The sequence below is a fragment of the Gymnogyps californianus genome, chromosome 17, assembly GCF_018139145.2.
Source record: "Gymnogyps californianus isolate 813 chromosome 17, ASM1813914v2, whole genome shotgun sequence".
Classification (NCBI taxonomy): domain Eukaryota; kingdom Metazoa; phylum Chordata; class Aves; order Accipitriformes; family Cathartidae; genus Gymnogyps; species Gymnogyps californianus.
This window is the reverse complement of record NC_059487.1, coordinates 8,029,794-8,315,908: the sequence shown is the minus strand read 5'-3', so window position 1 is coordinate 8,315,908 and position 286,115 is coordinate 8,029,794. Positions and strand designations below refer to the sequence as shown.

The 286,115-nt window shown below is 47.6% G+C and overlaps 4 protein-coding genes across 5 annotated transcripts; 3 read left to right on the top strand and 1 right to left on the bottom strand.

The window, feature by feature from the left end:
- Positions 1-11,544: 11,544 nt before the first annotated feature.
- LOC127023481 (opsin-5-like) lies at positions 11,545-17,859 on the top strand. Its single transcript, XM_050907596.1, has 5 exons — positions 11,545-11,632; positions 13,300-13,462; positions 14,090-14,217; positions 16,158-16,486; positions 17,320-17,859. Exons 1-5 carry the CDS (start codon positions 11,545-11,547, stop codon positions 17,857-17,859), a joined length of 1,248 nt encoding a protein of 415 aa, XP_050763553.1.
- Positions 17,860-27,560: 9,701 nt separating this feature from the next.
- On the bottom strand, positions 27,561-56,891 carry SLC9A8 (solute carrier family 9 member A8). The gene is given in 17 exon segments (XM_050907191.1): positions 27,561-28,385; positions 29,634-29,752; positions 29,755-29,779; positions 30,870-31,090; positions 31,514-31,625; positions 33,391-33,473; positions 35,027-35,143; positions 36,206-36,311; positions 38,183-38,321; positions 39,619-39,762; positions 40,855-40,889; positions 41,584-41,685; positions 42,641-42,724; positions 46,242-46,300; positions 51,274-51,354; positions 56,017-56,195; positions 56,858-56,891. Coding segments are annotated over 17 exon segments (1,722 nt in total). The 5' UTR covers positions 56,866-56,891; the 3' UTR covers positions 27,561-28,277.
- Positions 56,892-76,668: 19,777 nt separating this feature from the next.
- B4GALT5 (beta-1,4-galactosyltransferase 5) lies at positions 76,669-116,419 on the top strand. 2 transcript variants are annotated; one of them, XM_050907156.1, is made up of 10 exons: positions 95,932-96,080; positions 101,107-101,117; positions 102,312-102,446; positions 106,856-106,969; positions 107,830-107,954; positions 108,664-108,780; positions 109,589-109,776; positions 110,001-110,123; positions 110,636-110,737; positions 113,316-116,419. In XM_050907156.1, the coding sequence occupies exons 1-10, from the start codon at positions 95,932-95,934 to the stop codon at positions 113,461-113,463; spliced, it is 1,212 nt and encodes a 403-aa protein (XP_050763113.1). In that variant the 3' UTR covers positions 113,464-116,419. The 2 variants fall into 2 exon arrangements, with proteins under 2 accessions (XP_050763114.1, XP_050763113.1); XM_050907157.1 differs by lacking the exons at positions 95,932-96,080; positions 101,107-101,117 and adding an exon at positions 76,669-76,756.
- A 29,018-nt stretch (positions 116,420-145,437) lies between these two features.
- Positions 145,438-276,095, top strand: KCNB1 (potassium voltage-gated channel subfamily B member 1). Its single transcript, XM_050907229.1, has 3 exons — positions 145,438-145,507; positions 147,644-148,297; positions 272,569-276,095. Exons 2-3 carry the CDS (start codon positions 147,731-147,733, stop codon positions 274,588-274,590), a joined length of 2,589 nt encoding a protein of 862 aa, XP_050763186.1. The 5' UTR covers positions 145,438-145,507; positions 147,644-147,730; the 3' UTR covers positions 274,591-276,095.
- Positions 276,096-286,115: the final 10,020 nt, after the last annotated feature.

Below are 286,115 nucleotides of genomic sequence, written 5' to 3'. Positions count from 1 at the left end.
TGGTAGTTTCTAAAAGGCAAAGGGATATGAGTTTCAGGTTACTTCCCACCATCTGGATGGCAGAAATGCTAAGCTGAGGCTGGGCAAGGACACAGCGCTGCAAAGCTCCTCTGATAGGTAGCAGCTGAGCTACACTGTCCCTTCTTCACCTGGTGCAAAAGTGATACCCGCGTCCTCGCCGGGCCAGCTGGGGAGCAGGAGAGCCGGCCCCGCGGGGGGAGAGCAGCGTGCTGAGGAAGCAGCGACCTGCCCTGAAAGGCCTGAGCAAGCAGCAGTGAATATAGCATTTCATTGGCGCAGCTGCAAAACAAGGTAACTTTTGTAGATTTTTTCACTGTGTGTAGAGCTGGTTGAAAGCTTTAGGAGATGAGCCATGTTGTTCTTGGGCTATAACATGACTTACTGGGTTCCTCTGGACAGGAAGATGTAGCGTGTGCACACACACATGTGCATGTGCATTTTCTTCCCCTACCAGCTTCCCTTGGCTGAAGGAGAACCCAGATACCCATTTTGAAGAGCCACAGTAATTGGATTTTGTTTGTTTGTTTGTTTTCATTTTCAAGTTCTTTGTAAGAAAAAGAGCCCATAAGCTTCATTTCAAAGGTGGAGTCTGGAATGCTTGCTCCTAGGTCTGGAGGCTGACGTTGGTAAAGCGGAGGTCCTACCAGCTGCTGCAATGTCCTCCTGGCTCACCGGTGAGCAGGGGAGTTCCCGTGTCCCTGTGCTCACTGCCATTCCCCTCAGTTTTCTGCAATTATGCTGCAAATTCTGCATTTGTATGCTTAAAACCCTATATGTTTAATTACATGAAAAGGCTTGTTTGATTTGATTAGTACAGACTTACAAAACATCTGGAGAAAGTATCTTCCAACAGGGAAGCTGTTCTTGACAGGAGAACAGGATTACACAGGCATTTAGAGAGTTAAACCCTGGTCTCTTTTGGAGGCACAGCTGGAACCGAGACCTTAGACAAACAGAATCTGCCGTACAAAGCCACCTCAGCTGGTGCAAATGGGCTCCAATGGATTGGGAGAAGGAAGAAAAAGGGAGAGCTTAGAAAACAAAATTAGATGCTTGAGGTTGATAACAAAGGCTATACCAAAATCTCTAGGATTCACAGCAAAGAATTATGCTTCAGGTCAGTTTTGATTTCTAGAAATCAACCTGTTGGTTAAATCCCAGATCAGAAGCACTCCTTTAAAGACTCGCTCTGTGCCTCGACCATTGCCATAAAAAAGCAATGTTGAAAGAGTGTAGTAGGTCTGGGTTTAAGCACAGCTCACCGTACGCTTAGGCTTTAAGAAAAAAAGCTTTTTCCATGAACAGCCGACCTTATGAAGTCTAGTTTCCTGCAGGTTTGGTTTTCTGTCTTGTCACCTCTGTAACCCTGGCTCCTCCAACTCTCTTGAGAAATCTCTTGCAGACAAGAAGGGAGGCAGCAAGCGGGGCTCTGTGGGTGCTGCTTGATCAGCTGCCTGCCCCTTGGCATCTCTACTGAGCTTTCTCACCTTCTCAGCCAGCTCCTTTGGGTCTTTCCCCACTGCACAAACCAAGTGGGAACTAAATTATCTCAAAGACTTCAGTCCCTCTTCCAAATCTGGATGAGAATGGCTGATGAATGAAGTGCTATTGGGGAGGAGTGGTGTTGCTGAGGAAAGACAGACTGAGATGGAGGTCTGTTTCCCAAGGAAACTATGCTAAAAAAAATAATGCAATTGTGCAAACATGCCCACAAAGTTTAGTAACTATTTGCAGTCCCTGTGTACAGTGCGGTGTGGAGTGGAAAGTGCTGCTGCTCCTATTTGAGCTTGTGACTCTGCCAAAGACTCTCTGTGTCCTGTGGCGTGTCACTGAATGTTGTGCCTCAGGTCCATCCCAGGTGAAAGGGAGAAAATGGGGCACGTTCCCTGATGGATGTCGGGCTCTTTGGGTTAACTCTGGCCATGTGGAGGGGACTGCACAACGGGGTCTCAAACTTGGCTGAGGCCTTTGTGTTTCTGGAACACAAACAACAACTAACTTTCAGTTTATAATAATCTCAGTATGTATCTATTTACATAGCTGTTTAGTCCATAAATGTTTCTCATGAAGGCTCTTTCCAAAGCACATAGAGTACATAAGGCTATTGCTGTGCTATTGCTGCCCATTTCTCCAGCTTCGGGGTTCCTTTCTGAAGCAAATTTAAGCACCTGAATCCAAGCTGACTGGCAGTCCTGACAATATTTGGAGCTCTAAAAATGAGCAGTAGGATTTTTGATATTGTTCCCATTTCTAACTGGCAACCAAGGGAAAGCTCTTGGTGTGGAGAGAATTAAAAAAACCGCATAGTTAAGTGATGGTCGTGACTCGTGTTTTGCCAAGCAGAGACAGGTCAAATGATTTGGGTGGAAAACAAAACCCAGCTCCAATTGGCAACAGGCTCAGCACAGCGATCCCCACCTCCTCGTCTCCTCTGTCACTCTAAGCATGTCCTTGGAGCACCTCACGGCGCAGCATGGGGTTGTGTCGGGTGGCCAGCCAGATCTTCAGGGAGAGGTGAGTGAATTACCAGCCTGCCTCCCTTGAGGGGGGATGAGAGGAGGTGGCCAAGCGGAGGGAAAAGTGAGCCTGGGGATGCTGAGGCCACGGGGTGCTGCTTTAAACTACACTCTCCGTGCCTCAGTTTCTCTTGCTATGAAAATGGCTCCGAGGCCAGTTAGAGGGGATGTGCGGCTGGGGAGGAGGGTGCCTGGGCTGAGTGCCTGCTGGGGAGCAGAGGGCAGGGGAAGGCGGGTGCCCGGGCTGAGCTGGCCGTGCCAGCCCTGCAGCACAAGAGCGGTCCCGGCTCTGGGGACGGCGTCCCTCAGCCTCCCCAGCCCGGGGGCCGTGCCCAGCGCCGCGGGCAGGGCAGAGCCCGGTGCGGGCAGCGCTCAGCCCCGGCGCGGGCAGGGCAGGGCAGAGCCCGGTGCAGGCAGGGCTCAGCCCCGGCGCGGGCAGGGCAGGGCAGAGCAGAGCCCGGTGCGGGCAGGGCTCAGCCCCGGCGCGGGCAGGGCAGGGCAGAGCCCGGGCAGCGCGCGGCGGGAGCGGAGCTGTCCGCGGCCGCCGGTGCTGAGCCGCGGTGGCAGCCGCCGCGCTCCCGCGGGCGCGGAACCTGCGCCCCCCTCGCCGCCGCCCCGCGGAGCTGCCGCGGGAGCCCCGGCAAGTTTCTGGCGGCGGAGAGCGGAGCGGGCTGCGCCGGGGCGGGGGCTCCGCCGGGGAAGGTAAGGGGGGCCCGGCCGCGGGGGAGGCGCAGCCCCGGGCGTCCCCGGGAGGGACGCGGTGCCCCCGAGCATCCCCGGGCCTGGGTGTGGGGAGGACACGGTCCCCGTGGGTGTCCCCAGGTGCAGGAGGGCAGGGAGCCCAGCCCCGCTAGCTGTGTCGCCGGGGCTGTGAGAGACACGCTCCCCCGGGGGGTGATGGAGCGCAGCACCGGGGCAGTGCGTGTCTCGGGGTGGGCATGGGGGACCGGCAGTGCCAGCCCTGGGTGCGACCTCTGCTCCGCGCCTGGGCAGCCTTGGGCACTGGTGCGTGTGTGCGACACATTTCACTGAGAGCTTTAGGGTGTGCGCGTGCATGGGGTTGCACCCCCTCTCAAAGGGGCTTGCAAGAGACCTGGGTGGCTAACAGGGGGAGGCAAAAAGCAGACTTGTTTTCTCTGTAACCGATGGGGATGGGCAGCCCCGGCACAGGAAAACTCTGTAATCTACAAAGTGATTTTGGGTAGGGGACTGAGGGCTGCCTTGCCTTACGCTGCAACCTGTCCTTCAGATACTGAGCAGTCACTCAGCTATGCTCTTTTCCTCTTCTATGACTTTTTAAGGCTTGCTTTTTTTGCTAGGCAGGCAGCAGTGTCTAAGCTTCCCCTGTGCTAGGAATTGCAGAAATCGATTCCTGCTATTTACTATTGAAAGAGACTGGAGGTCAGCTGAGTTTCCAGGCTCATCAGGTTTCCTCCTCCTCTCCAAGAAAGGCTCTGGCTTTGTGACACGTTGGCTGAAGAAAAGCAACTGTCCAAGTCTGGAGAGGAAAAGGGCAAAACCAACAATCACACAAAATAAAATGTATGGGTTTTCAGGTAGACAGAGTGCCTATGATCAGGCCAGTCCAGCCATGCCAGTGTCCTCCTAGGTGCCAGATAAGGACATGGGATGCAGGTTTAGGTTTGATTCTTCCTGGGAACACAAGAATAGGGTCTGGGATGCAGAATACAAGGGTTTCCTGGTAATGTACCTGTGGCAGCAGCTGCTTGGAAAACTTCATCTCATTTTGAAGTCTGATTAAATTGAGGGGAAAGGAGCTTTCACCGTCTGTCTCTTCTCAGAACAGAGTCTGAGCAATGGAGCTTAAATCAAATTCAACAGCAGCTTTGTATGCCCAAAGACTACGTGGCCAAACAGTTTGATTTTAAAGGGCTGTGTTGTGCTGGCTGGGTAGCCCCCGATGAGACATTCTTGTCTGAAGTCCTTCCCAGAGGAGTTACAGATTTAGTCCTGATTTAGCATAGTCATGTTTTTGAAATGTTTTTGAGTTGGAAGAAAACTCCAGCAGCTGTTTCTGTCAGAAATGAGTGTGAATGTGTTTAGTACCTGCACTGATGCTTCTGCGGCTTGTGACTCTCCACTAAACATGACAGCAGAGGGGGAGGCTTGTGCAAGCTTCCCCCTCTGTCGCACCCTCACCTGAGGGAGCAGCTCAGAGAGAGGGAGGCCTTTGGGCAGGTTTCCAGCAGGCAAGCAGAACCAGAACAGGTTTGTGAATCGGCAGGGAAGCAGGTTACTCACACTGTCTTGTTTCCACAAGGGTAAGGACCATGTAAGCACCTCCTGGGGCCAGGTGTGAAGAGGTCCCAGCATCCCCCTCACAGAGGAGCTCAGGCAAGCGCACCACCTTCTAATTCATCTGGGAGGGAAAGGCTTTACACGCCTCCAGTGAAAGCAGCAGGGGAAAGTCTGAGATTTTTGCAATAGTTTTTGTACTGATCCTAGCTTCACTTGCCTGTACGCTGCACATAGCTACTGTAAGTTTACAGGATCTAGTTTATCATTTACTTCCAGACACAAAAATGATAGCTCTCCATATTTCTATAAAACTGATTTATTGTCTGTGTGTCAATGACATCAGCATATCTATCAGTGCAAGAGATGCATTTTTGTAATTTTCATTGTATTACAATGAGACATGTGTGCTTTACAAATAGCTCAAGCACAACCATAAAAATAAAGCCTATCCCAAGTAATATGTCAGAAATATGAGTTCCTCTCCCCTGGATTATTGTTACTTTTTGTCAGCTTGATCTCACAGGACACTTGTAGCTCCCCTAATGTATTGCAAGATGGAGACCTGCCAGGGATCTGAAGGAAATAAAGTCCTGCAAGCTTTGCCAGTTCTCTCCTTCCTTTGCTGCGTGTGTGCATACACGCTGAGGAGCAGGAACAATTCCTTCCAGACTGTTTATGCTGGGCCTTGCCCTGTCTCGTCACCAGTGCAGCTGTGTGACCACAGTCCCTCCTTTTTCCCAGGCTCCGTGTTCTTAATATGCATATGCTTTGCTAAAGCATCTTGGAGAGGTGGTGTGCATGTGCTGTGTTCAGCATGTCTGCTTCCAAGGGCTCTTGAGGAAGAATGAAATATGGCCTAGGGGAGAACTATGCATTATGAGAATTTCAGGAATGATTTGCTCAGCCCTAAATGAAGGTTGTTTCCAATTAGGTTAATGAAGGACGTCATTCTCATGGCCAGAGTCACTCAGTCTGGTACAGAGAGGTATAAATCACCTGTCCCTGTACATGGACACTTTTTACCCTCCAAAGAGCACAGGAGAGTAAGGGAGATTATTTTCACTGGGCTGTGAAGCATTTAGCATCCAGGGTGCTCTGTGAAGGAGATGAACCCAGCAGCCCCCTTTCACCACCGGCACTATGTCCTCCTGCCCACCCATAGTACAAGGGGAGCTGCCAGTCTCCAGCACCTCCACATCCTCTTCTCCTGCTGGATTCACTCTCCTCTGCACCAACTCTGCTCCCAGGGCGAGTGACTCCCAGTCCCATTCCCGGGTGGCACTCTGCAGCTTGGGACATCACTCCATCGCTCTGACCCCTCGGCTGGGTCTCGCCCAGCTTGCACCGTCGCAGGGCTCTCATCACCAGAAACTGCACCTCCCTTCCTTGCAGTCTGTTGCATATAGGGATGGTCAGAGCAACAAGCAATGCTGAAGGCACTTGTATGGACAAGTGCTGTAACTCAGTGCCCCAGACAGAGCTATAACTGCCCGACAGCGCGTGCATTTATCCCAAAGGCACAGGCTCCTATCTTAGCGCACACATCCAAAATGTGCCTGTGGAAGCTCTGCCCATTTTTTATCTGTTTGTGGTTAAGGGGAAAGAGCCACTTTCTCAAGAAATTCTGAAGAGAAACTTAGAAGCTGATGAATATGTAGCAAAACCTCCTCCCTCCTTCCCTTTCCACATCCACGGTGTCATACTGTGGGTCTAATAACTTGGTGGTTTTCTAATAAATTTAACCTTAGCGTCAGTTAAAATGCTTTGGCACACAAGGAAGGGAGAGGTGGGCTCCTAAGGACATACATCATAGAAAGCACATTGAGACTGGACTTTCGTTAGCTGTGAAATTAAATACTCTGAAGCAGCTTTCTCACCCTGACAATTATGAATATGCATCAGAGTGATGTTCTCACCCTGCCCTGCCTGCTCCTGCATGTGCTGGTGAGGAGGAAAGCCCATTTCCCCACAAACCTTTTAGAGGGTGGCCTGAAAAAGGGAGAAGTTGGGCTCCAACCTTTTCTGCTTCCTTGTGGTGGAGAAATCTCATCAGAGAACTTTTCTGCAGTGTCCCATCAGTTCTGCCTGCTCCCTTCAGTTAAAGCCTTAGATCCCCTAGTTGTCTGTCTTGCAGCCGGCTAACGGTCTTCCACTAAAGCCCAGATTTGCCATTGCTGCTTTTTCCTAAGATAAAATGACTCACAAGATTTTGAACAAAACCTGAACACAAGCCCCATTTATTTTGCTATTCTTTATGAGTCACTGCGTAATATGGCAAGGATTTGAGGCTAGGGACAAGATTTCTACAGGGCAGGTGAAGAAAGGTTGGGAAATGTTTCCCTTTTTCCTGCTAGGGATTTCCAGCACTTGTGTCCAGCAAGTCGGGATTGTCAGTGGAAATCTCAAGGGAGAATCTAAGTCTCCACCAGACAGTCAATAAAGGGAGAGACTGAGCTTGAACCCTGGGTGTGAAAGCGCTTGGAGTGCTTGCAAGGGGCTCACATCGCAGGGTCAGTATCAGGTATCCAGGAACATCCTTTTATTGAAATGATTGATCTCCTAAAGGGAGAAAACAATCATCTCCCACCCCCAGAGCTGCTGTGCTCCCCTCCTAAACGATTTTGTAGTTTCTCTGCAATCAAGCAGTGTGTACTGGATGCCCAGAGCCTGGCTTGCACTGGGGTGTAACCTTGAAGGAGCACAGCAGTTGGGCTGGTTTCTGCAGGCTGCCCTTGCCGAGGGAGCACACCGGAGTCACAGGGCCTGGGACTACCCAGCTCCCAGAACAGGTAATGACAGTTTTGCTATTGCTTTAATATCTGCTGAAAGATGGGCCCAGCACAGACTGGGGCGAGGAGGGACAGCTTAAAACTGTCTGGTGTCGACTCTGTGCTGGTGCCTCTTGTCTGGGATTCATGGATTCCTGTCGATTCAATTCCCCAAGCTCCCAGGGAGCAAATGGGAAAGGCCACCCTGGCTGGATACCAGCGCGTCCCAGTGCCTCAGCCGGGCAGGCAGGGATGAGCTTCCCGGAGCTGCAGGTGCCATCAGTCATGCTGAGGACACAGAGAGGGGACACTCACCTTCAACATAAACCTGTAAGTGAAAGCCTGCGAGCAGGTGACGAACTGAGCAAACTGAGTTACTCTGGGATGCTTTTAGTGTGGTGCAAGTGCAGAAAGATCAGGCAGTGAATTACTTCCCTGGATATCCAGCACAGGCTGAGGACTGGCGTGCAGCTTCCCAAGTTAATATTAGCTGGGATAATTCTCTGCCTAAACCCTTTTCCCTCTAAGCAGAGCTCAGGGTGGATCTTGGCCCATTGCTGCTCAGACTCCAACCCTGTGTGCCCTGGTAATTATGTTGTGTAGACATTTACGGGGATGGCCAGGGAGTTTCCACTCTGCCCAGAGCAGCTAAAAAGCCCAAGCGAGGGGATGGAGGTTACAGTGACTTCTCATAACCTTCTCATGAGCAGCATCTGCTGCTGTGGGGCCACACTGACAGCACTTGGTCCTCTGCACTGCAACCAGGCAAGATGAATAGGGAGAAGGTAGGAGGTGTGTAAAGCAAGCACCTTGTGAATTATGTTTGCTAAGAAAAGCAAATTGATGCAGCTGGCCTGTGTCATGCAAATGAGGACATTGAAATGTGTTAGAGTGGTCCAAGGCTACCTCGGTGCCAAAGCAGAACTGAGAGAGCAACGTCCACCGGCCAGGAGAGCAGGTCAGGGGAGTGGGCACCTGCAAAGTGTGTGCTGGGCTGGCACGGAGTCCTCCAAGTCAGGTTGCTGCTCTGACAGCAATACTATATTGTTTAAAGTAGGAAGCCTCTAGGATGCAAATGTTAATATTTTCGTTACATATTTTACCAGGCAATTACTAAGAGAGTTTGAATTTCTAAGACTGAACATCAAAACTGCATGTACATAAATACAAGTAATGATGTATGAGAAGTTGCTGTACTGTACTTGTACGTACTGGTAACAAGACAGGGGACATTTGATATGTTCAAGAAGCAAATTAGCTGCGTGCCTGTCAGCCTGCCTGGGCAACCACACTGCTTGGCGCTTTTTCCCATAGGTGCTTGCTTATCAAACCCTAAGGGCCTAGCAGCCTCTTCCAAGCCGGCAGATGATAGCCAAGGTTTAGTTTCTTGGTAAAGCACATGCTGTTGTTAAATGTGCCTTGTTTTGCACAATAAAAGATTGTAAAAATCCCAGGTGTGGTGGTCATTCCTCTGAGGTGAAAGACTGTACTAGGAAATCCAAACAGAAGTGGTTAGACCTCCTGGCTGTCCATGTATGCCTTCACGATGTCCATGCAATGCCACAGACCAGACTTTCCAGACCCAGGCAGGAGGATGGGGCATTTCAAAACAGTACGGTACCTCTTTCTCATCGCCAAAAGCCAATAAATGAGTTGGGGAAGGAGGCAAGTGTGCCACACAGCTTCCTGAGAGCCTCTGTCAGCTTAGCAGGATGATGTAAATGGAGCTTAATTTAAAATCACATTTGCATCAAGCTGTCAAACCAGTAACCTGGGCAAAACATGTCTCAAGGATGTGGGAGTCTGCCAGCAGCACAAGGTCTTTGGCCTTGTCTACTAGAGCGAGCAAGCCAAAACCTGGCTTGCTGTTGCTCCTTCTGTCTTCAGTGCATGACACCTCTTTCTGTGCAGCACACACTTGTCGGGACTGTTTTGCACAGACCAGTTCTCTTGCTTTCCACTGTCTCTGTTCATAAGGGGAGCAGGAACCATCCAGAGAGGCCAGAATTTCAACAGAGTGAATTGAGAACCATGGATGACCATTGCAGCTCCCATTAACTAAATTAACCAGCATCCTGCCTGGCCTGCAGAGGCAACTCCATCATACTCATGGTATGTAGGCACTGACCATAAAAATATTTGATTGCTTAACATCAGATGTTTGAGATAGGCTCACTGAAAAGTAGCAAGTGGGACTATGTGAGCTGTGAACATACCATAGGTTGTGTGCCCACCTAACCCAAGAAAGCCATGAAGTAGGCCAGAGGAACCATGGGCCATTGGTATTTGATTGTATGGGCCAGTAACACAGAGAATGAAGAGCTATTGGCAGGATCTCTTGGCAGTTTAACACCAATTAATGTCTTAAAATACATTTACACTCAAAGCTAATTTACTTGTTACCTCAAGTAATTAGCTCCATCTGTCTGAATGCAGCCTTGGATGTGAGGCAGGCATTTTCACCTGGGTACAGATAACAAGGGTAGTTGCTCTGTTTGTGAAGTCCATGTCAGCAAAGCTCATGGAAAAGGCGGCTCCATCTCCCACGGCTCTTGGCCCATGTGATAGCTCCGAAGCTGCCTCATGGCAGTTAGAGATCAGGTAGGGATCTGTGCTGGGGATATTACTGTTATTCTCCTCCTCCCCATAAGGCCAAATCTGTTCCCTGTTCCAGCTCGCAGCATGGCCCTATGAAGACCAGGCTATGGGGCAGGAATAAGCAGCCTGTTGCCACTTGTGAGGGTTAAACTGTGCCCAGGCTGGCCCCGGCTGCCTTCCCCCCCGCAGCCCCTGCTCCCCGGCACAGCGCTGTTTTCAGTTCTCCCGCAGCGTGCAGGTAGGGACCTTGGGGAAGGAGGCAGGAATACTGCATGCATTAAACATCCCAGCAAGCAAGCTAACAGCTATCGAAACATATAATTAAACCATTATTTTCTCTCGCCCCCTCTCTTTTTTTTTCTTCACCTGAACAAAATATTTTTCCATTTATTTGTTATCAGTGAAGGGAGTGAATATACTGAAACACATCTGCTGTTCTGCTTTACTACCCCCTATTAACTTCGTAAGCACTTGGGAACCTTTGGCTCAGCGGCTTGAAATAACAGGGAAACTAATTAGGCCGATAAAACTCAATGATTGAGTCAGACACCCCAAGAAAGGGAATGACTTTTTACTGCTCTTTTTTTTCTTTTTTTGTTAATACATGTGTTCACCCTCAAGTTCTTCACCACCTGCACTGCTGGCAGCATGGATCAGATTTAGTTACAGCTGAAGAAGGAAGGTCCCAGCCAGGAGCAGTGATTATCAGGGTGACAATTCCTTTCTGTCCCCAGCTGTGGGGTCTCCTGGGCCAGGGTTGGATGAACAGCTTGTTTCAAGTCCCCTTGTCTGCATGGGCCCTTCTCAGCACACACAGTGCATGTCTCACAGTAGAGGCAATTAATATGCTGCCGGGATGGCACATGAACAGGTCTTGGCTGCATCACAAAGAGAGTTTGGGCCAAGCCTCTCTGCTGATGTGGACACAGGGACAGGCGGAGGCACATGAAGGACGAGGCAAGCCTGGAGGAGGTGGAGGACTCTGCAGAACACGAAGCCTCCAGCTCCGAGCAGCTGGTCCCCATGTCCAAACGCACAGTGCCTGCTGCAGTCAGCACATGGCCGAGACTTGCAAAGAAAATTTAGATCCAAAGGCTAATGCTAATCAGTGAAATCTGTAATTGAAGAAATGGTAATCAAGAGAGATTACCAGCCTGATCCTATTATCGGCCCCTGCCCAGCCGGTTAGGTCAGTGCTGCAGGCAGCATTAATGAAGCCACCTCCCGCAGTGGTGGGGCCCGGGGATTGCACGCTGCTGGCTTGGTTGTAGCACTGTGCCAGGAGCGTGTCACCGAGCTGTCCTCCCTGGGAACCGAGGAAGCTGAGCACTCCTTCGTTAGCCAAAATTCACTCTCACTTGTATTTGTATCTTGCTTTGCAGATGGGAAATATGTCCAATGCCTCGGTGTTCATCTCCACGTTATCGGAGAGAGAAGACCTGATTTTTGGCACGCTTTATTTAGTCTTTGGTAAGGAAAGACAGCCTGTTATACCTGTGTCCCTGCTGCGGGCAGCCCAGGTGCCTGCTGGCCTGCCTGCCTGCCAGAGACATTCAGGTCTTTTGCAGTCACTGATGCTTCCAGAAGTGTTCAGTCATTAGCAGAATAATCAAACTGGCCCTCCCCATGTTAGCCCTCCCCACGTTACTCAAAAGGATGATCTGGCCAAAGCTTGGTGACTGCATTCCCCTCTCAGGGCAACTGCAAACACCAGTTATGTTTTTAAATATTTGGAAAGTTGAAGAACAACCTTTGAGGAATGTGCTGTAACTCCTACTGCAGCCACCCGATGCGAGACGGGTAGGGACTCTCTGTTAGCATTGCCAGCTTCATGACTATTGGAGGTGATTTGGACCTCCAGCTGGCCCCTGCTTTCCGCAGAAGATGCTGATGAATGTTCTGTGATTTGGAGTTAGTGGCACTGAAAAGCCAGCAGGCAAAACTGAGGGGCTGGGACGTGCTCTGAGGTGGCCTAGCCCTGGTTGGTGTGGGCTAGAAGTGAACAATGGGCAAAGAAAAGCCTTCCAATTTTCTGAGCCCTGAGCAAGTTGTCTCCCAAATGCTAGAAGAGTTTTTCATGCCTGCGAGCATGGCGAAGCCGAGGGATGCTCACACCACTGGGACTGCCAGCAGTCCTATAGGCACCTACAGCTCCTATGAGTTAGTAAAGCTAATAAAATGTACTTAGTACAGACGTGAGACTAGCTCTGTGGGAAAAACGCCTCGTGAGGCTGGGAAGAAGGACAAATATCTCAGTACTCTACCCTCCAGCAGCTCCACAGCCTCCAAAGCTCTGGATTTGGCCAGGTCCTGCGTGGGAATCCTGTTCCTGAGGGGAACTTTCGTGTTGGCCATTCAGCGGCTTTGGAAGCTGGTTCTTACCATGGTATTTAATTTACAGCCTAATCCATTAGGGAGAAACTCTCATCCTACCCAACCTGCCCCAAGAGCAGTAAAGATTCCCCTTCTGAGGACACGGAAACCTCTTTTCAATGAAAGCACAATTACGTAATAAAAAAAAGAGAGAAAGCCCTTGTTATAAAATTTTAATCACCACTGTTGTTTTAAATACACTAATAGCAAACAAAGAGCCTTCTTTTGTTTAGTCTGGATTTTCTTTGATCTTCATAATGCCTTTCTTCTTGTTTATTTTGTTACCATGATATTGGACAACACAGACTCACAGGAGTGACATTGCCAGGAAGAAATTAAAAAGGCGAAGGGGCCCAGCTCCTTGGCCTCACATCAGAAGAGCAATTGCACAAAGCTCCTGTTATTTATCTAGCTGGAAGGAAGTGCCCCCCTTGCTCCTTCCAGCTGGAAGAAGTGACTTTGGCCAGATCCTGCACCCGGAGCCCCTTGCAGTCTCATCCCATCACTGCCCTCCTACCAAACGCCTCTGTAGGATCTCAGGAAGGGGAAGGGATCAAATTCAATGTAAAGCAGCTCCAGATGTGCTCGCAGAGCTCTGCAGGTCCTGTGGGCTCCCCTGCTCAGCCCGCTCCAGAGAGGGAAGCCTGGAGCCCTTTCTACCCTCTGTAGACATCTCCGGTGTTTGCTTCCAAACATCTCGAGACGATCCTGGCTCCTTTCCCGCCTCTGTTACATACAGCACCATTCCTCTGCCTTCTCCACAGGCATCATGTCCCTCTCTGGGAACTCGCTGCTCCTGCTGGTGGCCTATCGGAAGAGGTCCATGCTGAAGCCTGCCGAGTTCTTCATCGTCAACCTGGCCATCAGTGACCTCAGCATGACGGTGACGCTCTTCCCCTTGGCCACCTCCTCCTTCTTTGCACACAGGTACCTTGTGGAAGCACCTCTGCACTAGCCAATGGCCCCGGTGCAGTTTGCAAACCTTGTCTTGAAATGGGGAGATCCCTGACAGGGGGTGCGGAGGGACCCAAGGCGTCAGTCTGGTGGCACTGGGGCACTGTGTAACCTCACAGACATCCATCCCACAGCAGGGTGCTTTGCTGTTCCCTGCCCCTCTGGTTTATCACATAGACCTGCTGTAAAAGGGGTTTGGTGGTGGATTTCTGAGCTGGCACCCACATGGCATGGGCATTGCAGTGGTGTGCGCTGGCATGGATCAGGGCAGCTCCTGCGCCCGTGGCTCCATCTGTGCTTGTCACTGGGGTGCTCAGGGAACAAATTAGGGGCAAGATCATGCCCATGTTTTCTTGGGCAGTCAGGTGCCAGTATCCGTGCAGCCCATTGCAGCCACCCCACGCATGGCCAGCTTTGCTTCTGGTGTGGGACCGGCAGCTGAGGCCCCACCGCCAGGAGAGCGGCTGGGAAATACCCAGCCTTCCTCCAGAGCAGGGACCACGGGAGAAAATTCCCGTCTAGCGGCGTGGCAGGGGCTGTCAGCCAGCCGCCGCGGGCAGAGGGGAAGGGCTGGGTTTACCCACAGACTTTCCTTTGCAGGTGGCTGTTCAACCAGGCAGTGTGCACCCTCTATGCCTTCTGCGGGGTCTTGTTTGGGCTGTGCAGCCTCACCAGCCTGACTGTGCTCAGCACGGTTTGTTGCCTGAAGGTCTGTTACCCAGCATATGGTAGGTGCTGGGATGCGTTATCTGACCTATACTTACACCCCTTTCTGTTAACCCTTTTTCTTCCTTCTCTTACGGGCCAGATCCACCTCTTCCAGGAAAGCTTTGCCCCAGGGCAACCTGTTCCCGGTCAGTACACTGGTGCAGCAGACTCTGAAGGCTTTTATCACTTGTGTATTCACCCCCTCCACCTGCATGGGGCTATTGAGCCCCAGCATGCTGTGCCCATGCCCTGTGCATGCATCTCAGCTGTCCCCTGCTTCACTCTAGGGCTCAGGAGCATCATCCAGAAGAATATCAAGGGGGTTCTCCCTCTGTAGAAAAGTCCCAGCTGCTGTATCACAGCAGGTCACAGGGTTTCGAATGTCCATACACAGACCTGAGCTTAGGCGAGAGCAGTCTCTGCATCTGGGAGCCACAAGCTCTGGCAGTGCAAGGAAGAGCCGCTTTCCCTTGTCCCTGGTGGGAGAGCTGTAGGCCAAATGTATTTAGTTCATGGAAATAATTAATACAGGAGGGCTGGGTTTGCAGTGTTGTAGCTCACTTCTGTAGCCCTATTTTCACCTGGACTTCCTCTTCAGAGCTGATGTGAATGTTTGCAGCCCTAAGCTTGGGCACCAGCTCTTTGTGGAGGGCATGCACTGCAGAGAGCACCTGAGGAAGTGAGGGGACCCAGGGATGTCCCCTACACATTTACAGCTCCTCCTATTTGGAGTTGCTTCTCAATTTCCTCAGCTCAGCTGCTAATCCTCCGTCTAGCATGTATCTTTGGAATAGACTTTGGATTAAAGACCAAAAATAGAAATAAAATGGGAAATCAAAGATATTGGTTTGATTTGCAGACCAGCACCCCAGGGTGCATCCTCAACCCCTCTCCCATGGCTCGCTGTCCAGCTGCCCCGAGCCTGCGGCTGTTGCCAGCTGCCAACGTGCTTTGTCCCCAGCAGCTGACAGTGCCTCAAGGACAATGCTGGAGCAGAGTCACCTTGGTTATGTGCCAGCACAACAGCTCAGGAGATCGGTGAAAAGGTGGAAGGAAAGATAAAGATAAAAGTTGGCTGTTAAAAGGCAGCCCAGGTACCGGTGGCTTTTCCCTGTGCAGGTTCTGCTCTCTAGATGAGCCAGTGTTTGGCAGCCTGGCACGTTGAGCTTATCTCCCCGTGACGCCCCAGCCCATTTTCCATGAGGAAATGGCTAATCTCAATGTGCTTTTAATTGCTTAGTTTCAAAGAAAAATGTTACTCTTATGTATGGCTGAAGATTTAGCCCTTTATACTGAGCTCTTAGAAGATCAGGGAGTTTTAGATTTGATGGGGGATGGGACATAAAGGAAAAAACCCACCTCCCCCAGTGCTTCAGTCTGCCAGAGGAAAAGGTCCTTCAAATGACAGTGTCTGGGATGGCTTCGAGCAGTCCTGGAGCCAGCTTTCCCTGCCCCGTGCTCAGGCTGCTGCAGCCAGGCAGCCTCCCTCCCTGCCTCCGGCTGCCCGTGGGGCCGTGGGTGCAGCCATGTCCCTGTGGGGCCGTGGGTGCAGTGTCCCACCCCATGCCACCAGCAGCCACACGACCACCCAGCAATTCCTCCTGAAGCCAAGAGAGGCTGCACTGCTGATCCTGCCACTTGCTGCCCAGATTGGGGCATACCCTTACGTCTCTCTTGGCTCCTTGCTTTGGCCACCTGCCCAAGGGGACAGGAGGATGCCTGTGTGTCCCGGGGCCCGGGGGTGAGCACTGGCACGGCTCTGCCCACTCCATGGCTGCAGTGCTGCCCTGCTGTGCGCAGCAGCTCCTGCCCTGCCCTGCCCGGGCGGCCCCGGCCATGTCCCAGGGCACCTGGCCTCGTCCCCGGTGCCTGGAGGTGCGGGCAGCTCGGGGTCACAGCCCCTCTCTCTGCTCCCCCTCACCCATGGGAAACCATCCTCACCCCGATCCCTCTGCCGCAGGCAACAAGTTCTCACCCTGCCACGCCGGAGTGCTGCTGCTGTGCGTCTGGGCATACGCCCTGATGTTTGCCACGGCCCCCTTGGCCGAGTGGGGCAGCTACGGCCCCGAGCCCTACGGGACAGCTTGCTGCATCACGTGGAAAGCCTCAAGCAGGGAGGCCACGCTCTACATCCTCGCCCTCTTCATCTTCTGCTACCTTCTCCCCTGCCTCCTCATCCTCGTCTCCTACTCACTGATCCTCTGGACGGTGCGGGTGTCCCGGAGAGCCGTCAGGCAGCACACGTCCCCCCAGCGCAGAGCCCGCAGCGTGCACAGCCTGGTCGTGAAGGTAGGGGAGGGCTCGGGGTGCTGCGGGGGCTTGGGGTGCCCCCTGCCCCAGCCCACTGCCCCGTGGGCAGGCAAACGCGGCAGGAGCCCTTCTGCCAGGGTGTCTGCCGCTCCTGATGAATTCTCCAGGTGTTTGTGTCAGTGTGGGTAATAACACATTTCTCCTCGTTTAAAGCTATCAGGTAGAGGAGTTTTCATTTTAAATTACATTGGAAAAGATCATAAAAGGAGCTTGCATGAGTCATTGTTCCCCAGACTACAAGCTAATACTATAATTTATCAAGGATATGTCAAAAAAAAAAAGAATGGATACCCTTTAAAAAAAAACAAAACCGAAAGAAAACAGCTTGCAAGCCTGGCCTCGAAGGAAACGTTCGTGTCTGCTTAAAGGAGGGGGGTCTGAGCATGGCCCGTTTCCAGAGCCTCTTGGTCAATCTGCACGCCGGCACACAGATTGCTGGAGGGATTTTGAGTGCTGCCAAAAGGCTGTTGGAGTCCAATGCTGGCCTGGTCCCAGCCGGGTTGCTGGGTGCTTTGTACCCATCTGCCGCGGCGGGCTGGGACAATCCCCGAGTTTCCCAGGTAGGACGGGGTGTGAGTCGCCTCAGGCGAGTGCAGGTTTATGTGCCAACGCTGGGACGTACTGAGTTGCTGCCCTGATGTCTGACACCCCGATGCTCCAGGGGTGTCCAGAAGGCTGAGCACCTTTCCCTGGGGATATGACGGACTCCTCGGGGTCCTGTTGCACATGGCTGAGTTTTGCGGGGGGTTCAGCGTTCCGCATGTGCCGCAGGATGCTCACGGCACCGCCATCTCCATCTCCTTCTCTTCCAGCTGAGCATTGCTGTGTGCCTGGGGTTTCTGGCTGCCTGGACCCCTTATGCCATTGTTGCCCTGTGGGCAGTCCTCGGCGATGCCAGCCAGGTGCCGGCACTGGCCTTCGTGCTGTCGGCCGTCTTTGCCAAGTCCTCGACGCTCTACAACCCCCTGGTGTACCTGCTTTTCAAGCCCAACTTCCAGAAGTTCCTCTCCAAGGACATGGTGCTCCTCCAGGCCATCCGCACCCTGCTCTGCTGCGGCTGCCCGAGCGCCGCGCTCCAGCCCTTCCTGTCCCCGGGCTTCGGTGACCACCCTGGGGCTTGTAGAAACTGCAATGACACTTTTGAGTGTTTCAGTAACTACCCCAAGTGCTACAAACTCCCCCAGGCACCTGGCAGCTCGCCCCGGCATGCTCCCCTGGCTATCCTGGCCGACGGAGCTGCTTGCCAGCCGGGGCTGAAGAGGACAGTGCAGGTGATGGTGCTTGTCACACGGAAAAGGTCGGGCCTGGGTGCTGCGAATGTGGCGGGGGAAGCCTTCGGTCAGATATCATGAAAGACCTTCTCTGAGCCCAGCCGTGCCCAGCTGTGTCCTACCAGCGCACTGGAAGACAAACCCAAACACAACATTTCTCTCACCTACGTATCCGATGGGTCCCCAGCATGTTCTGTAGATGAAGTGACGTGAAAATTTAAGACCAACCTTGCCTCCCCCTCTGGTTTGGCTCTTACAACTCTGAGCCTAGTCTTTGCACTTGCAAAAAAAAAAAAAAAAGACCCCCAGTGCCTGAAATTTGCCCAGGGTGCAAGTCCAGGGTGCAGTTTCTCCTGTGGCTTGCTCTCTGGGCCCTTGGCCTTTGTTTTTCCATCCTGGTGCTCTGATGACCAAGTAGGAACTTGGTTGTCTTAAGAAACTGTGCCTGGCAGGGAGAGCTGGGGGCCAGGAGGCCCCAAGAGGCATCCTACCTCCAGCGCCAGCTCCTACAGCCCCCGCTGACCATGTCCTTTCCCGTTGGGGAGCGGGACTGCGCTGCTCAGCTACCTCACTTGGGATTATGAAGCATCTTTATATACCTCTCAAGAGACTACCCCCTGTGCAGGCTGGGTTACCCCACTCCCTCAATTTGAATGCAAACCCACCACCACCTATAGATCGAAATGGGAGCTTGTCTTTAGGGTAAGGATTTGGGGTTAAAATAATCCCGGAGCGAGTAATAGCAGTCCCAGGTCGTGTTCTCCAGGCAGGGAATGGCAAATCTGTGGCCGAGCACCATCCTGGAGATGGAGCTGTGGCCGTAGGGTGTCTCCCGGTGGCTGGGACGATGGGGCAGCTCATGCTGTCTGCACTGCTGCTCAGGGGAGCGGCTGCCTGGGCAACAGCATCCCGTGGGCTTGTAGTCGGCATTTGGAGATCAGCGTGGGCAGTTCACCCACGGGAAGAGTCTGGGACAAAAAGGACCAAGAAGCTGTGAAAGGGCCCGATGCAAAACCGTCAACAGAAAACTCCTCACGTTATCCGCTGTGGCAGGCGCAGGGCAGGCTTGCAGACGTCTCTCTCCAGTACCATGCTGGCTGCCCCGTGGTGAAGCTCACCCGGGGCTGAGCTCGGGGGCTCCCCGTCCCATCCCCAGCAGCGAGCTGCTCGTGTGCCCAGCCTTGGGCACGGCAGGTCCTGGTTTTGCTTTGCAGGGGCTGAATAACACAGCCAGAGTGCTGACAGAGGTTGGTTATGCCCCCCAAAATTAAAAGGTGCATTCAAGGTGATGAGAAGAGTCAGTAGCAGAGGTTGGAAACGTGCTGCCCTCCGGCACCCAGCCAGCCAGTTACTCGTGGGAGCACTTTACGCTGTCGCTGGTTAATGAACAAAACCACACCACAACCCATCGCCAGAGCTGCAGTATTAAATCATGGACGTGCTAAATGGGAATAGTGAACCGTTTTCTGCACCGAGTGCTGGAAAACAGCCGCTGCCCCCAATGCCGTCGCTGGCTGCGCTCTGCCTGCCAGCTCTGCCTGCCAGCTCTGCCTGGCAGCCGCCCTGCCTGTAAGCCGACCCTGAGCTCTCCCTCCTCCCTCCGCTCTCCAGATACAGATACTGCTATTTTTAGCAGTCGCTCCCAGAACCGGGATGTATCACTGCCTTTTCTTAGCACAGATACAGCAGCCTCCTCTCTTCCGAGGACACACAGCACTTCACAAAAGACCCTCTAGCTGCAGGGGCGTGCAGAAATACAGAGGGGCGGGTGTGCTCCCGGCGGGGCAGGCGGCAGATGCCCACCACCAGTGATTTAAGGTACAAATTTGGTACCGCTGAACCTAGGCATTAAAAATACCGAGGCTTTTGGCCTCAATGTTATGGCCCAATTCCAGCATAGGTGGCAGCAGGGCCGGTGTGAGCTCTGCGGTGGGGAAAGCGGTTGCTGCATGCAGAGGCACCCAGCGAAGTAGCGAAGGGTGCTGGGGCGCAGGTGTTCCTGCCCTTGCTTTCCCTGTGTGTGCCATCATTACCGGCTGCTGCTGCACAGCTCTAATTAGCGCATGACAGCATGGCAGTCGTGGCACTTGCTTTTGTCCCTTGGTCATTTCCACTTAGCCACTTTAATTAGCAGTTTCCCCATGACAGGAGAGGGCCTGTGACAAGAAAGGGTCGTCGATACCCCTGGGGTGCATTTGCATCTTCCCGGGATGGTTTTGTCCACGTGCGATACCTGCAGGTGCAGACGGTTGGGGCAGGGCAGGGTTTATGCACATGAGCCAAGTAATAGCTGAAAGGCCATGCAGGGAGCGACAGTCCTGCCTTCGCTTCCTACTCCTGCTATGCAAAAAACCCCCACCCAACCCAAAGATGTGCAATATTTGCAGAACGCTGCAAACAAACAAAGAAAAGTCAGGGCAGCCAGTGAAGAGAGAGGACAAAATTTCCAACGTGGGTGAAGGTTTCCAGGAGGGCCAGTGACCGCCTGGCCCAGGGCACGGCTGCTCGGCCCCCTCCCACCCCGCAGCTCGGGGCGCCGCTCCCCGTGCCCTGTCCCAGGCACCCCCGCACACAAGAGAATCACAAGCACTCCATGTCTCTGCTGACTAGTCATCGTGTTCCAGAAATTGTACATTTTTGAAGTAAATTCACTCATGCAAAAGTGGCATTCGACTTGGTTCGGTTATGTGTTAGCGGCCGCGCCCTGGGATAAATGGAAATATCACTGCTGTGCCTGCCACGGCGCGTGGCCGGGGCAGGAGAGCGTGGGCAGGCTTGGTGCTGTGGGTGAGCGATCGCAGAGACAGGGCACGGCCCACCGGCCAGGGCATGGGGACTCGGGGCAAGCGAACCGCTCCTTCCCCAGCAGCTGAGCCTTCCTCCTGCCGGGGTGAAGCAGCGATGGTGCGGCCGGCGGCGACAGGGCCCTGCCACACCGCTCTGTGCTGGGGCACCCGGGTCCGCGGCCTGGGCTGCACCCTTGAGCTGCCACCTTGGCCAAGCCCTGGCTGTACCTGCTGCCCGTCGCTGCCCTGGGAGGAGAGGAGCCTCCAGCAAAGTGGCCAAGGGCTGATTTCCCACTGGAGAACACGAACACGAAGGGCTGCTGCCATCTCCTGGGGTCTCTCAGGGCATGGCCACCCTGGGATGGTCGAGGGGCCAAGAACGTGACCCTGGCCAGGCTGGGGCTTCGGGCTGTGACAGGCTCAGGGACAGGGCATGGTCCAGCCACTGATGCAGCGTCAGGTCCCTGCTTTGCTTACCAGCCTCCCTGGCCTGCTGCTTTGTCCCCTGCTAGCTAAAAAATACTGCAGTCCAGAAATCACCTAAAGGAGACAGGGGAAAAAAAAAAATCTGCAAATCCCCCAGGTCCTTTATTACTCCAGGAAAACCCCAGATCAGCATCTTCATCTTTAGTTTGGTGTGAGAATGCGTAACATTGAGAGCACGTAATACTGAGTGTGCTTTAATCTACGTTCATAGAGACACTCCTGCTGCTGGGGAGTCCAGGCAGCAGTACTGCAGCCACTTAGCAAAATGCCAACCAATTTAATTAACGCCATGCACTGTGGCCAGGCCAAACAGCAGGTCCAGGATCCCTCCCCAGCGTGACCCGGGGCTGCCATAACCCAGGTGCTCCCACCGGCCAGGCTGGACCCGTCCCCGGCACATGGCACAGCTGGTGCCCATTTAATCTGTGTGCCCGGCTGGGAATGGTGCCATCAGCTGCCACCAATTACCCCAGGACAAGAGCCCCCCGCCTCCCTGCAAGGGCAGCTCCTGCGGTGGTTGCTGGTGGGGTGAGCCTGGGGCTGTGAGGAGGATGGGGATGTCGCTGCTCGGGGCTGAGGTAAGGTCTGTGTTAGCTGCTGTGGTCGGGCAGGGTTTGGGAGGTGGTTGCTGGTCGTGAGAACTGGTTTCTTTAGCTTTTGGTGCTGCTGCAGCCTGGTCCCCAGCTCTGAGCCAGGTGGGAAGCGGGGCTGGGGGCTGCAGTGCTGTGTTGCTGCTTGGTGAGAGCCTGGTCCTGGTGCAGGGAACAAGCCAGGGCTGCCCTGCTTCGGGTTTGGTGCCTGGGCAGGTGTGCTGTGGTTGCTGTGTTTCCCACTTGGTGCTGGCTGAGTGGGAGAGAGCACTTGTGCCTTTACCAGTGATGGCTTTATTTTCAAATAGTCATTGTATTCCAAGTTCAGTCAGCCTCTTGAGGTTGAAGATGCTGAGGCAAGTGCAGGCATGTATGCTCCATTGATCTATACATAAGCAATATATAGTTACCAAAAGCCCAGCCTGAGCCAGAAAACCTGCAGCAAGAAATCTTTCTCAAGGAGAGAGATTCCTTCCCAAAGGCAAGCTGACAGAGGCCAGTTACAACCCTAAGGCAGTTCCAAAAGGCAGCTGGCCCATTCTGGGATTATTTTCTGCCCAAATCTCCCACGATTTCACATCCATCGGTGTCATAAAATCACTTTGGTATTAACCTGATTGTATAGGGCAATAACCCCCGGATTTCTGTGTTCTCCCACCGACAGTAGCGTAGGGCTCTGGGATATGCAGTTTGCTCACTGTGACTCCGTTAATAACCTGCAAAGGAGCAGTATTTCCAGGACACCTTCTCCGTTGCTGCCTTACCTTGAAAGGTAAGCAGGTGAGCGATGCACTCCTGCCCCTCTCGGGAGACTCCCAGCCTGGCAGGGGTTTAGGTTTGAAAGAGAATTTAAGGGTGAACTAAAGCAGCCGGTGTGTGTCCACACAGCCTTCCCACTCGTCCTGGGGACATGGGCACGCTCCTCAAATCAGAGTCGTGTCCCACCGACCTCAGCTGTGCACGGGGCCGGACCCTGGAGCAATGCAGCATCCTGCAGCTGGCCGTGTGATAGCACTGGCAACATGGGTGGTGTGTGATTTCAGCCTCTGTCTTAATTTATCAAATGGCTTCACTCAACGGCTGTCCCTTCCTGTGTGTTCCAGGCCCTGCCGGGGCTGTGTCCTCCAGACCCCAGGAGCAGTCTCTAGGGCCATGTTTCACAGCGGTCATGGCCAGTAAAATGTGATTTTTACATAAATGAAGCTGAGAGCAAATGTCATTCTTCTGCCACTTCCCTCTCTACTCCTGTCTGGGCAGCGGGCTCGGCTAAGGGTAGCAGCAGTTAGATTGTGTATAAATACGAACCTTTGGAAAAAATTTGCCCTTTGAGTTTAAGTTCTATTGACATTGGTTCTGTGAACTGGATCTACAAGGACAGCTTCACCTCAAATGAGGTGACCGGTGCCTGCTGTGCTCCCCTCAGAGCTGCTCTGAGACCGCAGGGACGTGCTCTTATTGTTCTGCTTGGTTTTCAGTTTGCCATGGACAGAAAAACTCAGAACAACTGGAGGTGCCCCAGGGCACATCAACTCAAATGTCCCCAGGGCCCACTGTGAGCGGTGTTCCACCAAAACAGGGGATTGCTGAGGGGTCTGAGGGCACAGCAACATGCTCCAAGGTGACAGGGAAACCATGTGTCCTAGGAAAGGAAAAATGGGGAATAATGTGACTGTCAAGGAAAGTCAGCAAAATTATGAATGACTGTGAAAATCAGTCATTGATATAATGGTAGAAATTTCTTCCAGTGGTTCAAAACTATGGAGGTTAACATGTAGTTTGAGGGAAAAACGAAGTCTTAACTCCAAGTTGTGACAAGTGTAGTAGGTGCCTTCCGAAGTTTTAGTGCAGTTGCTTTTTAAGTTACACTACCTCCCTGCTCCCCCCGCCAACATTCTTCTGGCTTAATTGCTTCAGAGTGATTTCATTACTTCTGGCTGTGGTGGTTAATTGAATGTATAAAACCCTCCCAGCTGGTGGCTCTTGGCTGTTGTGCTGCTGTTGGCCTCCCCACCAGCAGGACTGGGAGCAGGACCAGCCTCCCCAGCAGCTCCACGCTCTGGCAGGTCCCACACAAGCTCATCCAACTCCTGTTCAAATTTAAAGTGGGAATCACTGATGAAGATCCCATCAGCTCAAATCAGAGCTGCCCTCAGCCTGCACCACTGTTCCAAGTAATGGCCAGCAGCCATCTTGCATCCAGAGCCTTTGTACCTCCAAAATCAGCGGTTGCACAAAGCTGCTGGTGCACGTTCCCCTCTGGTGTCTGTGCTCCGGCTGTGTCCTCTCCTGTGGCCCGTTCTTCTTGAAGGTCAGGCAGCCCTCAGCCACTGACCTTTAAATGCAGCCCCACGGGTGGAAACCTCCTCTCTAGGGTGGGTGACCTCACCTACAGGCTGCGCAGTCTCTGGGAAAAGGCGAAGGGTGTTTAACAAGCAAAGCTCAGAGCCCTGGTCTGTCTTTCCAAAGGTTAAGCTCCTGAATGGCAGATAATGACTATTGCTTTCAGTCCTTTTATGGCAGCTTTTAGATTAGGCTGTAGAAACAGCCTGTAGGTGCTTTAATGTTTGAAATAAATGAGTGTCTCTTGGTGTGGTTGAGTTAAAAATAACATCTTCATCATGCTGAAACCAAGACAGGGAAAGCTGGAGGTGTTTGCTCGCATTCGGCTGGTGAGTCATGAGCAGGCTGGGGCCGGGGGCCGGCTCTCGGGCACCCGGGGCAGAGGTGGGGCTCAAAGATGGTGCAGATTGAACATAAACCAGACCCTATGGCAACGATCACTTCATCTGTGACTGCCACACAGCTGCCTCAGGATGCAAGGTGCCCCCGGATGTGTCACTCTGTAGGGACAGGAGCGGCGATGGTGTGTCTGCAGGAAGGACACGCTGCAGCCCCATCACGTGCTCCGCCGTGTCTTACGGGTGAGACCTGGGAGCTCTCCCTGGCTGAGCGTCGGCTGGTGGCCGTGTGGCAGCCCTGCCCAGGGAGGGGGTGGTTGGGTGCTGTCCCAAGCCCGATGCCATGACCGTGCTCAGTGCAGCCGTCCCGATGGGGGATGCGAGGGAGTGGGGCAGGCAGGGGCATCCCCCCCCCCAGCCTGGCACAGGGGTTGCCGTCAGGCTGGCCAGTCTGACCATAGTTTTAGTAGCCCCAAGAATCAAGCAGCTCAGAGGGGGCTTTGCAAGGGGGATTTTGACTAGTGGGAAACTGAGGCACAGAGCAGCCATGTGAGCTGGCAGTGGTGACAAGGCAGAGGGGGTTTGCTGTCCTCTCGAGCAGTGGAGTGAAACCTGGTAAAAGCTGCTGTTGTCCTGGGGAAGAGGCTCTGCAGGGTGTCCTGTCTCCTTTCCCATGGCATGGTGGTGCCAGTAGGCATCTGCTGGGCGAGGTGGCTGGCTTGGTTGTCTCCTCCTGGTGCGGGGATCGCCTCCTCCTGGCACAGCCTGCCGGGAGGGAAAGGGTGTCTGCTCCCTGCAGCCCCCGTCATGGACTGGCCCTGTCGCAGCCATTCCTTGGGGACCTTGCCTGGCCGTGCACTAACTGATGGGACGAGAGCCACTGCTGAAAACACCTTTTTCTTGTTTTCTGTGAGCAGCCCTGTTGCATCCTTAATCAGGCAGGGCTGCTGAGCTTGGGGAAATGCCTGCTCTGTGCCAGCACCCCAGGGGCAGCTGGGGAGTTTTGACTCCCCTCGCTCTTGGGTGAACCCCATGCCCACATCACCAGCACAGACATGGGGAACTGGGGCTGGGCTCAGCCCTGCCTGGCAGTGGGAGCTTCTGGGTGCTATTGCTGTTCCCCACTGTGGATGATGGGTTTTGCCATCAGCAGCCAAGGCACCTTGTCGTGGGCTAACACAGGGCTGCAGGACAGGCTGGAAGAGAGAAAAATAACTTCTGGGAGGCTCTGAGCTGCCAAAAGCTGTGCTCTGGGTTCCCCCTGCCTCTCCTTTGCGCGGCCCCTTAGTCATCGAGAGAAACAGCCACTGGGTTTGCAGCCTTGCAGAACTTCAGGGCCTCTCTAATTAGTAACATTTGCATTGTACTTCCTGGTGGTTCCATACTTGAGAGCAGAAAAAAATCAAGTTTACACTTGCACAGATTTGCAGATGACACCAAGTTAGGATGGGGCTGCTAGTACTTGTGGAAAGAGGATTAGAGTTTAATATTGGCCTGATAAAATAGGAAATGATCTAAAGTAACTGCAAGGCAAGTCAATAAGGAGACAGATAATTTTTCTTTTCTAAGCGTATTAGTTTAAGTGAAGAAATCCAAACTGTGAAATGACTGTCACAGAAAAGTCCATGTATTGATAAACGAATATGAAAATTGGTCACTGAAATAATGGTAAAAACTTCTTCTATTGGTTCCAAAATAAGAAAATTAGTGTGTATTTTGAGAGAGAACAAAGTTGTCTTACTACATTTGTCAAAACTTGGAATTATTTTAAGTTTTAGAATGGTTGTTTTTAAATTAAACCATCCAAATTTTCTTCACTTTAATTGCTTCAAAGTGATTTCATTAGTTCTAGCTATATCAGTTAATTGCTTCAATTTAACGTGTAAAATTATTCCCAGCAAATGGCTCTCATTAGATGTCGGTGCACTATCACTAATTGCCAGCAGAGGGCAGGAAACGATCAATTTGCCTTGATAGCAGTTATCAAAGGGCTGATCTATTGGCACATACGTCCATTTATTTCGCAAGTGACCTATTTCACCGGAATAACAGTAGAAATTAGAGGCTATTTTATATTGCAGCATGACTAAGGCATAACACTAAGCCCAGTGTAACAGCATCTTGATCAATGTACACCTTCCTGGGACAAGAGAAGCTCCCAGAGACCTTCCAGCCAGCTCCCGGGTGTAAATGTTCAAGTTAAGAAACCTAGTAAGGCTGATGGGTAACTAAAATGTAATTATTAAGTCTACTGTTATCTAGAAGGGTGAAGAAGGTCTGATTTTTACACAGATCCTCTCCTAAGGATAAAGCAAGCAGCAATTGCTTTCTGGTCAACACCAGAAGCTGAGTTCATGCCCCATTCAGACTCCCACCAGTGCACGTTTCAGCTCTGGGATTAGCAGAGAAGTTCTTTGAACTAATGGAGTGGGGAAAGGGGAGAAGGGAGTCCTGGATCAAGTGTGTTATTTTGAAAAACTGCTCAGTCAACACAGGTTTAGGATTCTAAACACATTCTTGAACTTTTATTCCTCCCAGCGGGTAAGCGGTTGATTAAAAATCTTAGTAGCAAAACCAGACCAAAAATACGTCTCGCACGTACAGAAACAAACATGTGCACTTGCATGTCAGATTTACATGCAGAACTACAATCCACATTTCAACAGTGAATATGCAAATGACTAATGAGGAATTTGGGTTGGCAGTGAGAGCAAAATGCTGCCTGTGTAACCATGGCAAATGTGCAACAAACACTGCGTGTCTGGTTAGGTGTATGCAATTTTGAGCAAACAGACTAGGCCATGTAGAAAAAGTGAAATGATACTGCTGATCTTGAAACAGTGTAAGCAGAAGAGAAAAATCCTATTAACAAACAGGAGAGCTTAATGAAAGCTGTTTGGCGCTTCCCAGCTGAGGCTACTTCAGCTATGTGCAATATCAACCTTTCTGCACCTGGATTAGATTTTGTAGACTCTTCTTCCTCATGTACATGTTTAGTTCAGCAAGCAAATGATATGGAAAATGCTGCTTTTGCTTCCACTAGTGAATTCTGGAGTGTTAGGGACACTTCCTGAATTAGGCAAAACAAAAGCTGCTGTTTTCTGAGATTTGAAGCCAAAGTGCCAGCAAGGAGCAACTGCCAATTACAGAAACCCAACTGCAACTGGCTTTAGCCAAAGGAAAAAAATACGTTAAAACTACAATTTCAAATGCAGTTCTGTACTGTGTCATACAATCCCCCACTCCCCCAAACCATGCTATAATCAGTACTGTGGATTAGATACCTCAGTATAAAAAAAAAAAATCCCATAAAATAGAAACCAAGATATTTTTTTATATTACAAACCCACCAGTTTTCAGAGGTGCTTCCTTATATGTGCAACATCTGCTTTTGTCAAGGTATGCATCTTCTCTGGATTCATAATATGCAAATCCCATAAATTATAGATTTATTCCAGTCAGATTCCCTTACTAGTGCTGAAACAAATTCACAGTATAAACTGTCAAGACTCTCCATGCTGTGAATGAATATATATATAAAAAAAAAGTAAAGTGCAATTCATTCTGTTTTGCAGAGTCATACAATGGCTCTGTACTTCAGCATATTTTTACAGCAGATTTCGTAATAGGAAGAAGACCCTCCCCATTAAACAATGTCATCATTTCATGGCAGATGTTTCTGCTTTTCAATAGGCTGTATGAAATTTGCTATGCTGTAAAATCTGAACAAAAGGTTCTTCATTCAGTCCAGTGTCTGACACTTACGGGTTTCCATCACTGATTAGTAATATCAAGCACAGTAGATCTGCGGTTTTATACCTAAACGTGTAGCACAAGACATGCCTGAAATCAGAGAGTTCATTCTTAGTTTTCCAGCTTTTGTGCAGTCAGACTCTTGATAGCTAAATCCTCTCTCTAATGCTCTAATGATAAACTCATTGCATTCCTGGCTCGGTCTGCTATAGCAGCTCTTGCTCATCATCTTCAGATCCTGAGGGTCCTTGTCGTACCTCTTCATACCATTTGTTTGTGAGGGTTTTCATCTGTATGCGCCCATTATGTAAGTCCTAAGGCAAAAGCAAACCCGAACAGTTTGTTACTTAGCTACAACACTACCTGCGTGTTAGAGCAAAAGAGAAAGACTAGTTTAACATATTCCTTAGGAAATAATCCAACCCTGGTCTCTAAGCATGCAAAGTAATTCTGTTTCCTACCAGAAAATATTTATCAAGTGTTCAGCCAGTGATTATTTCATGAATGATATTTTGATGACAGGTATTTTTACCTGTGTTTTCTGGACAGTCCTGCTCTGTGGGTTTCGACAATCCTAATGCTGTCTGGATGGCCTGGCTTTGAGTCTCACTCCTCTCTGTGTTCCCAGGGTCAGTGGGAAGCTTGTGGCCTGCTTTGGTGATTCACATACTTATTTTTCTAGCCTTTGGTTGCAATCTGGATGGCAGCCTGTGCTGTTGGCTACCAACTACGAATCAGATGCTTACTCTGGTTTCTCGATTCCTTTTTGGTTTTGCAAAAAATGCCTTTAGCTTTTGTGGGAAAGTGCTGAAAGCATTCTTTTGAAAAGAAAGGTACAAAACAAGAGGAAAAATAGTACGTTTGAGCAGGCTAGGAAGATGGAATGTGCACCCTTTACACAATTATCAACTCCACAGCAAAATGCTTACTTCTGTGGCAAACTGGAAAAAGTGAATTATGTGGCTCAGGAGCCTCAGGTTTCTGAGTCATGGGAGTGGAAATGGCATAGTATTTACACCTCTCGGAGCCACTCGGTGTTAAGTCACATGTTCAGTCAGGTGCCATTTTGCATTTACAGCTTCAAAGTCTTGGTCTCCCAGTGAAGAAGTCTTAAAAGCGAAGGTTGTAATGCTGGTGCATATTTCCAAGATAAAAACTGCACTCTGCAGAAAAATCACATCTCCAGAATTCACAGGATCACGTACAGTAAAAGGCAGGAACTTTGTGTGACAGCACTTTAAAAGCTCTGCATGAGTGGCAGCAGCTTTTGCTAGCAGCAGTAACTAATGGTACTCTGCAAGATTAAAGGCGAGTTGAATAAATCCATACACCTTTTAAAGTTTAATTGTGGTAGCCCTGAGAGATGCTCATTTAATCCAACCTGCAATTTTACAGTGCAGCTTTTCATTACAGCTGCTCTACATATGCACAAGTAATATATTAGATGGCTCACTGTTCCTAATGTTGAAGTTGCATGGCTACGCTATGAGCCTTGAATGGTACAGACTGAAATGACAACTCTACTACAGTTTCTTTTCTTCAAGACAACAAGAAAGACTTACTTCTTGTGTGAGTCTTCTGGTGAAGAAGGGATTCAAATACTTGGCATCCAACCACATAAACCCTTTGAGGTCCTGCTGTTTTATATACTGGGCTTCATATTCCTCCTCTGTGAGCTCGATAAATGTTCGGATTCTATGGTATTTCCCTAGAAAGATCACAAATATTGGAATAACCTGAGAAATGTGGCAGTCATTGCTTGCTTCAGCCCCCTGCTCTGTGCTCTCCCTTCTCACAACCAGTTCCCATGCTGGAACAATATGGAAATTATCACCCCAGCCTACCAGGGCTTATAGCTGTATGAATCTGTCCAGCTGTTGATTCCCAGAGCCACTTAGCTTCCCTTTTCATGCTGAAAGGTGAAAGACCTCAAATGTTCCGTATTTTGTATTGTTACTATTGCTGAGAATAGATTTCTAGTGTGCAGGTTTTCTCTTGTGAGCTGGACAATGATTTTATCCAGCAAGCAACACTAATGTCATTGTCTCACTGAAAACAAGCCCTGTATCAGAACACCCCCTATCCCTGTGCTCTTCCTATACACACCTCCCTACGTGGACAGAGTAAGATAATTCTGAAGACTGCAAGCTTTTTGAAACCTCATGCCAAGAGCAGCTGTTCTTCAGATCCTACAAAACAATACCCTGCATGTATTGTTCAATGGTTTGGGGAAAAACAGGCCAATGATCTGGGGTACTTTCATGTACTCCAGCCTTTTGCACATGAGGTGTCAGACTGGCTGTTAGTTTTCTTCAGTACTCTTGCTTAGCCAGAAATTGCTTTAAAATAAAACACAGTCAGAGGGGTGCTGCTGTTACCACCTTCTCATGGCCTTTGCTTTGACTTTTTCAAAATAATTCCTATCTGCCTTTTATGATTAATTCATGACTCACGCTGTACTAGCTACTTTCCCTCTGTATATGACTCAACCCTGTATCATCTGCTTTATGCTTTTGCATGGTTTACTTTAATTTGTATGGATCAATTTATAATTAGATTGAGTTAAGAGACACTTTCTCCTCCCTTTGTCCAAACAGTTATTTTGTGTAAACATTAATAAGGCTCTGTCTTTGGGATATTTTAAAATTATATTGCTTGGCTTTTTCCTACCACCTTGGCTTTTCCCATGGCTTTCATTTTACTTTTTAGTTAAAAAAAAAAAGCGCTAGTCTTGGAAAATGTAAAAACTTAAAAAAAAAAAAAATCAGTGATCCTCTGAATAAAAAACCCAAACAAACCATCTTTTCTGTCTTGCTAAGATTAATGTCCTTCTTGTTCCTCTTGCGTGCTTTGGAGTCCTCAATGTCAATCAGTCTGATGAGGGGCATGGTTCCTCCTCCCAGCAGCAAAATTGTGAACAGCACTATGATGATTGTTGTTGTCCCAATGAGCTGCCGCTTCTCTATTGGTTCCAAGCCCAAATGGAGGCTGAGGGCATAGGGAATTGCACCACGTAAACCTTATCAGAGAGAACAGTAAATCAATGAAAAGTGAATCAACAGGTACATTGGTCCTCAGCACCCTGATAACTCAACAGGAATTCTACATCTTTAAAAGATTTTTACAGTCCTCTTCCATGTCCATTTATCTATCGTTTGGTTACCACCCTAAAATCAATCTGACCTCTTCAGATACTGTTGTTCAAACTGTGAAGTTGCTAGACCTAGAGAGAAAAGTAGACTCTTTGCAGAAAAGCTTTAGTGGAGATCACCACTGCATAGTCCTCTAGCACAAATGGGAAAGAGAACATATCTATTGCACTTGGGTTTGAGAACAGTGCAAATGTTCCACAGATGGAAAACCAGTTCCTCCCAGAGCAGCCCACACAATGAAAAAGATAAAACATTTTTTCCAGTTCTCTGTACTTTGAGCTTTAACTTACCGCTAAACCACATGATAAACATCATTTTGGGGGTGATTTTATGATCACGGAAAAAGTTGAGTAGGTAGGAAAGTGGGAAAATATTCACTGCTCTACCAAACAGAACAAGTACCTGAAAAACAGAAATAAAAGCAAAAGACCATTTGATGTGTTACATTCACGGAGGCCCCAGTTGCATCTGGTTTGTACAGGGTAAGGTGAATATGGTCTTTTCACTCACAAGTCTTGCAAGTAGGTGTGCTGCTAAACTAACATAAAGAAATCTCTCAGCATAGGTTAATGTGGAATTTAACTTTTTAAACATTTTGTCTGCTTAACTGAAACTAAACCAGATGTGTCACTGACAGAGACCAGACACTACTTTACTTATAATAAATAAATGAAACCCAAGAGGCATTCCAGGGAGACCAAGAATTACTCTGGGTAAAAAGTTCTCCTCAGTTCAGTCAGTCAGCTCCTTTAATCATTCCCTTGGCACAGCAGCTAAGAGGCAATAAGATATTTCTATTGTCTCCCCATGGACCAGTTCCTCAGAGAAAAAGGCCAGAAGCCAAATAGCATGTAATCCAGTTCCTCAACACTTCCCTGGGTATGGCTATAAAATATACCACACATTGAAGCAACGTATTGAGAGGGGAAAAAAAAATACTATTGATTTAATGGCAGACAATTAACAAATACAGTGAAAACTTTAACTCAGAAAAGCAAAGGTTTTCACAATGGCATTGCTTTTAAGCTCCATCACAAACAGACCTTGATAAGGTAAACATCCTAGAATTAGTCAGCAGGATCCTTGAAGGGCTGTGCTGTTTTCCTTTATGAATCACCCCAAAATTACACAATTTGCATTACACCTGTGAGGGCAATGCTACATAGAAGGAAGTGTCACACCTTAGATATATATTAGATAAGGAAGTTGGGTGTAATGCAGTGAGAGCAGTTCCCCATGCTGGTATCACTATCTGTAAATTGTAGGTAACAGTTCTTCCCTTGAACCATGGACTAAAATGTGCTAGTATACATTGTTATACGTAACTGGAAATGGATTCACATTTCCATCTCTTGACTCTGCAAAAGAGAACATACTTTTCATGTCTATATTAAACAATTACAATAGCAATAGATGTAGGTAACCCCCATGTGAACCATAATTCAAAGTGCCACTACATAAAGCTACACTGAAATACAGAATGAAAGAAAAAGAATTAAGAATGGAGTCAAAGAATGAATACATATTGGAGAAGGTCTCAGTAAGGACTTCCTCTGAAGGTGAACTCAGAGTGTGAAGAAGGGATGTATGGACTAAATTGGTTTATGTAAATGAACTGCAACGATACATGAGAGAGAAAGATTCAAAAGCTGTAGTCCTGGAGGGATGAAATGGAGCAGAGTTTGATTCTAGTTTGCGCTGTACTTTCTACGAACTGTCCATTCACACAAATCATTCATATGAAGCTAAAGATACGTAAAAACTCAGGATTGTTTTCTGGTAAAATAACTTCTGGAATAAAGTGGCATGTATAATAATCTCAACATCTTTTGAGATTTCTTTTATTTTAATCTCATAGGGTCAAAACAAGCAAGGTTCTCTTCCTTGTTTTTAATAATCTTATACAGAAGGGCTCCAAAATAACAGCAAAGTGGAATTCCTTAAAGAAGACTGATGTATTTGTACACCAAAGTGCTGAGAACAAGAAGATAATTTCATGCTATTCGTGAGAGTTAACTTTGCGCAATATATAAAAATATAAAAGTATTTTCATAAAAACCTATAAAACATAACAACTGTTCTAAAATAATTTAACTGTTAAGGTGTTTCCCTCCTCCCCAATACCAAAAACGCATCTAAACAAGTATGGAAGGAAGTAAATACCTACTATGCACCAGATGACAAAGGACATTTCAAACTTGTGAGGAAAACTAAAAATTGACAGGCCAAGAAATGCAAAAACACACGTTTCTGAAAAAGAGAAATCACATCTTAAATAAACAAGTCTATAAAACCTTTTCTACTCCTATTATAAGTTACTACATACAGTATATAAAATAGTATTTCCTGACTTTTGAATGCACAAAATAGGCACAAATGCCATGCAAAAGGCCAGATTCTTCCACTCTTGCTGTCAGTGGCAAGTGACACTTAGTAAGTGGTAAGCACCTTAGTCTGTGTGTGTAGGCTTTTTTCAGCTGTAAATTACTAAGGAGGATGAACAAAGCCAGCAAAACCTTGTTCTAAAGACCAAGGAATTTTTTACTTGAGGAATATAGGACAAGCTGCAGAACACAAGCTACAGGAGCGACTACTAACGACTTCTATAGCTTTGAATCAGATTCTATATAAAACTGAAATGTCAGGCACAATCTCATATATTGCAAGTTGAACACTGTTATAAAGTATTCAATTCATTAAATTCTGATAAACGGCAGCAGTTCATGGCTTTCTTTGTAATAAAATACTGCACTGTATGATCTAACAACCCTTGTATATTCTAATAATCTCTAGAAGTGATGTTCGCAAATCTGAAATAGTACCACCACTGCACAATGACTACAGTAATCCAAACATTTTATTTCCACAGCACCAAGCCATTACCATCAGAGAATCGCAGAGTCAAGATGTTTCATCAGTTTCATCAGTCCTAGCAAGGACTGATCATAAAGTCCTTATCATAAAGGCAGTTAAAAACAGGACGGTTTTGGACAGACAGTAGCAATACCTGAGTTACTGCAGCATAAGACATTGTTTGGTCATGCTTTGGGTACCGGCTACTTGCATTTGCACGTTCAAAACCTGCTGCAAACGTGTATGAAATTGCACAGTATCTTAAATAACTCCTTTACAATGACTTGAATGAATAAGTGCTTTTTTAGCATTTGTAATAGATTAAGACCAAACTCTGATGAGCTACTGGTGCTCACGTAACAAGTGTTAATTCAGTCTGCAGCAAGGCCACTCCCTGACCATGTTCCAAATGCATCTTCCTGCAAACAATATGGAACACATTCATGCCACCCCCTAAAAAACAGGGATATATTTGTAATACAGAAGCATGTCATTTCTTCGAAGGTTTGGCTTGTAAAAGGAAATGGAAAGGCTACGGGACTTCCAAAAACTTCTTCTCAATTTGTGAAGCTATTGTTTTTGCAAGTAGCTTTTTATATCCAAAACCATTTAAAAAAATATCTCCATTTCCTAAAACTAAAAATAGACCAGAGGAATATAGGAGTCAGAGATCTTTATTCGGTTATCAATCTTGTGGCAAATCTTAGCAGGAGCCTGCAGGATGGGAGAGAGAGATTTACTGTATGTTTTATCCAGTATGGCAGGAAAGGTGACTTTTGACTGCCTTCCAGCCTCCACTATTAGGAATTCTTCTCTTAAAGACATGTACCACTGACATACAAATGGCTAGAAGAAAATTCACACCTCTGCTGCTCCCATCAGAATCACCATTTCAGGCAAATAAAATTTTAAACTATTAATATTAGATATTAATAGTAGGTAGCACCTACCACACATGAAAGCAACAGTTCTCAGTGTCTGCTGCATTAAAATCTGTGTAACTGGGGACAAGTTATGGTGTGTATAGTGAGACATCACGATGCCAGAGAAGAGGATTGCCATGATACCTGTAGATAAAAATGTGGCAGTCAACAGAAGAAGAATAGCTTGCACTCTCCAAATATTTGTGTTTGTAGCCCTTACTAATGCCAAAGCTTATGAAGCAGTAAGTGGAGTTTCTATTACCATTGTTATTCCTACTGGTTTCACTCCACTGGTCATATTAAATACTAGGAGTTCCAGTATAGGTCACTTGCAAGCTAGAATAAATCCCTGTTATGTCATGTTTTCCCATAGAAGTGAGGGAAATAAAAAGCCAATTCTTGAGTGTTTTTCCTGCTTTTCACTCTCCTAACAGGTAGAGAGGTGAGACCAAAAGAAGAATAAAATCGATTTGAGAATAGTGGGGCTAGAGAACTGTATGATTCAGTTCTCCCAGAAAGTGTGTCATTCTCTCCTACCTGCTGATCAGCCAGGCCCAATCATTCCACCAGAAGTAGAATGAGACCAAGAGGACGTGGGTGTGAATCCACTCCAGTATGGTGCACCACATAAGAACGAATAGCACGCACGGGTGTACCCCCAATTTTCTATCAATTTGAGAATCAGAAAAGCTATTGAGACTTCAGAATTCAGGGCAAAAATTACCTTTGTAGGAATCATGGAATCATTTAGGTTGGAAAAGACCTTTAAGATCATCGAGTCCAACTGTAAGGAAGGCACAGCCTGATATGTAGGGCCCGCAAGGAATGCTACTGTGCAGAATGTCCCTTGCCTCCAGCAGAAAGGGTCACTAAACCATGTGCTATAAGTTACTATAGAGATTAATCTCAGCTATCAACTACGGGAAAAGCCACCAAATTTTCCATTATAGAGTTCAGTTGCCCTAATGACATGCACAACAGCTTGGACAGAGGTACAGCAACTGGTAGCACAGGCCAGAACAGCTACCTCAGATTTCACTATCTTTCACAAATTTTTGACTTGTGTTAGGGATTTTTTCCATCTACCTTGCTTCTCAGCTCTTGGTTATTTATGGGAAGAATCTTAGAGGGGCCCTCTTAGACACAAATAATACCTACTCCCTAAATTTATCAAAGAAACTTGCACATACTCATTTAGCTACTTACCTGAGAGTGAGATGCCTTCTGCAAGTCCATAAGGAAGGTAAGCGAAGATAATCATCATCCCAAACTCTAGGGAGGGTGTCTTCCTTAAATCAATGTGCTTTAGCACGTACACATGACAATGTTACGGAAAAAGTAAATAAAAAAAAATTCAAAGAAAAATTTAAATCTGTGTCATTCCATTACAAAACAATGATTATGCTTAATGTACTTATCTACTGAATAGCTAATAAAGTCTACACTTTGGCCTTTGACTCAAGTATGGAAAGATTAATAATTTCTTATGAGGAGTGTTTCTTATAGAAGCTACTACTGGTAGAAGTCTATCAGAATGGACAGACCTAGACACAGAAAAGATCTGCTACTGATGTACCTATGCAATACTGATAACAACATGCCAGCTTGTTTGTTTGGATCTAGAAGGGCCATTTCCCTACATGTTCAGTCTCTGAAATCTCTGCTCCAAAACTACGGCAGAAAATCCCCAGAGAATCATTAAATAGTAAAGGCTTTTCTAAAAATAGGGGAGAACTATGAAATAGCAAATTAAAAGAGCTCTCATTTATGTTTTAACAAAAATAATGTCCTTTTGATACTCAAGATATTTAAAACTTACTTTACATTTGTAGTCATAAACGTGGACATTTGTCAAGGGCCACAAGTTCTGCTTTGCATCTCATGCACAGTTCTGCAGCACAGCTGCCAAGTACAAGTGGATTTTGCCTCAGACATTGTTATTTGCCACACTAAGCATGCAAGCAATCTCCTCTGTTCAGTCACTAGACTACTAGTTACTTTCAAATGGATATGACAGATTTGCAGTAATATTAACAGTGAGGAATATTCCTTCAATCACATCCTTGCCTTAACGCTTAAAATACTCCACCTACCATCTTTGTTAAAATACAGAGGATTAGATGCCTGTAACATGGAAGTTCACATTCCTCCTGGGTCATGAACCAGCAACAACCTTCAACTATATTTATCTGCCGGCAACTAATAAGAGAAGTCCTTTGCTGCATTGAAATTTTGCATGCTTATGGTAAATCCAATACTTTGAGGCACAAATAACAGTAATAGGGCAAATAAGCTGCTTTTCTCTTTGTCTTAATATCATTTAGATATGAATGAAAGAAGTGTTGATCATCTGTCTCCCTCTTTTGTTGTGATGTATGGAATAACGTAAAAGTTCATGGAATCAGGCTGATGAACCAAGAGAGGAAATATGTCTATATTTAATCAAACACTGTGTTCTTGTGACTTACAAACAAAGCGCTTAACAGTATGTCCCAGATGACATGAATGACTGTTGTACAAGCCTAGCACAGAAGATTACCTACGGTGAAGTCAGTGTTAACATTAAACAAGCTCTGAAAAGTAACAAAGGTGTCTGACTTAGAACAAACATCCTTCCTTATCTCAGCAGAGAAGCTTCTGGGTTGTTTAGCAACCAATTCATGGAAGCGCAAAAGGCAAAATGTAACTCAACGTAAATCCAAATAGAACAGTATCTGTATTCAGCTGCCTGAGCATGATACATGGGACAAATGAGCTGGTCTGACTCAAAAGCCCTCGGGAAAAGCAGCTTTTTTTTTTTCTTTTTAATTAACTGTTTTATGTATGTAAAAAAGGAGCCATATGCTTGTAAAAAAGGATCAGTATTGAAATGGAATTAATATATTTTGAATTTACAAAACAATTACCATATTTTATAACACTCCAATGCATGTAATATAAGCTACTATACAGCATTTCAGACCTTAATTACGTTCATAAAAATTTGATGCAACTTTTTAATACACACCCATGCACACTAACATAAAAACAAAATGAGCATGAGAAAATCCTCAGCCAACAAAATAATGTCTAATTAGAAATATCCCCTAAGAAATGCTGGAGAAGATGGGAAAAAAAAATACTACTAGAATGTTGAAGGTGACCAATTTATACATGTGTATCACCAAAATTAAAAAAGGATATTAATGCAGAAATAAGACCAGTAAGTGTGCCAAGTGCTGCAGAGCCGAAGAACATCTTAAGAAAGTATCCCAGAGCCTGTAGAAAGGTTTGCCATCCACTTACATCTGACATATTTTCTCTTGTCAAACCTTCTGCTGTGCTAGATATAATTAAAAAATAAACAAACAGAAATGGTTATAAATTCTAAGCCTGGATCCAAAAATACCAAACATCTTTTGACAACAACAAAAAAACCCCTTCCATTTCTTTGCTGCCACTGCTCTTAAAAGGCTTTTACTGTGATATATATAACAAGAGGAATGTCAAAAGATGTTAAATCAAGTCTTAGTGTAATCCCCAAAGGGAAACCTAATTCTGCTAAAAATCTGGAAATCCAGCATTGCTCTTCTGAAGAATCCCCAGAACGGTGTAAATAGGCTATGATAATGCCCAGTATTACAAAACTATTTTCAAACTTTGAAAAGGAAAACACATTTTGCAGTGGTAAAAACTCAGGGCACGAAAAAGAAAAGAGACAGATCATGTGATCCTCAGAGAAGAACAAATGAACAGGAAGACGTCTCATCAAATATTTAGGTGTGGATGAGAGACAAGGAGGTCACTGAAGAAAAACAAAGAAGCTCTTACAAGGAAAGGGGAGAAATCTCTTTGAATTTCAGGAATGTATTTCATAGAATTCCATGCAAAGAAGACATGGATTCTAACTAGTGTTCCTTTTGACTGCTGTTAGCCTTCACGGCCTTCTATAAAAGAACCACGACTGTATTAAAAGCAGTTAGTTCACTGAGAAATTACTCTATTGTATGTCTTAGTATATCTACTCCTATACATTCATAGTCACATCTATTGACTTCAGCAATAACATGAAGATATATCTATTTTTTTTTTTACTCTTTCAGCCCCAAAGAATTATCATGGGCAAAGGATACGAATATTGGATGTTCTTCTTCCCTGTGATAGCCCCAACATAAATATAAAACTATTGCATGGATGTTGATGTATCCCCCCACCCCGCCAACTGAAGTGTGACTCTGGGTATAAGCCAATGATACAGGAGACACAGCTGCCTATTTGGCAAGGTAAGTGGTTTTGTGCAAGCCTGAAAGGACACATGTTGGTTTTCTGTTGTCAGGACCCTCAGATGGAAAGAGAGCTGGTAAACACATGGACTTAGAAAGCAATCAGTTATCTGGGGTCAATGAGATGAGGCACTGAGGTAGTGGTAATGAGACTTCCATTTACTGTCTTCTGCCTATGCAGTTCATGTTATGGATTGCTTTTAACAAAGAAGGATCATACAAAATTCAGCTTTACACCAGAAATACACAATTTGTTCCAAAGGGACATGGAAGAATTACTGTATATCTGAATAATTAATTAACAGAAAATAATGGGGTTGCTCCTTCCATAAACACGTGTAGTTCAAATGCACTTACTTGGTCAAGACAATAGAGACTGCATCATTGAGAATGCTTTCTCCAAAAACCAACATGTTAAGTACAGGATCCACATTGAGGGCATTGAAAATGGCAATAGTAGCCACAGGGTCAACTGCAGATATTAAAGAGCCGAATGCAAAACTGGGAGAACACAAAACAAAAAAGAAAACTAGATGAAAGAAGAATATGTACCTAGTAAACCTAAATGAACAACTAGTAACAAAGATGTTGTGTGTTATAGTTTCTACACAGTGAAAAGTTATGCTCTCTTCCCATTCATAAGAACTTGAAGTGACAAAAGGGAAGTTCTTGTTTTTCATTTACTGATATACCAAAGAGAAAAGTTGTTGTCCAGCTGGAAGAGGTGTTGGAGAAATACCTATCTCCCAGCTCTCAACAACAGTATCAATGTCTTACTCCACCTAAGCAAAAAAAAAATCAGAGGAATGGGAAACCAAACAACTTTACAGACACAGCCCAAACAACGTATCATACATGCATAGGGTTACCTGTTCAGGAGTACTAGAGAGGAACATTTAAAGGGAACTGCTAAAACTTCATTACTTTGGAATCCAAAGATAGACAATATGCTGTCCCCCAGAGGCAATGGGACTGCTCAGCTATATAAAGTCAAACACTGGAACCAAGTAAGGAAGATTTTTACTGTCCATGCACGTTTTACTTGTTATGTTTCTTGCTTGCCACCCAATTTATTTACAGATTTTAACAGAAAACTGCTGTATTGGCTATACAATAAACAAACAAACAAAAATCCCAAATAAACCAGGAACGAACTTTATTTCATGGTAGGGTGATGTACTCCTAAAAAACTGATTAGATCCTTTGCCAAGTTCTTGAAAAATCTACATTATTGATACTGAAAAACTCTGTCTTTTAAGAGAAGATTTGGACAAGGAAGTTACGCCCTTATCATACATATTAGTAATACCAACTAATCAAATTTTACATATTTTAACTTTAAAGGTTGGTTAAAAACCCCAGTATCTTTTCTGTCTAGAAAAATCACTGAGCACAGAATACTATTTGGAAATAAGGGTGTAATACATAGGGTTTAGAAGTGTTCAATCTATTCATTAGTTTCATACACCATGTTGAATCTAAGCAATCTAAACAATAACCAGAAGAGCTGGCCAACTACAGTGCATTTCCCATATACAGTTATCTTGAAGAATGCTTGATTTCATATACTACACCATTTCCCCAAGAGCTTACCTGTCTGTCATGTTGAGTTTATAAATTACATCAGCCTGAAAGAATAGGTAAAACATAAAAAATATCATAATCAACTGTGTTTTTCTGTTGTTTTTAAAAGTGAAACTATTAATCAAATCCTAAGTTTGTTATCATGAAAAGAATCACAGTAGTGATGTTACCCAGTCTAACACTGCCCTCCAACAGTGACCTACTGCTACAATTCTGGTCACCCAAAATCAGGGAAGACCAGATGAAACTGGAACAGATACAGGTGAGTAAAGTAACTACGGCATTCAAAGGAATGGAAATCTGAGAGGCGAAGAAGAAAGTATGGATTGTTTGGCCTGTCAGAATGAAGCCTGAGAGAAAATATAATTATCTATGTCTATATCTAATCAATGCGGGAACATCAAAGCAGAGTAGCGAAAAAAATTATTGACAGAAGAACAAATAAGTTTAATACTGGAAATTACAAGATGGCTCTAGAGAATACAGGTTTTGGAACAGCCTTCCGATAGGCAGATTGAGTAAGTAACAAGAAGTAGAACTCAACTCGGGTCTTAATTGCTTTTAACATGGAGCATGCTATATCTATGGAAGGGGTTACATAACATTGTCTCTGTGATAGCAGAGAACTGGACTTTGTGATCCAGGAATTCACTTTCACTATGCCTGTCTGCTCTTGAAAAATGGACTTTCAAAGAGCAAGCCGGATAAACTTAAGTGCTTCAAAGCAGTTATTCTTACCTGGCCCAGGAAATAAATTCCTCCGCCTACAATGAAAGCTGATATTGCAGTGCCAAACACAGAAAACAGAGTGATGGAACCGATGTTCTGAAAAAAATTACCCTGGAACACAATAATAAAGTAAGTAAATTAGTGAAAATGACCTGAGGGAAAACTCATGTTTGGGTTTGCATCTAAATTAGATTCTGATTCACAACTGGGTTTCCAATAATAAAGCTTCATTAGTTTGGTTCCAGGTACCCCAGGACATACATCCACACCATCTGCCTAAAGAGCCTGCTCTCTTGAGGACAACAGCAAATCCCTCTGATACCCAGGACAGGATGTCAGTCTGGTACCCTAACAACAAACCAATCCTCAGACGAACAGCTGGATATTCACCAGTGCTTTGACACATTCCCCACCTGACAGAACTGTAAATTAATCCATCTATTGCAGACAGGGCATGTGAAAAAGGCTTGTAAACTTCCCAGTTGCTAGTCCATTTCTTAGGTTGTGATTTTGTATGAAAAAATCTTCAGTGTTGGTACCAATTCATGATATTACTATCGCCCACTGCTCACTCCCTCTCCTGCACCACAGCTCAAGTAGAAAGGCAGCACACAGGGAGGACCAGAACCACTTCAGCCAGGACTAGTGCTGTGAGAAATGTCCACGGAAACACAGGCTCCCAAGCAAAGGGTGAAAACCCTTGTAAATATTTTCCTCTTCTTTAAGTACAGAGTGACCCCACCTTTCCCACTTCTGATCCTACTCCTTCCCATTTTGCCTCCTTCACATCAGCCCTTGTACAGCTCTGATGAGGTAAGAAACCTCTCCAACCAAGGAAAACAACCTCTGTGCAGTACCTAGCACCTGCCAACATTCAGTTAACAGTAACAAGCTGCATTCCCTGCATTCTGGGTTGAAGAGGCTTAAATTTTGCATTCTCAATTCCCTGATGATTAATATGATGGAATTTAATGCAATTATTCTAAAATTCATGAAGATAACTAAAAGCAGAATGTGTTCCAAACAAAACCTCAACATGTAAAATCAGTGTCTGGCAGGGGCTAACCTTGTGCAATGAATATCCAGATTCAAATATAATAGGTGGAAGCAAAAGCAGAAAAAACATATTTGGACGAAACATTTCTTCTTCCTGCAAAACAAAAATGAAGTATAATTTCAAGGATATCATAATTATTGAAATAACATCAAATCTTCCAAAAGGGAAATTATTTAAAAAAAGACAACCAAAAAATGTTGGAAAATGAAAATGGCACTAATCTTTCTCCCTTCTTATCACAAAATAAAAGACTGAAGAATAGTAAACTACTCCAGGGCTGCTACTTCTATTGGTTTTTTTTAATCCACTGATAGAAATCTAGGTGTTACTTATTTTAAATCACTGTCTCCAAATAAGCTGCACAGAAAACAGGTTGGTTATGGCAAAGGAAAAGTCTTTCTGTTTCCACAAAAAGTATTCCCATTTTATCTCACAGTCTCAAAATCTGTAAGGACCGTCAAGGAACGGTGACCTATTGGCCACTGGTTTGAATATAATCTAGGTTAACTGTGACCAAGTACAGTTTCGCTAGAAAACTCATCACCTGACAAATCAGATCATCATCTAAGCACACTTGCAAGTGAACAGGCTCAAGATATATACCACTGTTAAGAGTCTGAGGCTTGATTCTTCTTAGCAAACGTAATTTATGCCTGTAATTTAATGGTACTATTCTGACAGTTCCTTTTTACCATGAGAGTGATATAAATGAAACCTACCGTGAAGTAAGATGTTATTTTTTGGTGACCTTACTCTTTGTCACCTATCTCAATCACTTGGCTAACACTGCTTTATGGAGTTGTACCCCCAAACCAGCACCTTGTTTTTTTCTGCTGGCAGACTAAGCACAGAAGGAAAATGAATCACGGCTGAATGTGCCTCTCTCTTTACCCACCAGGCTCCCTCCTGGTCCCCACATTTCTGAAAACAGCAGAACTTGTCACCTTTGTAAGCAACGATTAATTTGTTTAAATCCAGGTTAAACAGCTGATTGACTGTTCTGTTAAAACACCAGCTTTCAAAAAAGAAGTACTCATCTCTTTAAAGTCTCATTCCTGTCTGTACCAGTGATAATCATCTTAAAGGATTTGGGGGACTTAGAAAATAGAACTCCTCCTTTATACTGAAATGCTCTAGTCCATTACTCTGCATGCACAATTCTGTGCATCGATGGCTAACACTACCTAGTTTCTGTGAATACAGTAACTGTGCTAGAACAAAAAACCCGCATATCTGATTAATTACACTGTTTAAAAGCCCCTGAAAGCGGAGCTGGACAAGGAGGCGAGAAATAATGAAAAGGAAGGACTGCATTTGTCCTGCATTGAAGCAGAGACCAGGAAAGTAAAACATGAGGACTGTAATTATCAGCCATGCTAGCCAGCAAGAATCACCAGCAAGTACAGGGTCCACTGAAGACTTAGGAAGGCATGATTGGAAGAAATTACATTACAAAGTTCTTAGGGCAGGGATATGATCCAAGATTTGTTTTGTACATGGATATAGCCCGCAGTTAAATATTCTATTTTTTTTCCATATCAGATAAACAAAAATTCTCTAGTAAATTTAACATCATTTAAAACCATTTTATAAAATACCTAATAATTATTGATTAGAACATTTCACATCTGAAATTATGACAGCCTATGTTAAAATCCAAGCTTTAATACAGTGACAGTAACTTAAATAAGCAAATAATAATGTGGTATCTGTGACCCTTTACCTTAGCTCATAATGTGAGCAACCAGACACAGCATCCCCAGTGCCTCCCAAGATCTGACCAATGCTTACCAGAAATAAACTATGTAATTCACTAGCTATGATCAATATTTCCTGTGTTTATAGAATCAGTGCTCAAATCAGAGCATACTTTAAGCTTTCTTTTTTCTTCCTACATACGTGATCTTCTTCAGATTATTTAACCAATAAGAAGCTATTTTAAAATGCTGATTTTGTGGCTGTTTAACTGACTTTCAATTTTAAGTCAAATCCAGCTGACACAAATCAGGAATGAAAAACCACTAACTAGTACACCACTCACTGTTTCTAACAAGTAAATATGTAAAAATGAAATATCACAACATGACTCTTGAACTATGTAATGGCTTAAATGAATGTACACAGAATTAGTGTAGTTAGTTGACAAAAATGAGAAGTATAATATGTAATTAAAAAGCTACATCTGATTGAAAATCTATGCATTTTAATGTATTTCAACTAAGGAGAAAAAAAATCTTCCTTTAGGGAAATAACTGCCAAGAAATATTAAGCTGCAAGCTAGAAATAAAATTCACTACTCAGACCAAGATTTTCAGCTTGCTAATATAAATCTTGTTTAAAATTGGCCATTCAAATCACTGTGATTTCAATCAGTTCACTGATCTAATCCTAATAAACTGTTTGATCCTATGAAACAAAATCACAATTTAAATACTGCAAGATTTTAAATTAAAGCAGGAATAGTGAAGAGTTCATTGCTTTGATGATGTGGATAAACTGTAGGAGGCAAAATCCTCGCTTCACTGTAGACTTCACCTCTTGGAGACACTTCTGCCAGGATTCTCCCTCCCTGGGGAAGCCTCTGTAACTCTGCATATGCACAGATAAGACCTCATAGCATCACACACTAATTCAGGTTGGAGGGGACCTCTGGAAGCGTCTGATCCAAGCCCCTGCTTAAAGCAGGGCCAACTCAGAGCAACTTCAGCTGCTCAAGGCTTTATCCAGCCAAGTTTTTAATATCTTTGTGGATGGGGATTCCCACAATCTCTCCGGTCACATGATCCTATGTTTGGTTGCCATCACTGTTAACATTTTCTTCCTAATATCTAAGTCTGTAAAGCACTGGGCACCAGGACAAGGACAACCTTCTGCACAGAAGCTTTGCCTGTATTTTCTGCTGGAAATAAAGCTCAAATCACGTTTTCATTGTCTCAGCCAGCGTGAAAAATGCTGCTGCTTCAGGCACACTGGTTTCAGCAGTCTTTCCACAAGAAGCAATGGAGTACTCAAGAAACATGCCATGCTGAATGGATTGCTTTGTGAACTATCTGTTCTTAACACCACAATTTGTTGTAGTTTTAAGTAAATAAAATAAGTAAATAACATGACTTTTAGCACAGCTATTCTGAAGAAGTGCTCCTTTTTACCTCTGTGAAATCTGTTAACATCTTCAGGTAAAACATGTGACTTTACAACCTATCAAAAAACATTTTTTTCTGTGAAAACACCTACAAAATTAACTCCAAAAGGAGGAAGAGGACTAAATACAGTCAAAAAGTATACAAGACAAATAACTGAATTGCTATATTTTTTACTGTAACTGATCCCAAAGATGCCCAGTACCTTCTTCTACCATGTATCCAATAGGAACAGATTTGGTATCGTAAAAAGGGTTACTCAGGGAAAAAAATATTGTGTAGAAAATGGTCAGCAGGATCAGGACCTCAAATTGGTTGTACTGTTATTAAAAAACCCACAAACTTTAGCATCAAGTGTAATGTACATAAGTTTTGGGGAATTACATCTAAAGAAACTAGTATTACAAACAGTCTTATTTTAAACATTTAAGGATTGTTCTACAATTAAAAATTAATTGCTTCATATATACCTTCCAGTTGGCCAGCTTTTGAGCCTCTATGATTTTTATAAAAGCTCCCATAAGGATACCTAGGAGAGAATGAGATAACATTCTGAAATATTCACAAAACACATCACTGTTTCCATTAACTGTTTATCGACTCTCAGCCAACAAAGTTTTAAAAGTGAAAACAAGGTAAAACATAAAGCAGCAAGTCTTTCATTCCTAAATCACAAAAGCACAAAGTGGTTTTGGGTCCGATATATGACAGTTTCCAATACATTACATAATTGCATAGCTTCCCTACACGAAAGATTGTCACTTGGGACATCCAAATACTGAACACACATATTGAGAGTGCTGTGTTCATTGGTTCATAAAGGTAACCGATTTTACTACTCAAAAATGCTACTCATCTAAGCTGCATTCAAATAAAATCCCACCCTTCTTGCTGAAGAACCAGGAAGTTATGAGTTAGGTATCTGTGTGACAGCACAAAACCTTCATGTCACTTCAATGCTATTTGCAGTGTTAACACAGCTTAAGTGAAATCAGTCTTCTCCACAGAAGTGAATTTTGTCTCAATGAAATCATAGCACTTACTGGCAATGAAGTAGGCAACAAATTCTGATCAGGGTGGAGACACTGTCAGAACTATTTCCCAAATGCATTACACATCTTTTAAGTCATGTAGAAATACTAATTTGAGTATAAAAGAATTTTATCAAGGGTGCTGCAAACTCAATGGTTAAAGGTTATCATGCTCTTTCCTCCTATACATCTTCAAACAGGTAAGACAGAAAACTCCAAACTAACAAGACTTCTTCTGGAAGTCATGAAGATAATTCATGAACTGTCATTAACTGCTTTCAAGGAGTTATGAGGAATTTGTCTTTAGTCAGATTCCAGATCTGTGTTTCTGCATAGTTGTGTTTTATTATTTACAGAATGGAGACTTAATAGTCAAACACTGGGATGCAGAAGTGAAAAACATTGAATGAAAGGTAAAAAGCAGATGAGAAGCTTAAAGTATGCTTTCCTGTAACTCATCTGTTTTTATCCTCTCACGCTGTAGCTATCAAAAGAATCTTACAAATAGCATCACATGGATTACTCCTGATGGATGTGTCATACACACAAAGCCATGAGGCTTAAGCCTTCTTTTATACAAAAATATGTGAAGGCATTGGTCCCAGAGGTTAGAAATAATTGTTCCATGAAATAGTTTATACGGAAAGGAAGAGCAAAACATTAATGAAGGAACATCAAAGGTCTGCTGTTCTTTGAAGGGGGACAGAATGCAGACACAGCCACTCACATGCCATATTAAACACAGGTCTCAGTACTAACAGTCAGGCTTTCCATTCTGGGATGGAGGCAGTGTCAGAAGCCAAGGACTAGAACATTTCTAATTTTTGCAGAGCAGTAACATTGCCTTCCACTGGTACAGGCAGTACTTGCATCACGTGACAAGAAATTTATGTGGGGAGAAAACAAACCACAACAACCAGAGTCTATACATCTGAAGGCACAGACTTCAGGAAGTGTAATTCCTGAACAAACTTTCAGTATTTTATGAATTAGTATTGAGAGGCCTCACATAAAACTATGTTTAGAGGGTATTTAAAAGAAAAGAGAATCCCTTAACTCACTTCTGCTGAAGTGGGAGGGCTCCAGCACAACTTTGTGAAATTGGACCTCTGTGAGTGGGCCAACCATGGCCTGTGGGCTACAAGCTGGACATCCCTATCCTATGAGCTCAGGAGGCTTAAGTAAAAGGCCAGTTTCAATCTCTTTTTTAGAGGAAGAGCTAATCACAAACTGACCCTAACAACAGTGTCACGGACAGACAAGGTCCTTTCATGATATCAAAAGTTAAATGAACAACAATATAAATGTAAGGCAACAGCAGAGGTTAAGGGAAAAGGATGAGTCTGAATCATACAACTTACACCTTTATATAGCACAAGTTACTTCTAGCTGCATATTACACACAACAGTACTACTAAACTAAGATTATGCTAAGCAAAGTTATGAAAAAGAGCTGCCCAACATAATGCATCACCAAGAGGATTTAATAGCAGCAGAATCAAACTCTGATGCTGGTTTTTAAAACCTATCCCACACATCTTTACAAACTACTCTTCTTTTATTACTAGATTAATGAACGCAGTTTTTGTTCAGCTGGTTCCATCTATTAAATCAGGTAGATCAGTTTTGTCAAGGGGCTAACTGGAAAGCTAAGTCTGTAAGACTTAATCTAAGCCTCATTCTTTTGAAAATGTTATAGGAGTTTTCTCATTACAACCAGCCTTTATTTTTCCTGAGAACATGTTAAAACTCGGTAACAAATCAAAGAGAAAAACTTTTCTGGCAACTATTTTTACCAACAAAATTCCAGTAACTTTTAAGGACGAAGATCAAAATCCAGCCTTAGAGAATGCACTCCCACCCTGTCCACCAGGAGAGAAAAACGCCCTAGAAATTGTAAAACAGAAGCTTCTGAGCAGCTTATACAATGGGAGGAAAAACAGCTGTGAAAATCATACTTATCTTCTCTGCTGCCATTTTTATTGGCCTTCAATAACTGCCTGAGAACATTTGCTTAATTTACAAGTCAAAATAGGACACACCTCACTTCTGGCACTGCTAGCAAAACTGGATACTTGAAACTCAAGCTGTGCTCTTGCAGCTGTGTAGATCATTACCAGTAACAGAGGTTCACTGACCAGCAATTAGCTGACAATTCCAATGATTATACAGATGCCATGTCCTGTCAACAGAGCTGACAGTAGTTTAAATATGACTGAGTCAATAAACTAAATAAATAAGGCTTAAGTGACACAGGACATCTGTTAGCTGGGTTGCCAGTGGGTATAACACTCTCGACTTAGTGGAGTTGCATTTGCTGGTATCATCTTGTCTGGTTTGGGAGACAGACTACAGCTATGCTGTGGTTCATACCAAAAACCAAACTGTGCAAGTTTCCTATACGCCCTCTATGTGAAAATAGAAGAGATGCACTGCTGCTCCTTCTTACCCATCTTGAGTAGCAGGGACAGCCCCAGCAAGAAAACTTACCAGTTTCATGAACAAGCTTTTGCTGGGACTGACAGGAGCACAGAACATACCAGCACAGCTAAAATCCTTGTCCTGCTGCTGAGATGCCAAGAACAAGAAACAGAGAGAGAAGTGTCTCTGCTGCTCTCTGCAAAGCTCAGCAGGAGCAGTGATGCAAGCTTGCCTAACACCTCAGCTCAGCACTGCCCAGTAGTTGGCTTGGGGCAGAATATAAGGAATGACAGTAAAGAAAATCCAAAACTAGGCCAGCAAGAGCCAATATACTGCTGCATTTTAAATTGGGGATTATGCTTAAGTTTAGATTAGCTATTTAATAACAATGGTAACCAACCTGATTAGAAGCCAAATGAACGCCTTTCACCTGGATTTTTGTGTACAAAGAGGAAGGGTACTGAAGGGATAGTAATGTCCTTTTGGAACCTTTCAAGACACTGGAAGATATACCACACAAGACACCTCACCTGTCCACGGCAATAATGTAAGAAGGGAAGGAAAGAGAAGTGTGTCAATAGTGAATCAAACACTGCATGGTTTCTGTGTGGATGACAAAGTCAGGATGACCTGCAGCAGCTCTGATCTTTCTATGTCATACTATGGTAGACAGAGGCATAAACGCACAAAAGTCTGATGGATGCTGCTCCTATAAAGATGAGGTGTGCATGCAATACCCAGGAAATCCCTACCAGCAGTATGACAGATTTCTCACAGGTCTATTTGTTTTTCATCTGCACAGAAACATCAAAACTCAAATGTGAATTTGCAAGTGAATGTCTCTTTAAGCTTCCACACCTTCTACTATGCTAGTAACGTGACGTGGTCCGCATCAAATAGTTACCTAAAAATTCAAGGAGTCACGCCTGTAGGAAAAGATGTTTTTCTGTCTGCTAAGTACCAGCTCTAAGATCTTCTCAGTCTAGCACCCAAGATGCAAGAAGATTCCTGTTTTCCAGAAAGTATGAGGTACTGACAAGCACCAGAAAGCTTATTTCCTCCTGTTGCAAAATTGTGTGAAAATACAGTTAAGAGAGATGAGAGAAGGAGGTGCCAGAAAGTACAGCAGGCAAAGCCCAGGAGAAAGACAAAAATCTACCTGCTCAACAAGTATTACACTCCTGCACACTATGTTAGGATTACAATTACAACTAAGCATCTTTCTCTTTTTGTTGTATTTTTAGAATCGCTGAAATTGTCACTAGTAATAGAAGCAAAAATATCACAGATTCTTGGAAGCAAGTTACAGAGACAGCTGAAAAACTGTTGCTGGGATTAGTTAGACCAAGTTCTTTAAACATTATGTTAGACAGTAGGTACAGAAAATAATAAATGTATTTGGCCTGATTTCCTCCTCATTTACACATTTATACATCAGGAGCAACAGCATAGAAATAAGTGAAATTACCCTAACATAAAACTACAGGCTTAGGAGTACTCCAAATTTAACTCAAATTAAGTAAGCACTTGATCTTCATTAAGGGTGGCATTCTCATAGCTCAAGTCATAGGAACAGCTCTTGTCATGGTACTACAGGGATAGTTAAGTATCTAGCAGTCCAGGCAAGTTTTCGGGATACAATTACAGTCCCCACCTAGATTAAAATCACATATACAGGCAGAATTCTACTGAAACTAATACAAAGACATGTACCACTTCAAATGGAAGGCCAGGGTCTCGCTGCCACGGAGTGCTCCAGTATCTTGTCCTACAGTGCAGATGCAAAAATAGAGGAAGCTGCCGAAGTACTTATGTAGTGACATCCCTATAGTGCCTATATGTGTCATTTTACTGGGCCAGTCTCTGCACATATGCTCGTTTCTTGATTTCTTCCATGAATTTAATTCTATGAATTGGTTGTTTTCTTCACTGCATCCAGTTTGCTGCAACTTTCTAGTGATGGTTAACACACAACAGAGTGTTCAAGTACAGACTACTGAGAGTCCCTGAATTAACACAAATTCAATATAAAAATGTCATGGCTACTCACCTAAAGAAACAACAGCCACACTCTCTGGTAAAAAATGAAGTCGGTATTTTATCAGTAAATGCACCAATATGATGCAGATAGCTGTGAAGGAAAAAAAATAAATTGTAGATTTAGATGTGTTAGAAGAGAATAAAATATACTTTTAAGTAGTATTTCTAAAATACATGCAGCAAAACTTCTAATGATTTAGCTGACATCCACTAATGCAAGTAACCAAATTTTAGTTCAAACCTAATTCTCACTGAAGTATGTAAATGGATCTACAAATCACAGAAAATAACTAAGGCAAATTTTAGGACTTAAAATTATCTTCTAAAAATACCAGTGTTACTACTTTTAGAGCCTGATTCAGCTTACAAGAAAACCTTCTCTGAGCAGTAGCTGTAAAAAATGTCAGTTATAGAGAATACACCATTTTAATAAAGTTTTTGGTAAAAATGTTGTATTTTTGAAATAAAACATACATGTACACATGGCCTCAATTAAAATTTCAAAGCTACACACTTTCACATTTCAGTCCCTCTGAGCAGATGGGCTTTACCCAAATGGATAATCACAGAATCAGAAAAATTACATTGGAAGGGATCTCTCGAGGTCATCTAGTCCAACTTCCTGCTTGAAGCAGGGCTAATTTAAAGTCAAAGAAGGTTGCCCAGGGCCTTTCCAGTCAAGTCTGAAAATCTCTGAAGATAAAGAAGTCACAAGCTCTCTCAACCCTAGTTCCAGCGCTTAAGTCTCACAGTGAAGAATTTTCTTCTCCTCTCCAATCCACATTTCTCTTGTTGCAAGTTGTGACTGGTGCTTCTTTTTCTTTTGTGCACCTCAAAAGAGGCTGGCTCCATACCCTCTGTAACTCCCATTCAGTGGGGCTATGAGGTTGCAGAATGGGTAGCCATTTAAATATCCTGGTTCTCTTAACAAGCATCAGCCAAATTCTTATCCCAATCAGCAAGAGACATTTACTGCTGAGCATTGCTAAAAGTTAAACCAGTAAGGGGAAATGACCAGTGCAGAAAAACACAAAACCAGATTTGGCCTGAAGTGAAAAAAAAATTAGAATTTAAATCTGATGCAACATTCACTTACTGTTTTTAAAAATTCAATTTTGTACTGTAGTAATGTATTTCATCCAGTAGGGAGAAAGTCTGTGTCTCACAGCAAAAATGAAGGTTACAGTAATATGAAGATACCATCATAGCCTCTATGCCAATGGTAAAGGTAAATTACAAAGGATCGATAGCAGATCTGGGTACCATCCATGGATATGGTTGGAAGACACCACTCGATTCTTGTAGAACTACTGCAGACAGGACACTTATCTATAAGAATCACATAATCCTGAATTATTAAATTCCTAACAATTTTGATCTGAATATTCCCCGCATTGAAAGTACCACAATTCTTCTCTCATTTTAATTTAGCTCAACAAAGGGTCAAACAAACATCTGGCCTGCATGTCTGTAATACATGTATTTCACTCCATTTGCTAACAAATCATTCTGCAGTGGCCTCGGATATAAGCAGTATTACTGCTCGCGTTTTGTCAGAAAGCAACTGAAGCTCAAGCAAAGTCAATAGCATTTTATATACTGGAATCAAATTGTGACCCGTTAATCGCAGCAGAGACTGTTTTAAACTGTGTATTTGGCAAACTTAGTCATAATTAGGGGAATCTTCATTCTCCTTACTCTGCGCCTTCTAAGTGTCTGTGACTCTCACCCTATTTTAGTGTGCACAGCACAGTGCCAGGCCACGCTACAACAGCATGTATTTTGAACTTGTGAACAAACTAGCTTCTTGGAAGCTCTTCACTGCTCTTAGTGATTTGGTTTAACAGCTCCTTCTAGTTAACTAAAAACCAAACAGCCACTCGCAGATGGTTCAGAAGAGCGCCTTCAATATACAGCCTGAAAAGGTGCAAAATGGTCCACAAGTAGTTCCGAGCACTGGCATGGTTTGCTGGATCACACCACCCGTGAACTACTGGGGTCTACATGATCTGTATTTACTATATAGTGGCACAAAAAAGAAGTACAAACCTCATAAATACAAATACCACTTTTCATTGTCCTACTCTCCAATACGGTGCTAAGGAAGGAGTATCACACTGATGCCTGCATTCTCCCACTTGTTATCTCGTACACCCAGTTCATACACAACATGGTAAGCATTTCATCAATGTGCACGTGAACAGATGGATGGGCTTACGAACTGAGCAACAACTCATGAAAAACAGTAATATTTGCTCAATTACTGGCATGTAATTTGTTCAGGGCCAAAGCAGTGGGTTCAGAGCAATGAGCAGGGATGGTTCCATTCATGAAGACTGGCAGGGCTCCCTTCCCCACATATTTACCCCACTTCCACTCCACCAATCTTTATGATACCGATCAACCAGTTCTCAAAACACCTGAGTTTACAGTACAATATTTTAATGCAGACTCAAACTGGTGTTTACTTTAAAATGCTGTACTAGAAACTGCAGCAGTTCAGAAGCTGACTAACAAGCAACTCAGACATTTGGCTGCCAACTACCAAACAGACTATGGGAGCAACAGCTTCATTGTGTATCCCAAGCAAAGTTTTTATTCACCTGTCAATCAGCATTATTGAGTTTCGTATCGATTTCCTGCCTGTTAAACATGAAAAATATGCATCCAGTAAAGACATCTAGGATTACTGTGTTAAAAGCATTCTATACTGCTCTTTGGGATAGATCCATAAAGGCATCTGGACATTACGGATTTCCAGCAAACTCCAGTGCAAGCACAAACATGCTTTCTATTTAGCAGATCTAATCACCAGCTCCCTTCTACCAGCTTTTGACTACTTTGCTGTGGCAATAAAACAAAAGCAACCATAGTCTAAGAAGTAATTCCTACCACCATAAATATTTTGGCAGCCTGGTATATTCTTTAGCTGTTGGTCGCCCATTCCTGTGTAAGACTGCTCAGTTTGTATCTGGCAGCGTATCATCTGGTCCAGGCATTTGCACGTATCAGGAGTATAACAATCAGGCAAGAGGCTGGAAAAAGCAGTGTTCTGGACAGGCTAAAAGAACATTTTGAGTGTCCCCTTAAGGAGAAGCACAGTAAAAGCATATAACATAACAGGAGGGAATTCGTGGATCACATGAACATGGCAGAATAGAGGTATGACTTTGAAAGTGAAGTGGTGTTTGAACAGATAAACGAGCCATAGAAATCTGGGGTCAGAGACTAACTCATGCTACTTCAGGCACTTTAAATTTGGGGCTTGACTTCGACACAACACAGCTCAGAATGGATCTGCTTCTGTGTCTATTCTAATTTAGAACATTTTAAAGGCCATTTTACAGCTCACGACATCCAGATTTAACAGTATGGTATACACATTCATTTTCACCCTTCCTACACTCTTAAATCAGAGATTATGAATGGGAATAACCATGAACAATAAGCTTTTATACTGGCTTTACTTTGTTCAGGGAACTCCCCTGTCCTGAGGGTGATGCTTTTAAGATCCATTAAGTTATCAGACTAGCATAAATAGGCTGGAACACAGTCAAAAAACTCATAGCTCTGTTCTTACGTCCTAGGAATACAATTTTACCATGAATGGCCCTCTTAAAATCCACGAGACACACATATTCAGAAATTTTATTTTAGTCTTAGAAGTCTTCTAATCTACTGAATTTTGCTTTGGTCTTCCGTTTCTGTTCAAATTCTAATATGCCATTGACCTCTGGGAAAACATTAACCCTCTTTGAAGACAAACAGATACTTTACAAATAAGCAGAAGCCTTCTACTTTTTGCTGCACTTAATAATAGTTATTTATAGGAGACAAAATTTTATTTTTTTTAAACCCAAATGATTTGCAGAAGTTTCTGCATTGCTGTCAACTCCACACCTATTATTTTCTCCATTTGCTACTGGAAAGAATAACCACTTAGAAGACTAGGTGACCGTCTGTCACAGAGAAGTCTCTCAGTGTAGCTTGCTTTGGAGGAACCAAGCACACAAACACACAAAGGAAAACAGACAAACCCTTAACCTTCCAGGAAAGTTTTGTTATTGTTACAGTTTTGACCATAGCGCTGCTCCAAGCAGATGGTGGGAGATAACTATATTCTGTTAAAGAAAGGTAACAGCCCAGACTTATAGAAAAGTTGGGTGTGCATCTGCTATTCAAAATGCCTATATATGTACAACAATGTTAATATAATTATGGCAATCTGCATGTTATTATTGCACTCTTATAGGAATGTAAGAAAGTAAGGAGAGCCAGAAAAATAGATACTGAACTTTAGTACTTGTGCATGTAAATCTGACTGCTTTCTATTGGCTTATGTAACAGAATACCTGAGGGCTGTCCAGAAGTGCTACAAGTAGTTAAATTGACATCTGTCTAGTATGCTGTCCTCAAAGACAGCTGCAAGCACCATGGAGTATTCTGACGGTGTCTTTTTCACACATGAACACATGCCACGTGCTTGATAAAGAAGGCGAAGACAATTAAACGTGTTGTTTGCACTTTGAGACCATGGTGAAAAGGTTTGCAATGGTCCTTAGCTTTCCACAGGTTTGGAAGGTTCAGGCAGTTATATATCCAGCTTTCTAAATCCCTGTGCCTGTACAATAGTCCACTTCATAGAGAGAAAACCAGAGGAGAAATAAAATGCTATGATTTTGAAAGTTGGCCTATGTCCTCAGATACAGAGTATGATTAACAGAGATTAAAAGACTTTCAGTTCATCATTCACCTAAAACAAGAAGACTAAAAAAAATCGTCATGCCACTAGATTGCTCCTCTTGCTGTGCTTGGACTCCAGTCTGGACTGGAAGGATAGGTTTAGCAGGTGTAGGTACCACCAGTTTGGTAGTAGCAGCCAGCGTAGTGTGGAGGGTGACATTGATGACTTCATGGGTGGCATTTGCAGATCTGTCAGGATAATATAATACACAATTATACTGGATGGGAGCAGCATGATAAAGACTTAGCCTACTAAAGACACGCACACATGAAACAACCACCAGATCATACTGAATTTGTACTAGTGACCAACACATTAATGTTGCTTTTTAAAAGTGGTCTCTGATCACAGACAAGTACTGGAAGTTCACATTCATGGAGCTGATTATTGCTGAGTTCCTTGATGCACTGCAGACACCAAATATTTTGCACTGCAGCTTGGGATACAGGTGAAAGCCTGACACAGAGAGAATGAACTAGCTCACTTAGCCTGTCGAGTGTAACAAACCCGCTGTGTCAGACCAACGGCACCCGCAGGGACTGCACTTGCCAGCTCCTATAGCCCTCCCTGCCGGCCTTCCCTCCCGTGGGCAGGATGCTCCCGGACCCCCTCCAGGGACCCGCGCTGCAACCCCCAGCCCCAGGCGCCATGCTGAGCGAAGGGGCGGCACCGAGGGACTGGGGACACTGCCCCCCCCGCCCCGCCGCAAGCCCCTGCTGAGGGGAAAGGCACCCCCGTCAGGCACACGGCAGCGAGGCCCTGCCCCGGAGACGACGCTTTCCCGCCAGCAGGGCCCGGGGCAGCGGGCCGACCCCTCTCGCTGCCCCGGCCCGACCGCCACCACACTCACTCCGCCATCTTGCCGGCCGCCGGCTTAAACCTCCCACCGCGCTCCCGCGGAGCCGCCCCGCACGCAGCCACTTCCGGGGCTCCTGGGCGACACTCTAGCGGGCGCGTCCGCAGGCTCTATGATAGAACCGGGAATGGTCGTGAGGGCGACAGCGCGCATGCGTGCACGGGGGCTCCCGGCCGCCGGCGTCCTTCAAGCGGGCGCGTGATCGGGGCAGGGGAGGGGGAGTTGTCACGTGAGAGCGGGGGCGGCTGCGCGCGCGCCGGTCAGCGAGCCGTCCTGCCGTTGCGTGGCGACGCCGCGTCGTCATGCCCTGGTGCCGTGGTGTGATGTCACCCTTCCCGCGCTGCCCGGCGGGAGCGTCCCGCCCGCGGGTCCCACCCTGCGCCCTGGCCTGGCGGCCGCTCGCCCCGGGCACAGGCATGCAGCCGCCATCGCCCAGCGGCTCCTTGCCCCTCAGCCGTCGCTGCCTGGCGCCGCGTCCCTCAGCCATCGTCGCCCAGCGGCTCCTTGTCCCTCAGCCATCGCTGCCTGACATCATGTCTCTCAGAGCTGCCATCACCCAGTGGCTCTTTGTCCCTCAGTCGCCATGGCCTTGCACCTTGTCCTTCAGCTGTCATTGTCTGGTGGCTCCTTCTGTTTCAGCCACCATTGCTCCTTGTCCCTCAGTCGTTGTTACCTGGCAGCTCCTTCCCCGACGCTATTGCCTGGCTCCTTTCCCCTCAGCTGCCATCACCCACCAGCTCCTTGTCCCTCAGTTGTCATTGCCTGGTGGCTCCTTGTCCCTCAACTGCCATCACCCAAGCTCATAAGTAACCCCTTGTGCTTAACTGGAGACTGAGGTCATGGTGGCACAGGGTTATTGTTTCAGAGGGTGCGCTGGAAACGTGGGTATCATGACTGCAAAAGTGTGCTGAAGCATCACGTCAAAATATTCTGTGGTGCCTAAAAGCAGGAAATGGATCCTGACTTTTTAAATAAGACGTTCAACCCGCAGCTCCCCTAACCCTTTCCTGCTGGCTGAGCAGAGCTGGGTAAGTGCACAGCTGATCCATGGTCGCCTTTCACTGCTGAACCACAGACTGAGAACCTTGCCTTACAGCAAAAAGAAAGTGTCAAATTAGCATTTATCCAGTTACCATCAAGCTGAATCAGAAAGCCACTGCCGCAAAATCAGTGTCAAAATGTTCTTGAATTAAAATATCGCCAAGTTGTCAGCCTTATCTTGTGTAAGTTTCAAATGCCCTCCTCTGGCACAGGCTGCTGCTGTGAGTTGGGTCTCTAAGCTCTCCCGCACATCAGTTCTTACAGGAAAATGGGGCTCATTAGCACCTCCCAGCTTACAAAGCCAGTCATGGGCATGCATACATCCAGTCTGAAAGTTTGAGATGCTGGGATGACGGGCACTATGGAAACAAATAGTATAACAGCATCACATGCATTGCTGTTCATTTCTGGTTTGACTTCCTCAGGGAAGAAAAAGGGGTTTGTACAATCAGACTTATTGGTTTGTATACCTCAGGTCATTTTGAAGGACCTTTAGACTATCAGCTGTGCACTTTAATCAAAATGAAATTGTAGATTTATGGCACAGACACACTGACACTCATGTGATCCTTTTACGTGAAAGGGAAAGCCATTCAAATAGGTATGAACATGCGTGAGTTTTAAAAAACAGTGAGATTTGGGCAGCAGCCGTTTGTGTCACAGGTGGGGCAGAACTGGAGAACGTCTGGTTTACTGTAGTGAGACTGAACCCACAGCTCCTTCTTTGCTCTCATCTTCTGATGTGGTTTTGTGATGACCTACTTAGATAGTCTTACTATAGTTATAATGAAAGGTTTTTTCCACACTGGCTGATTTCTGACAATCTACAGTTTGCTAATCCCCATCTGCTTTAACTCATTCTTTCCATCCCAGTAGTGTTTGGGACAGTTTAGTGTGCATGACTTCAGCTTAGGCACATATGATGTGGCGCCCTTAAAGCTCACTGGTGTCAGTGGAAAATGAGGGTGGCACTTTGCAAGGTGGTGCAAGCTGATTTCCAGCGGAGATGTGCACATCTTTACTCCATTTCGAAACTGGGGGGACTGTGGGCCTCCAACACATCAGAAGCTCAGGCACTTCTGCTCTTTTATCTCAGTTTTCACGATGCTCTGGAGTGGAGATTATGAACACTTCATCCATAAATAATGAAGCTTGATCCAGAACATGCTACACTTAAGCTGATGAAACACAGGAAATTTCCTTGTGAATGCTGTCTTCCTTTTTTGTGCAAAAAGTAAAATTCGAAGTTTTCCAAGCCTTGGCCAATTTCAGTATTTGTGAAGTGCTCCACATGTGCTGTGTCAAAGCACCAGAGGGGTATGGAGGGTCGCTGCAGTACAAACAGAGTCTGGTGCACTCTAGATGGCTGGAAGTAGCTGGTTGCTAAAAGGTGAATTGTCAGCGTTCCCCTTGAGAACATCTCTAAAAAGAAATTGGTCTTCTGCAAATTTGCATGTTTTTATCTTGTAATAGCTTTTGGGGTTTTTCTTTTGCTTTTCTGGGAAGCCCAGTGAAAATGCAAGAAGTTAAATTGAAAGGGATTGAGGGAGAACCGGTGAGAATGTGGCAGAGGAGGGCAGTGGGGGCTATGTGCATCTTGCCTCTGCACAGCATGGCTCGTGCTCTGGGTCACAGACAGGAAGAAGCTCCCCTGCTGTGCAGCCCAGCCCTCCTCGCCCGGTCCTTACCCTGTCCGCCTAGAATCAGATAAAAAATTGTTGAAAGGCACCTCTGGAGAGCTCCAGTCCAACCTGCTCAAAGCAGGGCCAACTTCAAAGTTAGAAGAGGTTGCTCAGGGCCTCGTCCAGAGAAATTTTGAAAATCTCTTAAGGATGGAGAGTCCCCAGCTGCTCTGGGAGACCTGTCCCTGTGCTGCACCACTCTCAGGGTGAAGAACTTTTTCCCTGAAGTGCAGCTGGAAGCCCCCTTGTTGCACTTCATAACTGGTGCCTCTTTTGTTGTGCAGCTCTGACAGGAGTCTGCTCCTCCTCCATGTAGCCCCCTTCCTCCATATCTTATAGCTGTGCCTATGCTGCTCTGGGTTAAAAGGAGTAGCTGCATCCGTCTGCAAGGGCAAACTTTCTGAAAAGTAAATCAGCAAATGGTGGAAGATGTAGAGCCATTGCAGCAGTGTTGGTCAGGGAAAAGGGCATGGCTAGAGTCCCGTGTAATCTTCACCTGTTGCAATGGGCTCTTGCAGTTGTCACCAGAGCGGTGTTCAATTCTGTACCAGGCTGGTGCAAAATAAAGAAAATCTTAAAACTATCTTTCGTAGTCACTCGAGTTTTGCTTGGCGTGAAGAGTAGGTCATCTGGCCTAAGAACGAAGGCCAGAGATTTTAGCTGTTTTGCTTTCTCTTTGATTTTTCTTTGCTTTTGTTTTGCTTTGGGGTTTTTTGGTTTTGGCCTTGGCCTTGTTTTTTCAGTTGTTTTTGTTCCTTAAATCTTTCAACTGGCATGATCAGGAAACTCCACACTTGTTTTGTTTTACTGGCCTTGTAGCTGTCATGTGCTTTTAATCATGACAGATTGAAGTAGAAAAAGGATGACTGCAGATGTAACTCTTCAGGATGTGAGCTGACCTTCTCCTCACTGTGCCTGCTGGCCCTGGCCAAAAGGGAACCACAGATGGGTGTTGGGGGCCACGGGAAGGGTTCAGGAAGGGACGTGGAAGGAAGGAGGATTGAGCCAGGAAAGTAGAGGCCTGGGAACCTAGAGAAACACAAACCAGGACTGAACCTCACAAAAGCCAGGATCTGAAGGGGAAAAAAAAAGAAAAAGGGAAAAGGTAGACGGAGGACAAGGATCCCAGGGACCCCTGTAGGAGGGGGAGCATCAGAGCGGCTGGAAGCATCAAGGGCTGCTGGGTCAAGCGACTATGTAAGAACAGGGAGCCCCAGGTACTAGGAGGTGCAGTTGGTCAGCTACTGTGAATTGTCACATTTCCACTGAAATGAAGTGTCATCCCTGAGAGCAGCGCACTATGGGTGAAGTAACCACAGGTGATAACAAATTATAACGTCTAAAATGTTCTGTATGAAGAGACGGTAATTTTCATGCCTCATCTCTGACTCATCAGCAGGAAATATCACTGCTTGCTTGACCTGTTGTTGCCACTGAGAAGGGGTAAGTCAGACTTACTACCACTGAGATAACTACTGAACCAAACACCGGTCTAGCATCACTATACAGATGGTTTTCCAAGGACTTGGTTGCAACAGAAAGTAATCATGCTGGCAGGAGGCCTTTCAGCCTGCTTCTCACTTGTGGTTTTCTGATGCACGGCTACTGAGCATCTGTTGATTAATGCATGCACTGAATGTTGCTTTCAATAGATCCCAGGAATTTCACAGTTGTTTAAGCTCATCTAAGATGATGTGGCTGTAGGTAACATAGTGTTTAGTTTTAATTCTTAAATTATACAGAGCAGCCTAAATAGCTAGCTACGTGGAACACTGTAACCTTGTGCTGGAAACGTAGGGGAAGGCGCTAATTTACAGGCACAGGACTTTGTTCTCTCTCTAAAGAGCAAGGGCATGCCAGATTTACTCTAGGGAGTTGGTTTAGCAGTTACGGCAGTCTTTGGCCTTGGAGAGATCTGGGTTAGCTTTCTAGATTGTCTACAAACACGGTGATCTCAGGCAGGTCGAAGTCACCCTTGATTCAAGTCTTTCTGAAATAGCTAGCACTGAACTTCCTCCTGCAGCGTTGTGTAGTTAGACAGTGGGAGGAGGCTGCCAGGTGTTGTAGGGAAGGTGGAAGTGCTTCACCTGGATTTACTGTAGAACTATCCTACAAGTATTTAAATATGCCAATCACCTTCATAGCTTGTCTTTATAGTAAAAATAAAACGTTTCCCGGGGTATGGAGAGGGGTTCAGCTCTAAGCTCCCCTGAAGCCAGATTCTGATTCTGGCATGGAACATGGTATAGGCTAAAAAACAAAATGAGCCTGGGGTTTCAAAGGCATAAGACAAAATCAGCAATATCAACAATACCAAAATCAGCAGTGGCCTTAAGATCTGTAGGCTGCATGTGAGGAAATGCCTATGGCTACAGCACCAAAGTGCCAAGAGGGCACTTATTGCTTACAAAAGACCTTTCTTTTGGGGGCTTCATCATCTGCCAGGATCGGTCCCATCACAGCTGCTGAAGATGTTGGCAGGCTGCGATGTGAATGCCGGGGAGCTGCATTGTCCTGAAAACAACCTGTGTGCAAAAAGATCATCTCCTCCCACTCCCTTCTCTCGATCTTCCTGCACTCCAGTATGAGACTGAGAAAGAGAACTGATGGTACTTTAAAAGGAAGGATGAATGATCTTTGTTATCAAACTCAGGACATTTATTTATTATGCAGGTGAAGGTTAAGCATGCCACTAAGAAGGTAGGGAAAGAGTCAGCCGTGTAATTTGCTTGCTTTATTGCTTTTGGGCAGATGGGAAGGATTCTCTTAGGCTGACTGATGAAATGCTGAAAATTGTTTTAAACCCTTCACTGTATAGATTTGTTTTTATATCTTCTTAACGTGTCTTAGTATATATAGCGTCTTATTCTCTTGTTCTCTAGATATATGCATAGGCATATGCCTATGTGCATACTTACACACACACTTATATGTATAAATACAAACATATAGAGAGGCAAATTCCAGGCACAAGTTCTCAGCAGATAATGTCTCTCCTCTTTCTTTGGTGTTTGTTGTTTGAAACTATTGGATGCTTGGTTTGTTTGCTTTTCATGTCGTGTTTCATCTGGTTGTGACATGCTAAATCCGGAGTTTATCCAGGAGGAAGCAGTGACAGAGGGAAGCACATCGCGTGGCTGTAGTCAGTGCCCAGCAAGATGTGCTGCTGTAGCCAGTCAGCAAAGGTTGTGATCCGTCTTAAATGCAAACAAATGGGATCAGCCCTTGGAAACAGGGACCCAAAGGGCACTGGGAGGGAATGTTCCCAAGGATGCTGTCATGTCACCTGCTGACACTGCTAGTCAAGTGGCTGAATACACAGGCTGAGGAGACTGAAATCCTCCCTTGCCTTGGACACGGGGATGGTGTGAGGAGTACCTTGTCGAGAAGCGATGGCTGACTTCTGCAGCCCTGTTTGCCCTTCAGGGAAGTGCAGCCTCCTCACCCCAACCTCATTTCCTCATTTTTGGCACTGGATGCTTGTTCATGCTGGCTTGTGCCCTGCCACACACCAACAACCGCTCTGCTGGGTAGGTGGACACAGAGGACAGTCCCCATCCACAGAGCTCGCCGACTTCCCAACAGACAGGCTCTGCTGGGTGAATGGTTCAAACACTGTCAAGTGGGGCCAGGAGGTGCTGCGCCAGAAACAGAACATAGAGGAATTGTCCTCCCTCGGTTTTGCTTTTAAACAGTGAACGTTTTGGGACTGAGAACTCAGACATTTCATGTGTTTCAGAGCTGGTGCTGTGCTTGTGTGCCATGACTGATCCGAGTCTGCTCTTGCAGCAGTGTGTGATGGGCCTTCTGTCTCAAGACGCGGCTCTCCCAGCGTGAATGGGTTATGCTTAGTGACAGGCTTTGGCAGGAGGCAGTTGCTATTTTACAAATGCCTAAACTGAGGCACAGAGAGGCTGGAGAAATGGCCCTGAAACAGACAGCAAGTCAACGGGTGAGCTGGGAAGCACATCTTACAGGGTTCCCTACCACCTGCCCTCTGACCAACACTTTATCTCGAGACCCACAAAGACTGGGGAAATCTGCTCCCACTTTTTCACACTGATCTCCCAGTAAACAGGTTTCTGTTTTTTACCGGTGCAGATGGCTGTCACTAACACCACTTACTTATGTGACCTTTCTGGTCACCGCGGACAACCAGCCACACGGGCTGACCGCACCACGGGCTGGAGCCCAGCATGATGCAGTTCCACGGTCGTGTCTTCTGCCAAGCCCAGGGATGCAGCTGCACTGCGTCAGGCCAGCAGGTCTTGCAGGCCCTGGGTCTTCTTTCTAGCAATGGCCTCCGAATGCTTCTGCACGCTCAGAAAATGAGGCGAGAGAAGGCAGTGATGACAAAGTACTGCCCTTTTCCATTTCTTCCTGAATGTATTCCTCAAGTCAATCTAGTTTCTGCTTTAAAGGGCTGTTCGATGCTTAATTTCGAACAAGCATTGCAAGTTCAAGCGTCCCGTACCTTGCCACACATGTGATTTCTGGAGTGTATCTATATATTTGGCGCATGTGTATCCATCCCAGAATTTGATGGCACTTTGCATATGTGTGTGTGTAGAGGGGATGACAGGGAAAGAAGATGCCAGCAGTAGAAGCCATCATTTGTAAATTAAGAAAAACAAACAAAATAACCAAGAATGGAAAAATCAGTTATGGTCAGGTTAGAATTAGAATTTAAAAAAACACCACCACCCCCCTGCTTCCTTTACAAAAAGCCAGCAGAGGCTGTAAAGCAGACATCTTGAGGGACAAAGAGCAGGGCAAGCAGATGCAGTCCTGCTCCTGATAGCCTCTCCAGCTACTCTTCAGTATATTGAAATCGTGGAGACTTATAGTATCTGCAGCTTCCTCTGGCTGCCGGTCCTCTGTTTGCATCGGGCTGTGAGCAGAGCCACCTCCTTTTCTGTTCTGGACCTGGCTGCCACCAGCTTCGCTGGATGCAGGTCCATGCGCTGGGGGGGACCACGAGTGCTGTGTCCGCCTTTGCCCTCGGTGCCAGGTGGCAGCTGCTTCCCGGACAGAAGCCATTCGTCACCCGGGAGGTGAAACCCGGATACCAGCTGCAGGAAGCTTGGCCTTGCCTGTCCCCTGCTTTCCTCCCTCCCACAGCAGTCCTTCACTGCCTGCCCCTCCGCCGGGGGCTGTTTTTAATGCTGAATACCTTTTTGTTGAGGGCAGTGTTTAGGTATTATCTGGATTACATTCTTGTTGGCATATAAATGAAAAGTTCTTCCTCCTTCCTTATTACAGACTATCCTGAAAGCCCTTCTGTCAGTGGGAATTAACAAATCTTTGTGACAACTCTGATAGACAGAGTGTTTTGTTAGCTGGATTACAGTTACTGGTACCAGCCCCAAATGAGTCCAAGTATCCGTTGTACTGGTGAGAAGCATCTGCTGTGACATGTCTACAAACAAATGGCAACAGGCAAAGAGAACAACTGTACAAACAACTGCATTTCTCGCTCACGGCAGTATCTGGAGCTGCTGGGCACTCCCAGGGCTTGTCACCTCATGCTCACACGAGCAACCTGCTCTCGAGCTGCCTCCAAAACCTGCCGGCCCTTGCAGGAGGCAAGGCAGGGCCCTTCCAAGAAGGATGCCAGTCTTCTCTGCCCTTTACCAGTAATGGGATGGCATGGCAAAGGCAGCTGGGACACGGCGAGGCACCTGAGGTGGGCACTCCAAAGTGTGATTTAATGACAGCATGCACACAGATTTCCCACCAGCTGGGTCTTCCCAGCCTCCAGCCTGCTTCTGCTCAGTAGCCCTGATGCAGCCAGAAAGACGGAGATCTCTGCCCACTGCTGTTTAGCAGATTGTTGGGAATCCAAGCGGTAGGACCTAGATTTTTTGGTAGGCTCCGTTACTCTGCCCATGCTGCCTCTGCTGGGAGAGAGAAGTTTCACAGCTGAAATGATGCAGGTATCCCGTTCAGTATCCAGCAAAGTGAGAGCAGAGAGAAAAATAATAATCTGAATGTGCTGTCTCCTGCTCTGACTAGTAGGCCATGCTTTCTCTCATGTCTCCTTTCCATCAGAGGCAGCTGGCGGTGGTTCTTATGGGCATTCCTCTGAAGTGTCTCCCTACAACAACGTTCTGCTGCTTCTGTTATCTCTGTAATCCCTCATCAGGACAGCAATTGCTTTGTTGATGAAACACAGCTCCTGTTCACACCTACTCCACAAATCACTTTTGACATACAACACGCAGGCCCCGTATCATAGAGAGGGGCACCCCTTCCCATGGCCATATGGCCTGTCTTGCCCTCGATAGAGCAACATTGCTCCTGCAGCCTGGAGCAGAGAAAAGGGGAGAAGTACAGATTTAAGAGAGGTAAAGTGAAAAAGCAACAATAACAAAGATTTAACACTGGCAAGAGCAGTAACTATCTCATAGGAAAGAGGGGATATATAACAAAAGAAACAGAAAGGATGAATGGAAGGAAACTGATCTAGCTGTGGTGGGCTGGTAAGTACCCACCCAGTTGCTCGCTCCCCTCCAGTGGGATGGGGGAGAGAATCGGAAGGGCAAAAGTGAGAAAAAATTAGTGGGTTGAGAAAAAGACAGTGTAATAAGCGAAGCAAAGCTGCACAAGCAAGCAAAGCAAAATACCGCTTCCCATCAGCAGGCAGGTGTTCGGCCGTTCCTACGGAAGCGCATAGGGATTACTTGGGAAGACAAACGCCATAACCTCGAACATCTCCCTTTCCTTCTTCTGTGCCTGAGCTTTTATTGCTGAGCACAACGTCCTATGGCATGAAATATCCCTTTGATCACTGGGGGTCAGCTGTCCTGGCTGTGTGTCCCCCCAGCTTCTCACCTCCCCAGCCTCCTTGCTGCGGGGGCAGAGTGGGAAAAAGAAAAGGCCTTGATGCTGTGCCAGCCCTGCTCAGCAGTAGGTAAAACACTGCGGTGTTATCAACACTGGTTTAGTCACAAATCCAAAACACAGCACCCAACCAGCGCCTCTGAAGGAACTCCACTCCGGCCCAGCCAGACCCAGTCTGGCAGCACTGGAGGAGGAGAACTTGGTGAAAAAAAAGCAAGAGCCAAGGGCAATGGAATTATTTCTTTCCTTGGCAAGGCCATTCTCCTTGGATCCTCCTCTCTTTCCAAGAAGAGATCAGCTCTGGCAGCCTCCTTTCACCCCTGCAATGACTATTCTGATAGATCCAGCTGCTCCTTCTCTCTGCCACATCCATCCAGCCGTGGCACATGGACTGAAGCGGGTGCCTTGCCCATTGCCATAGTGCTGCTGCCCATATCTCTCCCTGGCTGTGGGGCAAGATGAAGATGTAACCCAGCAGCTCCCCCTGCTCTGAAAGCCAAGGGAAAGCCCGAGGGTCAGGCCTTTGGCTGATACTTACTCCAATTAATTTCAGGGACACTGACAGAAAAATGGTTGCATGGTCTCAGAGTTTCGACTGGGATGTATAACATCTCATTCCTCCGTCCCAGCGAAGCGGTACTGGCTCAAAGTGATCAGTGCTATTCTAAACCTAGAAATCTGCAGTGCTAGTGAAAATGTTAACAAAAAGCTGTTCGTTTAGTTTAAAATACCCTTACAAACTAAACAGCTTAAATCCAGGTTGTGTACAATGAACTGCACAGCGTAAAAATTTTTTTTCTTGGTTTATCTGAGAAAAATATGCCCATGGCAAAGCCAAGCCTGGTTTGTTGTTGTAACTAGGCATTGTTCTTAGCAAACTCGCCTGCTAGCTGCAGTCAGCTGCTGTGAATAACTAATGGAGGTTGCATAAGATGAGAAACTCTGCGAACCTGGCTGAAACCAGCTGTCATGCTGGTAATGCAGGGAGTACCTCTCTTCCCTGTGAATCATGAGGTGGTGATTGGGGACACAGAGCAGTTAGGGCCAGCAGACCCATTAGGTCATCACGGCTGGCCATCTCTGTATCACAGGCCATGTAGTATCATCTGTAAAACCCTGTAATGAACCCCATAGCCTGTGTTTCAGGAAGGTAGGATGTGTGGCCGACACATAAATTCCACAGAATTACACTGCTTTAACTGGGTGACAGCAAGAAGTAAAGAAACTATCACTTCCACTTTTGCTCTTACAAAATTCAGCCTGACTTTTAATGGGAATATTTCTCGCTGCGGTTACGTCATGTAGTCACTCAGGTTGTTCATAACGGGCAAATATGAGCCCTGGTGTCTTGATTAAATTCCAGTTTAGATGATTGTATTCCATTTTGCTACAGTTTCCACCATTTCTGTACTAGCTGGTGATGCTCTGCCTTTCCTGCCCTGCCCTGCGTTCCGGGGTCATTCTGCACTGTCACCTGCAGACCCTGGCGTGGGCTTGGGCTGAGATCTTGAGCTCCCCGGAGGAAATATCAGAGCAGGCTCAGCCTGATCGTGGATCGCACGCCTTGTTCCTGTTGTTCAGATGGATACACAGCACACACACAGCCACATGTGCAAAACCAAACCAAACACAAGTTTGGCTGGCAGCACAAATGGTGCCATGTTGCAGTATCCAGGTTGGCACAAACAACCCCGTCACACCAGAAATGTGGTGTCCATCAGGAAATACTCTGCCTCTTTCAAGGTCCACCCCGACACGACTGCCGTCTTCCTCTGTGGGCAAACAGGACCACTGCCATCCTGTGTGGGGCTGGTGCTTTTCTTTGTGGCTTTTCTGGGCAGATGGTTTGTACATGCTCAGCAAATCCATCACGCTTGAAAGGTGCTGATCCATCACACACACGTACGCAGCTGCACAGCACCTCCACAACAAATCTGATGCTTCCAGAAGGTGTTGGTCTTGCAGCACATTCACTGTGTGACGGACAGAAAAATGCTGTACTTCTTCCTGATTTTTGTTGCGTGTGGCAGCACAGCTGGGGCTGCCGTACAGCACTGCCAACCAGCCTGCAAATCCCAGCCTGCTGTAAATAACTCTTCTCTTCTCTCCAGGTACAATGTCTAGGCTGAAAAAGAGCATGTATCTTGGGAAATGCAGGCAGGCAGCAAGATCGCCTAGGGGGATGGCTGCAGTTCCGAAATAAGTCACTTCCAAGTGCCTTAGGATCCCTTGCACTGAGGGCATTAAATCAATACCTATTTCACTCCTATAGGCAGGGTCCTGCTTATGTCAACAGCTGATGCTTCAAAGCATTAAGTGATTACAAAAATGAACTGCCCTGTAGAGTGAGATATGCGGTGAAGTAAAGATCTATTTAGACCAGATTGTTGTGACTGATGCTGTGTAAACCTCTGAGGCCACTCGAGAGATACTTTGCCCTTGAATTCTGTGGAGAAAGAAGGACAAGGGATTTGTACGTGGCACCTCCTGGCCTTGCGTGAAGGTCATCAGAGGGATGGCTCTGGTGAGCGTTTTCCAGAATCAGTACTGCGAAGACGGTGTGTGAGCGGTGGTGCGGGCGCTGCATTGCGCAGATGTGTGCCCTGCCCTTGGTGGCAGCTCAGCTCTTTGACGCCGGCCCTGTACTGTTGAAATTGCTCATTTACTTTCTTTTGCTCAGCAAGTCAAGCCAATAGCCTGGGAACAGGCAGTGCCGAGCCCTTGCCCTTGCCTCGCCCTGGACTTCTGCAAGCAGTGTCGGCTGTAGAGCCCTGAATGCGGGGCCTGGGGCGGTCTATGTTTATAGTTTGCAACCCCATATTCAGAGTCCTGCTGTTTTAGCTGTTACAAATAATCCCACATTCAAACCAACTGGCCCTGAGTTTCAATTTCTGCTCCATGCTGGGGAATTTCTGGTGATTAGTTTTTGAGAGGCACCCAGCGAAGCTGAGTAATACAGGGAAGCAGCCTCAGACTGCCTGAGCGTGGAGGAAGTTACACATCTGGCATTCGAGAAAATGTATGCAAATAGCTTTTCCAAGGCGTTCTCATCACCATCTATGTTGAAAGCAATTAAACCTCCCTCAGAGTGACACTTCCATGCAAAAAACATTATACAGCACATCGCCAAACTCCAGCACAGCCAAATAAATCATTGGAGGCAACGATTCTGGGCTCTGAACCGTTGTTCTCCAGATGAGGTATAAATCAGTTGCAGCAGCAAGAGCAGCAGCTGTTTTTAGAGCTGGTAAAAGTCTCTTTAGCTTGACTTCACCTTTTCTGCTCTCAGTCACGCTTGCTCCTGCAAAGACTTCAGAGTCAGATATTTATAGAGCGACAGCAGGAGTCCCACTGCAAATAGGAACAAAATCAAGCATGAAAGGAAATCATTAGGATTTCCTCAGAATAAAATAAATACAGTAAAGGTGCAAACGCTCTTTCGGGGAAAAATAAAAGCATACGGCACAAATGGTGCCAGTGCCAAAAGCAGGCAGTAATTAAGCCTAGAGGAGAGGGAACCCGAAAGGGCGGTGTTGATGGTTCTAGCAGATCGCTCTCAAGGGCTTAGCTGCTTCCTAAGCCTTGATTCAGCACATGCCTAAGCCCTGCTGAAGTCGGTGACTTTTAAGCAGGTATTTGAGTGCTCTCTCAAATTGCAGGTTACAGGGAGGGGAAAGGGAGCATGGCTGAAATGGGCACCTCTCTCACCCAGCGCCGTCACCAATGTGCAGCCTGACACGCAGTGTGTCAATGTTACCTGGCTCGTGTCAGCACCACATGACTGCTCTACACAGGAGGAAAACATCAGAGTATGGTCCTGCCTGGTACCCACCGCGCCGCAGCTGGCATCTCCCACAGAGCTGTGCGGTGGCCATGACCAGGAGCTCTTCCTGCGGCTACGTTACAGCTCATCACAGCAAATATTTAGCCAGGCAGTCACTGCTTGGGGATTGCTGTGGGAGCCGGCAGCATGCAGGCAAGCGTGGGACAGCAGGGCCAGCTTTCCAGCCCTATGGTTTTCATGGGGACATGAGTGACACAGGGACCTGGAAAACAAATGCCTAAGCTCCTGTTGGCTGTGGAGGGCAAAGCAAGCCTCCCCTCCCCTCATCAGACCAAGATGAGCGGGAATCACTCTGTGCAATGTTCACCGCACTGCTTTTGAGAGACAAACCCCAAAACAGAGCCCAGCCTTGCTATGATTTTAAGAGAAATGAAAGGCTGCACATGTTTTAAGAAAGTCCTACAAGCCCTTTCCTTGTACATCAAAGGGCAATGACTACAGAGGCAACACCTGGGTGGTCAAGAGGTTCAGTTCTTTGCCTTTTTAATTAAGTATTTATTCCAGTTAATCAAAATCCAAGCTAGGAAGAAGGTCAAGATGGCTGGAAGCCTTTATACTTTATTCCAGCAAAATATCCAAATATATTCACAGAATTAACTAGGATTCAGCTGTGTGGCTGGAAGTGCAAGGAGGCGTCCAGAATGGAGCCGTTTCGTAGGGTCGCCTGAGTGGTTTGGCACTGATCAGCGATTGAGTGGAAATGGTTAAAATCCCCTTGGTTGTAGCTATTGAAGGTAATGGGCATTTTTTGCTGCACAGCAGAAGAATTTATATTCTGTATTTGAAACACCATATTTAATGTAGCTGTGGAAGGTTCTTATTCACCATGCAACTGTCTTCCCCACTTGGGAATCCAATTAAGCTGTTGGCCTTTGTAAGATTATTTTGCATTATGTAATTATGAATTAATAGAATGCAGTTTCCTCTGAAATGTTCTTTTGTTCCTGGTTGTCCTTGTCCCCAGATTTCTGAAAGGCAGTCACATTTCTACATGGTGTGAAGTCCTGAAGTCTTTTTTACAGGTGGCTTCAAGAGAGGCAGAATTTCATCCCACTTTCTTGCCTCTGCTGTTAGTTTTGAAATCCAGCTGTGTGTCTGAATAGTCCAGATGTTTCTTTTCCATCCCTGTCACCTGGCAGGAGTTAGGTAGAGTTTCACCTCTGCCTGCACTCCCCTTTCATCTGGTTTTGCCCGATGTCCTTGCAATCCCTCGCAGACCAGGGAAGAGCAGCACTCTTCCACACCATCCACAAACAAGGCTGGCCCCAGTGGAGAATTTCCTGGCATCCCCATTTTGACCTCCTGGTGTGCTGAAAATGGCCTGTTTATTTTCTGACTCTCAGACAGTGTGGGCTGTTTGGCAGTATTTTAGCCCAGCCATTGTCATAGCTTTTTGAGAGGGAGTTTGTTAAGTGATATTTTAAAATCTGGATAAATTACTTACACTAAATTATACAATAATTTTATGTCTTGTCTGCTGAAGTTTCCTTCCTTGGGAAATTTTGGAAAGTACAGCCTGTGTATTCCCTCGACAGAATATTTAGATCTCAAAGGCATTTTATGAGTCTGCGCAAGTCCACTTTGACTGGGATAGATCATCAGCCTTCAGAGGTGGGCTGACGCAAACAGAGGCAACGAAATCAATTGAATCTCTGCAAAGTGCCATGACAAGCTTAATATTTTAGCCTATTTTTCTGATGACAGCCACCTCCCAAGTGAACATGGAGCTCTGCAAAATCATTTCTGTCGATATTGCCTCCTTTTGGGAGCTATGACACATCTGTTGACTGTGGTAGAATGAGTCATCCCTGTGGTTAGGCACGTGTACGGGTGCTATTAAGATCAGAGCCCTAATAGCCTTGTTAGAAAGTGTCGTGGGTGGCATAATCTGAAAACTGGTCTGCAGCAATCCTGCTTGCAAGGAGCACCTTGCAGCGTTCAGTGGAGTTTTTCCATCTTAATAAACAAGTATCTGCCTTTGGTTTCCTTTCTGTTACTGCTGACACATCCATGTCAGATAAAATAGCAGCGCCCGTGGGTGGCAGTGGTCTAATACCCAGGTGAGAATGCCTGGGCCACTTAGGTGTGCTCTTATTGCCAAATTAAGTACACACCCTGTTGTGTCTTTCTGAAAACCTGCTGCATCAATAATTATGTCTATGATCTGGCACACAGCAAACGATACGCTGAGTGAGTATTTTTGCATACGCTGTGTCTGTGGGTGTACATGTAGAAAATACTTACATTCCTACTGTGCATGCATCCTCTGTGTCCTGCTCCTGCTCAAAGCCAGTGATGACACTGTGTTGGCTTTAAATGGAGCTGGAGCAAGCCCCGTGTTGCAAAGAGACACTCAGTGAAAAATAGAGGGGGAGCACATGGCTTTTGCAAAGCCGAGAGCTGGTCAGCATCCAGTCCACCCCAAGTCTCTGTCTCTCTCTGAGCGACACAGCTCAGGTTCCCACTTCGCTCACAAACCATCTGGCAGCAGAAACTCCAGGGAAGATCCAAAGCAAACAGCATTGCTGAGCAGCTGGAGGGCTGACATGGTGCGATGCTGACTGTCCTCACCTTTATAAATGGAGGCATTTTCCTAATCACAGGATGGAGTCTAGTCTGGAAAGTCTCTGCCATTGGGGCTGAAGGTGCCAGAAGCTCCAGAGATCGTGACAAAGATAGCAAAATGCTAGCGAGGGCTGTGACATCCTTGCTACAATCTGTCCTTCACCAAGTGGTAGAACAAAGATTATCCTCCCAGATTAGATAGTCCACCTCGAGCCTCTGCGTAAAGTGACAATAAGAGATGTGCAGTCAGAGTGAAGCAGCCCTTTAATGACCGTTCCAAACCTGAGGATTATGTTCCCCACAGCAGCCCTTTTACCTGGCTGCCTGCTCTGGGGTCAGCTCCTGCGTAAGGCTCTGCTGCTAACCCTGCCAGGCAGCGCTCCCCAGCCCTGCCTGCTCCCCGCTGGCCCTCGGGAGCACGTGGCACTGCCCGTCGAAGGTCCGCGATCTCAGGGCACTTCCTGGGCAGGTGGCTTTGCTCCTTGCAGGGTGCGAGGCAGCCCCTGGCCGCCCTCTCCCGCGGCGGCTCCGGCACTCTCGCAGCTGGGTGCAGGATTTGGCCTGCCAGACGTCTGCCCGGCCTGGCCGTGCCAGCGTTCATCAGGAGTGAGCAATGATAGCCGCCAGGTTGTCTCCCACACACAGCACTTGAGCAACTGTGTTGGTGCCACTGTGAATATGCAGCTCCAACCTCTCCAGACTGTGCGTGGTGCAATAGTGTCTGTACCCTCCCTCTGAGCACCACGCTCGCGCTGGGGCACCCCCGAGCCATCAAAACAGAGCTCTCCCTCCAGTGATGCAGAATCCCTTTTATGTGGAGACATGCTCTAAGGGTAGAGCTACATCTTTTTGTGAGTGTAGGTGCACTGGCAGGACCTGTCCCTCCATTCCTGCTCATGGCCACGCATCAACAGACCTTACCTTCCCCTTCAGGCTGCCGGCAAAGCTGCTCACGCAAGCCCTCCTTAAAGTGTCTCAGGCACCATCAGTACGTTAAACTCTGCAGAAAGTGGGACTTTGCTTATCTGCCCCAGGCTGGGAGGGCTGGAGTAGCTGGTGCAGGCTGGAGCACGGCAGGTGGAGGAAGTGGTGGGCAGAACCAGGACTCCCCAGGCACAAGCCACCCGTGCGCTCCCTGCAACAGTCCTGCTTGGAAGTGCTCCCACCCCGAAGTCCTAACTTGACCCTATGGAATGATCCGAGACTTAAACCTCTCTTCCTGTTGCATTTTATTTTATTGGAAGAGGGCGAAGGGAGGGAGAATGGCTTTGGCTGGTGTTTCTAATCCCTTAGCTGGGATGCAGCGGAGAGGCAGGGCAGGGAAAACAGGGGAAGAGAGAGCAAGCAAAAAAAAGGGGGGGAAAGTGAAGTGAGTTGACTGGAGCTGAGCTGAGCCCTTGGAGGGAGGGAGAGGGGAGGTGAGTCAGAGCCGGGGCAGCGGGGCAGGCATGCCCCGGCATGGCTCCAGGGCTTCCCTGACTTCACTCCTCCATGACAGTCCCCATTGCAGACTTCACTCCTCCGTGACAGTCCCCATTGGAGCAGCCTGGGCCTGGTTTCTGGGTGGCTCCTCCAGCAATGTCATTGCTAATTAAATATGTTCAAAAGGTTAGATTACTGGTTGCGATGATGTCTTACCTTTGACCATGTCTGCATCAAACAAATCATAAACCTAGCAAGAAATCTTGGGTTTCCTTGCCCAAGGCATCCTTTTAGGAGTTGGATAAAAGCTATTTTGCGAACAGCAAATCCAGCCACCACTTGGCCATGCAGTTCTGCTGAAGTACCGTGGGCTCCCAGAAATTAATAGGGCTCAGGATTTAATTTATTTCAGTGAAGGTGGTGGTGGAGTGGCAATCCTGGAAAACAAGAATGAGTACCAGTTTCCTTGTTCCTGATGTTAATGCAGCTCATGCAGCCTCTCCAGGGAAATACCTGCTTTCTTCCTCAGCCTCCTGGCTCCTGAGGATCCTCTGTCCTCGAGATCCTTCTGCGCCTTGGCACATTAAGAAAATTAATGCCTTACCTTTTAAAGAGAGATTCTACTTTTCTGCTAATCCCTGCTCTTTTTTACTTTATCTTCATTTTTATCTCCTCCCTCCTCTGAGAGTTTGTCTCCCATTTGTCGAACGTGGGAACTGTTTTCTTCATTTGCCCTTACTGCATCCAGGCTGGAAGGGGGGCTAATCCTTCCTGGGATTACTGTGATACGCAGCTGTACCTGAAGAATCCTTTATCCCAGTGTCTGGCCCCGGGCTGATGTGGGGCTGGCGCTGGGCACCCCCCAGCCTGCAGCCAGGCAGTCACCGTCTGGCTGGGTCAGAAGTTTGCATTGAGCAATGCCTCGTTGCCTGCCAGGGAGAGGCTCACCCCCGGGGTGCGGAGGCAGTCGGGGACACACCAGGCATGTCCTGGCAGATGGTCTGTCCCCATCTCCCACCCCACAGCCCATCGTTCCTGGAGGTGCCTTTGCTGCCTTTGCTGCCCACCCTGGGTGGAGGCAGCCGGCCCCTGCCTGCACGCCTGGTCCGCAGCCCCGCTTCCCACCCTGGGCCTGGAGCCCGGGCTTGGTTTTCTCAGCTCTATCTGTTGGTAAAATAAGGAATTACCTCTTCCTCCGGCCTCCCCCGAACAAAGTCCGAGTTGCACAGGTCCTGCAATCATAAATGAGGCAAAAAACGCAGCTCTATGGGCTGGACTGGGCACCATCTGCTCTGCAGCTACTTCTCCTGGCTCCCCTGATGGGAATGGCATTTCTTCTCTCCCCTTTTTTCATTTTCAGGCATCTCCGTATCTCCTTCCAACTCCTCCTACACGCAACAGAGGAACTGCCCACAAACATGTGCAAAACTACTTAATTACTCTTTAACTGACTGGGCTGCTGATTGCTGCTAGTGCTGATTATTGTGTTGACCGTGATGACTTCGCCCCCTCTCCACATCCGCCCATCTGTGCCCATCACCTCCTCTCAGGCTGCGCCTCCTCCTGCGCAATGCCTGGGGGGCACCCAGCACTTGTCCAAACACCCTGCTGCCTGGTGGGCTGGGGGCTGGGGAGGGTCAGCCCTTGCTCTCCTGGTGCTGGGCATCCCAGGTTCATTACCAGCTGTCCCAAGACCATGGCTGGCTGTCCCACGACCGTGGCTAGGTGCCCTGAGCCATTGCTGGGTGTCTTGGGGCCATTGCAGGGTGTCCCGGGGCCATTGCCAGGTGTCCCAAGCCATTGCTGAGTGTCCTGGGGCTACTGCTGGGTGTCCCAGGACCATCAGTGGTACCCCAGGACCATGGCCGGGTGTCCTCATGTCATTGTTGGGTGTCCCAGGACCATCGCTGGGTGTCTCAGAACCATCGGCCAGTGTCCCAGGACCATGGCTGAGTGTCCTGAGGCCACTGCCCGGTATCCCGGGGCCATCAGTGGTGCCCGGGGCCATGGCCGGGTGTCCCGGGGCCATTGCCCGGTGTCCCGGGGCTACCAGTGGTGCCCAGGTCCATGGCCGAGTGCCCCCCCGCCGGGAGCGGGGCGGTCTCTGCCGAGGATCCCTGGGTGCTGCAGCAGCAGCAGCAGCGGCGGCGGCGGGAGTTTGCAGTCGGTCCCCGCGGCGCCCCGCCCCGCGCCTCCCGCCCCGCCCCGCCCCGCCCCGCCCGGCCGCGGCTCATTCATGCGGCGGCGCTGGGCGCGGGCGGCGGCTCGGAGCGGCCCCGGCGCGGCGCCTCCCGCCGGGCCTCGGCGCATGTGAGCGGCGGCGGCAGCGGCGGCGGCAGCAGCAGCAGCAGGGCGGCGGCGCATCGGCCATGCGGTGGCCCCGCGGCCCCCGCGGCGCCTGGCGGCTGCTGCCCCGGCGCTCGCTGCTGGCCGCGCTCTTCCTCTTCTCGCTCTCCTCCTCCTTCCTTTACTTCGTCTATGTGGCGCCGGGCATCGGTAAGCGGCGGGCCGAGGCGCGGGGCGGGGGCACGCCGTCTTCCGCTGGAAACGCTGAGTAATCCGCGCAGGGCCGGCCCGGGGGGCCGCGGCATCCCCGGCGGCCGCTGGCCCGGAGAGGGGCGGCCGGGGCCCGGCGTCGCCGGCTGCGGCTCCGCGGTGCCGGGCAGCGCGTCCGTCGCTTCCCGCTGGCTCTGGGGAGAGCCTGCAGCTGGGGGAGGGCGGCTTTCCCCGGGGGGCTGGGGGGGGGGGTACCCGATGCCCACTCGTGCCCCTCGGGGTGGGCACGCGCGGGTGTGCCGGTTCCCGCTGCGTGGAGGGGCCGCGGGAGGTGCCGGCCGCGCTCCCCGCGGGGCTTCCCCGGGCTGGCGGGGCCCGCGCGGTGCCGCTGCCAGAGGCGAGCAGGGGGGCAGCGAGCCTGCTGCCTGCCTGCCGCCTGCCTGCCGGAGAGTTTGTTTTGAAGAAGTGGAGTGTTGTCCAAGTGTTTGTGGTCTAAACTCGTTCTCTGGTGGAAATCCTACTCCTTTTGTCAAGTGGGAAGATGAGAAGTGTGTATTTTAGAAGGAGAGTGTACTCGTTCCTATCTTCTCTTTCATAGTGTGCTTCACAGGGGACTGGAGTAGCTGTGTACAAAAATGGCTAGCACCTAGTGCCAGTGGGGCTGTGTGCCCATCTCCCGTGAGATATGGGAAGACTTGTGCCTGGGAAAGCAGCTGTTGTCTTCATACGGTGTATCTCATTTCTGCAAGGAGCCAAGGCTCGCGGTTTGGCCTTCAATCAAACTTTGGCAACGATTTATTTCTATAAAAATAACCCTTTCAAAAGAAATCTTGCAAATGGGAGTTTCTCCTTGAAATGTCATTGGTATTGCTCATGCCATTCCTAGCTTGGACATCCCAAGGAGACCTTTGTGTGCTTTTCAAGGTGACTTCTGCGGGTTTTTATTTACAGATGATGTCCCATGGCTGCCACTGGGCTTTGGGAACCCTTCCGGGGCTAAGTAAGGGTTGGCTGGTATGTGAAGCCCTGCCTGTGGGGCTCGTGTCCTGGGCCTCCCCACCACACTCCTCCCTGGCTTGGTGGCCCAGGGCTTTGCTGTCCTGACGGGCTGGCCGGTGTCCTGCAGGCTGGCCTTGGAGCTGCCAAGCCACTCTCTTGCATCCGTTAGAGGATCATTTCACACTGGTGCTAATGGGTGGCGCAGCCGTCGCCTGCTCCCTCTGTAAACACAGCCTGACTTGTCCTGTTCACATGCTGCCATGGGGCCGGCAGTTGTTTTATCAGATGCATCCTGCAGCCCTTTGCAGAGCAGGCGCAGGGGATGTCTTCTCCAAGAGCCATGGCATGGCTGTGGACAGGCTTCCCTGGGCCCAGAGGGAATAGCTGTACAGTTTAAGAAGGAAACTTCTCTTATAAGGATGGCTTTGTTTCTTTTTTAGAGTTATCTGATTCATTTTGTGCTGCTTCTGTGTTGTCATCAGTCCTGGAGGTGCTGGAGATGCTGTAGGGTATAAAATGCTGTTCAAAACCAGCTCTGTGCCCAGAGGCCTTTCCCTGTGTGGACCTTGGATAACACAGTCACATCCTGCCCCATGTTCTTGCTATCAGTGATGCTGGAAGAGGAGGCAGAGAGGTGAAGGTGGTCCCTGTCCCCACCCGCCTGTGGATGTCACTGATGTTCTGAGTCATCTCCCCATCAGATGACAGAAGATCTGCTTCCTTTTTTTTTTTTCCTCCTGCTTTCAGCCAAAAATGTTCCGTCATGAAAACCCAGCCCAGTATTCCTGGGGCAGCTGGGGTCATCCTCCTGGCACTTGGAGGGGGTTTATTTTCAGGCTAGAGTGGTAAGGAGAAGCTTGAAAGAAAAGTGAGTGAGATAGGACACGAGCAGAGCTGGGGATTTTAATAAATCAGCCGCGTGGCATGTGAGGGAGAGATGCTGTCAGTGGGGTGTTGTGGGGGCCTTTGGCCTGCCCGCTGCCGCCTTGGGGCGGTGGAATAGGGCTGGGATGGCTTTTTCCGGCTGCTGAAGGGCCTGAAAAAGCCTCTGCCCTAAAACAGTCCCTTGCAGGACGTGTTGGGGAAGCGGCTGAAGAAGGACTTGCAGCTCATGGGCTAAACCATGGGCAGAGGAGCGATTAATCCATTCCTTGATCATACCTCAATTGAAAGAAAAAAATCCAAATAAACAGGACCTGAAGCTGCAAGTGAGCTTGAACCAGCTGGAGCCTGGGCCTGGAAGGGCTTTCATCTGCTTGGTGCCGCAGGCTGCTGGGAAGGGTCTGCTACAGCAAACCTCCGCTCGTGGGGGTCAGCAGCTGATGGCACCAGGGCTGGAGCCAGCCTGCCCTGCCTGAGCAGCATCAGCCCCTCTGGGTTGGGAACGGCCTCGCAGTGGCACAGCAGCAAGGATCCAGGCATCCCTGTGGCAGGGTGTGCCGTCACCGTGGTGGAGGGCAGAGCTGGGCTGAGCCTGTCCCCGAGCCTCTGGTTTGAGGGGGAAAAAAAATTCATTGGCGTTGCTGAGGCTTGCTGTGTTTGAGCAGTTGTGCGCCAGTGCCAGGAGAAAACTGGGACAGTTGCACTTCTGGGTGCTGTCTCAGCGCATTGGCGTGGAGCTGGCATGCTTGCCAGCTCCCTTGCCGGCTGGAAAAGCTGGAAAACTGCTCCTGATGCCCTTTGGAGACGGGGAAGGGGAGCCCAGCGCAGGCTCTGGGTTGCCTATCCCAGCAGTGGCCTGTTGCCCGGCTGGCTGTTGTGTTTGACTCCTTGCAGCCCAGGTAATGCCAGCATGCCCTCGGTCTGCTCGAGACGGAAATGTAGGAAGAAATTCATGTTTACTGTCAGCAAATAGCCACGCTTGGTACCCATAGGGAGCCCAGAGCTTTGGGGGCTTATGTTTGCGTTGTGCCTGGGTTTACACAATGCCTGTGGTAGCTCCTCATTTCTGTCCTTCGCCAAGGTTTCCTCCTATGGAACTGAAATTTTCTTGTGGCCTCAAGTTTGTGCAGAGCGATCCAATGTAAACAGCCAGTGCCGCCTCCTTCCCAGCGCTTGCATCCAATACCTGTGCATCCTCCCAACACGCCACCCTAACAATTTACATCCCTGGGCTCCCAAAGCCACCTTGGAAAGTAAATTACCAGGGACCCAGCTAATGGCACAAATACAGCAGGCTCCCCTTTTATTCGATGCTGTTCCCCAGCGCCCGCTCGCTTTTGTCCCTGCCATGGCTGGGGTGATTATGTGGGTCTGTCTCATCGTGGCCATTGTGCGCTGGATGAGGCAGCCGATTGTTCTGCTCCGCGGTGAGCTGGGGCCGAGGCACGGCGGGGCTGGTGGAGATGCAGCGGCTGAAGGCTTCAGGAGATGCTCTCGTGTCTGCACGGGTCCCTGCTGCCTGCCGGGGAAGCCCTGCGGGGCAGCAGGTACGAGGCGATGCTTGTACGGGTGGGGAGGTCATTTGTACTTACTGCCTTGCTTGGAAGTCTTGCAAGCAGCAGGTTAAAGGGCTGCGAGGCAGACTGTGCTTTAATTATGTGCAATTGAACTGGTCTTGTCTTTGGAATAAGCAGAGCTTGGCATGGGGCAAACTGTTTTGTCCTGCTCCGGAATCCAGCGTGTGCCTCGGCAGGTGTTTTTGCAAGGCGTGTTCCTGGCACTGAGGCTCTCGCCCTCCCAGGACAACCGCCCTGTGTGCCTCTCGCTTCTCCAGGGGGGATGTACAAAAATGGGCTTGCCAGAGTTATTCTGTCTGTGCCCGGACCCTGGTGTTGGAGCAAGGGTCCTCCAAGGAGCTAAGCTACAGTCCCTGAAAATGTCTTGTCTTGCTGGTTTTGTGTTCTTTTAACAGGGCCTGGGAAATCAAGGGAGTTCCTTCCTGCGGCTGAAAACAGTAATGCTTTTACAAGCTGCTTGCACTGCAAGTTGCCTTTTCATCTTGGTAACTCTCGCTGCAACAGTAGGAATTTCTCAGACCTTGGACTTGGTCCTCGTGGAGAGGGTGGTTGCTGCGTGGCTGGGAGGAGGGAGGTCAGGGGCCTTCCCTGGTGCTCGAGTAGCTGCTCTTGGCTTTTCCCTTGTTGTCTCTCCAGATGTTGGAGCCTTTTTTATTTTATTTTTTTAAACTTAGGTTTGCACAGGAGTCTTACTTGGTTGGATCTGATGTAGGAAAATAACGCAGAGAATTTAAATTACTGAGTGAGAGATTGTTACCTTTGTGAGAGCTGTAATTCACTCTGGCTTTACTTCCTCAAAACTTATCAGCAGTTGCTCCCGACTGGTTGTACAGGGCACAAGGTAGCAGTGTTAGCCCTGAATTACATTTATGGTGCAAGAACTTGATTTTGATAGGCAGGAGTGCTTTGAAATACTATTCCTTCACGCTGCATTTCAGTAGAGCAGTATTGCAGAGACCAACAGCTTCCTTTGTACAGCTCGTTTGCTGCTTTGGTCCTTAGGAAGAATATTACATGGCCGAATGTGGCTGATCCAGTTTGGTTATTTAATGCATCAGCCTGGCAAATCTTAGCACAGAGGAGTTCCAGGGGTGAAAATGGCAAAAGATTTTGCTACCGCCAGCTTGCCCTGGATTGAGGGGACCACGGTACCGTGGGAAGTGGTTGAGTTGCCCTTGGTGGTGAGGAACAGAGGAAGAGTGATGGCTGTGGTCCCATGAAGGGGGATGGCACTGTGGGGACATGGAGGCAGGGCTGGTGACTCTTGGCAAGGGGAGTGGGGACGTTGTGTGGGGGAGTGGGTAGCTGCTGCTTTTGCCTTCTGTGCACTTCTCGTGGGGATGTCAGCAGAAGGACCCTGGTTGGACTTGGTGGCTGGTGGAGAGAAAGTCAGAAGAGGGATGGCAGTGCGGAGTCCTGAGCGAGGGGGCAGGGGACGCCGGCCATGGCAGGGTGCTGGTGCCCAGCTCATCCAAGAAGCACACCGGTGGGCCGCGGTGGCCTGGGCTCGGCTGGGCAGAGGCTGGATGCAGGTGCCCTTTCGGGTTTGCCAGTGGCTTGCTGGGTGGCTGGCCACTGCCTGAGCAGGGACAGAAGGTGAAGGTGCAGCTTGGAATAATGAAACGAGGTTTGTGCTGTTGTAGCCCTGGCTTTCATCTTCTAGGCCTTCCCTCTGCAGTGTAAGGGAGTGTAGTATCTTACTATGAAGACACCAACAGTGCTGCCCTGATTCACCCTCCTCTCCCTGAAAGCTCTGCCCAGCAGCCTTCCACAACCTAAGGAAGGAACAGCCCAGTTCCTCAGTGTATCCCACTGAGGTTTTTGCAGTCATCAGATCCAACAGTGACCGGGGGTAGTAAGAAATCCTCGAGTGCTCCTTGATACAAGAACTTGAGCTCAGGGTCTCCTGTGCTATGTGTGGAAGGAGACTGGTGACGGCTGTGGGAAATAGCTCCTTTGGTAGCATCGCTTTCTTCCAGCACTGTGTCTCCTAAAAGGCGCATGCAGGTAGAAGAGTGGCTGCAGCCCTGCTTGCACAGAGCTGCTCCTGTGCCATGCATCCAAGGCACTGGTGGTGCAGAGCATTGGTTGGAGACCACCTTTTGGTCAAGGCTAACAAATTACAAGGTTTCTTTGAGGGCAGGTGAATTACTAGGTTTTATTTGCCTGTAAGTACCCATGTTGTCTGTCAGGCATGTCTGGTTTGGATTATTTTGCTGGTGGCTCGCCGGGTGTTGCAACTGCAGAGAGTGTGTGAAGAGTTCACGTTCCATCCGTCTATCTCTGGAAGGCCTGGCCTGTGGAAGCTGATCAGCAGTCACAAAAGCTTCTATGTACTGGTTCATTCCTGCAAATTAAATGCTTCAAAACTTCAGTGATCTGCAACAGACCAAACCTTAAAGCAAAACTATTAGTGCTGTCAGACTTCCAGGAGACCTGATCTTCGTGGGATTGGGAAGCCATGGAAGGCCAGGGCTTCAGCAGGTGCTCGGTCACTTCGGGTGGCTGCCGGCTCTGGTGGAGATAAGGGCTCTGACACTGCTGCTTTGTTTCCTGAGCTGAGTGTCTGCCTCTTTTCCAGGTGGACTCATTAATTGCATTAACTCAGGCAGCATCTGCTCTGCAGGGTACGATGAGCACCCCAGGGACCACTGCAGGGAATGGAGATGAGCAATGTGGGGAGCTGTATGTTTGCACTTGTACCTATTTGAATGCTGTTACTGTTGGTGGATTTTAATATCCAAGCAGTGCATGGAGTCTTTAAATGCTTAATTTTATTGCAACTTCTAGGGAACCTCACAAGCTTGGCATCGGTGACCCTCAAGCAGTGGTGCTGGCTGGGGCCATTGTGCTGTTGGCTGGGTAAGGCTCTGCAGAGCCCTCTGCTCTCCCTGTGGCAGCACCAAAAGTTGAATAGTCTGGAAGAGAAACTGATACGCAGCTATACAGAGCGAGAAAATCTTTCCCTGAACAGCTTTATTTTTAAGGCATCTTTGTTACAATAAAATGTGTGTTTACTTTGACAAAACCTTTGCTGGGTTATTTTAGTAAAGTTTGTTTTCATACTGGCTCTTCCTTCTCCTTTGCATTTGGACTGTTCTGACTGTGGTTTTGTCTGACAGCATTTTGAACACTGGTGCGTTAGGATGATTAATGTGTGTTTGAAGGTTTTGTAGCACCTGCTCTAAATACTGTGGGTATTAGTCCTATTTTGAGAGATGGAGCAGAAAATGTATAGTGGACTGTGCTGTTGAAATGCAAAAAAACCCCAAATCAGAAAATTTTGAGATGTTTGTGGGTGTGTTTTTTGGAGAACATGAAACATTAAAAACGCGAGGGCTTTTAGCATTACTCCGGAGCTGCTATTATTTTGAAAGGAAAGGTAGACCGAAAAGCTGAGGGGTGATGTCAGTGCCTGGCAGGAAAACTGCTCTCGGCCATCCTCATCTGCTACTTGGAAGGATCCCAGGGGTGACGGAGGGACAGCATGTGTAACCCCCATCCCAGTGGGAAGTGTCCTCGTGGGTGCAGCTATGGTGTGGAGTGTGACGGGCAGGGCAGTGGTGCCCTTCTTCCATTACAAAAGGAATTTTCTGGGGCTTGCTGGTCTTGCTCAAACCTAAAGTGGAGGAGCAGGCTGTTGTGCCTGGGGGACAGGCAGTTTGGGGGATCCCTTGTGCTCTGTAGTGACTGTGGGTATTTTGTATAAAGCCACAAGCTTTAGTGCACCTTATTTGACACTTTGTTTTTCCAAGGCATGTAAATATTACTTCAGAGGTGCAAGAAGCTCAGTTTGATCTCCTGCCCCGCTTCTGGCTACATGGGGGAGGCGAGGGGGGTTAGTGCTTGCTTGGGCTGCGCTTTAGCTGAAAGCGCGTGGCCACGTTGTATGTGACTTCCTAAAGCTCATTTGTCTAGGTTTTTGGTTTTGAGGTGCGAAACCAACGGGCTCTTCCCTTTGCAAGCCTGCAATTTCGTGTGGCATTCCCGGGCTGGCATGAACCACTCCGGAGCCCTCACCCTGTGTGGGTCTTGTCCCCGGGCCCCTCCGAAGATGCTGCAGGGGTGCTAGCCAGTGCCCCTTGCAGTGGAGGAGGATCCTGGTCAGGGCACCTGTCCCTGTCCCCCTGGCTCTTGCTGCAGGGGAGAGGCTGCTTCCAGGGGATGTGGGTTCAAATAGTACCATGGGTTTTTTCACCAGGTTGTGCCTCAGTTTCCCTGCTCTGTGGGAGCTTGCTGTGTTAGAAAATGGCTGTTTTCCTGCCCTGATAAGCAGGTACGTGTCTGTATGATGCTTGCTTGGGCTGCGTGCTCCCAGCCTGCTGTGGGAGGGCTGCGTGTGAGACGGCGCCTGCAAAGCTGTTCCCTCCCTGTGCCTTTCTAATCTGAAAGGTGAAGGTTGGGAAATACTTCTGTATGGAGGATGCCACTGCACACGTAATGGAAGAAAGCAAATACAGGCAAAAAAACCCCGTTGCACAGCTGCAGGTTGGGCTATGGTATAAGCAGTCTTCAGCCAGTGTTTGTTTGCATATCTAGGGAATTTTATGGCAAAATAATTGATTGGTTTTACTTGAATGCTATTGCCATACAAACAATCAAAGGAACCTCTTGAATCCTGGCACTGCGTTAGCCACCGCCTTTGCTTTGGAGAGGCTGGGGACCAAGCTGCGCTGAAACTTTAAATATACTGATACGCTGCCAAAAGGCTCCTATGCAGGGATCAGAGGGTTACCCTGCAACACGGAGACAAGCTTGCAGAAGTCTGTGTGATGCCTGTGATAGGGGAGCGTGTACTCTTAATTTATGGTGTCTCCCTTCAGCAGCAGGTTGGGAGAGGCTGTGTCTTGAGCAAGGATTTTGGATGGAAAGTGGTGAAGACGGCTATGTGAATGCTAATGTTTATAAAGTGCCTCTAAAAAAAAAATGTACAAAGCATACAGAATAAGAGGAAAGCAAACACTGCAGTGCACCAGGTAGTCAAGTGTTAACTGATATTTTTTTTTCCCCTCACCTGCCTGGCAGGAAAAAGAAAGCATATCAGTCTGGTTCCTGCCTTTCGTGCCCTCTGCGTCAGCGGGTGTGCTGGCAGGCGGCTGCAGGCTGTGGCGTGGGAGCCTTGGGCACGTTGTGCAACGGCTGCTCTTGCTAGAACACACGACATCATGGCCGGGGCTCTGCCAGGGCAGGGCTGGGGGGCTGCGTGGGGTGGGAAGCAAAGGGGGGAAGCTGCTGGGAGTCGGCAAGTGATGCACGGACCACAGCTAAATAAACCGGCTAAAATGGCTGTGTTCCATGGCAGGAAAGCCCAGAGCTGTTGTAGCTTGAAACTAGTGTGGACCATGCCCAAGGCGTGCGGTGTTTTCTGCACTAGGGCTGCAGCAACCTGCTTCCAGGGAGAAAATAGCGGATATTAAGTTCCTGTTGGCAAAAGCGGGGTTCCCTTGGAGCCAGGGTCCCTGCGGAGGGGTGCAGGGTGGCCCCTGGCTGCAGCAGCCCTGTGAGCACAGCCACCTCCGCAGGAGTGTGAAATGCTTCCACACATGCAGCTCGCTCTTATTCTGCAGTCATGTTTTTTTTTTTCCCCCTCAGTGTTTTTCCAACTCATGTCTTGCTGCCAGAGTCCATATTAATAATGCATGACTTTTTTTTTTTTTATGGTGCTTCCTTCCCGGCGTCCCTTTCAGCTGCTGAGTCAGAGAAGATTGTTATAGCAGCAACCTCTGAAGTGGTGAAATGCCCCTGCAATGCTCAACTGCTGTCATTTATCATCCCGGCTCCTCTGCGGGCAGCCGTTTCCCTTGCCCGGCTCTGGGTGAGGATACCGATGCCAAAAGCCTGATTCCTGCTATGCCAGCTGGTGACTGGTGAGATCTGCTCTGCTGAGCCTTCCTGCCTAGTATTTGATTAAAGCAGATATTGCCTCTGTTGGCTGCTTTTTTTTTGGTTTTGGAATCCTGTGAAGTTTTTTCCTGATCTGCCTGAGACTGTGCTTTGGGATTGTGCCCAAGACCTTTTTTTTTCCTCCTTACTAATTCTTAAATCAATTTTTTTCCTCCTCCCTGCACTCCCCCCCGAGATCTATGCCTGGGCTTTTGAAGGTAATTGAGATGACAGAAGCCACATAACATGTTAACATGGTTAAATTAACTTAAAATCCTTCCAGTGGCTGTTGAAACATGCCTGGCTGCTGTGGGAAGCCTCAGAGCTGCTAATGCAGCATGGAGCAGGGATTTGCAGGGCTCCTGCCTCCAGGTTGGGATCAGCCCCTGGGGAGGTCACCTCCCTGCAGAGCCAGTCCCCACCTGCTGGGTCTGAAACCTGGAGGGAAATAGGGAGCAATAGTGCATTTCAGGGAATCTGTCTTCTAGTGACTCAAGTAGCAAATACACTGTAATTTTGGGAGCAGATCTTTCCTGTCCCATGTCCTAGTGTGATTTTCTGTTTGGGTGGAAGCAGCTGCAGGGGGAATTGCTGGTGGGGAGCAGGGTCACGGTGCCTCCTGCCCCAGGCTGGGAAAGAGCATCCTCATAGTCTTCCCCCACTTGGTGTTCTGCCTCTGTGTGCTTTGAAAGACTCGCCTGTAAATTTATGCAATTATCCCAGAGCCAAGCAGGAGAGGAGGGGGGCTTGCCTGGGGAAGGAGGGTTTCTTTTTGCCAGACTTCCCAAACTGCCTCGTTCCCCTGTGTCCCACTGTTGGGGATGGCACCAGCACGTGTGCACCTGTGCTGGCGTCTGTACTGGGAAGTGCAGAGGAGTGGAGAGAGGCACCCTGAGACCCGGGAGGGAAGTGGTGCTGCTTTTGCTTGTCACAGCTGGCAAGAGCTGACCGGAGCAGCCAGGCGGCAATGGGAGAGGGGTGTGCATGTGAGGCTCACCCTTGTCATGGTGTGCTTCCCGCCCGGCACCCAGGCCTTTCTGCTAAGGCTCTACAACTGCTGTGCTACTGATTCACTCCTGCCAAGGAAGGGGAAGCATGACCGATATGGTGTGAAATTCCCCCAAAGCCACAGCGCATCCTCCTTCAGCACTGCAGCCTGGCTCCTTCGCTCAGGGTCAGTGATTTCTCTTGCTGTGGATTTTTTTAGGGCTTTGTTGGCTGTTGGGTGCCCACTGCCCTGGCTGCAGGGCAAGCCCGGAGGCACCCTCCCTGTGCCCTCCAGCAGGGAGGGAGCAAGCTCTTTCCATGGGTCGCTTTTGCCTGTTACAGGGGGAAGCTTTGCAGAAGGATCCTGTGAACTTCTGCACCTTGAATCCGTATGGGCTTGCTGGAGCGGCAGTGGCAAGTGGTGTGCCTTCTTGCTGCGGTCCCCAGCTGCCTCAGTGCTTCTGCCTGCCTGGGATGTGCCCCTGAGGGGCACCTTCACGCTGCAGGCAGCCCTGCTTGCCTGGCAGCAAAACGTGATGCCACCCACAACTAGTGAGACGAGCGACTTGCTTCTCAGCTAACAAGATTTAGGTGGATTATGCTATGTATTTAATCAAGGGCTAAGCTCATTGCCTTATTTGAAATGGATCAAAGCCCTTGAAAATGCCGGCCTGGAGACCAGCTATTGAGCAAGAATATTATTCAGCCGTGTTTCTGTGCGGTGAGGCTTGCTTTCGAAGAAGCCGGGTGGTTCAGCAGGCATATTTCAGACCACAGCAGTGACCAAATGCAAAACCAGATGGGAAAAGTCTGAAGTGATGAGGAGGTAGGAGCGTGCGAATGTTGTTAGTCATTCAGCATCCCGGAGGATTTAGGGGAAAAAGGCTTCCTTTTCTAGCTTTCAGTTTGCAGCCACGTTTCCAGATATATAAAACTCCACGCTGGCAGGTAAGGGAAATGCTCTGGCATTTGGCAGTCAGGCTTTCACCTTCTAGAAAAGCAGCTGTGATTTTTGTGTGAGCTTGTGTGGCTTTGCAGCAGGGACCAGATTCTCCAGTGCTTTCACAGGGAGCCCTGCACCCCCCTGCAGTGGCCGTCAGCAGTGTTGGGGCTCACAAGGGTCTCATCTCCCCTTGTCCTGGTCCCTGCAGCAGCGTTGCCCTGGGACCCTGCGGGACTTCGCTGTGGCAGCAGAGGAGCTTGTGCTGGCTGCAGAGGAATAAAGCAGATGTTTCTCCTCGCTGCTCTTTTAGCTTAGAGGCACTCCTTGCTCTGGCCTTTGCCATGCTGGAGGCACGCTGTGCGGTGGGAGCCTACATCTTGCAGCAAGAGCAGCTGTCCCCATTTCCTGGGGTAGCAGGTTGCCAGCCGTGAGGCTCCGGCTCGGCTCGGCACGGGCAGGTGCTGCCCTGCCTGTAGCTTGTCCCTGCATGGGGCAAGGAGGTGCCTGGCCCCCTGCCCGCACCCCGGCAGTGTGAGCGGTGCTCGGGGTGGGAGGGGGACGGGTGGTAGATGCGGCAGCAGACCTGCTGCGCAGGGTTTATTTCTGCATGTGTGCCAAGGTGGGTGGAAGGAAGTGTTGCTATAAGCAGATATTGAGGCAAGTTTACAATGGCATTCCAGTGAAGAGCTGTTGCGCTTGCTGGGGTCTGCCTGGACTAGATAGGGCAAGGGTATCCAAGGTGCACGGCTATCTCTTTCTTGCAGGATTAGGGGTTTTTGCTGTGAGAGGTGTGTTGGTGCTTGTGGGTGCCCTGTCCCCATGTCCACAGTCAGCATGCTGCAAGCACACCCTGCGCCGCTTTACCTGCATGCGGTAAGCTGTCCCAGCTTAGCTGAGCAAGCTGTTGAAAATACACCGGCTATTCAAATCACCTTTCCTCTTTCTTTAGAAGAGAAGTTTATTCCAGTAACCACCTTCTGTCTCACTGCTGTTCGACATAAGGAGGGCAGCTGCAGCTCATGGCTCTTCCGCTCCGTGAACGTGACTGTCGTCACTTCCTGCAGAACAGAAAATACGCCAACCAAATGGCTTGTCTGGAGGAGTCTGTGCTGGAGGACAGATACTGGCGACTTCTGCTTTGAGGTGAACCAACCTGTGCAGTTCTCATGCAGCAGCAGGTGCCAGTGCTCCCCGCAGCATCGCCGCTCCTTCCCCTTTACTTAAAGCAGCGTTGGGGCTTTGCAAACTTCTCTCCCCTCTGATTCTCAGACCTCCTTGTGTTTTTGCCTCGCTGCATGCTGCAGCGGAGCTAACCTTGGAGTAAATGCAAGGAGATAAATTCAGCTGCGTCCTGCCTGTGCTATGGGCATGGGGGTCCCTGGCTGCCCCGTCTCTCCTGGATGTGGCCTGAGCTCTTGTGTGGGGCTGGCCAAGCTTCTTGCGTGACAGCCAGCTGCCAAGTGTTCCTGTGTTTCATTTATTGCTAATCGAACCTGCAAATGAGGCTTTGCCTCAGTTCTCCTCCAGCCCAAGCCCATTGTGCATCCTCCTGCCCTAACTTGCATTTGTAATTACAGGCAAGGATTGGTCAAGCATCCTTTTGTGTTTCAGAGGCCTTGGCAGGCTTGCTAGCTTGCAATCATCCTGTCAGTGCCGGCTTTCTCGTGTTTTGGGTTGTATCAAATGCTCTTATAGTTTCTAGGCTGCAGCAGTGGGGTATCTGTTGGTACCTGGCCCTGTTAAGCAGCTGCAGGGTTGCTTGTTCTGTGCGTTGAGTTGGGAAGGGCTGTAGGGTAGGAGCAGGTGGAGAGAGCTGTGCTGGGGGCGCTGCCCGGCTTCAGGGTGCTCTAGGTTAACCCTGCTTTCATGTAATTAAAAAGAAAAAACGCCAGTCAACATAGTAATTATCTCGTTTGCTGCTGTGCTGCAGAAAGCTGATAGTGAAGCAGGGCTCACAGTGGGTGCTGACACCAACCCTTTCCCCCCCTCCGCCCTCCCCCAGCTGCTGTCCCCTGCCCTGGGCTGCAGCCGCTATGTCCCCAGGCTGTGCCGAGGGCACAGGAGGTTCCCAGTCGCAGCCTGGGGCGCTTGGTGTCACTTGCACTCGATGGGTACCAAAACCCTGCAGGTGGAAGTTCCCACATGAGGCTTGTGTCCTTCCATCCTGGTGCGGCAGCGGGCTCCTGGAGTTGGGGCTCGGGGGGCTCGGCTCCCGTGACTGCAAAAGGGCTAAAAACCAGCACTGATGGAAGAGGACTCTGCTACAGGCAGGGAAAGGCTGTACTTGCAGAAGAGCAACCTGTATTAAATTTCTCTGCTGTTTCCCACCTTTGCATGTGGGGCACTGCATCTGTGTCTGGCTCGGGAGTGGGTCAGAAATTCCCCAAATTGCAGGATGCTGCTGAAAAGCATCGTGGCATTTGTAGGGCTGTGTCTGCAGAGCACTGCTGAGGGCTTGGCCGCATGGAGGCTGGGGGAGTGGAGGAGGATGGTGTTTAGCTGTAATGCCTTGGAGAAGCAAACATGACATGGACAAATCAGGTTACTTGAGTGGATAAATTGGTGTAATCTAAAATCTCGTTATCCAGTGTGGAGGGAAAGGCTGGTGTCTTGGCGAGGAGGAGAAGGGTGGGCTGCTGCATCTCTGGAGGCTGGTGCCATGCTTGGTGGGTTGGAGGGGCTGGTGTGGGCAGGGTCTGTGGGACGCCAGCCCTGATCAGCTCCTTCCCTGCGGCCCCTCGGGGCTGCCCTGGCCTGGAGGAGTCCTGCCCTTGCCGCCTGCCCAGCCCCTTCCCTGCAGCCCTCCCAAACCTGGGGATGTCTGCAATAGCCAACCCTGCCCGTTTTGAAGTGAGAGGATGTTTGGAGAGGGAGAGGAGAAGGTTGTTAATCCCCTGATGAAGCTGCCTTTGCTTCCAGCTGTCCTGTGTGGGGTCTGCCGGTGCCTCCCAAGGCGATGCCATGGTGCCTGCGCCTGGCCCCGAGAACACCAGGGAGCTGCTCTGGTGTGTCTTCATGAGATACACATCAAGATACGTGGTGTTTTGATGCATTTTTTTAGGATGCAAAGGAAACGTGCTATCCCCAAGACCTCATAGCATGCTTGATGCACTTGAGAGTTTAACTTCCCACTAGCGATGTGGGGAATGGAGGCCAAGGAGACTCTTAAATGGAAGCTGGGTGCGAGAGGGGACAGAAATCGGAAGCTGGTACCTCTGGGCTCTGTGTACGGTCATGGGGAGCTGCTTTGGTAAGGGCAGGGAAGCCCATGCTGGGATCACCGCGGCTTTGGGTGAGCACAGGGAATTCCCTCTCTGTGTCTGAGACTGAAAGCCCAGGACAGGGAGATGCCACAGGGAGTGGCACTGCCTTGGTGCAGGAGGTGGCCAATGTTTGCTTTTAGCGGTTTTTCCACCCTCCCTGTTTGCAGGCCAAGCATCCCCTTGGGCTGCAGTGTCTCACCCTGCCTCTCCCCTGGGATTTGGTTGTGCAGGAGGGTGCCAGCATGCTCCTGGCTTTCCCAGAGCCCACCCTTGTGCTGTGGTGGCAAAGCACTGAGCTGCTCCCCAGCTCGTGCTCTGTCTTGCTCTTGCCCACCTGGGTCCTACTTGCAGGCTGTGGTAAGGGCTGGAGCAGTCTCTGGGCACTGTGTGCCCACGCCAGCCCCCCATGGATGGGCTCCTGGAGCTGCCGTGTCTAAACCCTGCTCCTGAACCCAAACTGAGGGATGTGCCCACCTGCTAGAAATTAATTCCCCTCCTTGTTTGCCAAGTGCAGCCTCCTTATCCCAAGGAGTTTGTTGGGCAGGCTGGGGCAGCGCGGGCTGAGCTGGGCACAGGGCAGGGATGCATCCCATCACGGGTCTGAGGAGGGCTGCTCGACCCGGGGAGCGCTGGCCTCCCGTTCCCAGTGTGTTTATCTTTTCCAAGGTAGCTGACTGTCTGACTCAACTTGTTTGCAGAGCTTGACTTCTGGGTGCAGGCAGGCTGGAATCGATTAGTGGTTGTTTTTTTTTTTTCCTCCCCTGCCCTGTTGCTCATATCGATGAGCGAGTGGTCAGATCCCTTGGCAAACGCACAACTCCCTTTAAGAAACTTCAGCTGCTGCTCTGTGTGAGGAGCTTACAGGTATTTCTGTGGGGGAGTGGGATGGAGGGAGGGGGTGTTTGCTGTTCCCCGATGTGCCCCCACCTGTGGTTGTCCCTCTCCGGGGCTGTGAGGGGGGGTGATATGGAAGAACTTTGGCTTGGAAGTCCCCAAGCAATTGCAGAGCCACCATGCAGATGAGGGCTGGTGACTTGGGGCAGGAGAAGGCAGCGATGGCTGCCTTCTGCCTGCAGCAGGACAGGCAGGGCACCATGTGGTGCTGCTGGGAGGCTGTGGGCAGCCAGGCTCGGTGCCCAGCGCCACATCCCCACAGCCTGCTCACGGGCAACCTGTATCACTGAAGTTGCATCAGGTTTTTCGCCTGTTTTTATAAACCAACAAAACCTGGTGGGGTGGGAGTCTGGGGGCTACAAGCTTCCTGTCCCTCGCAGTCGGCGATGTCCCCATCACCCCGTGGTGGATCCTGAACTCTGGTTACAGCTTGAGGCTGCAGACACTCTTACCCCTTGCTGAGCTCACTCACTTAATAGCCTTGTTTCTGCTTATCTGGGATTAATATGTAACGTAATGGTAGTGTGTTAGGCACAATTCTGCAAGTGTGGTACTTGCGGTAAAGGGTGGTGCGAATCTGGTTTCTGATGCCAGGGCACTTTATTCCCCCCTTTCTGTGATAAGGTTTAGGGTTTTCTTATGCCTGGCACCAGGGTGGCAGTGCTGTTAGTAAATGTCTGCCATGGCTGGGCAGGAGGGACAAGTCAGGGGAGGGAGGGAGAGGAGGGTGATCCTGGGAGGAAGCCGTGGAGCACGGCGCTTCCCTGCCCTGCTGTCCCCAGAGAGGGGTCTGGCATGTGCCGAGCCCCAGGGTCTGGTCCCAAAGCACGTGGCAAAGATCTGTGGCGTGGGGTGATGGAGAGAAGGGTTTTTCCTTTTTCCCCCTATTCAAGGCATCCCACAGACTCTCATGCCATTGCTTTTCTGCTGACACACAGGAAGGCGTCACGCAGGCTGTGACTTGATGTGTAGTCTCTTAGTTAAGTGCTAATTAAGTTAAGTTCATAGTTAGAGGGATGAATTATTTCAAATGAAGTAATTCCCTATTCTGATAACGGAATTGGTTAATTTATTTACAGCAGCTGTATTACCAGTTTGCTTGTCAGGCGGAAGAAAACCATATAAAAAATGTTAGGTATTCCAAGGCTACATAGCTCACAAAAAAGCTAGTAAATGTCTTAGGACATCAGAGTTCTTACAAAATCCCATAGGTAATGGTCTGTATGTTGGAACTTCAAAGTTGCATCCTCTCTCTGATAGCTTTTTTTGTTCTATAAAAACACAGCAGTGGTACTGACTGTTTGCAGTGCAGTCTTTAATTATTGCAGACAAGAACAACTGTGTAATCTTACTGCGGAGGCCAAGCTGCTGTGGATCTTAATGGCACTGTATGGTGAAAGTACCCTTGGCAGGGAGCTCCAACCTGCTGCCTTTTAAAATCTCGGACAACAGTAATCCCACGTGATTGAAGAATTTGAGCTTGGAGAATTTTTTAGGAGTTGAAAGGCCTGACGGGCTCTCCAGCAGACGAGCCAGGCTGATACGTAGCCTGGAGGTGGGGCTGTGGCAGTGCTCTTCCCTAGCTGCTGAAATGGCTGGTTTCCCAGGACCTGGCAATGTATGGAATAGAAACCACAACAGGGACAGTCTCAGGGTGTTGCTACAGAGGGGTCTCTCCTTAGATGCAGTCTCTATGGTGCAAATCGTGCTTGCTGCAAAGCGACCTTTATAATTTCAGGGCTGAAGCATTTGCAGGATACTTTATTTTCACTAGCAGGTACTGACTGCAGTATTGCAGCATGTGCTCCTGCTGGGTCTGGGCTCTTTAGCCCCAGCGAGGAGCTGAAACACCCAGCGTTAGGTCAGACAAGAGCCTGCAGCTTCTGGTGGTGGATGTTGCCCTGCTGATAGGAGTAGTCATCCTGTGATGTGGTGCTTGGGGACTACCAGGGTAAACGCCTTTGTACAGACTGAGGGTTACACTCTGCAACCTGCCTTGCACCTCCCGTGGGGCGGTTCGTGGTGTGTCCCCACCGGCACGCCCTGCCCTGCCGAGAGGGGAGGCACGAAGCAGCCAGCAGCTTGGCATAGGCAAGCCCACTGCAGGGGCGAAAGTCTCTGCCTTGGGTTTCGCCATTCTGATGGCAAGAAGCGGGTCCCCTGGGGTGCGTGAATCATGGGCAAACTAGGCAGAGAGCAGGACCTTTTCCATGGTAATCTTTTTTCGGAGACAAAGATGATGTAAATAGGAGCTGGACCATGCCTTAGCCATAAATGGCAGTGGAAGATGTGCCATGGGTCTTGCTGAATTGAGTGAAGAACAAATACTGTCCTGGACGCTGTAACCACAAATCCTGCACCTGCATTTAAGCATCACAAGTAGGAGGGCGTATTGTTTCATGCATGTTAACTGGGATGGTCCAGCCTGGGATAAGAGGCAAACCACTGAGCAGAAACAACATCTCGGACCTGCCTTTGGAACAGCTCAGTGGCAGCAAACATGAGGCTGTATATGTGATAACCCTTTTTGTTCAGCCACGCTGAACTTTTAAAACACGCTAGAAAGATCAGGTCTTTGTCTGTTTTTTTGGGGAATATCCTAAACAGTCCTGTTCTCTTTTCCTCCATCAAAGTCAGGATGTTAAAGCTTCAGACAGTGCAGTCTGTACTGTGTAAACTAAGTCAGTAAATCCATGACTCTGTTAAGTTGTTTTTTATCTTGACAATTTTATACTGTCCAATGGGTATAGTTAATCTCCTAATTTGGAAGACTAACAAATCAGTGATTTCAAACTCTGTTTAAATGGTGTGTGATGTATATAGAAATTTTAAATCCAAATCCAACCTGTCTTCTATTCTCTGGTCTGGTCTAGATTGCTTCAACTGGTGAAGGACAGCCCTGATGAAAACTCCCTATTGAATGCATTTCCTGGGTAGCACCACCCCACATGTCCCCTTTTTCATGCATGTCTTAAGGCTGCTTGTTTGAGTAGGATGCCCAGGTTAGTGGCAAGGGTTGCATGCAGCAGAGGATTTCCTTTCTCTCAATCAGTCGTGCCGATTCCCATGACCCAGGAGATGAGGAGTTGTCCCGAGCAGCCCATGTCCTTCCCTGCCCTCCTGCTTTAGGGACAGCACTGGGGAGTATCTGCCTGCTCTTCGTCTCCCTTGCTTGCCCAAGTATTCACTTAATTCTTATTTATTATTATTTTTTTTTTTAACCAAAGCTCTCCCTCTGTTTCCTCATCCTGATCCTACATGAGCATCGGGCTCAGGCGTCAGGATTCCTGCCGCTTTGAGATGGTGTCCGGGATGCAGGAATTTCCACCGGTTTGTCTCCTAACAAACCTAAGGAACAAACGCTGAACTGTAAATGTTTGCTGTTGGTAGCCAGCAGCAGCCTGCCAGGGCTGCCAGCCAGAGAGGTTAGCAACCATTTCACTCCGCCTGCTGAAGAGCCTTTTATTGCGCATTTAACTGTGCGGTGCCCACAAGTGCCCAGCGAGTGCTGTGCTTTTATGCTCTGCATGCAGAGAAATCTGCTGGCAGCTGATGCTCTTTTTCTCCTCAGAAGCGTTTGAGCTGACCCTGGTGAAAGGAGGCGAGATGGGGAGGGCTGCCCATCACCGCGAAGGAGGGATGGAAAATAAACAGGAGATGCAGTCATGTGCAATTGCATCTCCTGAACTGCAATTAAAGTAGGAGAGTCTGAATCTCGCTAGGAAGGGTAATATTTAACTTGGGCAAATGCTTGTTATGCTCTATGCTCCAGTCTGCACATGTTGCTACGCCCAACCTCGCAAAGAGGAATTGCAGCGGAGCCCAGGAGTTGAGCTGCTCTTGGGAATTGCAAAGCCCTGTGTGATCTTACAGCTGTCCTTGGCGTTACTGCTCTGGTAAACTGTGTCTTCTGGTTTCCCCACCTGCAGCATTGCCTGCGTGGAGCCGGGTACTGCATGCACCGGCGCTGGGCTGCTCGCGGCCCTGATGGGTGTCACTGCGGCTGGGTGACCTGGGGCTCAATCCCACTGCCGGCCCTGGCTGCTGCCGGGCTGCAGGGCTCCTTCCATGGGTGCTTTGGTGCTGCAAACGCTCTGTGAGTTCCCTTGGCTTTCTGAGTTTTCCCATGTGTATAGAGCATGTTGTGCTCCTCTTGCTGAATATCCTAAAATTGGTGCAGTGTTCTTCAAAGTGAGTTGCACAAACACCTTAGCTCAGCCAGCTGTGGGATTGCAACTGAAAGTTGCCATCTTACATATGTACATAAAAAATTTAGGGACTATTAGAATAATCTGAATTTTCTTCCCCCTTGCTGAAGCCTCCCTAGGGTATTTTTCTCTAAGACAGTTTAGATGCAAATTCCCCATATTCAGGTTTTGGTCAAGCATCACTGCAGTCTCCTGTCTTCCCTGCTCTACTTCGTGCACGTGCAGGCTGCAAACTTGCCAATTTTGGGCACGGGTGGTTTGTAATTACCAGCTCAGTGCTGCTGCTGCACTGTTAATTCTTAGACCACTTAACATATCAAATTATTCCTTCCTGTGCTATTTATAGGCGAAGGGCTAAGTAACAGTGACGGCATTAATATTAAGTTCTCTAAAACTAATAGGAACCTTTTACTTAATTGTTCTGGCACTCTGTACATCTGGGGAATACGGTGCCACTGGAAGGCTAGTAGAGACAGAGGTCTCATGGTGTATTAGCAATGGGATGCTGCTATATTTCCTAGTTAGGTTGTTTACGAGTTAAGACTATCGTAACTGTCTGTCTGTTCCTTGGGGGCTTAGTTTGATTAAACCACTTTGTATTGCTAAAGCTAATGGAGCTGAATTGATGCTGGGGATCTGCTGGGAGAGCTTAACAAAAGGCTTAACATAGACATGACTCTGCGGGTTTCGCTGTCTCTAGGCCCCGCGGGAGGTGTTTGCAGCGGGCAGGATCTCCCAGCCCTGGCACGGTGCTGGGGGTGACCTGAGCACCCATCCCTGCTGCCTGCAGGACCTTCACCCTTTTCAGAGTCTCTGTCGCATCTCCCACATGCAGGCGTCCTGCAAGCTCTGCTGGGCACTTTGTGCCTGCTCCGAACGTCTGGCGAAGCGGTTTGTTCAGCAGCAGTTTCCCTGGTTGTATGTTGATTTATCCCTGCGTTGGTTGAGACGTGTGCTCCCGGGGCAGGGCAGGGGCTCGCGGTGGCTGCCCGTGCTGGGACGGGGTCCAGCTGCTCGGAGCCCTGGGTGCCGGCAGGAGAAAGCGGCACGTTGCAGTGAGACCATGATAAACTCTCACAAACTCTGTGCTTCTGCAGCGCTGATGAACTAGTGAACCTGGAAAACTGCTGAATGTGACAGCCCTAAATCTCAAAGCAGAGGAAGACCCGCTCCTTCCTCAGGAAAGCCTGGCCGCCGTGCTGGGCGCTGATACTGCTGTGGGCGTGCGGGGCTGCTGTGAACCGCCTGGCCCCTCTTCCTGACCCCAGCCCTGGCAGCTGTCTCTCCCAGCATGGGGCTTGGGATACTGCACCATCCCCTGTGCCGGGGGATGCTGGAGGAAGGTCCTTTCCGCAGGCAGCGGAAGCGTGTTGGGGTCAAGAGCAAGACGTGTCGGGTCTGTCCCCTTCCTGTGTCAGTAGCTGGTGTGGATCATGCTCAGACCTCTTCTGAATCAATTCCTGAGCTGCAAATTACCCTGCTGCCTCTTCTAGTACATATCGTGGTGAAATTAATTTTCCATGGGAGAGTCAGCTGTTTCTTGATTAGAAGTGCTCTGAAAATACCAACAGAGAAATGATTACAGGAAGCCTTCAGCACTCATTTATATAATTGGACTTTACCTCCCTGGTTGAAGTTGTTGCATCCACTCCTGGCTTGGACAAGCACTTGCCCTCCCTGTTGCTTGTGAGCAGGGAGGTTGGGGTGCAGCATCCCGAGGGGTGCACCGGCCCTGGGGTGCAGCTGTGTGCCTTTGCTCCAGCTGGTGGCAAGCTGCAGTTCTGATATCATGGTTTCCATGAGTTTAAATCCCAGTGGGGTTGACTTGTCCTTTAACAAACTAACAAGAATAATCTTAAGGCAGTCATTTGGGCAAATGGATTCTTAAATTTGCTCATTTTCTATGTGGGTATTGAGGGCCTGCTGGAAATTTGTAGGAAAAGGGGCATCTCCCCCCTCCCACTGACAGCAGCTAAAATCCCTCTCCTGTCCTTGTCCCGCTGCTCAGCAGCCATAGCCGGGCTGTTATCACTCCATGTATGTGGTCTGAAGTGCTGTGTGCTCAAATGGAATAAAGGCAGAAGGCTAATGTAATTTTCGAGATCATCCTATGTGATTAGATTAGCAATATCTCGCAACAAGGAGAATTGCTTTCTGGCTGAACCCTGGTTCAGGCTGAGCGCATCGCGAGCGCGTGTGTGCGCGTTCCTCCCCTGGCAGAGGGCAGCGGTGGGAATGCTCAGCATCCTCCTCCGCTGATGGTGGCTCTGGCACTATGGCTCTGCTGCCTCTCAGGTACAGGGGCCCTGGGCTATGTAGGGTCAGGCTTAAATTTAAAATGTGGCCAATTTGCTCATCAAAAGCAAAGTAAACCAAGAAGTGAGGTTTGAGTTTGGTACAGCAGTTCCGCAGTGTTGGTCCAGACCCAGCCCTGGCCATGGCAGCCCCATGGAGCTAATTTAAGTACCATGCGGGTATGGGGAGTGAAGTGTTTTCAGTAATGTGTTTTAAATCTGATTTTCTGTCCCAAATGAATTGCGCGTGCTGGATAAGCATGGGGTTTGTGAAGCTTATCTCATGGTGGCGGGTCATTTTGGGGGCAGGAGAAGGGGCTGTTGTCCCTGGGCTGGGGTCGGTATGGTCATGGGGGGTTCTTGGTGTTGGGTCTGTGGCATGTTGATGGCACAGCTCATCCATGGCCAGGTATCTCCTTAATCATCTGAGTAAAGGGGTTAATATGTGAAAAGGCAACTGCTGCCTTGAACAAAGCTGATGTTGTTTGTGCTCGTGCTCCCCTGGGATGGTGGCTGCTGTGACAGTCTGTTCAGGATTCCCACTGCAGCTCCATGCGAGTCTGACCCAGCAAGCCGTGTCATGTGGCTGTGGCGAGGCCCTGCTCCGTCTGCCCGCTGAGGGAGCGGGGAACAAATGGTGCTTTCACTGTGCCCGGCAAACCTCCCTCTTCCTTAAATTAAGCAGGGATTGAATGCTGATTTGTGTCTCTCCTGTTCTTTCATGCTTCACCAAACCTGGTTCCGCTTTATCCAACGAGTAGAAGGCATAATGAAGTAGAAAGCTAAATTACTTGTACAGCATCAGCGAGTTATGCCTTGCCACTGACTCAAACTCCATGCAAGCTGGAACGTGCAAGCTTGCTGCCCCCACTTCCCTTATCAACAGCCTGGTCCTGATAAACATTTCAATGCGAGTGGCTTCAGCTACCCTTTGCTCTGCGCAAAGAGGAGAGGAGCTGTGCCCTGGCTCTTGATTAGCCTTTTGGGGTTTTGGAAAGGCAGCTAGGCAGTCTCTAACCCTCACTATTTGCTGATGGCCAAGGTGAGGCTGTGCAGTGCCACTCTCCCTTACGAGTCTGCGCTCTGCTGTGCTTGCTTGGCTTTGGAGGATGCTGTTCCCGTTGCTGGATGCGTTGGTTTCTGCTGCCGCCTGATAGAGCCTCACAGTGCTTCTGCCTGCAGCTTGGTTTGGGTGCTGTCATTGGGGCAAGATGTTATAAACATGTCCTTAGGAGCCATATGCCCCAAGCATCGGCCCTTAATATGTCGCCTTTGCAACTGGGACAGAGCTGGAATATGGGCTGGTGAGTTGAAGGAGAAGTTGCCCAACTTCCACATCTTATTGTGGACATCTGGGAGACCTGTCCTCTGCCTGGCTTGAATGGGCAGGTCAGTCTGGAGCTGCCCTGTGCATCCTGCCCTAGACTCCAAGGCCATGCCAGCCTGATTGCATCACTTGCTTATTCACCTCTAACCCCTAAATAGCCCCCACTAACCCTGAATAGCCCATTTCCGCTAACATTTTTTTCCCCAGGGACTCCCATTTCTGTAAGTCCTGGTTGGCAGCTGCCTGGCAAAGCTGGGGCTGTGATGGGGAGGGATGCTGGGGCTGGACCGCTGGTGCAGGGAGGTGATGTGGTTTCATGCTGAGCTCAGAGCAGCAGGTGAGTCCGAGTGCAAGCATATGAAGATTTGGGGCTGGGTGCGAGGCTTTGCGTGGGGAGTTTCACCTACATTTGTTTCTGGCCTGTGGTGCCACATCAAAATGCCAGCTCTTCCTTGAGCCTTATCCCCTGGGGATCTGCTAGAGCAAATTCCCTGTCTTTCTGAGCAGGAGCAGCCCTTGCTGCCTCTCACTGTCATTGCAACAGGAGTATCTTGCCAAGAAGCTGCACCAGAGCACACGTTTATTTTGTAGCTATCACTAACCGACCTGGCAGTTAACTCTGGGTTGCAGAGCTGGCCCCAGAAGAGGCAGGTGAGCAAAGACGGTTTGGGTGCAGCTTTGGCTGAGGCAGCTCCTGCCTGTTGCTGATATAACCGCTGGCTTAAGGTGCTATTGCTGGCTCCACCATGAAGGGTACGTGTATGGGAAGGGAGGGGCTGGAAACAGCATTTAAAATTGCATTTCAAGCCGTTTAGTTGCCAAGCACTTAATGCAGCTGACCCTCTTCTTGCTGAAAATATGGTGATTCCCTATGGCTCAGAGACAGGCTGGGCACAGGCAGCAGCCAGGCATGGCGTGGGGACTCCAGGCATGGCGTGGGGCTCCATCGCCCTTTCAAATATTTACTTAGCTGTGTGAAAACAAGATGCGGTTGGCATTGGGAAATGCATCTGGGCAGCCTTTCTGGAGGCTGACTTGATCTGTGGGTGTAAAAGGGCAAAGCAGGGCAAGGAGACTGGGGGCAGTGCATCAGTGTGTGTACCGGTGGGCAGTGTTTGGGGGGACCCTTGCTCTCCGATAGCGGTGCTGCCTCTGGAGTGCCCTATCTAATCTGCACTCTCAGTGACGGCAGCGATGACTGTACCTTCCTGGCACTGGCAGCCGCCAGTTTCAGGCTATTACAGCTTGTGATAACGCTGCTGTAGAACAACCTGTCTGTTAGGGATGTTTCCTGGTGACATTTCATCAGTTCCTGCCCTCCTCTATGCAGGGTCTCTGTTTCCTTGGCCTGGTGCCCTCTTCATCCCTCCTGGACCGTCTTTTGATTTGTTTTTTTAATTACTAGTGCAGAATTGGCCTTCTAGATCTCCCCTCCTCCCTATTTTCAAATCAAGATTTTTTTAACCCTTCATTTTTAAGCCTAAAACTTCACTGCAGCGGGGCCGTGGCTGGCACTGCGATGCAGAGGGGTGCTGTGGCGTGCATAGTGGGTGTTGTGCTGTCCCCGCGGGTGGCTGTCCTGCCGTTCCCATGGGCGCTGCTGGTGACACAGGTCTGTGCCTGCCGCTGTTTGCTTTGGAGCCCGTCCCTGCCAGCACCGGGTGTCAGCTTGAACAGAAACCTAAGCTGGCTCAGCCTGAGCAGTGCCAGGGCACGGGGTCAGCGGGAAAGGAGGGGGGGGAAGAAACCTGGCTGGGGGGGCTGGCCCTGGGGACCCAGGGGGCTTGTGCTGCCAAATGCTGCCTGCTCTGGGACGTATGGATTGCCGGTGGGCTCAGACTGGCAGTGGGATGTTTTTTGTGGTGTCCACTGAGGTACCTCTGCCAAGCAAGTGTCAGCCTTTGGTGCTGTAGTCTAGGAACAAATGCACTTCTCCAGGCATGCAGTTCCTGTTACAATGATATTTCCTAATTAAACCTCCATAGTTAGGCAGCAAAAGGTACTGTTGTTTAAGCTGCAGTGCTGCATTACAGTCTGCATTGTCAGGTCTAGCTGGGTGCGCTCCCCTTATTAACCAGATGGGTTTCCAAACGTGCCTTACGCCTCTGCTTCCCAACTCTGCCCTTCCCAGCTCCCGTCGGGCAACCAAGGCATGTGTGACCCAGGGATCCTCCTGGCAGGAGGGAGCTGAAACCAAGCAGAAGGCTGGGAATGGTTCCAAAAGACTCCAATTTCTCTTTCCTACAAAAGCTGGTGCTCACGGAAATATTCCTTTTTTTTTTTTCCCCTCCCTTGCAGTGAACACCTACCTCTTCATGATGCAAGCCCAAGGCATCATGATTCGTGAAAACATGCGAACAATAGGAGCACAGGTGTACGAGCAGGTGGTCCGCAGTGCCTATGCCAAGAGGAACAGCAGCATGAATGACTCAGGTATTTCTTGAATAATTGTCATTTTAATCAAAGGTTCTATTTCCATTGGAAATTGAGTTGACCTGAACCACTCTCGCTTGAAGGAATTAATTTATGCTGGTAAATGGAGGGTGGGAACTTCTGATTAATTGGCTTCTTTTTTTTATTTTTTATATATATAAATATATATTATATATAACGTAAAAATACATAGAATATTGTACATACATACACTATATATAAAAATTATATTCATTTCTTTTTATATATATGTATAAAAAATTCAAATGCTTCTAACTTGTATAAGGGGTGAAAATCTTGAAAGGTCTCAAATGATGGGATGTTGAGCCGAAAACCTCTTTGCTTTCCAGGAATTCACCTTGTTAGCTTCAACCAGTCTGAGGGTAAAACACTTTCAAATTCAGTGCAAGGATTAGGTTTCATATTTAAAAAATAACTTCCCAGATACATGCGTGCGCAGAGCCCTGGCTCTGTGCACGTGGAGGAGCCTGTGCTCATAAGCTTCACTCTTCCCATGCAAGGATGAACTGAGATGACTTGGCTGGAGATCTGCCACAAATAATATATTGAACTTTGGGCAGAATGCAGGGAGTGGAGTCGCAGGCTTCCACTCCCAGGCTCTTCATCATGCGTAATACAAAGCTGATAACAGGGTTACAAGTTTTGGTGTAAATATGGTACAGCAAAAGCATAAATGCCCATGGCTGTGTGTAAGCCAGGGTGAGGCATTGCCTTTGAGCTGGTGTGACGTGAGCATGTACCTTCCCTGTTGACATGTCACCAGTGCCTCATGCTGGTGTGGTTGGCCTCAGGCTGCGGCAGTGCTGGGGAGCTCCGCTCAGCTCCTCCGCTGCAAGGGCTCATCAGCGGGGGCTGATAGTTTTACAAGGCAAGATTATTTCCTTATTAATAAAAAATACAAGCCGTGTCCTTGCTGCCCAGCCTACTGAGGAGCGGGTGGTGCGGCCACTGATTCAGCTGTACTCTGACTGGGGATGGGCACGGGGAATTATCAACTTCTGCAAGAGATCAACACCCCGGTCACCTCCTCTCCCTGCCGAAACTGGCCAGGGGTGCCAGGCCAGGCTATTTTTAAGGCTGGAAACATCAAGTAAAGCAGACGTAGGGTGAGGAAGTAGTGGATCTCCCGAGAGGAAGAGGGTTAGGTGCTCCACCACTGCTGCTTGCGGCGGATGAGAGCCTCCGTCCCACTGCAGTCCTTGCCCTTGGGGCTCCGAGCCCTCTGAAAATCTGCTGTGTGCTCCTGCTGCCTGCAGCAGACAGGGAAATGGTTACCATGTTAGCGTTGGCAGTACCAGTACTGCTGCTACCAAAATAATTGGCTTTGCTCGGGTGTCAGGTCCATCCCGGCTCTGCAGGCTGATACTCTTCTGCCCCGAGAACCCCGGCCGTGAGGACGGTTTTAATGTATACAAGTGCTGTGCACCGTCCTTGGGCGACCTTCCCTGGCAGGCAAGTCAAAGCAGATGCATGAGGGATGGTGGTGACATCTGGAAGGCATGCGGCGCTGTGGCCACAAGGATTATATTAACACCAGGATCAGTGTCTTCCCTCCCCGACTCTGTTTTTGGGCATCTCAGTGGGATCTGGGTGGGTGGCACTGCCTGGTTAGCGCATCCTCCCCACACCGCTGCGGGCAGCGTGGCAGTGCGATGGCCAGGAGAGCAAACCCGCCTGGTACAGCTGTAGGGAGGGACCCAGCAATGGCCTTGACCATCCCAGTCCTGACTCAGAGCTGCTGGGAACAGCTCCTGGGCTCTCCTGCCCCTGTCCTGCCCTGCAGGCAGCACATCCTTGCGTCCCCTCCCCTCTTCCCAGGAGAGGCATGTGGAGCAGAGGCAGGGATGCTGCTGCCAGGGGTGAGCTGGCACAGGTCACAAACCAGTTTGGGCAGTAGAAGACCCTGTGGCCCCTCTCTGGTTGTCCCTGCTCCAGCCGCATGGGAGCACTGGGAAGTAGGAGGCTGCCGATGCTTTCTGAGCTGCAACCTTGCCTGTACATCACACGTGCCCCAGCAAGAGGCTGGGGGGAGAGCAGTCCTTTGTGCAGTGCTGCCTTGTGTGTGTGTGTCCTCCTGGGACTTTAATTTCTGGGCAGATTCCTTATAAATGCAATATCCCACCCTGAATGGCAAGGTGACCAAGCACAGGGTGGTCTGCTGCAAGTGCAGTGTGCTTGTCCCCATCTATCTGCATTTATTCTTTGCCCTTAGCTTTTTTCCTCTTGTATTAAAATGAGGAAGTAATTTATAACTCTTTCAGCATTTGATAATAGATGAAATAATAGGGTTCCTGTTTGGTGTGCCAAGAGGGGTCCCTTCTGTGCTTCCACAAGCAAAAAAGGCAGCCCTTCATGCAAAAAAGGGGAGTTGAGCTTCACTGTGCGTTGTCAGCTGGACTAAGTATTGAGAGCGTGCTCTGGTGGTAGGAGTTTAATGGGAATCCAGTTATTAAAATTTAGAGCAGTATGAAGCATCCAAAATATCTATCATACTTGAAAAGCCCTTAGGTTCTGTTTACAAGTCCATCTTGAGTCTGAGATAGTTTGGGTACCACTTATTTGAGCGGATAAACAGTATTAATGACGTGATGGTAGGTACTAGCACAATAAAGCATGCTAAAATATCAGGCCAGCAATGACTTGTCCCAATTGATTTAAATGAAAGATATTGACCTTGCAGGTAAAGGCAACCCTCCCTGCTTTGCTTTAAAAGATTAAAGTGTCACTAGATTAGATTTTCTTGATATATCATTAATGTGATTATTAGATGTAGCCTTTCTGCTATGGAGAGTGTACTGTGCTTATGCAATTACTTAAATATCCCTATCCTTAAATATGACTTAGATTCTTAACTCTTAATCTTAGCGAATTCATTCGCTTCACTACACTGTAATTCTGGGTTTATTAAATTGCTCTCAGGATAAAATGCGTGAAAGCTTTTTGCTATCAATATGTGCTTGAAACTAAATGTATGCTTAATTTGAAAGGTTGTAGCTGCTGGTTTAAAAAAAAAAAATCTGAATTTCACACTGGGTTCAGTAAAATAACTTAAAAATCTGGCTACCTACTGTAAATCAACTGTTTGCTGATGGCTCACTTGCAACCCTTGTGTGCAAGGCTTTGCAGAGCTGCTTGGACAGTTCTTGGGGGTGGCGGGCGGGACGCTAGACCTTCTTCTGTCTCTGGGTGCCTGAACACCAGCTGGTTTGTACTGTGCTCGTGAGAAACCAGGGCTGCTCTTGCTTTGAATCAGCATGGTGAACGTCAGCCCCATGGCGTGCTTCTGCAGCTAGCTGCTGCAGGAATGCCCATTTATGGTAAGGTAATTGGAAAGGATGAGACCTTCTCGTCCTGGTAGGTCCAGGGGCTGCCCGTGATGGGACTGGGTGGCTCAGCCCTACATGGCCACTTTCTAGGACCTCTGTGGGGTGTAAGGTTGGTGCTGCTGCCCTGGGTGCTGTGGGACCAAAAGGCCAACCCTCTGCTAAGCATCTGATGCTCAGAGAAAGTGGAGAGGCAGCATCCTCCTGTAGCAGCTGATGCCTTACTACAGGCAGGGAACTTTTTCTAGTGCCTAAAATAAAGGTTATGCTTGGCTAAAGATGCCTTATGCAAAGCTGGTGACCTCACTGTAGAAAGCAGAAGTTCATGGTTATGTAAAAACATCCTTAAAACATCTACAGGTGTAACAGGCTGGAGGGGTTTTCCCCAGGAGGTAAAAGGATGCAGGGGAATGGGGGGGGCTGGAGAAATGTGCCATGCTGGGCGCTGCCGTGACTGCTGGAGCACAGGGGCTCCTCTGCTCTTGCACGATGCAAACTGGAGGAAAGCTGCATGTAACGTGATAGTTTTTATTGATCCTTTGAGGAGGACACGAGGCAGGATTTCCCTGTGCAGGCTGCTGCACTGACAGTCCTTGCTGGCATTGGAACCTGCCTGGGGACTTCATTCTCTGATCCTGTTAGGAAAGGACCCCCTGGAGGAGCACGTCCCCTCTCGCTGTGCCATGATCCTTCAGGGACAAGACACTAAGTAGCTTTTCCTTCCAAGCGCCATGTGCTCCTTCACTTTGAGCTGTTTGTGATACCTAAAGGTGACACTCAAAATTCTTCCTTTGGCCAGAAAACGTGAAGGTTTCTTTGGTGTGGTGTTGTCTAAGGCAGCCGAGGCTTCTGCAGCCACCTGCCCCAGGATGGAGATGAGCACTCAGCTAGGTTGCAAGTCTAGAGCTCATGCTGCATGGGGACACTCCCATGCTGTTGGGGACATCCTCAGCCATGAGTGGCTTTGGAGTCTGCTCACAGTGGCACAGGGAGGTGGCTGGAAATAACAAAGACCTGCAGCTCAAGTGTAAACTTTTCTCTTTTTTTTTTTTTTCCATTCCCCAGATTATCCTCTTGATCTGAACCACAACGACACCTTTCTGCAAGCCACAACGTTTCTTCCTGAAGACTTTACCTATTTCCCCAACCACACCTGTCCCGAGAGGCTCCCTTCTATGAGTGAGTAGCATCCTGATGGCCCCGTACCCCTCTCCTGCTCCCTGTGGCTTTGGAGGGTGCATCGGGGTGTTCCCCAGCTTGCCAGTGTTGCACCTTTCCCTGCTGGGCACCTGGGGATGAATGGGAGCACTGCTCGGAGCCTGGTCCCCTCCTGGGAAATCATCGTTTACCCACTCACAAGAATTAATCTCTGCTACGTCAAAGGCACGTCTCCTTGCCGAAGCAGGAGCCCATTGCTTGGCAAACGTAAACAAAAGAGGGATTGTGCACTGGGAGCCGGTGAAAAGGCTCGGCCAGCCCTTTTCCAGGGGCAGTGGCAGTGGGGTGGCTCCCTTGCCCCTCGGCGGTGCTGCCAGTCCCAAGCTCTGCCAAGTACAGCTGGGCAGGGGCTGGTGCGGGAGACAGGCTGGACCCCCCCAAGGGAGCTGCAGCCAGGAGAAATGCCTCTACCAAAGCGATATTGCAGTGGAAAACTGGGCTTTTGGGGGGTAAATGTTTCCTAAAAGGGGGAAACAGCTCTCTGCTGAGACGTGGGGTTTTGTGTCTGCTGGAAACCTGTATGGAGGAGTAGAGGGGTGCCTCGGCTGGTGTGGGTCTCTGATGGAGAGCCGCATCTGACAGTGGCCACAAAGACTGAACAGAGCCCAGCTGCTGAGGAGATGGAGGTGTTACAAGTCATGCCAGCAGCGTTTCCTAATTGGTTTTGTTGGTATTTGGGGAAAAGAAGAGGCTACCTGCATGCAGTGCTGGGGACAGCGGGCAGAGATGCAGCAGACCACTGCCCTGAGCAGGCACCGAGCTGCCCCAGGATCACGGCGGTTCCTGACCCCCTCCTCTGCTTCTCCCCACTGTCTCTGCAGAGGGCCCCATCGATGTAAATATGAGTGAGATCACGATGGAGGATATCCACCAGTTCTTCTCAAAAGACCCTTCCATCAAGCTGGGAGGCCACTGGAAGCCGAGCGACTGCCTGCCTCGCTGGAAGGTAACAGCGGAGCTGGGCAGCCCTGTGTCCCTGCTGAGCGTGGGGGGACAGAGTCCTGGGCGGGTGGTGGGAAGACGTTAACAGGAACATCTGTGCTGCAGCTTCGGAGTAAGGAATATAAGGATCTCTGAAGTGTGGGGCTGCAGTGCCTAGGGAGGAAATGCTGAACTCGAGGGCTGCTTTAGTGATGCATGAGTCAGCTCTGACTTTCTGCATGGACAGCTAAGGAGTCAGGCAGCGAGCTCACCTGCCTGCTTCGCCACTGCCAAGCCTCCTGCTCCCCCCGCCACCCTGTCTGGGGTAGGATGTGACCCAGAGAGGCGAGGTGGCACTGCTGGGGACTCCGTCCCCAGAGGCAGGTGGCTTAGGGCAGCGTGGTAGCCCGGCCTGGCCCCACTCCTGCTGTCCCCAGTGCTGAGCAGAGGCGGGGGGGTGGGGTGGGTGGGCTGCGAGTCTCCCTCCCACTCAAGGTTACATTGAATTTCCCCAAAGCAACAATTCCCCCAAAAATGAATAGGAAATCCATGTTGTAGGAGTTGGAAGGGTTTCAGGCTGCTCAGCCCTATATGGGAGAGCTGAGACACCATGTTTAGTGCTGCTCCCCCTCCTATAACACCGTACCAGCCAGTCCTGCTCCCCAGCCTGGGGGTCAGTTGGCAGCAGGAGCCGCTGGTTCGGTGCAGTAAGAGCCATGTCCTCTCCCCGTCAGGTGGCGATCCTGATCCCATTCCGCAATCGGTACGAGCATCTTCCTGTCCTCTTCAGACACCTTATTCCCATGCTGCAGCGGCAACGTTTACAGTTCGCCTTTTATGTTGTGGAACAAGTAAGTGAGCCCTGGGGCGGTCAGGGCAGCAGCTGCTGGGGCACGGACCTGCTGCGCTAGAAATGTGTCTGCCAAAGCTGCAAGTGTAGCTCTGCACTGTGTCCCAAGGAATTTACCAGCCAGATCATATCATTTAACCTTTGGCAGGTTTAGGGTTCATGTTGCAGTGTGTAAGTTGTTCCGTTCTGCCTAAAGGTGGCACAGCTAAGAGGTGTGCCCAAAAATGACTGGTTTTATCTGAAAAATAAAGTAGAGATTCAGGGTTGTTTTTTTTTTTTTAAAATCCTGTGTTGGAGGAGATTTTTTAAAAAAAAGACAACTTTGAACCACATATTTGAAGTTTAAATAAAGCTGCATTATTTTTGTATATCTCTGTAGTAGTTCTGGGGAGCATCCCCTAGGCACAGGAATGGCCTGACCAGAGTTATGTGTTTATTGTCTGGGCAGACTTTCATGAATGTAGAATGTAAGACTGTCATTTGATGTGTCTAGCTTCATCCACCCAGTAAATGGACCTCCATATTTAGCTCTATCTTTAAAAGATTGATCAAAATTAGGTTTGGGGTTTTTTTTTTAAGTGTCTGAGTAATAAGACTTTAGCATCTTTATTTTTTTTCTCCTGCACAGTAAATTGAATATTTAAGTCTTGGTTGATCTTACTAGTCTCTGTTCCAATACATCGTTTCCTTTTGCGGCACCGATGTGGGAGCTGGTTGCCCTCCCCAGTTTTCTAGGCAAGACTAAGAATGCACATGTGGAGCATGAACTGCACGGGGCTCCCCTTGAGAAGGAACTTTCTCCCTCCTAGGCTGGAAACCAACCCTTTAACCGTGCCATGCTCTTCAATGTTGGCTTTCGGGAAGCAATGAAGGACTTGGACTGGGACTGTCTCATCTTTCACGATGTGGACCACATACCAGAAAATGACCGTAACTATTACGGGTGTGGACAGATGCCGAGGCACTTTGCAGCCAAGCTGGATAAGTACATGTATCTGTAAGTACTGTTCTTCCTCCCCACTACCATTATAGCTAAGGAGCCAGTGTTAGATTTTTTTTTTAAAAGGTGGAAGATGAATCTTGGTTTACTTCTCAGGCTTTGTGCAAAGTGAACATGAGGGGAATAGAAGAAAGCATCCTTACAGCTCAGGCTTTCCCCATTGCAGGCAGGAGAGCTGCAGCGCTGGCGGGCTCTGCCCTAACCCCTTCTCTCCTGCCTAGGCTCCCTTACAACGAGTTCTTTGGTGGGGTGAGTGGCCTGACCGTTGAGCAGTTTCAGAAGATCAACGGTTTCCCTAATGCCTTCTGGGGCTGGGGTGGCGAAGATGACGACCTCTGGAACAGGTACGGGCTCGGCTCAGCTGGCGTCCCTGAAATCCGCTTCTGATGGTGGTTCTGCGGGGCAAGCTTTGCACGTGCTGCGGGGGGACGCGTTGTCACCTCTGCAGCCGGCGCTGGGGTTGCTGTCCCCATTTCACCCGGGCTGGGGAAGAGCCAGCCCGGCTGCGGTGGCTTGGTGGGAACAGGGGCTGCTCCAGCCTGTGCAGGCAGTAGGTTGGAGGCAAACAGAGAAGCACTGGTTGGGAAATTATTTGCTCTGTGTGCAATATCCCACGCTGCTGAGCTCAAACTGATCTTGGCTGAGCTGAAGCCTTGAGGTGTCGAGCGCTGTGTGACTTGCCCGGAGCCCAGGCTGGAGTGGGGAGGTTTGCATAGCTTATCTGCTGGGTGGAAAGGTAAAGCTGCTGTTGGAGCCCCAAGTGCACTAACTGTACAGCCCTGGCAGGTGCTGACGGCACAGCAAATGCAATGATTGATTTTTATTTTTTATTTTATTTCTCCCCTTTCTAACACAGAGTGCAGTATGCAGGCTACTCAGTGACTCGACCAGAAGGAGACACAGGGAAATACAAATCAATTCCCCACCATCATCGGGGAGAAGTGCAGTTCCTAGGAAGGCAAGTAAATTTTTTAAGAATCCCAAAGCCCTTCACAAAGAGTCTGTTCCATGTACAAGGCTCCCTGCAGCTGTTTGAGGGCAGTAACAGCCTTCACTCATGGAGGAAACTAACTGCGGGGAGATGGAGGCAGAGCACTGCCTGGATTCCTCCATCCCTATGTTTTCTATCCGCATCCCTGTGACGAGTGGTCCTTGCTTTGTGGCTGTAGCTGCTCGGATGCCATCCAAAAGAGGGGGTTGTCAGCACGGCAGGCTGGGGGCCTGGCCTGTATCTCCAGGGGAATGTTCCTAAAGGGGTGGTTAATGCCAGATGTCAGAGAAGCTTCTATGTTTCTAGAAGAGCCTGATCTAAGTGTTGAAGGAGGCATTGCTCAGCCTGCAGAAGGCAGAGAGCAGGGGCTCTCCTGGTGTGTGGGTGCTAAAGCATCAGGTGTCCCTGGGAGCACTGACAAAGTCCAGTAGCAACACCCTGGGTTTGCACTATAAAGGCAGTTGCTGTTGCAGAAGCGATGTCCCCCTGCAGTGTTGTTCTTCGGTAGCGGACAGTGTTGAGGGTTTCGAGTCAGAGGGTGGCACTTGCACTAGTTTCATCCCATGATGGTGTGTGCAGACGGGGAGATGGCAGCAGCTCCAGCACGCTTCCATCGCAGTGCTGAGATGGAGCAACTCATCCCTCTCCATTCTTGTGTTCCTGCCTCTTGGCCCCAAACTGGGGTGGATGTACAGAGCCCCTGAATTCAGGGTTTGCTCTCTTGTGAGACTTCAGACATCCATCAGGAGCAGTAACTGTCCCCTGTACCTAAGGAGCACAAATACTGTGTGAACATTTTGTCTTTTTTCTCAAAAAGCGAAATTCTCCCTTGAACTTTCCAGGAGGGCTCTGACCCCTTTGTCCAGGAGCCAGGGCTGTTTCGGAGAGTACAAGGGTTGGTTGAATGACTGCTTTTGCCTGGGGACCTTGGTGGAATTTGAGTCTTCTGAAAACTATGCAACAGAAAACTAGAGAAATACCTTTTCACAAACAACTGCAGGAATTAACACTCACAGGTGACGAGCTGCTGGACAGTGCAGGCTCTGTTCTGCAGAGGGGCACCTGGCCACTGCTGGTGGAAGAGGCAGCAAGGAGGATTTATGCTGCAGATACTATTTGAGCTATCTGCTGATCTCTTTTTACAGAAGACTCATTTTTGGGGGAGCTTCCATTTAGGGTTATGTCATCTTTAGCCCTAGTTTTCATTTCTCTGTCAGACAGATTCCAGCCAGTAGGAGATGCATCTCTTGTTTCACTCTTAAAAAAAAAAAAGTTGGTTTTGGCTTAAGCCATATTTAATCAAATCCTTGCAGTGTGGAAGGCTGGCAGTGCAGTGGGATTGAGCTCTTGTTCCTAACACTTCCCTGGTCATCTCCTGGCCCTAGTTCAATGTCAGCAGGAGCTGTGGGTCAGTGCTGCGGGAGGGGGGATCTGTGGTGAAGATGGACAAGGCAGTGGTTCGCCCCAGTGGGGCTGATACCCATGCTGCTGAGCCCTCCTGCCTCCACTGCTGTGTCTGGAGCCCCGACCCCTAGCCTAGGGGAGGCTTAGCAATAGATACCCTCTGTGTCCCGCCTCTGAAATCTCTGCTTCCCTCTGCTCTGCACTTACCCACAGGCAAGTACTAACTGCTGCCATCTGAGAGCTCTGCTGCTTCTCCCACCCAAGCAGGGAGCAGGGGGACCTGACACTTCTCACGGCAGAGTAGGAAAGTGTTTGTTAAGACACTAAGTGTCCTGCCCATGTCCTGATGCTGTGACCTCTCTGAAACCAGCTTTGGCACTTCCTCTTTGCTCTCACTCAGCATCTTCCTCTTCCTCCCAGCGCATCCCTTCCCTGGTGCTTTTTCTGTCCCCAGGTCTCAGCCCAGCTCCCGCTCTCCCTGGTGCTGCCAGGCCCCCAGCACTGCAATACAGAAAGTCAGTGTCCTGTTCTGCTGAGATGGTTCTGTTGGTTTTATTTTTTTTCCCTCCCACCCTTAGCTCTTAGATCTCATCATGCGGCCCCTAAATTTGGTTGAGGCTGTTTTTGTGTACCAGCTGCAGTTTCCTTCCCCAAACCATCATTCTTCTAGTTTTACTTCCTTGTCTCCCATCCCTTGGACTAAAACCATTTAGTTCTGCTCTTGTTTGTGGTCCAGTTTGTTAAAAATTGAAAGGACCACGTCACCCATCAGCTGCTTTTCTCTGGGATGTTTTGGCTGGTGAGGGCTCGGCAGGATGCCCTGAGCTCAGCCCCCTCCTGGGAATGGGACCTGCAGGCTTTGGGCAGGAGTTACAGGTTGTTTTGACAGTTCAGTGCTTGCTGGTGGCGCAGAGGGTGTTTTGCTCTTCATCAAGTGATGGACTGTAATTTTCTAAAGTTTGGGATATTTACCAATATAGAATATAGAAAATGTGACAGTTATCTTTATTAAGGGCTCAGAAATTTGTTGTTCTGTAGCTGCTGCTGGGATTGTCTGTTTTAAGGGTGTTCTAGTAGCATTGGGAAGACTTTGCAGGCTCTGTGAGATATGTGGAAGTGACTCTGGCCTCTCGTTGCACAGGTACGCCTTGCTGAGGAAGTCGAAAGAAAGGCAAGCCCTGGACGGCCTCAATAACTTGAACTACTTTCCAAACGTCACGTATGACGCCTTGTATAAGAACATCACTGTTAACCTGACACCGGAGCTGGCTCTGGTGACCGAATATTAAGAGGAGAAAATAACTTTGTTCTGCCCTTCACCAAGAAAGCACCATGCTAGACTTTCTTTTCCAAGGGTTATCGAGGACAAGCAACACTTTGTCTAATGAAGGATCACAGTATTTTGGAGAATAAGGCTGAAAGTGCACGCACAAATTGCCCTAGCTGTACCAATCCATCCCAATACTTGTGCAGCGAGCTCAGCAGTCTTTTTCTTTTTTCTGCCACTTGCTTTTTGGGTTTCAGGACAATGGTTCGACCTGCTGCTCTCGTCTCCACATTCCTCCTCCAGCAATCTCCGGCACTGGGACTTGCCTCGGATGTGCTTTCTCCTCTGGGAAGCGGCTCAGCTGAGGGACTCTGGCTTCTCGATGGCGAACATCGGGAACAATTCAGTTGGCAACTGCCCTGGTGGGAGATCAAACGACTTCCGATACCGTTCTTCTACATCTGTGAGGTTTTTTAAATGACCTGCTTGAAGTATATACAACAGAATCGCTTCTTAAAGAAGTGTAAGTGTAAATATGCTGTGTAAATTGCCCCTTTTTATTTTTCTCCTATGGCTCAAATCCAAGCTAGAGGTTTACATACGGTCACTCATTTTAGTCCTGAATTCTGTAAACACTTGTGTGTGCATCACTGTACTTGTGCAATGTGTTCCCTTTTAAGCCAGTGAGACTGCTGGCATGATTTAAGCTGTGCATATGCAGAAATGTTTGTGGGACAGGGCCCTAAACTTTCCAATGTAGCGGATGAGAAATACAGCCGTGTCATCGCTCATTCCAGAAACCACGGGGGTGGTTTTTTCCAGGGAGAGTGAGGAAATGGGAATATTTATGGGAAAAAAGCTCCCCTTTCTATCACTTTTGCAACATGATGTGCAAATGAATCCAAAAGCCATTTGGAATAAAATCCCTTCCCTGTTGCTCTCTATCCCACTGATGTCAAGCGTGAGCTTGGCAGATTGCTCAAGAGCTCGCATCCACGCTGCTGTGGGAAGCACAGCCCCCGGGCCGGCTGTTCCTGCCCATGTGCCGTCCTCGGGATGGGGCAGCTGGCCGCACCGAGCCCGCCTCGGACCAGCAGCGCCCTGCTGTCACTCCTATAACGTGATGGGACGGTTTGGGAGGTTGTTTTAGTTTGTATTTATTGTGTAAATCTAGCAGCACCCTGAAGTGCTGTCAGAGCCAGGCAGTGCACTTGGTTATCACCATCGGCACCTGGCAGCACTGCACAGGCGCAGCTGGCGGGGCAGGCTGTCACAGGTTAGTGAGAGTGAGAGAAATGAAGGACGCATGAATCGCGCTCATGAAAACATGAGGACCGGGAACCAGAGAGCTTGGTCTGACACCCCATCCAAACTGGAGTGCCCCCTCCCGTCTCCCATCTGCCATCCCCTCCTTCCCCACAGCCGCGGTGGGCAGGCTGGGCTCTGGGCTCTCCTCCCCCCGACGCTCAATCCAGTCCTTACGCAGCACCGACGCAGTCACTTTTACTGGACCTCTCTGACTTAAAAGTAAATATGTTGGGGGTTGCTTTTTAATTTGTATTTATACATAACAATGGTGGGTACTTAACCTCCGAAGTAGTTTAACTTTCTTTTTATTGCATTGTTTGCCTTCGGTTTCCTTAACTTCTCATGGTTTACATTGTTTTCTCGGTTCCGTGGACGTATGATCCCCATACGCATCTGTTGTGGGTGTGACTGCCCAGGGCATTCCTAACCTGTATCCAGAAAATGTTAGTTTAGAAAACACGAGTTCTTGTGCAGATCTTATCGGCCGGTATGAGAGGACAGCAAGCCTGCCCTTGAAAAGCGCTGATAAGTTTGTAACTTAGGTTTAAAGTCTTTGAACTTAATGTGCTTTAAACTTGCTTCCCAAGGGGATTCAACCTGATTATTTATAGGCAGAGGTGAGGATTTGCTTTTTATGGCGCATATAGCAATAAAGACTTTTGCTTCTGAATCTCGATCTCTAATTCATGTGGACCCTTTTCAGCTGCTGAACCTGTGTTGCCCTGCCCCTCTTTTCTTTCATCTTTGAGACCTTGCTAGAAATCTGTCTTTGTTTAATGGTGCTTCAAACAAGGAATGTATTTCAACTAGTCCAAGTTCACTACCCCAGGAATCATGCATGTGTGTGTGAGTAGGTGTTAAACTACCTTAGTCGGGATCCTCAGCTTTCGATGTGTGCCTGACACCCATTGCACCTTGTGTTGAACAAAAAGCTGTTACCTCTGCTCAGAAATGCACTCTATGGTTGGCACAAAAGGGTCCACCCCCCCAGCAGCATCCCTCTTCATAGTTCCTTTGTTCTAATCATGTTGAATTTTTTTCCCTTTTTAAAATGTGGAATATCTGAAAATGTGCACTGTTAATCTTATCAGCTATGTCAAATACTGTATAGTAAATGTAACTGTTAAAAACATACTGTCAAGCGCATGTGCTGTTATGGTGTAAAAATTCTCGTATTAAGGAGAACTTGTACATATTCTGGCAGCTGAAATTCAACAAGGCCACTCGTTTGCCCCTTCCATGTCAACACCGTCGGTCAGCCCCATTGGAGGGCAGGTCCTGTTCAATGCTGATTTCTTTTTTTTTTTTTTAAATGAGCCATGTGGGTTTTATTTGCAAAACTATTTATTGACAGTTAATTATCTGTAAAGCTCTGCTTCTCTAAGGGAGGTACTGTCTGAGCAACAGCCACGCGCTTCGGGTTGCTCACCATCAGAAGTGGCTTTAAATTCTAAAGTAGCTTTCCATCATCATGGCTTTTGAGCTTACTGTTATGTTTTTAAGAGGTGCCAGGGGGACATTTTTGCACTGAAGACTAGTGTTTTAAAACACACACACTTCTCAGCAAAGCAATCCTTTGTGTCATTACATTTATTTACCCATGTGTTTGTACATTTTTGTATTTGTTAATTTATGAATGATTTTTTCAGTAAAAAAAATACATATTCAAGAACAAAGATTGCAGTGGTTGCTTTTTTTATAGGAGGTCAGGGTTTGCTTTTTTTATAGATGAGACCTGTAAGCCCAGAGGGGTGTAAGTGCTTATGAGAGTTAATGAGTGGAGAAGGGTGAGCCCTGGATACTAAAAGCTGGTTAGAATTTTCTCATTAGGGCTGGCCAGAAGTAAACTGAGTGCAGGATGGGGATGTTCCCCAAGCTCTTACTACTCTGTATATACTAAAGCCTTTTCCCAAGCATCTGCTTCAGTGTAGTACTGATGGAGGTGCCGGCTGCTTTGGGGCAGGTGGGTTTAGTAAGATATTTGGCTGAAGGTGGTGCAGGGCTTGGAGATGTTGGTGGGGAGGGTTGTTAATTAGATTTTTGATCAACAAACCAGGCAGACAGACAAGCTTCCTTGCACCAGCTTTAAAATATCTTTCTCCTGCTCTGCAGCATACAGGCATGCTAGAATAAATAGCTGGCAGCCCTGGGTTGTTCCAGGCCTTGCCTTTATTTAGCTCTCTGTCTTCTGGGAAGCTTCCTCCCACCCACAGTGCTCGGCTGGAGCCTGCGGGGTGGCAGGCTCCTTCCAAGCGCTGCCACCTGCCTGGGGACAACGTCCTCGCCTCCCCCTGCGCTCGCAGGAGCGAGGGTGGGAGCCTGTCTCGCTCCTGGCTGTGCTCTGGGTGGGAGTCCCTGACCTCAATTTGGGGGGATCCCCATGGCCATGTTCCTCCACTGGTACTCTGACTGAGGGTTTCATTGCCTGTGTCACCTCTGCAGCGGCTGGGCAGGGGCTGGAGGAGATGGATGTGCATCTAGAAATTTGGGGTTGCCCCGATACAGGAAAAAAAGAGAAGGGTGGGGAAGCCTCCGGCCTGGGTCCCGGGGTGTGCATGGGACCCCCTCACCAGGGCCAGCTGCAAAAAGAAGAGCTGGGAGCAAACCCCCTTTTGCGTGGGCTGTGCCAGGAGGGTGCCAAAGAGAGGAGCCCTGTGAGGGACGGGCACGGCAGTGGGGCTCCAGCACGGCCACCGCTGCAAAGCAGCAGCCGCAGAGCGAGGCTTTCCTCTAGAGCAGCCCACGCCTGCGGGGGAGAGCGCTCCCTGCTCAGGCTGGAAAATAGCTCAGCCTTCTGTGCTGCAAAATCCTCGAGCTTTTCTGCAGAGTGCATTAAAAAAACCCAACCACAAAAGCAGGGTGTTTTCTCTCTCTCCTTTCCACCCTTCATTTCCGTGTGACACAATAAACCTGCCTGGGAGGGCATGAGCTGGCAGTCGGAGCCACATCCCGGGGTGCGTGCGGCTGTGGGGCATCCCTGCCTGCCCGGAGACTCTACCCAGGGGGATGCCGTGCTCTGGAGCTGGTGGAAAGGCTGGGCAGGAGCTTGGGGCAGGGGCTTCTGTCCTGTTCACCTGTATTTTTATGGCACTCCTCAGCCCCAGCAGGCTGGGAGGTGTGAGCATGGGCACCGACATGGGCTGGGGAGAGGCAGGGGCACTGGTCCCTGCACTGCAATGACCATGAGGTGTTAAGTGTAAGGCTAATGATGCTTTGCATCTACTCCTTCCCCTTCGGAGCACCTGCTGTAGAAATCAGGCTTTTTCTGAACATGTGATAAATACCACAAAAACCATAATGACTTTTCCCCCAAAGATTTGTGCAGCGTAACCTTTTCCTGCCAGAGATGGCTCTTTATAGGCACCAGACCAGGGGTGGCTGTGCTCACGTAACTAAAGACAGGGCTATGAAAATGATGAGGCCCCTCTTGTCAGGCAGATGGAGATGAGTTACTCCAACCGTACATGAATGGGGCTGGTGAGTGACGACAGTGTCTGCCCTGGCAGGACGGGGCCGGGCTGTCTGCCCAGCGGCTGGCATTGGCACGTCCCCCTGATATTAGCTGGGCTGCTGCATGAGGCAATACCCCTGGTGAAACCTCAGTATGGCTTCAGAGGCTCCTCCAGCACTAGGTAGCTGTTTTTAGTTTAAAAGTTTCTAGTTGCAGCAATTTTCTTCCCCTTTAGGGTTACTAATTTCCTCCCAGGAGTGAGTGGGTTGGGAGGCAGTGCCGTGAGTCACCAGCCACGCCGGAGCTTCGTGCTGATGTGCTGTGGCTCTTGGGTTGGCCTCTCTCCCCCTGCAGAGGGAAAGGTGCTGCCCCCCCCAGGCAAGGCCAGGGGGTCCCGCTGGCCCCCTGAGCCTGCGGGTTTGCTGCTCCAGGCGTGCTCCCCACAGGTAGGCCAAGGTGTCCCTGGATATTTATTCTTCCCTTGGGCGAGCAGTGTGACAATATTGACTGTTATTTAAGAAGGGCTCTTGGTAGTCAAGAAGCAAAGGGGGAAGTAAGCCGGAGTGGCTGGGTCATGAAGGATTAACTGTGGCTCTCAGGCAGCTGCCCTTAGTAAATCCTGCTAGGTAGAACTTCCCAAAAAAACCCTTTCCTCTGAAAGACTCTCCCAGGTATACAGCCAAGGGCTGCTGGCAGCCCCTGCTCCTCTCCCACAATCAGTACTGATAGCTCAGCCCCATGGCAATGTCTGCTGTGCTGCTGCCTGCCCTTAGCATCTTGTCTCCCACCACCCCAGTTGCCCCCTTCGTCCACCCTGCCTGTGCCCACCCAGTGCCCTGCTGTGCCCCCAGCAGCACCCACTGGGGCAAGGAGCCTCAGTGACATCCCTCCAGGGATTTCAGGCACCCCCTGGGCTGTGCCAGCCCCCTCCTGTGCTCCCCGGGGAGAGAGGAGAGCCCCCAGCCCTGGGTGCTGCCCTCCTGCATGGCAGCTTGGCTGCCGGAGGGAGTCAGACCACGGCTCCATGACTTTCATCTGGGCTTGCAGGCTGCGCAGTCTGGGGAGCAACGAGCAGGGCCCCGGGCACCGGTTCACGTCATGGCTCCCAGGCTCTCCAGCACCGCTGACAGCACTGCGTGCCTGCCAAATTGCTTTTGGATAAGAAAACAGCAAAAAGGGGAAAAACCAATAACTCATCTGGTATCACCCGGGTGAAGTGAGAGCAAACACGCCCCTGTGAGCAGTGGTGACTCGGGCTGGTCCTTCACCTGCATTGACACGGTGGGTGCCACCCCCTCCAGCACTGGCGGGGACACAGGACGAGTGAGTGGGTGGTTGGGCCATGGTGGCTGGGCCAAATAGGCAGAGCTGGTCAGCTGGGGATAACTACGGGGTACCTGGACATCCGTAGGCGCTCTCTCAAGCCGCAGGGATGGCAGGCAGCAGGGCAGTTTCCAAAGGTCACGATTGTGGTGGCACATTCAGGACTCTCTCGCACAACCGCCCACATCACCGGGACCATCTGCTCACTGGTGCGGTGGGTTCCCAGCAAACAGGAATGGTCTCCTCCGCCATAAAACTGCAAATCACCTTGTGATAAGTGCCTCGCTCTGGGGCCAACATGAGCTGCGATGGTGCCCTGTGACCTGCCGGCGGGACCAGGCAGATCCTCCCTCCTCTGCTTTGCCCCGAGAGGTGTCGGGGGTGGGCAGTGCCTCCCCAGGAGTGTCAGAGTAAAACCGATGGCCTCTGCACAGTCTTTGCAGCCACATCTTGGCCCTGCTGCAGCATGCATTCGCCCGCAGGACAGGCTGGGGACCTGGGATGGGGGGGGTGATGCAGCCATCCTTGTGCTGCCCAGGAATCACTCCCAGGCACCCAGGCTCCTGCCTCCCCACTCTCATCCTGGCACTCCTGACCCTCTGATTGCATTAAAGCAGCTAATTGCATTATCGGGGTGACGGCCCGGGATCCATCACTGGGTACGTGCGTGCTGGGGGCTTTGTTATCAATAACAGTGTCTCCAGCTCATGGCTGAGACCTAATCCCTGAGCCTGAGCTGAGACCTTCGTTTGACAAAGCAAATTCATTCATAATTCAGAGCTGCTTCTGTAGCTGGAAACTTTTCATAGGTGACTGAACAGCCTGGAGATGCTACGGCTCCCGGCAGCCAGCCCCAGGGCAGAGGAGGGGACAGAATACAGTATCTTTAACAGAGCTTATTTCTGTTGGGGTTTAGAGCCCATGTAGAGGGGGGTCAAATGAGCCAGGGTCAGGGTTTACAGCAGCTCAAAGGCCAGTAATTCTGTCCGGCACTAGGCACGGGTGGAGCTTGGAGCTCTCCACCTGGAGGGAGCAGGGGGGTTACTTGAACACAGGTAAGCTTTTTGGCCTGAGTGTGTCCCTGCCAAGCTGCTCTCTCTGCTTCACTGCCAGAGGCGTTCATTACCAATGAAAGCAACCACACACTCTGCAGAAGGGGGCTGCACCCCCAGCTATGGAGCGTGCACAGGGTGGCTGCATCTGCTGCCCTCCTGGCCAAACCTCTGTTAGTCAGACGATCTGGTACCCTTGGATGAGGTAAAAAGGAAAAGCTGCAGAGATACAGCTCAGCCCCAAACCAACCTGCACAGAGGGGAGGAGAGCAGCCACCAAGCCCTCTCACCCAGCTGGAGCCCTTATTTCAACAGACTGCAGATAAGGCAGGTGCTTCAGTGCAACCCAAAATAGGCGCTGAGCAGTGATGTGGAGCTGGGGAGAGCAATTAGCGCTTCCACCTTGTTGAGGAGCTGTACCCACAGGTCCTATCCTGCCCAGAGGGGAGATGGGCGATGGGCGATGGGGCAGAGCCCCCCAGAGCCTGACCTTGTCCCCTCACTTCAGGCCAGCTGCTCTGGGGTAGGATGCTGATGGGGCTCAGGGCATCAGGGCAGGCAGGGATGGGTGCAGGTGGGGGGCCAGGCCCCCAGGGAGGCCCCGAGATGCTCAGAGGAGGGTTCAGGAGATGCTCTGCAAACAGCTGAGCCGACCGACCCGCTCTGGAGATACCAGGAGCCCACAGATGAACCGCCAGGAGGGGGGCAGGCTCCGGGAGGAGGGGAGAGCCCCAGCCCCTCCGCCTCCGAGTTGGGAGCACGGAGGGGCCCGTGCTGCGGTGAGGGACGGGGGGATGCTGCTGCGGTGCGGGGCCCGGGCGGTGGCGGTGGCGGTGCGGGGCCCGGCGGTGCGGGGCCGGGGCGGGCGGCAGGGAGCAGCGCGGTCCCAAAGCCCCACCTGGCGGCGGGCGGCGGCTGCTGCTGGCGGCACCCACGCGTGTTTCCCCACCGACACACGGGAGAAAAGCCGGCCGGAAGGTCACCCTGTGCGTGGCCTCGCAGGGTCCTTTTCCTTGAAGCCCCAGGAGCAAGGCTGACTTCAGCTTCCATTCTGGTTTATCCACAGCAGCCGTGCCAGCCCGTGTCCGGTGCCGTTCCCGCGGGGCTGGGTGCTGCAGTGGGTTCGTACCGAGGCTTTGCCGGTCCCGGCGGCACCGGGCTGGAGCTGTGTGGTGGGAAAGAGTGAGCTTGAAAGGAGGAAAGCAGAGAGAGGCCGTGGAGAAAGGCCTTCCGGGGGTGTGAGGGGATGGGAAGGGGCTGGGGCAGCCTGGGGAAGACGGAATGAAGGGAAAGGAAGGCATCGTGGGGTATTTTTCCATTCCCAGGAGCAAAAGTTTTCAGCCCAGCATCTCCGACATTCACTGATCCGGGCAACGACGTGAGGTGGACAAGATAAAAAATAGCTTGGGGAAAAACTGGGTCCAATTCCTACAAGAGGGGGAGAAATCCTGGGTTTTCAGGGATATTTAAAAATGCAGAGTGAAAGCCAAGTGCGAGTCTCAAAGTGCCTGAGGAAGCTGAGCTGCCGGTGGGTAAGCAGCTGTTGGCTTTTGCTTCCTTGGTGTGAGATAAAGTCTGGCCTTGAAGATGCTCCTGGACATCCTTGTGATACTTTCCGGATTTCTCTGGGTGAGTTATTCCTGCTCTTGCAGCTGTCACTTACTACCAAGAAGAAATCATTTTAACTTTTTTTCAGTTGCTTAATTGCTTTCTTATGCGTGGTGCCTAGCCATGGGAACGTGCGGCAAGGATCTCCCTTTCCACTGCCCCTCCACTGAGCAGAACTGGTGGATCTGCTGTGGATTTTCTCATCCCATGACCAAAACCAAGGAAAGTTTTCAGCTGAAGAGAAACATTTTTCCTCAAACTCAGATATAATGTTTCATGTTCATGCTATTTTACCCTTCTGTTTAATCCTTTTCTCTGTTAATATTTATCAACATAACATTTTTCTTCTTTTAAACAATATCAAAGCTTTGCTTTAAAGGAAAAAAAAAAAGTAGAATAAAATTTTTTAAAGCTTGGACATTTTTCAGTTTCTCCTTTCCTCCTTTTCTGCCTGTTTTGGCCCAAACTGCAGTCTGATTTTAATGAAATACATTATTCTGTAGAAATATCAGATAAACATGCCTAGCTCTAGCACTGTCAGCCTCCTGAAATGGAGAGCTGCAAGGTCTTTGTCATGCCAGGAGATGGACACAGGGAGGTGAAGCCACTTCTTCACAGGGATGGGCTTAGAAACCCAAGTGCTCTCGCAGCTGCTTTTGCAGTAAGGCACCTCTTCCAGCATCCCTGCTCTCCTGCTGGGACTCAGCGGGGCTGGATCCCCCTGCCCGGCTCATCGCACCAACCTTTCCCAGCTGCCTGCCTTTGTGTCCCTTCCTCTGCTGCCAGCACGGGAGTGTGCCTTCCTCTGAGTTTTGGGGGAGTGCAGCACCCTCCTGGGTGCCTCCAGGAATTGTCGTGGCACTCCTGGCCCTCGGCCCTCCCAGCAGAGATCTGGCCAAGCCTAGAAGGGAGCCAAAGTTCCCCATGCTCTGATGCTTTGTTTGGATAAACTTTTGGCTATTGGAGGGAGAGAGCAGGGAGCTGGGTCCTCCACAGCTGTATGGGCTCTACGGAGGGTGTGAGCTGTGTTTGTGACAGTCTGGCTGGCTGTCTGTCTGCACAGGAGAAGTTTGGGATGTAAGTTGGGACAATTTGGGAAAGCATTTGGAAAAGGAGACAGGTGCTTCTGCACATCCCATGAGTCTATCTTGAGAGGTTTTTTTCCCCTGTGGAAAGTTTGCAGGGAACAAAGTGTCCCTTAGAAAACCAAGGTGTCTTGAAGGCTTAACTCATGCATCCCTGCTCCCAAGCCCTGTGCAAGCTGGCAGCAGCGGCTGCTCCCCTGGAAGCATCTCCTGCCCTGGCTCCAGGAGCACTGGGTCCCACCAGGTGCAGTTTAGGATGTGGTGAATTTTTAAACCCAATCCTGGACTCCTTTCAAGTACTGTCTCCTCTTGAGATACTGCAGTTCATGTCTTTCTTAAGTATACACGAATATCACAAAGTCTGACAGTGGTTTATGTTGGCGGATTCCTGCTGCCCTTGTGTATCTATCTTGTGTAAGTTGGATGATGTGAATCAGTTCTTTGGGTTTTTCATGTTCTTATTTGGTAAACTTAGGTTCATGTTTTGGGAGACTCACCCCAGCGCTCTAGCATGGTCTGTGGGTATAAATCTACTGTGAATTAATGCTCATTGCCAACATTTTTCAAACTAGCTATTGAATGAGAGAGGTTTTTAGTTAATATAAACCAGAGTCAATTTATGATGACAAAATATTGCTAGATGTGTCGGGGAAAAGACAATCTGCTGAAATGTTTGACTAAAGTCAAGTTAAAAACTGGAATATTGTTCTTTGTTCGGTGGATTCCCAAAGCCCTGCTCCAGCAGGGCGGGGAAGTTGCTTGTCACCAGCCACCTCTGCCAGCTGCTGGTTGTGTTTCAGGAGCAGGATGGAGACTGATGTTTTCAAACAGCCTTTGGCAGTGAGTGGTAGGTAAGGCCCTTCTGAAACTCAGATGGTCTGTTTTGGTTTGGGGTTTTTTTTGGTTGTCTGTTTTGGGGGTTTTTTTGGCTTTAAAATATCTTCAGTGCAAAGTGCGGTTATGGATATTTTGCTTGAGAAGAATCTAAAAGTGCAGAGCCCTAAGCATGATGCTGTACTTAGACTAGTGACTTCCCACACTTTACCAATGCAAACGCTGAGAGTTGCAACTGGGACAGGCTGTGGCGATTGCAGCACCAGGCAGGCACACCTTCAGGGTCTGTAGTGCCTGTCAGCGAAGGGCTTGGCCTTGTGAGCTGAAGGTTGCTGAACCTTTTCTCTCTTCTCACACATGGTGGTTAAACTCACTGAGAGGTTTTGCAGCCTGAGGGGCCGGAGACCCAGGTGCTGCTCAGAAACACCCAGGTCCAGACCTCCACTCCAGAGCGTCTGTCTGTGCCCCATCACTGCGTGGCTCGGCCACCGAGCCCAGGAAGGCAGCTCATGCTCTATGAAAATGTCTCCTAGTACTGACAACCTGTTCACACATGAGTATTGGACTTCATTATATTTTCCTTCACAAATAACTTGGCTACAATATGGGAACACTGGGGGTTTCCATGGTCCTTGTTGATCTCCTCACCCTTGCTCAAGGAGTTACTCTGCGAGAGCTGACAGCCTCGTTAACTGGCAACGTACGGTGTCTTCCTTTCCCCTTCCCTAGGGCAGAGAGAAGACGACAACATACTTGCCTGTTTTTTCTCAGTTCTCTGCCTGAGGCAGTCGTGGGGCTGTGTGTGTATGGAGCAGGGAGAGATTTATTTGGTTGGGTAGGAAACAACAAGACACCAGTGTTATCCTTTGCCCTTCTTGATTGTGAAAGCAGCCTACAGCTAAAATCATGATGCTGATACTGGTGTGCCAGGATCACTGGCTGCAGGCAGGTTGCTCCTTTGTGCCCTCACTCCCATTTCCATGCCTTCTGCTGGGGCTGCCAGGGCTCTGTCCCACCACGGGGTCATCAGCTCTGCTGCAGTGAGCTGAGTTCAGCATCAGCCTCTTGTGGGAGGCTCTGCTCCCAGAGGGGAATGCATAGGGATGGAGGGTCCAAGACCTGCTGAGAAATATGCTCAGGGATTAAACAGCAGCCTCTGTTCAGGCTGGTACAGCCATAGCCATGTGCATCGTTTCAACACAGGATATGAATGGAAAGGAGGAACCTCAAGCAATCAGGTGAAAACCATGTTTTTCTTGGGATAAAAGCTATAGAAGTATATCAGAATACTTTTTCAAAACGCTCAATGCTTGCATTATGGTTGCACATCGGAGCCAAATGAGAGTTCACAGTCTAAATAAATGCTCTGAGAGGGTCAACAACACTCGAGCAGATTCATACTTGCAGTGGCTTGAATTTAAATAGTTAAATCCCCTTTCATCCAGTGCAAGTTTTCTTCCTTGCTTGCCAGCTGTCAGATCTTGTGATTATTGTCTGTATGGTGTGCACTTATGAAATAAAGACATTAATAAGTAACAGAAACAGTAACTTTCCCTTCTTTGCAATGGCACTGCTATGAGCACAGAGTAGAACTCCGAAGAAAGGCCCGTAAGTGTTTGCAGGAGGCTGTACGTGCTCTAAGCAGCAGCTCAGTTTCCAATGTCAGGTTTTCCATTCTGAATAATCTAACCCATTTCTTATCCAAACATGTATCCGGAAGAATGATGGTGGTGCTGGACTCTTATATTATTTTATTTTTATAAGGGGAAGGTGTGCTCACCCTCAAACCCTTATTCAGGGCAACAACTTTAGGCTGAGGTCCAGCCTTTGCGCATGTCCCTGTTCATCATCACTGCCTCTGCTACTTTTGAGGGATTTCTGCAGTGTATTGAAAGATGACTGGGATCAAATCATTGGCAGCTTCTGTTATAGTTTGGGTATTTGTGTGCTGAATCTCTGCACCAGACCGAAAATGAATCGGATAAGACAGGATGGCACTGGGGTGAGTTGAGTTCTGTCTCTGGCACTGTGACTCTGGTTTCTGTCCAAGCCTCTGCGTGAGGTCCTGAGCCAGCTCTCTCAGGTCAGTGTGATGCACTGCGATACACTTGGGCCATCCCGAGGAGAGAGGTCTGGAGCAAAGGCTGGAGGTTAGCTGCCAAATCACCGAAGCAGTAGTTGCTGCGTAGATCTGGGCACATCAGTGTCTCAGCCATGCAGTTAAACTGCAGGATGCTGGAGAAGGGCAGAAAGCTGGTATGGGGCTGGCAGGACTGTCTCCGAGGGGCAGAGATTGTCCTCAAGGCTGTAATAGGCATAACGTAGATAAGAGCAAGTTACAAACCTGAAAGGCCTGAGTTAGAGGCTTGATTTTTTTTTTAATAATTTTTTTTCTTTTCCATCCTTCTCTGGCATGGAGGTGCCTTACCAGGGGCAAGCAGTTGTGCGGGGCACGGATCCAGGTCCCTTTGCCGCAGGACACTGTGGGGAGTGGGCATCAAGCAGAGATTGCTCACCTGTCCGTGGGTTGGAGTGCTCAGTGTGAGCACCATGGGGTACTGAGTTAGTTGGGCTAAACCAGCGTGGTTTCATCCAAAAGGCTTAGTGCTGTACAGCTCTGGAAATCCCCTGGGTAAGCCCTGTGGCTCCATGCTCCAAGGAGGATGCGAAATCACTCCTTTGGACACTAGTGAGGTGGTGGGAAAAAAGCAGAGGGTCAGGTCTGGTCACCCAAGCAGCGTGGGGCTGCTCGTTTCCACGTGGCATTTGTCACCCTGCAGCCTCGTCAGCAGAAATGCTGATCTCTGCCTGGAAAAGGTGTGCTGCGCCAGCCAAACCTTTCAGCAGTGCCACGGTCCCCACCACCCCGATGGCCATTGAGCCGAGCCTGTAGCTGACTCTCTCCCACCCAGAAGTCATCCCTCCTTGAAACCAAAACATGGAAGTCCCATGGAGTTGCTGCAGGCAGTGGTCTGAGCTGTGTTCATCCTGCTGTGATGGCCATGCACCAGCGCATGCCAGGTGGCCCGTGTGCCACCGTGCCCTCTGTAGCAGCCTCTTTCAGCCCAGTCCCAGTTGCAGTGCAGAGCAGGTTGGCAGAGAGCACCGATGCTCACCACTGCTTCTCTGTGGGGAGAGGAGGGACGTTCACTGGAAGTTTTGGGGATGTTTGTGGGGGTTTTTTTAACCAACCTGGTGTGGTTTTTTTTTAACCAGGAGTCCAAAAGCGAGTAGAAGTGAGAGGCAAGAGAGCCACTGGATATCAAAATGCTGATGTATCAGATGGAGAAGTCCACAGAGTCAAGGCTTCACATCCTGCGTTTAAAACAACACAAGCCTTGATGTGTTTTCACTCTTCATCTCAAGCAGAGCTGGGTACCTGACGCTGTTTGGCAATGATGGAGAAAACTGCAGTGATCCACCTTCTCAAGCTGAAGACCAGACACATCTATGAGGAGTTGGGAAAGCGAAGCCGGTTTTGATGCCATGCCTGGTCCATACTGACCACAGGTCAGTGCCAGGACCAGGGGGATCACGCAGCTGCTCTCCTGCTCTCTCCCTTGGGCTGGGGCTGCTGGCAGATGGCCCAGCAGAATGCTGGAGATAACAACTCCCAAGTGGCTTTGCCCCTTCCCAGGTGGGAGATGTGCACCAGCGAGCTCAGAGGAAGAGGGAACCTCAGACCCCCAGCTCTGATGGGGAATATGGCTCTCCGATACGGCTGTTTGTGGGATTAGTGTGGTCTAACACATGCAGACATTTTAAACATTAGCAGCTTTTCTACGGCGGAGCAGCATGTGGGTGAACCAGGAAGTCTCCCTTATTCCCGCTGGTGGGAATTTGCCTTTTCCCTCTTCTCTCTCTCTGCCCGGAGCTGGCCCTCTGCGAAGGAGCCGAGTGTGGCAATAGATGGCACTGCTGGGACGGGCTGGAGCCGCTGCCCGCTGTGCCGCGGCCCGAAGGGCACCGCTCCGCCGGGGGCTGCGCCGGGCTGGGGGCCGGGGCTGGCTCCTGGCATGCACGGCCACATCAGTCCCGGCTTGGTGTCCGAGCTGCAGATACATAAATTGGGCAAATCTGGTGCAAAGTGGCTGCAGCAAGACTTTGCATTCCTAGCCGAATTTCTGCTGCAGCGAGACTTTATGTTAGCACCTGAATTTCTGCCTCTGTTTCCATGCAGTGGAGAAGGAGGCTGCCAGCATCAAAGAGCATCTCTGGAAACTTCTGTCTGTGACAAGCCAGAGCAGCAAAGCAGCCGGGAGCTGCCCAGAGGAGCTGGGAGCAGGAGGGGAGCTGTGGGGCAGAGCCACAGCTCTGGTCCATGCAGATAGATCTGCTCAGCCGGGCAGAGGTGAACATGAGTCCTCTCTTGATGCTTGGTGCCACCAGGTTCAGCTGCAGCCTCTCCCCGAGCAGCCACTGATCATCAGCACAGAATCTTGGCTGCAAACCCCTCCTTTGCTTTCACCTTCCTGCGGGCTGCAAATTCCCAGCAGAGCGGGTTATGGTCACTGGGCTGTTTTAACCTAAATATTCCTTTCTTAATTTTCATTGAAAAACTGTAATTTATGTGCTTTGAGGCAGGCTTAGATCACTTGGTGCATACAAAACCCATGGAAGAGATCCTCGGCCACTGTGAGCTGTTGAAGCAGGTTGGGGCAGAGCAGCCCAGGATCCGTGCGTGGACCCGTGTCTCGCAGCAGACCGTGAAGGTAAATGCTGGTTTCACGGTGCCGGGCTCTCAAGACTCAGCAGCTTAGGGTAACAATCCAGGGATTTCAAAATAATGAGTGTTGGGTGCTTTTGATTTACTTCCTGAGGGTGGCTAGCAGTAGAGCTTTATTTTGGGCTGGAATCTGTTTTGTGGAAGTTACTGCTCAGAGCAGGGCTGAGGTTCCCACTGCGCTGCCCTCGCCTAGGCCACATCTAGACCCCACAAACTAGCTGAGAAGCTCCCATTGAGCCAGAGATCCAGGGAAGGAGGGAGAAGGCTGTTGCCTGCAGTGTCATTAGGAAGAAAGCAATTAAACCCTTTGAAATAATCTGCACTCTGGTTATCCACCTTCATAATATCCCTGATTGCTGGGGGGAACCTGCTTTAAGACAAGCACTAAGGCAGATTGATTCTGCATTGCGCTGGCTCTCCAGCACTTTGTTCTTTTTTCGGTTTGACCTCGGCAAATGCATCTTCCCAGATGACTTTGTGCTGCACAGGGGACCAAACTGCGCTCTCATCACAACACAGACTTCCTCGGCTCATTCACAGCCCCAGCAGTTTGCTGGGCGTAATCTACAGAAAGATGAAAGCTGCTTTATTTTTTCTAATGCACGACCAAGTCAGCTTGCTTCAAACATGAATGATTAAAGGCCCACGTGCATTTGTAAATGCCTATATTTTAATTAAAAAGCAACCCCCTCCTTGAAAATTTAGGCAGCTAAAGTGGCATTGTGCTTACCAAAAGAGAATGAATTATTTATATGATATGCTCTGCTCTTTAAGTTACTTGGGTTTAATGTACTGCATAGGCACTCTGTATTGATAACAGCGCTATTTTGCTTCCACTTAATCATCACAATTTTATTTATTTATTTATTAACAAGAACAAAAATACCCACCGCTGGCCGATCTGATACTTCGTTGCACTGCTGACGGGCTGTGTTTCCTCCCAGTCTTACGTTGCAATAATCGTGTGTTTACTGTAAAGAGGCTGTTTCACAGCCCGCTGCAGTACTTGGTACTGTGTGTGAACCAGGATGGTGGCGTTTGTCACCACGGTGGTGCTGACACTGATTTGTGTTTTGCGCTCTGTGCTTTAAGGGGGGCTCTGTTGGTTCCAGTTCTTCTACTCACTGTTTTAATAACTCTGACTCCTCTCAGGTGTTTATTTTTAGGGTAAAGTAGGCCCTGAGGTTTTTTGGCTTCTCCTGTTTCTCCTGAAGTATCCTGCAGCCATGGCAGCAGTTCAAGGTGAATTAGAAAAAGTAGCTAGAAGCAGAGGACAAGCTGCAAAGCTGTATATGGATGTAGCCAGGGGATGCAGGACAGCACGGCTGTTCTGGGCTGGTGCACCTCTTCTGCATATTTTGGTTACCAATAACTCTGAGCTTTACTTTCCTAGAATTGAATTTACTAGAAAAGAAAACTTTTGGATAACTTAGGAGACTGTGTTCAAGGGGACTGGGTGCCTCGAATAGAGGTACTGCCCTGTGTCCGTGGTTCGCAGCCGTTGCACAGTGTGCATGGTCGTGTTGCGGCGCACAGAGCTGATGTGGGGTGCAAGGTAAAGAGGTTTGTACAGCAGTTTTCAGGGGAAGAAGTTAGAGTTAAAAGACAACTGTGGGAGCATCGGCTCCGTTTTCCCTGCAGCAGCTGTGGAGGTCTCTCTCGGATGCAGCTTGTCTCTTTCCTGGCTTATCTAACCCATAAATTATCCTTATTGGTATACAGCTATCCGCCTGCGCTTGCTGCACAGTGTGAGCACGCGGTCCTGCCAGGACCGCTCGGCCCTGGTTTCGTAGCATCACTGCACAGATTTAATGAGCGTTTTTTGCCGGAGGCTTGCCCGGAGGAGCGGCAGCGCTGTGCCTGCTGAGCTGTGGTCTCCCTCAGCTCGGTTACAGACCTAGAAGCCCTGGCTGCGTATTGAGGGCAGTTTTGATCCGATTTTGATACAAAGCAGAACGTTTTTGATAGAGCTGGGTAGGAGCAAACTTTGGGGCTTTGATTGAATTTATTTTTCGTTCCTATTTGGAATTAGACTGCAAAGTTACCAAAGTTATTTCAGATAAGGTCAGTCACTACTTGTGATATCTTAAAAATATTTCCTTTCAGTTTTGATCCCCCCCCCCCCCCCTTTTATCTCTGTTTCAGCTATCAATTGTTGAGTTTTTTATATTTGCAATTCAAACCAGTTGGGATTCAAGCTGCCCTGTTGCTCGGCAGCCTTCCCGTTGGGATCGCTGTGTCGGTGTTAATGTGGTACCATGTCCCATTAGTAGTTGCACACTGTTCAGGTGCACGGGGATGCTGCGTGCAATCTCCTGACTTCTTTTCCACAGTCTCTTAGTAAGCAAAGGAGTTTTGACTCTTGGTAAGATGCAATGAGCTGCTGTTAATTCCGGAACAGGCGAGACTGTTTAGCAGAAGCAGCTTAGAAAAACAGGAATTGATGGGCCACAGGAAAGATGTTATTGCATTACAGCTGTTTCTAAGTGCTGGGTTGTGTTTGATAGATTAATAACAGGTTTTGATAGTTTAAGGTAAAAGGACGTCAGCTGGGAGGAAATGGAGCGAGAGACCTGTAAATGCTGCTGATGGGGACACTGTGCTTCCAGGCTGGTGTGGCCGTGAAAAGGAAAGCTGAAAATTGCTGAGTGTGCAAAGTGAGGTCATTCCAGGGGTGACACTGAAAACCTTAGCTGCCTTCTGAAATACCAGACTGGATTCCGGTCACCGCAATCAAGAACACTCCGATTGCTGTAAATGGCTGCTGAGACGTGTGTAAGATCAGTGTGTAACTGTAATGCACACGTGAGGTTCTCGTAGAAAAATCACAGCTATATATGGCAGGAAGGGACCTGAAGACATATGCTAATCCATCCTCCTGTACCAAGCCAAGATCAATATGTCTAGACCATCCCTGACAGATGCTTAAGCACCTTTTTCTTGAAAGTCTTAATGAAGTCTCCACCCTCCAGTCTCCTTGGGCAATCTACCCCAGGGCTTTACTGTACTTCTGCTTTGAAAGGTTTTCCCAACAGCCATCCTAATTCTCCCATCCTACTATTTTTTGTCTGATTCCCAGCAGCTATGGAAAGAAAGTCATTGCCCTCTTCTACAGGAACCTTTTATGAAAGGAAAACTGTTGCCCCATCTCTGCTCTGCCTTCCGTTTTCATGAATTAATTGACACATTTCCCTCCATCTCTCCTTAGAGGCTGTTTTCTACAACTTTGGTCACTCCTATTGCTGTCCTCTGGGCTCTCGCCAGTTGGGGCCTGTCTTTCTTGATGAACCATGCCCAAACTTGGATGCAGGACTCCAGCTGAGGCTTTAGTAACAGGGAAGGGAAGGTTTACTTCATGTGTCTCACATACAGCTTTTCTGTTTATGAATTCCAGCATGATAGCTGCAAAAAAAAGCAAACAATGTCCTGGTGGCCCTTGAGATTTGGGCACGATGGAGATGAGGACCATATAAGTACGTAGATGGATGCATAGATGAAATACAGACATTCACCAGTCAGACAAAAGAAACTGAACTTGGGAAAGTGGCACTGCGAGGGACAGACTGCTGCTAGCGTATGTGTGAGCCTCAGGTCTGCCCTAGTGAGGACCAGCGGTAGGTGTGGAAGGAGAGGTTCATTCCCATCCCACCGGGATGCACCCCGTGAGCACCTTGTCCACATCAGGAGCCATGAGGTTTTCCCCCCTGGGGATACACCAGGTGGGTTTCGTCGTGCTGGTAGCTCCCAGCCCCTGTGGGCTCCACGAGCTGAGAGGTTCTGAGCCTTTCTGCTGCTAGACTTGGCTTTCAGTGCTTGTATCCGTAGGCATATTTATTTAAGCTGTTCTCATTTGCTTTTCACTTCTGGAGGAAAAAGCTTTCTGCGAAAAGATGAGTTGCACATATTTTTTTTCCTCCTCTTCAGCCCAAGTGTTAGGCAGGAGGCTGCTGAGTGATGCAAAGTTGGGCTCTGCAGAGGATGGCGGGGAGGCGTTCGGAGGAGCCCGCAGTGGTGGCTGGAATTCCTGTTGCCATAACAACCCGATGCAGGCCTTAAATATAGAACAGGTTTTACCCCATAGCCCCCCTCTGTCCTTTCTTCTGTAACAGAGGAGCAAACGAGCTTTGCTTCCTTCTTGCTGCAACCTGTTAGAGTCCGAAAGGTCAGAAATGGGGCCAACTCTACGGCAATGTAAACCCCGGTAAGTGCAGTGTGTGAGGTCAAGAGACCCGCTAATAACAGGTTTGATGGTCCTGCTCCATTTAGAGCTTCGGTGTGCAGGCTCCAAATACTGGTTTGGCTCAGTGAAAAACCTTGGACAGGTTGGATTGAAAGAGAAAATCCCCTAGCAAGAGTGGAAAACATTTAACTGCTGAAGCAGCTGCTTCCCTGCTGCAGCTTTGGCCGTGGTGGGTTGGGAGGGGACCATCACCGCTTTGGGACTGGGCGAGAGGTAGAGCTGGGCAGGGATGGGGACAAACCACGCCAGAGCGTCACATCAAGCTTACTCTGTGCAGGGGCTTGTTGTCATTTTCCAGAGGAAAGCTTCACTGAAGGAGCTGCCCTGTTTTTGTGAGCTACCTTTTTTTTTTTTCTTTTTTTTTTTTTTTTTCCCCTTCGCAAATGCTGTCCAAAGAACTGTCCCCTCCGGAATCTTCCTTCTTGTGACCTACTGCTACTGTCCCATTCCCATGAGCATCAGGAGGCTGCAGAGGATCAATGGACATGTACTGTGTGTCAAGCACAAGCTGGCTGCACCAGGGACAGATCAAATAGCTGGGATGTGGCATTATTATCTTTCAAGAACTTAAATACAGCAGATTCCTCAATGCAGACAACACCGAGAAAGATTTCTAGAAGGGAGGCTCAGTACTGCAGTGTGCCATGGGGAGCAGGAGCGAGCAAGCGTGTTGGACAGCCGCATGCAGTCAGTAGCATGAAGCAGTAAGCGTGCGGCGAGTCTGCAGAGCGCAGCTCTCCTCCCCAGCGTGCTCCTAGTGATGGTGATGCTGACGAATCCAGCTGAAGTCCCTTAGCTTGGGAGAAAGATCATGACATAGAAAATTCACCAGATGCCTTTGGTATCTCCGGGGTATGATTACACAGTGAAACCATCTGTTAAATTTATGTTTGTTCCTCAGCAAGCTGTATAGATGCTTTTAGAAATTCATACTTATCTTTTTAATTAAATATTGGGTTTTATACCATAGATCAGGAAGAGTCCCAAACTGCAGGAATTATTTACTGGTGCAATATAGTGGGAGAGCTCCCAGGATCCTGACTCGACTGTAGTGTTGGTTTCATTCTCTTAGTTTAGTTAGTGTAATTTCGTTCTCTTAGTTTGTTAGAAGGATACTTGGATTGCAAAATCAAGCAGCTGATGGATAAGAAATGCTAAAATTAAGGTTTTCCCATAAAATCCTAATTCCTCTCCCTTGTTAATCTACAGAGAGGTGCAACCTGCAAAAGTCAGATGAATTCCTTATTTTTTTTCTTCTCCAATAACCATCTCATCCCTGTTAATGTTGTGTAATTTTCCCCTGATCTGGTCATTGAAAATAGCTAATTTTCCTGGCCTTTGATTCCTACTAGAGACAAACAAATGGCGTGGAAAATTCCAACCTGAGCAGTTTTAATTTTGGCAAAGTTACAAGTAACTGAATACTTGTGGTGGGTCAAGCAGGTATCTTCCAAATGCAGCAATAGAAGGCAGCTCTTCTGAATTAACTGTTTTATCATTTTAGATGTATTTTCCTCCTGTTGACCTCTTCTGAATTGGAGCTGAAAGACATCAGGTCACAAATCCCAGGGTTTAACAAGGAAAGATACTGCTTGGGGATATCACAGCCAGAAAAGGACGTCAGGGTTCAATATAAATTGAAAATTGAGTAAAACAGCAAGGGCTTGCCTTCCATCAGCTGGTCATCTTCTTCCACTTCTCTGTATGTTTGTCAAGAATTGTTACTGTGCTGCTTTTTAACCCAACTAATGTATTGACTAGTCCATTGAGATGAAGAACTGGTAGAAAAAATTGCACTCAAAAAATATCATTGCTGTACATCAGCTTCATAGCTGTGAGACTGCAGCTTTGATGCTGACTGTCTGAGGGTGCTTGGGGGGCTCCAGCATTCTGTACAGTCATTTTGAGTAACTAAACACTAGATACACTCAGAGAGCTGCATCCTGGAGGCATATTTCAAGGGAAAACATAACTGTCAGAATCTATAGGATGTAACTTGCAGCTAAGTTTGCACATTCATCCATTTTCTTGCAAATCCTTTGGTAGATGGGAACTAAATATAGCTAATGGACTCATGAGCTCAAGTACACACAACGCTGTGCTTTTATTTCTACAGAGTGAGCCCTAGGGTCCGGGCAGAGGGTTGATGTTCCTTGACGGCAACATAACGAGTGAGAACTGGAGGGAAGATGCTCTGGAGTGACTCAGCATCACGACTGTACGTGTAAAGCGCATTAGTGCAATATTTAGCTGCTGGAAAAAAGTCCTGCTGGAGTTTAGGCTCCCAACCCAAGCAAGGGTGGCCCAGAAGACCTGCACTCAGCACGGCTGGGCAGGAGATGCTCAGATAGGTGTTTAAAAGTTTCTGCTGTGTTTGTATGGGCATTCCCTGAGGGCTGTAGCTGCTGTCCACAACCTGCCTGGCTCAGAGCTGCTGCGGTGCCTTCTCACAGCACCGGGGAGCTGCTGCCCCGTGCAGCTTTCCTCTGGCAGACCAGTTATGTTTGAAGCAGGGAAGAGGAGGAGGACAAGGAGGCACCTGATTTTACGACCATTTATTCCAAACCTGAGGAGACCTGTTTCTCTCTGAGATCCAAGCAGGACTTTCCAGTGCCTTTGGTAAGCCTGGTGGTACCTAGCACAAAGGCACTGTAAGGACTAGGGCTTGCTTTGCCTGTAATTACTGACGTTTATACGTGGCGTCCTGCAAGGCACTGGCTGGAAAGCACATCTCCTCCCAGGCTGCAGCTTCCAGCTCCTCAGTGCCGAGAGAGCCTCCTGCTCTCTTTTGGGGGTACTCCTTCAGGGTCTGGAAAGACTGCATTTAAACCTGGAAACTGTGAGCAGGCCAAAGGATTTGCTTGTATCGACAAAGTCACCCCCCCTAAAATGCGCTTTAGTCCATATTAGGGCTGGAGCATCACATTTCTCCTGATCAAGCAAATGGTTGGGAGATTTGGTCTCAGATTGCACTGCAAAGACTTGTAAAGCAAACCACTGAAGTTCCTGGGATGGTTCCCCGGACATTGCTGCTTGTTTATGCTTGTTCCTATCCTAATTAATCTTTTTCCACAGGGAAACCCTTGTTTTAGTCAATTTCTTGCAAAACTGAATTGGTCTTTCTTGGTTTACTAAATTAAAATCCATGAAGATGGATGCTTTAAGAATAGATACTTTGAGACCTGTTGTTCACATTGTTGATTCTGACTTTACAGCAAGACGACTGCTGTACATCCTCTCTGCACACACATCGGTACAAGATGAAGCCAGGTTCTTCGGTAGGCAAGAAAGAGACATTGAGGGACAGTGTTTCTAATGTCACATGCTCAGCGGTCTGGGACTGCCAGGGTGAGTTGTACCTGTGCAACATTACTTCAGGTCTTTGCATGGCTGCAGTAGGACACACTCCTTAACTTAAAGGACCTGCTGATGGGTCATTCTACAGGGACCCATTAGTGGCCAATGTCCTCTCAGCAGCCATAGAGAAGAGGTGGAGAAGAGCTGCTAGCACCCAGTGCTGGGGAAGCAGAACAGCCGAGCTACCCTCAAGTTATTGTTATGGAAGCTTCAAGCAAATCTAGTTTTTATTACAGAATAAAATACTTCATGTATGTATTTACACTTGTATGTACATGTTTATTACTGTACGGAAAATAAAATTTATTACCCAGAAGGAACTATGCAAGCTCAAAAGTTGTGCTTCTTACAATGCATCTTTATTGAATTCCCTTGTCTGCAGTGTTCCTGGGGGCTATTAGCTGCTTTAACTGGAAAAGCAGCTGCTGGGACCCTGGGCATTTGCTCTCAGAGGCAGCATGTTCCCTGCAGCCCCCAGCCCCTGGGATTCACTCAGCCTACATCAGCCTCTGAACTACTGCCATCCATCTCCCTTCCTCCTTTCCTTTGAAAGCAGGGTTCAGCAGAGGATGTCAGTGCTTCCAGCGGTGGTGATCCCCAAAGCGGAGGTATGAGTGGGTCACCCCTCAGTAGCCTTACACAGCCCCCAAGGGCCAGTGGCTGCCCGGGGCTACGGCTGCGTGCTCTGCCTTGTTCTGCATCCCAGCAGGAGCGAGGAGGTAGGCTGAAAATGCGGGCTAAGCTTGAACTTGAAAGGCCACCAAAGGATTTTGGAGAACAATTGTGAAATATTGCAATGGCTGCTTGCTCTTCAAACATGACGGTGGGTGAGAAGTTTGGGAGTTTGCTGGGATTTCCTGGTTTACTGGGGCGTAACTACCTGAACTGAGGGCCTTTTAAATTTTGCATTATGTTGGTTGGGTTGTTAATATTTAATATATGGAAAAAGACAAAGGGAGGTAGCTGACAACTCTCTTGGAATAAAAATCTCTGTTATGATAATCCTGAGGAATCTTTGCTATTGTTATTACTTCGGTTACTGGAATGGCAGAACATAAATGCTAGGAGCACGGAGGGAAACCTTGCTGTGCCAGGGACTGTGTGAATGGGGGGGAGAGTCAGAAGCTTGCAGTCTGAAAGACAGGGAGGGCAAGGGGACAGGAGTTTGTCCCCAGTTAGTGAAGGCTGTGACCATGTCAAGTCCTCATGTCTCATCACTGCACTTAAACCACTGCACCTAAGCCCAGCTTTTTAACCTGGGGCCTCTTCTCCCCTTCCCTTCAGACCTTTGCCCTTCCCAGCCAGCAGAGATTGGAAGAGCAGGCGGGTGGGTGCACTCACCACCTGAAAAGCTGCAGGAGTTTAGCCAGACTGTGTCTCTTTGTCTGCTTAAAACCAGGTGACAATAATTTCTGTCTTCCACAGTGGATCTGAGTTCTGCTAAATCCCCCTCCAGAGCTGGCAGGAGCACAGGCAGGGATTTCAAATGCCTCCCTGCCAGATCCTCTGCCCTTTGCACAGAAGCCTAATGTGCTTTACAGAAAAGCTACATTGCAACCGCTTTTTGCGGAAAATAAAGCATTCACCAGAACTCTTAATTCTGTGTTATCATGAGCAGTTCGGACAGCAAAATGCTTTTTAGAGCACTCCACTGCTAGGAGTTCAGAGATGACAGAGACTTCTAAGCTGTTGACCTTTTTAGATGTTTAGTCACACTGGAAAATGAGTCTCAACGGGGCAGGGATGGTTGGGTCAGATGTTGGGGTAAAGGTTTTGCTGCAAGGCTGTTGGGAACTTTGGTGCCTAAATCTAAAGCAGCTGGGGGAAGGGTGTGGATTTGAGCGTCTTTGAGCTGAAGGACTTGAGCAGGGGTCTCTGCTCTCTGGACAAGTGCTAATTGCTGGGGTATTTCTGAAAAATTAAAAATCTGCTTTGCTCCCACCTTTTCCAGCTGCACCTTTGAAAAACAAAGTGACCAATGCACTGAAAGATGCAGCACATGAAACTGCCTTTAGGGGAGGGTCTCAGGCTGCAAATCCCAAGGGGAAGGAGAAATGTCGCTGGCACCATTAGAGAGCAGCCATCCAAACTTCCAAAAAATGTGATCTTAAGATGGCTCCATCCTCCGGTTCTCCTCCTAGTCAGCTCCAGATAACTCCTTGTTCCATTGCTGGCTCTTCCCAATCCTGCTCTACTGGTCTGCACTCCCCATGGGCACTGTGCAATAGGCTGGTGTCAAAATTCAGACCTGCAGCACCCTCCGAGCTGGGCACTGTGGCAATAGCCACTCCGCTGTCCGCATCCTCCGCTCCTGCCGAGATCAAGGAAGCAGAGCTGCATTTCTGGTAGGTTATTGCAGTGTTTTCAGTTTGTACGATTACATCCAATTTGTTCTTTTTAGTTAGCTGGTGCTGGGTATTATTGCCCTGCAGAACTCATGCGTACAGCAAAAAGGGCACATTTAGAAGAGCTCATTAAAATTCATGGGGAGTAGAGCTGTCCCATGTGAAGAAGTTTAATCCGAGACAGCCTTCAAGAATGGCTTATTGCAGCCTTCTGCATCACCCACAAACACTTTGGGGAAAAACAAGGAAGGAGAACAGAGTGTTAGATAAGCTGCTTTAAAATGATCTTCATAATCCAGCAAATTAAAATGTATTTTATTAAAGACAAGTTACAGATGAAAAATAACCCAAGAAAGGCTGGAAATGACCCTTCCCAGAGACAATTTATGCTATTCCTGCAGCTGTGACTGGATGTCACTGAAATCAAAGCCTCCCCCCTCCAAGAAGCCAGCCCCATCGGTGGCACAAGATGCCCAGCCTTTTCTCCAGAACCTGCCCCCAGGGGAGCTAGGCCCCCTTAGTACTAGAAATAACATTAAGCAGTTGCTTGAAATTAGATTCGACCCCCCCGCATGTCACTTTGCAGCCATTGGCATGAGGCTTCCTGACCCCAAAGCAGCTCCAGCTTTTACTGTTGTTGAATGGCACAAAGGAGGGGAGAAGTAAGAGTGTGTTTACTCAAGGCTCAGGGCAATGGAGATCAGGGAATGGCCAAGAAGGGCTGGGTTCATGCAAGTTTTTCAAATCCTGCCTATTTTCTGCCAGTTCCTCATAAAAGATGAGCAACAAAAACCTTAAACTGTTGGGTGCCCCCATCAGCCTTATTCTCACCGAGGCGTGCAACTCTCATAAAAGCTTCTGCCACTAATGGCAGGAGCCTCTGACAAACGTGCTCCCCGTTAGCTGCAATAACAGGGACAAGGCAAACAATCTTGGTAGGAATCACTAAAGGATATCTCTTAAGATTTAAAGTACATTTAGCTGCTCATTCATCCCCCACCCCATGCAGCTTTTGGCAGGTTGCTTTAATCCTTCTCAGTCTCAATTTCCCTCAGTCTGAAAGGGGATATTATGGTACTTTCCTCCCAGGAACCATCTGAAATTGCTCTCTGACTGCAGAGTCCTTTCAGGATCCACATATGCAAGAGTAGAGCAATTCTTACACTCATTATCCTGAGAAAACTCGCCACGCTTCAGGACATTCAAACGATGGCATTTTTCCAGCATTAGACCCCGAAGTAGATTTTATCTGTTTGCTGAGTTAGGTGTTTGCTTTGCCTCTAAGGCTGAGCTCTCAGTCTGTGTTTGTTAAAGAGGAGCTGGGCCAGGGATGGAAATCGGGTGGCTGTGGAGCAGGAGTGAATCCTAGCAGGAACATGTTCGGGTCACAGCTACCTTGTTGCCACCTCCCCACCTCAAGGAACTGTGTGTCTCCAAGCTCAGGTGGAAGCTGTTTAAGGAGAGGACCTGACTTCTCCTCCTCTGCTGCGAGGACGCTGTGAGCAGCCGCATCCTGGAGCGCCTGCCAGAGCCCCGGCTCCTTTGCAACATCACTTGTGTTTGCTTCAACCACGCGGGGAAGATGCTTCTAGGGACTGGAATGGGGGAGCTCTTTAGGAGACCCAACTGCTAGCTATACTGCTTGGAGTCTTGTTGCCAAAAGCCTTTCCTGAAACAGTCAAGCCGGCTTATTCTCTGTTAGGGGAAGGTGGACTCATCCTTCCCCCCGCTGCTCTTTCTCAGCACTCCTGCCCTCCGTAGCAGGCGAGGGCTCCCCACCGCCTGTTGCGACACGCTTCGAGCAGGCTGGTTCTCCAAATGCTGGTTAAAGCAGTCAGGCTTCCTCCAATCCAGGGAGAGAAACAGCACCCACCGCCTCTGAATCAGAGAGACTTGTGTGTAACGTGCAAGGCTGGTGGCAAACATGGGAGGGTCAACGGTATTTATCTAGTTCCCGTTACATCCCTACTTCTGTCTTCTCCTCAGAGCTGGGGCTTAATCTTGCTGTCTGCATCAGCAGCTGCCCCGCACATCTGCAGCCCCTCGCCTGGCTGTGCGAGGGGTTTTTCCCACATGCAAGCTCCCCCCAGGGCTGGGATCCCTCTGGCAGCTGGGGGAGGCAGCCTAGCTGCCTCCCCCAGCTGCCAGAGGGATCCCAGCCCTGGGGGGAGCTTAGGGAGGGCAGGCAGGGCCTCCTGCCCATGAATTCCTAGGAATGATACTGCGTCTAGGTTCTGGACCCTGGCTCTCCCAAAAGACTGCCCAGTCTGCCTGCGGTCAGCATGGGGCTGGTGTGCCACGGACCCCGAAGGGTGTGAAGGGCTGCAGGGCCATTTGCAGTCTTCAGCAGCTGGGTGGAAAGCAGCCCAGATGGATGGGCACTTGGTCATCCCTGTGAGAGAAGGGTCACATCTCCACCGCTGCAAAGACTGGCCGACCCCTCTAGCCCTGCTGTCCTCCCTCCTGACTGACGGCGAGGTGACTAATGCAACCTTCCAGCCCTTCAGGGGCTAATAAATCCACAGTTGCTGAATAACATAGCAAGTCAAATTGCTTTACAGAGCTCAATGCTTGAAGTTAAATGTTAGATAACATATTAGAGGTGGCTGTTTTTCCCCTGGTGCCAGCCCTGCCTGAACAGCACAAGCTGGGAGGATAAAACGTCCCCCCGGCCTGTCTGCTGGGTACAGGGGCTGGCAGAGTCATGATGCCACCAGTCCCTCCTGGGCAGGATGGGGACCTGAGGCCCCAAGGATTTGACCTATGGTATTGATAGATAGGAGAAAATTAATTTCTCAGGTCATTTTGCAAATTCCCTAGCACGTGGGTGACAGGGACAAATTGGCCCATTGGGGGCTTTTTATTCCTCAACCACCAGAAAAGTTTGTGTATTTTTCCTCCCTCAAGTAATTGTATTTGGTCTCAAACTCAATGCGAACAAGACAGATGCAGCCAGAAGGTGATGTTTTACACTCCTGGCCACCTTAGGGAATAGGCTGGTGCTTCCACAGCTTTCAGTCAGTCCCCCAGACTCATCCTCATCAGGATAAGAGGAAAGGTGGGTCTGATGGAGCCATCCTGGGGGAGAGGAGCTGCAGAGCGTGTGCTTGTGGTCAGTGAACGCAGAGAGGAGACTTAATAGATGCACGGGAGGAAATGCACAGCCTGGGAAAGGCAGAAAGCTGGAGCCAAGGGGGATGGGTCTGAATGCGCTTTGTGGGAACCTGAACCAGAAGCTTCTCTGATAACCAATTTGTACTGGCGTGTTTCCTGCCCTCTTCCCGAAGGCCAAAGGAGCCCAAGGCTGACTAAGCACCAAGAGCCGTTTGCAGAGCGATGCCAGGCAAGCGGTGATGCAGCTCTGGTCTGCCCCTCCTTGTCCGCGAGGCAGCAGGAGGGAGGGAAGCCTGCCTGCAACGGGGGGGACTTTGGGCACTCCTGGGACTTCAAAATGCACCTGAAAAGTTTAGGTAAGCTGAAAACTTCAACTCTTTACAGGACAGGGTCCCCATGCGGCTGCTTTCCTCCCAAACATGAGAGAGGGCTGCCCTCACCTGTCTTTTCTCTTCCATAGCTAAGAAAGTCTTCAGAGACTTTGCCCTCTGCCAAGGGGCCTTTGCTCTCTGGTCCCTGGTCCCTGCTGAGACCTCTCTGCTCTTCCTCCCTCCATCTCCCGCTTTTGCAGATATCCAGTCCAGCAGCTCAGCTCTCCCAGATCCTTTGGTGCTTCTCTGAGGAGCCAGAGAGCATGGCAGAGGTCAGACCCTTCTTTCAGGACCAAGGAGCTGTTATGGACTTATAAATATACATAAACAGTTTGGGAAAGGCTTTCTTTTATCATGGTGAGAGGAGGAGCTGGTAGAGGGCAAGAGTGAATGGTGGAGCATGCTGGGGGGACAGGCCAGGGGCCAGGAAAGCCATGGCTACCAAGGCTTCCCCCTTGCACGCAGAGCCCGCTCCCCTATGGCAGCGTAGGTTGGCAGCTACAGCTGAACTCCTCCGAACAGGGCTTTCAGCAAGGGAGAATGTGATGATGGAGCCCAGCTGCTGCTGACGTTGCCATCCAAGCTCTGCCTGGGTTTTTCAAGGAGAGCCTTGTCTCTTTAAGGTTCATTTTTGAACTGTGTTTTGCTGTCTGCTTCCAGTATTTTTCCCTGGTATTCCAGTATTTCCACGCTCCTGGACTCTCAGTAGCACAAGCCACTTCACACTATGTATCTCAGTTCTTTTTGCACTTTTCAATACTTGTTACAGACCTCTGCCAAGAAACCTGATAATTTTTTTTCCCATTTAAGGGAAAGGATTTCAGACTATGAAAGAAAATCTCTATTGTACCTAAAGTGTTTCTAGGCTGGAAAGAAAATCCCTGGAAACTAAGGGAATCCTTAAAGGGACATAATAAGAAACACCGTGTAACGGAGACAGCTTATTGTGTATGACTGTCTTTCCCACTCACAAAGACAAGTACAAGGCCCTTGGGCTGCAAGAACAATACGCGTTATTGTTGCATCTTATAGCTCGTTTTAGAATATGAAACCCAGCATCCCCTCAGCACCAGGAACCAGCCAAAACTCATGGGCCACCAAAGCTGCTGCGCCCATCTCTGCTGGAAACCCATTGTTCCAAATACCATTGCTGTGACAGGGCTGAGCGCTTGTTTACAGGCGAGGAGCCTTCCTTTTCTCACAGCCCTTTGTTTTTGTGTGACCAGTAAAATGATGTAAATCAGCCTCCCCTCTTGCTTGGCAGGATGGACAGGAAGATGCCAGACTGCTGTATAGGCGTGGGTGTTTGTGAAGATGTGATACTTTTCCTTATGCAGGCAGAGGAGTCACTGCAGATCAGCAGAGGGCTATTTCCACATTTAGGCTCAGCCTATTTCCCTGTCATGTTGTAACTCAACAAACACTGTCTTACAGACCTTTTCTGCCTGGCAGGTGAGATCCAGATACGTATATACGACTGACTGTGAGCCCAGGAGAACATATATTTGCCGTACTCTGCACATTTCCTCTAAAGTACTTGAGGTTTAAGGTGTTTCCTTGTCAATAACTGCTGTAATACCTGGAAAGGAATAGGGTTTGCCACGGACTGCATTCAAGCATTTGGCTGGTTCCATACGCTGTGGAAATAACAAACCATAAATTAAGTTTGCAGAAGCTCAGGGTACAAAAATATCAATTGAAAGGAATATCCAAACAGAGATTGGGTTAGATAACCTTGGAGAAGAGCGTGCAGGCTGCACATTTCTGCATCCTCAGGCCTGCACTGCCCCTTGCTGACAAACTCTCCATCGTGGGACAAGAAATGCTGCAGGGAACAGACGTCCTGGGGGCGGAAACATCTTCGCCTCTCCCCAGACTCCTGCATCGCCCCAGGCACAGCCAGCTGGAGGGTCTGCCCTGGGCAGGGCTCCCTCTCGCAGCTTCTACCTGAGACTCCAGTATGATTTTTCAGCGCTGGCAAGAAGGCGTGTGTGGAAGGGTGAGCACACAGCAGTGGAGGAGTCTGTGCTTCCATGCTGCCCCTTCACGTGCCCCCCTCCACGGCTGGTTCTCCGGCCTCTTGGCAGAACACGTGAATGACATTGGCAGGGTAGCAAGAGTGATGCAGGAAGATACAAATGCCCTGCTAATAAACCCGAGTTGCCTCTCTCCCAGTGATTTAACTGCATTGAATCTGATGCATCTCCCTGCATTAGGCTACTTGTCATTTTGCCTCCCAGCATCCTCTTCCCGCAGAAGAGTGGCCTGCATTTGTCACAAGGGGAGATAATGTGCCCTGCTTGCCAGTGCTAACAAACAAATAACTTGTTCTCCTACAGCACCTGCCAGCTGGTAGTTTCAAAGCACTTTGTAATCATTAACAGATTTAGCTTCCTAGCCCTAATCAGAGGTTTTAATCTCTGTTGTAAGAGGAGTAAAGTAGGGTTTGGAGGTGAAATGATGAGAAAGTAAGAGGAGAACTGAAATGCTCTGGATACTGTTTGTAGCTTTTCATGGGGTAGGGGGAGCTACTTCAGTGGAGGGGCACTGGGCTGGGATTAAGCTGGTCAACAGGTTTTATTCCCAATTCTTCCCTCCATCTCCCCTCTGGGTGATCTTGTTTGTCTATATCTTAATTTCCTCATCTGCAAAAGGAGGGTAGCGACCCACTTCTCCTTGCAAGAAATTCTGAAATATACAGATAATATACAGTTGCGGGAGGTACTGGAGAAAAACAAACACTGTTTGGGGTTTCAGAAAGCTATCTCTAAGGAAGATGTGGACATTCAAACACCAAATACAATAGCATAACATTGACATTCTGTACACTGGGCAATGGGAGCCAGGTGGGGGCTAGGGAGGGAAGCATAGAAAGTGGGGAAAAGCAGCACTGAGAGTCTTTTTCCCTAGTTAATCACGTTAAATCAGACACTGGGCTTCTATTTTAGAAACCTTGTAGTAGAAATTGTCACTAGAGTCCAAGAGCCATGGTCAATCAATGCAAGAGGAGAAAGGGCTAACGAGTGTTGCTGTGTACCTCTGGTACACCAGCCTAAGCAGGTGAACTGCATTAAGTAATGCTAATGTATCCATTAAATGGTGCTAATGGAGCTCCAGGCCCCTGGTGAGGTCCATTTCCCCTGTTGGGAACGAAGGAGGAAGGCAAGAAGGACAGGGTGGCAGAGGGATACTTTGAATGCTGTGCTGTTGCCTGGGAAGTCACCCTTTTCACCATTTCTGCTGTGTTTTCAGGTTAGCAAATGCTCCTTTCTATTGTATTTATAGTCCTAATCAGCAGCAGAGATCCACTACTATTCTTTCTATCTGTAACTGCAAATATACACAACCACCCTTAGAACAGGCTCTTTCCTTTGACGAGGGGCTGCCAGGGTGAGGAGGAGGGCCCAGTTCACTCCTCGCACACAGAGTGATGTGCAGCCTCACTGAGCTCAGCTGCTCCTGGCTCAGCAAGCAGGGCCTGAGAAGCACTAGGGGCCCTGCTGGGCTTATCAGCGCTCTCTGCTCATCATTTTTTCTCCTGGCACCAATCCCGGCTCCTGTTTTCACGGGTGATACCACTGGGAGCTGGAGGATGGTGGGAATAGCCCCGTCCTCCTAAGGAGGGATGCTGCGGCTCTCCCCTCGGTGCTAGGTCTGTTCCAGGCGCCTCCCCCGCTGTAAATCATCCCCGGGGCGGCGGGTCCCGGCCAGGAAAGCGTTAACCTTCCTTGCAATGCTGCATCCCAGCTCACGGTGGAGCTGCCTTCCTCTCTTCCACCCCCAACTTCCAATTCACTTCAAACAACTCCGGGACAGAATTGCAGGGAAAAGCTGGAGGTTCAGACTAGACTTGTTGATCTCCGTTCCGAGGCAGCAGAAGGAAGTACCGGAGCTTCCCTTTGTGTCCGCACGGAGAGAGGGCTGGGGGGGCGGGGGCAGATGCGGCTTCGGCGTTGACTGTAGGCAGGAGTGAGGAGCCGCAGCCGAGGGAAGGCCTTGGAAAGCTTCCTGCCGAGGGATCCGATTTACCTCGTTTCCCTTCCCTTCCCCTCCCCCGGGCTCCGTGGACAGCCGGGAGCGCGGCCGCCATCCCTCCGCCTTGAGGCTGCCCGCGGGGGGATGCGAGCGGGGCCGCCCCTGCTGCCCGCCCCGCCGCAGGATGTAGCCGCCCTCGGCCCCGCACAGCCCCGCACCGCCTCGCTGGGAGCCCGCAGGAGGAGGTAGGTGCGGGCCGAGGGAGGGGAGCCTTTCCCCGTCTGCGGCGGCGGCCGGGGAGCGGCCCCGGCGGCGGCCTGGAGGCAGCGGCGGTATTTCGGTTTTGGGGCTGGGGGGACCTGGATCGGCGGTGAGAGGGGCCGAGCCCCCGGAGCTGTGCCGGCTGGGCATGGAGGAGCCGTTCCTTTCTGCGCCGGGGTTTCTCTTCGTGCCATCTTGTGTAAGCAACAGTGCTCAGGGCTGTCATAAGCCACCCGGCTTTGCAAGGAAGGCTCGGGGCTTTTCCTTATGCCGATTTTCGTTGATTTCCCTGTTACGCAGAGGTCGGCGTGCGGTGTGTGTGGGGGTGTCCCTGGGCAGCCTAGAGTGCGTCGTTAGAGTGGCTGGAAATACCCCCTTTTCCCCTTCCCCAGCTCTTTCCTCGGGGAAATTTGCAAGGCTGGAGTTACAAAAAGCCTCCGCGTCTCCCTGCAGCCTCCACGGCTGGGCAGGGCGGGGGGCACGGCCGCCTCCGAGGAAGGGGGTTGCCCCGGCTGGGTCGTAGGGGCACCCGGGGTCCGGCGTCCGCGATCTCGCAGGGCCCCTTCTGCGCGGGGCGGGGGGGGGGGGGAAGCGGCGGCGGGGCCGGGTGCTCGAGGGACGGCGGTGGCGGGGCCGGTGCGCTCCCAGCCGGTCGCTCCGGGATGGAGGACAAGGTGCCAGCCCACCCCTGGCTAGCGGCCCGGCGCCTTTTGGGGCGCATTGCTGAGGGGTGCTGGGGGGGGAACCTCTGTGCCCTCCCCTATCAGTCAGCAGTTCCCAGCCCTGTGCCAGCAGAGGCTCCCGGGGCCGTGCCCAGCCTCCGCAGCTCCCCCGGACGGGCTGTGCAAGCGACCCTCCCGGGGAGAGGCGGCGGGGGGGGGGGGGAACACCCGGCCGCCGCCCGGGGGAGCTCGGCGGCAGCGCCCGGGCCGACACGTGGGAGCGGGCGGCCTTCGGCACCGCGGGCGCGGACAGCGCCGGCCCGGCGGGGCGCGGAGCGCGGTTCAGCACCGCCGGGGCGGACAGCGCCGCCGCCCCCTGAGCAGATTAGCGGGGCCGGGCGCTCTCCCCCGCGCGTGGGCACGGCCGCGCCGAGGCGGCCGCGGGCGCGGAGGTCAGCGGGCGGGCACCCATGGTCGGCCTCTCTTGCAGCTCTGGGGCATGGAGGGGAAGGAGAGGTGAGGAGAGCGCCCTGCCCCACGCCGCACCTTGGAGCGTCCAGCCGGAGGGGGACCAGCGATGCCTCTGGGGATGAACAAGCATGGATCTCGCTCTACTACCTCTTTGCCTCCGGACCCCACGGAGATCGTCAGGAGCAAGGCCTGCTCCCGAAGGGTCAAGCTCAACGTGGGGGGGCTGGCCCACGAGGTTCTCTGGCGGACCTTGGACAGGTTGCCGCGGACCAGGCTGGGTAAGCTCAGAGACTGCAACACACACGACTCCCTCATGGAGATCTGTGATGACTACAACCTGGAGGAGAACGAGTACTTCTTCGACAGGCATCCCGGGGCATTCACCTCAATCTTGAACTTCTACCGTACTGGCAAGCTGCACATGATGGAGGAGATGTGCGCCTTGTCCTTCAGCCAGGAGCTGGACTACTGGGGGGTGGATGAGATCTACCTGGAGTCCTGCTGCCAGGCCCGCTACCACCAGAAGAAGGAGCAGATGAACGAGGAGCTGAAGAGAGAAGCCGAGACGCTGAGGGAAAGGGAAGGGGAGGAATTTGATAACACTTGCTGTGCTGACAAAAGGAAAAAGCTCTGGGACCTCCTGGAGAAGCCCAACTCCTCCGTAGCGGCCAAGGTAAGATCTCCACATTTCTTCTCAAGTCTTGTCTGTATTGGCTCATGACCGTGGTGATGCTTACATGAAGTATTGCCCTGCTACCCTTGCTTTAGCATCTGGGCACTCGTGGCTGGATGGATTCCATGACTGAAGGGGAGAAAGGCCTCCCAGATGCAAACAAGGTTTAATGTATCATTTTTGGGTAGTTTGGAAGGGGCCTGGTTTGAGCTTCCCTGGGGCAGCCTAGGCTGCTCAGTGTGGGAGCAGCTCCACTGACCTGTGGGTCAGCATACGCTGGCTGCCGTGGCTGGAGGTTGTAGACTTGTTATCCAGTGGCCTGTCTTAGTGCATTTTTGTAATAGAGATTTCTTTGGGCCTAAAACATGGGTGTCTCCCACTCCTTAACCGAACTGGCTTTTAAGGAGAGGAAATCTACTTGAACTTAGACCCAGGTCCAGTCAGGAAATAATGCCTTCCCTTCTAGGGCTTAGTTTAAAATTTAGTGGTGAAATACATCTCCTACTTATTTGTATCATGCACTCCTAGGCTGTGGGTCTGCTAAAGCTAGCGTTTGAATTTCATCCTTTACCTGATTCCAGCTTATCTTAACTCTCCCTGTGCAATACTGCTGCAGCACTGTCTCTGTCAATAGTTGAAGTGCTGCCTTCTCTGAAGTTGGTGCCAGTGCAACAGACCTATTTGAAGGCGTTTGGAAGATAAGATCCATGTTAGGAGAAACCAATGTCAGAGTTGGCTCTGATAATTTAGCTGTCTCATGTTAGTCACATATTCTTTAGCGAGGAAAATCTCTGTGAACACAATGATTCGGTAACCATGGGGACAAAAGTGAAGGGGGAGAGGTTGCAAACTGTGGGATGAATAACTGAAAAGCATAAGGGATTGAGCAGTAGGGACGGAAACTTGAATTTTCTATGTGCTGGCATCCTCACAGTATGGCAAAGAAGTGGAAAGAGGCCCCAGCTACCTCTTTAATGTACATACAACAGGGAGGTGACGTTTACATCTGCAAACCTTAGCTCCATCCCATAGGAAGTCTGGCTTTGGTGGGCTACTTATGAAAACAGACTTCTTTCCGTCTCTTTTCTTTTATCAAAATGTTGCACATCATGAACCAAGAGCATGTATGAAAGTTTGGGGAAGGGATTTCATGAAACGTGGAGCTAAATGGCTCATTCTGGCAGGGGAAGGGAGAGGCATGGTCGGCTGCTGAACCGATTATCACTTTTTTAGTGACAAACAGAGCCCCAGAATGTCTTTTTCTCTCCAATGGCACAGATGACACTGTGCTGAATGCATTAATCATTTATAAGGCTCCTTTGGCACAGTCCTGGAATCCTGAAACACAGGCCCTGGGCTTCGCCGCCTGTGGCTCTGACTCAAAATCCATTAGAGACTGTTGATGTTCATGATTTATTGTATATGAGCAGGGGTCATTCTTGCCAAATAAGTATCTTTTTGTGATTTATAAATGACATACACTCTAGCTTCATTTTCTGAGAAAATTCTCAGAGTAAGTGCATTCGGCATTGCAGGCTCTGGATTAATTGAGAGTGAATGGTAATGCGTTATTATCCTTCCCATTTAAAGCTACCATTCTGTAACTTCGTTACTGTAATGAAAATGGTGCTGTATGTTCTCAGACCTCAAATATTCCAGCAGTTCCCAAACACAGATTTCTACCCATTTCAAGGGTAGCAAGGAAAATGGACATGATGAACAATTAGCTTACCAGGCAGGGACAGAAGAGCTGCTAAGCCTATTCTTTATCCGATTGTCTCCCTGCTGGTGGATAGCTTTTCGCTCATGCCAGAGTATGCCCTTTGCTTTGATCACCTTCATGAGAATTCATTCCGCATATTGAATAGGCTGGACCCAGTTTTCAACTTCTGATGGAAGGACGTGGGGAGAAGGACTTGGCAGCCTGACCCGTTATCTGACCTAACCAGCTGTGCCCAGGCTCCGTTTCAGGCTGCATTTTCTAAATCTGTGCCTCTGCCTGATAGCTCCTGGCCAGCTTTCCTCAGCTGTCTGCTCAGTGGAGCACTTGCACTCAGGCCACAGGCCTCCAGGAACTTCTGTCACCTTTCCTAAAGCCAGACTCCATCTGCTTTGCCAAGTCTGGGAGCTCAAACTGTTTCTGTAGAAAGGGAACAAAGTAAACTGTTCTGAGGTTTAATGACTGTCACTGAAGGACCTAAAAATCACTGTTGGGAAAATCTGTACTACTCTCTTATTCTTTTTCTTCAGACTTGTGCCACTCAATGCAAAGGTTTTTCCATTTAAATGTAACAAATACAGGCTACCTTCATGTTCTCTTTAAGAAGTCTAGGAAATGGCTACGAATGCAGGTTCTCCCCCAAACCCAAACCCAACACAGTCCCTCTGTAAACCATGCCCATTATCTAACTCAGGCTCTAGCAAGGTGGGCTTTCTTGCTGGCTGTCAGCGTTGTTTGAATTTTAACATTTTCTGCACAACACCTGACCTGACTCCTCCACAACAGCTTACTGCAGAACTTCTCATGGTTATACTGGGACTGGTTAAATACTGAGAAAGTGAGTTCCTTTTTATTTCTTGGTTTGTTTTTTTTTTTTTAAAAAGGAATTATAGGTGATGTACCTCAGGGTGGAAAACAGCATTCAAATAAGAGATGAAGAATCCCCCCGACCTTAATTTTTGTTGCTCTTTTATCCACTGCAGATTTACCCATATCTTTTGACTAATATGTCTGGCTTTTAAACTAACTACCTCATGGCAAGCGGTGTCTTATTTATCTGTGATGTTTCACCCTGTACGTGACTGGAAAGAACGCTCTGTTAGGTTTTATGATACACACTCTGAGAGCCTCCAGACTTCTACAATGAGACATCAGACAGCTGTTGAAGCCCCAGCCTCGCTGCCTTGTTAGCCCCCAGCACTAGCAGAAGGGTGTTTGCTCCTTTCTTATAATGCTGCAGTCCCTTGCAGCTGTAACCAAAGCCGCACCGTCCTTGTGCGAGGTGCCGTAGAGCCACAGGGCAGCCCTCCAGCCCTTCTCCATGGTCAGACTCTGCAACAGGCACCCAAACCATTTCATCCACCAGTCCATGTAACTTGGAGGCACTTGCTGTGCTGTACTCCCCTGCGCTCACCTTGCCCAGTGGGAAAACCCCTATGCACAAAACCAAGCACTGAGGGGCTCTCCCTCTACCAAATGAAAAAATATTTAACAGGCAGTTATTTAATAAAACTCTTCATTTCTCTCTCCCTAGCCTTACAAGATATTTTAAAGAATCAGTTTCTCCTGCTTCCTGTGACTTTATTTGCCTGTATATCCCTGAGAAATACTCACTGCAGTCTTTGTGGATGCTTCCTCCTCTTCCTGCAATCACAGTTTTTGCATGTTCCTGCTTATTTTTATCATTCTCCCAGTCTCCCTTAACAGTTTGGTGGTTGTTTTTTGGTGTTTTAGTTTTGTTTTTTTTAAAATAGCATTCCTCCTGTACTCTGGTGTGCTCGTAACATCCATTTTTAATCATAGAGGACTCTGGTGCTCTCTTCTGACTGGATTTACCCCAGCTGAAGACGAGGTGCAGATATTTTCTGGAGTAGCTATTATATTTTGTTGTGTGGTAGTTTTCCTTTCCTCAGGAAAGAAAAGCAGGTCTCCAGAAGCCAAGCAGAACTGCTGCTTTTTCTCGGGACTTAGTGTCCATGTCAAGGCAGTAGTGGCTAGCAGTTCTCCAGCACTCGGGTTTGGGCTTTTAATCATAATTGCTGTTTCCCTCAACAAGGCTAAGCCTGGGCAGCTGACTTCTGTCACCCACAACCCAGCTAGCAGCCCTGGGTTTCCAAAGCAGAAGTCCTTCCTGTAGCTGTTGTTTTTTACTAACCAAGCCAGTTAGGATCTGTGGGTCTACCTGCCTGGTGAGACATTTGTGGCCCTAGGGACAGCCAGCCTAGCTGTAAATCCAACTAGACTTCATGGCATCCTGAAAAATCACAGGCTGAAGTAGTTCCATGCTTTCCAGTAGAAACAAACAACAAATTAGACCACCTCAATGTCTTAATTAACTTATACGGTCTTGGAAATCCTTTGATTACCTGGACCTTTCCAGCAACTCTGCAAGAACATTGCCCTTTTTGCCTCTTAGGAGGAAAAGAAATCCTTTCTTTTAGTCCTTCCAAATTATTTCCCTGACCAATATTTGAGCAATTAGTGTTGCACAGAGGGGTGGGGAAAAAAAAGTCTGCTAGTCTTAGACTCCTCTGCATGTGCTGGTTTCATCTATTTTTCTCTTGCTGTCCTGAAGGCTGAGAAAAACACGATGACATCACCCACTTTGCGAAAAGCTTCTCTGCATATCTGCATGTCAAGTAGGATGTGCACTTCCTCTCCTCCTGGCTGCTTCCACTTCCCACTTGTCCCTGTCCTGTTGGGAGCTCAGCTGCAGCAATCCCTTCATTCTGGCAGGCTATTTCTTATCCTTTCCCCTGTCCCTACTATGTCTTTGCCAGTGCAATAATATCACGTTTATCCTTGAAAACATGCAACTCCAATTCAGTAATCTTATTATGCATGCCTCTACATTTGTTGAACAGCTTTTCTCAAGCTGCCCGCTGCTCTCTGCTGCTAATCTCTGGATGCATTGCTTAGGGATTGGGGAGGTTGCTCTGTAAGCTCTTTTCTTATTATTGTTGATAGTAGTGACAAAATAAGAATGATAAAGCCTCTTGGAGATGCATTCGCTACATCTAGAGCGTTCTTCCCCCACATGGACTTTCTATTCCTGGCCCTCCCTTATGGCATGCAGTTTTCATTCATCTCTAAACCTGCCTGAATTTAGCACTCAGCAGAGGAAACCCCTCTCCCTAATTGCAGGGGTCACATCTTAGCCATGTCTGGTCTGTCTCTGAGGCTTCCATCACAGGGCAGATGTTGACTTTGTCTGTTAAAGCCAGATTGCCCATATTTTGCTTATATCCGTGACTTTCATTTTTCTGATGCAGCTACTGCCTTGGCTTTTCTGCTATATATAGGAGACTTCCCCTTCATCCAAAGTAAACTCCTGTCTTCAGAGATCCTCAAAAGGAGAGCCTCATTCCAAAGCCTTTCCCTTGGGTTCAGGGATTTGCCACTTTGATCTATAGCTTATTGCTGGGTTTCTAGCACAGCAGTGTCCTGTGGACACACAGACAATTGCTGTTCTGTATCAATCTCTTTTCATCCTGCAGCTCCTTTCTGGGTGCTTGTCCTTCCAGTGAACTTCTTAAATCTTTTGTCTGGGGAGCCCTAATTCCTACGTTCAGTTCCTGCAATGTGTCCTCTGCTTCTGTCTCACTGACCTTCCCACAATGTATTGCTGTGCTGCCAGTTCCCAGAACTCCTCTGCATTACAGCTTCCCTAAACTCCCAGTTTGGGGGGAAAAAACCCAAACCCTAGTAATACTGCCAGCCTGGTAATTACGTCCTGTGATTCTTTCCTGGCTCTAAAGAATCTTGCTGGGAGTCCCTGTAACATAGGAGACACCTTGGCCGTGACATCGGCTTGTTAGTCTCCCACATCCCTAATGCAACATCCCATGTTATTTCCTGCATGGTATGCATCTGTCAACAAGCTTGTTCTAAGCTCTCCAGGTGGGATCCTCACCCTTCAAAGGTGATCCTTCCTCCAGACCTGTTACTGCAGCCCTGAGCAGCCCTTGGATCCAGGCAGGCAGCTGCCTGGCATTTCCTGCCTGAAAATGGTTTGGGTTCAGCAGTTTACAATCCAAGCCTGCAGGTGTGCAGTCTCTAAAGAATTTTATAAAAGGAAAGTTAAAATTGTTACGCCTAGTAGGTTTTTTGATGTACTTGACATACAGTCCATGAAGTATAGTATGCATAAACATATATATGTAGGCATACTCCTGGATTTTTAACTTATCTGTAACTTTCTGTGAGGAGAGTCTGGAGCGAGTTTGTGGTCCTCCCTGAGCCTAAGCATCCCCATCTGTGTGAGACTGCCTGCCTCAGGAGGGAAGTGACAAGCTTATGTGTTTGGGCTGAATTCTTTAGAGGACGTGTGCTATAGAAGTATAGTTGATGCTATTTTTAAAGCACCAGCTCTCCTTTGTACCTTTGAAAAGTCTGAGAAATTAATTCCCCTCGCTGCTCAGCGTTCTCCCATCCTGCTCAGCCTGCAAGCTGACGTGGTTTAAGGTGCCAACATCACCAGTCAAAAATGTAGGATATCTTGCAAGAGTGGAAAACCCGGGTTTTGTTCAGCTGTGACTGCAGAGATTTAGTAATAACGGGATTCAGAAGAAGAGTGCTAGGCCTGATCCACCCAGGAAATGCCGGCATGGTGTAATGCTCACAAAGTGCGGGTGCAGCTTTGGCTGGTACCTGTGCAAAGCACTTGCACACGCTGCAGAGTCAAGCATGCCGTGCCCGATGGGTGTGCACTGACTGCAGTGGTGTTCAGAGCTAGCTATGCAGAGGCACTCTGGAGCTGTGTAGAAAAATCAATTCTTTTCATTTTTTTTAAAACATATTTTTCATTTGACTCTTCTTACACAGTGGGATAAATATCCTTGCCATCACATTCCTACTTTTGCCTGTTCTTCTTGATCCTGAAGATCACAATTTCCTTCTGATTTCTCTCAAGGTAAATGCCCCCATGGAGAGGAACAATCCAATGTTACTTCTACAGCATGAAGGTTGCTATTTGTCATTGCTAATGGCAAAATATTTATGTCAGAGAAAGTTCACAACTGATCACTTAGTTCTTATAATAAACACAGTCAATATGATTTACTCCATGGAGATATCTGGCAGCAACAGAAGAGTCACAATGTGGCCAGTGAATGTGAGCAAGACATTAATATTAGCCTTTTCTGAAGAAGCTATACGTTGTCACTGCTTCTACTACATTAAGGCAGACAAGGATCAGACCCTTACTGTTATAAAAGTTGCCCAATTTTTTCCTAGATCTAGAGGCTCAGCGCCATCGTGGGCTGGGCTGGCTTCCCATGTGTTGCGCTAGGACTGGGAGTACCGGCACCGCGGTACGGCGATAGCCGAGCTCAGGTTTGGAGGTCGCTGTCCTTATGGCGCAAAACTGCTTCAAGGGCCGAGTGGGTCAATCGGCTCTGTGTTGCTCTGTGCCACGGACCTAGGAGCTGGCAACAGCTCAGGGATGCCTGCCCCACACCCCGTTGCCTAACTGTCGTGCCTGAGCTGCTTTAGCTTTGGCACTCTTTATCCTTGAGATGACCTTGCCCTAAGTTTAGTCCCTGGGGCAACAGCCACATGATCACCTCCTGACTTTCTCAATTACTCAGTACAGCAAAAGTAAACCTTGTAGTAAGCTTCCCCCACTGAGTTTGTCTGGTCTCTGGTTTCTCTCCGCTGTCCTAGCTCTTCTTGGCCTCCCCTGTCTCCTTTACAATCTGGCACTAGCTGGGCATGTTTACCAGCAGGTCTCTTTCTGATTTTTAATGAAAAATTCTACTCTTTATTCTAGAGCAAGTCTGGAAGAGTGCTGAGCATCCCAACACAAGCACTGTGCCTTTGTACCTGCTGTAGCCCCTCCTGAAATGCTAGCATTTAAATATCCCAAGTGCATTTATTTTCTAGGTGCCCCAATAACACCAGCAGCCCCAGCCCTGCTTCTGTGGAGGGTAAAAACTCCCATTGAATGTAATGGGAACAAACGAGTATTATAATGTCTGTACTCATCAAGCAAAGCTCTCAAAGTGCTTTGAAAAGATGGATTAGTCAAGGCCAGGACAAACCTGTGATATATGTATTATCCCCATCTTAAAGTGAAGAGGCGATCATTGCCCAAGGTCAGTGTGGAAGGCCAGGGCAGAGCTGGGGGGGGGACCCTGGCTTCCCCCTGTCCCATGTCACCAGTACATTTTCATGGCACAGGTGAGCTTCCAGCGGCCCTTGCCCATTGCCTACAGCGCGATATTACAGAGGGAAAGGTGCTGACAGCCCTCTCGCAGTTTATCCAAGGGGATGGAGTGAGAAATCAAACCTTACTTTGTTTCAGTACAGGTATTCCTATTTAAGTGAGCCCAGCCTGGAAAACTTTGTCATGTTTGAGGAATGAGTGGTTACAGAAAAAGGGAAAGGTTTTCTCTGGTAGATCTAAAAGGTCTGTACTGAGACATTTTCAGCACTCTGATGCAATTCAGCACACTCTGACTAAGGAGGGGATGCTGTCTAACTGTTTTGAATAGCAAGAGACTAGATATGTTAGACTATAATTCCACAACAGTTTTTTATATTTATGCATATATATAATTGTAATAATACATATCCAATACAGTATATATACTTGTGTGTATACAGAACAACATTTAAAATTGCTCCTCCATATGGGAATTACCTTGTACCAAAATCAACCTGTATAAGGAAGGTATTTATTTTCAGTTAAAAACTCCTAATCCTAGCAACCAGCTCCTCTTTGAGCACAGCAAATGTAATGAACAACTCAAAACCTTACTCAAGAGGAGTAGTATCTCCTCAGACAAAACAATTGCCACCTTTGACAGCAACAGTGCCTGTGTGAATGTGAGGCACAGTAACTGGTCAGAGCACGGGCTTTTTGGTAGTTTGGGAGCTCCCTTCAGTGTATTTTAGATAGCAGCCAGGAAAGCTCCTGTGTGGCTTACAAGGACAGGGATCTTTGGGGGATCATCCATCTCCTTCCCTGCTGAATCTCCCAATCTGCCCCTAACTATCTCTTCCCAACTCAGGGCTCCAGCACCTCTCCGGCCCATCCAGCTTCATGTGAGTTTTCAAAGAGGAGAGACCCTGTGCTTTGCTTCCCTCTGGGAGTACAAGGTTGCACTATTGCCTCCTCCCTGCCATGTCACCTGTCCCATGCCACCTCCAGGTGAGATGGTGGCAGCCAGCCCTTCCCTTGGCATCCAGCCTCTGCCTGGCCTCGAAGGTTTATCAACACTTTTAGAAATGTTCCTTTCCCCATTCACAAGTCTCTTGCAGACCTGTCGTGATGCCTGTGAGTGTTTTTGCTGAAGTTTGCAGCTATTCTGGTCCAAGGGCTGTGGATGTTTTGTGACTCTTCCTGAGGTGCTGGCACTGCAGTGTGGGGAAGGTGGCCTTAACTCAGCACTCTGCTGCTTGGTTGTGTGTCCGAAACCTGGGTTTGGACAAAAGAAATCAACAGCAAAGCAAAAACTGAAGCACTTGTTGGTACCTGAATCTCATATTGACAGATCTCATGTGAAAAACAACATTTATCAGGCATCCATCTAACCTGATAAAAAACCCGGGTCACTAACAAAAGCTAGGTGAGCAGTCAAAACAAATGGAAGGAACAATTTATTTTCAAATTCATTTTTTCTGCGGTACATAATCAGTTCCAGTTATTATGAGTTCAACTTATTCAATGCTGTTTGGACTAGGATTCATGCAGAGTATCTAGCCAAAAGCAAAGAGTAGTTTTGTTTTATTTAAGTCTATTTGCTCTTGCTCATTTTTGAACAAAAAGGAGCTGTAAATCTCATTTGTAGCACATAAACACCAGAAATGCTTTCTGATTGGTACTGATGGACAAAAGGTTTCTAAAACGTGATTGTACGTTTTATTTTAGACTTAGGATTCCTTGTGGGTATCTCTTTAAAAAAAAAAATACTCATTTTGCTACAAGAATAAATTGAAGATGTGAGCAAAGAGGTCTGTCTCAGTCTTGCTACTTAAAATCTTTTGTAGGGGGCAGGAGCTCTAGTAAGCACACTTTCCATGACACAAAAAATCTCTTCAATGTGCCAGGTATGCTTTGCTTCGCTGGTTTCAATGGTATCTGATGGTAGTGTAAACTGGGAATGGAAACATGTTGTGGCACAAAGCACCAGGAGCAGCTCCTTGGTTCCCTGAGAAGCCTTTTATATGACTATGTCCAGACTTTTCTTATCCTTCTCTGCAGCGATTCGGTGTCTGCCTAGGTCCCTAGCTTTCTCTACTCTGGCATCTGAATGCATCGTAATGTGTTTGTCCTCCCAGCTCTCTTGTGAAGGAGAGCAGCACAATTATCCCGGTGTACTTGGAGAGGGTACAGAGGGACTAACTGGCTTCTCAGGGTCTGTGATGGAGCAAGGAATGGAGTCATAATCCACCCTGAATCCCTAGGCCACTTTTTTCTCTGGTGCAGCTGGATCCCAGCTGTAAGCATTCAAGAGGCAGCTGTAATACATAAGAGAGTTTAATGCTTCCATGGAACTGCCTAGGAATCCATCTCAGATTGTTTGGGGGGTTTTTTTGGTTTTTTTTCCTTCACATTTCTGGGAATCTCATTTTTATCTGGTACTTTCTCAGCTCTGAAAAACTTTATTCACACGGCTGTCATTTTTCTGTTTCAAAATGTTCATCTGTCACCCTGCACACTTAATTTCTTTTGCATCATATGCTTTTATTAACCATGGTGATCACACAGTGAATAAACTCTCTTTACTTCTTGTAATTGGTGCATTTGACCAATTCCACTATTAGTAATTACTGTAACATCCTTGTACTTCTGCATATCTGGCCATTCTCAAAACTATGGGTTCTCAAGTGTCTTGATAGAAAAGGAGTGTAACTCGCTTTCTGAGGCAATGTTTGCTGCCTGCTATCAAAAGAACCCAGTCTCTGTGGTGGAATAGGGAGCTTTAACTCCTTATTTACTTATTTGTGAATTTTTGGTAAAGCTATCCTTCACAGCATAAAAGTTAAATCTTCTTAGAAAAGAAAAGGGAAAAAAAAAAAGTGTTGTCGCTTCTCCTGTCAACGTGCCAGAAGTTTATTAATAATACATAATAATTATACATTGCGTTTCTTAGTTCCTTTCATCTGAGGATCTTAAAGTGCTTCACAAACATTAATTAAGTAATCCTCATGACTGCCTGGTGCAGTAACTATTATTATCAATCTACACTTAAATGTGACAATGCAGAAGAAATAGTAAATAAGAAAATCTCCCAGATACAGGCAAAAGCAAACCTGGTCTAGAAAGGTAAAGCAAACTGGAGCAGATATCATCATTTTGTAGCTGTATTTTGTGTAAGTGAATCCACCAGTCTGCCTGTCAATGTATTTGTGCCGTTACATCTGAAGTTGAATGGTGTTGGACACAGGCTGAAGACAGCAGTTAGGAGACTTCTTAGTCCAACACAGTATTAGCTCTGCTGGCAAGAGGAAAGTTGCGATTGGCAGCAGAACTCGTGTCCCTGGTTGAAAGCAGCGGAGCTGGAGGCAGAGGGCTTTCTCTGAAGCAGCCTCAGCAATGGGATTTACTGATCCTCGCTCCAAGAGAGCCTTCGCTTGTTATCCTTTGCAGGAGGGGTCCCCAAGATGCAGCCCATCAAGTGTATGTAGTGTCCCATGAAGGGTCTCTTTAACCCTCAGCAGACCCAGCTGACCACCAAGGCTGTCATAGTAATGGGGTCTCTTCCAGTGCCCACACCAGATGGGTGCAAGAGACCCAAAGCTGTCAGCCCAGCACAGCCGGTCCCACCAAGGGGTCACCATGCAGAGTGTGGGGACCTTCACACTTGAGTTTTTCATCTCTGACTGCTCCCCTGCTCTCTTCCCTTCCACAGTGAGCCACTGCAGAGCTGCTCCCACACTGAGTCTGCTTTTGCAGAGGAAGGAGCTTTTGTGGTGTCCCCACCTAACGTAGCTCTTGCTTTTCCATGCACAAAGCTTTAGGAAGTCCTGCACAGGGTGAACTGCAAAGCTCACCTTAGTTCTTTCCCCTCAGCCCTTGGACTGAGGGTTGCATGAACATCTATGTCTTATTACCTTGACTGGCATCACTTAGGAATGAGTTTGTTCTCAGAAAGAATACCTTTTGTTAGGGTAGAACAGAGATGAAAAATAAATAAATACCAATGTTCTGGCAGCAAATACCCCCTCATTTTACAGCTGTACCTCTCACTTATTGCCAGTGAGCTGAATTAAGCTTAGGTTAGTCAATGCATGGTTATTCTTAGCCTCCAATCTTCCCCAGGTAAGAGTCTGATTGATCTCAGCAGGTTTTGCAGTGTTTAGCTGAGAAACGCCATGTGTTTTAAATGTTACCTGTTACTACGAGGAAGGCGGGCTCACACAACAGCAGTTTTGGTTTGCAGTGTTAAGTACCTGCCAGTTTTTGCGATGTATTAAGATAGCTTATGTCAGTGTTGGGAGGTACTACAAGAAGGTGGTTTGGCCCAGTTTCCCAGGAGTGCTGAAGACCCTCTGGTACCATGAGAGCTCTCAGATATGTCAACCTCTACTTTTGCATTCTGGAGAAGATGCCAAATGACATGACTGGCACTTACTTTTGGTTTATTTTGACAAAGTTGTGGGCGTGGCAGCTGACTCCAGGTATATTGGGTCCTGCTTATTGTTATTTTGATCCTTTGAGGTAAATTTGAAGCAGATGAGGTGTAGTGTGTGAAGTCTGATTAATTCCTACTGATTTGGGGCCTACTAGCCCTGCCTTGACTGAAGCAGATCTTATCAAAGGGAGCTTTTCAGGAACAAAACCATCACACATCTTTCATGCCACCCAAGGTACCGACAGACCCAACACTGGCTGTATGTGTTTTGCCCCCTTCCTGACTCCAAGTTCCTGTATGTGGCTCAGCATGACAGGACAGTGCACTTCTGGGCTGTCCTGGTAAGGAGATATTTCCACCAAACATAAGATGTGCTGCATTGTAGATCACGTCAGGCATCAGAGTTCATCTTGCTAATTGACGTGTTTGTGCTCTCTCTGTCTGTGTTTACACACAATGTTATTCTATAGGAGTAACTTTAGACTTCCAGCAATCCCAGGGAATGGTCTCATTTAACACCTGCAGCCCTGGCCATAGCCAGCTTTAGCATATGCAATCTACATACTGAAATATGAGACCTTCATCGTGCTAGGTAAATGCATCGGGTCCCACTAGAGTGATATCTGGCCTCTCTTTCCTCTCTGCTGAACACTGGGGCAGGTGTAATTCCATTATTTTTGCATGTCCATTAAGCTAAAGAAGAAATTTGCTAAAGTTTCTGGCTATGAATGAATGGACATGAACGAAACCCACTTGACTTAGTAGTTATTTTTAAAGATGCTCTTAAGAGCTTCTTGTAAAGTGGCTGTGAAATACTTCTTAGTTTGCACTATCTTCTGGAAAACTTGCTTCATGGTCCAAATAACTTGGGCATGGCAATGCCACTTCCAGGAGTTATAGATGTAATTTATTTAATTCATAAACTCTTTGTAGGAAGTTCCATCTTTTTGTTTGGTGTTTGTACAGCACTAAATGCAACACTGTCCTTACTAACAGCTCATGTATGCTACCCCAAAACAAGTAATAAATATGTTTTACAGAGGAAACAAAAACTGCTGTAGAAAGGTATGGAGTTAGTTTCCATAATTACTAATCCCGTAACCAAACTGGCCTCTTTCTTGAGGAGGAGTGGCAGAAGGATGGTGTGCCTCTGTCTGCTCTTCAACTGTGCTGCTTGCCTCACCACCACTTGCTCACTTAAACTGGGATCCCAGTTTCCAGTAGGGCTCTGAGCTGTACAAAGCAGCAAGGGATTAAAGGACCTGTTTGGTCCTCCTCCTCTCACACGGAGGCAGTGATCTCCAAAACAGTGAGTGGGGCAGATATGGAGAGAAAGTTATTGCTTTGGCTGTCTCTGCTTAATTCACCTAAGCTGGTTGCACGACACGTTTTGTTGCTATAAACTAATCCTAAAGCAACTGGGAAGCGTTCCCCCAGGCACTCCGTGCCAGTTTCGGTACATGGGTGCATTACTGATACTTTCCATGCAGATGTAATCTGTGGTCTTGATTTGAGCAGACTTAGGCATGTGTGTGCAAAGGAAGGATGAACAGCTAGGTTGTACACACAGTTGCCGTATTTAGCATGCAAATCAGGTAGCTGGAATACGCAAATGTATCTTGCAGTTTATACAAGCAATTACTTAATCTGTGTGTGGAAAAACAGGATAATTGTGTGCAAATTAGATGTATCACTGCATACAGTGCAGTTGTGTGTTTAAATGGTCAGCAAATCAGATCATTTCTATCAGTAACTAATGACTTTATATCCTAAAGGAAACTCAGTACTAAGTCTCTTCTTAATTTTAGTCTTTTTTCCTTTTCCACCAGGTCCTTAAACAGTTCAAATCTCTGCTGTCATTTCATCCCTTGTTCCCTACATTATCACTTACCTGCTGGAATATTTCTTTTCCTCAGCGTTTTTTGGGGGGGAATAAGTTGTAACACTGGTAATAGGCTCCTTCTTCCTGCCCACAGAATGATCTTTTGCGTCAAAAGTACATTGGAACCCCCTTTTTAAAAGCCTGTTTCTTTCAGTAAAAGTCCTTCACCATTGACAACCTTGCTGCAGTCTTTCCCAAAGTGTTTCTGGTGAGTCCAGTGAGTCAAAATTTAGTTCGATGTTCTTGAATTCAGCCCCATGGCGTTGTACTACTCTGGTTTGTCTTCCCTCCGTGCAGGTGGGATGAAACCCCAAACTGAGACGACGGTCTGTTGGGCAGTGACATGACTGATACTGGCAGATCAGGGGTCATGGCTTTGCTGTGAGTTTTCTGCACAAACTCCAAAAGGTGATTTTTTTTCTCTCTTGTGCCTCTGACCAACATCTGCAAAAGATGGAAAATCTCTCTTCACTTTTCCCATGCTTGTATTGGTGGGACATAAATCCTTTGGGCACCACTTCTTTGCCACGTACTTGTACATCAGAGCCCTAAATCAAGGGGCAAAACAAACACAGTCTATCTTTTTACTGCCCTGCTAGTACAGCATCATTTCTGCTTGTGTTCTTCAGAAGGAATACAGAGCTTAGTTAGGCCAGCTGTTGCCTTTTTGATTTAGTATCTTAGGTGGTCAACAGCTAATAATTAATCTTAAATGTCACCTCTTTTCCTTTCAGACTGACTCCTTAAAGTGTTGGGATGTTTCAATACATTTTAAGTAAAGCAATGATGCCCTGTGCCAAAGAAGAGAGAGCGAGTATGGCAAAGCTCCAGCCTTTGCACCTGTTCTGGTTTGCTTTTTGTGTGAAGTGCTATATAATTGTCGTCTTCATTAGCAGCCTGCTGAATTCTGGTGTGTGAGGGATTAAAAACGCTAATGAATATGGATTATTTCAAATATTTTCCTTTGGGACCCAGTACAGAATGGAGATTTTTGGAGCTATATGTTCCTATAATAACAAGGAATGGAAGATGCCTTCCCCTGCCCTTTTTCAAAGTTACCTTTTAAGAGTGAGTATCAAAACAGACAGCTGATCCTCCTGCTCTGCCTAGGGCATACACGGTGCTCAGATCCAGCTGACCCTCTGGCTGGATCTGGCTAGAGGTGAAATGAAAACCTTGCTAAGAGTGGAAAACTTCAGCACATGCATAACTTTCAGCATATGAGTAGTCTCCTTGAAGTCAACAAGTCTTAAGCATCTGCTTAACATTAAGCATGCAGCAAAGAGGGAGTGAGTTATGGTGCAATTAAAGGACCCATTTCACTGAGGAGGCCAGGACCGTGTGCTGGCTAAGTTTCTATGAACATAAGGACATTTTCCTCCTCCAATTAAAATTCTTCAGTCCTTAAGGTTAATGTGTCATCTGTAACATCCAAGAGGCCTGGAGAGATTGTTTCTGTGGAACAGATGTTCAACAATCTGCATTTTATATTTTTGTCAGTTTGGACACTTTCTTGCTTCTGCTTGCAGAAATTGGACCCTTCACATCTACAAGGAAGGCTGTTCTCTGCCCTAGTCAGTCTCCAGAGTGTTCCTCCCGAGGGGATCACAGAGCACTCTGCAGGAGTCTGCTTAAGCCTGCTTTGCAGGCGGGGAAGCTGAGGCACACCGAGACACTAGCAGCTTTCCCGACTCCCAGGTCAGCTTTGAGCCACAGGCAAGCGTTTCTGACACCATGTCGGCAGTGCCAAACCACCCAGCCGAGCTGGTGCCCATCAGACGTGTGCTGTGCCCCCTTGGCTGGGGCTCAGAGCAGGCACACCAGCGGTTACCTCCCTCAGCTGGCACGGTAGGCTAGTAAGCCATAGTGAAGCACCTCATAAGCCTGAGCCCTAGCATCCTTATATGACCATTAGGTCTCATCTGCTTTTTGTGGCTATAACTGTGACAGTGCTGGGCCCAGGGGCTGTGATGTGTGGCTGAAATGGGGAAGGGAATCTGTATTTTCTCTAATTCGGACATCTGCCTCCCATTGCACATTCAGATCAAGTCCTTTCCCCTCCCTGGCGAAAGCAACACTTGGATTCTCTCTCCTGCCAGCACTGCAGAGCCAATCTCGCTGCAAGCGAGTGGGACAAAGCGGGGAGAACCTCTTTTTGAACCTCATTTGGAAATATCCTCCCAAACTGCATAGCAAAAACCCTCTCAAAGCAGAAATCCATGTAACAGCAGCTCTCTGATGGGCCAGGTTTCTCACCAGGGTGAAGGAGTAGGATGCCCTTGCAGGAGCTCAGCTAGATCAATAGGCTTGTAGAGGTAGGGTGGCTTAAATCTTTCTGTTGTTCTGAAGATTTTTTGCTGGGGAAAACAAAGGGATAAAAGTTTTACAGGAACTTTTAACCAGCTGCTGAGCGGGGGTCCCGCTGTAGGGGCAGCAGCCAAGTGGTTCCTCCAGGGAAAGCCCCCGGCCCCGGGAGCACTGCAGCCAGCCAGCAGCCAGCACACGCAGATGCTCCCCAGCCTGCAGAGAACATCAAGGTCTTTTTTGCCAGATAATAAATCTCAGTCCTTAACTGGCTGCACAGGGATACTATTCCTCTCCAGGTGAAGAATCACATGGCCATAAAATTTTGTAATATAAACAAGGCAGACGTGGTCAGAATCCTATTTGGACAGATTTATAGCTTGACTATGGAGCAGTAACCTTGCCTGGGCTTTATGCCACCAGTAATTAATATGCATCCTGGGCTCTGTTTTCCTTCTGGACAGGGTACTCTTGCATGCTTGTGTTTTAGACTGTAAGCATGGAAGTCTGCTGTCTTCTGAGAAAGAGACTTTCCTGGGGAGGCTGTGCTGGAAAGCTATTGCCCTGCAGATTGCGTGGAAGTGAAAGACAGTGAATGGCCAAATTTGGGAGAGCAGCACTTCCCCAGCACACTTGAAGCCTCCACGTAGCTGGCACTGAGTCTTTGTGCAGTGATTGTCATAAAGACAGTTGATGTTTGTCATAGTTTCTGCCTACACTGAGATGAAGAGGTTGCTGGAGAAACCACATTTCGTCTGTTGACGTTGGACAGTGATCTCCAGCTCTCTGCCCTGTCTGTGGGATATTTATGGGAAACAATGGTAGTGTCTAGGTGCAAATACCTACACCAAATCTTTGAATGCAATTTCTCTGCTGCTAATTTATTCCAGTCTAATTCAGCAAAGCATGTACATGTAGGCTTCACTTTCAGCGTGTGCTCTCATAACGTGTGTACGTCCCACCAAAGCTGACTAAAGGTGTGCTCACGCTCTCCTGAAGAGGATCAGTGCCATGGAAGAGCTGGGTGTCTATTGAGGCAATCTGGAGCGCTGTGGTGACACAGAGAGGCAAGGACGTCAAGGAGAGATTTATCACCAGCAAACCCTCCTAGCAACAGGGGTGGCAGCAGGGTCCCATTTGGCCCACAAAGAGGCAGGAGACCAGGTGAGGATAGATCATGTTGCCTCAGTATTTACCTCCTGTCCTCAAATGCTGGGTGAAGCCACCATTTTATTTTCTCCTCTTGATGGCTTTTCTTGGAGTGAAATCGATGTCCTTCGTTGTCCTCCTCTTCCAGGTGTTCACACCCAGGTGTGACCCGGGTGACTGCAGGAGTTACCACCCCTCCGAGCTGCCCAGACTTGCCATTTTTCATCATTCACCCTCAGGTCATCTCTTAGGCATTCCTTTGCAGCTCTGCACTTCAAAAACTTTGAAAAATAATGAAGGAATTAAAGAAAAAGGCAGGGAGGGGAGAGAAACTTATCCCATGTTATTCCAGAGGCCATGATCCCAGCACTGGATTTGGGCATAGATTTTCAACTTGGACAGTCCCGCATGAAATCCCTGCTCAGCATCATCCAGCTCTGTAGCCAGAAACTACTTGCAATAACACAATTTTCCTTCTCACACAACAGCTGTTCCCTCTTCACTCTCCTTCCCATTTTCTGTAGGCATTCAGTCACAGTCCTCGTGTACAGAGGACTTTTGGCCTTGTGAGCCCCCTCCCTCCCCAGTTGGCAGGGGTACAGTATAAAAGATGTAGCTAATTAATGACCAGTGACCTAGTGGCACTCAAAACTAACCGTCATCAAGCAGGAGGCAAGATGCCGAGCACATTAAAATCTGTCACCTTTAGGATTTGAATTTGAAACAAGCACTGTTGCATTGCTGGGTTATTTGTTTTATCATTAATGAGATTTCTCTGCACTTTTCTGTCTCTGTACAGTTTGGAAAACACATCTTGGTAGGCCAGCAATCCTAGAAACATAAGTCTTAACAACAAAATCGATATGGTTTCATTAGACTTAGCACTTGGTGTGCAATTATGTTATTTTCTCAACAGCAAGTGGCTGTATCAGCTCAGGCAGGGAGAAGGGCTTAGCCAGGAGCTTGCTGAGGCTTGCCTGGGTGTGGACATTGGGCTGCTGGAAGCCAGGGCTTGGGTTTACCATACACCAGCTTGGCACTAACTCCCCACGGTGATGTGTAAGACAGTTTGTTCCTTCATTGTGTATTTGAAGCCATTGAGACTGTGGATGGCAAAGGCTACCTTGTGTTTGTGATTGAGTTAGTCACTGAGGGCTGAATAAAAGCATTCTGCAGCAAATGAAGCAAATGATTCCATCACAGGTGCTGTGTGACCCTACTACACATTGTCCCAAAATAACTTGGTCATGTGGCAGTTTTACAGCATATGTATGGGCCAAATTACTTCTTTTTAAAGAAGTAGATTAGGTAAAAGGACCTAGTTTTCTGATTAATGACTTAAGCTGTATTGATCAAAATACAATCAGTCTGGAAGGCTGGTTGCCATGGGATTGTCTGATACCTCCAAAATAAAAAGAGTTTCTTTGGGTTCAGAAGTTGATGGTATACCAACATTAAGGCTAAGGCATGTGGTTTGGTCTTGTTTATATTTCCCCTGCCATTTACAGAGATCTCTGGTGGTATATGAGATTTCATGTGAGACAGGAAGAGGGAAGTGTGCGTTGGGATGCTCCAGAGTGCCGGGCTGATGAATAGCATTTCATGTGCTGGCAAAGTCCCGAGGAAACTCTGCACTGATGGCTGCCTTCATATCTTCATCCCCACAGGCCCCCTTCCCAGCACTGCCAGCATTTCTGGCAGCATTTGATCAAAGTCTTTAATTTGAGCTCTGTGTTGCAGGAAAAGCAATGAGAGCAAGGTCCCTCCTTCTACCTCCAGCAGAAGGTACAAGCCGCTTCTGTCCAAGCGGAGTCCACAACTAGGTGTCCACGTCAGGATTTTCAAAGCAGTAGAGGTTCGTTTTATGGTACCACACAGGCAACCAGACTGTATGTGTATTTCTAAGCCCTTGGAAAGGTGCATAAATTGTGGGTGGAACGGCAGGTTATTTGTTATTTGGGGTGAATAACACACACTACATTCAAAATGACCTAACCGGTCTAATTATAGAGCTGACAGCTGTGTTATAATTGAGATTTCCAAGTGAATGCTTCCCCTGCTGCTGGGGAAAGGGTATAAAAGTGCATAAACTATCAAATTTGCTCCTTTTAAATTTGTTTAATTATACAAGAAGATTTGTATGGAGCACGGTGTCTGTATTAGTAGCACTAAGAACGGTGAAGGTCACAGGTAACCTGGAGATGCTACCTATGGGATCCACCTTTAATGTAGACCAGCAAACTTCTAAATCTATTCCCACTGCCCTCGTGTCCCCTTCCCATTATTAACATTCAGAGAAGCTCCAGGGAAAGGAGTATTCTTAAAATTTCATGCTCTTATATAGGTGCAAATCATTCCTGGGGCTCGCACCATTAAAGAGATACTTGCAGTCATCAAGATGACGGATCATAAAGGCTCCTGAGCTTTTCTGAGGAGAGCTACTTACTGACTGCAGAATGAGGGAGTATGCAGAAGGATTAGCACTCGATAAATGCATCACAGGAGTACCAAGATGTTATCACTTGGGTTTGGAATATCACGAAATAGTTCAACACCCTGACAATTTTGCATCGTTTATATACTTTCAGCTGGGTAATATGGGTATATACTTTCAGATGGGTAATACGACTTTCTAGAAATGAATCGGATAAACTGAGCTGTTTTAAGAGGGTCTGTCTCTATTATTCGTATATTTCTTAGCTTTGCATTCCAGTAGAAATAATAATTTTTCCCAGGGGCACCATTCATTCATATGTTCAAAACACAGCCCCAAATGCAAACACCAATAAAACTCAATGTTTTCTTAATTAACAGCCTCAGAAAGCACCACATCAGGCAGGTAAATACTATCATCACTTTAGAACAAAGTACACTTAGAACTAATTGCAGCTATTTACCAAAAGCTTCCAGAAAGCCAGCAGTAAAACTGTTTGTTTTTCCAGCATATGTCATGCACTCGCTGCTATTTCTCTTGATGGAGGGAGCGATCTATGAGATGGTAAAAATCTACAACTTAGACCAACAGAGCTGTAAAATGATGCTAAATAAACAGTAACTCAAGGAAATCTTCCTAGTTTACAGCTGTATCTTCTGTGTGAGGCAGAAAAGGTTGTAGGGCAGGAGCTTATTTGAGGGGGTGCATTGGGCAGCGTTGCACAGAGGTCTGGATGCATCTCCGCAGACAGGACACCAGCTTGCAAGCCAGGTGGGAACACACTGAGATAGCTCCCATTGGAAGCTCTTTGTTGCAGGATGGGAGCAATGAAATCTGTCCTTTGGGATGAACTCAGCTTTCATAGAAACCAGCGAGGAGATGCAATTTATATTTTCCCTTCTGCAGTAATGTGCAGTGCAGAACAGAGAGCTGGAAATAGAGCAGGAGAGAGGTGTTTGAGCCCAGGAACAGCTCTTTACCTTGGGAAAGCGTTGGTGGCTGATGCCGACAAAAGGCAGGCAGAGGAAGCATTCGGCTGAAAGCAGGTGACTGGCAAGGGGGAATTAGTTGTGTTCAGGGCAGGCTGCAGAGAGGCTGTGAGGCATAACCCACGTTGTGGACCTGGGGAGCCATCCGGACTGGACGGGGAAGGTCTCATGGACTGTCACCTGCAGATTTTCAGATGCAATAGTGAAATAGTCTGTCATTATGTATAAAACTGCAACTCCAAAGTGGCTTTGAAGAAGTGATATTCACTGTTTCAGACCCAGGGACAATGGAAAAAAGTCACTTCTCCTAAAATAATGGGCATGTCAAAACTTAGATTTTATTTATTGACCTTTCCAAAACTCCATAAAAAATCCTTTTACAGAAGTACCCACCGCTTCGTGCTTGGCTCCAGAGCATTGGGAAGCGTGTGGGACCCAGCACGGCCACTGCTGGTGTCATTGGGAGCTGGACATGAGATCTGGGCCCTTGAGCGTGCCTTCATACATAATTCATTGGCGTGTTTTTTAAAAAGACATTTGCTCTGTCTTCTGTCAGCTGCACACTTCTGACTCCGTTGAACTGCTTATTCTTTCACTTAAGGTCTGCCCTTGTTCTGACAAAGGATTTCTAGTAGTTTATTTTTGATTACTAACAGCCTGGTAGAAAGTTATAGATGCAGACATTATTTTCCTGGTAATGCAGAATTCCACTGCAGTGGGGTATTTTTTTAGCCTGTCCATCAGACAGATAAAACAGGCTCCTTTTTTCTCCACTGTCAGATTTTTCAAAGGCTCTTTCAAAGCAGGTGCATAAATTATAACAAAACTGAAGTCAGAGGAAAACTCTTAAGTCTGCACCCTACTGAGAAGGGATTATGGGGAGTGGAAAGTATGAGTCATGACATGGCTACGTCTTTTAGACAGAGTTAATACGGCTCCAGGCAGAGCAGGGGAGAGTCCTCTGGAGGGGCAGCCTGTTCTCGCCTCTTTAAAACACATTTCCACTCCTGCAAATCTGATCGGAGTTTCAAAAAAAAACAAAACAACAAAACCCCAACCAACCAAAAAGGAAACATGTCGGTGAGATGTACTTATCCTTTGATCTTTCTCTAAAGTCCAGTTTCTTGGCTTGATTTCCAAGTATTTCACCACTAAGAACGTGGCAGTGTTTAACTCTATTTTGGCAGTTCAGCCACTGTGCCCAGGGATTTATCCTGGCTACCCTTTATCTCTGCAGACACACTTGCACATGGAGCCTGAATTAAATGCCCAGGGATAAAACTTTGCCTCTGACTGTTTTGTCTTCTGTGTTATATTGAGTGCCCCATTGCAGCCAGGGAGGTGGCCAGTGCCTGGCCTGGAGTGAGATCTGCTCTCCTGGAGCCTCTCCTCTGGACTTTCTGCTTAATATTCCTCACCTAGCACAGCACTGTACAAATATTGAGCTTTATAAATATTAACTGAGAGGCTAAAGGAGCCGTGAGGCTGGAAGTCAGCTCCCATAAAGCTCCCACAATACTGAAGCACTGTGTCTGGGGTTGCATTTGTCTCCCTCAGCCAAGGGAAGAGCAAGGGATGTCTGACACGCCACGCACGGGCGCACACACCCCTCACCCCCACCCCCTGCCCCAAACAGTGCAGCTATGACCGTGAAATCGGAAACATTCGCTGTGAAATTGGCCTCTTTCTGTTCTGCTCCCCTGCAATCCTGTTCTTCAGTCTTTGTCAGTCAATGGGCTGTTTTCCCACTGGGAACTTGTGGGATCCCGGCATGCAAAGCCTTGGATTTCATAGCTCCTTGTCAGTGGGAAAGAGAGAACGTGACCAACGTTCACTCAAAACTGAGGGCAGGAGGGTTTGCTTTCCTACCAGCTCAGGTTGAGTTTAAACCTGGTTCCTCAGTGGAGAGCAGATTTGGTTCCCTGTGTGCACCGACCAGAAAGGACCAATGGACCCAGGATGAATTTGTGTTAGAGAACAGCGGAAAAGGACATTTTGGCAAAAGAGTTCACTTTGGTCTGCATCATTTTTGGATGTTTTAGTTAGAAATGAGCATAATTATGGATAGGACAGCCTTGTTCAGCAGTGTCCTTGCAAATGTGGAGTTTTGGTTTCAGAAGGACTGTCTATAGATTTTCACAGCATCTCAGGCGTCCTCATGTGCATTTTGGATTTCATCAGGCTTTTTCTTTAAGGCATAGGTGGTGCCTTCAGTTGAAACAGGTACATGCAGCATCAGAAAGATGTCAGTGGACTCGCTGAGTCCCAGAAGTCCCCTCAAAGTTGGAAGGAGGACCTTAACTCTCCATCCTTCAGCAACAGTATCAGAGTTGGGGTCGACCTTGTATTATCCTCATTAAAAAATTCAGGATCTGCAAACCAAGTGCATTGGTCACTGCATGGTAAGTGAACTTCAGATGAGGGGGTGCTTGTGGCACTACCAGCTTGCTAGCATCAGTCTGGACCTTTCATCCCTCCCAAGAGAGCTCTTTGAAGAAGCAGAGAATAAAAAAAATCTATGGACAGTTTGTACTTCCAAAAATTTCTAAGGGAGCAAGGTTAACAAGGGCTGTCTTAGTCTCAACTTTCATAAAGGCAGGTTACATGGAAATGAGAAAACAAGGCTTGTAGGGTTTGTATTTTTTCCCCAGGCAAACACAGGAGATGGCTTAAACTGAGGAATGCCTTGTTCTTCAGTTTATTCTCAAAATATAACACATATCCAGAGGGATATAATTTTTCTGTTAAGTTTACGTCACTATCTTTGTTAGATTCATTCCTGATGATTCACTTGTCACAATAAGAACCTCAGCTGAGAAACAAACGGCCGCTGTTCCTCCACCGCTCTTCACTCTGCTGCTCGCCTGCACACTGGTGCTGGGCTGCCCAGCAGAAGTTTCTGTGATGATGGCTGCAGCATGCAGCATAACCCAGGCAAATGCTCCTGGAGCACGTGGCGAGTGGGTGCCCCTGCCACCCGTGACCCCCCGGGGACTCCTTGCCATGAAGGTGATTTGGATCGCTGGTTGAGCATGCTTGGATTCCAGCTCTGCAGTGAGGAGTGAGATCGTTCAGCCTAACACTATTTTCCATCCCCTCCACTGCCTGATTGACTGCATCGCCGCTGATGGCAGCGAGGGGATAATTGCCCTTAGAGGAGAAGTGCTCTCTGTGCAGCAACAGCTTCATTGGTCTGACACAAGTAGAAGATTTAAGTGCCAGTTACCCAAAACCCAGGGGGTTTTAAGGCGTTAAATTTTGTGATAGCATGTGATGAGTTATGGTGTCTCCCTTGTATTTGCACTGACAACTCCTCTGTCCGTGCTCTCTCACGTTTATTTTCCCTTGACTCTCCTCTCCATCCTCCCACACCTGCATCTCCTTTATTTCAGTCTGGCCAAGCCCAGGCCACTTTCCCATCCCCACAGCGAGGGGGTTTGTGCTGGGCAGGGCTGCTCACTCCCTGCTCACACACTTGACCACATTAACCCCTGTCTGGTCCCACCTACTTTCAGTACCACCCTCATGGGGCTGTTCAAAATGGTGTTCCTAAATTGTGCTGTGTTTCCCCCCATACATGCTCCTAGAACCCCATCTTCCTTTCCTATTGATATATAAATTTCCCATTACTATATATTCCTTTCCTTTCTTTGTTGCTATATAAAAGGCAGGTAATGCAAGTTTACATAGAGGTTCCCTCCCCTCTTCCAGTTGTGAGTCCTGGTAGGGGGGAGTCCTACTGCCTTGTGCTGAGCTGCTTGGGGTTTTTTGGGATATTCTTTTTGGGACATAAATATGGCTGGATTGCGTTCAAGGTTGAGGTGGATCAGTATAAGGTGAGAAACATCTGAACAAAATCCTTTGCACCGTTCAGGCTGCAAGGCAAGAGTTGTTTCTTTTTCTTGCTGTGAGTTGAGCTTTCTGTCTTGGTTTTAATTTCTCGCCGTTTTTTGCTCCTCTCTCCTCAAAGTCTGAGATGCCCCACCACCAGCAGTGCTGACCCTCGATGCTGCCCATCCCCGGGGCACTGGAAGGGAGCCCTGGGGCGAAGGAGCCCCAGAGCTGCCTGGCAGCCTCCAGGAATAACAAAACCTGAGCATGCCTCATACAGGGGTTGTTTTCCCTGTGAAGGACTGTCATTAGGGATACATCTTCCTTGGGTTTTACAAGAGCAAAGAACCCAGTGAGATTTCAGTACTTTTGACTTAAAAGACATAGATTTTAAGGAATATAAAGACTGTCGTACCAGGGACCAAGGGATATTTCTGACGTTGGCTAGGAGCAGATGTTTTGAGGAAAGCTGCCCTGCAGACATTTACTCCATCCCAAATCCTCGCTGTCTAAGCACGGGAGCAGGAGGGAGGGATGGCAGAGTCTGTGAAGAGGTAAGACCCTTACTTCTCAGATTTACGGTCCCTGAGAGATGCCCCTCGGACAGTGCTTCTTACCATATTTTCTGTAACTGAATTTTTCCATCTTTAACCAAGCTCAGGTAGCTGCTGAGGTCATGATGGCAGGGCCTAGCCTTCGATGGACAAATGGTTTTGGGGAGAGCCATGTAGCCAGGCTGGCTGGCATGCGTATGGGGCTGACCGCTGCCTCGGGGCTGGCGTTACCAGGACAGACAGACCCAGCCTGGCCAGAGGTGATGATATGGGTGAATGCAGTTGGGAAGAGATTTGCAGAAAGCAGAGCGGTACAGACACTGACAGGGAACCAGGGGGGCTGGTTTTTAAAATTTGAGGGGACCTAGCCCAAAAAGCCTGGGCAAACCTTTCCCCAGCCCCTCACCTCCACTCAGGCTTTAATATAAAAATGCGGCACAGACCTGCCCCAGGGTGATGGAGCAGGAAAAACTGGTGAGAGATGGTACTTTTGGAATAGCAAGAGGCTCACATGGGCAGATGTGATGCCCACCCAGGGTGCTCCAGCATCCCTGGGGTGCTCCAGCCCCCTCAGCACACCTCGGGCTGTCACAGCATCTTCTCTCTGTGCAGCGCCCAGGGACCAGTCCTGAGTGTGACAGCCCCCAAACTGCCCGGGAGGTTGGGAGGGTGGCCACACATCAGCAGAGCAACTCTCTCTCTAGGTTTAATTTTCCCTTTCTGTAGATTCTTGCCTTACAAATATTTTATGGTTTTCAACAGCCCCACTAATGGGCCTTGCTGACAAATTCACAAACATTGGTGTGATACACTTATAATTAATATTTCCATTGCCTTAGGGATAGCCTTAGAGAGAGGGATTGCAGGCAGTGCTGCAGCAGCTCATTAGGCATGCGGCTGTACAAGCAGAGGCTGGCCCAAGCCGTCGTTACACTCTGCACCCCAAATAACCCCGTTACTGCCAAGACGGGTGAGGAGACCCCGCTTGCAGGATCTGCCTTGTCCACCAGCTCTGCTGCTGCCCAAGGGTCCCTGCCTTGTTGGACACATGGTGGAAGAGCCTCAGCTCCCTCAGTGCCTCCTCTGCCCAATTTGCTGCCTGTATCTCTATGACATGGCTCATTCTTTCTGAGCTGATGTCGTCACCCTGTTCAAACCCCTCCTGGAGAGAGCTGTGGTGCCCACGCAGGAGGAGCTCAGTTGCCATCCCGAGCTGGTATAAACCATTCCAACCCCCCTCGAGCCAGCCGGGCTGCACCGGCCACCAGTAACTGATTACCTGAGGATCGCTGTCTTTACGTGGTTATATTATAGCTATTAACAGCAATATGTAACATGCTATCCATAATTTCAGTCCAAAACTGTAGGCTACTGCAAAAGAAAAAGACTACTTTGTCACTTATTCTAATTCTGGCCTGTGAGGTGTTAGAGATGTTAACATTTATTCCCTCTTTCTTTTTTGTTATTTACCTGTTGTGCAGTTCTCAGCTGGTGTTAGTGGTTCCAGCCCTGTTGCAAGCGGTAGATTTATGCTGATTGATGCCAGCTCAGGATCTGGCACTGCATGCCGACACTTAGGTAGCCGGAAAACAAAATGTTCTTTGGTATCATTTTCAATGAGAAGGTCAAACAATTCAAGATTATGATGAAAATAATTTTCTGCCAACACTTAGATCAGCTACACTGAATTCACATGTCAGAGTAATTGCGATGATTTCCCTTGTGCTGACTAATACGATCATGAAGACTGTGGCTGGTTCCACCTCTTCAGGGCTTTACTCACCAGCTTTGTTCAGAGGATCAGTTGCCAAATTCAAAGTTAGACTCTATGAACCATATTTATTTATATTACGGTAGTGCTTGGGAGGTCTTGTCCCGGGCCGGGAGCCCGCTGTGCTAGGTGCTGCACAGGCACCCTGGCCCAAAGGCTTTACTATTGCTTTTAAGAGAAAAGAGAAAGGAAGGCAGGCGAAGGCAGGGGTCACCCCATGAAGACGGGGCAACACCGTTTGTCTTCTTGCCAAGTCTTCGTAGGACATGCTGGGAAAGAGAGAAAGATTTTACTCTCCCAGATAGGGGAGGGGGCCTCACCACTGTGCCACAGAGAAAATATTTCCTCTCTAGGCTGGTGCTAAAACCAGCTATTAGTATAGGATGGGCACAGGGGTTTGGTTTTTATTGGCTTAGAGTGAAACTTTCATAGCAAAACTTCTTTGTGAGGAAAAGATAAATGCTCCCAGCATCGGCAAATTAGTGCATTATCCCCTAGATTAATTACTGTGAAGTGAAATAAGGTGCTCATTATTTATTCAAAGCTTCACTAGAAATCCTTGGTGGATACCGAACTCAGAGGCCTGACTTGACACAGAGGAAAGGACAAAGCTATCAAGGCGGCGTGTAAATAACCACGCTTGTCTCTGCATTAGTGAAGAGCTGAAGGGAAAGGGAACCGAGCGGCTTCCCCACATGGAGAGCAGGTCGGCCGCGGGACGGATCCACACCCGCAGCGTGGGAAGAGCCCGTTCTCGCAGGGAATCACCGTGCTTTCGTCTGCTCCCACTGCTGACACTGTTTTTTACACATGTCATTTCAGTGGCATCTTCACAGAGTTCTCTGTGCTTGCAGGCAACTCCTATTTTTCCCTTTAGTAGTAGTGAAAACTCCTTACTTTTTAACCAGTTAACTGGCCAGATCACCACTGACCTGGCAGCTGTGTTACACCAACACGCTCTGAGGCTGCCCAGCGGTGCGATGCTGGATAACCAACCCTTTCACATGAAAGAGTATGTAGAAAAGTCAAAACTTATCACATGTGTAAAGCCACTGAGTTCAGCAGTGCAACGGCAGGGAGGAACTTGGCCTCAGGCAGTTATTTCTGCAGCTCTCCCAGCCTTGTGCAAAAAAATGAGCTGGATAATTGACAGGTTTGGGTGTCTGCTGCCGCCTTGTTTGCTTTTGCCTTCCATTCCTGATCGTGGCTTTGAAATGCTAATTGCAAACTTTAAGTGGTCCATCAAAGGGAGTTTGAGTTATTTTGATGTACTTTTGATGCGCTCTGGAGCTTCACAATCAAACTTTGAGCTTTACTTAGGAAGGTAAGAACTGCTCCCCGTCAAAGATGACAGCTGGAGGCAGAGCAGGAAAGGGGCTGAGACAATTTGCAGTAAGGGCTGAAAGCTGAAGCGTCTGCACGTGGAGCTTCAGGGCTCACCAGGAGGTTCAGGCATCAGCGTGTGGAGGTTGGGGAGGTGTCACACCAGCAACCCTCTTCTCTGCTGGTGTTTGCATCTGCAGTTGCACGGGGGGAACTGGCTTTTATTCCTTCCCCCGCTGCTGCTGTATTAGGGCATCACCCCTTTTGCCTCTGTGCCCCCCTGCACACTGGTCTATTTAAACCTCCGGCTGCTGTGGGCAGAGCTGGCCCCGTGCGCAGTGGGGAGCACAGAGCCAGCCCTTGGGCTCTGGGGAATATTTTAGGCACTGGTGTAAGACAAATGAGAAGTGCCGTTCCTTCAGTGGGCTACAGAAACTGGGTTGTATTGAAAAGAAATATTATATAAAGGGCTAAAATTAGCAGGATGGAAAAAGAAGTCTGCTAAATACTCCCGTCTCTCTGTTGACACAAGCAGACTTCCACCAGAAGGGGAGGGCTCCTTAATTATACTTTTCTGACGTATTCCGGAAATTAGGGATTGAGAGAGTCCGTGAGCTCAGGTTGCCCACCCCAGTGGGTCACTCACGGGGGGATGATCCAGGCAGCCCTGGCCCATAGCCCCCTCCCCATGCCTGACTTGCCATGCCACAGCACAGTAGGGTGGGAACAGATCCTGCCCCGTCCTCTGTGGGAAGGAAACCTTGCAGTTGGCATCGAACAGGCAAATGGAGCCGGTGTTGGTGGAGGTGGATTTTTGGAGGTAGCAAGGTGAGAGCCATCAGCTGCCCCCTCCAGACAGCTTAATCATGGGTGAGCATCCCTGCGGGAGGAAACAGTGGCCCATTTCCCCCAACTAGGCACCCAAGCAAACTGGTTTATTTTTTTTTAGGACCCTCCTGTTGAATTTGAGCCTGTTGTACAGTATGGCTGAGGTTCATTCTCCCTGCTTTTGGCTCTGCCCACTCTGCCAACAGACTGGCTTATTTGCTTTTCATGATTTATCCCCTAAGCCATAACCTTAGAGACCTTCCTTGCCCTGTAAATACCAGTTGTCTTTTGCTCTTTATCCAGAGAAATGGTACAGGGATATGGGGTGGTCCCAGGTGGGTGCCAGGGAGGCGTTGCTATTTACACTGTGCTCCTCTGGGGCCGGGGAGCTGCGGGCTGCGTATGTAGCTATTGCTCTGCCCCTGCCAAAGGGCCTTGCAGGGCAAGGCATGAATTTGGTTGTTTTATTGAGCTGTGAACACAGCTTCAGCATCTCTGGGGGAAAGAGGGGATTAGAGCAGTGAAAGGACAGTGGAAAGCAAATCCTCTCCCAAGGGATGCTCCTATAGGCATGGCAGCATGGGCAGCTGCATCATTCGCGGCTCGTGCCTGCCTTCCCGGCGCTGCCATGCGGCAGGAAGCAGACACTCACCCCAGTACTGTCATCCCTGACAGAAAACATCCATTTCGCTGACACCCACACACTCGGCATCACAGGAAATCGGAGGCTTTATATAGAGGTGGGAACCACACTCCCCAGCCGCCCCGGCACAGAGGGGTTGCCTCGCACGTGTGCTCACAGCACCTTCTGAGGGAGGAGAAGGCATGCCGGGCTCCTTGCTCTGGCTCACAGAAAGCCCAGCCAAATGGCTCCTTGGCAGGGCTGCTTCCCTGAGCCTAAAGGAGAGCAGGACCCACGTACGGGACCTTCCCCACATGGCAAAGGGACCTTTTGCCTGTGGTCCCCTCCCGCTGGCAGCAGACCAGCTCATCAGCTATTCCAGTGCTGTCCTTTCCCAGGGTCCCTGGAAGCATCGCTGTTATAGCTACAGCTGCTGGAAATATTTCCAGCAAAGCCGTTTTCTAACTGAAAACTGTATTTCAGCAAAATGAAGCGGTTTTTGCTGGGAGTGGGTTGGTTTGGTTTTTTTTCCCCTAGAGACCATTTGGATTTTTTTGCCAAAAAACTGAAATGATTTTGAAATGCTTTAGCAGAGATTCATGGGAGTTGTAGTCCAGTGCCTCGCATCCCTGCTCTTCCCTCTGCTCTGAGCTCCTAGGACAGAACATGTTTTCTGCGATGCACCACACAGGTTTATGATGGGAGGAAACCTTGTAGTAAATGAAGTTTATTCAGAAGCTGTGGTCCAGAAATGAAGATTAAATTAAGAGGTATTCGCACCAAACTCAGCAATAGGTGGGGTAAGATGCCACAGCCTGAGAGAATAACAATCCAAGAGCTAAAGCTATAAGTTGTTATAACTTGAACAAAAAATTGTTCATGTTTCTTGAGGGAGTCTATGGTAGAGCCTTGCTTGGTGCATGGGAGGACCCACAGCATTCACAGGGTCTTGTCAGAGCAGAGTTGGATATAATGTCAAGGTGTCTAAGTATTCACAAGTATAAGTGTTTACCCGTAGTCATTGACTTCGATTCCTCTTTCACCCATTGCTTTGCCGGGATACTGCTAAGAGCAAAATGGGAGATTCACTGATGAGAATGGGCTGAGCTATTTTTAGCAGAGGCTCATAAATCACCTAGTATCTAAAGTTTTTGTTTTGAACTTTAAATTCAGACAATGGAAAATAGGGCTCCCAGATCAAATAAACATTCTCTTTTTATTGACGGAAAAATAAACATGAGTGCTTAAATATCTGTAGAGCATAATTTATTAATCACATGAGGATGAAAAACACAAGCCCACTGTGATCTCAAGAAAAGTATGAGTCTCGGGAGTGCACAAAAGGCTGGGAGAGGTCAAGACTGTTAGAGCTAGAAAATGAAGCAGTTGTGGTTTCCAGGCTAGGATGTGGTACATACAAGTTTTTAATGTCTCCAGACAGCACTGGATAGGACAGAGCGGGGATGCAAACCACACCCGTGTCCTCTGCAAGATTTCCAAATTCCCATTCATGCACCAAAACGGACAGTTGTAGCTGAGGCTCATTTTTCGTATCATTGAGCTGTGTTGGCAGCCATGGAGGCAGCCCTGGTCTGAAGCTGCCTGGAGGTGGCAGGACAGGATCCTGGCACAGGCGTGCGCTGTACGGCTGGCACCAGCCACGAGCCAGGTCCCCAGCCTCCTCCAGAAAAGCTCACATGGGGATGAGCTGTGCTCCTGGGGCCGTGGGTAGCATGCAGTGTGCGCGGATCGTGTGTTAGGATGAGTAAGATGCTCTGGCTGAGAGTGGGTGGTCTCACTCTCCAATGCCCTTGATGATATACCTCCTCTTGGTCATGTACATGACAAGAAAGGTCCCTCTCCACTAGACCCTGTCACCCTGGGACTCCAGGCTACAAAGCATCATGAATTCAGAAGAAAATGTTTGCATATGCCCTTTTGTGCAATTCTACCATTCTTAAATTTCAATTCATTTGAATTTGGGTTGTCTTGGTCATCTTCTAAGCACTTTACAAAGGGGATTGTTTTGAGGTGGTTCTTAATGTAGGAGCAAAATAGTGTATATATATATTTATTGAGCGTGCATATACATGATAGCTGTGTTTATAGGCATCAAATACTTGCTGACCAACTCCTAGCATATGGGCTTTCTTCACCCATTAGATCTACCTGGTAGTTATAGACTGTTCCTACAGTGCATGCATAGAACTGTTTGGAGCTGCAAGTGCAGATTTATATGCGTATGGATATTTGACCAGTCATAGGTAAAAGCGGGGTCTTAAATTGCAAACGTTTTTTGGCAAGAGAATACAGCACTATTTCCAGTTTGAAGTCATTCAACTTTCTCCTGAAAGCATATGCAACACCTCTGAGAGACTGCATTGCTCCATAATTTTCAATTATCACTCCCAATCACCATCCAATGGCTGGGAACCTGTTGCGGGATGGTTCTTTTCTGCCTTTGACTGTCGTGCTTGGAGTAACAGCCCTGCTCTGGGAGGAACGATCATGTCCTTCCCAATGACAATCAACACAGGTTGTGCGATGGGAACTGCACACTCGAAAAAGCAGAGCAAAAAGTCTGAAAGCCAATGCCGTATTCCCAGAAGTGCGTCCCCAGGCTTGGCCAGCTGCCATGGGACCCAGAGGCACTGCGGGCAGCACATGCTGCCTGTGGATGGAGGTGTCCAAGGGGAGTTGGGAATCCCATCTGTTCACTGCATCAGGCTGCTTGGTTTATGCCAGTTTTCAAGACTTTTTCTTTCTGCATCATGGAAAGGCCGAATTGAAAAGGTATTTTATCTGCAAAGAAGACTCTAAGAAGTGACTAAGTCATGGGTCTGTTGAGCACATGATCACAAGCATACAAATCCATGAAGGAAAGAGCTTAGGAAAAATGTAAGTTAATCCTTACAAACCTGACTTTTCCATTTCCCATGGTACTGATTTCAATCAATTTCTGTTGTACTGGACCACGTGGAAAAAAAAATAAATCACAATCCCTGAGAAAACAAAAGCAAAATTAAATTCCAAGTACTGTGCTTTTCTTCTTCAGCAAAATCTCTGCAGAGAGAGCTTTCTTTTGACTTCAGAGAGAACCAATTTAGAAAATAGTTGGGAGGTGGTTTCTAGTAGCCATAAATCCAAAGAGTTTTGACAGTTTTGTCTTTTCAATTATAACATGAGACTTCACTTTGGTTGTGCTTACAATCAAGATCTGAATTTCAAAGCTCTCTCCAGGCACCTTCTCATTCCAACGCTTTAGATAGAGTGTCTTCAAACAAAAAGGCTCAAACTTTCTTTCTGCTACATGATTTCTCCAACATTTCTCCCTCCTGCCGTGGAGATGCCAGCTTTGTAGATGTGGGACTTTTACAGACCTTCAAAAGCCTCTTGCATCAAATGGGATCCGGGACCCAGTTTGGAGCTGTCAGCGTAAATGACCTGGCAGAGCAGCGCTTGGTGCCGGTGAGCCAGCCAGGGCAGGCAGGGATGGGGCTGCCTGCGAGGCCTCGGCAGGGATGGGAAGAACAGTCTGCATCTTCCAAAAGAGCATCAAATTGTGAAAGATTAGTGGAGCAGCTTGCGCAAGGAATCCACTTGGGTAGTCGTGTCCCAAATGCAAACGGGCACCACCTTTTTATTTCGGTCCTGGTCTTACTGAAATCGGATGAGGTTGGGGCGGTTTTGTTTTTCCTTTTATCCAGCACTCAGATGCCAGTAACATGCCCATGACCCAACCAGCCAAGTCTACTGATAGCATGCCTCCTCAGAGACCCCACGTTCAAGTGCAGGGACCAGAGAAGAATGCACCACGCAGGGACATGGTGGCCTTCCCCAGGTTTGGATGAAACATGGGCTCACAAAAACAATGTGTCCCTGGCTGCTCAGAAATTCTTCTGAGGAGCGTACTGCGTTCCTGGCTCACCCTGGCCATGACACAGCCCTGACAGTGATGGCAGTGCCCAGCCACCCACCACTGGAAGGAATCTGGGAAATATGCTGTAGTATTTAGGAAAAGCCAGCATTTAAGTCCTCACTACTCAAAAGGTAGAGATTGAATTTTTTTTCCAAAACTAGAAGAAGAGACCGTGAAATCCTCTGGCTGCCTCCGAGGTTTGCTCTTGCTGGGAGGGAGGGCTGACCTTTCTGCGCTGCCCAAATCTGTAGTCTTTCACAGAAAGCTTCTGTTTTTCTTCAGACTCCAGCATCTTCCCCAGCCCTCCTTTGCCCTCCTACTGTCAGCAGGAGCCACATGCACATACCGTCCTACTTCATCTTTTGAGCAACTTCAGATGCAGAATTTTGAAGGGGGAAAAAAAAAGTAGTTCTCTCAAGCTGGACATCTCTGTGACCTCGAGTTAGTCTAAATAAACAATTGTCTTTTAAGGTCTTACCAACAGTGAAAACTTGTCTTTCTGTCTGCCAATGCAATTCTTATTACTGCTGGTTTCACTTCCAAAAGTTGACAAGCAGAAAAACAAGCTCCCTCCTCCCCTCCCTCTTTCCCCTCCGTAAGTTCAGGCAGTTGCAGGACGGCTGAATTCCCCCTGCAGCCGCTTCCAGGGCGAGAGGGGAAGAGGCAACCCAGGATGTTATTTGGAGACCCTGGTTTTAGAGAGAGACACCAAGACCCTCAGAGGAGCTGGGAATGGTCCGTGTGTGTGCAAGGCAGTGCACGCTGCCCACCTGGACGATACCTGCTCCGGTGCAGTTGGCTGCACGCACCAAGTGGGTTGTTTCTTTGCAAAGTCTGTGATTTCCATCCAAACTGGAGGAAAATTTTCTTGAAGGCTTTGTCATGCCCTCATTTTTGAAACGGGAGAATGTAATTCAAAGGGAAGAAGAGACTCGCCCCAGACTGCACTAGTGGGAGCTGCGGGGTCAGTACAAGCTGACCCCTTTGTTTTCTGCCTCTAAAATATGCTCCTTTCCTTCTGTACACATCTGCTCGCTGTATCTGGTATGGCTTCAGGAAAGGACCTCCAGGCAGCTGTTTGATGAATTTTTATTAATCTGGGCAAGAGGAGAATAAAGGCTGGAGAAACAGAGTCAGGGAGGGAAAGAAATCAGGAGGGGCATCCTGGGGAGGTTATCCCAGAAAGGTTTAAAAGGAGCAGGTAGGGGGATTAAATCTTGGCTGACGCATGCCTGGAGCTATAAGAAAGGAAACTTCACTCCTGTTTCTTTTCAGGGAACCAGGGCTGTTCATTCTGCATAAATAAGTAGGATTTCATGAGAGAAATGCCTGAGTCCTTTGTCAATTTTTCCTATTAAATGGGTCATCTAGTGGGGCCCCAAACTTTGATCCAGATCAAACAGGGATAAGTCTGGCTATCAGAAGCAGGAGCCAGTTTCAAAGGAACAAGCTGTGAGCTGGTATTGCTGCTGAATCTAATGGAGCAAATAACCAAGCCGTGCACAGAACCCAGGACCTTAGGCCAAAAGACTTTAAATGAAAGCTTAAAACAAGAGGTGGAGATCTTGCAAAAGGAATTAAAGTCAATCTAAGGCAGCTAGAGACTTTGCAAAAAGAATTAAAATAAGATTAGGGCAAATTCTAATAAAGAGCTATAGGCTTCAAAAAAAGGAGTTAAAGGAGCATCTGGAAGTTTCCCAGAGAGGCTGAAAGATGTCTTGCAGGCAGAGATGAAGTTTGTGCTGGGGAGCGGAGCACAAAGCATCCCGGCAGGCGGCCAAGCACAGATGCAGTTGTGCCAGCCCTTCCCCAGGACTGGAGAGTCAAGAGACCTTTGGCCATTGTAGAGCTTGCTAACCAAGAGGAGCTACAGCGGGAAGTGAAGGAGCTGAAAAAGCACCTACAAAAGAGAAAGAAAATAGGCAAACAGAAATCAGTCCCTGGCTGAAAGTGAGCCCAGAAGAGGTCTAACTCCAGGCCAGGAATTTGTTGCAATTTTCTTTACTGCCAATACACAGAGGCCTAGAGGAGAGGTCAAACTGTCTCCGTTCAAGCAGTCCTTGAGAGAAAAAAATTCCTGAGGGGACTTATTTGCTCAGTTCAAGATGACTGAGCACACAGCTGGCTGGAGGGTGAACACCGAGGCCGTTTCCAGCCACGAGCGACGGTGACCCGGCTTTGCTGGTGCTGCAGAGCTGGACTGACATCTGATTTAACATGAAGGTTTGAAGGTTAGAAAGAGGGAGAAAAGCGAGCCCACCTGAATTCCTGACATTCCAGGTGCCCACAGGGGCTTCCCAAATGACTTGGCAGTCGATCAGCCCGGAGGATGTTTGCTGGGTTTGGGCTGCAAGTTGAGAGGCCAAAGGGACCCAGGAGCACGTGGGATCTGCAGCAGAGCAGGGACCTCCCTCTCCTGACAGTGAGAGGAGCTGAGCCCCGAGCCAGCCTTCAATGCTTCAGCAGCCGTGGAGACGGGGAGGGAGGGTACTGCTGCCTGCTCTCTGCTTTGCTTTAGCCCTGCATAGAAAAACCTGCATGGGAAAGGATAGAAAGCTGAGGAAATGCGTGAATGAGCTCTGCTCTGAGAGACCATCGAGAGCTTTTGGGTTGAGTGCCGGCTGCAGGAGGTGGGAGGAAAGATGCTGCTAATTGATTTTCTCAGGTACAGGAGGGGAAACGTTTCCTTGTAGCTGAGCAGATTTCCAGGACATACAAACTCCGGTTGTGCCGTGCCGTGATAATTAGGTGAAATGTCAGGGAGCACTCGGGCAAACCTGGGCACTAAGCCTTGGTTATTTGGTACGTCAAACATATTGTACTGTGTTTTGATAAGGATACGAGCAACTTCCTGATTTTTGCTGGTAATTAGATGCCAATCTTATACAAGGTCTCTCTTTCTGTATAGCAAAATTTCGTGCTGTTATCTTGCAACAAGGGACCATCTCTGACTGACAGCACAAGAGCTTTGCAGCAACAAAAACTGGTAGGAGCTTGGCAATTAAAGCCTGTAAATGGCATCTCCTTTGAATGCTAGATAATTTAAAGTGATTAAAGACAGATTAGCCAAGCACAACAAGTGAACAAAGCAATGGATGGCGAGGGTGTACCCCAAGCTGATGCATGACTGCTGCAGGACCCTTTCTTTTGATGGTCAGGGGTGAATTGGTTTTTGAACACCAGACTTGAGCCCTCTTGGCATGATGGGATGAAGGTAAATGGAGAAGGCTGAGGGGCTCTGTGGCCCCATAGTTAAATGCTAAAATCCAAATTGATCATCTATCCTCAAACAAATGAAATCTGGCCCTCTCCTCTCCCTTCCAGCCCTCTCAGCTTTGCCTGCAATGTACTCTGGCAACACTCATGTGTAGTTTGGTCAAAATAATTTCTAGCTGGCTTGTGAAATCCTCCCTTCTCTCTTCAAGGAAGTGGGCAAGTCAAATGACCCGAATACCAAGCAGAAGAAACCTAAAGCTAAGCCATGTGGTGCATGACTTGTACAGTATTTTTGTAGCCATTACTCCTTCCCCACCTCTGTCCCTGTTTTTGCTGTCTGGGCATGTCTTGGATGTGGCACGCTGTCTTCTGGGAGAGTCCTACAGCTCTGGAGGCCTTTTTCCCAGGGGCTGGTACTGTTCATTAATCTTTAAGCAGTCTGATAACTCTTGTCACAAGAATTGCATTTAGTTGCTTATCAGTCTGTAAAAATTTCCCTTGATGGCTGTTTCAGTTAACTTGCACAGATCTTATCTCCTGTTCTTCCTTCATGCCCCCGCCAAACTTATTAAAACAACAAATAAGCCGGGAAATTCAGCATACAAGTCAGGGTGGTTGGTGTGAGAGCATGGCTCTGACAGCAGGGACTCCATCAGGAGGCTCTTCCAGGACTCAAGGGAAGGTTTGGGTGTTTGCATTTCTGGTTCACTTTCCCACACCTTGAGGGAGCTTTTTTGTGTGCCTAGAGCAGGAGATGGGGAGCCAGGATGGCACCTCTGCTGTTGGCAACCTCCTGTCAACCTGAGCCCCTGACCCTGGGCCAGATTCTGAAAGGCTTCTGGGTACCAAGAGATGTACACTTGATGGTGGCTTTACTTAGGACCTCAGGTAGGTTAAGTATCTGCTGATTTTTCTTAAATAACATTTATAGGCCAGTAGATCTCAAGCTGCATCATTAACACCTAAATTTTCAGCAAGTCTGGGTAGCGTGTGGGGTTTCTGTTGCACTCGTGTTTTGGGATGCTCACCAAACTCTTTCAAGCCTACACTGTCACCAGCACCAAAGAAGCTTTAGGCTTGGAGGGCTCCTGCCTCCCACTGCCTTGGTGCGGCTCAGCACTTTCTGAGCGCAATCTCATGCCTCTGCCCGTCGGCCTCATTCAGCTGAGAGACTTGTGGCTTATTGACAGTGCTTTGCAATGCCCTAATGAGAGACGTGAGTGGGAGATGATTTGAATCGTGGTCTACCTGCAAGAGATGGAAATATTACTTTTTTCCTTGCAAGTCTCATAGCGCCAGGAAATACCTTTGTGGCAGCAAATGTCATTGAAGGAAACTCGTTAGCCCAGGACAAGACTGAAATATGGTGGCCTATATCTGGATTTCTTTGAACTTCTGGCTTATGATCCTTTTGTGCCCAGCCTCATTTGCAGTGAATTTGCTCCACAACAGGTTTCCAAACCATTTATCTTAACATTGCAGGCACACAGAGGATCCTGCAAGGGATAGCAGGAGTAATTTCAGAGTTGTGTGTCTTGGGGAGGGAACGCTCTTCAGCTGTGTGTTAGGCAGCCGCTGTTAGAAAAGGGCATTTGCAAGGTTTCCATGGCAGCTGATTCCCACTGCTGGAGCTGCAAGCTGCGACTGGGGACACTTTAAAAGCACAAGAAGGCAAATTCAGACACCTTGCTCATTTGGAGCCTGCAAAGCCTGCAGGGCAGTTAGTGGACCCTATTTCGTTCGTGGCTATCTGCCAGCTTCAGCTTTCGGAGCTGACGGCAGGCAGGCAGCCAGGAAGGGCTGGGGATGCAGGTGTCATGCCGGGCAATGCGGGGCCATCGTTCCCTTTGGAGAAAGGCTGGGCTGGACCCCATGGATGCGGGAACCCCAGGCTGCGTGGAGGTGGAAGGGGGCTGTGAGCATCCCTCCCCTCCGGCGTCTCTGAATTATCCACTATTTATTGCATAGGCAGCACACACGTCACGTGCGCTTTGCATGGAAGGCAAAGCAGTTTGTCAGTGCCACTGGCATCCAGCATGAGGAGAGATTATGATGAAAAAAGGAAGCACCGAGCATGAAACAGATTTACTGGGGTGGCTGCAGCCTTTTTATCCCCTCATTATTCATTAAATTGGGCTTTCCAGCAAATATTTTCCACCCACAGTGAGTAAACTTGAGATTTTTCCCTCTTTGCAGCCTGATGGGCCCTTGACGGCTGGTTTAGGGGAAGCTCAGCACCTCGACAGGCAGAGGAGACCTGCAGCTTGCCATGCACTGCTGGGCAGGAGGTAGAAAAGTCCTTTTGCAGAGAACGGGCCACATTTTTATTACTGGAGCAACCCTTCAGGGGCTCCCACCTGTCAATACCCACAGTGCCGTTGGACCAAACAAAATGAATCCTGCTTTTCCAGCACATCCATGTTCCCTCACAGCAAGCCACAGCACTGAGCGCTGGTGGAAGCCCCGCAGTGTGCAGGGCCAGCGGCTGGAGTGGGTTGTATTTACAAGCTGGCGTGAGTAGCAGCAAGGGAATGTATTTAGTAGCATTGCATAAGCATGGTATTTGCAGATGCAGGCGAGTTCTTGCGTTGATGTCAAAGAGCAAAGCTCAGCTGGAGTCAATGCAAATCTCCACCTACTAAGGATCAGCCTGTGGTGCCAAAACTCTGGAGTGTTTTGTTTTCAGGGCACCAGGAGAATATTTCAGCTTTTTTTTTTTCCTCTTTTCTTCTTGCAGTTGGAGAGCTGAAGTAAATACTGGCATAAAGCAGCTGTCTCAGTGCTAAGGACTCTGCTGGACAGGCTTTTTGTCAGCTAATGAATTCCTGGGGCATTTCAAGGGGTCAGGTTATTTCTCAGTATGAGACATGGTTGCAGGCCAGTTTTAAAGGCTCTGTTCAGATATTCACATTGAGACCTTTCTGATGCAAGACCAGGTCTAATGCCCCTGCAAGTTCCTGTAGGCTCTCTAATGGTAAGCACAGCCCTGCTAGGCTGAGGAACCCCAGCAGTGGGGAGAGGACCTCCTGCCAAAGTTGCCCTCTGCCAAGGCTGCCAGGTCCCCCTGTCCTCCTGGCCGGGGAGGCAGAGCGCCTTGTACGTCGTAAACACTTTCCTGAACCCTGCTCATACATCAGCAGTTTTGCCCAGCCTGCAGTTTTCCTCCCTTTTAATGGATTGCCCTGTGCATGATTTTGCTTTGCAGGCATAGAGAAGTAGATGTGGGGAATGAAGCTACCTTGACTCGCCACAGGGATCTATTTAATTGGGAAGGAAATTGCAATGGGTTTTGAGTTTTTCTGTCCTTTTCCTCTACCATAGGAGGTGCTCGTTTGGGATGGCTGGCTGGTCACAGTCTGGATGTGGAGAAGTTGCTGGTGGATTTGAAATGGGGTGGGGAGAAAGTGCACAGGGCTGTCAGGCTTGGTGAGATGACTGTCCACAAGTCTAGAGAATTGAGTGAGCAGCGAGCAGAGAGGGAGGATCTGACCAAATTCAGGCGTGGTCCTTAACTGAGCAAGGACCAGCACTGGTCCATTTTCTTATCTGGTGATAGCTCTTCACATCACCTCCTTCCTCACGCTGGTGCCCTTATGCACCAGGTGGGGTTGTGTCCACTGATGATGATAACAGGCATCCCAACCTGAAAGCACATCTCCTGCTTGCTTTTTTCCTGTTTTTGTGATTCCTCTGTTCAGCCTGGATGTGACAGGTCCTGGGTTAAGAATCAGCGCTATGTCTGACACTGTTGCCTTCCGTCTATGCGAGCAGCTGCTCTCATACCAAGCTGGTCTAGCCAGCAAGAGCAGAGATGTCACCATGGATTTTGATACCAGACACACAATAGGAATTTTTCAGAGCATGAATTGGTTTGGGGTTCCCACTGTTGGACAAGGGCGTGTAGGACCTGGTCAGAGCAAAGTTGGCCCAACTGAGATATGCTGAAGGAAGGCAGAGTCAGACGTATTGCAATAAGCTGTCGCCCTAACACTGTTATGAGTTATGAAATGCAGTGCCAGCGCCTTGTTACCATGTTGTGCTGGTACTGTGCTGCTGAGTCAGGATGCTCTGGACTGAGAGCCCTGGGAGATGGGGTCTTCATCATGTGTTGGCGTTTTCTGATGGGCATGGGGAGGTGTAAGGGGCCAAGGAGGACCAAGCTCATAGGTTTTGGAGCTGTTCTGGGGAGAGTATCAGCAGCCTTGGAAAGAGAGAATGCATCTTGCAGAAGCTCAGAGCCTGACAGCAATTTTGAATGTCACTCTGAGACTCAGCCATGTCATAACATGTATGAGGAATGGTTATTTCCCTAATAAGTGGGTCTCTGCCTGTGATCTTCAGCCTCTTGGCAGGCAGCAGCAGTGGAGAAGCCAAGGACCAAATGGATGGCAGCATCCAGGTACATAACACGTTGGATTGGGGCAAGAGGAATTCACTCTCTAAGGGCACTTTTCCAGCACACAATCCCTTTGAGCAGCCGTGGTGAGATGTGGCAGCCCGGCAGAGCGCAGGAGACAGGCAAGCTGGGCAGTAGCTCCTGTCCTGCCCTGGGGGGTGCTGCTCTGCTCTGGACCACCCAGTCCTTGTCTTCACCTGGCTTTCTGTAAGAAATTAACAGGTCAGATCGTGCATTTTACACTGAATATTGGCTCTCAGGAAAAGGCTGAGCAGAAGCGAGGACCTTGCTGCCCAGTGCCATGCTCTTGGCTGCTCAGGCACCCACAACGGGGAGCAGCCGTGGTACTGCCAGTACACAGGGAGCCCCGGCAGGGCTGAGCCTCCCCCTCAACTGCCACCCCGAGACAGCCACCGGGTATTTCAGGGTCTGGCAGCCTCCATTAAAAAATTCCCCTGTGTGAGCTACAGCAGGGTCCTGCCTCGCCTCTCCTCCAAAGGGCAGGGGCACGCGGGAGGAGGGCACCGTTACCCTAAAACCCGGGCTGGGAGCACTTCAGGGCAGGGACCATCTGCAGTTTGGTGCTCACTGGGTCAGCCTCTGCTGTGCTCCCCCAGTGCTCCTTGCAATAATTAGTACTAAAAACATGTCCTGTCTCAGGGCTGCCACCAGATCTCTGATCTCCTCTCCTTTCCTTCGTCCTTGAAAGAGTGGATATTTGACAGCTTAGGAGAAACCCCCCTGCATTTGGGGGCAAGGGCAGCGGGGTAATCTGTGTGCCCCACAGCCCGGGGATGCCTGTCAGCGCCTGCCTGCCTGCGTCCCAGCCCGCCGAGCACCGCGCCGCTGGCAGGAGCCAGTGCTCTGTCCTCTTGACCAAATTCGAAAAAGGAATTATTTATGTCTCCTGCATATTTCTGGGCTTGACTGCCAAAAATGGCAAGCAGCACTGGGGCACACTGACAGTGCGGTGGCTGGAGGAGCAGCCCCGGCAAGGGACAGGCAAACAGACACCCACCAGCATTCCCCGCATCGAGTCCCTGCTAATAGTGGGGGGGGGGGCAAGCAAGGGGAAGGGGCTGGGGGGGTGTGAGTGTTTGTGGGGGACAAGCTGCTCAGAAATTACTGAAGGATTCAGTGCAGAGTCTCTTTTTCCCTGAAGTACTTCTTAAAAAAAAAAAATCATCTTTTTTTAGGTCTCTGTAATGGATAAAAATAGCTAATATGTTATAAGAGAGACAGAGGCGTGCCTGCCCAAAGAATCGCTGCCCTGGTTTGTGTCCTGCGATGTTTGATTGCAGCAGCTCTGTCAGATGTCTGCTGAGGGGAGGAAGAGTTGGCTTTTAAAAGGAGGGTTTCAAAACACCGAAGTGATTAGCAGTGCCAGTCCCTTGAGAAGAGAGCAGAAAAGCAGCTGGAGAGAAATTGGATAATGTTTGCTTAAAAATGGTGGTTTGCTACATGTTTTCAAGTAAGCAGGAGGCTGCAGGGCAGCAAAATGGGAGCAGGGACTGTGATCCCACTGGCCGGGAACAGCCCCGGGCTTCGGAGATGTTCAGATCTTGTCCAGGGTTTTGTTAGGGTAGGACTGTGCCCCGGGAAAAATGGTTTTACTGTTGAAGCCACGTAACATAACTAAAAACTTTGGTTTTGTTCAGAAATCTGCCAGCAGAACCACAACATTTCAGTCATGTTCAAATTAAGATGCTTTGTGGGCCATGTTAATTTTTTCTGAATTCCCCACTGGAACAGCCCGAATGAACTGATGGTCTTGTTTTGTTTAATTTTATGTTAAATACAGATATTATATTTAACTATAATTTCCTTATTATAGTTAATATTTATATCGTGTGTATCAGTCTTGTTAAAGCACAGCGTTTCAGTGAGTCAACTTTTTCTTGAACTCCATTCCATAGGAAATGTCAAGATTTGGGGCTTTTTTTTCTTCCAAGGCAGAAGGATTTTATTATCTAAACCTATAATAATCAAGATTTCCTGCAGCTGGCAATTCTGGTTCCTGCCCACATGGCTCCATCAGTCCCCAGCTGCAGCCGTGCCCCTGTTGCTTTGCCGGGGCTGTTTCGGCGGCCGTGGTGCTGTGCCGGTGCCGCTGGCGCTGCTAATTGGGGCAGAGCGGGGCGGGCAGGACCGGGTCCTGCCGTGCTCAGGGAGTCGTGCTCTACCACACGCAGACACACACACAGCCACCCTTTTGGGCGGTCAGAGGTATTATCGCTTGTGGCTTGGTGGATTCGCATCTAATCACACCGAGCTGTGTGCCAGCACGCTGTGTAGGGGCAGTTACTGCCAGATACACGTACATGTGTGGTTCAGTCCCTCACCTCTATACATCCATCCCTAAACTAGGGACATACCTGTTGATAAAGTCATGCCATCAGATGCCCATGAAACGTTGATTCAAGGACCACATGAAAAATGCACGGATGAACACTTCCCTGCCCAGACCACAGGTTGCATTCGTGACCGTGAACTTTATCTTTTCCCTTTTCTTGTAAATGAGAGTAGAAAATGCCATCCCTTGAAATACTGCTGAGTGTCAGGATGCAGTGCACAGTACAGCCCTACGAGTGGAATTACTAATAACCTCCTAATGAGGGAAAATGACATTAGGCAGTCTTTGGCTGGTGCTTCCTTTGGATAATATAATCCAAGTGTGCACGCTGTCAGCCTGCAGTCTAACCCCACTGCCATGAACAGAGAGATTCATCGGATATATTGGCATTTATCTCATAATAGAATTTGTCAGCATCCAGAGTTTCTAAGGGCTCATGCTGCAGAGCATCTGTGCTGAAACCTGCCGTGGCAGGAGCATTAAACCCGCAGCAGGGGCTCAAGGCACAGCACCGATCCTGCACCTGGGCAGGGAGCAGTCCCGCCAGAGACACTTGCTGGCTTTGCTCTGCTTCTGTTCAGTCAGAGATAAAAATCCCATTAATTTCCAGAGCCCCAGATTGTGTGCAGAAGTGAGTGCCTCTGAGGTGCCATCTTTGCTGGGTTGACAATAACAATAAAGAAATTATCCGAGGGGGTTAAAAAGCAAGCACAGCCACAGGAGACCTTCAGCAGCAGGGGAAAGCAGGGCAAGGTGGCTCCTCCATCCCTGGTCCCTGGCCATCAGCATGGGTACTGCCTGTTGTTCGTGATGGAACCGGTTTATCTGCAGAAATGCCGTTATCCCATCTCGGGGAGGGGACTGGGCACCCAGCAACTGCTTTGCCAAGGCCACCCACGGAGTCTGGCAATGCACAGAAGGGCCAGGGGTGCCCCAGGGCACCGTCCTCAGGGACGGTAAAGAAGTAATTTTTAATTGCAGAGTAGTCTTCCATCTGAAAGCACAGCTTTGTTGAATTTGTTTTAGTGAGACATCAGTTAAACTTATTTTTTGCACTTCCCTTTCTTCTTCACATAAGGATGAACCCTTTCCACTGTGTTTTCAGAGGCGAGCGCTGTGAAAGTGTAGCGTGCTTATTCCCTTGGCTGCTTCAACACAGTGAAACAAACTGATTTGGCATTGCTCTAATAAATCCTTTCTGCATTTCTGTTCTGTGTTAAACTTCAAAAACGTAGTTTTCTCCTTTCAGTTTGGATCAGAAGTTCAGTTTTTCCTAATCCGCCTAGTTGCTTTAATGGCTGACTGCACATCTAATTCCAGGGAGCCCATCAGTGTGGCATCTGGGCCTGAGAGACAGAGACCTGTCTTAGATAACAGCGCACAACTGTAATTATTCTCCTTGTCTGGCATGAACAACCGAATATACTTGCAGTGCTTCAGGACTATTACAAGATCAAAACCTGAATATCAATAAACCCGTTCACGTCTGAAGGCAGCCCAGGGAGATCAGCGGGGCACGGCCGCTTTGCTAGGGCTGAGCCTTCCACGCACGAGATCTGAACGGTGGGTCTGGCCTCAAACCAGCCATCCGCGTTCCCTGGGCTTTTTAGATGTGGAACAGAGAGATTTTCATCTCGAGAAGCAAAGGGAACATCCTATGAGCAGCCTCGTGGCATGGCAAAAATCTGGTCTGCTCTGAGCGGAGGAAAGAAAAGCAATCCCCGTTGCATTTCCTCTGTCCTCTCTGGGAAAAGCAGGGCTTCTTCTAGCAGAGAGCAGCGCTGTCCCTTCTCCTGGGCTCATGGCGTGACACCTTCTGTTCAGTCCAGGGCTGGGCCTGGGGCTCCCTTAGAGGCTCTTTGCTCCTGGAGGTATGTGTGAGCATCCCTGGCAGATCCCTGGGGATATTGTTACTCTGAGGAAAGCAAAAGATGTCTAATCCATAAATACATGTATGCACACCTGTGCTCTTGCACATGTGAACATGTCTGCACAGAGGCTTTCATGCACGTGTGAGTGTATGTATACATGCCAACATACACAAACCCCATCCTTCACTTAGCAACTCTTCTGTTAGTTTTGCAAGGCTATTTCTATGTTTATTTTTAAGTCCTATTTTGATAGTAACGATTTATCTGATGATCAATTTTAGCTTGCAGTCTGTTACTTTGTATTGTGGATTTCTGCCACTTTCATTTATTGGGATTATGTCTTCTGTTAACAAGTTATTGCGAACCATCTTTCACTGTCAGGATTCAGTCCTGTAGCTGTTACCTTTAGAACAAAATTCTGCAGATTTATCCTTCCTCACTAGAGCGACTGAAAACAGCCCCATCTCTGTAAGTGACAGGGGAGTGGTAAAATTTATTTGGAAAGAGGATTTGTTTGTTTAATTCTGGGGAGCACATATTTAACCATTACTTGAACTGTTCAATCTGGAACCTCTCTGTCTGTGGCTCCTTTTGCTCTGTTCCTGGAGCTGCATGCAGTTACGTGGCCAGCATTCAGTGGAACGTGCTTGAATTCTTTCTTTCTCCCGTAAGCTGTTCAGAACTGTTTTGCTTGAAAAATGAGATGTGAATATCCCAGTATTTGCTGCTCCCTGATGAGGAGGGAGGTGCAGAATGGCTTTGATAGGATCCTGCTCCTGCAGCCAGGTCAGGAGCAAGTGCCACATGCTCAGGATGGGACCTTTTGCTCTTTGCTGGGGACTTCTGCTCGGAACCAAGGCTGAGCAGCCCCGCAGAAGAACAGAGGAATCCTGCCTGGCAGTGCAAGGGAAAGCGTGGCCAGAAGTCATTGCGTGTCCCCAGTGTGAGCTGGGCATGACCAGCCAGAGCTGTTCACCAGCCTTTTCCTGGGATACCAGGGAGACTGGACTGGCTGGGCTGGGGCACAGCTGGTTTTCAGGCTGTTTCCACATCAGCTGCAGCACACAGATACTATCAAATCAGCCTCATGACTAGCGGGCAAGAAATAATTCAGTTTTTTGTGGTCTTGTGGTCTGAAAGCTGAGGCATACCTCTGTGTCAGTAAGACATTTCCTCAGTCAGTCCTTGCTGTCCGAGACCAGCTTGGTTAGATATGTCTGTACATGTCTTCTGCCTCTGTGGTGCCCAGGCGTCCACAGGTACCTGGGTAAAACAAACCAAGGGGTTTAGCATCCTTCTAGGAGATTCCCAAACCTGGCCATGTCCTGGAGCGCTTACTTTCCCATGTTGTTCTTTTGGCTTGGCCGATCCCTGCTCATTCCCCACCAGACCAGTGAAGACCAAGATGGGGAGATGCTGACCACCACCACACTCTTGGTGCTGCTCATGGCCCAGTGGGAAATCAGTCCTGGATCTCTGCTCAGACGGTTCCGCACGTGCCTTGTGGTGCCGCTGCCTGAGGAGGCTCCATCCAGCAGCTCCCGGAGACCTGAGCCCTTCCCTACACGTGGGCTCAGGAACTCGGCAAACAAGAAGCAGATGTAAATAGGAAAGGCAGACAGAAATCCCATCAAAACATAACCGTGACAGACAAGCTAGGAGCAGCAACGAGGCTTTATTTACATGGTAATCAAATCAATCCTGCTTTGTCAGCCACATTATCTGGATTGAAAGAGGCTATAAATACACAGGAGCAGAAAGAAGCTCCAGAGAAGAACACATCTAATTCTGGTGCGTTTTTGCTGTTAATAGGATACGCACTCTATACAAGACCTGATGAAGAGTTTTTGCCCCTGCAATGCACAAATGGCTATGCCTCCAAACCTCAGTTCGGACATCTGTAAAGTGTCTTTTGTTATTTCCTTTCCCCGGCTGTTTGATATAGCACTCTTGTGACAACCTCTGTCATCTTATGTCAGATACAACAGCTTGCGTTGTGTTGCTGCTTCTTGTTGTGCGAGTTTATCGCTTGCTATAACATGGCATGACTCTGCGCAGCAGCCCTAGTGTATGGGAGCACAAGGCTATGTGGAAATGGAAATGCATTTCCCTACTCTCCCTCCTTCCCCCTTTATGCATTTCCATCATCACTCAGAAAAAAATTCAAAACTACAGTGCTTTAGTGGGACAAGGGTTTTCTAGAAAACTCTCATTATGAAAAAAATGCAACCATAAAGCAGACAGGATTTTTTTTCAATGGACAACATTTGGATAAAATTTTAACTTCTTGGAGGATTTCAGTATTTGAAAAAGGGTTTTTCCCATCAGGATATATTTCTTTGTGGAAAATATCTCCCCTCCTCTCCTACAGTATCTGCTCCTATCACATTGGCAGACTAAGTACAAAGGATGAAATGCCAGCCTTTGAAATGGGAATTTTGCCTTGACTTTAATGGGATTGAGACTACAACTTTGATTTTGAGGAAAGCCAAGCTAAAAGGCAGCAGTGGACGCTGGTGCATAACAGGGCAATTTTAAGATCATTTGACAAAAGTTCATTTAGATTCTCTATTAGTTTGAGTAACAGGAGAAAGGCAGAAAATTGCTGCTTTCTTTGAGAACATACACTGTGATTCCCTGTGTAGATGTCCTTCAGGGACAGAACAGTATGTGGTCATTTAAGATCATAAAACTTAGAAACATGCATGGATGTCCCTGGCAGATAACCCCAGAACCTATTTCAGCTCACTTCTCTCTGCATAATTTCAGCAGCAAGTAGGTGGGTACTTTACAGCTAAGGAATAGTCTATTGAACTATAGCAAAACAAGTACATTACACTGTAGTGGCTGTGTACAAATGGACTAAGGACTTCAGTGCAAGTTGTCTGGTCTCTTGGTCATGCTCTTTTTAAAGGCTTCTGTGCCAAAACTGGGAGTACATTGTGGTCTCAGCTCCATTTAAAAGAAGAAAAGACAGTCTCAGGTCCTCATGAAGGCAGAAAAAAGCCTAAAGATACAAAATCTAAAGGTTAAAAAAGCAGAAGGCAGATAAAAAGCCTGAAACAACTGTATTCGTACCAGTCTCATGATCTGAATGTTTAAAGTTAGCAGTATGTCCCTCCAGCTCTGATTCACCTAGATCGTGGCACGTGTGCAGCTGTCTCTAACGCCCAGCGCACACGCTGTCCTCTCATCCACTGACCTCCACGGTGTGTGTGTGGAGGGCGCTGGCACTGCTCTTCCCCAGCCGGGGGAAACCAAGGCATTGGCTGGAGGGAGACCTGACCACCACCCCCAGGAAAGCAACTCTGAAGTCGGGAGATGAGTAGCTCCCAGGCTGGGTTGCTGCCCCGGGCACTCTCCTGCACACTGTGTGTAAGCCATCCCGGGGAGTCTGGAGACTGGCACGGGTCACAGGCATCAAGTTGTGTGTTTGCTTCACCAACAGCTTCCTGCCTTGTTCAGCCGATGGTTTTCATCATGTTTCCTACCAAGGGGCCAGGCCCTTTTGGAAGTTTTTCGTGCATGGTTTATAGGACTTGCAGACCCATGAAATTGCCCTTTGCCTTATGGGTCCATGGACTGGAGAGCTGGAAGCCACCCGCTGAAATTTTACCAAATCAAAGCCATGGGTAAGAGGACAACCAAATTCTCCCATGCAAATTTTACTAAGTGAGGTACTTTGCATGCCCATGTTTGTGAAATTAGATCCTCAGGTACCCATCCTCTTTCTTCTGAGAGTGAAGGCTGTCTCCATCCCTGAGACATAGGCTGCCCATCCTTTTCCTTGTATTTCTTCCTGTAGCTCCGGTAGACAACCTCCAAGCCCCTCCTCCTCCTCCAGCTCATTTGCAGAGACTTTTTCTCTGCTTGCTCTAAATAAAAATAGGTCAGTTGTAAGTAATTTATTATGCGATGATCTTACTATATTTTGCCAGATATAAAAATCGTACTGTTGTAGCAAATTCTGGTTTTGGACAAGTAATGGTTCCACTCCAGCTGTTACAGCTCTTCATGTAAGTTGCTCTTGATTATTTTTCAGAGATCTCAAATATTGTTCTTCCTGCAATGAATGAGCAAGTCAATGAAGTGTCTCTTTTTCTTTAGAAGAACTGAAAAGACAGAGTATGACAAAAATATTAAGTGGTAGCAGAGAATTACATCCTAAAACTGTCTTCCAACTAAAAACGAATCAAACTTCCAATTTCCATTAGGGTTAGGTGAATATTAGGGCTACCTTGAATCTTAAGTTTTAAGAGCAGCAGGTTTGAGATATGTATGCCTTAAATATCAGATTTTCTGAGCCCTTAGGGGCACAGCTGGACACTGAATTGTCTATTGGCTGTGACCTGCATTTGGGTTCTCCATCCTCACCCTCCCTAGCTCCTCCAGCCAAGGACGTTGGTCCTGCAGTGACAACCTCTGCTGTGGTACTGGTTCAGGGATCAGACACTGCAGGAGGTAAAGCCTCCTCCCCCTCCACATGCACACAGACATCGCGGCCCCTGGCTCTCCAGGAGCCAATGCCTCAAGCCAGACTGAAGGGAGAAGGATTGCGGTTACCCGGACTGCAAGAAGTCTGACTAAGCCTAGTTTTTGAGTGCGTGGGGAACCTAAGCAGTGCTCTTCTTCACCTTTTTCACATGTACAGAATGCAAGTGGAAACAAAATGGATTGCTGTCAAATTTTTTTCTATTTCCCCCTACTAGCCTCTAGATTTAGAAAAATAGTCGATGCAACTTGGAAAATCCCATAAGCTCCATTAGAAATAAGAATCTGAGTACAAGTGCCTGCTCTTTTATCTGATGGTGTGACACGGCAGGACACATTAGGCGGTGTTTCTGCTGTATCGTTTTGTATGAATTTGAAGCACTGTCACTCCCAGGCTGCATTCTCTGTTCCGAGTACAAGTCGTGCACTCTGTGAATAGGATCAGAGTTTCCTTTCTGGACTGATTAATGAGCATAGGCAGATGAGAGAGACTCAAATCCAGCCCCGGGAACCAAAACGTGTCCATCTTTTCTCTCCTCATCTTTTGCTTCACTTGTATGAACCACCTCCGCACCCAGAAACATATTTGCAAAATCTATTTTCAGCCTCACAAGGCAACATGATACATATCAGCTTACATTTGTCAACCAAAAAGATGTTGATTGGTTAAAAATTACAGACCAAACCTTACTGGAAGTAAACTGTGAGAGCTTTATAGCCATTCATTTATACCATCTACAGAGCTGATACTATTTTTACTAGTAAATATTAAGATGTTCTTTAATGCATAGACTATGCTAATGTTCGTATGCAATTATTGGGAATGCACAGGCAAAGGCTATTTTGTTCTGCAACTGCAGTAATTAAATGTGCATAAATTAGGTACATTTTTGTGAAACAGGAGTGTTTGAAATGAAAGTTTTTCACCTCTTCATTAGTAAAAGCTCAGATGGCTTATTAGGGCTGGACAACTGATGTGAGGGAAATTCATTTTTACTGGGAGCCTTAGGGGAGAAAAAAAGGTTGGTTTTAGTTCTGCAAAATTCTGTTATCTTTCAGTGTTGCTGATCAGTGTTACCACTTAGAAACATGGTAAGGATCCCCTTATGGCTGTTCTCCTGTCACCCCATGGTCATTACGTATGCTGGAGATTGGTTTCCACCTTGCCCCACAAGACTCTTGTGGGAAACAGTGTGGAGACTGAGCTCTCCCTGGGGCCAAAGGATGTCCTGGGTGGGAAGGGGGAGGAGGAAGAGGAGGGGAGCAGCACTCCTGGCGTGCCAGCAGCTTTCTCAGCTGGGTAAGGACAGTGAGTGCGACTGCCTGCAGGTCTGCTGTCCTACATGGCAGCCAGCAGCAGTGCAGAGCTGGTGTTTTACAGAGAACGCATCCCTTTTTACATGGAAAGTGAGTTTTCTGTCCCCTCAGACACTACACATTCAAGCAGCAGATTGTCAGATTGTTATATCTCATTGTCAGACTGGAATATCTTATTTACGTTGTTCAGTAAAGGTCACTGGCAAAAGAGGTTAGTATGTGTTGGTCCAGCAGTAAATTCTTTATTCTGCCTTAAACATTTTGTTGCCTGTGCCTCTCTCTGGAGGACTTGGGTGCCTTCAGGATAGCTGTTTGCTCACTGGAAAACAAAATTGCTCTTTTCATACCACGGCAATAATGCTTCAGGGCATAAATTATAGTCAATAAAAACGTGGCTGTAAAATATGCATCATGCTCATCCAGAGTCTGAGGAGCACTGGTGTGTGCTTTAATGTTATGGACAAGATTGCTAAAATTACAGCTGGTTTTTTATCTCTTACTCTTAGCCTGTAACAAACACTCTTGTAGTATCATCTGATTTTAATGTAACGTTTTATGGTCAGTTGTAGTAGACAGTCCCACCAAGTTAAAATCTCTGCTGCACTAAAAATCAGCTTTGTTTTATTTTGTTTTGAATGTTATTTCTTACTTATTCTTAATATAACAAACGGAGTCCTGGGGACAATATAGCCAATACATCCTCTGTCATTGAATAGGTCATGCAGTACAAACCAACAGTCCATCTGCTCGCTCACATAAGACAGGCTGGCCAGCTGTTTGGGGACACAGGCAACCCATCTCTAACAGAGAGATGTATCAGACACCATTTGGGTTTAATGGGAGGGTAATGGAGCAGGAGAAATTAAGGCTGCGGTGTCAAAGAGCCTTTACTTCGATGTGCTTCATGCCTGTTGGTTTGTGTGTGGTGATCAGGTCTATCCCAACCAACAGTGGCAGCTGTAAAGTCAGAGGGCACTTGTGCCTCCCCTCGGGACCCCGCTGCTTTCGGCTGTCTGCAGCTCTCGCTTCCCTCGTGTTCTTCTGGCTGTTGGCAGCAATGGAAATAACTCCTGTCTGCCCTGGTTGTTGGATTACCTATCTGAATATATAGAGGCTTCCTGATGTATGTCACTTGGTTGAATTAGTCTTTCGCCTTGCTCAAAGTTGAGTAAGCAAAACTGGCGGAGATACTGTGCGAGGAACAGGAAAAGTCAGGGAAGGAGATGTTGTCAGCCAAGGCATTGATCTAAGAGACTCGAGATCAAGGCTTGATTCAACAAACTTCTTATATAATTCTGCACAAAAGTGGCTATACATTAAAAAAAAAAATTGCCCTGTACATCAATTCCCTCGTGTAAAACTCAGATACTGGCACTGTTATCGCCTAACATGAAAGATGCCCACTCACTCAAACGGAGATGGGACCATATCCATAGATTATGCATGGCAAAAGGATGAGCAGAGAACTGGCCTGTTCCTCTGTGTTTGCCTTTCATTCCTCCCAGACCACACCAAGGTATTTAAAGAAAAACAGCCTTAGAATATACACGTTTTTAAAAGGAAAAATAGAGCAGTAAAGCTGTTCAGACGTAGCAAAGTGTGCTCGGTACACATTGTATTTTGGGAAGGACAACTGAGCTGTGCTCAGGAAGGCTGCTGAGCTAGAAGTCAAGTTCAGGAAACTTTGCTGCTATGAAACATTTTAGTTCTTCCTCCCATTTAAAATCCTGATAAGTGTGAATAGGCTGTTCCTCCCAGTTGTGTAGAATTTAAAAGCACCACCACACCTTTCCAATGTGCCCTGGCAAGAGCCTGTGGGCCTGTGCCTGCTCAGAATGGAAGTTGCCCACAGAAATTCCTTTTTTTGTTTCCTCAGGGCAACACAGGCAAATGATAGGGATAAATTTTTGGAGAGGCTCTTGGGCAGCAGTTACTGTTAGAGAACCCTAAAGAAGAGACAATTCTGGAGCAACATAAAAGTGACATTCACCTCCAAGAGATTTTGGGCTGCTAATCAGGTTCTTTCTGCCAGTCTCTGAATCATTATGATAATAATATAGTAATAATAGTAATAAACTGTGACCATCTGCAGGGAAGCATTAACCATTTATCCACTATCTTTATTAGTTCTTCTACAAATTCATCATCATGGCAAGAAAAGTAAAAAATATTCTCAGGTCATTAATTTCATGTTGAGATCATCATTCACCACTGTATTTTCTTTAAGGCCAGAGATTTTTGCCCAAAGTGGTCTTATGTGTGTGTTTTCCCATGAATTTTCAAAGTTCTTAAAGCCCAAGGGATAAGGCAGTGATGTGGAAAATAGCCAGCCCCCATGTGATTTGTTCTCAGGATGATGCCACAGGCTTTCTGGTTCATAAAGGATAAAACAAAATTTAAGTCCAGTTTCAAAAAGCTCTAAGGTTCCTAATTCCTGTGTGAATGACTAACAGCCCATATCTATTAGTTCAACTCGGAATTAATTACCTAAATATTTTGTTGTTTCTTGGTGTATGTATTTGACTGTAGCTCCCTGCAGGGCAGAGCAGAGGGTGGTGAGGAAGGACCAGGGCACCTTAATTCTGGGCAGAGACAGGAGCTCATGCATAACCTTTTCTTTCTATGGAAAACTTCATAATCCTCTGAAAGACTAAAACATACCAGGCAGGATCTGGCTGTCTGACCTCCAGTTATTTCAGCTGCTGCCTCTGAGGATTAACCCCTGTATTTTACTTTGTGCTGAAGCTGCTGTGAAAAGCTGGAGCCTGGCTGAAGTCAGGAGTCATTTGGAAAGCGGATAGTGCTGCTGAAACAGGGCATCCCGAACGCCCCTCAGTCACCGTGGTTTCCATCTCCTCTCCCCAGCCTTTTTTCTTCTGCAAGAAAGGAACGAGGTCAGAAGGACCCCGGATATTTTCATTTTTCAGCTGGCCAAGAGGTCATTGCCCTTTCCATGCAAAGAAGGTTATGGGAGTTGCTGGCACAGAGTTATTTTGTAAAGCTTTTGACTGGAAATAGAAAACTCAGATAGACCTGTTCTGACCCTGATCTTAGCATACACACAAAACCACTCAGGTTTCCATTTGTGGCCCAGAAGATGATGATGGGCCTTTTCTTTGTAAAAATGCCTCCAACTCAGACTTTATCTAGAAACTGTGCAGAACAAAGTCACTCTTCAGAGGTCAAGAAATTTCTACTTGAGTTTGGCTGGAGGATAGATCCAGGAACTGTGTGTGTCTTCTGAGCAGGCATTTCTGAACTCAAGTGAGGGAATGTGTAACTCCTTGGAATTAACCGATATTTTTTCCTTTGAGCATCCTGTCATGGCCTTATTTTCAGTGTCATTGCTTAAAGAACATGTAATGGCACAGAGAAGACATTCTTGTAGCTGGGAAGGCTTTGGAGAGAAGTTTTAGGGATTAAGTCCCAATCCTGTTGTTCTTTGTGCAACTTCACAGCAGCTGGCTCGCGGGGGCCCTGTGACACCGTGATTACATCACTTAGTGGCCATGATGCGGCTGTGGGTGGAGGGATGCAGCTCTCTCCAGTGCAGTCTGGAGATCCTGAATCTTCCAGAACAGACGGAAAGAAAAAAGGCTTTGTTTAATGCAAGACAGAAAAGGAAACTTCCAGTACATAATTGCTGCTCTATTTGTATTGTTTGCTTTAGACATTTAAAGCTTGTGAAACTCCCGGGAGAGGAATGTGATCAGTGACTTTGCCATCTTGTAACATTTTGGCTGTCCCAAGAGCCACAAAAGAACTGAACTGCAGGCTAACAATGAGATCCCACTGAGTTTCCAAGCGATTCAATGCCTCCTTCTGCTGCCACAGCAGAGAGCACACAGAGCTTTGGGAACAGCACACTGGTATTTCGGTGGCTGCCTGGCTGGTCTGTGTTCCTCTGCCCATGGCCTGGGTCTGAGCGCAAAAGCTTCCCTGTCCTGTAACTCCCAGGGCTCGTAACCATGTATGGTATAGATCTACTCTAATTGCATATTTCTGTGTCAGCTTTTATATATGGTTCGTGGCATCTCATGAGCAAAACCGATTGTAGCTAGTCATGAAAGTGGCAGAGGGAAGAAGGAATTTATCTTATTACTCCTCAGGGCACCCTGTGTGTTGAGGGAGAAAAAGTATGGGGCAATGGAGAAGGAAAATCTACCGCCTTCATTTTTAGAAGAGCCGGTTAGAGGGACCATATCTTTCCCTGGCTCACAAGCATGGAAGATATGAAGAGCGCTCTCCTCAGGGAATCGGGGGTTCCAGACACAGACACTGCAATGCCTGGAGAGGAAGCTCAACTCTGCCAAGACGCAATTTTTAAATGGGCAGAAATGGCAAAGAGCTTCCAGTTCCAGCCCTACCGGTGTTGGGCCCTGCCATTCTCAGTTCCCATCCTGGAGAACCTCCTGTAGAGCAGACACGAAGTGGCAAACAGGGCCAGCTGGGAAGCAGCAGGTTTCCCAGCAGCACCGAGGCTGCTGCACGCTTGCTGGTCCTGCCCGTTGGTGAAGGTGGAGGCTTCCCAAGGAGGAAAGCATTTGCCTGGGGAGTCTAGAAGTGGCTTCCCACAAAACTGTGCTGGAGAGTCCTGCAGGCGCTGAGCAGCTGTAATGACCCTATGCAAGGAGCAGCGTGGCTGTGTGGTGACATGTCTGGCTGTCCTGGAGGTGGCTGTGACCTCTTGGCTGCAGTATCTTGCTCTGTGGTGGCTGGTGGATCCTGAAGGGCAATGTTCCCTGGGCTGCTTTTCTCTGTTCCCATGAAACAGAGCCCAATGCCAAAACTCCTGGAAAGGGAGAAGGACTCCCCACCGCTGAACGTGAGCTCAAGGCTAGGTCACCACAGGAGGGAAGCACTCGTGGCATCGATGGGGCTGCAGGTCCTCATGGAAATGCCAGTCTGCTTCTCCTTTAAGAAAAAAAAAGTTTAGGACCAAGAAAGACTTTGGGATTGATAAGGCCAAGTCTCCTATTTTAAGATCTGGGAGCAATCTGATGCTGTAGAAATGCTGTTTGGGAACTTTCTGGCGAAATATTTTTGTTAGAAGATGACTGTTGAAGCTGAAGCTGTGTACAAGAAAGTGTCAGTTTTTAGGGCTCCCTTCTTTGAAACAAGTTTAAAGCAAGAGTTTAAGAGAAGCTTTGAAATGGGATTTTCTGAGGTGTGATTCAAAACAGCTTTTATAATGAAACTTCAGCTAATTTATGCTAAAAATTAATATTAAAAATGAACAATTTTTAAAATTACAAAAAATATTTTGAAATTATAGACATAAATAATTTCGATTATCCTGTTTATATGAAGTTTTAATTTTTTTTTTTATTTTCTAATTTGGACAAAAATTTTCCATCACTCTCCAGTGCAAATTTAGTCTAGGAACTGGGCGGGGGTGAAGGAGGGGGCACGCACTTCGCACCAGTGCAGTTCCTTGGTGGCTGTCACCTACTCCAAAGAAAAAGGGGTCTGAGTCTTCTAAACCCCCTTCCTCCCTGTGCTGCTTGTATTCTCTCACGTGCCCCATAACTCTTGACATGTAGGCAGTTTGGCATGGGGATTTGGGTTTCTTTTGTACTGGGAGGATCAGTAATTGGTACAGCTACGGACGCGGGTACAACCACCTTGTGTGTCTGCATGTCTGACGGGTGGACTTCAGAGATGCTAAAAGCCTGTCAAGGCCAAAGGCAGAACATTTTCTCCTCCTGAATATGTCGCAGCAAGTCTGAGGATGTCCTTAGGGAAATGGTTCACCCCTGCTTGCCAACACTTTGTCATCCCAAATGCCAGCCCTGGAAATGCCATCGCTGGCCTTCAAGCACCGAGACCAAGGAGACAAAGCGTGACTTCATGTCTCTAAATGATCTCATTGTGGCATATTGTCGGATAAAAAGGGTAGGGGCTTGCTGAAGACTCGGGTAGGTTTCCTCTTTTCCGTCCCTTGTGGGAAAAGCACGTAAAATCCCATGCCAGCCCTAGGCTACACCCTCCCGGCTATGTGTCCGGCTGCATGTCCATCTGCTCCTGGGGCTCCTAACGGGACTCATTTCCTCAGGACCTTTGGAGGAGAAAGGGTGTTCATATACCTTGATTAATAATCAACCAAAGCTTTTCGGACCTGTTTCCATGGGGACCGCAGCATGGCTTAGGCTTATCTTCAATGTAGTTAATGTGGATAATAAAAGCAATGAAGATACTGCAGAGCAGACTTCCAACCTGTGCCTCTGTGGGTGGGTGCACCGTGTCGGGGCTCTTTTCCTCCCTGCTGCTGTTGCTTCTGCGAAGGGCAAGTCTGGAGCTGGAGAGGGACCCCTGGCAGCACGCTCTGAGGCTGTGTCTCCAAAACAACAGGAGGGCCAGCACAGTAACAAATGGTGGAAGGGTCATCATTTGAAGGATGCAATGATGAATAGGCAGCAATGGCAAAAGGTCACCAGGGAGTGAAGTTATTCAGCTGCTGATGCTGTGCTGTGAATGCTTTCACAGCTAATCTGAACCAAGAGGCTCCAGGCTCTGTCTTTAGCACTCCGGATGCTTCTGAGATGCATCAGCCTAGGGGTTTCAGGGCTGAAATGGTTAGCCAGCTCATAAGAAAAATTTAGGAAAACAGGAAGATATTCAGGAAGTCTCACTTAAAACCTCTGCTAAGACCCTCCTTAATGCCTGAAATTGTGTTCTCAGATGAAGAGCTCTGGTATGGTTGAAAAGCCATCAAATGAGCAGAAGTACTTTTTAATGGAGGTGAGAAGGAATGAGCACAATTAACAGCCGTTGCTACAGACACTCTAGGTTCTGGTGTCAGATCTGTGCATTCCACGTGTGGTTTTGTATGCAGAATGAAAAATTCTGTTTGTCTACCATCTATACGTTAACGTCCATTCATTTCTAGGAACAATATAGGGTGTTGCATCTGGTTTACGATCTTATAGTACCTCTTCTAGTCAGAACACAGGTGAGCTGAGAGAGTCAAACATTAGTCCCCTTGCTTCATTCTCTGCTTGAAGAGATGAGCTGGTGCTACAGAAAAAACTCCTTTCCTAGTCTGTCTGGTCTTGCCCCAATATCTTTTGAATGTCCAGCTGATGTAGCATGTGAACAGTGCTGTTTATGTGCCCGGGGGACTACCTCCAGGCATTTTGAAGTGAGACAAATAGTTGAGAAAGCAAAAATTCTTGCATTTCCGGCGTATAAATGGCAATCTGTATGATGAACACACGTGGAAAGTGCATTAAGCAGCAGGTGTGAGAGGCTGCTCAAGTTCTGCAAGAGAGCATCACTGTAGTAGAGAAAGAGGCAGGCAGACACAAAGGATGCCAGCAGTTCCTCTCCTTCTTTTGATAAATTTAATATCTCATCACTCAGTGCAAAAGCTGCTGGAGCTCTGTGAGCCTCCCAAACCAAATGTGCTCTGGATGTAGCGGGGGGACAGTGTTGCGTGCTGACCAGTGATATGGTACGGGCAAGTGCCTGCCTAGCCAGAGTCTGGCACACCTTGGTTGGGTTTGCTCAGGCACCACACTCACCTTCCACCCCCATCCCAGCAGAGCTTTTCATGCCACTCTTCACAACAGTCACAACTGATGGCCCTCACTGGTCACGTTGCCTCTGTGACACGAACAGATACCACGGTCACTTCTCAGCACAGCGTTGCTGTCATTGACAACCAGCCTGATTGCGTCCTGTCACCCAGCAGCATGTTCAGTGAGGTCCCTCAATAAAAATGAAAATGCCAACAAATAGATACAGAGCCATTCAATAGGTCTCCAAAGCCTGCAAGAAACAAAGCCCTGTCTCATGACTACTCAGGGTGGAAGCACTCCAGGACTTCCCCTGCATTTCTCCAAAAGTTGTCTCTTCCTCCTACTCCAGCCTGTCGTCTTCTGAGCTCAGAGACTGTTTTCATGCAGCAAGGCTGAAGATTAGCTCAGCTCATGGCTTCCAGTTTCTAATCCTGTTATCCAGGACCCTGTTGTTTTGTGAACAGTTGTCATGTGTGAAGAGCAGGCAAAGCTTAGCAGATGAAAAAACTTTGTGGAAAGGAGTTTGCATTGTAGAAGTCGTATTTTCTCCACTCTCCACATGTTATTATTTCCACATCTGTTTTGCAAGGTGCACGAAATATTTAGCTGTTGTGTACAACATATATTGCACTGAAGATCTTTGGATAAGACCCAAATCATCTTCTAAAGAGGTAAATCTCATCATCTCACCTTCTGTCTTGAGGGTGAGTTGATCATGCCAGCAGCTAACAAAATAATAAAAAGCATCCTATTTCAGACAGCTTGGCTCTTCATCATCTTTTCCAAGATCAACTCATTCCTCAAGGTCTGAGTAGCATCATGCAATGTATTCATGCCCCCGGCTTCACAGGAGCTCCCACATAAGCAGAATAAACCAGAGAGAAAACAAAACAGGCTTGTTTTAAGTCAGAATGCTGCAAGGATTACATGTTGTATAGCTCCCAGCACAACTGGAGCACATATTTGGTTGAGGGGCTAGGGGAGTTATGGAAACAGAGACAACATGACAGCAATAAATTCCTTCTCACATGCCCCAAGCTTACATCTCTACAACTCCACTGGCTTCAGAACAGCTATTCCTGCTTCCACCAATGTATGGGAGGAGAACCAAAGCTGGAAGAAACAATGTGTTTCCTTTGAAAAGGGATGCTAAACAAGCAAGACCAGCTGGCTTTGGCAGTCAAGATAATAATAAGTTGGAGTGGTAGATTATTTACAGCATTTTGGCTCTGAAGCAGTGATGAATATAATATGAACACTTAGACTAGGCTCTGCTGAAGGACTGGCAACGACTGCTGCTTGTTAGGAGAGAAGCATACAATGTGCAACAAGTAAACAAGGAAAATCACTATACTGCATAGGATAAAATGTTCTCATCCTACTCCAGGGATCCAAGCAGAATAAGTGTCTTTTTCTGCTTAGGATTAATGGTGTTATTTGGGCTAATTATTCTGGATATTTCCATCTTCTTTTTTTAGCTTTCTCAAAGAAAGGAAAAGAATCTTTATCTGTGTAAAATGTTTTCATTTGAATCTTGGCTTTTTCAGATATTCATTTTCTACTCCCACATCTCCATAGTTCGTGTCATTAAATGAAATAATGAAGCCAGCATGGCGTGTTATCTAATGATGATTTAAGGGCTGACTCTGACCTCACTCTTGCACCCATTTACTCTACCCTTTTTCTGTTGACTGCAGTATAGTCGGTCCCACTTCGTCTCATGGATATGATAGGAGAATCACTTCAGACCTTATCCCAAGCTGTGCAATGAATTTGCTTTCAGCTAACTTGAATCGTTTGGAGCCAAACCCTTAGTCGGTTCCAGCATCTAACAGTTCTTTTTAGAAAGTTGTCTGATAGATCACCACATTTTTTTGTAAACTTGTCCAAAATGATCTCTTCAAATTGGGAATATGATTTTTCCCACAAGGTGTCCAGTGTTCCTCTTTTTCAAACATGCTTCTGAAAACCTTTGAGAACAACATGTATTAACTATGGGGATTCAGCTCAGATCAGCCAGTTCTACAGGACAAAGAGATGTGAAAAATAATGGTTGTCATCGTTGTCCCACTTCCTCCCCCTTGGACTTTTTCCAAACATCAGCATGCTTTTGATTTAGTTAGAAGGGACCGATTTATTGCCAAATTACTTGATCCATGGACAAGTAATATGGGATAGTGCCAAAGGCTCTAGGATTCAAGCTGTGAAAGTTGGGTTTTTTCCCTGTGTCCTGATTACTGTGTAACTCCTGTACTACAGGAAGATAAAATTCTCTTTCTGTCAAACTGGGATTTTGCTAGTCCCCTTTCTTTCTGCAGTGTTTTGGGATTAGAAATGAGAAGTGCTAAATAAGTCATTAGTCATTATAACTAGGAGCACGACGGCAGCTTGTGCTTCTAATTCTGATTAATATATTTGGGGGAGAGGACGGAGGACCCCAAAGCGCTGCATCAGTCAGTGGTATTAGTCCTGCACATGTGGCCTCCAGGGAATCCCATCAGGCTCTCAGACAGGAAATCTATCGATATGTTATATAGATATGAAAAAATAATAACTTGAAAAATATGTGTATGATAAGTTACTCTGGACTCGCAAATACATTAAAAATGCAAGTCATGTGCTCTGAGGAAAGAGAAATCAGAAAAATCACCATTCTGTCAACTTCCTTGGCGGGAGAGCGAGTCTGATGGGAGAAGTCAATGTACTGCGAAGGCCCTGGGCACGCCAAACTCCAGCAGTCTCACAAATGCCCACTGCAAAGTCATGTCACAAGTGTGATGAGTTTCCTTGAGCTGTTCAGCTGAGGGGAGTGCGACGTGTGCAGGAGGGCAGGTCTGACCCCCAGGTGTAACTGGAGTAAGGGGGACCCAAAAGAGGGCATGGGGAAGGATGGAACCCTCTTCAGGTCCTTCCAAGGGCTGTCTCAGAGCCCAAAATAATGCCATAAGGAAGGGATTAGCTCCAGATATATTTTATGTTTGTAGGCTCTTTCTGTGAGTGTGTTTCCAGTTGTATAACTCAATCATTTGCTGTGAGTTTATCCAGCAAAATGTTTGAAGTAAAAACTCAAATGAATCTGTCAGGCACAAAATGCTCTGCTTTCTTCAAAGCAGTAAATCTAGATAAAACTGAGTTGCAACCCTTTGAGGTACTTCCAAACCAAGTCAAACACGAGGATCTTACAGGCTGAGATACATCTCTTGTTACAAAAGTTGGGAGGACACTGCTAATATATAGGATTAGGTTTTAGTGGCAGTAAAGAGGAATGAATAGGTATTGCTAAATAGTGAGATTTGGGACCCCCTGGCAAAAATTTGGCAGCGGGGAAACAATCTGAACAAAGATGATAAAAATGAGCGCACCGGAGACACTAAGCTGAAGGTTGTTCATTTGAGTCTGAGTGCTGAATAGATCCATGTCATAAATATTCGGTACTCTTGGGTCAGGTCTCCTTCCCACAGTCTATCAAATGGTGTTATATGGTGACTGTTGATGTATTTTTGTTTCTCACTCAGCATTTTTAGTGAACTCAGATGAATGATGCTTCTCTGCAGAGAAGAGTCTGTCTCCTTCTACTCCTTGAACTTTGCTCCTGGTGCATCCAGTTTAACACGGGGATGGTGGATGGGTTGTCTTTTCAGAAGGCTGATGGCATGTGGGAGAGGCCACTGAGGTGCAAAAGTTTCACTTGCACTTAAGAAACTCAGTGTGGGTGGTTTGTCCTGTATCCCCCCAGCAGCTGAGCCTTTCCGTGCAGTAACTGTGCTTCTGTGGGAAACCACAATCTTACCTTTCAAAATTTGCTTGTTTTCATAAAGGTCTTCTATTTTATTTTAAGGCATTGTTCTGTCATATGTTTTCATAGCTTCAGGTTAGCATCTGTTACAAGCTACTGTTAGCTCCAGAGATCATATTGTCTCATGTATATCATCAAACAGTGTTGTAATATTGATGTGTCATTTCCATGTCAAGGCAGTATTCTGAAAACTCATTTTTTTAGTGAACAGTTGGGACAGGTACTTATTTAACCTTATCATGGCTGCTTCTGAGATGTCCAAGGTTTCATGAGACCTCTCTGAAACTGCTGGAACCAGAGGAAAACTGGGGAGCCTCCTCCCTGCCTCTTTTCCACATCTGCCTCATGAAGCCCGTGACACATGAGCACAGGTCAGACCTATTTGCCTATTCACATCAGGAATTCATTTTTGTATGGCACTTTTCAAAGTTTATTCCTGTCCGGGTGTAAAACCCCACCTCAGCACAAACAGGCAATTCTGCTTCAGGCAGGGGGAGGCTCCTCCAGCCATCTGGAGTGAGGCACCCAGCATCCCTGGCCTCTCTGCATCAGACCTAACCACCTTCATTGAGAAAGCACCCAGATCTTCCCTTCTCACACCATCACTGCTTCACTTCCCATGCTGCTAGAGCTGCTGTCCTTTGCTTCTGACCCTTGCTACGTAAACAAGCTTTCTGGTCTAATAGTTAAGGCCCTGTGGTTTTAGCCTATTTAATTGCTGAAAGGTCAGTGAGAATGAGAGCTCTGATAAACCTGGAAGCTGCTGGCCAAGTTCGCAAAGGCTGCGCACGCAGCTGGGTAATGTTTCTGGGTCTGTCTGCTTCTATGTATGGAACAAGATACATTTTTAATGCTGTATTCTGTCCAGGAGAGAAGGGAGACAGGGAGCTCCTGTCATCTGCGAGGAGGAGAGCAGTGGTCTCCATCACTCAGCCTTGCCATGCAGCAAGCAGCTGGCAGGAACGGAAAATGGACTTTGGACCCTGCTGTTTCCCACTGGGATGCAGAGGTTGTCACAGGCTGGCGTTGCAGTGTGCTCTGTCGCTGCTGTTGTCCTCCAACACCAAGCAAGGCTGCAGCTGGACCCTGGGGTGGCTCCAGACAGACACCTTAGGCTGTGTGACAGGATCGTGCTTAAATGAATTTTCCTCTCCTCTCCTGCTGGTGAATTGGCTAGAAGGGACACAGCAAATTACTTTTGGCTAGGCTGTTTCTTTAGCAGCCAGACAGAGAAAGAACCCCAGAGCAAGAGGGAGATTGTCTCAGGTTGCAAAGGTAGAGAAACAGCTTAATTGAGTCACAGATGATGTCTCTGTTTTGATATTTAAATAATTGGCTGGCTCAGACACTGCTCTGTAAACAGGTGGTAAACATGTGTTCCCTGAAGTCAAAACACAAAAATCAGGGTTTAAGATTTCTCCTCCCTAGAATATTAAAGGGCAGACCTAGAAATATCAAGCGTTTTGGAATAAAATCACATACTAATTGACTTTTACAATTAATTCCTCTTCTTATTCCACCTGTACTGGGAAAGCCATGTACTGAAAGGTATTTTCCATTTTGGACTACATTATCTTGTTTTCTAATTTTATTAAGATACTTTTTGGGTACTGAATGAATCAGATGGAATATGCAGTTCTTGTTTCCTTTCTTAAGTCTCATAAAAACTCCTGCAGGAGTTTAGAAAGGATAATGTTCTTTCTCAAACCAGAGTATAAGATGATCTAGATGAAGTATAATTCTCAGTTGAATCATATAAGTCGCTGCATAAATTTCCCCATAAACTTTTTATTAATGCCTGCAGGTTCTTAAAATAATGCCTGTAGCAATGGAACTGATTTCTACCCACTTTGTCCCTACAAGTATCTAAGAGACTTTTGTAGAGGGGGAGATGGGGCAGAGCATCAAAGGAACTGATTCACATGAACTGGGAAAGCGCTGAGGCTCGCACTCCTCTTGAGCGGCTGTTCACGCCAACAGAAAGAGCGCAGACGTGCACAGAGACATCCTGCTCCTCAACGGAGCTCGTAAGCCTAACGCCAGAGCTGTGCGTTCTCCAGCCTCCCAAACCCATGCGCTGACTTCCCGCAGCGGTATTTCAGGTCTGTGGGATTCCCCGCACAGCGCTGGCCACCCACCCTCCTCCTCTGCAGGGTCTGGGGGCAGGAGGGAAGGCTTCAGGAGCTAAAACACCTCTGGAGGAATGACAGACAGCCCTACATGACCTCCAGAATCAGTCCTGGCTGGGAAACCTGAGCCATTTTGCACCAGTGTAATGGTTTTCCAATGAGCCAGTGCAGAGCCAGCACTCGGGAAGGGAGCGGGAGGCGGGAGCTGGTGCAAGAGGGACGGGGAGGCTCCGGCTGTGATGGCGCGGGGCCTCCCCGAATCCTCCTCAAATTAGAAATGTTTCACAGAAGCGTGTCAGTACTGACTAAGTGTTTCATGGGAAATGTCAAATCATTTTGACTTTCTTGTTTAGTTTCAATAACATCAAAGGTGTTTCATTTTGCTAAGGTAAAAATGTTTCCCTTTGATTTGATCATTTCAATTTGTGTCATTTCGGCTTCTGAGTTTGACGAAAATACAAGCTTTAAAATGTGAATATATAAGAATATAAGGTACATATGCTGTTTAGTCTTTTCTGGTGGATTATGACTTTGCAGTTTTGGCACAAAACGTCATAATTCATCAAACTGAAACAATTCAACATTATCAAAGCACATTATCTCATGTTCTCTTTTCTGTTGCTCCAAAGAAAACATAAAAATGATGGCTCTCCAGACTATCACAAGTTTCCACAAAACAGATTTTTCTGATTAGCTTTGCTAAAGTAAAGATAAATACAGCATCATACCTGTTGAGTTTGGAGAACTGAAAGGTCTCTGTTGTGCATAAAATCAGGGAACATCAGAGTGGGAAATGTGCAGACTTGCTCTGTTGCTGTTTGTCCCTCTTTCCCCTATGAGAAGTGCCTTTGGGAAGAGTACTGGTAGGGCTTATCAGCATATACCCGGGGTTTTTTTTCCTTTACTGTGCATAAAAAACCTGAATGATCTTGGAAATGTATTTTCAATGCTGCCACTGGCTGGCTCTTGGTTCGAGTTGAACTGATATGTGCTACTATTTCCATTTCGCAGACCTCACAGTTCTCTGCTAATAACTTTCCCCAGCTGCTACCTTCTCTGTACAGCTCCGTTGCCGTTGTGCAGGTTCCCAGCTCCCAGCTGGGTTGCTCGGGGACAGCCCGGCTCGCAGGATGAAGGGCCACTCCCGCAATGACTGCTCCATCTGACTTTATATCTGCAGTGAAAAGAGAGGATAACAAACCCAGCACTGCTTCAAAGCAGTTCATATAACGCATTAAAAGGCTGCGACCTTATAACCATCTTGGCTATTAGAGAAAGAAACAAGCCGGAAAGCACTGCAATTTGGGAAGAAAAGGGAGTATTTGATTCCATGTCTGTTTTATTGCAGCTGGGAATAGCATAGCACCTGCCGTGCCAGGCTGACTTGGCTCTTGCGGCTTCCTCCACCACTGTGCCATCCTTGCAGACTCAGTCGCATGTATCTCGGGGAGGGAATAGGGTTTTCTCCATCATGCAAGTACTATGTTGGAAAATGGCAGCTGCTCCTGGGGAGTTCTGCTGCTTTGTCCCTGTAGGAGCTTTCAAACAAAAATCACCATAAGTAACAAAACCAGTGGCCCATTTTTGTCTTACGCTACCAGGGTGGGACTCTGGCAGCAGTGAGTTTCCCCCAGTTTGTGCCTCTCTGTGAGAGACAGGAGATCTCCAGGGCTTCACCCACAAAAACGGGGATTCTTGGAGGTTCCTGGCACATACAAACTCGAAGCTGAACCTGGGGGGAACTTTCAAGCCTGAGTGTAAATGGTGCTGCGGGGCTGTAGATCTTCATCTCTCAAACACACAGAGCATTGTTAACAAAGGCAGAGTAAATTTACTTGTTCATACGATTAACAATTAATAATTAAATCTCCCTCCCAGTTGCAGCTGTAATGTAATCATGATGTGTGTTTACCACTTGGTTTCAGCTCATTGTGAACTGATGATTCTCAGGTTAATTCTCCTGTGTGCCAACCTTATCTTCTCTCTAAAGTAAATTATTAATAAATTCTTGTCTATCTCAGGGAAACCATTCCAGATTTGCATTTTTTTAGAGTGTACATATTCTTTCATTCTCCCCTCAAGGCCTTTCAGTCTTATCTAAACAAAACATCCCTGTTGTCATACCAACCATATAAACTTGTGTTTGCATATCTTTCTAGTTTTCTGCTTACTTTGTTTGTAACTCAACCCGTATCGCTTCAGAACATAAATTCCTACAAAATAGGACAATGTTATCCTGCCACCTACCAAAATGATTCATTGCATAAGTTGGTTTTCGAGGAAATGGATAATTCTCTAGCTGCCAGACCTCAAGCAGCAGAAGGGTTTAGAAAAGTGAGAGTTTTGTGACTCCCATAAAAGTGACAGTGAGGACCAGGGAGAAGACCCCCAGGTTGTATTCCTCCAGAGCATCCTCAGGCTCTGGTCAGCCATTCCCAACCGGTCCATAGGAGAAACTGGTTGCAAAGAACGATTGCAAAAAACATCTTAAAAACCACACAAGTGCATGCTGCCGCATACACAGTCCAGGAAACAAATAAAATCAGAGCAAAAAAAAAAAGTGAACATTTGGGATTCAGCCATGACTGTCTTTTGCAGCCATCAGTGCAGACCACTAAGGCAACACAGCAAAAGCATATTGTCGAGCTTTTCTGTTCAATTACGTTACACCTACTCTAATGGGAGGCTGGGGGGTCCTTGGGGCTTGACCAGGCAGCTGAGAATGGAGAGCATGAGGACTCTGCTCTCAGCCAAGGTGGAAATACAGATTTCAGGGTACCTAGAAGGAAGCAGGCAATCAAGAGTAATGGATTCTTTATTAATAGGACATTGATAAAGTCATTTAACCTCTGGAAGACACAGTGTCATCAATAGAACTGGGGGCAATGGTCCATTTATCTCTGCCACAGATGCCACTTGGTGATGCAAAATGCGAGCGATGAAAGGTAAGACCTGGACATAGGGTATTAATAGGGTGGCATCTTCCAGAGGAAAACTCACCTCTTGAAAATAGTGTTATCAGAATGGCATATTCAATTTGCTTATCTGAATAGGATGAAATTCAGTCTCCACTGTTCAGGGCTATGTATTCAGAAAAAGTATTTTTAACCTCCCCTCTGTGGCTTGCCTGCTTGCATGCTGCAGATTCACCAATGGCATGAATATGAAAAGAACACAGCACTGAAAATAGCATCGCAGGTCCCAATCCTGCACCGCAATGTGCTTTGCTGAGTCTCCTTAAAATCAGTCAGATCTTATTTTATTGCTGATATCAGCTGTACTAGCCAACCTCATGGCAGACTGAGGCCTCAGAAAATATACATTTGTCTTTCCCTCTAAAAGAAGTCTCTGTTCATTCTACCATATGTGGTAGAGATTCATTGATCTTATTCCTGTTATGCACATGTGTATTGCCAGCAGTGTGATACTACCCCTGCAGAAAAGGACTGCTGCTTTGAGGGGAGGTTAGTGAAGTTTTATTGCTCCCTATGAGTTTATGTGTCCAGGCCTGCTTTATCCACGAAGATTTATTTTTGCTTCAAAGAAGCCTGTGACATGGTTCTTGGCAGACGTGGGTAAGGAAAACGTGTCCTTTTGGACATAACTGGCATTGCATGTTTGCAGGGTGCTGACTAGTGATTTCAGTGTATCTGATGGTCATTAGCATAACCAAGCCTAGCTGGCAGGCATAATCCAGCTCAGGCTGCAATGGGCTTTCATAGAGAGAACGTGGACAGAAACCAGGTAGAAATGAAATAGAGAAGGGTGAGACACTTCTTTGAAAGCCAAACTTCTTGAGTCATCTGCCAAAGGGAGTGACCAAGTTTTTATCAATAAAACATGGGCAACAGCAGAGAGGCGCTGGTACTCAAGTGTTACTGGGAGGGGGAACAGATGGGAACTGGCAGGCTGCAGCAGCTGGGAGGAAGAGGAGCACACAGCCCTGCCCAGCGTGAGGCAGGCAGCGTGTGGGAGGGAGCCTCTCTGCAGCCTGTCTGGAGGCTGCAGGTTCCTTGGCCCACACTTGGTACAGGAGGGTCCAGACATGTCAGCTTGGTCCCATATTGCTGTCCTTGGCCAGCAAGGTATGGATGGGTCCAACATGAGGTCCGTATTAAGGTAGAGGCTAAGATGGACAGACAGTCACAGCATGGTTTTCTAGGTTGTGTCCTCTTCATTCAATATGAAAGCACAAAGCTCTTACCTGGACACACGCATGGACTGTGGGTCTTGGTCACTCTGCTCTATCACCAATTGTCTTTGGTAGAGGAGACCTCTTGAATGGACGATTTGGACCAGAATGGTCTTGTCTGAAGGCAGGATGTTGAGAGTTGGCATATCTGGGCTCTGACCCTAACATTGCCACATCAATTTAACTACATCTGGATTATGTCATACGTAGAAGGGATACACACAGAAAAGCCAGAAATCCTGGTTCTGCCATTGTCCAAGCTGAAAGCATGGACAGAGCACCCCGTGGCTCCCTTATGACCTGGGTGGTTGAGTTTCCATTCTTCCGAAACCAGAATATACCTGCATACTTGTATATAAATGGCTTTCAGCCTTCCTCAAATGTGAGCTTTTGCAACTGCTCATATAATGCAGTAATATTAAATATTGCAGTCACTTGGCAGAGTCTGGCCCCAGGTTTTACATATTAACAACCAAAAAAGCATCACCCAGGTTAGCCTGAATATTTACATTCTCTCCCTTCTCTAGACAGACACTGCTATTCCAGGCACTGCTGAAAACTAACCAGGAGCCATTCAGCAGGTGAGCTACCATGGGCAGGCAGGTAGTTGTGCGGATAGATGGATCTGCACCTCCCAGTAAATCTCAGAATACCAGTTTCTGTCATTTCACGTACTTCAGTTACAACCAGCCTCTCTGTGGTTCTGTGGGGTAATTAATCATCCCTGTACTCATGATGCAGTGGGAGCGTTAGTGACTGCCCATAGAAAGAGTTTCATAACGTTGAGTACCTGTACTCATTCAGCCTTCCTAACCCAGCAGGCTCTATCACCTGCGCCAGGCTCGGCACCAGGACTTGTACACAACTTGCATCCTAGTCAGTGCCGAAGCACCCTGCAAAACAATAAAAAACTCAACTATTGATTTACAATTAAGGTTGATCCAGCAGAAAATTAGATTTTGCTCACATTTGTTCTCTGATGCTGTACTGTCTGGTCCTGGCCAAGACAAAGGTAGCGCTGCTGACAACGTGGATGGGCTCATGAGCTCTGAGGCTGTGCCAAGACGCAATTCTTTTGGCTGGAAGTTAGTAGGAGGATTAATATGATAATGGATACATCCTTAAATTTACTTCCCTGAGCTGGGTTTGGTGTTTTTTTGGGATATATCCCAGCATCCTGGAAATTCTCTGCGTGGTTCTCCTGCGCAATGCTTGTAGCCAACTGGCTTGTGTCCGCTGGGTGGGAGAGGAGGTGGCCTGCAGGACAGGGGCTGGGCACAGCAGCCAGGCTGACCTAGCGGCATGTGGGATGGTGAAGTTTTGGCGAGGTGAAACATGGAGAAATGGATAAATATTTAGTTCTAATTTTTTAGAAGACTGAAAAATCTTAGGTTGGCAGAAGCCAAACTGTTTCTCTTCCTACCCCTCCCTTACCCCATTTTCTCCCCTTCTTTTCTTCTCTCTGCCATTTTTCATCCTTTCATCCTTTCTCCCTTTGTTTTCTCCTTATTTTTATGGGGAAATATAAGGGAGATGTTCAGTGAAATTAGAAAACATATCAAGGACTACATGTACTTTATAGATGTTATCATAAAGACACTATCGTTGCGACAGAGTGCTGGAGAGATGAAAACAAGAGTGCCATTTCAGCATCTTCTATAGCATGAGTCAGAGAGATTGATAGTTATCCTCTTGCAATTAGAATTTTTATTAGCACTGCCGGTGGCCCTTGGCATGCTGTGAATGGATGCCATTTTCTTGGAGTGTTTAGTCTTTCATAATGCTTTAGAGAAAATAAAGATGGGCTGGAGTCACTCACTACATAATACTGAGAGGAAAATTGTGTTTTATGCTGCCTCAGGCTGGGTTTTCAAGCTCCAAACACCAGGCATAAAACCCGTTAGGTATCCACATGGAGCAAAGCTCAGCAGAGCTCACATGTCCCCGTGGCTCCAGAGCACCAGGAATGGGCTGAGGCTCAGAAGCTGGGCTGAGCACTCTGGAGGGATGGTCCGGCTCTGTTGCTCTCCCCATTCCTGAGCATTCCTGATCTGAATTCACAGAGAGGCACCTCCAACGCAGCCCGCTAATGCCCAGCAATCTGCATCAAAACAGCCATTTCATTCCCTACAGAAACTTGCCCTTCTCTACTTTTTCTTTCCTTGAGGCAGACACAGACGCCAGACTGACCCGATGAGTGTTAAACAAGCCATGGCACTCTTTTGCAGCGTGCTATTTTTAAGCAACTTTATGAAAATCCTGCTATCATACAGAACAATTACATTTTTTCCTTTCTATAGGATTCATATTACTGAACCAGGGAGAGTCTAACACCTGTGCTAGAGCCAAAGAGCAAACTGGAATATATTTTTCCTTTGAGACTTTCCCCAATGTTTTATGGTCTTCAAAATTCAACTCCTGAGTAATGCAAGAGGCTGCTCGGTACAACTTCACATTTGCACAGGGAATTTCTGAGTCTTGCCCTGATGTTTCTGGGAGGCAGGGGCAGCATTTTTCCACAAACCACCCTTCCGGAGCTCACACTAGCCTGGGGAACACGACAGGGCGTTCTCCAAGCCTGCTGAAAAATGCGTCCTGGGGATCAAGCCCCCGTGGTGATGCAGGTGCTTCCTGCTCTCTTCCCAAATACCACAGGCTCTGGAGCACCCGCTGGAAACAGGGCTCTGAGCACATCACAAGCATTTCAGCTGCTTTAAAATTACTGACAGGCAGAAATGCTGCACCTATGGTGGGATCTGCATTGCCTTCATCAGTGCCCTCGGGGTGGGCTTAGGATCTGTTTGCCTGCTTGGCTGCCTGTAGCCTTATGACGATCTGCCCCACGGTGCCTACACCTCTTTTGAGAGTAGGAGGCAGACTGCTACATCAAGCACTCACTTCTGAGCATCACCCCCGGCTTACGTGCCTGTGCCTGTACCCGCGTGCCTCCACGGCCGGCGGCTGCTGCAGGTCCCCGGGTCCAGCCCGTGGCTGCTCGGCCGTCTGTGTGATGAGTGGGGTGCTGTGGAGGAAGGAGCCCTCGGGTGTCTGCGCCTGCCCGGCGGGGATGGATGCTGCACGGAAATGACAAATTACCTCCCTGGGTAGTGACACCCGCTGAAGGTCTTGCAATATGCCAACCAAACAAGCCTAAACCGAGCATAGACAGGCCACTTGCAATTCAAAACAGGCCTGATTTTTCCTTTAAAAACCCATAATATGCGGGTTTCTTTTCTGCAACTCTTCCATGGCGGTTACCCCAACTGTTGGCAAACTGTGAGGATGAGGTTGCCATGGATACGCTCCGCACTGATTCACATGAAATACATCATTGCATTATCCCCAGAGTGGTGAAAGCCTTTTACAGCTGATAATTTTTTAGAGAATGATTCATCGTTAAATATATCATGGCAGCTCTACATTGTTTGCTCTTCCTTGGAAGCATAATCTGGAAATAGGCAGCTCTTGGGATGCTCCTGAAGTCGAGAGCGAGATCATGAGCAAGATGCCTGCCGCAGAGCGCAGTGGCACCTGGATTTTGTTCAGCCTGTGCTGAGAGCAGGAGAGGGTCCTGCACGGCATGGCTGCCTGCTGGCTCAGGGCCAGGTTTTGAGGAAGAAACACCCCACTCTGCGTCGTGTCCCACCAAAACCCACGGGAATTGCCTAGATGCTGGCTGGGATGGATGGGGGGAATCACAGTCCAGCCACATGGCTGTGAGGGCCCTGGGCTGTAACAACTCTTACGATTTTTCGCATGCACCTCTTGAGAGACTATTCTGTACAGTTAGGGGAAAAGCAAAATCCACATTACAGCCAGGTGCATGAGAGAGGGCCATGTCTCTCCCCTGGGTGCTGTGCTGCATTTAATCCCCCTTACCACTTGGCGCCAGCTGGGAAACCAGAGTGCCATCCATCAGAAACAGAGCTGGGATGAGTCCGTGGCTGTGCACACCATGGGGAGCTTCCCCCCTCCTCCACCACCCCTCCCGGCTCCGTATCCCCCATCCTCATCACGCTGCTTTGCTCCGCAGCCCTCCCAGTGCCACCACTGCGCTCGGCCCTCCTGCCTGCCCTGGCAGGCACCTGCAGGGAGCAGAATGGACCTCATCTCCTGCCACATTCCCTAAATTATCAATGAACGCAATCAGCCAGACATGGTTTTGGGGCACCAGCTGTGCTTCGGGGTCCAAGCGGCTCCCTGTTCGTGGCTGCGAGGGGAGGGAGGTTTAGAAGAGGCAAACTTTTTCCTCCAGGAAAAGCTAGCATGAACCTAGAGGTCACCAAAAGCCCCTTTTTATCACTGTGAGTAACAAGGAGGGAAGTCCAGACCTGGGACACACGGACAGACCTGGCATGAGTGACCTGGGGCAGAGACAGAAGCGCTGAGCCCTTGGCTGTGTATTAGCCCTGCAAGAAGGGATAATGCCAGCTCTCTCTGAGGGATAGACACGTCTCCTCAGTCTCCCTGGAAACTGCTGTGGCAGGTCAAGCACTGGCCTGGCCAAGGTCCTGCTGCCCTCCATGCCGGCTGGCACGGGCACAGGGGTGAGCACGGAGAGGGATTGGTGAGCAGAGGGTGGGAGAGGTGAGTGCCACAGAGGAAAAGAAAGAGAAGAGGGAGGATGAGAGGAGTGTGGACACATCCATCTGAGCTGGGCTTTGTGCAGATGACCAAGGGGAGAGCTGGAGCAGCCAGCATGGAGCTGGGAGAGCAGGAATGGGGTTGGAGGTCCAGACATTACACAGGTGAAGGTGGGATCTGCAGCCATGTATTTAGCATTTTTCCTGGTAACTTCTGTATAGCTGAGAGCAGAGAAAGAGTTCTAGTCTCTCCTTGCTGGGTGGTGGGTATCTTTGAGGCAGCAGCTCAGAGGCACACCTGATGTCCACTGGCTGGATGTGCACAGAGGGCGAGGAGGGAAGTCAGCATCATCTGAATTTTAGCTGTGATCACAGAAAATTGCCGGGTCCCCAGACACCCTCCTCAGCTGAGATCAAACGACAGGTCTGCAAATATATGCAAGTGCCGTGGCAGACTGGCAGTCAGGGCTTGCAGGCCGGTGCAGAGGGCACGCACACAAGCAGAAAATTAGAAGCAACATTTTTCTAAGATACTTATGTGATTTGCAACCCTTTTTCAGGCTCCTTAGCCCACTGTTTAAAAACTACTTAGGTGCTTAGGAGCGTTGAAGGATTCATAGTTGGATTTTCAAGTGTAGAGGGGTGGAACACAACTCAGAACTGGGTTACGTGTCCTCTGGAGTCACCCGAGATCTGCAAGGCGGCAGCCCTGGAGCTGGGGAAGCAGGCATTGTACTGCCTGCTCTGGTTTTGAAATGGTGCATTGAGAGAATTTGCTGAGAACACAATAACTTTCTTTTCTGTAGGAAATGGGCCCTCATCAAACAGCTGCCCGCACTTAGAAAGTAACCCAAAATCAAGTGAAATGAACAAAAACTGGGCTGTGTGTTCTTGACTCCAGGCCAAAATAATTCTCAGTTATTCCCAAGACAAAACTATTTCCTCTGTCCCTAAAAGCCAAAGACGTACATTTCATGCATAATTAAAGTGAGATTTTAGTATACATCAGAGCCTAGGGTTGTGTGAGGCACAAATGGGGCTTTCCAAACAAAGCTTTTGATTACGAGTCATTTTAAGTGCAGGAAATAATGGCACTTCTGAGTTCTCCAAGCCCTCAGAGAGGAATTTCTGCCATGACTGATGGTTCCCGGTATCTTAGGGCTCCAGTGAGTATAGCAGCTTCCCTCGGATGGATGGAAACACTGGGGGAGACTGGAATTGCTGTTAGATCCTGAGCCCAGGGGATGGAGACCCACACTGTGCTCTGCCACTGCCCTATGCCGACCGCTCTCACCTAGCCTGTGGCAAACCAACACGCACCAAGAGTATTTTTGTAGCTCTAATACCCAGTGAGTTTTCAATCCTTTAATCCCCATTTCTATGCTTCTTTGAGAGCAGCCACTAACGGGTGAGGGACGAGGATAACAGTTCCCATTTGTGCCCCACTAACACTGCTGCTAAACCTCTCTTCCTTGGGTCAGACACGGCATGGCTTTTCCCAGGAGACTTTGAAAGAGCTAGCTCTGCTTTTGCTGAGGTCAATAATAACTGTCAGTATTGCAGTGGTGGTAGGCAAAAAACTGACTCTGTTGTGCTGGGCACAAACCTCATCCCAATGTCTTCTGACATCCCTGGTATGATGCATCCAGGGCTCAGGGGGGTGTTTGGTCCAGTGGGCTGGTACCCTGCAGGGTAGCCTGCAAATTTCCCATATCCCCGTTTTCATCCATGCTGAGTTTGTAAGGAAAACCCTTTGTCCATTGAGGTGTCTTCCAGGACTCCTGTATTTCATGGGCTCTCCTGCAGAGTAGAGTACACTATAGTGTCCTCTGGCTTTGTTTTCTTTAGGGAATGGAGTGAGGCTTTCTTTTCATCAAAAAAAGATTGAATTTTCACCTTTTGCCCCAACAGCTTAGAGCCACAAGAACTCAAATACAAGAGGACCAGCAGTGGTGAGAACTGACAATCCTGGTGAGGAGAGAAGGAAGGTGTCAGACGAGTGCTACTACATCATGTTCTTGTCTTTGGGGTTTGGGTTCATTTGAACCTCTGACCCCTCTTGCCCAAGGCAGTATTTGTCATTATTAGCCAAGTAAATTATGCAACCTTTTCTGCAAGGTTAAGAGACAGCGATTAGTGCTGTCTGTCCAGGCAGACGCCGGCTGGCAGTGGCAGCCTGGCATGGCAGTGTGTACATGTGTGTGCTCCTCCGAACCGGAGGGCGATGGCCCGTGTCAGCGCTGCCTGGGGCCAGCTGAGCCCCCTGCTCCACGCGGCTCGCCCCCTTCCCCGGCAGCCCACCGCCTGCCACCAGCTTTTCACCGTATCACAGGTAACCCTCCCTTCTATCTGGGTTCATCCCAATCCTTATTAAGGGTTTGCTTCAGATAAGAGCATTGAGAAAACATGATCTCCTTTCCCCTTTCTTGCTCCCTCTCAATGACACCATCCCCTTCCCGGGGAGAACAGGCTGCCTGTAAATCCAAATCCACTGCCTGTGCTGGGCTCTCCCTCCGCAAACCCCGGTACGGTGTTGACCCTCTCCTTCCTCCCTGCCTAATCCTCTCTGCCCTCCAGCTATGGCACAGACTGCTCACCCCCCTCCAGACCTCCATCACCCCCAGCACCCTCAGCACCCTGGGGTGCAGCGAAGCTCAGGGGACACCTCATGGAGCCAGACATGGGGGGGCTTTCACAGGAGTGACGTGGAGGGGAGAAAGAGGAGCTGCTCCATAAACACATGGTTTTCTTCCAGGCCAGATGAAGCCAGGTATCCCTGATTTCACGGAGGGCTGGAGGCTGAGCAGGCACCCCAGGAGCCAGCCTGGGGAGAGGAGATGCGGGGGGAGCCAGCAGTGCTTGCCTGCTGCTGCAGGGTGAAGGCTGTAAGAGCTGCGGGTCCTGTCAGAGCTGCTTGCTGCAGAGGTGAACCTGGCCTCTGTTTCTCAGCCCATGGATGTCCAGTGATCAATAGAAACAGGTCAGAAGAATTTGAGGCAAATGATGGTGTTCTAAGAGACAAATGTGCAGAAGGGAGACATACAGTGAGGGAGAGCTGCGACCCCTTCCCCTCCCTCAGTCTCTTCTGATTAAGAACCAAAACCATGTGATTTTAGGTGTCTCTGCACTTGACATATATCCATATTATTAATGCTCCCACCTCTCTCTAATTCCCATCTCAACTCAGTGAGGTTGCAAAGAGCCAGGGTGTGTTAAGCCTAATCAGCCCTGTATTAATAATTGATTTATGGAAGGAGATGTTGACATACACAATGCTTAGAATAAAAGTCGTCCTTGGGGCAGGGGAAGGGTGGAAGAAGAAAAAAGGGTTTCCTTCTCCTGCGAGGAGCCATTTAGCTTCCTGGATTTCAAAGGCCTTTCAAAAACTTCCATAAGCCAGTAACAAAAAAGTAGGTCACAATTAAGCTCTTGATTTCAAAAGGAATCCGCTTGGAATGATACATGATGTGTGTAATTATACTGGGGATTGACTGAGCTGCAGAGCTATTCATCAGGAAAGACACTGCAGGTGTTACGTGCCTTGCAAAGGCTGTATCTGCAGCTTGCACCCAGCGCCCCGTGGCAGGGGCTGGGGCATCTTCCCTCACCCCTTCTCCAGCGGCACTTCCAGATCCTGCTGGCAGGAGCCACGGGGGTGAGCAGGGAGTTCAGACTGTCTGATCTGCTCAGTCTTTGTTGTTTGGCAACATCTACTCCCTGCAAAAACTGCAGGCTAATGGGAAATGGTTAGAGCAAACAGTAATAAGGGTTTGTGTGAAATGGGTTGCAAAGAAATCAGATGGAGACCTCCCCTTTGTCTCGCAGAAAAACCCCATGCCATTTTCTTGGAGGCAAAAATTCCTGTAGGCCATCACCACTTTGGAGGATCACCTAATCCATGTCCCAGAGGCAGAATCTGCTGGTGGACCCAGCTAAGGAGGGCTTTTCTCGACAGGAAGCTCAGCAGGCAAAGCCAATAGGAAATCAATATCTCAATGGCCAAATAAGACCTGGGCTTGACCTGCAGTCCTCTCTCAGGGCCATAGTAAAGCTTTGGTCATCTGCAGCTCATGTCTCAAGGGGTGTTTTGTCTCCTGTTTGTCAGGAAAATGAAACATCTTTGGAAGGGCAGCACTGCATCAGGCTGTGCTTCTGGGAGTCGAGGGAGAGCCGTCCCTCCCCTAACACACAGCAGAACAAATCTCAATATCCCACCAGCTTGCCCAAAAGCATTTTCCCTGGCTGGTACTTTCTCTACCTTGCAAGCTCAGCTAGCCCAGGGGACAGAGGGATTTCCAGAGCCAACGGCTCCACAGGATTGCACAAGTTCTTCCCAGGGGCAGGTCAGCACCTTTGCCAAAGACAAGCAGCTTCGCATGGGTAGGAGGGGAAGTTTCTTACAGTAATAGTCTTGAAGTGGCCGCCTCTGACATCATTTCATCTCTTAACATGTTTCTGCATTTCTTTCTCTGGATTTTCGTTTCCTCCTTTGGACATGGCACTGCATGTCTGGTAGCTCGCACTGTGCTCAGAGCATGGCAAGTGAGAAGCACAAACACAGGGCCCTGAAATGCTCCATCATGCTCCACTCTGTAAAGGAGGGATTTCCAGGCGGGAGAGATTTTGGGTTCCTGAACAGTGGAAATGCTGCGTGTTGGCAGGGCATGGCTCTGGGCTCACCAGCCCAGCCTAAGACAACACAGGGAAGGCCTCTTTTGGAGGCATCTCTATGGGGCTCCTACCAGATGCCCTGCAAGCTGCACTCCTCATAAGCAAAACCTGCTGGGTCTCAAGTGCTCAATGCTCCTGGTGCAGCCTTCATGTACCTGGCAAGTGAGAAGCAGAGATGAAAATTCTCCTTCTCTGCTTCTGGAGATGCAGCTTTGCCCATAGGTATCTGTTCATACGTGATCTAGGGTGCATTTTAAACCGGTTACATATTAAATAGGTATCCCCTGGCTTGTAAATTAGGCTGTTCATTGAGTACCTGTATTGCTCTTTACACCTGCACTTGGCTGGATGTGGGTGAGCAGTGGATTTCAGGGGTCAGAACGGGTGTGTAGCGAGGAGCACAGTACTTACATTTATTATAACCAAAACCGATTCTGTGGTTCTTCTACCTCAGGACCTGAGGGAATCCCTCAGTTAGGACAATTGCTGATTCAGCTATAATATCCCAGGTTCTCCTTTTCAACCCGTAACTTGACATTTGCAAGTGTTCACAAAATCAGACCATGGGTCAGCTAACTTTGCTTGAGCCCTGAGCTGCATTATCTATTGAATTCCTTAATGTTGTACTGTTTTTTCCCTTGGTGAATTCACTAAATGGCATTTTGACCTGTTTGCTAATGCATCTTACTGCAAACTGGAAACATTACTGGATGGTACAAGCATAGATCTGAAGTACTCTTAAACCTGCAGTGTAACAACACACTTGAGGAGCAGAGGTGAAATGCAGTAGTTAGCGGCTCCACCTGTTTTGGGTGAAGGAATTATACAACTCTGGAAACCGGGGAGGAGGAGAGTGCTTCCTACCCAGACCTGCTTCTGCTCCCGTCAACAGCTAATGTCAGCCTCTGCCCAGCCCTGCAGAGTTCATGTTAAAAGCAGGGTTTGAACTGGTTTTCTGAAATCTTGTGGTTCCCTGTTTGGGGATTAGTTTGGGCTGATGTAGCTTACAAAGAAGCAGGTCTCAGGTCTGTGCTGAGACTGAGCTGTGTCTGAGTCCACGGAGACATGGCTTTGCACCCACTGCCTCTCCATACTGGGGTTGCCATATATCACACCCAGCACAGCAGCTCCTCGAGATCCCCTGAAGTGGGATTACTGGGGGCAAGGTGGGTTTAGCCATACTGACTGCAACCCACCAGGAAATCAGCGGTTCCCTGTTGGCGCCTAAAATCTCAGAGCTGCCCAGGTAGTTTCCACTAAAGCACTTTGCCTCCAGAAGCTTGACTTTTGTTAAAATCGTTGATTTCCATGGCGTTTTGGCTCTGCAGTCACAGTGTGCTGACTGTATGCTAGCCCAAATCAAGTTTGGCCAGCTCTGTTGGGAAACAGGGGCTTGCATGAGAGGCCAGCCCACACTGGGGTCTGCTCCCTGCATGACCACCGAGTTACCTAGATGGTGAGATGTTTTACCTGCCTGTTCTGGAGTGGGGATATCAGCGGAGATGTGTGTTGTGGAAGAAAACAGTAAGGGAGATACTGCGTTTGATGAAGTTGAGATGGTACACCTTGATTCAGTTTTGGAATGACTTTTCTTTCCAAGATGCATCTTATTTTCTATCAAGCAGATAGCACAGCATTTCTTAAGGTCATGACTGGAACAAAATTTTTCAGTATTCTCAAAATGTTTTTATTTATCTGAAACATATTATACTTTCACAAATGTTGTTATGCAGTAAATGTGAAAATGTCCTTATTTCCTATGGGAAACAAAAAAATCTGCCTCTTGACAAGCTCTAGTCTTAGTGTGGAGTTGCTTGGTTAATGGCAAAGATCTGAAGCTGCGTACTGGGAACCTTCAGCTCACTTCGTCGCACACCAGAAAATTATATATAATTACATAGAGCTATTGTATGGAGTGACCCTTAGTCATATTGTCTAAGCTGCTTATTGCAACAGAAATAAGATGTATATAGTAATCTTCTTATACTTACTGAGAAACCTAAACAAGGCCAGTACTGTGGTGGGGTCACTTATCTCTGGCTATAATAAGGTTACTATACAAGGAGATACTAATGTTGGAAAATGCATGCTGGAGATTTCACGTTTAAGTCAGTGTAATTACTTCTGTCTTAAATAGGTGAACATAGAAGGTTTCCTTAGTGGTTCATGAGTGAGTATGCACCCTCCAGAAAGGAAAAGGAATGAGGACATCCCCATGGGATGTGTAAGTCTAAGTGCCTTGTACAGCCAGGGTGATACTGTTCACTCTGTCTTCTCTAAACAAGGCTTGCAGAACGAATCATTCACTGTAGCATTAAAAGATCATGCTGTCTGACAAAGAGGTGTCAGTGGTGTATGTCTCGGTGTCGTTGGAGTAATGGTAAGTGCTGATTTTCAGTAAAATTAAACGTGAAGATACAAGCTGGGAATCGTAGATTGGCATTATATCTGGATCCCCCTTCCTTTCAAAAAGTGGCCAAAAAGGCCATCAGAGGCCTCAGTATGCTCCTGTTCCCTCTATGAGCTCCCTACAGAGGCTCCCTCTTGCACATCTCCCCAGCCTCCTCTGGCACGGAGCCCGTAGGCTGAGTGGGGAGCCCAGGCAGGGCAGGGGGAAGGTGGGAGGCACATCCACGTCACAGCTCTCGAGGCACACGGTGACAACAATTCCAAATCCAGATGTTTTTTAGCCAAGGGGTAGGTAACTTTCTTTCAGTGTCTGGGTTTTCAAGAGACAGTTGAAAAAATAAGAAGAGCCAAGGAAGAGTTAATGGTTTAAAAGAAAGATTTACACCTTGTGTTTGGAACTTCAGTAGCAGAAGTAAGGAGAGAAAATATTTTAGCAAAAAAGCCTCTGTTTTTCCCCTGGGGAAAATCTATCCTAGTTACACTAGTAATTCCCAAAGTGGGATCTACAGAGGGTCTGTGGAACATTTTTGGAGTTGTTCCTTGGAGGGCAGAAGCGGTCAGTGAGGGAAATTTTCTCTTACAGTACTCTGCATGGAAAAATTGAGGTCATTAGTTCGCATAAGAGGGGTCACTTTCAGGGCTCAGCTTACGTGTAGGCTCCCCTCCAGCAAAGGCTTTTTTGAGACACAGCAGTGCCAGTGAAGTGGGCGCAGGAAGGGGTTGGGGTAGATCTGGGGCAGGAATGACCTATTGGCCTCTCTCCTCCCTCTGGCACCAGCAGAGATTTCCATTGGCACCGGTGATTGTGCAGTGCAAAACGGTTTTTAAAAATAAATTTGGAAGCAGGCACTGGCCCGGTTCACCAGTGATGGTCATGGAAACAGTCACGGGAACAGAGAGCAGGGGTGCAGGGAAGGCATGTCACAGAGATCCCGTTAGTACAGAAATCATTTTCCAGAAGCACAAACCTGAGATTGAGCAATACATTTTTGGGATAAAACCAAAGCCATTAATCTTAGCTGTACTGAATACTTGCAGCTCCTATTCAAAAAATGCTTTGGAGAAGAAGTCCCTGAAACAATGCTTAAAAGATGAGGGGGAGCCTCTGGTGTGCTTTTGTCCTTGCTTGCTTGCGTGTTATGTATGAGAGCGATTTCTCCCAGGTTTTGGTTGATACCAGGCCTATTGCTGCCGGTGTGGAATAGCGGATCAGCTCTCCTGAAGTAATCATCTGGGACATTAAGCTTATTAGGCATGTGTCTGGAGACAGGGGCTGTGTAAGGCAGGCAAGGGAAACCTGACCCCAGGCGTGTTTGGGTGCTGAATAGTCACCTGAGCCGGCAGAGGACCTCCATTTGCTGGAAATGCCTAATCCAAAATTGTTGCTCATTAGACTTTAAAAACACAGGATCACCAAGGCAAAGAAAGCTTCTAGACCTCACGATTCAGCAAGGCTGTGCACCAGGCAGAGTGGTGTTTCTGAGCTCTCCTGGTCTGGCTTGATTTTTGGAGGTTTAGGGTTTGATAAAGCACACACACGTACATACAAAACCTAGCCACAGCATCCACCTTGCAATTCCTTTGTCTCTTAAAGATGAATATTCTGCAAAAGGCCAGTTCTCCCACCACAAAGTGCCAATGACCCCCTGTCTTCTTGCAGCACTCCCTTTCTCTCCTTCCACGGGATCTTGAAAAGCAAGAGGCAGCTAACTGCAAACAAAAGGGAGAAATTTAGAGGCCTCATCTGGTTTTGATTGCTCTAAGAGATGATGATGAATTAGACCACTGGGACAATCCATTGTGTAACCCATCTCTGTTGGCATGGGCCAAACCTGACCCCTCCCATGTCCGTGCTTACAGTTTGGCTCTCCCTGCGGTGGGTGAGTCACTGTTCCCTGTTCATTCATGAAAGTCAAAAATGGCACTTGGGAAATGTGCCAAATCTTTTAGGAATATTAGCTCCTCGATTACTGACCAGTTTTACAGCAGATATGGGGACAGGACAGACATACAACACGTACTGCAGTGAGCTGCAGACAGTCAAAGAGCTGTGATGGATGACACGGTGCTGCATCTGCTCTGCCACGGGTGTGTGCATCCTGCATGCTCCACAGCGGAGCCTACGCCTCAGAGGTTGGTTTCTTTCCAAAGGCATAGTGATGAAATATCTATTGTGCTCAGAAATCTCTTTAAAAACAAAAACACTTCTATCCAGCCATTTGCCCTTTGGCAGATGACTTGAGCTCTTCTTCACCTGGTTAACCTGGGAGATTCGTTTTGCGAGCAGGGTATCAGTCCTCATTTACCTAAAAGCTCCCAATACTCATAGTGCTTGCAGATACTGCTGCTGTCATGGCAACAAGGTTATTTATGCATAATAGATACCTACTTTTCTTCTTTTTTCAATGTTGCTAAGTGGAGATAGGGTCAGAGGGGCCATAAAATGGAGTGGGAAACTCCCAGCCCCATACACGTGTCAATAAGCCCTCCAGACCTCCTTCCTCTTCTCTGCCACCTGGCTGTCCTGGTTCAAGTCCCTGTAACTGCCCTCAGTCCAGCCCTTCATCTGGCAGGAACAAGTGACAGCAGAAGGACGTGTGGAGATATAAACAGAAGATGCTGACATTGCTTTCAACGCAGGCTGAGATGCGCTGATCTCCATGCAGAGCAGACCCCATCATGGATCAAAGTGCCATTTGCCAAGCTGCCTTCATTCACCTGACCCTTTACTTAACTCGATTTGTAATGCATGCTTTATCAATACTGCTGTTCAATTATTTAATAGCCAGGCCACCAAAGAAACAGGCTGATGAACAAGGTTCTAGGGCTACAATTTCAATTTTGTTAAGTTCTCCTTTAAATTCTTTCTGGGTTTCATCTGTCCATTTTCCATGGCAACCAGCAAGGACCAGAGGTCAGAGAGGGAAAGAGAGGGAGTCATTTTATTTAAATTAGATTAAGCTCTGTTGCCCACCAGAGCACTTTGCATGTGAACGGTTTCCTATGAGAAGGGACCCTTGCTCAAGGAGAGACGTAGCGTGTGTCCTGGCAAACCTCCCTCTGCAGAGCTTTGTTGTTTTCCTTTGCTAAGGAGCTTCTTCTCAGGACCTAAATCAATTCTGTTTACATATAATATTGAGTCCAAAGAGTGGAAAAACCCTCCACAGAAAGAGGAGAGTAAGTGGCTGCCCAGAATTCATTGTCAGATAATGATCCAATCTCCCGACAAATAAAAAGCTTCTCTTCACAGCTCACGCACGCCGCCTCACTTGGCCTCACAGATGCTTGCAGCCGCCTGCCTCCAATAAAGCCTCTGCTTTGCTGGCGTTCAAACATCCCACATGTTGTAACGCTAAGAGTGATGCTGGGCAGTCATGACGACAGTTGCACCATCGCCCGCCTGAGAGTATCCCTGAGCCCAGCATGCATGTTTTCTTGGGAACTCTGATGCTGGGCATGTCTCTGGGGGATCCCTGAGACACCACTGGGTGCTGGGTGCATTTGCTGGCTCAGCTCTGGGTGCTGTTTGCAGCCCACCCACAGCACCAGGTCCTTGGCACGTGGCTGAGCACCACGACCCTTGGCTGCCACCACTCCCAGGGGCTGCACAGCCCCTGTCTCTGCCCGGGGCTGGGAGTGACACAGCTCCAGAAGCTCAATTCATTGCCATTTAAAACCAGCGCTCAGAGTGGCTCAGCATCTGTTGTGTTGAGTTGTCAGAGCAGGGAAGCACAGGGAATTTCCCTGTCCTGGGCATCCCAGCGAGAGGGGGCAAAGGCAGGGGGTAGGGGGAGAGCAGCACTCTGAAATCAAGTGAATCCTCCGTCCCCATCAGCATCGGAGGCTGTTCCAGCCACGCAGATCCCCTCCCCGAGCCCCGCCGAGCAGGAGAAGTTAAAATAGCTGCCTACACCTATAGTCGCTGAGCAGGCGGGAGTGAGGAGCACTGTCCCAGGGAAAAGGAGGGCACGTGAAGGAATAACAATACTTTCCTCTTATGTAACTCTTGCCTAAAATACTTCAAAGTGGGCTTGTAGATAAATAATTGAAGATAATACAGAATTAGCTGTCATTTTGTATGTCAGAAAGTAAAATTCTCCATTGCTTCTGTGCCAGTTAGGTATCAAAATCACCCCGTTTGTAGGCTGAAATGAGGCCATGTGGCTTCGGAAGCTGACCAAGAGAGCACAAAGTGAGCTCACATACATTGCATCTACTCAATGTTTAGGGCAAAAATTATTTACTGAGAAAAATTCGCAAGTAATTCTGAATAATGAATAATTGAGAAATTTCTAATTTGCCCACAGGCAGTTTGCAAGGGTAGAGAGGGGGGAGAGGGGAAGCAATGTTTGTCAGATAAAAGATTTGTGAATTAATCACTCTGATGCTCTCTGAAGTCGATGGGGTACTTGCATAAATAAGACTATTCATGGAGAAGACGAAGTCTTTAATGGTACTCTGAGAATGGTAAATTCATTAGCTGAAAGCACTGATTATGAATCAAAGAGATTGGGAGGGGAGAAAATCAAGTTATAATTAGTCACTTAAATTGTATCAAGTAGCAAGCAACTGATTTTAAACAAGTCCAAACAAAGGGGAAATGATTCGTTCTGATTAAGTCAGTCTCTCTTGCCCTTTTAAGGATTTATGAAGTAATGTCAATAAATTATGGCTCTTGGGACTTAACCTATAAAAACTGCATAGAAAAGCAATATAATACAACATCAGACAAGTGGGTTAGACACAGTGGAACAGAAATTAAATGCATATTTATTGAGGAGGTATATAATGAGTCTCATGTAACCCAAATATTGACCAACTGTCTCTAGCTTAAACTCTCCTCTTCACTCCTGCTGTTACTGATTGTCTCTCCGGCTGCTCTTCTAATGCTGAAGTTGGACCCAGTTTGATCACTGATAAGCTCAATTACGCTGCTGAAGGACTTCTTGTAAAACTAAGTGATCTGGATTAATTATGGTGCTGGTGAATTATGTAGCATACACATAAAGACCCATTTGGAGTTTCCCTTCTGTCCCAGCAGCATGTGATCTGGATTTGCTAGAATACAGTTTTCAACTGCTGTCAAAACAATGCTGCGGGGACAGGGCAGGTCTGTGGTTTAGGGGTCTCTTTCTCCAAGGCAATGTGTTGAAATAATGGTATAGGGGAAGCAAACAGTATTTGCTACAAAATGGTAAATTCAGGCATACCGGTTCTGGTGCCAGGGTGGTGGTGGTGTTAATTGTCATTATTAGTGTTATTGCTATTAAGATAGCATCAGTAATGAACTCAGTGCTCTCTCAAACAGACACTTTCATCCAAATTATATCATGGTGGGCTCCTAGCTGGGACAGAAATAAGACACAGTGGTAGACTTAGGGAAGGGCAGACTATATTTAAACTAGAAAGTACTGAACCTCTTCTGGGTTTGATCCAGAGCTAGCAGAGTTAATAGTGCCTCACAGTAAGACCAACTTTTATCCAGGGTTTCCCAGCATTTTGCGTTAAGGAAGAAATGTTCTTGTGTGTGGCCGGGTACTGGGAGTGGCTAAGCTCAATTCAGCACAGCACTTGAACAGATGCTTCAGCTTGGGTCCACACAAGTCCCACTGAAATCTGTGAGACTTAAACACATGCTTGAGCTATTTGTCAGAGACTGATGGGACGGTTCAACACACAGCACGTGTGCTGGGGTTTCCTTCAGCTGGCAACCTCACCGCTGGAAACTATACATTAAAATTGGGAAAGGTTTACAAGCAGTCAGCAGCGTCGTGGTGCTACCAAACCGGGGAGCAGCCCTTCTGCAGAGACCTGGCTGCTGGGTCAGTTGAGCTTGCGATTGTGTCTGTTAGGAACCATGCTGAGATTTGCCAGCACGTTTTCCCTCCACCCATCAGACACCATTGGAGAGGACCGACAGGCTAGATCGGCACCTGCCTTCCAGATGCAGAAGGCTCTGCTTCACCAAACTTCTCCAGTCGCCCACTCCTGCCCTGCTCCATTTTTAGTACCAGTAAATCTCCTGTAGACATCCCCTTTGTCACAGCCTGTTCCCCAGCCCCTAACTCTGTAGGCTCTTCTCTGTTCCAAATGTAATTGCTCTTCAGCCTTTTTTTTCCTTTTTTCCCACTGTCTGGACCCATAGCTCATCATCTACACTTCTCATTATCTTAATTAAACCAGGGCAAATCAAGGGCCAGTTTTATAACCTGACATTACCCTGTACAATTTTTTAGCTCAAAAGATGTGAATTAGCACTGAGATATCTCCTCAGAGGAAATTGGCACCTTAGTTCCCTCAGCTTTCAGTACCGTGGTTGTCTGAGCAGGGCTGAGTAACAAACTGAGCTGAGTGGTCCGGTGTGCCCCATCACACCAGGTAAAACCAGTCTTTTCCATAGCAGCCCAGTTCTTTCCCACTGTCTCTGGTGCTCCTGTATGGCTGCTTTGGGTAATTGTATTGCAAACCACTAGATCTACCTCCTAATTCTATTCTATTCTGTTCTGTTCTATTCTATTCTGTCCTATTCTAATTCACTTACTGCTCACTATAATGGCTGACGGTTGTTTTCTTGGTTTTAACTGCATTTCTGCATCCCAAGCTCCTATCTGCCAAGGCAACTGCAGCACCCAGGAGTTAGGTGAGAAAGCTGAGAGCTGTCCTCGGCAAGTGGTGGTAGATGGAGCAAGCTGCTGGGACGTTTCATGGTGGCTTTTACTCCAGCCTTACAAGAGCAGTGTTTGCGGGCAACGCACCGGGCACAGCTCGTGCCCTGCTCCAAGGCACGGGGAGGCACAAGCTGCCGAACCGCAGCGCAGGGAGGCTTCTCGGTCCTGCTGCACATCCCAAGCAATGTCCCTTGAACTGATTAATCCTCCTCCCAGCTCCCCTCTGAGCAAAATACTATTTTATGTGATGTGGCATCTGAGGGCGATTACAGGGAACAGGACTGGCGTGTTCCTGGTCCACACAGTCTCATCTTTTCAGTACAAATTTGCTGCTGACCTGATAATGTTATTATCTGGATAAAGGTGGTTTAGCTTTTCTGTACTGGAGCTAGATGTTTTCTCACACTAGTCCTTTCCAGAGTCTCGGTTCTGGGAGGATCAGAAGGAAAAAAAGGAGAGAAAATAATTTAAACCAATAATTTTTTTATGCTGTTTAGGGCCATGGCCCTCCTGTTCTTTTATACCACTAGGAGTAAGAGCATTTGCATCCCTTTACTCAGGTGTCTCATCTTGTCATGGTGGAGGTCGGTGGGTAATGCTTCCAATTTCAGAACCAGAAAAGGAAATGAAGAGGGTGTAGAGGTGCATGCGGCCAGGAGAGGGTGCTGGGAGCCAGGTACCATCCCCACCATCCCCAGGGATGGGCACCCGTATTGACGCACGCAACCCAGTGTAAATATGGGACAGTCATTACATCTCAGTTCTGCGTGTGTAAATGTTGATGATAATAGTGCTATTCAGTTCTTTCAGGAGAATTATCTGCTGTTTAATTAAGCAATGTTTGTACAATATCTAGGAAAGGCACTGTTGTAAACATATGGCATGCAGCTCGGAGTGCATTGGTGGGGAAGCTGCCATTTACTTCGTACAGCAGTAACTGATCTTACACTGTGCTTCGCCTGTGCACGTCTTGAGAGGAGCTATGGAAGAAGGGAGGTAGTACTGTTAGCACACCGTTTTTTCAGAAAAATCATGCGATTTACCCAGCCCCAGAGAGCCCCTGAGCGCCACCCCAGGAAGGCGGCTTGTGTCTCCTGCCATCTCAGCCCCTGGGTCATTTGTGTGCACAGTGAACAGTGACATTTTGTGGTATCAGGATGGCCAAGGGGACTACCTGGGCCTTGAGATAACGGAGACTCCAGAACAGATTACTCAGAGAATTTACAGCTTTGCTCTCATGTTGGTTGTTTTTATGCTCCTGTATGAGGTCTCATTTTGGAGTTATCTGGCTGACCTGCCAGCACAGCTCTGGCTCTGGGCGGTGCGGGGTCTGTAGACCGAAAGCAGGGTCCACCTGGGAACTCCAGCCTGGGAGAGGCATTGGGAATTGTACCGGAGGGCTTGGAGAAACATTAACATGGTATTAGACATGAGTCACCAAACATCTTTCCCTAATGAGCTTCAAAAGTGGAGCACCATCTGGCCTCACCTTCAGCACCTCAATTATATGAACATCCTGCAACTGCGTGTTCAGGTGCACCGGGGAGGCTGCCTTGTGTAACAGGCTTAAACCTCCTCTGGTGGGGGGACTGCCCTGTCCTTGGGGTCTGCTGCTTTGGTGAGAGCAACTGCAAGAGCAGGAGCATCAATACCTGGGACATCAGTACCTGCTGGGGGAAATCTGGTGGCTCAGTGGCAGCGAGGAAAGTGCTTACAGACAGGCTGCGGTTAAAATGCCTGTACCTGTGTCGCAGCAAAGCCAGTGGGAAGCAGGAGGGGAACAAGTGCTGAATAAGAAGATTTTCTTGCAATGAAATGACACCTTTAAAATATCAGATGTTAGTTCCAGGAGCAAACAACTGAACGCTCTGATTTTATAGGGAAACAAGAGATTCAGATCATATTAGACATTATTTCTTTTCAAAACACTGCCAGAAAATTTTCCATTTTTATTCTGAAGTGAAAATACATTTTTAAAACATACCCTCCCCCCTGCTGTCTGGCCACTGCAAGACATTCGGCAATATTAGCAAAGCTGATGGCTGCTAAATGGCCTTCTTTCCAACAGTAATGAGCTGCATTTAATAGTGAATTAAACATCATTAACCGGGGAAGTTTTTGGTGAATGCTTCTTTAATATCATTGTGCAGCAATTATCACTGGAGTGAATAGCTCAGCTCTGTCCAGCTGCACCGTTTGTCATTATTTGGAGGAGCAGTAAAATCACTCTGGTCCAGGAGGGCTAATAACATTAAGTGACACTGAGTAAAGTTTAACAAGTGTTTCTGTTTGTCATGCAGACCAGAATAACTAAGATGCTCAATCCTGCTCCACCTTGCTTCTATATCTGGATGACCCAGCTAGCCTGGCTATGTTTCTGCAATCAATGAAAGCCCCTCTCAGTATGATCTAATTCATAGGCACATGACGTTTCTTTATTAAAAATTGATACACACAATTAAATGATGATAAAAGATTATAATGGGAGTAATGAAGCTATTTGGTATTTGCCGTCTTTATTATACAGTGCCATTCTGTAGTAATGAGACCTTCCAGGCTTATTTTTCATGTCTAGTTATAGGGTCACATTCATGAAAATATGCTTGGTACTTTTAAAAAAATTCTTCCCCTGAAAATAATAGACTCTGGAAAAAAAAATCAAAATAACTATTTACCAGTATTTCTTTGGCATTTCCTTACTGCCATAGCTGAGCGATATATTTTTTAGCAAATCGTGTAGTTGCCAAAATATTCCTTTTCAGGAGGAGAGGGGACATTGCACAGCTTGCAGCCATGAGGAATAGTTCAGTCGGCAGCAATGAGAAGTGTGATTCAAGGATGGCTAAACATTTTATTTGGGCCGTTGTGGAAGGAAGTGGTTTGTTGTAATATTTTCTAAATTAAATAGTTCCCCTCTCTTTTTTGAAATAGTGCTAAGATAACTTTTCTGGTTAAAAAAAATGAAAAAGGATCTTACTTTTGGTAACCCAGAGCAAACCAAAATTTTTTTCTTTTGAGCAGAAAAAAATATTTTGGGTCAAGTCAAAATTTTGTTTTTCAGTTTTTCAGCTTGGTCTCTCAGCTGAACGATCCGTTATTCGGCAGCAGCGCTGCTCATTGCATCCCCACCTCCCTGCCAGAGCGAGGGCTTCTCTGCTCTACCTGAGGCTTGCTGGAGCTGGACAACACAGGCAGCAGACAAAAGACACAGCTTTTGCTCTGACCTAAAAAAGTAGAAACAACTGGTTTGGTTTTTTTAAACTTATGGAATGGTAGAAAACCAGGTGCAGCAGCACCCCTGGGCTGTGTATGTGCCTGCGATTTACGTCTCCTTGCTACAGGAAAGCGTTCCATCCCCATTTACCCAGCTGCTCAGGAAAAGAGAAGCAGATTTGCAATGGGGAGGCTTGCCCCAGACAATGACTTGTGCTGCTGATAACCGCAGAGTTGTTGCATCTGTTGCAGCACAGGGGAGGCTACAGCCATGGCATCAGGACTGGCCACTGGCACTGTTTGACACTGGTAGATGCTGCAGCTCCACTTCCCTACTTCCTGAGCTGTTGGGTCTTCCTAAACCTTGTGCAGGTTTAGGAGCATAGCAGGAGCAGAATGAGCAGCTCACTGCACTTAGCAGAAGGAGCTGTGGGGTGTTTCTCACACCAGCAGCGCCAGGCTAGGCTTCCCCAGCCATCTTTTTGCTTTGGACGGGTGAAATACAAGGAGGAAACTCTAATGTGGAGGTCCCTCACAAGGGCCTTTCTTCTCATAAGCTCTGCAGTGTCATTGCTGTGGGACAAGTATAATCACAGAGTGACAACACATATTTTAAACAACAGCAGCTTCTTGGTTTTGTACCTTTTGTGTACCATTTAGCAGGGATCACACTGCAACAAACAGCTCCAATCGTAAAGTAGCTATAGCAACAATATTACATAGTAAACAGATGTAGGCACTGAAATGTTTATGGACGTAAATGAATGCACGTGATTTAATTGAGTTTTAGACATCCCAGACAACTGCAGCTCCAGGTTGGACACAGCCATGAGCAAACTATGTATGTAAAACATCACGAGAGGGTCAAATCATTTCATGAATCACTTGCCAGACTTTGGCTGGTCTCCAGGAGGGAAGATGACGTGTTGCCGATCCCATTTGAGGGACCTGTTGGAAACTGGATGCTGTGGTGGTCTTCCCCAGGGCACTGCGGCTGCTCCGTTCCCAGGCTGTGCCGAGCGCTCAGTTTAGTGCAAACATCTGCAGGACTGATTGAACTGTTGCTCCAGAGTGTTCCCAGTTGCAGAACAGTTAAAACCCAGGAGGAATGTCTTCATCTCTCCCCCATGTTTCCATCGGCACATTCAGCAGCGGCACAGTCTCGGCAGCGCAGGGTACCAGCCTGGGCAGAGGGTCACAGGCGCGTTACTCACTGCCTTGGCTCCACCAGCCTGAAGATGCTCCTGCCAAGGCTGCAATTGCTGAGCCACTTGGGGCTCTGTGAAAACACCCATTTACTCCCCGCTGGTATTAGGCGTGAGCACAGGCTGATCAGCTCCTTCTTCTTCCTGTTTGATGATCAAAATATTTACAGCTCAGTGAGTGGGGCTGGCAGCAGCCCCAAAACTTTGCTCTTGATAGTAAATGTCACATTTAATATTGATGATGTGGGCTACTCAAGTCACAGTTGGATGAGTTATTAACCATTGGGAATGACATCTATAATAGGGAACTCCTAAAATGTGAGCTGTCTTATCAGTGCATATAGCTTCTTTTTTATAAAAGATACAGAAATCTAAGCAATTCACTGAAAATATATGGATGCTGTTCATTGTTATATGGCCAGGAGAGCCCATCTGCTGTCCAGGCTGGTTTATTTTTCACCCTAGCAGTGCATAAAACTACACCCTGCAGGGGAACAGAGCAGTCATTTTATCACCCTCAGCAAACAGAGCACAGAGCAACACTGCGCCGTGTCACCAGAGACGGGTCCCTTCCTGCTGTCAGACCCCACCAGCTCTGCTCCCTTGCGTGCAGTTCCCACTTCTCCGTTTGGTGAGACAGAGCGTGCCAGAGGCAGCTGCCTCTGCCGCAACAGCATTAGGGCTCTTGGATTTTCTTTTTATTGTGCACTGAAATTAAAATAAGTGACTTCGCAGGGATTCAGGCCAGCACTAATATACTATGAATGAGTTGGGCTCTGCATTTTCACACCACTAAGAAATCGTAGGGGAAGTAGTACAGTAAATTTGTCGTTAGTGTTCTGCTGGGACTTAACATGAAAGAGACTCTGTACATTACCAATATTATGGGAGATAAGAAGTGAATATAAAGTTACACAGAACATCAACATTTATAGCTTGTCATAAAAGAGTTTCTTATTATTGGGAGATAAATTCTCTTCTCAGATATATTGGTGAAAACGCTGAGTATTCATAGAAATTCAGTGATTTGGTCAAACCATACTATCAACTTCATCAGCTGCTGTGTTATTCAAGTCACTGAATTTTATATGAATATTCCACATCCCACTGCGTGATGCTCGTGTTATCAAGATGACCAATTACTCTCGGCTGGAGTGCAGTAAAAAGGGTTGCTCATGGATCCCACAAATCCATTTTAGGTAGTGGTTTTCCAAGGCTCTCAAAACCAGACAGGAAGGATCTGTAGAGAGCTGTGTTGCTCGGACTGGGGAGGGGTGTTGCACGTTGGGAATGGCAGCTTCAGTAAAAAAGGGATTGGAAATGTGGTGAGACCCAAACTGCTGTATTTGATGGGTTTTTGCATCACCCTCAGCCAGCTAGCAGGTTTCCAAGGCGAATACATATACTGTGCATTACAGCTAGGTTGAAAAAAACCTAAAGGAAGTACAATATTGTGTTATTCTTCTTGCTTGGCTTCCAAAATAGCAGTATGGATTTCAAGATGAAGGGTGGAATGCAGGTAGTCGTAGGGGAGGCTGCAGCTTCTTATCCACAGTGCAAGAAGTAGCTATTCCTCTCCCTGTGCTTCTAAAGCTCTCAGAGCTCACTTTGCTCCACTTCACGTTGCTCCTCTGGTAAACAAAAATGCAAACCTGCAGCAGAGCTGACCAAAGCTGGTCCAAACTCACCCTCCGTGTGACCGAGACCCCTGGCAGCGCCTCATGCTCCCAGTGCGGGCAGCTCCTCTGGTCAGCTTTGCACCATTGATACAGCTGTGGTTAACACCTACCTCAGGTAAAAGAAATAGTAATTATTTGCACTTTTTACCTCCATAGTGTCTCTTAGCGTGTCACAGACTTGCTGTGTGCCAAAGTCTGCCCTGACTCATACCTTCACCGAAGCCAAGAAAAGCCAACCTTTTTGAGCAGTAGCTATTAACCTTCTTTTACAGATGAGGGAACTGTGCCCAAAGAGAATAAATTATTTAGCCAAGGTCACAGAACAAATCCAAAATGCCATAATTAGGAAAAGGACCCAGATTGCCTAATTCCCCTTCCTGTGCTTTAACAGCAAGTGTTATTTTTCCTCCTCACTGTGACTTACTCTCCCTTGGGCACTCCATCATCCACCCCACCCCATCCCCGCCCCGATCCCTTTCTCATTTGGTACCTATCCTCCTTCTTCATTTCTGACTCAGCAGTGTCACAGTACACACCAAAGTAGTCAGTCTCAATGTAGCATCTTGTCTGGCAAAGCAAGATTTGCATTTGACTCTTTAGCAGTCTAAGTGCAAATTACATGGTTGTGTTGAGGCACTGATTTATACTAATTTGTGCTCTCTTTTGCTTTGGTAAGAGCTACCTGAGAGACTACAGCTTTTTTTAACCTTTAATAACGACAGGGGTTTAAAAGCTTGTTCTGTAAAGTAGTGGAACGGATTGTTTCATCAGCCTAAATTGTGGCTGAGATAAGCTCAGTCTATGGACACACTGAAGTCTTTAAATCTCGTGCACTTCCAGTCTCCCGGTCAATGTGGGGATAACTCTGATTATCCTGACGGCCTTGCAAAGGGCCCTTTTGCCTGTAATCAAGTTTGAAAGTGTCAAGAGCAGGTACTGCATCAACATGGTCATCAGCAGTATCTGAGCTAATTTTAACTCCTTGGTGCATTAACTGGATGAGATTTGTCGCAGGACAAAATGTATGGTATATTGCCAGAGTTTGTGGGTAAATGTATCACATTTCCTTGAAGCATTATCAATCAAGAAAGAAAATATATTAACAAACAACAAAAAACTCTCTAGCATTTTTTGCAGAAGCAAATCAGAAGTGAATTTAATGTGCATGAAAGGGAACACCCAAACTACAACTTAGATATCTTGAAAGTCTTATGAGAACCATAAAGGTCCATCCCCCATCAGATAAAGGAGCAACCACCAAGCTTAGCAGTTAATTTCCTGCAGAGGAAAACAAATGTGGATAAAAATATCAGAAAGAGTAACTGTAAGGGGCAATAAGCATAAACCAGGTATGCTGTGAGATCTGGAAAGTTCTTGTCCAGGTTCAGCCCAAGGGCAAGGGGCTGTATTTCCAGCATCACAGTTAATACCTTTTTCTCAGCAATTAAAAAGCTTCTAGTGAGAAGCTTTAAAATGACTAAATTATATTTAAAAAGTGTTCTTTCTCCCTATCTTTGCATCTTGCATTCAATGAGAGGAGCTTCTTGACCTGCAGACTTCTCACACTCCAAGGCACAGCAAAGTGGGGGGATTTTCCTTTAGCAAACACGACGGAGCGTGAAAGGCACGCTAAACCTGCTAAACCTCCCGGGAGGGTGCCGAAGTCCCTGGCTGCCATTCCTTGGGCTTCTGAGAGCCTTCTTGAGATATGCTGGGAATGACAATGACATCCTGAGAGCTGCCAAAAAATCACAAGGAACAGCTGGTAAAAATGCTCAAACCTCCCAGTGCCCTTAATATACCGTAAATAAATCTGCTTCGTTTAAACCACACACAAGGTGGTTAGGAGACTTGCTCCTAGATTTATGGGCTTTAATTGTTATTGCCATTCCCAAACATAAGAAATATAAAACACTTTAGGAACAAAAACCGCTGTGAAGGAAATACTTTAAGTCTTCTCAGGTTGTTGCTAATGTTTCAAAAAGACCTAGAGCTTTTCTGGAATCCTGTAAAGAAAAATGTGTCACAAAATGGCTTTTTTTTTTCTGTTTCTGGCCAGTCAGAGCAGCAAGACAGCATGCCATCAGAGCGTTGTCACACACCATAGCTGCTGCTCTAGTAGAGGAATGAAATATTCACACCTTTTGGCTGGAGTTTTTATTAAGGTTTCAGGTGCCTACCTTATGCCATCCACTCCATTTAAGTAATGATGACCAAAGCCCAGCTCATTTCTCAAAGATTAACAGCTTGCTGGGAATATTTAATTGTCTGGAAACAGAACTGAAGGATCCTGCAGCAAGTCCCTCACTCCCAGGGAAGCCCCTGAGGCCAGGATTGATGCCATCATTTACAGGATTAAAATCCCAGTGTGTCCCAGTGCAGAGGTGGCTGAATTCCAGTGAGGAGAAAGCGGTTCAAAACCAAGGACACATGGCCTTGACAGCAGGATGGAAACTGGCTTGAAGTTGCTGTGAAATCATCATGAGGTATTATTATGGGATCCTGACATCTCGCAGCTAAGCAGCACTAAATTATTTTGCACTGCTGGTTTTTGTAAGTTCATAAGCACCTATTGCAGAAGCGCCAGGGACATGGGGGCCTCAGAGAAGGTCTAGCCCTTGGCTGGTGGCTTTGCTTGGGCATTGCAGCTCAGCGTGCAACTGTGTGTGTGTGCAGATGTGTTAGGGGAGTGCTTTACTGCAGATGGGGTAATGTTTGCTTCTGTACATGTGAAAGACCTTTACACCCGGTCTCCTGCTCATTATCTTCATGCAAATTTGATCTTGTGTTCAGGGCATTAAGGTTAGCAGCAGAAACCTCTTGTGTTTGCATCCTTGTCCCTCTCACCCTCACATTTCCATTCTCTAGTGCCTTAAGTGGTCACCTAAAAAAACCCAGTTCTACAGGCTTTTTCTGAAAAGCCACCCTGCTTCTCGCAGCCTGCCATGCCCCAGGACTAAAGCTCAGCAGCACCATCAGACCGTTTCCCTTGCTGCAAGGTTTGCTCCAGCCCCATGGAGCAGGGTTTAGAACTTGAACTGGCTCCTCTAGCCCCAAATATGTGCTCCAGCCCTCAGGGTATGGCAACACCTTCTCTTTCTCCCTTTTTTCCTATGGGAAAGGACTGCCCTGGTGTAGGTGTCCATCTCCTGAAAGTTCCCATCTGCCTTTTACGGTGATGTTTAGCTCTGCCCCAGCCCGGGATTTCTTTTGCTCCTTTAGGCTGATCTCTAGTCAGGTCTGTGATCCCATTTCTCAGGCATTTAACTCTTTGCCTATATAATGCAGGCAGCGTACAGCCTGCCGCTGAGGCTTCTGCAAGGGCAGCCAGGTAGGACACTGCCGAGCTCAGTGTCCCTGGGGGTTTTAGGTCGGATTTGGGAGCTGTTGACTTCAACAAGAGGTAGGTGCCAAGGCAGGCGTTAGAGCCCGACCACCTTTGCGGAGCTGGCCCTCTGCCGCTTCGCTGCACCTCTTGAATTCAAGTGGTGACTCACAATCCGGAACTATTAGGTAGATGGCATATGCAGTTAGTGAGTGGTATTTTTCAGTGCTCATTTTACTTATTATATTATATTTTGATTTATAATTATATATACAGTGCATTCCTCTCCTGGGCTCCAGGCATCTTTGCCAAAATTAAAAAGTACAGTTAGCAAAACTAAAGCCAGCAGATGCTCAGAGCTCTCGGTCAAAAATAACCAGGCAGAGCGACTCTTTTTTCCACCAGTTCTTCATGTATTTTCTGTTCTCCCTGCCCTTCCCTTCCCATGGACCTCAGGACGAGGAGAGCAGCCCCCGGACCAACCTCTTGGCCCCGCAACAGCAATGCAGAGAGCAACAAAACAGCTCCAAATCATTCCTCAAATCAGGAGCAGTATTTGCTGATATTCCCAAGTCTTCCAAATTCATTTATGTTGTACTCATGGGAGTTTTTAATGCTGGGAGAAGTGTCTGTGTAATCATTAGGTGGGATTTGCAAGTGCCTGTGAGAGGGGATGCGGTGAAGCATCACCCCTGAGTCTCTGGAAGCCTTTCTTGTTCAAAGAAATTCAGTTTGCTGTGAAGAGGGTCGGAGGGCCTGGGGTGGGATTTCTGGAAAGACGAGGAGGAGCAAGTCATATACAAGGTGTCTTACACTGATATATTTGTATAAACACAAGTTATACTAACTCCAGAATTGCTGCTCTCTCCTTTCCTGGGTCAATGGCTGGGGTCGGTACCACCATAAGAGATGAAGGCGGTAACTCAAAAGCTGTCTTTATAGTCATCTGTAAAAGAGTCAGCTCAAAGGGCTTTGCTGGCAAGGGCTGTGCAGCCAACACCAACAAATCATCCCCTAAAAAGTCCTCTGTGAGATTTTTAGACAAGGTGAGGTAATATTTACGGATTTGCCTCTACAAAGTATGACTGACAGCTGGCAGGACAGCGTCCAAAGAGCCGGTTGAAGGGTTGTTAAACCTGCCAGCAAAAAAAAAAGCACAATTTCATAATTATTTCAGGCTTCCCTTGGAGATCAAAGAGCAAAGCTGATACAGGCCTGGTAGGGAATTGTCTAGATTTAGTGCAAGGCAAGAAGAGGCTAATGCTGCGATTACTGCTGGAAATGACTGATGGGGGAACACCTATGGAGCCAGCAGCTGATTAAGGGAAAAAAAGCCTTGCCTTTTCCTGTTACTGAAGTGAAAAGGAGACACAGGCTGGCCAGGACAGCGGGCTTTCACAGCAATGCTACAGCAGGGATCAGTGTGGAGCTCTAGCACAAACCCAGCAGGTCTGCAACAGTGCGGTGTCACATATCTGGGTACAAGGCTGACGAGTTTGATGGGGGAGATGCTAACTTGGGTGAAACTTGAAAATGTCATTGAAATTCCTGCATATCCCTGAAGGCTGCTTGTAAAAATGTAACTTTTCATCAGCAAATACAGGAAGAAAAGCTGATACGCATTGGGTGTCATCCCAGGAGCTGCATCTCTAGATACATTCATGATTGTGTCTTGTCCCTTTGGGAAGGATATCAAAGCACCCAAAGGCAGAGGAGGTCCAAGGAGGGAATGGGCCAGACCTCCTTAAGGCACAGGTGGTAGAGTGGGGAGGTGCAGGAAACAGTTTTCTTGTCTGAAATAATTTAGTACTTTTTGAAAATTTTCCCTCCCCTAATTGTGCAACCATTTCTCCCCCCAAATCCTACATTTGGGGTCTGAGTATTCAAGATACTTTATTTCAGTAATTTCAGACCAGGATATTTCAAAAACATCCTTAAGTTATTTAAAATTAATTAACCAAAGTAGGGAAAGAAGGCATTTTGAGCTCAAAAGAGAGCTTTTCATTAAATGTTGTTGAAAGGCAACATTCTGAACATACAAAAATCTGCATATATTTTTTAAACAGACCATAGGAACCCAACTCCTGTTCCCAGAAGCTTTCTGTTTTGATAAATGATCGTATTGTCACAAAGGTTGCTGTAATATTTCTGACCTGGTCAAGTTCAGAGCAATCATACTGATTGATCAGGCAAAAGGAACTGAGTTTTGTATGGCGGAGAAGAACAGTAGGAGTCAGAGTCTTAAAAATTAGACTGGAGCTAAAGGTTGAACTGAAAATATGCTATTGTGTAATTCTGGGTGAAAAATCAAGCAGACTTAAGGGCATAATGTATTCTCAAGGTTAATCACACTTGATTGTATGCAAATAGCTATTCCCCTCTACCATGCGTCTTGGTGCTCAGAGCCTCTAGGGACAAATTCCTGCTACTGGATGTGCACATTGGGCTCTTCTGGACCTAGGTTTGGGGAATGTCTGAGCAAGGATGAGATGGTGGAGCAGGCACCATCTGGTTGGGGCTGGGTGGTTTCCTAAGTGAAATGCAGAGTGCACTGTGCTGTCCTTGTACTGCTGGGCAGACACTGCTCCTAAAAACAAAATCACACATTGGGACAAGTAGGGGGGAAGATCTAACTGCTTCTGCCTCTTCTCTGCTCATCCTCAACGTAAGTAGACCAGTATAATCCCAAGGACTGGCAGCACCTCACCATGTTAAATGCACTCAGAGAAAGCCACTGTCTTTCGCTGTTTTTTATAGTCTGGGAATATTTATATTGAAGCTGGCTGCTTGAGGAATAAGGTCAGTGCATGGGCCAGACAACACCCAGCAAAGCTGAGTGCAGTAGGGTTTGTCCCTCTTATTCTAAAGTTTGTGATTCAGCCACAATTTCTCTTCTCACCAGTATACTGCCGGTTACTGGGCGGTCAGACTTGCCATGGGTCCAGGGTAGCATTCATGTGCTCAGTCCTAGGGAGAGTTTTGCTTTCTCTGGGACAGATTTAGACCCTTGTTTAATAAGCACAATTATAGCTGCAGTTTTGGTGTGTTGATGAAGCTTCCAGATGGCTACTTGTGTTTCCTGAAGGCAAAGAGAAACTCAGCAGCCAGTAGTATCAAAAGTCAACAGAGAACAATACCTCTGGCTCTGGGACCACCTGATTCCTGGAGATCTGCTTTTACTAGCTCACTTTAAAAAATAGATGTTGCCTTTGTTGTGATATGGCTTAAGAATTTATCCATATAACAACTGAGACAGGAATATAAAAGGATTATAATAATTTCTCTGGCACGTGTGGGAGGATGCTTTGGTCAGTTCACTGATAACTGGACTCTTGAGCAGGCAAGCGATTGCATTCCTGGTGCAGGTTGCTGGAACAGGCGGTGATCTATCTGATCCACGCGGTGAAATGGTAAGCCATCCAGCTATGACGGTTAAGGGAATCCAGGGAGATATTTGTTGCAATGTTGCACCGCCTTGGTAGCTCGCAAGCTCTTTCTATCCCTTGCCTGAACCCAAGGCAAAGGCAGCTCCGTTGGGCACCAGCAGAGCTTGACCCAAGCTCCTTGCCTGTTTGGAATGTCTATGCCCTGCAGACACACTCAAAGTTTGCTCTGCTGTTTTATGCTGGTTTAAAATGAGGTTTAGGCACCCAGGGAATTAACAGTGTTGTTGCCCAGTAAAGTTGGTTTGTGAAACTCTTTTCTAGTTTTCTTTGTTCAAGGTTTTTTTGAGCAGACTGGAAAAATAAACTGATACAATTTCTACTGATAAGAAAAAGCATTTCTAGGAATTCTGCTGATAAAAAGCACCCTGCCAGCAGTTACTTAAATACCACCTTGCTAAGATTTCTATTAATCAGAAATTTGCGTTAACTCAGTTCCTATAAAATTAAAACCCAGCATTGGCTTTGTTTACAGGATGGTTGGCTCTTGGTCGCAGGGGATTTTGGAAGGGGGGCAGAACGTGGCAGGGACATGGCATCTGCTCGAGAAGGTAGTGGCCACCTACCAGGAATGAAACCACCAGGAGATGCACTAGCTGACAATCCCAGTTTCTCACAGCGGTAGGCTCTAAGGTGGAGACAAAGCCCTGGCTCTTAAATCCATTCTAAGAGACGTGATTGAGAGCCTGCATGTTGGAGAGCTTCTGGCTGCAGACATCAGTGGAGAGAGGTGTAATTGACCCGCACTTCATGGCATCTTCTGGACTTTGGCTAAAAACAAGAATAATGGTATTGTCCCCAAATGCTGTGTGCTCGGGTTCACGCCAGTCTGACTGCACTCACACCAGTCCCCCTACGAACATTGACCCTGCAGCCCACCTCCCTCCACTCCAAACAGGACCTGCAGGGTATTCTCAGATACACACTGACCACTGTGAGTGCCACAGGGACCTATGGAAAGAGGCACTACTTCATATGGCTGAAGCTTCCATAATTACTGAGCTGGAAAGTTAATTAATTCCTTAATTATATTGAAACCGTGATCAGAGTTTTAAAAAATTAACCTCTTCTACCTGATGCCTCAAACCTGGCCCTGGCCGTGGCACAGCCCTACTGAAGCACAGCGAGAGGCTAGGGGAGGACCTGAGCTCACAGGGCAGGACGTTGGTGGTGGCGGGTGCCTTGGGGGCTGCAGGCCAGTTTCCCCCTTCCCCACTATGGGCACACACCACAGCAGGAGCTGGGAATAATGGGGCCTAGGTTTCTTAGTCCTGATGTGACAGCAGCACCACGTGGGGAAGTTTGCAGCAACCAGAGCCGTGGACCAGCCATCAAGAAAAGGTTCAGCTTGAACCTTGATGAAGACCTGCCAGGTCCACATCTTGAAGCAACACAGATCTCCACCCAGAATACATGAATTTAGCTTAGGAAGCACGAGAGTTTCCTTTTTAACAATCAGTATTGACCTCTATCCTGGTTGCTTAGCTGTAAGGACACATGCATTTCATGTGTTTGCATCCAGCAGCAGCCAGAATGGTGCTGATGGGGCTCGTCTGAAACAGGGATCTTTGGAAAATCAGAGTCCTTCCATCCTCTGTTATTTCAACAACACCTGCTCTGGTTTTGGGCAATACAGAAAACCAGTGGACATTGTTAGGCTGTGTTGCCAGCCAAGTCTTTTGCTGGCCCATGTGAATTGGGACGAGCTGCCCCCCTCACCCCACACTGACCAGACCATTCACTGGGCATTTGCCTGCCTTGGCCCTGTGCTTGCCACGGGCCCTGCCTGGCCTATTGGTCCTGAGGAGCCAGCCTTCCTTCATCTAGCTATTTTACTGCTAGTGCCAACATGAATAAAGCATATTCCTTTTAAGCTACCTACAACTTTTGACAGCTACAGTGCTGTAAATAAAGCAGCTAACGCAGATGCTAATATTAATTCTCATGACCCAGTTGTGCTTCACTAACAGTATCTGGGTTACCAGCTGGGCAAGACAAGAACACAAGATATGTAGCCTGTCTCAGTCTATTACACCAAAAAAGCAAGCATTTGAAGATCTTAATTTCTAGAGCTAAACCTCAGAGGTGCCCTCCATTAGGAAAAGCCACAAGGAAGGTCTGAAAAGGTCACAGGAATCCATGCTTAGTGATGGTTAGCAGTTAAGCCATGCTGGCCACGCACAGGGTGATACCAGCACCTCTTGCTGTGCTGCAAATGTGCTGTGACATCCTCGGGTCAGGTCTTGTCCTGTCCAGGACTGGACATGCATTGCACAGAGAGACTGCCGTGGCAGTCAGAGATGTGCTGTTTGCAGGATTGTGAGTTGCGTTGTGGTTTTTAAAGCAATATTTAAGATATTAGTTAGCAATATTAAGATTTCGGGATAACCACCTATATAGCCCTTTCTGGCTGCAGCTTGTACGGTCTTGCTCATCCCTTTGGTTTCTGCCCAGGATCTTCATTGACATTCAGCTTTTTCTGGAGCAATTCAAAGACTGTCAAGTGTGAATAGTGTGAAAAAACGTTAGGGGAAAAACATGAATGTTGTCATCCAACCTCACGCAGCTGAAACAAAATGGCTAGGCCATTCAAATCTGCCTTGACACCCATGGCACAGCCTGACACAGCTGTTCAGCTCTCCAGTCTGTGTGGGTGCTCTGAAGGTTCACGCTGATGTTCAGCAAAAACAGTCCATAGAGGCACCGGGGCTGCGGCAACCCAGCTGCTTTTCGCTAGCTGTAGGTGTAATATTGCTTCTTTAGAGACTTGCAAAGCCCCTCCAGAAAGGCCAGGCTCAGGGCCTGGCTGATCAGTACCATTTTTATTTATCCTCACAGCTGCGCAATGAAAATACAGAAGTGCATGAGCAACTAGTCTTCAGCCTCAGCACGGCTATTTGCAAGAGCAGAGTTATTGCCATACGTACGTGGTCATGGATTTGGACTCTCAGTGATAAAGAATTAGTAGGACAACTTTTCCTACAAAGAACTTGCCTTGAATTTACTGAGAACAAGTTGAATGAAGACAGGGAAGCAGCCTTTGGTGTGTGCATGGTACAGGTGTGCGGTTTGTGTTTTCTGTGATAACATGACTGTGCAGCTGTGGAAGGCAGAATTGTGCTGCTCGCAGCAGGCTTGGAGGCTTAATTAAGCTTCTGGTGTTCTGTAAAGTTCATTTCACTCTTCGGTGGAGGACAGTTTAGGATAAGCATAATAGGATTACCACTGCTATATACAGCCGCATAAGCCAGGAAGTCCTCATAATGGGCCTTTACCCAGTAGGAAAATCTTTTCAGAGGATGCTTTTTATAAACTGTGCAGTTACGCACGCTATGAGTGTCTGGGGAAAGGTATCCTTCCTTACGTAGGTTTGCCAGAACCAGCCCAGGTAACCACTTTGGAATAGCACGTGTTTTGCCGTGCCAGCCGTGCTGAGGTTTGCCACTAACGATGCGAGTCATGTATTTGCTATCCCGTGGAATGGTCTTTCCTTGTAAGTGCTTCCCCTGATACTAATCCTGGGACTAAAGTCCAGGTGCCCTCAGCCAGGTAAGCCCCGGCGAACCTCGCCTGCCCAGGCTCACGTGGCACCACTGAGTGCAGCTGCCCAGCGGCTGCGGGAGGCAGATGTCTGCCTTCCTGCGGGAATTACGAGCTTCAGCAAGTCACAAGGCGAAAGCGGGGTTGTGTTCGTGTGTGAATGCCTAATTCATCAGCATGTCTTATTAGGAGCAGAGACAAGACTCCTGGGCTACTGCCTACAAGAGCCAGAGCCCTGCTGGTTCTTCGGGAGCGGAGCCAGGCTGAGTCTGACACTTTGTCACTAATCGGGAACAGCTACAAACCCTGGTAGCTATCCGTGGCACATGGAGGAGCAAGCCGCGCTGAAAACAAGAGGGATTTTTAAAAGCGCCTGGTCCTGACCTCTCACTCAGGCTGTCCCAACTGCTCTTAAAAGAACTGCCACCTGGGAAACCCGCCTGCTCGGCCGCGCAGGCTCGGCGGCAGGGATGCCGGCAGCCGGCTGAGCCGCGGCACACGTGCAAGGTAGGCTCTGCACACCAAGAGCCTCCCGCGGCTCTGCAGCCCCATGTCACGGTCCAGCCGCCCATCCTGCTCAGGAGCTGCCATGGCTGTGGAGCTGATGCACACAGAGAGGGCTCTTCCCCTGCACCGAAACACCCCGGCAGCACCAACCTGAAGGACACATGCCAGCAGGCACCCTTAGCTCCCGTTGTAAGCAAAAGGCCTCTTCCCGCTGGCTCTAGTCACTACAGCATTTTAACGCTGTATTTTTTTAATGCATTTTTTTAATGCAGAGGTGATCAGTGCTTCAATGAGTTTTTAGAGGAGGAGGCAGTCGGCAGAAATGTCGGGGACACCTTGATTACCAGGGGACATCAACTGGCTGGGCGACACGCGGTGCGGCAGGGCAGGGAGCGAGGCTCCGGGGCGGCAGTGGCAGCAGGTCTGCAGGGCTGGTGCGGGGGAGCTGGGAGCACCGCAGGAACACAGCCCAGCCCCGGCCACGGATCGGGCACATCCCATGAGCACTGACCTGAGAGGGACAGTGCTGAGCATATGGAGAAATGCCAGCTGGTTTAGGGGCAGCAGATATTTCTTGGGCTCCCCTGGCTCTGGAGAGCAGCACCCCTCTGCAATACTTTCACATCACCCTGAGAAGCAGAGGCAGAGCTCAGCTGTGAGCAAATAATCCCACTAATGCTGTTCCCAACAGGGCCGATTCAGGCTGGTTTCCTTATCTTTGCCTTTTCTGCACAGCAGCAGGTAATTCACAGATAAAACAATCAGTGCTTATACACACACACAGATGCTTAGGAGCTATTCTTAATCTTTCCAAATCCCTTAATATACCTTATGTATACAGTTTGGAACTTGTAGATTTAGCATGATAGATTGATTTCACACACTATCTCAATGGAAAATGACATTAATAACTGAATTCTTATTTTTTTTTAGCCCTGGCTAAGCTACTGCAGAGCACTGAACTGTGGTAAATCTGTCCAGGGCACAGCAACAATGCAGTCAGACCAAGTTCTCTGATTGTGTCTGGTGTTATTGCCTGGATTATATAAAGCCCAAGCTGTGGTACAGCCATAGGAGAATTTGGCCAAATAACTGCAGTTTGAGCATATGTTATAACCAATCAGCTGGAATGATTGTATTTATTTTTCACAACTCCCCCAAAATGGAGAAAATGGATGAGAATTGAGTGGGTCATGCAGATTGACAGGGGAAGCTGGTATGACAGTTTGAAACAGATGACTCAGGTTTTTTGCTTCATGGTTTTCTGCATGTACCACCAGGAATTTCCAAGAGATTTCTCCAGTAAGAGCAGGCAGGCGAAAATACGCTTTCCTCATTAGCCATCCCATAGTGAAACTGGGCACACGTGCTCATGTCCCTGAGCTGTCCTCTCCTTCCCAACACTCGTGCTCTCACCTTGAGCAGCTGGTGTTTTTAAGAAGCATGTACACTGCTCACACGTGGAGCACACCATATGTTTGGCAGCCCCAGGAGCTGTGTCACTTGGCTCTCTCACCGAGCAGCGCCCAGCCTGGCTCGGGAAGCAGATGTCTCATCCCAGCCTCGGGACTGGCATGGTACCACCGTGCCCGTAGGCATCGCCGAGCGCCCACTTCTTCATGCTACCCGAACTCCACCATGGTGTGAACTGGGAGCTTGTCTGCACACAGATGTTACTCCGTGGCAGCCAGAGGTGTGAATTAGGGGCACCCTCTGCTTTGCACGGATGGCACGTGAGGGCCTTCAGTTTGCAAAGCAGCTGAGTTTGCTTTCAGAGCTACTTTGCAAGTAGCGGCCAACACGAGCAATGCAGACTGACTCCTGTGCAGCAAGCCTGCTGCTTCAGTTGACGGCACCCACACTCTCCCGCACTGAGATGTCTAACGAATTGTCTGGGCTCCCCTTTCCTTGTGGGGACAGTGATGCTGGCTTATCTTGCAAGGCCCTGGGAAACTTGTTGCATGAGTACTCATGAGACAGCCTCACACCACAGCCGCAGAGGCCGGGTGTGCTTGGGTACAGGCATTTTGCCTCTCCAGTTGTGATGCTGTGACTGTACTACCAAGCATAGAGCCTTCTATGCTTCTTGCCTTTGCCTTCAGAGGAAAAAAATGTTTCCACTGTATAAATCAAGCTATGGCCAACCTAGGCTATTGTTTTGTCTATGTTTTTATGTCCCTTTCAATATACATGTCAGCTCTGCCACGTCCCGTCAGTTAGAAAATGCCTGGGTTTACACATTACCTCATTAGTCGTACTGTCTATCCAGCATTTTTTCCATCCTACAGGCTCCTCACTCCTCTTACTTCACTGTGATTAAATCATTTGCTTAGGCCATTAGCAACGAGGCTTGGTGTTTTTATACTCCTGGCTCCCTAGGAGATGATCTGGGAGAGGGCTGAGGAGGGGGAATATGTTGACTTTTAAGTCGCAAGCTGGGGATGTCAGAATAGAGCAGCACAGGGAACATACATTTTACGGTGCCGCTGTTGCAAAGCAATACAGCAGAGCAGTGGCTTTGTGTCAAGAAACACTGTGCAGAGCAGTTTCTGTGTTTATTTTTTGGAGCAGCCTGAACTAGGAAAAGAAAAAGCCCAGAAACCTCCCCCAGCAAGCAGATGCGTTTGGCTATTCTGAAGCCATTTCCCTTGAAAATGTGGTTCAGGGCTCACGAGCCGTGCTGGCGGCACAGCTCCAAAGCAGGACGTGCGCAAGGCACGCAGGATTAACCAGTGGCCTTAAAGCACAGGTTTTCTGAGGCTTGATTGTACTGCTGCCATATCGCCCACTGGGGCTGCCATAATTAAGGCTCTGTCAACTTCCAGCAGCCGCCTTTACACACTGTGATTTTCGTGGGGGTATAATTTAACCCAAAGCTCTTGCTTGGCAGCACGTTATTTTACAGGGTTACTTAAAAATATGTTTAAACTGTTTCAAATTACAGATTGGCCCAAAAAAATGCTTTCTTAAACTAGGGTCACCCTTTTAAATATAGGCATCAAAACTTGGCTGGTAAATTATCTGGGTACCTGTTGGGTGTGGGGTTTTCAGGGGGCAATTAAGGAGCGCTCGGAGGCAAGAGCCTGCAACAGCACCAGTCTTTACTGTAACAGCAGGCAACTAATAAACTCTTAAAAGAAAGCGATCGGGAGGGAGGAGATCTGCCTGGCTCCCTGTCGGGCTATTGCCAGGTGATCTTAAGAACAGCTTTTTGAAGCCAGGTTGGTTCACAGCCTGTGCTCGGGATAGTCACATCTGCTGCTGGGGTCTGTTTACACCAAGCACATCTGTGCACACAGAGCAGCAGTGCCCGGTGCGTGTGAAGGCAGGGGAAAGGCTCACTAACACCGTGCACATGCATCGAGTGAGCCTTACGGAAGATTTTAAATTCGGCAGTATAATGAGGGTTGGGGTTTTTTTCGTGAAGTCCAGGTCTCGTGCTGCAGACCTTTGTGAAGGCAGGGATGGGGTAGACCAGGCCCAGCTAGGATGTGCACGCAGGCGCCTGCTCGTGTGCACCCCTTTCCCCTGGCCCCAGCATCACATCCAGGCTGTGCAACCCATTTGGCAGGATTTGGCCACAGGACTGGAGCTCAGCTCAGGTGCTTAATGCGGGGGTACACTCTGAGAGCCCATAAAACCCCTGTGCTGCAGGAGGGAAATCCCTGTGACATTGCACCTGACTGTAGCAGAAGGAAGGGACTCGTGCATTGAGCCACTGTGCCACCTGGAGTCCATCCACTCGGTGCTCACACAGCCATTCCTCTGCCAAAAAAAGAACACTAATAGACGTATTTTCTTCAGAATAATAAAACAGAGAAATAGCAACAAAGCCAAGAACACTGAGATGGTGACAGAAAAAGTCTGGCTTAAATTCCCTAAAATAACATCAGCTAGAGCCTGATTTCAAAGCAGCAGACACCGCACTGCAAATGTAGAGTTAGTGATTGTTATTTTTTTCTTCAATAGAATTTTCTTTAACAATAATACTTGACATTTTTCTTTGAGTAACTGTATAGTTCCCTCCAAATTTCCCATTTCTTCTACGCTTTTCACCATCTTCACATAGATGGAGATTGGCTGCAATTGTTTTCTGCAAACAGTAACTTTGGAGGGGGATACAAGGTCCAACCTGGATTCCTCTGAGCATCCAAACCTGGAGGGAGAAGTCTTGGAAGAGACAGGTGAGCCCTGCAAAAGGCAGTCCAGACCCCTCCTTCCAGGCTGCCTTTCATAGGGACTGAGTGTGGTCCCATACTAGTTTCAAGCTCATTTCTTTGGGAATTATTTTTTGGTGCAGAGAGAGGAGGTTTTGCAAAAGACAGAACCAAGACGTGTACGTCCGTTACATCACATATTGCAATCTTTGAAAATCCTGTTTAAGCAAGTTTTGCTCAGGCTGCAATAGTAGCATGCTCAGTGTATGAGCAAGGCTGATGATCTCCCACCCACGGGAGTGCGATGGCACAGGGAGGGGGGGTCCCACATCCTGCACCCGCGTGTGCACGGAGCAAAACCCTCCCGGCATGGCCGTCAGACGCTGCTGCTGGCAGCGTGGGGAGACGCGGTCTTTGCTGTCACTTTGGCAAAGTGACCCTGCTGCTATGTTTTTGTTTGTGTTAATAATATTTTAGCAATTTTCAAGAGTTGTTTTATTTGAGAGATTTGAAAGGTAAACTGTCAGCATTTCAGTGCTCCCCCATGGAGCAGTGAAATAATCCAAGAGCATGACTTTGCCGGCTAATATTCTTCCTTTGTATCTTCATTATCTCTCCCTTTGGTAACTGCGGCCTTTGTTAGCTTAGTGGTTTAACTGGATTTTGGAGCAAAATCTAGAGGTGTAGAGGTGGCTGGATTTGATTAAGACATCTTTAAACAGGATCCATCCCTTCCCCTCCTGCCCTCCTGACAAAGTATTCGCCATTTTTTATTTGGTTTCCAAGAGTGTCATCTCTTCCATGCAGCTTTAATGCAGCCTGAGTAACTCCTCACATTTCCAAGAGCAGGGTTTCAGCCACAATGCCCCATTTTTGTCTGGTTTGGCATCCAACTTGCCCAAAGCCAGAATTTAAATGGGAAGTTTTCAAGCCTCCCTTCACAGGGCTGGTGGCAAGAGCAGGGCAGCAGGGCACGGCTGGGCAGGCAGCGACCACCCCCCCAAGGTGGAAAGTGAAGGCAGGACCCAGTGTTTGCATCCTTTTTGGTAAGAAGAAGACTTCATCCCTCCACCCTGTATTGTATTTTGGCAAATAGCATGGAAGAAAAGCCCTTTGGTGAAACAGTGCCCCACCGAAGCGAGGGATTTCTGCCGCTGACCTCAGCTGGCTCAGGAGCAGGATTCTGTAACTGCGTTTCTCCTCCAGACACGTCTCTGTACACGGAGATAAATAGATGATGAGTGGGGACTCACCACGTGAGCCCTGCAAAATGCACAGAAGCTGCCTGCTTTATAGAAGGGTGTGAAACAAAGCTACTTTTTCATTATTTTCATGTTTCCATTATATTTTCATTTTAAATTTAAATTATTTTTATCAAGACTTTTCATTTTGACCTCTTTAGCCCTGAACTATTATTATTTTTTGCCTTAAATTGAATGTTCAGTAAATGAAGAGTTTCAAAAGCTTCACAGAAAAAGTTCATAAATGAGAACGATTCTGAAGAAGTCAGCCCTTCCTCAAAACGCCATCTCACACCGGCTGTCCCTGGCTGTGTCCCACGGGTGAACAGCCTCTCTCCTTGCTTTAGTTCCTGCTCAGTGTTTTTCCGGGGTTGGCACCTGTAATCTCTGGTCCTAAACTGGGGAGGCTGATGTTTAAGTCATGCTGTCCACAGAGTGCATCTCTCACCTACGTCTTCCACAGGGCCACAGATACGGTCAGCACAAGCCTGGCTTGTCTGGGGCTCCTGTTAACAGCTTCTGGCTGGGACCCTGCGCTGGCACATTCGCAGCGGCACAGGATGAGACCGTCCAAACAGAGCATTATTTATTCCTTCTGTAAAGGTACAAAGCCTCAGAGGAAATTAGTTAACACACCAACAGACTCAAGCCACACATCTTCAGTCAAGCTTAGCCGCGGTAGTAGCAGCTCCATGTCCGGCTTATTCACCCCAGAAATAAGGAGAGCCCGTGCCCGGCTCCCTGCCTGCCCAGGGAAAGTGTCTGCTCCTTGCCCTGCTGATCTTATGCTCTAAGTAACCATTTCCTAAACAAGTCCACCAACTACTCAATAATCTGATAGAGATGTTTCTGCCCAGAAGATAGTAGAAATCTCATGTCAAAGATTTGAATCTCGTGAGACCTTGCTAGCAAAACTCTGCAGAGAACAAGCTAATTCTCTGGAATATTGCAGGCAGCAATATATAAGGTGTTAAATTAAGAAAATAATTGTTTTCTGTAAGGCATTTTTACCACTGCACCTTCTTCTCCATGGTTACCCAGCTGGGCAGGGTGAAGTTGAACAGCAGAGTACAGAAGCTCAGGATTCACCGCTTCATTTTTTTCCCTTGTGCTTTCAGTGGCCACTCACTGAAAGTTACAGTTTGGGAATTTCCAATCCAGGTGGAAACCCTTCAGGAACAGGCTGTAGTTTTCATGCAAATTATACAACTGCATCTTGCAACCCATGAATTAATCCACAGCAAAAGTTGGGACCAGAGCACAATTGCTGCTGGTTTACAGAAATGAAGCAAGTTTTTGGTGTGTGCAGGGACACCAGGGTGCTGCCACAGCCCCCCAGCTCTGCAGTGAGCATGGAACGCCCCCAGGTACTGGGATTCTTTAAACCCGGCTGAGAACGTTTTTGTTCCAGCTTATTTCTACCTACCACTGAAATAATCAAATCATCTCTTGCTATTGGATTTTTTTTTTTTTTAAAGTGTGTGTCTGAAATGATCGAAGGGGCTTTTCATGTGATGGGGTGAGCAAAGGAAGCTCTCAAGGTCAAACCCAAAATGGCCTAATGACTCTGGGACTCGGATCTGACCGCCAGTAGCAGCAATGAGCCAGGAGAAGATGAGCAGTTCAGGAACAAGAAAATGAAGCTTTTGAAGCCAATAATACCCCCTGGCAGTGAGCAATCAACTGACAGAGAAATGAGAGAGAGGAAAAAAAAAAAAAGACAGACCATTCAGCCTGGCTGCAGGAAGGGCAGCACCATAAAGCAGGACTATCTCATAAATAAAGCGGCCCTTTTTTTCCTTCCTCTCTCTTTCCCAGGGGAGAGTGGCCATGGGAACAGATACACTTTGTGCCCTCTGAAGGGAATGCAGGAGAGAGCAGATTGACCCTACCTGCAGCAGGTTAATTGGGACACACAGCCCCAGTATCGCTACCCTTAGGATGCTTTTTCCTCTCTAAGAAATAAAGGAAAACAATAAGCCAATATTAGCTCCTCTGATGAGCCTGGCTGTTTGGGACTGCCTTGGGAATTGCCAGCTCATTCCACGTAACGCACAGAGAGCCCTCAGCTGCCAGGGACTCTCATTCACATCTGTGCCAGATTTCAACCATTGAAAGGTTGTTCCTAGATCCCTTGGTAATTCCGATAAACTTATTTCCCTGGCATGCTGAGGGTTTTTTTTCCCTTAGTATTTTGCCTTCTTTAAATGACTCCCAATTTAGACTGGATTTGTTTTTCCCACTCAGCAGTGGGTTTCTCCCTGTGCAGGGCTTCCTCTGTGTCTCGTTTCCAAATGTGCTGAGCAACTTCTCAGCAGACCAGGTCCAGCAGCTCACATCAGGCAGCAGATGATTGTCACAAGTGTTGTCGACGAGAGATGCTGGATATCGCATGCCTTAAAAAGCCATCTTTTAATACCTAGAGAGGAGCTGGGATCTTTTGCAAATCTTGCTCTGTTGGGGATTTTTGGCATTTTGTGCTGCACTCATGATGAGGCCAAATGGCAGCACAGAAATAGGCGTCCATTTCTGCAGACGTGCAGAGCATCGGGAGACCCCAGGATCGCCTCTTCCAGCAGGGAGGCCGTGGGGTAAATCCCCCAGTTCAGCAATCGGCATTTTGCAGTAGCATGAGCAATTTGTGTGCCTTGTTCAGGACCCAGTTAATATCTGGGCTTCCCCGTGGGCAAGCAAGCGTACGTGGAAAGGGTTAAGCACTGCCCTCAGGAAGGTGGGTCTTACCAGTTTGTCTTGATGGAAAAGCAGAGAGCTGAAGCTCTGCCAGAGCTCTTTAGGGATAATGCAACCTGATCGGAGACAGAGCTTTATCCAGCCACTAAAGGAACCCGCAGGGTGGCTTTCGTCTGACCTTGCACTGGATTGCACGGCCTGTCCCCGGGGCATGGCCTCTGCAGACCCGCTCTCTCTTTCCGAAGAAAGTTATTGCAGATGGAAGGGACGGATGCCTCTGCCGCAGGGACCGTGGCACTCAGGAGTTAGACGTGTCACAGCCTGTGTGTGTTTAGAGGGACAGGTTATTTTCTGCTCGCCAAGCAGAGCCTTAATCGAAACGTCCAAACAACGCTAGAGCTGCTTCCCTGCAGTGACTCGGGAACCACAGCAGGATGAGTCAAGCAGAGCCACGCTCCGAGAGGAAAACAGTGGGCCCAGATGGGGACTGTTCAGCTGAACTGCAATGAAATTTCAGAACAGAAACACAAAAAAGAAGTGACCTGGCCCCAGTCCACACGTGGTATGTGTTTTGCAAACCCCAAAGCTGTCATGCTCACAGTCTGTTCGATGTGTGAGATAACAGGACCACACGCCTGACAGAAAATCCCGAGTTTCCCAGGACATCAAAACCGCGTGTTTCCCTGGAATGACAAGTTCTATCTTTGGCAAACAAAACTCAGGCTCTTTAATATGCTTCTCCCCCAGTGCGCCATGTTACCGTGTGTTTGTTTAGCAAACAGTTACTCGGAGGCCTTGGTAGGATAAAAAAAAAGTGATACTGGGTATTATTATTCATGGATGGAGGTGGAGAGGAGAAAGAAAAACAGTGCTAATGTAGCCAACAAGTTCAAGTAAGGTTCAACTTTGCTATTCCAAAATCTGCTGCTATGATAATGAGACAGTCAAATCAGCTCAAATTAAGAGCTCAGGAAGGCTCAGCCTTTCAAAGAAGTACATTCGTGACAAGATTAATTTCTGCCAGCCAGTATATAGTGTAGTATCATCCTGTATTAACACAGAAACCCCAAATTAAAAAAAGGCAACTGAAAAATGCACTAAAACCCAGTGAAGTGTATCATTTCCCTTACTCTTCAGTGCTGGTCTTTGCTATTTTGCACATGGATTAAAATATGATGTACCAGCTGGTACTGTTCAGCTGCCATTTACAGGAAATGTTGCCTCCTCCCCTCCTCTCTCTTAATAAACATTCACTAAAAGGCAGCACACCTGCATTTTCCAAACAGTTTCAGGTGACTTTTATTGGGGTAAAGGGCAAAAAATCAGTTAAAAAACCAAACAACCAAAAACCCCCAAGAAACAGTACAAAACTCAGCTCTGCTCCCTATCAAAATGGCCAGAGTGGCTTTATTTTTCCTCTTCTTCTTTTTTTGCATTTTCTTTTTTCCTTCCCCCCCCCCCCCCCCCTTCTTTCTGTTCAGCTCTGGTTTTCTGCAGTCCCCTGAGCATTGCAAAAGGCACGGTAAAGAAAAAGTAAGTTCTTGTTGTAAATGTACTTCTCAGGTACCACAGTAGCATCAATGAGTCTCTGCTTCTTGTGACCACCCTGGGAGGGTGACAGTAGCGGGCTGATCTCAGAGGTCTGTGTTGAGGAGAGAATGAGAGAAGGAAGGGACTGCAATGTGTGATGTGTATCTCGTTGCTGGCCTGCCTGCGTGGTGTTTGTTGGGAGCACGCTGGGATGAAGTAACATAGGAGAGGCTATTGTAAGAGCTTTCGAAGCTATCAGAAAGCCAAGGGCTATCCGGAGTAGGTGTTTATTTCTTGTGGTTTGGAAAGGCTTACTGTTGTGTCAATGTCCAGAAGTCAGTAAGCATGGGAATGAGTGTTCCCAGATTGCCAGCTGACACTTTGAAGAGTTTGAGCTTTTTCTGAGCTCAACAGAGTTTAAAAAAAAAACCAAAAACACAACCACAAAAAAACCCCCAAACCACAACAAAGAACCAAGTACACATCTTCACACTTCAGTTTCATCCTCTGTATTTGTAGCTAGAATGTATCAAAATTGTCTTACTGAGCTGAGATCAAACTCTCTTGTTGAAATGCTGATGTATAGCTGCCTTTTCTTTTGTGTTCAAACAGATTCACTATCTACTGTCTCTACTTACCACTTGCTATGGCCTCATACTGATATGAATGATTAATTGCCAAGGATTAGCTTTTAGCTGCTTTTGTACACAGTTTGTATACAGTTGTTGATATTTATTGAATATGTGATATCTAATCCAGTGTTTAGTGCTTACAAAGAGAAGAACCATCTGTGCTTGAGATTAAAACACTTCATTCACTTTGTGCCAAAGCCCTCACCAAGGGCTCCGTGCCCTGCTGTAGTTAGGGAAAAGCCTTAGGAATCCAGGCTTGGGAAGGGTGGACCCATGTGTGGACGTGTCCCTGCATCAAAGCCCTTTTGTCTGATACAAGGTCTGCTTGCCAAACACGAAGATAAGTGTGGGCATGATGGAGAGCAGAGAAGCAGATCAGGAAAACAAGAGGTTTTGGCAGAATAAAGGACTAAGAACTAGGAAGGTGCTGAGAGCTTGGAGGGATCCTGCAGAGATATTTCCCACCACCTGCAGGCTTCGTATGTCTCTTTTGCAAAAAGACGGGTGCTAATATTCAATTTCTTTGCAAGCTACTTGCAAGGGATAAAAAATTAACAGCTGTAATCCCTTGTGTGAGCCCAAGGCTTTCTCATCAGTGCAAGATATGCCACCAAAGCTCCTCTTACATCAGGCTGTAAATGTATGGGCAAACTCTGGGGCTGTGCAGCCCCGGCAAAGGCTGCACCCATGGTACAGGAGGATTTGTCTCCCTGAAGGAGTACATCTCCCCAGCTTGTGAGGCAGAAAAGTGCCTCAGCATAAATTTTGTGCCCTTGTTCCAAGCATGAATGGAAAAAAGCTCCTCTGAAACCCAATGGAGATGTCTCCCATGACCTGCAGAAGGAGCCCAGGTGCAGCAGTCCCAATAAGCTAAAGTCAGCCTTTAGGAACAGCCTCCTGAAATGCTCAGACACTCGGGTAACAGGGCCATGCTAGCGTCAAACATACTAAACAGGTAGAGGATATTGCCACTGCCTTTCTATCTATAGGGATTTACTGTTCCTGCAGGCTTCCCTGTCTCTTCATAATGTCATTAGTGTGGCTGATGCTGGTAACCGGATTTGCCACTTCTCCTAAGACATTTCTTCCAGAAATGTTAAACAGGTCACCATTTTTGCAGACGAAACATCACTTGAGCTCTGTTTTGATTTCCTCTCTATGTGGCAACCCAGTATGGTGTCAATGACTAGGTAAATCTCCCTGCAGCAAACTAATTATACTTTTTGGTGAGAAAGCGGTAGTGGAACTGGTTTAGACTTCCAAAAAATTCCACACTATAATATGCAGGACTAATGTGCCTCAGATTTGAAAAGAATTAATATCAATTATTCTCATGCATATTCATGACTAGTTTAGCAATCAAGCTAATAGTTTTTGCTTAATTACATTTAGCTGATTTCATGCTATCTTGGCGCATTCCTGATTGAATTTAACCATTAAAAAAAATCTTTCCGACAACTGCTCCAGCAAACACCAACACTTCAAGCTCAGCATCCCCTGTAAATAGTGTCTGAGGCTGAGCAGACTGCTTGGGACAGTGGGAGCTGATCCCGAGCATTTTCTCTCCCTGGTGCAGGGTAAAATCACAAAAGCATCTTGAAGAGCAGTTCCCAGGTGTTCACCAGTGCTGAGGGTTAAGGCATTCATTTTTTTTATTTTTTATTTTTCTGAATCCAAACCGTTGTCTACTTGAATGCAAGATAGATAGCAGGAATGAGAGATGTACCTGAAAGGGGAGCACCAAGCTGGAGGGAAGTTTTTGTCTGGGTAGATGGTCTGGAGCCTGACCCTGGTAACAGCTCATGACTTGCTGTGGTGCAGAGGGTTGAAGAGCAGGTGGGATGCTCTGTGCATTGGGGGGGGTGTTTCACCATTAGGGTCTGTCTCTTTAGCTGTCTTACAGTGAAAGACCAGGCTGTGCAGTACCACACTGCCATTCCAACTTCTGTGCTCCAAGACCAGCATTTTGCACGGCACAAAGGGTGGGAACGTGCGAGCAAGATGAAGACGTAGTGGGTCAGGCAAGAGGGCTGGGAAGGGTGATGGTAGGAGCACTCGTGAGGGAGACCCCCAGGTCAGGGTGGCGGGGAGCTGGGGAGAGCAGACACTGGCATGGCTGGAGCCTTCCTTGGGAGCATATATCACCTTCTGATGTGCGAGGCCTGAGCAGAGCATGCTGCCACGGCTTGAGGATGGCAGTAAGGTTTGTCTGCATGGGACGTGCAGGGAGGACATGCAAACAGTTTGGGTCTGTCTGGTGCTGTCGGGGCTGGATATCTTGCAGTAGTGCTGCTTGCTGGGGTTGCAGTCTTCCTGGGCAGAAGGCAAGGCCAGGAGAAAAATGGGAAACTTGAGCTTCCATGTGCCATGTGTTTGTTTTCTTTTTTGATTTTCCCCATGCTAGCAGCAGCAGAAATAGGACAGATGCTCCCCTCTCATCCTTTCCTGAGCACTGTCACTGCACTGATGTCTAAAGGCAGTGTATGCCTTTGAAGTGTGCCGTTTCAGTATTTTCATTCATTTATCATTTTCTTCTCCAGCGTGCCATTTGCATCTGGGCTTTGCTCAGAAGGAAGACTGACACCATTTATCATTTAATGGGGCTTGATAGCTCTCTGACAACTAAACATGTTCTTAACAGCATTAAGGAATTTACAGGCAGCCATGCCTGAAGGCTACTTTTCTGCCTACTTTAGCGTAGTCAGCAGCAGTTGTAGCTGCAGCTCTCTGGGTGCCTGTAGGCAAACGAAGCATTGACATATAATCAGCAGAAGTATTGTATCCCCTTTTAAATCAAATAGACTCACTCTCTCAACAGATAAAATTATTACAGCTACAACTGAAATCAAATAATTAACCATTATTCAATCTGGGCTTTTCCAGGCAGTGTCAAAATTAAGGTCTTGTATATTTCCAAAGCAAAATATAAATGGTTTTATCGTGATTTTGTTTTTATGGATTTTATACTATGCAGTAATGCTTACAGAAGAGCATAGGAGTTTACATTCTCACAGACTGTGGACACAGTCACTGAGGGCACTGCAGGGATGTGAGTGAGCTGGTGTGTGCAGGGTGTTACCCCTCCAGAGCACAGATTTCCTGGTGCAAACGGGTCTCAAGGACCCCCTTGGGGCAGGATGCAGAAGTGGCATGTAAAGTGCCAGATCAGGGAAAACTCTTAAGCATGGGTTTATACTCCACAGGAATCAGTGGACTTAAGGATTTTGGAGATTCAAGGTCTGACATTGCCGCTTAACATCCTTCCACATGAAAAAGCAGATTAAAGGTTCTCTGTATTTCCCTTGCAACCCTACCCCCAAGTTTGGCCTCAACTTCTTGTCATGATCCAAGAAGTGTTACCTTTTGTTATGGCCTCAGCATTTTCTAGAAAAAACATCCTGCAAGCCCAATGGTCAGAGTCATGACATCAGGAGTGACCATGTTCTGCGAACTCTTTCAGTTAATGAACAAACAGGCATTTTCTAGTGACGAGATGTTTCCTAAAACAAGTCCCTGTCAATAAATACCATAGACATGTATAGCTGCCGTGAGCAGGAGACGTTATTCCCGTGCAGAACGAAGCAGGGAGGAGATTAAGGAACTCTCCATCTGTTCCTGCACTGTGCAGCACGTGGGATATCGCTCAAAATACACTATGCTCTCTGTTTCTCAGAGCCTGGGGAGACAGAGGCTGGCATAGGCATGGCAAGATGGAGCTGGACAGTCTGACTCAAAGTATATTGTTTGCTTGGGGAAGTAGGGGGGCTGCAGGAAAAATCCCTTAGTAAATGGAGCATATGAATGAAACCTGGTCCTGATGCCAAGTTTATTCTGCAGGCCTTGCTGGAGCTAAAAAAGCGCATTAGACAAAACCATTATTGAACTTCTTGATTACATAACAATTTCCTCATCGTATTTCCAAGAATATTGAATCTATATTCAAACACCCTCCTACTCTCTCCCACACACCACCCCTTCTCCTTGCTATATCATCTTCATTACTGAGTATGAAGACAGAAAAAGTACAGGGCATGTTGCCATGAGCAAATAGAACTCAGATGCTTACACTGAGATTTTAGAGCCATCTATGGGACTTGTACAGCCGATTTTCATTAATTTTAATGGCCTTGAAAGTCTCCAGTCTTATGCCTTGACTTTAATTAGGGTCTTTAGCAGTGCAAAGAACAGATAATCAAGCAATAAATATCACCAAACCTAAATGTTGGGTTAGTCCCTGCTGCCTAAAACTTACCCCACTCTGTGCTGTCTGGGGGGTGGCATGCACAGTTTTGCTGCCCACAAACTGCTGCTACCACAAGCTCAAGAGAGAGACGGGAAATTTCTGAACAGACTGGCTTCTTTGCAGGAGCCCTCTTCCCCCCGGGGATGAGCACAGACCTTGTCAACACAAAGGAAGAATCCCTGGGGCCACTCTCACCCAGCAAGCAGGATCAGGCCCAGTGCAGGTGGATATCTCCTGCAAGGTGTGTGGTAGAGGTTGCCTGCCTAGTTTTTGGGGGGACTTTGGAGGAGGTGGGGATTAATGGCTTGCAAGCATGGCACATCCATCCTGCCTCAGGAAGCAGCAGTTGCACACAAACTGGCTACACTTACTCACATAATCAGCTTGCTTGTCTCATTTGCATGTGTAATAACCAGCATGTATGTACAATCATGCTAATCACTTTGAGGCAACTGCTTTAAATTCATTCAAAACCTTGCCCTGCCTGTCCTTGGGTTATTTAGCTTTCACAAAGGAACCATAGCAGCAATCCAGAGATTCACTCAATAAAAATCTTTGTGAAACAGTCAATTTAGTGGAGGAGAAGTTTTTTCTGGAATCCTGCCCATACATACTGAGACTTGCGCTACAAACCAGTGCTGTCATTAGGAGTCCATCCAATAACCTCTGAAAATCACCTAGAAAAGTACCTGATAGGGAATTTCACAATTTATGGTGTCTTGCTACAGGTAAAATGTAAGAGTAAATACAGAAGCAAAGAGGAAGGGAACTACACAGCTTCTCTCATGCAATCTGTTGGTGGAAATGGTCTGAAAGTTGTGCAGGGAAAAACTAGTCTTAAACCCTGTCGGCTTTATGAGCGGTTTAAGGAGTGCCTGTGGTGCTCTGTTGTGGATACCTGCCCAGTAAGACCTGGTCTGTCAGGGCCCCTGTCATCAGCTCCAATGGAGCCCATGTGAGGACAGTGGAGAACAGCTCTCGTGGATGTGGCACCAGAAGTACATGGATTCCCTCACCTGCCTCTGCCACCAATGTGGCCTGTCCTCAGGCCAGTCATTTCAGCCTTTTGTGCCTCCAAATTTTTTTCCTATGCCTCCAAATTTTAGGCTGCAAGCTTTTCCATTGTTTTAGCTATGCATTTTATAGGACCTACTGCAGACATGGGGCATCCAACTCAGAAGCTCTGGATGTGCCTGCAGTGATATTGGAGGTGCCTTCCCCAGCCCCCATAACAAGTCAACATATGCCAGATAAGCCAGTAGCAAGACCTAGGAGGGGGGTACAGCTAGTTCCATAAGTAGGAATATGCACATTTCAGCAGCACTCACAAAATCTAACAGGCCCCCCGACGCTTAACTTTCTCGTCCCTGTTCCTTCTGCAAGTCCAAGCCTGCGCTCTGGGCGCCTTTCTGTGCTGGAGCCTGCTCAACCTCAGCTCTTTGATTGCCAGTCCAAAAGTTTTCACCAGCACAAGGCCATGTTGCATGTTTTTTAAGGAATCATGAAAACTAGTGCTACAGGAGGAGGTCCTCTCCACATGCTTGCTTCCATTTCAAGCAGCAGTTAGCAGCCAATGCAGCAGCGAGGATTTGGGTCAGTGCTCTGGAGCAGGGACAACGGGCACTTTTTTCCAGTGACTGCTTGCCTAAGCACCTGAAGCCTCATTCACTGCAGAAGGATCGTTCCTGCTCAAGTCCAAATTTGTCCCATTGGCTTTTCTTGTTAAAGAGAAGTGAACCTGGAAGAGGAAAGGAAGGAGGAAAGGCCAGGAATCAAATGAAAAGGCTGCCTGCCACACAGAGCATCTCTAGAGGCGTTCTTGGTGGTATAAATGTCTTTCCTTCAGCTTTCTGTCTCTCATTACCGACAGTGGAAAATACAAAAGCTGCCAAGCTAGAGGTTCAGTATGGCCAAGATTAGACAGACAGACGGTGATTTCTATAATCTGAAATCCAGACTGTAAATAAATCGGGATAGAGCCCTGTGCCACTGAATGCAGGGCTAATGCCTGACAGCAGCAGCTGGATCCAGTTTTCTGTGGACAACTGCCGCTTGGGTGGTTTTTGTTGGATGGTGGATGCTACTGGGACAAGGTACGCTTTAGAGAAGGAGAAGGATCCTCTAAACCCCGCTGGAGGTATTTAATCTCCCAGTTTTTTGTACTTTCCAGCTGAAAAGTGCTTTGAATACCAGAGTATGTGTGTGTCAACTCACATTTAGAAGTTTTTCTTAGCCTGACAAGGTTCCCAAAGATGTATGATTGCAGTAGATCAATAAGGGGGAAAATCTGTATCTTAGGAGCACAGGTGACATCTTGCTGCAACCTGCGGGAGAAATGAGAAATGTCTTTCTCTGTTTATTGCTTAGCTCCATGTCTAAATCTGCTAAACCAAAAACAAATTTTACCCTCAGATCTCCTAGGTTTCAAATTTATGTTCATCTGGCATTGCCTTGATCTTCAAAGCAGGAAGGTATATCAAAGGAAACAGAAGGTTTGACACCAATTACTGCTGCTGGATGCCATCCACTGAATAAAGATGGAGTGTTAATATTTACACTGAAAGTGAAGGAGATAAAACACACTAGGTACATCTAAGTCTACAAATAAGCCCTTCTGTGTATAGTGGGCAGAGATAAAGCCAAGCAAAAAATTTGAAATTACCATTAAAAACATCCCAAACACCTTCAGAAATGTGGGGTTGTAAACAAAGAAATGACAGCAAAAACACTATGAGAGCCTTCTAGGAAGCAAATCAGGCTCCCTACTTCTCAGGGGTATTACATTGTCTTCAGGAGATCATCTTTTGAAACAAACAACAGTGCAGAAGTAGTTAACATCTAAATTTCTCCCCACTTCACCATGAGACACCTGACTTACATTTTATTCTCTTGAGTTTGAAGCCATAAATTCAAGCACCTTTCCCTGTGTCCCTCTCTGCTTCTCTTCATCCCATGGTTCTTCCTACTTTTTTGCGCCCCCCAAGTCTTTTCCACAGCTTCTTTGGCTCATTGACCTGAGAATTCTCTCAACAAGGGAAACCTCCCATTGCACAAGTTGTTGTGGGGTTGTTCGTATTTCAGCAGCAAATTTATGGAAGAGGAAGGTCGCAAGGAGGAGGCAAAAGGTTCGCTAGCGCTGTGAGGGTGCACAGCACGGCACAGCTACCAACAAACATTCTTTTAGGCAACCTGTTTAAAAAGGAAAAGGAATCGTCCTAGCACTTTTCCTGGCAACAATTCAGTAACTGAAAGTGAGGCTATTCTAAGATTCCCGGTACTAGAGCATTGCACAGGAGGCTATTTACACCATTCACTTCTTCTATTTAATCCAATTTAGACAATGAAACCAGAGTATTTAATGGAGCTAATTTTTGTTTCTAGTCAAATCTCATTCTTCAGATTAAATTACCAGGTCTGCAGTGTCATGTACAAATCAAAGTTATATAGTACATTTTAGTGAGTTAAAAGGTAAATGATTTTATTACATTGATTTGGAAGGGATTTTCTTAACAGCAAGTGGATTTTAAAACACTTGTTGAAATCAAAATTTCAAAATTGAAACTCTTGCCTTAAATTTGGGTTTTTTGAAGGTATATGGACTTTTCTCCTAAAGCCATAGCTTAAGCTTGCTATATGAATTTAATTCAAGTGAAGCTTCCAGTCTTTGTAGACTGTTTCCGCCTTTCAGCTTTGGAGAAGAGGTGAGGCTTTTCTTGGGAAGACCACAGTGTTTCTGAACCGTATTGGATCTGCATGTTTCTTCTACAGCAGCAAGGCTTGTTCCACTGTAGTGACTGTCCGTTTAGGGATAAATGTTCAGAAGTCTGATATTTCCTGACTGTTAGGATGTTTGTGCTGGGCTTGGCTGAAGAGAAATCCCGCAAGAATTTCTTTCTCCAGTGCCCCAGGTGGTCACTATGGATATTCTGATATTGTGAGGCTGGCTGAGAAAGGTCACTGTGAGGAAACCTAAAATCTAGTTATATGGGCAAGGAAGGAGTGTGTCAGATTTGCAATTCGTGATGCAGAACTCTTGTCATATGTTTTACAATTCATTGCTTAATATTGTGTATCTAGTCATCATGCACATATGTTGCAATTGATTTCATGCTGCTTTTCTATCAAGCAGGAGAAAAGCAAGCATAAGGGACCAGCTTACACTGAAATGAATACATAAAACATTAGTCACATATACGTGTGTTTTGAAATCATTGCTGTATTTTGGCAGTAACCTAAGAAACTAGATATAATCCCACCCAATTAACAAACTAGAGAAAGAATTTACTAGTAGCAAAAAAACACTCCTCAACTTGTCTGTCAGCTCTAAAATCTCCCTAAAATGACTTTAAAAGAAGATGTAATTAGGGAAAACTGGAAGGTATAGCATTAATGTCTACATAAAACAGGTATGGCAGGACAGCCTGCCTACGCCATCTGCAAGCTGCAAATACACTGATCTAGCACTTCACTCTTTCCAGCTCTGCATGGAGTAAGTGGCCCAGGATCTGATTAGATTTATGCGGGTTTTTAGAGAGGCTGCTCACTGCAGACCCTTCTCCTCTCTTCGCACTCTTTAGCCCAAGAGCTGGTTTCTGATAATGGATGAGCTCTCCAGTGGCTGGACCTGCCCTTCTTTGACTGTCTCAGTGTTGTGCAGTTTGGTTTGCCTGGATGAGTTTGCTCTTTCCCCTGGCTGCGATGAGGAGCTAGGATGGCCAGTCGGTCGCATGCAGAGTAGCTCAGAGCTCAAAATGTTTTAGAAAGCTTGGTAAAGTTTTCATGTATTTCACAACCGTCAAGTTTCAAATTAGAGATGAGTCATTAAAAAAGAGTGAATTACTTGTAAGCTTATACGTAGCAGAATTGTACATGTCTCTGTAATTAGCCATAGGCACCCAAAATTATGGATGTAACCGTGCATTAAATGGAGGGCATCGTTCTGATCGAATCTTGCATTCACAATTGCATTCCTTCTTGCTTAGATTTCAGAGCCTGTTGTCCAGATGGGCTTTGTTGGGCACCTAATTAGTAGTTAATCAAAAGCTCCTGCTGTGAACTGCTTCACAGCCCTCCTGGCATCCTAGCTGCTTGGTACGCATTGCTTGACTACACAGAGATGAAGGCACAGGAGTTAAGTAGATGCTTTATCTCCTTTATGCATCTGACATAACTAAAGCAGCTTCCAAAATTAAATCACCTCAGGATGCATTGGTTATCTGACTTCTGTGTACTAAGAGCAAAATTAGTCTTGAAATGTGTAAGTGGAAATACAGCCATGCGTTAATGGCAATGATAGATAGCGTAATATATTCTGAGATGAACTCACTGTTTTCTCTTTCCTTTCCAGATTTTGGCAATCATTTCCATCATGTTTATTGTACTGTCTACAATTGCCTTGTCCCTTAACACACTTCCTGAACTACAAGGCGTGGATGAATTTGGGCAGACCACAGATAATCCCCAACTTGCCCACGTGGAAGCGGTGTGCATTGCATGGTTTACAATGGAATACCTCTTGCGGTTCCTATCCTCGCCTAAGAAATGGAAGTTTTTCAAAGGCCCGCTGAATGCTATTGATTTGCTAGCTATCTTACCGTACTATGTCACTATCTTCCTCACAGAATCCAATAAAAGTGTACTTCAGTTCCAAAATGTACGACGAGTGGTCCAAATATTTCGGATTATGAGGATACTTCGGATTCTAAAGCTCGCCCGGCACTCAACAGGTTTACAGTCCTTGGGATTTACACTGAGGAGGAGTTACAATGAGCTTGGATTACTCATCTTGTTTTTGGCCATGGGCATTATGATCTTTTCCAGTTTAGTGTTTTTTGCAGAAAAGGACGAGGATGATACAAAATTCAAGAGCATCCCAGCTTCCTTCTGGTGGGCAACAATCACCATGACAACAGTAGGCTACGGAGACATCTACCCCAAAACACTTTTAGGTAAAATAGTAGGAGGACTGTGCTGCATTGCTGGAGTGCTGGTGATTGCTCTTCCCATCCCAATTATTGTCAATAACTTCTCTGAGTTCTACAAAGAGCAGAAGAGGCAGGAGAAAGCCATTAAGCGCAGGGAAGCTCTTGAAAGAGCAAAAAGGAATGGCAGTATTGTTTCCATGAACATGAAGGATGCGTTTGCCCGTAGTGTAGAACTCATGGACATTGTGGTTGAAAAGAACGGAGAAAGCATAGCCAAAAAGGATAAAGTTCAGGACAATCATTTATCTCCCAGCAAATGGAAATGGACCAAGAGAACGCTCTCTGAAACTAGCTCTAGTAAATCTTTTGAAACTAAGGAACAAGGATCTCCAGAAAAAGCCAGGTCATCTTCAAGTCCCCAGCACCTGAATGTCCAACAGCTAGAGGACATGTATAACAAAATGGCAAAGACTCAGTCCCAGCCAAACCTTAATACTAAAGAGTCGAGTCAACCTGGAAAGCAAAAGGAAGAGCTAGAAATGGAAACCCTTCCCGGCCCTATGGTGCCCTTGCTGACAACTCGCGCTGATGGGATCATTGACATGAGGAGCATGTCCAGCATCGACAGCTTCATAAGTTGCGCGGCAGAGTTCCCTGACTCCGGGAGGTTTTCCCACAGCCCGCTCGCTACCCTTCCCTGCAAAGGTGGCATTAACGTGATTCAGGAGCAGAGCAGGCCAGAGGGGAGCTGTGCCAGATTTGTGGAAATGAACCCAAGCTCCGAAGGCAGCCACCGTTCTGCTTTTTTCATAGAAAGTCCCAAAAGCTCCATAAAGGCCAGTAACCCTTTAAAATTAAGATCTCTGAAAGTCAACTTCATGGAAGAGGACACCAGCACATTAGTACCAGCATCAAACGTACTGAGAATATATCCAGACTCTCTCAAGAGCCGGGGAGCTGCTGCTGCTGCCACAGATACTTCCTTACTCTCTGACAGATCTCTCATGAGCCCAGAAACCTCGATCTACACAACTGCGAGTGCGAGAACACCCCCAAAGTCACCAGAGACGCAGACAGCCATAGCTTTCAACTTCCATGATGCTGGTATACACAAATATATAGATGCTGACACTGATGATGAAGGTCAGCTGCTTTATGATTCAAGTCCGCCCGGAAATGTGAGTCCCAAGTACAATGTTACAAACAGTGGCTATCTAAAGCAAAAGGACAATGTTTATAGAACAGAGAAGAACCATCTAGAAGCTGCTGCTTTACCCACCTCCCCTAAGCTGATAGGGCAAAACTGCATTTACTCTATGGAAGGTATCACTGGAAGAACCCAGGGCAATCAGGAGACTGTCAGACTAGAAAATCACATTTCCCCAGAAGTCCACGTATTACCAGGCAGCGGAGGACATGCGAACATACATGATCAAAGCATCTGAGATGGGGTCCAAAAGAACTTACTGAAAGTTTAAAGGAATGTCTTTACAGTCAACACAAAAAAAAAGAGCTTCTGCATGGCATGAACTTGGCTGAAACAAGCCACCTGTTTCTAAAAGTCTGGGGGAGGTCCAGTGTGGGTTTGTGAAAATGTCCTTCTCTGAAACAACTCTAAAGACGTTGCCCACATCAGTCAAAAATAAGGATTGCAAATCATGATCACACATTGATCTCCTTTCATGTTGTCCAGTGAAGCCAATGTGACCAAATATCCATCCATTCCCCTTGAACGCTAGAGCTCCTTTTGGAAATATTAACATCTGATTTGCATTAGTTCCATAAAGGATGCCAAGGCAGCCAGATTTGAACTCTGGAATAAATTGCTGGGGTTGGTATAAAGCTATCAAAAACACAATGCTCACTGCTTCAGGGCAGCTGTTCCCCATCTACAGCTTTCTCTGATGGATATTATGTCTAAAGGTAACAGGGAACACTTGCATTATTGGAAAATCCAAGTGAAAACCATTTAAAACAAGTAACAGTCTAGGGAAACCAATTATTAAAATGCTCTGTGTGTGTTTAACAATACAATATCCTGTAGGACCTGACGTTTTCTTTTGAGACATCAGCAGGGTGAGTTGCACCACTTGTATCTGATTCCAAACATCCCCTAGGACGTAGTGAAACTTGCACTTACCCTCTGCTAAAAATTGATACCTGCCCCAGGGCCAGCGCGTGGCCCTCAGGGGACCCACAGCCCACGCTGGGAAGGTGTGAAGGAGCCATGCAGAAGCAGGACTCTCCGGCGGCATCGCAGCCAGACCCCCTTCCCGGTGCCGGGGAGCGTAGGGCTGGAAGGAGAGCTCAGCTCTCGCCCTACCCTTCCGCGGAAGGGAGATGCTCGCTGCCCTGCCCTGCGGGGACGGCCAAGCGCGGTGGCAGCGCTGATGCTGCGGCTGGCCCCTGCGGCACGTGCCGGGGGTACCGGGACGGCTCCCCGGGCCTCCCCTTCCCGCCCGCATGCCGACTCCAGGCGTCAGCCAAAGTCTCGCCCTTGGCGTAGGAGAGGAACCGGTCGGTCTGAAGCTTTTTGCGCCCGAGCGGCGCAGTGAAAGATATGCAAGCGTTACATAAATATGCAAAAAGAGGGATTCGTTAGCGACCCGCCCCGGGCCTGGCTGTGCTCTCTCTCGCGAGGAGCTCGGGCAGGAGCGGCTCCTGCAGAGCTGCGGCACGAAGCAGCTGCGAGAGACAGGAGAATCAGGCCTGATGTTTTAATAACATCCAGTCATTTTTAAACGAAACAAGAAAAAAAAGAAAAAAAAAGATCTGACCATTTTAAATGAACAGAACTAGCAGCCACCAGCCTAGGTTTTTAAAATATTATTGTTTCAATAAAGTTATGTCAAATCGTGTAGGAAATAATTTGTCTTTGGTTTTTAATCTCGGGGGGGAAAAGCACTTTACGTTGACTTTTTGTTCTTGTTGTTGCGATGCTGGAGTAGGATAGCAGAGTGTAACAATCAAGCACTTTAACCAAGCACTATTTTAATTTGTGCCTCCTGTCGTGACCGTGATTTGTTACACGCCTGTAGCAAGTCACAACCTGTCCTGTGATAACTGTGATGGTAATCTTTTATGTTGTTCTCTGTTTCTACTGTAAAACTCAATTGTAAATAACTCTGTCAATGAGCGTTTCCTGACCTATTTCTGAGTACCTGCTGGGGCATGGAATGATCTGCATGCAGCAGGTCTGGGGACATGCTGAGACACGGGACGCAGGAGCGGAGGCGCACAGGTGGGAGGAAGACCCCGAGCTGCTCGAGTCCGCTGCGTTTTGTTTCTTCCTATTGTAAAAAAAAAGCTGTTGGTTAGTCCTGAATGTAAATGTCTGTCCGTCCAAGCTGTACAGTACTTCCGTCTGTAATCCGTAATAGTGAATGCAGCATGTACGGACAAAAGCAATAAGCACATATATGTTTTAGGAACTATTATGGGTTACGATGATAGCTTTGTTAGGTCTCTCCTTGGCACAAAACTGTACACACGTTGGAGTTAACTCTGCTCTGCTCAGCCGACCCCATCCCCAGGCGGTGGGACACAGCCCGAGGTACCCGCTCAGAAGCCGCCCTTGCGTCCCAGCAAGGCAAGGCCCTGGGGAAGGCGCGAGTAAGACCTGAGCCACCACCTCACGAATTAGCCCGCCGGCAGCGAAAGAGACCTTGTGCCATGCAAAGAGTGACACGGGAGGTACTCAAAATAAGTTCAAGGCACCTGTGCGTGCAAACCATACTCTCCAGAGTATTTACGCAGGGCCAGTTCCTGAGGTTCATTAGCTTTTACTCTGCCTTCGCTCAGCCAAAACCACCGTTCCTCTGAGTGGGCTCTTTGCCTGGTGAAGGACTTTAGGATTTGGCCATAGTAAATACAAGTGTACTTAGAGGAACCAACGTATTGCTGAGATAGTAGTTAAGATTGAGTCGTCATGAAAAAGTAAAGTGACTTTCCAGCAGATAAGCTTTAAATACTGATTTATTCTGTGGCTTTCCAAGGCCATAGAGCGGCATCGAGAAATCTTAAAGAGAACAGTCTTAACATAATCTCTATGTTTCAGTGATCATTCATGTCTGCCATCAGCACAAATGTAAAAAGAAGAAAAATCAGGGAAAATTTTTTTGATAAAGTAAGTAATAGTGATTTCCAAGTTAAATATTTTTAGAGCTGATGCTTTCATGTGGAAAAAAAAGTCATATTTTACATATCACGAAAGTGAACGTATTTAAATATAGCCATATAGCGTAGTATTTACCACACTCTCATCCAAATTGATGTATTTGGTTTATAGATGGCACTGACAAAAATGTATAGATCAACAATTCTATCATTTTTTAACCGATAATCAACTGGTGCAACTCTCCTTGTAACCAAAGGCCCTCTGTCTGCCTTGTGTGATCACTCATGACACACACCTTATATCATCTATTTAGTCCTACCTTTAAAGTAGCATTTTATTGAGTCACTTTTGAAAGCCAAATTCAAAAGTATCATTTAAAATCTACCTTTTAAGTCTGAATAGCCAAAGTCCTATAGATTTCTTATAGAAAGCAAATAATTTAAAATTAAGCATATAATATGCTTGAAGAGCATTTTTTTCTTATTTGTGTATGAAGATGTAGCTCTCATTTTGTGCCCAGTTAAAAAGGAAGTATGTTTAATTTATTTTAATGAAATAAAGTCTGAATATGAAGTATGTATCTATATATGTGTGTGTGTGCATAATACACATATATATAATGTAAGCACTGGGAAATCTACTCTAACGTAAAGCTATGGTAGACTAAATCTGTACTCATTACAAAAGGAAAGGCAGTGCTTTGAAAACATAATGCTCACCAAATCCTATAGACACTAGAAAGACAATTTCATTTTATAGTTTGTTTCATACTTGTTTCCCAAAGCTCATAACAGTTGGGGAAAATATGCAATATCTTTTGCATTGAGCTAAAGCGTGCAGTTTAATCACTGGTATTTGGCATTCAGGTCTACGAATTTACTGTGCATCATGTACCAAGCAAGCTGACAGAGTTTCACCTGCTGCTGCAGAAGACATATCTGAAAGGACTATGTACGTGTGATGTCTGCGCTTGCTTGTATCTTACGCCATCAACATCATTTTTAATGCATATATAAAAATATATGTATAGAGAGAATATATATATATGCGGAATGAATGGGTGCAGTTTTCTTAACCAGGAGGCAAAGATCCTTTGAGTTTTAGCCTTGAACAGAGGAAAACAGCAGTCACATTGCAGTAGATTTCTCAGTGCCTTTTCTTAGAAACTTCACCTAAGCACACTTACAGAAAAAAAAAAAAAAAGAAACAAAACAGTCTCCTGTGAAATCCACATTTTTCTGAAAAGTTTGAGAGTCAATAAAGATAGAAGAAGGAAAAAAAAAAAAAAGGGGAAAAGAAAACCCGCAGAACGCACATTCCCTTCCTGAACATGCCGTGTGTCAAATGCCGGGGAATATCTGTCTGTGCAAGTCACGCAGAAACATATCCGAGGCGGTCGGTTTCTTTGGCAACTATGGCTGTGATAAACTGTAGCCTTTTCTTCCCTTGCAGCTAATAAGAAACACATTTCTAAGGAAAACAGTATTCTCTTCTGTAAAATTGTAATGTATTGTTAATATTTGTACCTATTGTATATTTATGTCTTGACAGAATTATGACTGGTACAGTTTATAGTAAATAACAAGGGTATTTAAAACTCATCGCAAAGACAAGGTTTCTAAAGCCAAGTTCTCTCTCTGCCGGTAAGGTCCACATAACATGATCTCCAATAGTTTTTAACGCCTCATTTTAAAGCGAATAGTAGAATTACTGAATAAAGTAGCCAAGCGATGGAGACCGTGTGGCACCGATGCCCTCCTGTGCAGCTCAGTCGGGAGCGAGATGGGGAGGTGGGCTTCCCCGGCGACTCCAAATTAGCTCCAACTTCTTCGTGTTTGATCAGTCACTTCTGCTTACGGTAATCAGACCGAACAAGTGATACCTTAGGTTGCTTTAGGATCACCCACTTGGGGAGAATATGGCTTTAAATAGTTCTTGAATAAAGTACAGATGTTCAAGTTACCTCTGTACCTCCTGTTTGCCATTGTGTTGGCTTTATAAGTATCTGATGTATGGAAAAGTCATGTGACTTTCATGCATTCCAGAGTAGTCTATTTTTCTGTTCAGATTTAAAAAAAAAATTATATATATATAAAAATATAAATATATATATGTATTTTTAGCAAATTTATAATAGGGCAATCAAGTCAGATTTCTTCTTTTTGTATTACAGAATAATATATTAGATGCTTTCCTGGTGTTCATTTACATAGCTGATCCCCTAACCTTTTTGTTGTCGTTATTTTCTTTTGTTCTGTAAAACACCTGCAACATCCCTCCTGGAAGTGCGTCTGCGAAAGGTCACTGAGTTTGTCTGATGTTGTCATGTTTTCGTATTTTCCTGTTTGTGGTACTTAAAAATAACCAGGAACTGGCAATGGAAACTAAAAGATGTTCCTTCTGAGAAACACAGAGTGGGCCAGACTCTGCCCTTGGTTATGGCAGTGTAAACGTCAGCGAATGCCACTGGCTTCAGTGTTAGCCACAGCCTGGACTTCAGTGTTTTTCCATATTTACGTCGATTAAGCTGAGAACATAGAGAAGAGATGAGATTTGAATCTGACTCTCCTAATAATTATGATGGAGTTGGGATAAGCATCAAAATTTAGGCTCTTATTTTAAGGCAGTGACCTGACGATGCTTAGGCAAAGCTCCCACCTTCAAGGGAGTTTTTCCTGGGTTAAAACAGAAGGGTCAAGACTTTCATTTCCGACTGGGTTTTGGAATTTCTGTTTTCAGTCCCAGACAAAATCAGAAAATGAGAAAAAATTATGGGGGAATGAAAAACCTGAATGTACACGTTCAGAAAGGGACCAGATTTGGATTTGGTTATGGTAAAGTCCGTCCATGTATCTGCTTACTTAATGATTTTCCTTGCTCCTTTATAGCTGTACTGTCACATAAATTGAATGTGCATCCTGAAGCTATCTGTCTCATGGCCTGTTGAAGTTTAGCACGACAAAGAGCTTCGGACCAGCTCTGTAGCTCTGCACAAACATTTCCTTTTGAATTCGCCCAGCAGTCTGGTCAGTGACAATGTTTTTTCCAAAGATGGAGTTTTGGTCCCATTTCCTTTTGTTTGCTTGTGTGATTTTCTTCTATGCCCACCACACTAGCCAATAAACCCAAAACAGAATTAATTTTGGAAAACGTGTTTCAGAAAGTCCAGATACCACCCGAAAGAACAGAATAACCAGCAGACGCAGTTTTGCATGTGATTATGTATCAGCAAGACCCATTTACACATGCAGATACCAAAAGTGGGTGGGATTTTTCTTTTTTTGAAAGCAATTAATGCAATAGCCCGCCATATCTATCATCAACAATCACATAAATCCCTTCAAACGGCACCTTCCATATCAGTAAGTTTGTTTGAGCATAGTCGACAAAACCATAGAGAGCTTCTAGTCAGACCAGTCTTAAATTCGCCGCTGCGGGTAGCCCTCCCACACCACGACAGAAACGACCCAAATACCAACCATCCCTTCAAAGAAGAGATGTTTATTTTCCAGCATGTGTTTCGCAGCCCATGCTGATCAGACGTAGGCTCTTGCACTGAAACTTTGTCTTGGCCAGACAAAGGAAACCTTAGGAAAACTGAAAGTCTGCATTCAGGGTGTGTATCCCCCTTTGTTGCTGGTGTTACCTAAGCCACAAATAAGTGTCCTTTGACACCAATGGTAGGGTGCCACAAGTGTTCATATCTGTAAATACTACTCAGAGTTTTGCTTTGCTTGATTCTGGCTTCATCGCACAAGAAGTTTTCAGACTAGAGGCTTAGAAGAGAAAGCTTCATTTTTCTTTTTAACTAGAAATAATACTATTGATACTCTGTAGGACTGAAGAAGGTTTGACCTTTGACATTTTTAAAGGGGTCTTTTCAAGACTGTAGCAACACTACCTTCACAAAATAATAATCAGCCTGGGCTCAGTACAAAGACCTACCCAAACTAGAGCCTTGTGGAAGCCACAGAGCCAAATTCGCATGAAATGCCAAATTCTTTGCCGCTGTAAGTAAAAGCCCACTGAAGTCAATGGAGCTGCGCCCCATTTAGCCCAGTAAAGAATTTGGACCCATATCTCTAAAAGCTAATGGAAAACTAAAAGCTCTGTGTGACCTCAGCGACGGAGGCATCTGTCCACAGCAGCTATGAGGAAACCAGTGGGGTGAGGGAATGGGAAACAGAGACAGGTCAGTGAAAGCCTGGGAAAGGAGGGAAACCTTCGGGCAAGAGGATGACAGTCATGTCATCCCAATCTTAACTGAGCATCCTTCCATGTCAGCTCACTCTTCGTGGGCTTGATGCCGCAAGCGGCATCCCAAACTCACAGATGACTGTCCCTACAGCAGGACCACAAGCTCAGCCACACGGTTCAACACTCTCAGCCCTCGGTCCAGGGACTTACTGATGCTGGGAGGACACTACCAGCAGACGGGCCATTGGTTACCCTTGATTGTGTCACAACCTCTGGTCCTGGTCTTGGTAATCTACATTTAAGACCATTTTAGGATTCATCAGTTCTTCTCTACTCTCCGTATCTCATTTAGGAGCTCTGCCCTTTATGCCTCTTCTTCTTGTTATGTTTCACTGCCTCTAAGTACCATTAGCCACACGTTGGCTCTTGCAGCCACTGGGATTTATTTTGTTTATATCAGTTTTGTTGGCTTGTGGCAAAGACGAAGAATATTTTTTTTTTCCCTATTCTTTCCAGCTTTTTGGTGGTGGGTGCAGAAAATTGCTTTTGCATTGAAACATTCCCCACTGGTGTGTTTGGGGGGGAGTGTGGGGGGAGCAGCATCTCCATGTTACTTTGAACTTTGAAGCCATGATACTGCAATCAGAAAGGCCAGCCACAGCTACCAACCAAACTCGCTTGCCAACTAGATTAGCATTAAAAAAATATACCCCAACTTACCGCAGCAGAATCCTGCTTTCTAATCAGGCCAGTGAAGCAGTTCCTGAATGGGGAGAAAACACTTAATAAGGCACTATTGCAAGTGCTGTTTAATAATGACTCCATGCCCGTGGAAGGACGCCGGGGCGGTCTGTCGCTGTGCTGCACATCACGGCTGCTCAGCGTTTCACAGGGCTGGGGGACAGCCTCAGGTCCCCCTTCTCCAAAAGCACAGGACTGCTGCTGGACCTGCAGAGCTCCGCCAGCTGCTGGACCTGCACAGCAGCCCGTGAGCCCCAGGCAAGGGCTTCCCGGTGACATCTCCAAAGGGCAGCGGTGAGCATCCGTAGTCATTGAAAGATAAGAAAGCTGTGGGGCTCCCTTTAAAAGAACAATGTGATATTTAACAACAAATAAAAACTGGAAAAATGTAAGTTTCCTGTGGCTCTGCTAGTACATGTAGATCGAATTGCTTTTGTATCTGGAAATTGAAACCGACTGTGACCCAGCTTGAGAAAGGGCAGAATGTGACAGGTTTCTCCATTGCCTTGCACTTCAGTTATTTTTTAACCTGCGCAATGGGGAAGCAATGGGGAATCCAGTTCAGCATGTCTGTAATGAAGGGCACTGCATCATGCCTCTGCCCGACAGCCCAGCAGATCCTGCACATCTTGCACAATTTCTTCATTGGGTTATATTGGATCGACCCAAGGGGCAATGAGTCAGCAGATGTTTTCTCCCCTTTTAAGCAACGTTTCAATACCCTGGCACTTTGGGGTGATTACAGCAACATTAGCCATATACTAGTGTACTTAGAGTCTTACATTTCTTGTAACTTTGATTTAGTCATTCTTTGTTGAAGTTTTTTGACCTCTCCAGTTGTTTCCGTAAACAAATTATTAAAAAAATAAAACAGTGTCTTTATATGCATGTAGTAGTATGAAACTGTGATCAATGTGTGACATTCAGAAACTGTACTGTCTTGTAAAATATGTCCAAATGTCTAAGGATTTTAAAGCAATGGTCCCTTACTACAGACTACAGAAATAAATAAAAAGGTATGGATAAAACCAAAGCCTTTATTTGCTCTGTTTCATGGTCAGATATACTGGCCAAAAATATAACTACCATCAGCTGGCACTGCGTTTCTGCTTTAGCTCATTGCAGTTGACAGCAGGTTTAGACATATGTTATTTGCTCACGGATAAGGCCGTGATTCAGGAAAGCAGTGCCGAGCTTGACACCTCCTGTTTTAAGTCTGACGGATTCGGTGCATAAACCTGTGGGCTTCAGTCCTCACCCTACATGGACAAAATGTACCCGCATCTCCCGTAGCCACAGCCGGGCTCAGGGACAGGGGCATCTCCCAGCTTCTCCGTGCACAGACCAGGGACGTGAGGCACACGGGGAGATCCCTGTCACACACACAGCGCTTGGAAATCGGCATCTTGATCGTGTGATCGTGCAGATGCAGAACCAGACGCAGATGGGAGAACAGCCGAGGTTTGGAGACAAAGAGCTTTGGGTGTGAAAACCAGACAAACAGGCGGCTTTTGCTGCTACTTGAGGCAAAAACTTGGGCTTTCTGATAGAGCCACTGTGGTTTTCTTCTCCATTAGATTAAGCAGTGGGTTGGTTAAATTATGCAAGTTATCAGAGCAAAGGTAATTCAAACTGCTCAGGAATATTTTCTTTGGGTTAATTACATCAAAATTTTTTTATACTGGAATGCAGTTTCTGCAAGAGTCTTCAAAGCTCTAATCTGAACCCCCTGATTTATGGAGATGTTGATTTATGGCCATTTAAAAATGTAAAAAGAACAAATAAGCACACATTTCTACCCAGACCAACCACTTGTTTGTGCGGTTCTGCACTCCATGCACCCTTACAGGTTCCTGCACAAACAAATCAAATGAAAAAGACTAAAAGTACAGTGTTCTACATCTTATTGTATACAGCCCCTGTATTTGCAAATGGAAACCAGAAAGTTAAATGCACAAGTGGACAAATCTCACAGAAGTCCATGCATAGCATTTTAATGGCAAGTTTCTGCATATGCTTGTGTTCATTTTCAGTTTAGTAAGATCTTTTTAAGAAAAATCTAAATGATCAGTTGAGTGTTTCATCACAAGCCGTGACAATGACATCTAATAAGATTAAGGCACTGAATTTGAACGGAAGTTTACAAATGAAGCACTAGAAAGTGGAGAAATTCCTATAACATATGTCTTCCTCTTCCACTTTCTGCTAATGACTTTTCTTGTTATTTGCCTGCCAGCCTGAGCATGCAAGCTCCTGAATAATAATCCAGTATCTGTAATTATACTGTCCAAGGAGGTTTTCTCTATGAATTGATTTACTTTATCAAGTCAATTAAAATAATGCCTATCTATCTCCTGAGGCGTTGTGGTTCATTATTGTGTGCCAAATCTATAGATATGAAATATTTTTGCCCTAGTTAACATATAGTACAGAAACTTTGCTTTGCTTTGCCTAGACCCTCCACCCCACACCCCCTCAGCCCTGTTACTTGCATGTGCTTTATGCCAAGCCAAGGCACTAACTAGCAGGTTAAAGTGAACCAGAAGGCAGAAGCACCATGCGGAAAGCAGGATCCCTCCCAGCCCACGTCACCGGTGGCAGCTCAGCAGCCACAGAGCCATCACTGCCTGCTCAGCACCAGCCTCAGCATTACTTCAGGCACCAGCTGCCAAACGTTACCAGGGCCAACAGCAGTAGATTTACTTTTCTACCAACAACGTAAAGCATTTTCCAGACTTTATACAGATTAATGAAGTGCAGCAGCTTTTTCACTTTTCTAGTCTCCTCTCCTTCACCTCCTCCAGCCCACGTCCTCAGGCAATCTCTCCTCTCTGGCTCCATCAGCAATAACTTCACTATTTCTTCCTTCCCACCTGAATGGATTTTCCTGTGATTCTTCTTGTCTAGGCTAAACTAGGCACCTTTTTGTTTCTTTCTTTGTTACACACCATCCGCTAAACCACCTACAAACCCACCGTATCTGTTTTCCGAACACCTAGAGCAAGCCAATGGCTGCCTCGCGCTGAGCCAGGTGACAGCCAATAATCCCGAAGGTTAATCAAACAAAACCATCTGGCGAGGGAGTGCGTGCACACCCCGAGGCAGGGCGCAAGAGCCCCAACGACCCCCCCGAGCACTGGTGGGGCTCGTCCAGCTCTTCCCCATCACCCCGTAGGGCAGAGGGACCCAAGAAGAGCAGCACGGCTGCAGGGGCACACCGCACGGAGCACAGGCAGCCCTCGCCGGTGCCTGGGCGCTCCTTCCTCTGTCTGCACCAGCTGCCTCCATGGCCTGATATCACGGCACTGTGTAGCGCTTTACATCATACAATTAAACACAAATGTTAAATATGTACTAGGGAACGACCTGGCAAGTGTGTGCCGTGCTTGTTTGGCCATGGGCGCTTCATTGTATTACTTTTATTTAATTCTCTCTTTAATAAACCCAGTGGAATTTTTCCAGAGTTTAACTTGGCGTGCAGTGCTGGAAGTTGGGCTGCTCAAAGTACAGATGGTGCAGCATGGCCCTCGCTCCTAGAGATGTCACTGCCTTCTCCAGGGACGTTTCTGCTCCCATGTAACATCATATTGTGGCACCAAAACCAAGGAGGATGTTTAGGCTGAACGTGAGGAAAAGTTCAGGTTTTCAGTACATTTTGATCATTTCAGAAGAGTCAGTAACGATTTAAATAGTTTACAAGGTTTTTTGTAGGAAAATCTCTGCTTATAAAATATGGATTAGATTCTTCCATACTGTCTCTTTCTACTTACCTTCCTTCCTACTTTCCGTAAGGAAATTGAGCTACTAAGAGATACGACATCATTATTATTCAGCAAGCAAGAGCATTTAGAGGTAACTTTGCCCCAGAGTATCATCTGCAACCATCCAGGCAGAAGCTGAGACTAATGTGTCACA

Coding starts and splice junctions, on each gene's coding strand:
- LOC127023481 (XM_050907596.1), top strand. CDS start 11,545: ATGGGAAATATGTCCAATGCCTCGGTGTTCATCTCCACGTTATCGGAG. Junction 13,463..14,089: donor TCCTCCTTCTTTGCACACAG/GTACCTTGTGGA, acceptor TTTCCTTTGCAG/GTGGCTGTTCAACCAGGCAG. Junction 16,487..17,319: donor TGCACAGCCTGGTCGTGAAG/GTAGGGGAGGGC, acceptor CTTCTCTTCCAG/CTGAGCATTGCTGTGTGCCT.
- B4GALT5 (XM_050907156.1), top strand. CDS start 95,932: ATGCTTGTTATGCTCTATGCTCCAGTCTGCACATGTTGCTACGCCCAA. Junction 102,447..106,855: donor CAGCAGCATGAATGACTCAG/GTATTTCTTGAA, acceptor TCCATTCCCCAG/ATTATCCTCTTGATCTGAAC. Junction 110,738..113,315: donor GAAGTGCAGTTCCTAGGAAG/GCAAGTAAATTT, acceptor CTCGTTGCACAG/GTACGCCTTGCTGAGGAAGT.
- KCNB1 (XM_050907229.1), top strand. CDS start 147,731: ATGCCTCTGGGGATGAACAAGCATGGATCTCGCTCTACTACCTCTTTG. Junction 148,298..272,568: donor ACTCCTCCGTAGCGGCCAAG/GTAAGATCTCCA, acceptor TTTCCTTTCCAG/ATTTTGGCAATCATTTCCAT.